The 288,358-nt window shown below is 32.0% G+C and overlaps 11 protein-coding genes and 3 long non-coding RNA genes across 18 annotated transcripts; 9 read left to right on the top strand and 5 right to left on the bottom strand.

Annotated features, from left to right (window-relative positions):
• Window positions 1-26,198: 26,198 nt before the first annotated feature.
• Window positions 26,199-43,154, bottom strand: LOC139491768 (low density lipoprotein receptor adapter protein 1-B-like). 2 transcript variants are annotated; one of them, XM_071279620.1, is made up of 10 exons: window positions 40,528-43,154; window positions 38,527-40,118; window positions 34,419-34,576; window positions 32,420-32,532; window positions 31,424-31,538; window positions 30,820-30,903; window positions 29,732-29,804; window positions 29,061-29,143; window positions 28,460-28,500; window positions 26,199-27,484 (listed from the first exon to the last, which is right to left on the bottom strand). In XM_071279620.1, the coding sequence occupies exons 2-10, from the start codon at window positions 38,591-38,593 to the stop codon at window positions 27,301-27,303; spliced, it is 918 nt and encodes a 305-aa protein (XP_071135721.1). In that variant the 5' UTR covers window positions 38,594-40,118; window positions 40,528-43,154; the 3' UTR covers window positions 26,199-27,300. The 2 variants fall into 2 exon arrangements, with proteins under 2 accessions (XP_071135721.1, XP_071135720.1); XM_071279619.1 differs by having other exon boundaries at window positions 38,527-38,611; window positions 43,082-43,148.
• Window positions 43,155-49,391: 6,237 nt separating this feature from the next.
• On the top strand, window positions 49,392-51,185 carry LOC139492934 (uncharacterized). The gene has a single exon (XM_071281082.1). It carries the CDS (start codon window positions 49,392-49,394, stop codon window positions 51,183-51,185), a length of 1,794 nt encoding a protein of 597 aa, XP_071137183.1.
• Window positions 51,186-56,333: 5,148 nt separating this feature from the next.
• Window positions 56,334-57,521, top strand: LOC139492933 (uncharacterized). Its single transcript, XM_071281080.1, has one exon. It carries the CDS (start codon window positions 56,334-56,336, stop codon window positions 57,519-57,521), a length of 1,188 nt encoding a protein of 395 aa, XP_071137181.1.
• Window positions 57,522-64,247: 6,726 nt separating this feature from the next.
• LOC139491751 (tripartite motif-containing protein 2-like) lies at window positions 64,248-66,802 on the top strand. Its single transcript, XM_071279587.1, has one exon. It carries the CDS (start codon window positions 64,248-64,250, stop codon window positions 65,997-65,999), a length of 1,752 nt encoding a protein of 583 aa, XP_071135688.1. The 3' UTR covers window positions 66,000-66,802.
• A 2,335-nt stretch (window positions 66,803-69,137) lies between these two features.
• LOC139491749 (general transcription factor IIE subunit 1-like) lies at window positions 69,138-91,797 on the bottom strand. 4 transcript variants are annotated; one of them, XM_071279585.1, is made up of 5 exons: window positions 91,698-91,797; window positions 85,625-86,308; window positions 74,782-74,980; window positions 74,070-74,253; window positions 69,138-71,662 (listed from the first exon to the last, which is right to left on the bottom strand). In XM_071279585.1, the coding sequence occupies exons 2-5, from the start codon at window positions 86,266-86,268 to the stop codon at window positions 71,490-71,492; spliced, it is 1,200 nt and encodes a 399-aa protein (XP_071135686.1). In that variant the 5' UTR covers window positions 86,269-86,308; window positions 91,698-91,797; the 3' UTR covers window positions 69,138-71,489. The 4 variants fall into 4 exon arrangements, with proteins under 4 accessions (XP_071135686.1, XP_071135684.1, XP_071135685.1 ...); XM_071279583.1 differs by having other exon boundaries at window positions 91,625-91,763; XM_071279584.1 differs by having other exon boundaries at window positions 91,677-91,762.
• LOC139491750 (uncharacterized) lies at window positions 81,848-82,981 on the top strand. The gene is made up of 2 exons (XR_011656622.1): window positions 81,848-82,292; window positions 82,761-82,981. It is a non-coding gene; the product is annotated as an uncharacterized lncRNA (long non-coding RNA).
• Window positions 91,798-104,656: 12,859 nt separating the features above from the next.
• LOC139491765 (serine-aspartate repeat-containing protein I-like) lies at window positions 104,657-141,555 on the bottom strand. Its single transcript, XM_071279616.1, has 5 exons — window positions 141,239-141,555; window positions 114,745-115,733; window positions 111,868-111,973; window positions 110,543-110,569; window positions 104,657-109,294 (listed from the first exon to the last, which is right to left on the bottom strand). The coding sequence occupies exons 2-5, from the start codon at window positions 115,729-115,731 to the stop codon at window positions 104,799-104,801; spliced, it is 5,616 nt and encodes a 1,871-aa protein (XP_071135717.1). The 5' UTR covers window positions 115,732-115,733; window positions 141,239-141,555; the 3' UTR covers window positions 104,657-104,798.
• Window positions 141,556-151,675: 10,120 nt separating this feature from the next.
• LOC139491747 (uncharacterized) lies at window positions 151,676-155,999 on the bottom strand. The gene is made up of 2 exons (XR_011656620.1): window positions 155,807-155,999; window positions 151,676-152,219 (listed from the first exon to the last, which is right to left on the bottom strand). It is a non-coding gene; the product is annotated as an uncharacterized lncRNA (long non-coding RNA).
• A 7-nt stretch (window positions 156,000-156,006) lies between these two features.
• Window positions 156,007-161,429, top strand: LOC139491748 (uncharacterized). Its single transcript, XR_011656621.1, has 3 exons — window positions 156,007-156,190; window positions 159,564-159,721; window positions 161,166-161,429. It is a non-coding gene; the product is annotated as an uncharacterized lncRNA (long non-coding RNA).
• A 4,023-nt stretch (window positions 161,430-165,452) lies between these two features.
• On the top strand, window positions 165,453-207,508 carry LOC139491767 (peroxidasin homolog). Its single transcript, XM_071279618.1, has 9 exons — window positions 165,453-165,531; window positions 172,477-172,638; window positions 185,905-185,976; window positions 190,467-190,538; window positions 192,557-192,628; window positions 194,765-194,836; window positions 199,434-199,579; window positions 201,108-201,182; window positions 203,644-207,508. Exons 2-9 carry the CDS (start codon window positions 172,484-172,486, stop codon window positions 204,198-204,200), a joined length of 1,221 nt encoding a protein of 406 aa, XP_071135719.1. The 5' UTR covers window positions 165,453-165,531; window positions 172,477-172,483; the 3' UTR covers window positions 204,201-207,508.
• A 10,569-nt stretch (window positions 207,509-218,077) lies between these two features.
• On the bottom strand, window positions 218,078-231,186 carry LOC139491769 (large ribosomal subunit protein uL1-like). Its single transcript, XM_071279622.1, has 5 exons — window positions 231,055-231,186; window positions 220,751-220,903; window positions 219,760-219,908; window positions 219,017-219,189; window positions 218,078-218,310 (listed from the first exon to the last, which is right to left on the bottom strand). Exons 1-5 carry the CDS (start codon window positions 231,057-231,059, stop codon window positions 218,140-218,142), a joined length of 651 nt encoding a protein of 216 aa, XP_071135723.1. The 5' UTR covers window positions 231,060-231,186; the 3' UTR covers window positions 218,078-218,139.
• Window positions 231,187-237,647: 6,461 nt separating this feature from the next.
• Window positions 237,648-271,484, top strand: LOC139491766 (ubiquitin carboxyl-terminal hydrolase 47-like). Its single transcript, XM_071279617.1, has 34 exons — window positions 237,648-237,794; window positions 239,747-239,953; window positions 240,802-240,924; window positions 241,368-241,512; window positions 241,864-241,960; window positions 242,418-242,496; window positions 243,688-243,754; window positions 244,254-244,393; window positions 244,917-245,006; window positions 245,433-245,528; window positions 246,063-246,160; window positions 246,900-247,015; window positions 247,469-247,584; window positions 248,089-248,168; window positions 249,134-249,185; window positions 253,226-253,302; window positions 254,107-254,162; window positions 255,193-255,305; window positions 257,121-257,225; window positions 258,269-258,476; window positions 258,886-259,001; window positions 259,720-259,839; window positions 260,506-260,629; window positions 260,929-261,537; window positions 262,317-262,408; window positions 263,128-263,208; window positions 264,368-264,448; window positions 264,923-265,038; window positions 265,666-265,784; window positions 266,181-266,311; window positions 267,700-267,747; window positions 268,293-268,423; window positions 268,797-268,868; window positions 269,256-271,484. The coding sequence occupies exons 1-34, from the start codon at window positions 237,756-237,758 to the stop codon at window positions 269,368-269,370; spliced, it is 4,059 nt and encodes a 1,352-aa protein (XP_071135718.1). The 5' UTR covers window positions 237,648-237,755; the 3' UTR covers window positions 269,371-271,484.
• Window positions 271,485-275,008: 3,524 nt separating this feature from the next.
• LOC139491746 (tripartite motif-containing protein 2-like) lies at window positions 275,009-277,609 on the top strand. Its single transcript, XM_071279581.1, has 2 exons — window positions 275,009-275,083; window positions 275,747-277,609. The coding sequence occupies exon 2, from the start codon at window positions 275,767-275,769 to the stop codon at window positions 277,462-277,464; it is 1,698 nt and encodes a 565-aa protein (XP_071135682.1). The 5' UTR covers window positions 275,009-275,083; window positions 275,747-275,766; the 3' UTR covers window positions 277,465-277,609.
• Window positions 277,610-281,936: 4,327 nt separating this feature from the next.
• On the top strand, window positions 281,937-285,872 carry LOC139491745 (E3 ubiquitin-protein ligase TRIM71-like). Its single transcript, XM_071279579.1, has 2 exons — window positions 281,937-281,998; window positions 283,742-285,872. The coding sequence occupies exon 2, from the start codon at window positions 283,759-283,761 to the stop codon at window positions 285,469-285,471; it is 1,713 nt and encodes a 570-aa protein (XP_071135680.1). The 5' UTR covers window positions 281,937-281,998; window positions 283,742-283,758; the 3' UTR covers window positions 285,472-285,872.
• Window positions 285,873-288,358: the final 2,486 nt, after the last annotated feature.

Here is a 288,358-nt window from a genome sequence, read left to right as displayed (position 1 = left end):
TTTCAATGAATTCGGGAATAATCAATTTAGATTTTAAGCCACACACATTAATACTAGACAATTTTAGCCCCCCAGGTTCATAGTTCGAAAGTTCAGAAGTAACCTTAACTCTTGTAGCGGCGTTGTCCTACACATATTCGTTTTCTTCATAGTTGTATCAAAAGATTGTGTATGCGTTCGTTTAAACGGTCTAGGTGGTACTGGAGGACTTTGCTTTTGATTATTTTTCAATAGGGTCTCTCTGTATTCAGATGCTATATTCTGCTCTTCTTCTGTACTTTGATATTGTTTTCCATTAATGAATAGTTTGTCTCGGACCAATTTAACTTGTTTCCCTTCGTGTCTAGCTTTTTAGCTCACCTGGCCCGAAGGGCCAAGTGAGCTTTTCCCATCACTTTGCGTCCGGCGTCCGTCGTCGTCCGTCGTCTGTCGTCCGTCGTCGTCCGTCGTCGTTAACTTTTACAAAAATCTTCTCCTCTGAAACTACTGGGCCAAATTGAACCAAACTTGGCCACAATCATCATTGGGGTATCTAGTTTAAAAAATGTGTGGCGTGACCCGGTCAACCAACCAAGATGGCCGCCACGGCTAAAAATAGAACATAGGGGTAAAATGCAGTTTTTGGCTTATAACTCAAAAACCAAAGCATTTAGAAGAAATCTGACGGGAGTAAATATGTTTATCAGGTCAAGATCTATCTGCCCTGAAATTTTCAGATGAATCGGTCAACCCGTTGTTGGGTTGCTGCCCCTGAATTGGTCATTTTGAGGAAATTTTGCTGTTTTTGGTTATTATCTTGAATATTATTATAGATAGAGATAAACTGTAAACAGCAATAATGTTCGGCAAAGTTAGATTTACAAATAAGTCAACATGACCGAAATGGTCAGTTGACCCCTTTTAGGAGTTATTGCCCTTTATAGTCAATTTTTAACCATTTTTCATAAATCTAAGTAATCTTTTACAAAAATCTTCTCCTCTGAAACTACTGGGCCAAATTAATCCAAACATGGCCACAATCATCTTTGGGGTATCTAGTTTAAAAAATGTGTGGCGTGATCCGGTCAACCAACCAAGATGGCCGCCACAGCTAAAAATAGAACATAGGGGTAAAATGCAGTTTTTGGCTTATAACTCAAAAACCAAAGCATTTAGAGGAAATCTGATGTGGGGTAAAAATGTTTATCAGGTCAAGATCTATCTGCCCTGAAATTTTCAGATGAATCGGTCAACCTGTTGTTGGGTTGCTGACCCTGAATTGGTAATTTTGAGAAAATTTTGCCGTTTTTGGTTATTATCTTGAATATTGTTATAGATAGAGATAAACTGTAAACAGCAATAATGTTCATCAAAGTAAGATTTACAAATAAGTCAACATGACCGAAATGGTCAGTTGACCCCTTTAGGAGTTATTGCCCTTTATAGTCAATTTTTTTACCATTTTTCGTAAATCTTAGTTATCTTTTACAAAAATCTTCTCCTCTGAAACTACTGGGCCAAATTAATTCAAACTTAACCACAATCATCTTTGAGGTACCTTGTTTGAAATAGGTGTCCGATGACCTGGCCATCTAACCAAGATGGCCACCACGGCTAAAAATAGAACAGGGGTAAAATGTAGTTTTTTGCTTATAACTCTGAAACCAAATCATTTAGAGGAAATCTGACAAGGAGTTAAATTGTTAATCAAGTCAATATATATCTGCCCTGAAATATTCAAATGAATTGGACAACCGGTTGTTGGGTTGCTGCCCTCCAATTGGTAATTTTTAAAGAAATTTTGCTGTTTTTGGTTATTATCTTGAATACTATTATAGATAGCGATAAACTGAAAACAGCGATAATGTTCATCAAAGTAAGATCTACAAATAAGTCCACATGACCTAAATGGTCAATTGACCCCTTAAGGAGTTATTGCCCTTTATAGTCAATTTTTAACAATTTTCATTAATTTGGTAAATTTATGTAAATTTTTACCAAATATTTTTCTCTGTTACTAATGGGCAAAGTTCATTACAGATATAATTGTAAGAAGCAAGAATATTCAGTAAAGTAAGAACTTCAAACACATCACCATCACCAAAATACAATTTTGTCATGAATCCATTTGTGTCCTTTGTTTAATATGCACATAGACCAAGGTGAGCGACACAGGCTCTTTAGAGCCTCTAGTTTAAGAACCGGGTACAATTTTTTCCGCCGAGTTTCAATCTCTTCCGGGAATTGTTCATTAACTCCAAATCTCTTTCCTTTTAATTTGTTTGTGTTTCTAAGCACCGCTTCTAGTTCTTTTCTCTATAAAAACCTTGCCACAATAGGCTTTGCGCCATTAAGTCCTGGCTTGCCAAATCTATGGACATTTCCAAGTTCTACAAGCTGGCTAGCAGGAGACATCAATACCGTTGAAGACCACTAGTCCAAAACTTAGATTACACCGCTTGTTTTCCAGTTTGTCTGAATGGTTTTACACTAGTCTTTTGTTGGAGACCTTTATAGCTCTCTGTTTGGTATGAGCCAAGACTCTGTGTTGAAGGCCATACTTTGACGTATAATGGTTTACTATTCATCAAGTGTGACTTCGATGGAGAGAGGCCTAGTGTTGTCTCATCTTTTTATATCTTTTCAATACATTGAGAAAAGTCACCTGAATCGATAATTAATTAATTGATTGTTTCTAACTTAATGTCCAGTGGCAAACAGTTTTAGATAGTTAATGTTAAGAAATTAAGAACTAAACCGTAAACTGATAATTGAAATGACACCAAAAGTTGGTTGCCTCCTGTTGATTGGTAAAACTTGGAGAAATTAATCCAAGTACGTGAATCATGAAGTATTAGAAAAAGCCACGGTCAACAAAGACCTGGCAGATGACCTCTATACACCTCACAATAGTTGTTAGGTCGGAGTGATACTGATCTGGGTACATCAGTCCAAAGAAGATCATTTGCACCAAAATTAAAAAAAATCCCGATTTTTTTCCGATTTTGTACTTTAACTGGACTTGCAACCAAAAGTAGTCGTTTCCTTGGCGTATTTTGATAATAAACATGATCAGTAGTTATACGCCTTCGGGTTTACACTATTTTTCAATATTAAAGGGTATCTAGATATTTTACAACAAATATAAAAATAAGAAGACATTGTATAAATGCCAATGAAACAACTCTCTACAAGGGATCAAATGACATAGACAGAATAACTATAAGTCACCATATAGCCTTTAACAATGAACAAAACCCATACTGCATAGTCAAATGCATACATATGTCATCAAAGAAATTAAGGTATAAAACCACTAATTCATAGCCCCATTGCTTTCAATGTTACATTCTGCAATTTCAAGCATTAATAAAATTGAGAATGGAAATGGGGAATGTGCCAAAGAGACAACAACCCGACCATAGAAAAAAACAACAGCAGAAGGTCACCAACAGGTCTTCAATGTAGCGAAAAATTCCCACACCCGGAGGCGTCCTTCAGCTGGCCCCTAAACAAATATATACTAGTTCAGTGATAATGAACGCCATATTAATTTCAAAATTGTACACAAGAAACTAAAATTAAAATAATACAAGACTAACAAAGGCCAGAGGCTCCTGACTGGGGACAGGCGCAAAAATGCGGCGGTATTAAACATGTTTGTGAGATCTCAACCCTCCCCCTATACCTCTAGCCAATGTAGAAAAGTAAACGCATAACAATACGCACATTAAAATTCAGTTCAAGAGAAGTCCGAGTCTGATGTCAGAAGATGTAACCAAAGAAAATAAACAAAATGACAATAATACATAAATAACAACAGACTACTAGCAGTTAACTGACATGCCAGCTCCAGACTTCAATTAAACTGACTGAAAGATAATGATTTCATCATATGAACATCAGGCACAATCCTTCCCGTTAGGGGTTTAGTATCATACCATCATAACATATATGAGAAGAACATAACCCGTGTCATGCCAACAACTGGTTTTTGAATAAATTTGTTTAGTTCCGATGCAAAGACCCTATAAGTGAATCAATATTAACGCCAAAATATGCAATCTTTAATGACCTGACAACAGTATCGTAACTATATCCCTTCTTAATAAGTCTATTCAAAGGTTTTGTTGGTTTTTGAGGTGAATACTGACACCTTTGTGCTTTATAAAGAATATTTCCATAAAAAATTGGATGTGAAATACCTGAACGTATAAGAAGTCTGCATGTTGAGCTATATTTACGAATGATGTCCTTATACCGATGATAAAATTTATTATTGCTATTTTGTGAATTTTTCTTTTGATCTTTTTTTGTGATAATTTTCATATCATGCTTCTCGCTTGAGATGGAAAAATTATTGCTAGAAACTAAAGAGGCCACGTGGCGTTGCTAACGAAATTGACAACGTCGTCATAGGTAAAATAGCGATAAACAGATTATCATTGGTCATCTCAACTCGATTGCTTTTCTCACTTTCACTGTACCAGCTCAAGCAAGGACGTATGTTAGTTATACGTCCTTGGCTCAAGCGAGAAAATCAATCTCGTTGAGATGATCAACGATAATCTATAAGTAAATGTTTTGACTAGTTTGTGATATCGAAAACCCTGGTGTAATAATTTTTCAGTAATACATAAATTTCTCTCGTTCAAATCTAAAACATTGTTACATACACGAGCGAATCGTACAAGTTGAGATCATTGCCAAGAATTAGTCCGGTTTAAGGGAGGTAATCCAATCTTGTCAATAAATATATTTCAAGGACTGATAACTCTAGCATACATTGTTATCAATCCATCCCAGCGTGTGTTGTTAAATATCGAGGTCTGGCAATTAGCACCTTGTACTTTTTGTTTCTTATCTTAAAATTCATGTTATAAACATACACAATAAATGTTCTGATTATATCATGGAAATTGATAATATGTCAAGAACCGACTATGTTAACATTTTGGATATAGTTTTCTAAAAATTTTCGTAAAACCCATTCAGCGCTTATGAACGCATCTATAACAAGCTGCTGTCCCTTTAACACATTCCCTGTTTCCATTCTCTGTTTTATTTCAGTTTTGATACGTTAGCTGGTTGTTACAATTAACAACGTGTCTTTTGTTTTAAGTTTTATATATTATTATTTTTTAATTAGATTTTTTATTATCATTTTTTTTTCGAGGAATGATGGGAATTTGTTTAAAAAATCTGGTTGTGTGTTAATACCACTTAACATTTCGCTTGTAATAATTGTAGGTCGGTTTTTGTCCTTTTTTTCTTTTCGTAATTTGAATCTTTGATATAAGTTTGCCAGTTAAATAAATATAGCTCTCCATTCTTTTGCTCATTCGATAAATCGACAATCGTTTACTCGAGCAACATTCATCAATTTGAAAGTCGTCACGTCACAAGCATAACATACATGTGTTTTAATTGACGGTTATAATAAAAGATGATGTTAACGGCAATGAGACAGCAACCAAATGACAGAAATAACCAAATAACGCCTAGATATGGCAATACTCAGTCTACATGGTCCTGCATGGCTTGGAATAATCACAGAATTCGGTCATATTATTCGTACATAAACATAAGTTGCATTTAAAGAAATAAGTGTGTTTTTCTCTACAACAATTATTTTGACCCAATCCAATACTTTATGTTTACAAAGAAACCATAGGACGTTAGGCTCTATTACAATTCAATCCCATTGTAATATTATGAATAGTTATCAATAAAATGTCTATACACGTAAAGAAAGTAATGCTTACGACCAGAAATGGTTGTCTTGTGATAACCCGTACAGACTCGGCTCGTTTTTTTCTGACATGAACGCAAACTGAAGTTATTCAGGTCCTATAACCATAAAAGTACAATACTTAATAAAAATTTCAAACTTTAATAACTTGTAAGCCTATGAACTCAAGTTGTGAATACTAGTGCACAAAATCTACTTAAAAGGGTTGTGGGATACAAGAGAAGTTGGAACAATACGTTTTGAACTCAGTACTAATACTCCTATAGAGAATGACATACAAAGAAGCCTAGTGTTGGTCATAACAAGGAGGTTATATTGGTTTTACAAACAATTGAAAAATGTCATTTATTCATGTTTAACCATTTTGTTTATTCTTTTAAGTTTTTAGCTGCCTTATTCTTTTCAGCAGTAGATATTTTTCGGTTTTACACAAATCAAATATGCAGTTGATGAAAATACGAATAACAGGATGAAAGATAATTTTTCAGTGAAAAAGTTGTGTAAATTTTAGGATGATTAGGAAATGGGAAATAACTCTGTTTTTACAATGTTTTATAGAAATTCAATGATGAAATACATTTACAAGTTGTCATTAGGTTAATTTGTTTTTGACCTATTAATTTTGTTTTTGTCAGTCTTAAAAATGTATTGTAATAATTCAAGCCTACCCAATCAATAAAAAATAAATTTATGAATAAAATAATTGATTTGGTACGCTTTGAAACATTTTTTAATGAATAAGAAAATTACCTGCTTTAGACTTGAGTATTTATCACCTCTAAAAAATATTGAAAGTCGGACTCAAATCGCATGCAGCAATAGTAGTATGTTGATGAAATGTTATACATGAAATATGGAAATGTGAAATTGCATCCAACTATTGTGAATTCATTACTAATATTTTTAGGTGTATTCAGTGGAAGGAAGTGAAACAGTAATTTGAAATTTGAATAACAAAGTGGAATTTAGATAAAAAATATTTAAATTCTAAACTCTAAAGACTTGTTTACATAATTTGTAAAAACATGAATTCAAATATGCAGAAGACTACAATTATTCTTATTACCATAAAAGATAAAAACAACATACACCATGACTTTCATTTACAAAACAAGAATGTGTCCCCGGTACACGGATGCCCCATCCACACTATGATTTCTATGTTCAGTGGACTGCGACAATGGAAGAAAGTCTCTACTTTGGCATTAAAATTAAAAAGATCATATCATAGGGAACTGGTATACTAAGTTTCAAGATTATTGGACTTCAACTTCATCAAAAACTACCTTGACCAAAAACTTTAACCAGAAGTCGGACAGACAGACAAACAGATGGATGCACAGACCAGAAAACATAATGCCCATAAATGGGGCATTAAAATTGGAAGGAAAATATGTTACACCCTTACATACTGCACATGCGTTCACAAAAATTAAAAACAAATCAATCATCATGACATCTTCTGGATGGAACATAAATAACTAAATGCTTAAATAGTTTGCAATGAGGCAAACAAATTAAAATATTGACAAATTCCATCAATAATAATTGTTCTTAGCAAGAAATGCCAAAACCAGCAAATTCAAACTCTTTTAAAATATATAATCCTGAGATTCATTTGATTTAAATATTGTCTGTGTGGCAAACATTTATATTGTAAGATTTCAGATGTCAACAGTTTTTGAAAATTTTTGTTATAAGGGAGATAATCAAGACATTTTTTTCCAATTTTCCAAGGCTTTTTAAAACAGACAAACAATTGTACACAAAACACAACATATAAACTAAAGGCTGAGCAACATGAACCCCACGAAAAACTTGGGGTGATCTCAGTTGCTCGGGAAGGGTAAATAGATCCAGCTTCACATGTGACATCCGTTAACATAGCATGTATTATTATTCATTTACATAAAAGGAATATTGAAATTTGAAAGTTACTTTTATTTATATATTGATAGTTTTTAATGATTTTGGTGCTATGTCAAGACAACTGAAAAGTCATTCTGCTCTGTTCTTTTTTAATGAAGGCAATGATACTTAATTTTACACTATGCATCTGATCGTTTGGATGTTTCTACTGGCCAAACACCCTATTTTCCACGATATCACTGATATCATTTACTGACCCAGAACAGTTCCTTGAGATACCCAGAATCAACGGCCTGTTGGACCTGTTTTATGTTTGACATACATACAGAATGTGGCGGGGTTCAACATGTTAGCGGGATCCCAACCCTCCCCTAACATGGGACAGTGATATAACATAACAACATAAGAACATAAGAACGAACAAAAAAAATCATTTGCTTAACTCATCAGATGGACACAAATACAAGTGGACGTGGCTGGGTACCTGTAGATCCCAACAACAAAAAGTCACTAGGTACAGATATGAGAGTACTCGCAGTTAACTGACAGTAAATGTTAGTTCAAAGCCACTAACAACTAACAAAAAAAAAGCATCTAAGACGTAAAGCAAATGGTGATATTATAAAAATCTAGACGGTAACGCATTATGTGGTAGCATACTATATGTTGCAGCATCTTGTAGAGAATGCATGTTTGAGATAATATAGCAGACAGTCACAAATGTCTCCTGTTGTCCATTTATGAGGTATCAAGCTAGTATTAGTGATTGTTGAAAAATTTGTGAATAATGATACGCTAATTCATTTTTTTTATTAACATTTTATGGCCTATTTCTTCTGGCCCTCATACTTTTTATGTATTGAATCCATACTCTAATTTTGTTCTCGCTTAAGTTATTATGTCTTTACATTTTGGATGTAGCGGTTTATTTAGTGGTACATATTTAGTTGATGTCTCCTTAGTTGATACAATTATAGCGAACTGTTCATCAATGTTTTTGCTCTGTCAGGGTCGTTTTCTGCTGGTAATTAGAACTGCTTTAGTCTTTAGTGGTATACTTTGAGAGAGTTCTTTTTTTTAATATCTGACCTGGCCCTGCTAAGAAAGCTTTGCTCGTCACTTAGTGTTCGTCGTCCGATTTCGTCTTTTTTTAACTTTTACAAAATTTCTCTGTCTCTGAAACTACTAGGCCAAATGTTATTGAATAAATGTCTTTTAGGGAATCGCCTGCTAGTTTTTGTTAAACTTTTCAACAATTATCATTGGTGTATCTAATTTAAAAACTGTGTTGGATACCCTGACTGTCAGCCAAGTTAGCCGACAAGGTTAAAATAAAAACAAAGGGATAAAATGTAAGTGCTGTTAATTAAAAAAAACGTAATGAATAACGAAAACCTTATGTGAAAAACATGTCTAATCTGACATTGGACTCGGAATTTAAAATGAGTTTTACTGTATGTACATGTATTGCTTCATATTTGTTTATTTATTCTACGTTGGCTAGATGTAAAGGGGGATGGTTGGGATCTCACAAAACATGTTTAACCCAGCCGAATTTTTGCGCCTGTCCCAAGTCAGGAACCTCTGGCCTTTGTAAGTCTTTTATCTTTTTTTAATTTAATCTCCTTTATATGTGTTGGAGTTTAGTGTGGAGCCCATTTTCACCAAAGTAGTACACAATTTTATTTCAAGGGACCAGCTGATACCACCTTCGGGTGCGGGATTTTCTCGCTGCGTTGAAGACCCATTGGTGGCCTTCGAAAGGTGTCTACACTTTGGTCGGGTTGTTGCCTCTTTGACATGTTTCCAGTTTTCATCATCTCATTTTTTTAGAATGTTGAGCCCACTTAAATTCCGTCTATATAAAAATATTTGTCCGTTTCCGTTTCCGTTTCGTTTTTTCGTTTCCGCCGTTTAGCAACACCCGATAAAAATCTACGGTCTTACCCTTAACCAACTGCACAATTTGGTTAAAATGGAAGACAACGGACGTTTACAACATGCAATAAGTGAAATTAGAAAGAGGGCTTAGATTTTTGCAATACTTCAGATGGGGGGGGGGGGGGGGGGGGTATTGCAAAGTTTACGTAACATACAAACATTAATACATCTGCTGACTGCACTGAATCATGCAAACATTATTTACTATATCTGATAATTTAACAAAAGTATATGTCATTTGATTCAAATGTCATATGATGGTGAGAATTCATATGTGTGATCGCCAATGCACAGCTTGAACAATTTACTGCACAGTTCCGATGTACTCTTATCTTTAAAGAGATTGACCTAGGATTTGATTTTCAAAGGGTTTTAATTCAATGAAGTTATAGTTATTGAACATGCAAATTGTAATATATCATGTCATTTATTTTCTGCACGACCAGGGTGACCTAACTTGGCTAGAACAATGTAGGAGTTTGGATTAAAGGGTCATCCCGACCATGCAGATTAACAATGTGTAACTGTGAGCTACTGCTCACTGATGATACCCCAGCCGCAAGTGGATAATGTCAATAGTGTAAAAATATGTAGTCTGTTGTTATTTATGTATTATTGTCATTTTGTTTATTTTGTTTATTTTCTGTTGTTACATCTTCTGTCCAATCGGACTCGGACTTCTCTTGAACTGAATTTAAATGTGCGTATAGTTATGTGTTTACTTATTTACATTGGCTAGAGCAGTGGCGGATCCAGAGGGGGGGTGTAGAGGGCGTACGCCCCCCCTTTACTCGGACTTTTTTTTTTTTTTGTAAAATGATTAATGAGACTAGACTTCGATCGTGAACTTTGCCATTTCCCGTGTACTCTAGTATATAATTTTTATGCAACAGTTCTTTACTTATAAAGATATTTTTCGCTGGAATTCACTGATCATAAAAGTCATGTCATTCGCTATCATAATGGTGTAGTTGACCAGTGCGTCGAAAAAACGTCGCTCAGTCATTTTGAAATTCAAATTACAGTTAAATATTGCTTAGGCTGAGGAAGACAATCATGAAACCTTCAAATCGACACAGAATTGAGCAAAAAAGTATTGACGTCTATATTTCACTATACAGAAAGAAAAGAAATACTCTTTCACTCTCATAAAAAAACCCACGGCAATATTACTTACCTACGCCAACATGTTCAACCCCAAACGCCCCAGCCTATTTTAAAATAACATAGCTGAATAATGATCCCCAGTCAGTATAAGCTCTAAATAGATTTAAAGTCTAAGGTACGAACCATTCAATTTGAGGAGACAGTCTTAGATATTTGAGAGAAAAAAAAATCACTCTGATTTTTGCCATAAACAAAAATTCTGGACGTATCTGGATTGAAAACAATAATCTTGTCCACTTTTTTGCAATTAGAAACTAAAATTTCCAACAGAATTATTTATCATTAAATGAACATGATGAATAAAAACGGGCATTTTTTTGTGGCAGGGGTTTGCATGTCTGACCAAAATGTCTGTTTCGCCGAACTGATATATTAAATACTTTTTTAAAGACCAGACAGTGCAACCTGCCTGCTGGGTGTGGCCTTTATGTCTCCATTTGTCAGCCGTCATTAATAATTATAGTATAACTAATCGCCGTATTTGAATATCAAAAATAAGACAACGCGTGACCGAACGACGCGTGGATTAAACGAGTGCGCAGCACGAGTTAAATCCATAGAGGCGTTCGGTCACAAGTTGTCTTATTTTTGATATTCAAATACGGCGATTAGTTATTCTTTTTATTACATTGGCAAATGGCTTTTTTTTTATGAAATTAATGTAGAAAATTTAAGGAACTATATCTTTTTCCTACGCATTGACAATTTGTTTTTATCCGACGTTATCGACGTCTTGACAACGCCTATTGTTGTATGACGTCAGAGAGTGAAATAACCACGTTTATTTCACATGTGAAATTATCGGATTTTATCTAACTGGGAAATCAATGTAATTCATTGCAACCATTTGTAATAAAATTCGTTGTCGTTTCAGACTCATTCTTAGCCTTTGGTTGAATATGAACCCCTCACTTCCCCTAATTTGTTGGGTGTAACATATTAACCAAACATTTGGATAAAAATTGTTTTTTTGTCTTTTCTAACTCGTATCGATCGTATTTTAAAATAGATCGAATAGTCCAGCGTATATCTTGTTAACAACAAGAAATCTATGAGGTTATGATAACTTTTTACTTTATACAACAAACCGGCGAGGATTTTCCACGTCTATTTTTTACTGACAAGTGCAACATTAAATTTATCAGTAGATAGCTTTGGATCCGTACTACCATTTTATGTTACACAATTAATAGGGAGAATACAGCATCGAAAATAACCAACCCTAACACTTTACACCAACTACTAAATATACATGCCCAACGCCATGAACATTTTACACTTATTCTATATTTTTAGCCCAAAAAAGGTCCTAAATTTTTTTCGCCTCACTCCGCTCGGCGATCTTGGAAATTCGCCCCCCTTTCCAAAATCCTGGATCCGCCCCTGGGCTAGAGGTATAGGGGGAGGGTTGAGATCTCCTAAACATGTTTAACCACGCCACAATTTTGCGCCTTTCCCAAGTCAGGAGCCTCTAGCCTTTGTTAGTCTTGTGTGATTTTTAATTTTAGTTTCTTGTGTATAATTTGGAGTTTAGTATGACGTCCATTATCACTGAACTAGTATACATATTTTTAAGGGGCCAGCTGAAAGACACCTCCGGGTGCTGGAGTTTCTCGCCACATTGAAGACCCATTTGTGGCCTTCGGCTGATGTCTGCTCTATGGTCGGGTTGTTGTCACTTTGACACAATCCCCATTTCCTTTCTCATTTTTATAAGCATCGATAAACAGGAAATTGTCAAGTGATGAATCTGAAAACACATCACACGGTAAAGCTGATTTATATAAACCCTGAAACCAAATTTCAGAAATCCTGACATTGTAGTTCCTGAGAAAAATGCTACGAAAGTTTTCAATTCGGCAATCATGTGTAAAATGATACAAGTGTTCGGTAAACAGGAAGTTGTTGAGTGATGAATCTGAAAATGCATCACACGGTATAGCTGACTTATATAAACCCTTAAACCAAATTTCAGAAATTATGGCATTGTTGTTCCTGAGAAAAATGCGACAAAAATATTCATGGGAAGGGCGGACTGACAGATGGACTAACGGACGGACAGACGGAAGTAAAACAGTATACCCCCCTTTTTTCTCAAGGGGGGTATAAATTGATTGGCCAATAACATTTTTAACACATGACTTCATCAATTTTCATGAACATTTTGGAAATATTGGGGTGATCCAAAGATCTTAAGAAAAGTCTCTTGTAGGGCAAAGAAATGGGAAAATGCCTTTAAGCAGTAAAGAGGGTGGTTAAGGGTTATTTTTCGTTCAATGTGTTTTGCCATTTAAATTTCACGTTCAGCCGTAAAAAGGTTTGTTATTCACTGTGTTTCATGAAATCGGTAAAAAGATCAACATGCATGACCTTTTTAATTTTCGTTCATTGTAAAATGGATATTTAATTTCGCGTTCTACCATGCAGATATCCCCCTTTATGCCCCTCAGTAAAAGGCCAGTTGGTAACTTTTAAGTTATTAACTTTTTTTATATGCAGGCTTCTTAAATTGTTACATTATTCCAAGAACTGCTATTTGATTGCATATTTTTTGGTTAACTTTTCTATTAGATTTTTAAAAAGAATATATATAATCTTGTGACGATTTAGAACTTGACATTTAGTTTAGACCAGTCTTTTGTTGAAAACTATAGGCTGCCCTCTAGATGTTCTTAGGATATTTTTTTGTCACTTGATTGCTGTCTTATTGACATATAACCCATATCTCCTACAGTTTCAGTTCAGTTTACTAAAAAAAATGATTGGGGGAGAGTGGGTGGGAGCTAAAGTTGAAACTATTTTCTGCAGGATGAATCTATGTACAACTCTCTCCAGTTCCATCTTCCTCTAGGCTTATGCTTGATGGAAAGAAAAGCAATAAATCTACACACAATAAAAAACAGTCTGGATGTATCTTCAACCTGAACTACGTTATTCACGAAAAATTAGGGTCACTGGAGCCGTGCAGATTAAATGACATAAACTGATTTGCATGCTCAGTACCGGTAAATATGAAAAAAAATCATTTTACTTTTCTTCCATTATTTTCAAAACTTCAACATGTTTTTTTGTTGTTAAATAAGGCATTTATATTTTTTTTTAAATATGATGCTCCTACAAATAGCCTAAAGGGGGCAAATAATTCTGAAAATTGTCAATGATGAATAAAATATTTGCCTTTTTTGATAAGCAACCATCAATCAACAATCAATCAATCAAATTTGAAATAATATCAAAGATTTGTTTACAAATGAAATGGCGGACTGACATATCTTTACAAAGCAATTTATTAAAATGAACTTTTTCTTTTGAAACAGTTTTTCTATATTCTCAATCCTGTAGGTAAACTGGTTAAATTCCTAAGTGTACAAGTATATTTTCTAGCTTCGTTTACATGTCACAATGGCCTGAAGTGCTGTTGTTGTTTACAGCTGATAGCAACATTCTATTATATAAGATAGTAATAGTGTTTCCCATGATAGTGAAAGTCTCAAGCTATTTTCCTCAAGATAGTTATGATATCTTTTACATTGGAACAGGTGAGGTTTATTTTTCAAATAGACTAGTTTTTGTAAATAATCAGTCAATTCATTTAATTAGATAACAAATCTTTTGATAATTATTTACAAATCTTTTGATAATTATTTACAAATCTTTTGATAATTATTTCCTTTTTTCATTAAGAACCTTTTTCTTTCATGTTCATTTTTTCTGTAATTGAAACTAACCTTACCATTCTGTTATTTAGTGATATTTCTTATTTTTGATTTCTTGCATTATGGGTCTTTATTGCTTTTCAACTGCTTTTTGTATTTTTATCTTTTGTTATACTGTTACACCATTGTCCTTGGTAAGGGGGAGGTCTTGATACTAGTTAACATATTGAACACTGCCACATTTTGTATGTGACTGTCCCAAGTCAGGAGCCTGTACTTCAGTGGTAGTTGTTAGTTGTGGTATACTGACATTGTGTAAAGTATATTGTTTTGTACATAAATCAAGCTGTTAGTTATCTCCATTGAATTGTTTTACATTTGTCATTCTAAGGCCTTTAATTTTATAGCTCACTATATGGTATGGGTTTTACTCATTGTTAAAGGCCACAAGATGACTGATATGTTTTTATTTCTATTATTTTCACACATTTGGTTTTTAATTTTGATCATCATCAGATATAAAAAGAATATCCAACATAATTGGTAAAAAATTTATTAAGTTTTCAACAAAATTACACGATTTAGATCTACAAATTCAGATATCTAAGTAACAAACTAAACATTTAAAACAAAACTTAAGCCTGAGAACTTGCATTGCATAATGATTAGTAAAAAAAAAATGCCAACAAATAAACAAAAAGCTGTTACCATGGTTATAGATTAAAGATGACAACCAGATAATGAAATATACTGGCAACATGCAAATAACTTTTTTTTTTAACAATATACAATTTTATACTTACAATCCATTTCATGCTTAATATAATATATTTTGTACTTGTACAAACTTAAAAGGGGAAATATATAACTAAATATTAATTATTATAAATACATGTTTTAACTTGATGGGGCTTGCCAACTGATACTGTTCATCATCAAAAATTATAATGTAAGCGTCTCACTTCATGCATGAATGATTACAGCTTATGTGATTTGATTGGAAAATAACTACATGGAAAATGATTTGGTGGCATAGTGCAGCATTGTCAAAAAATAATGGTGAACTGTAAATTCATTGATTAATGAGAAAATGGGACAGTCTTAGGTTCTCCATAATAATTTCAGTAGTGATTTTCCTTGATACATGTAAAATGTTCGCTTTCACATTACACATATTTCACATTTTTGTGTTTGTCAAGAATTCACATTAATTAATGCTAGTTTATGATTTTACAGTATATAACTATATCTTATAACAGAAAATGTAGACAAAATATTTTCCATATGAGTTTCATCAAAATTGAAACTTTTCAAAAACAAATTAGTTTTGTACTAATAAAATTGAGATTGGAAATTGGGAATATGTCAAAGAGACAACAACCCGACCATAGAAAAAACAAGACTAGTTAGATTTGGGACCATCACAGAATAGACCACTCTGATACTTGTGTCTGTTCTGGTTTTCTCCCTCCTTTTTTTTTTTTTTTTGAAATTTTTACTTGTAACTGTATAGAGAATTACACATTTTTCTCTACTTTTAAATTTATATATAGAAGTTAAATATGTGCAAGACAAAATCTCAAAAAAGAAAATTCACACTCAATCTTGTGGAATAATTCTCTTTATCATGTATGAAAGTTGCATTTATTTATCAGGTATTACGATCAATTGCTGCAGATTCACAAATATAAATACACAGCTTAACACAACAGGGAGATAACTCTATAAAATTTACCAGAATTAGTTTTAAATGTGGAAAGCAGTTGAAGTTGGATGAAAACTTCAATCAATTTTAATGGTTAAAAGTTGGCCAATAAAAATTCTGGTCATTAATTCAAAGTATAGATTTAAAGCAAAACTTTGAAGTTTGATGTCTATAACAGGAAGTTTAATGACCGTGTGAGAAGACACAGGGTTGGGAGAGAAGTAATGAGAGTGGTGTTGGGGAAACCTTTACTCTAACAATAGACTATGGTGATCCCTTTGGGTTTTATGAAAAAAAAGAGATTTTAACCTCATAAACAACCTTGATGAATATAATAATGGCACGTAATATATCTAAACTAGGTTTTATATCAAATTATATAACTGACCAATCTCTGGGATTTTGTGAACACATTGATGTATTTCTAGCTTTGCCAAGAAAAACACTTATTTTTTATGAAAAATTTCTTTAACAAAAATACATATCTTCAAAAAGTGAATTTAGTATGAAAATAATGAATGAAAAATGACTTTGTAGTTGAGACACATTAATAGGAAGGCTATAAAATACATTGTGGCAATTCACTGGCAAAATTAAGTTATGTTAATTCAGCCAACCATTTTTAATTAATTTATTCTAACCCAGGGACCTTGTTGCATATTTTTCGTAAATAAATGCAATAAAATTAAAACATACATATGAATAAATCTTTGCATGGAAAAATAATAAAGCATTGCATTGGTATTACATATATATATAATTATATAGTTAATTAAATTGAAATCACAGATAAAGCAAGTTCATAAAACAATCCTAGTCACAAATACTGTGGACTCTTGTTAATAGATCGATTTCCATTGACAAAATTTGAGCGAGAGTAACTTCCCTTTAGTAACCAATTTGGAGGTCTATATATACAATTTCATTTTTACACAAAATTTAACTTGATATCTTGACAGCTAGATATTAGAAAAAGTTGCTTGTTTTCTGACAAATTTGAATTTCCTGAAGCTTTGCTTGTTTCATCACTACGATCTAGTAAGGATCTCTTATCAGACCAGGCTGTATAACATGTTTCCATTTGGTTAGTCAAATAAAAGTCAACTATTAAAATGGGGGCCATGGGAATTAACTCACTCAAATTATGTCATATTGAAACCTTTCTATACCCTAACTCCATCCTCATTCAAAAGTAGAGCATCAATTAAGATACTTCCATTACCCATCAGTATGGTAACTTATAATCATATCTAGATATTATAAAGCAATTGTTTTCTAACTATTGTACATGTGTATTACTGTGTAATGCATAGACTATATGGACAATATATAACATATTATTTTCTTTATACATTATTCTTGATAACACAGTCATTATATTGCAAGTAAAACCCCATTTATCACACATGAGGTATTGCATTTTGTTTATTAATATAATTTCAGTATCTATACATACAAATGTTGTAATTTAATTTGTTATTTAAACTTTTGATATACACATCAGATTATAATAAAAGGTACATTGAAATAATGGATTTGTCTGCTATAAATAAGGCTGAATAAGCAATATTATATTGGTTTCTTTTAAATTCACAAATTATTGTGTAATAAAATTAACGGTATCAATTTTCTTGCACCAGATGCGCATTTCGACAATACATGTCTCTTCAGTGATGCTCGTGGCCAAAATATTTGAAATCCAAAACTTATATAAAAGATGAAGAGCTATAATCCAAAAGGTCCAAAAAGTATAGCCAAATCCGTGAAAGGAATCAGAGCTTTGCATGAGGGAGATACATTCCTTAATTTATAATAATTTCTATCATTTTGTAACAGCAAATTTTAATAACACAAAAAAATCCGTATTTTCATGCCAGTACCGAAGTACTGGCTACTGGGCTGGTGATACCCTCGGGGACTAATAGTCCACCAGCAGAGGCATCGACCCAGTGATAGTAATAAAATTAACGGTATCAATTTTCTTGCACCAGATGCGCATTTCGACAATACATGTCTCTTCAGTGATGCTCGTGGCCAAAATATTTGAAATCCAAAACTTATATAAAAGATGAAGAGCTATAATTAACACATTTATTTTTTTTTTATTTTTTTTTAATTCTAGGTTCTTGTTTTGAAAATTATTCATTTATTTGACAATATCACATTTAATTAAAATGGTGTGATACATCAGTAAAATGGTGATAAACATATGTAATAAATTTTAAGAATAAAATTCAAATTGGCATTGATTCAATACATTTTGGATTGAGCTTAATTTCTAGGCATGGTATGTAAATACATAATGTTGTTGTTACATAAATGAGACAGAATCCCAACAAAACAATAAATTCCCCAAAAATATAAACAGACAAGTGCTTGGTAATATTACATTTTTTATAAATCATTTCAACCAATTAGAAATCAGTATACCCTGTTTTTAAACTCATTTTCAGTCCCTTTTGACTTTGAATAGCAAAAAAAAAAAACATTTTAAAAATATATAAATGAAAGTTTGCTTTAATCTTCCAAAAATTAACTAATGCTTAGAATTGCAATTCATTAGATTTTGAAAACAATATTAGAAGCCATTTTTTTGTCTGTGTGCATTACTAAATGCTGCAAAAACTTTTGATTTGGCCATACACAATAATTCTAAAATTCACATCAACTTTCATAAAAAATATGCAAACAGGTAAAATGTCATTATATTTTCCTGGTATAATCAATTTCCCACTTGAAAAATACATATTTCTTTTACTTTCTAAACAAATCACTGCAAAAAATAAATACAGTGAAAATCAGAGATGTGAATCTAGGAAATTATTTTCTCTGGCTTCAAAGAATTCACCTTCATTTACACAGGACTAGTAGATTACAATACTTATTTTTTAGACTTAAAAAATCAACTAAATCCCCTAATGCAGTTACTCTAGGAAGCCTGAGGAGTGAGGGGAATATGAGGTAGAAAATGCAAGCAAATAATAGAGGCTAATAAAACATACTCTTTTTTCAAAAGGAGGTCGGTCAGGTCATAAAAAAGATAACATCTGTTTGCCATAAACCTACCTAACCTACCAGAAAATATTTACCTACTCAAAATCTTTTCTTGTCTGGATGTTAAAAAGTTGGGGTTGTTTTTAATCAGTTGGCATGAACACTAAAAACAGCTGACAGTTCAATTTCTTCTTGCCAAAAAATCCCAAGAAAATGCCTACCTACCTACCCACAGTCTAAATCTTTAGGTAGAGTTATGGCCAACCAAAATATTTTAAGTGTGGCTTCATATGAGGAAACCAGGAAGAAAAGCAAATTCTATTAGGTCATTTTATCCCCCCCCCCCCTTGAAATTACTAGCAGTTACTATTATCTTTTGCTTGCCAAACTTTTGGCACTGACTTTCTTGCAAATGAAATGTTACATGAATATTCATGAATGGAAAAAAACAACAGTGATGACAGTTATACTATTTTCATGCAAAATGTATTAAAACTACAAATTTGCTTTCAGCATAAACAGATCAACATCAAAATACATGTATTCAAAAATGGAAAAAAAATAAAAATATAACAGACATTTAGCTTTCTGTATGGAGCCTTTCCAAAACAATGCATTTGATCACAAATACTGTAAATTCAGAAATTATTGCGAAAAATGTGACAGGGTTATAATCGCAATAATTTAAACACACATTTTGAAATATTTTATATGAATAACACAGGATTTTTCTCAATATCACAAAATTTAGTCTTAAATGACAAAATCGCAACAATAAATGCATTCAATTATTTCTTAATTTACAATACATCTGAAAACGGAAAAAATAAAAAATATTACAGACATGTAGAATTCTGTATGGAACATTTCCAAAACGATGCACATGATCATAAATATTTCACATCAGAAGATCTACACTTAAGTTTACCTAGACTACCATTAATTTACTGTTGTAAAATGGTGCAACTAAGATGTAGATTTTTGTATTCAAGTTCATCATTAATTAAGCTGCAAAACTATCTGAGGCCAAGAATTTTTCATGTTTTAAAGCAGACCTTAAACCTATTTTGACGTTAATCATTTAGCCATACATGAATAATAACATTGGAACATTAAGAAGCTGTGAAATTTTATATGCATAATAATTTTCACACACTTAATCAAACTTAAGAAGTTTTTGAGGTAATTTAAATGATGCCAATACTATATGAATTTGTAATTTTTACCTGTTTGGAAAATTGTATATTTCTTAACAATTTTTTATTTCATTTGTTCATATATGTGTGTTTTTTTTAATATTTTGTAATTGTTTGTTATGTTTCATTGTATTTTATGAGGGCCTCAGATAAGATTAGTTTTATAGCTAACAGTGAAACCCATTTTAAATAAAGAATTATAATTATTATTATTATTTTAAATCTGTCAGGTACTGTATGCAATATTTTAATCAGTTTCGATACAGCTTTATCTCACTTCCAGTGGCCAACTTTTTTTCACATTAATCTCACTTGTATTAAAGAATTTAAAAATTCAAATTACTTCACTGGATGAAAATCTATTTCAAGGATTAACTGCTCTTTCAGACTCTTTTATCATCTATTAATTAATAAGACTGCTACTCTAGAGTTGTAAATGTTCTGAGGGTGTATGTGTGCAAACAGAAAGCAAATTACTACACTAGATGAAAATCCATTTCGAGGTTTGACAGCTCTTTCAAGATTTTTATTAATGCAATCCTCTTTGAATTTATGTATTTGGGAACATGTCCTACAATAAAATTATCTCACTTGACGAAAATCTCTTTAAAGATTTGAATGCTCTTACAGACTTTTTTATTTTTCTTTTGACGGCTCTTTCAGACTTTTTTAATTATTATTGTAGTCCTCTTTAATTTGTATTTATGTATTTGGGAACTTGTTGAAAAAGTAAAATTATTTCACTTGATGAAAACCTCTTCAAAGGATTGACTGCTCTTTCAGACCTTTTTAATTATTTATTAGTAAGACAGCTATGCAAATATATTTCGAGGTTTGACAGCTCTTACAAACATTTTTATTTGTGCAATCGTCTTTGTATTTATGTATCTGGGAACTAGTTCTTAAGTAAAATTATTTCACTTGACGAAAACCTCTTCAAAGGTTTGAATGCTCTTAGACGTTTTTATCATCTATTAATTAATAATTAATTAATTATTTTTATTTTGCTATTCAAGAATTTTAAATGTATTTGAGGACTTGTACAGCAATCAAATTACAACACTGGATGAAAATCTATTTCGAGGATTAACGGCTCTTACAAACAAAATTACTTCACTTGACGAAAATGTCTTTAAAGGATTAACTGCTCTTTCAGACTTTTTTTATTATTCATTAGTAAGAATGTTATTCAAGAGTTTAAAATTTTCTGAGGGTGTATGTGTGCAAACAGAAATCAAATAATTACATTAGATGCAAATCTATTTCGAGGTTTGACAGCTCTTACAAACATTTTTATTAGTGCACTCTCATTGTATTTCATGAACTTGTTCTAAATAAAATTATTTCACTTGACGAAAACCTCTTCAAAGGTTTGAATGCTCTTAAGACATTTTTAATTTTTATTTTGACTGCTATTTAAGAATTTTAAATGGATCTGAGGAATTGTACAGCAATCAAATTACAACACTGGATGAAAATGTATTTCAAGGTTTAACGGCTCTTACACACAAAATTACTTCACTTGATGAAAATGTCTTTAAAGGATTGACTGCTCTTTCAGACTTTTTTTAATTATTTATTAGTAAGACAACTATTCAAGAGTTTCAAATTTTCTGAGGGTGTATGTGTGCAAACAGAAATCAATCAAGTCAGGAATATGACAGTTTTTGTCCATTCGTTTTTGATGCGTTTTGTTATTTGATTTTGCCATGTGATTATGGACTTTCTCAATTGATCTTCCTGTAAGTTCAGTATTTTTGTGATTTTACTTTTTATTACATTAGATGCAAATCTATTTCAAGGTTTGACAACTCTTACAAACATTTTTATTAGTGCACTCTCATTGTTTTTATGTATTCAGAAACTTGTCGTAAAATTACTTCACTTGACATAAATCTCTTTAAAGATTGGCTGCTCTTAAAGACTATTACATTTCCTTTTGACTTCAATTTAAGGATTTTAAATGAACTTGAGGACCTGCACAACAATCAAATAACCAACGCTAGATGCAAATATATTTCAAGGTTTGAAGAATCTTGGAAAAGAGAATGGAAACTTGTCCAGAAATCAATGACAATGCTAGATAGATGACAACGCCTTTAACGGATTGACGGCTCTTACACACTTTTTGTAGGAACATGCCTAGAAATCAAATGACAATGCTAGATTGATGTCAACTCATTTAAAGGATTGACGGCTCTTACACACTTTTTGTAGGCACTTGCCCAGAAATCAAATGACAATGCTAGATTGATGCTAACTCATTTGACGGATTGACGGCACTTAAACACTTTTGGTAGGCTTTTGTCTAGAAATCAAATTATTGGACTTGATTCAGACTTGATCAACAATCAAATTACAACAATAGATGCAAATCCATTTCAAGGTTTGAGGGATGTTTGAGAATGGAAATGGGGAATAAAGAAAGTAATGCAACCAAAGAGCAGAAAACAGCTCTAGGCCAATATTGGTTGTTCAAGATAGGGAGAAAGTAGACATACTTTTTAATTATATATTTGACTGCTAGTAAACATTTTTTTAAATTTCTGTGTGTATGTTTGTGCTTTGGTTTTTTTTTTAATGCATATAAATAATTTATGAATTATACAGGAATAAATATTACTTTTGGTGCCAACACAATAAGTTATTAGTGTATGCAATTTGTAAGTCAGTTTTCACATAGCTCTTTCTCAATTCACATATACAACTCTTTTCAAGAAGAATCACTCTCTATGTATGTATTTGAGAACTGGTACCATTATCAATTCCTTACGTTTGATGTGAATTCATTTCTAGGATAAAAGGCTTTAACAAATTGATTCATTTTTCATTTCACTACTTTTCACCAGTTTCAAATTATCTAAGTATATATTCTTTAAATGCTATTTTCTGTGTATTTAAAAATCAAATAACTGAACAGGGTGAGAGAAAAAAAATCAGTGCCAACTCAATTATTCATCTGCCTGTGTATATATGCAATATTTAATTCAGTTTTCAAAAAACTCTTTCTCAATTCCAGCAAACAACTTTTTGCAACTTAAATCTCACTGTGTATGCATGCTTAATTTCAAGTTTTGAAGTCTTTACATACATTTTTTTTCTCTCATTAGACTAGCAATTCAAGTTCTTAAAATTTTCTGTGGCTGATTGTGCATGTGGGTTTTAGGCTTCTTTCTGTTCTCATAAATAATTCATAAACTGACCAGGATGAAAAAATGAATTTCTGTGTAAAATCAATATTTATCTGTTGGTATGTACATGATGTACGCAATGTTTCAATCAGTTTTCGTTCACCAATTAAAAAATTTCCATGCTAGATGAGAATTCATTTCAAGGTTTGAGGACTCTTACATACTTTTTTTAGTATATAGTCAGTCCACTGCTATTCTGCAGTTTCAAATTTTCTGTGTATATAGGGACTTATCCAAATAACAAATGACAATGCTAGATAGATGACAACGCCTTTAAAGGATTAACAGCTCTTACACACTTTTTGTAGGAAATTGACCAGATATCAAATGACAATGCTAGATAGATGACATCTCCTTCAAAGGATTGACGGATCTAACACACTTTTTGTAGGCACTTGCCCAGAAATCAAATGACAATGCTAGATAGATGACATCTCCTTCAAAGGATTGACGGATCTAACACACATTTTGTAGGCACTTTCCCAGAAATCAAATGACAATGCTAGATTGATGTCAACTCATTTAACAGATTGACGGCTCTTACACACTTTTTGTTGGCCCTTGCCCAGAAATCAAATGACAATGCTAGATAGATGACATCTCCTTCAAAGGATTGACAGATTTAACACACTTTTTGTAGGCACTTGCCCAGAAATCAAATGACAATGCTAGATAGATGACATCTCCTTCAAAGGATTGACGGATCTAACACACATTTTGTAGGCACTTTCCCAGAAATCAAATGACAATGCTAGATTGATGTCAACTCATTTAACAGATTGACGGATCTAACACACTTTTTGTAGGCACTTGCCCAGAAATCAAATGACAATGCTAGATAGATGCCATCTCCTTCAAAGGATTGACAGATCTAACACACATTTTGTAGGCACTTTCCCAGAAATCAAATGACTGCTAGATTGATGTCAACTCATTTAAAGGATTGACCGCTCTTACACACTTTTTGTAGGTACTTGCCCAGAAATCAAATGACATTACTAGATTGATGACAACTCATTTAACGGATTGACGGCTCTCACACACTTTTTGTAGGCACTTGCCCAGAAATCAAATGACAATGCTAGATTGATGTCAACTCATTAAAAGGATTGACAGCTCTTACACACTTTTTGTAGGCACTTGCCCAGAAATCAAATGACAATGCTAGATTGATGTCAACTCATTTAAAGGATTGACGGCTCTTACACACTTTTTGTAGGCACTTGCCCAGAAATCAAATGACAATGCTAGATTGATGTCAACTCATTTAAAGGATTGACAGCTCTTACACACTTTTTGTAGGCACTTGCCCAGAAATCAAATGACAATGCTAGATAGATGACAACGCCTTTAACGGATTGACGGCTCTCACACACTTTTTGTAGGCACTTGCCCAGAAATCAAATGACAATGCTAGATAGATGACAGCGCCTTCAACGGATTGACTGCTCTCACACACTTTTTGTAGGAACTTGCCCAGAAATCAAATGACAATGCTAGATTGATGTCAACTCATTTAAAGGATTGACGGCTCTTACACACTTTTTGTAGGCACTTGCCCAGAAATCAAATGACAATGCTAGATAGATGACAACGCCTTTAACGGATTGACGGCCCTTACACACTTTTTGTAGGCACTTGCCGAGAAATCAAATGACAATGCTAGATAGATGACAACGCCTTTAACGGTTTGACGGCTCTCACACACTTTTTGTAGACACTTGCCCAGAAATCAAATGACAATGCTAGATTGATGTCAACTCATTTAAAGGATTGACAGCTCTTACACACTTTTTGTAGGCACTTGCCCAGAAATCAAATGACAATGCTAGATAGAAGACAACGCCTTTAACGGATTGACGGCTCTCACACACTTTTTGTAGCCACTTGCCCAGAAATCAAATGACAATGCTAGATTGATGTCAACTCATTTAAAGGATTGACAGCTCTTACACACTTTTTGTAGGAACTTGCCCAGAAATCAAATGACAATGCTAGATAGATGTCAACTCATTTAAAGGATTGATGGCTCTCACACACTTTTTGTAGGCACTTGCCCAGAAATCAAATGACAATGCTAGATTGATGACAACGCCTTTAACGGATTGACGGCTCTTACACACTTTTTGTAGGCACTTGCCCAGAAATCAAATGACAATGCTAGATAGATGACAACGCCTTTAACGGTTTGACGGCTCTCACACACTTTTTGTAGACACTTGCCCAGAAATCAAATGACAATGCTAGATTGATGTCAACTCATTTCAAGGATTGACAGCTCTTACACACTTTTTGTAGGCACTTGCCCAGAAATCAAATGACAATGCTAGATAGAAGACAACGCCTTTAACGGATTGATGGTTCTCACACACTTTTTGTAGCCACTTGCCCAGAAATCAAATGACAATGCTAGATTGATGTCAACTCATTAAAAGGATTGACGGCTCTTACACACTTTTTGTAGGCACTTGCCCAGAAATCAAATGACAATGCTAGATAGATGACAACGCCTTTAACGGATTGACGGCTCTTACCCACTTTTTGTAGGAACTTGCATTTGCCTATAAATCAAATGACAATACCAGATAGATGCAAATTCTTTTGAAGGATAGACAGCTCTTACAAACCTTGTTTAGGCACTTGCCCAGAAATCAAATGACAATGCTAGATAGATGCAAATTCCTTTGAAGGATTGACGGCTCTTACATAGTTTGGCAACTCTTTTATTATTTTCTTATCAATTATTCATTTTAAAAATGTTTTTCAAAAAGTTTTTACTTTGAATTCTCTTTATCTATATATTCAGGCACTTGTGTATTAACCAAATTACATTGCTAGATAAGAATTCAATTCAAGGCTTGAGGGTTTTTACATTTTATTATTTTGATCATTATTCCTTTGAATGCTATTTATTAGTTTAAAATTTTCTCTGTGTGTGTATGTGTAAGTGCTTCAGATTTGTTTCTGTGCATGTTTATAATTAATTAAATGAACTTGAATAACAAAACAAAAAATGTATCCATTTCCACATTTTACTAATATTTTAATCAACTCTTTCTCACTTCCAGACATAAACCTTGTTTTAATCTTTCACAATATTGCTAAAATCTCGATAATTTGAAAAACACATGGCTTTAGCTAAGTACTGAGAAAAAAAAGTTATAAAAAACGTATAACAGCAAATGGCACAAATGTATAAGCTCATTAACCAGAACAGGGAATGCAACTGCACAAGTAATTAATTTTCTTTAATTCAAAAATTATAAATTAGCAATCCAAGATATGTTGACAAAAATTTTTTTATATTTTTTTTTTGGGGGGGGGGGGGGGGGCAGGGGGTTTAAGGGGAAAAAAGCAGTTATCTATAAATCAGGTAACAACAAGAGGAAATGGATGCAGTTTGGTTTAAATGATCTTACTAACTTTAATCAAATTTAAAGTGTGTGAGTTTTAAGAACAAGTTTTCTTTAGAAGGTCCTTTTTATGGGGGAAAAAAAACATAAGACTATAAGACTTTCAACATGCATAAAAAAACTTATATTCACGTCCTGCATAACCCAAACTATAAAAATAATTTCTGAGCAACATTAAAAGTGCATTTATATATCTCATAGAGACAAATACAAAGCACTACAAAAACTTAATAACAAATAAGCACTTGTGATTATAATTGGATGGCATTATCTGATACATGTGTACCCTACTTTTGGTACTTAGTCAGATCTGCAATAAAAGCACATGGCATGATTTGGTTTCCTGACTGGTTACCTGTCAGATCTATAGCACTGGTATTATGGTTGAATGGATGATTTCAGTACCCTGTGTGGTTATTAGTGAGATCAGGCGGCAGTTATATTACAAGCAGATCTTCCATTGACCTTTGGCGAGAAAATTCCTCATTACATGTTTTTGTGTCTAGGTATTTTGTAATAGAATCGTCCATATCTTCTTTTTTTAAATTTGTATGGAAGGATGGTATCTTGTCCATTCTAGGTGGCCCTTCAGCTACTTTTCTTATTCTATTTTCTGCCAGCCTGAAAAAAATAATAAAAATAAAATACTGAACAGACAACATAGACAAATCTATATCTGCAAGAAATATCAGTCATAATAAATTTATGACAAATACAAAGTATATGTAATGCCAAAAAACACATAATTAACAGCGTCTAGTGATAACTTAATGACCTTTTTCAATCCCTGATAGGCCTTCTTGAAAGACAGAATGATGGAATGATAATGACACTCCATTAATACAGAGGCTGAACATTATTCATTACTAAACAAATTATATGTTATCCCTAACAAGATATTTATCCGTTATCAGTTTAAGGATAATTTTTATTCCTATATAACTTTGAACACTATATAAATAAGAGTGCTTATGTTTGAACTCTGATGAATAGTTGTCTCATTAAGTACCGGTCTTTGTAAAAATCATGCAGAAGGTGATTCATGACATGTCACAGAAGTAATTGTTTTTGCCATATATCATAAGAACTTTGGTAGATGAGTAAAATTCTGTCTTTATTTTCCCTGTATTATGCCCGTTGCCATGGTAACCATCAAATCAACCTTTTGCCTGAATATGTGAAAAAAGACCCTTTTGAAAATATAAAATAAGGGAATTTAAAGTCCCATAGAAATAAAGTTAATCAATTCAAACAATATGAATATTTACAGTATTGACAAACAAAACCCCAAACTATACAAAAACGTTAAAATTTTGAATTTACTAAATAGTTTGTTTCCATAGCAACCATTTAAAAAAACAATCAATCATACCACATCTCCTTGTTTTCATGATGTAACAGACAGACAGACGACAAAAGTAAACCAATAAACCCCACCACCCACCCCTTTTGTAGTGTTAGAATAACTATGAAGGGCAAATGGTGGAATATGTTGACCCTACATTTAACAAAGCCATGTCTCAAACCAGACTATGACTAAATTATACAAAATAATAAATATGTATATACTAAATAAATACATTATAAACACATTACCTTGAAAAATCATCATCTAAATTGTCATCTTCAAATTTCAGCTACAAAATAAAAGATAATGAAGTACAAAATGAATTATTCTCCCCTTTATGTTAACAAATATTTAACATTGTTATGCATATTTTTATACCTCTCACTCAGTGTATAATAATATTCTTACAGGCAGTAACATTCTTAACTATCCGAATTTCATTTGTCACAGACATTTATTTGGTGGTTGGACACAATTGTACTACAATTCACTCTCCGGGAAGTTTTACACTCCTACCTAGGAGTCTACTCCCGTATTCCGAAGAAGAAGAAGAAGAAAAAGAAGAGGTAGTCTGTCTGCCCTTTACAGAAATAAGTATCAAGAAAATTTGAAAACATAAAAGTTTGCAGGAAATTGTTACATACTAAATGTTTTGTTATCGTAGCTTTTTGTCACTTCTGATATTATTTCTGAGCACGCACAAATCACACCAAGATACTTAAAGATCAAGGCAGATATGATACAAGATTTACTAAAACACAAAAGAGTAACATGTACATCATTTATAGATATACTGGACTTAAACGTTTGAATAATTTTATTTTCAAAGGATGCAGTGATAGATCTTACCCATTCTTTACTCTGTTTAGGTGATGGTGAGGATCTGTTTACTGACTTTGGTGACTGTAGTTTTGGTATGGGTGAACTATTTTCTGAAATTAACATTTAAACATAAAAGTATAACATAAAGGTATCACATGAATAAATTGCTTCAAGGTGGAAATTGGTTTATCATTTCCCTCTCTAGTTAAATTAATCCAAATAAATGAAATTGTTACCAGAACTTCAAACACACCAAACACTAAAATTCATAACTTCTTTCCTAACAAAAAATATCCACTACTAAAATCAGCGGTGCCTTTATTTAAGGCGTGATTCAGAAGGTTCAGCACATCTTCCTTTCCTTTAAACCATCGCCAAATTGTTCTAGAGGGAATGCAAAAAGGGTATTGTGCATTTGTTTGTAAAAATCTTTAAACCCCTTGTAAAATATTTGTTTTTGATTTATATTTTAATTCAAAATAAAAAAAATAATCCTTAAATAAATGGTGTACAAATCTGTGGGTTATAATGTGGTACCATTTGATTGTGATGTTATATGTTTTTCCTGGAAAATTACACAAATTCAAGATCTGCCATAGATTTGGAGAATACAAAAAACTGCCATAGATTTGATTTATAACGTCATATTTGCCATAGATTTGGAACCCACCATAGAATTGAGTCCTATCTATACATACCATCTCTTTTATTTGAGTTAGTTGTTATATTATTGAAATTGTTATCCTCCAATCTTGACTGTGCAGTCTCATTCTGAAAAGTAAAAAAAGGGTCTCATATGTTATCTAATGGTATATGTTTTTTTTTTTTGTTATTTGGAACAATCAGTGTTGATGGAAGATCTTTAATCATGTTTATTATCTCTTTTAAGTTTTTTTCCAATTTTTCTAGATTAAGGACTTGACTTTTTTTTTTATCAATACCCATCCATCTATTGTAAGTCTTTTATATAAAGGGATTGGTCAAGTTTTACATAGAATTTAAGTATGTGTGCATGTCCACTGTTTGTGAAAAATGAAATTATTTGGTCATTTATGCATGTGTTTTCCAGAAAGGTTTCCAGAATCATATAATCCTTGTAGATTTTTTTCAATATTTTAAGATAGTATGTCTAACACTTATTTTACCAAGTTATCAGAGGAGGCAATTATTTGCTGAAATGTACAATTATCATAGCTGTATAATACTATGGAAAAAGTTTGCTGAAATGAGTCAAAAGACTTTTGGAAATGGATCTTGTCTTATTTTGTGCATAATATTTTGGTATTTTACTAATTTTTTTTTCCATTAGTATTTAATTTCTTTTTTGTTGTAGAACTTGAATACATATGCATTTTATAATGAATTCTCTCAGAATATTGATCAGAGTCTCACAACTTTTCAAAATTTCTAAAAATCTTCTTCCAAAACTAACTTTACCAATTCTTCAATGAACTTTGGATAACAAACAGCTATGCCAAGAGAGCATGATAAGTCTGTCTTGTGCTTATTGAAATTGAATAAAAGGCATCTAATCACAGGTAAATAAAAATGACTCTTCACAAAAACCTATATGAGGATACCCTTAGGTGTACAGAAACATATGTACAATAACTGTTAAAAGTCCCATAACCCTAGCCTGGTACAACAAACCAGATTTTTTTTTTAAATCTTTGGTGGTCTTAAATGTTGACATGTCCATAATCTAAGACTTTTAAATTCTTTCTATCTGCTAAAATCACTAAAAATGGCACCTCAAAATGAATATCTGATGAAATGTTTAACTTACAGAATTTTTATTTTCATTTTCTGTATTCCATTTTTCACTGGCCAATTCGAATGCTTTGGACACTGTCAATGTAACTGCTTGTGCCTGTAACAATAAAATAGATTTGTTTTAGTCAGGAGCCTTTGACCTTTGTTAGTCTTGTGGTTTTTTTAATTCTAGTTCATTTATAAATATGTTTTGGAGTTTAGTGTGACATCCATTTTCACTAAACTAGTACACATTACACAATTGCATTTAGGGGCCAGCTGAGGACCACCTTCGGGTGCAGGAGTTTCCTCGTTGTGTTTAAGACCAATTGGTGGCCTTCCGCTGTAGTCTGCTCTTTGGTCGGGTTGTTGTCTTTTTGACATTTTCCCCATTTCCATTCCATTTATATTTACTGATATATTCAAATAAATTACATATGTGTGACTATTTTGGCAATTAATCTTTTAATTAATCTAGTGAAAAATTGTACAGGTAACCAGGTATTCATTTGTTAATAAATCTCTTGTACCTGATGTGTGCCTCTTTTAAGCATGTGCCTTCCTTGAGCAATATTGTGTACCAGAACATTTTTAAACAAAATCATAAAATCAAAATATGTAGACAAAAAAATACTCACAATTTTTCTCTTCGCACACAGAAAAGCATGGCACTCCATAGTTTCATTAATGCTATTTCTTGCCATAAAGGCAAATATTTTTTCATGGTTTTTGTCAGCAGAGCAAAAAGATATTCTGAAAAATATTAAAAATTCATTAAAGAGGAGGGGTCGGAGGAGTCATGAATTCCCCTAAATCTCGAGGTTAAAAACATGAAATCCAGAGGTTCTGAATTTAAAGATATTTCAAAACCGACATCCTGAAATTCGAAAAAAAGAATTTACGGATCCCGAACGGATTAATCCCGAAATTTAGAGTTTAAAAACAAACTATCCCAGAGTCCTGATAAAGGTCCAACACAAAATTGATCAAATAAACAACTATGACATGATTTGTTCAAATTGTTTTACATTTGTCATTGCACAGCGACTATAAACTGTAAGTTTTGGTCATTGTTGAAGACTGTATGATGACCAATAGTTGTTACTTTATATGGTTGGTTTGGTCTCTGGTAGAAAACTGTCTCATTGCCAATTATACCAAATCTTCTTAGTTTTATATACATGTACATAATATAACCAGGTGCAAAGTCAAAAGTTTCCTTTGCTTTATTAATCATGACTTTTTGATCAAGTTTTTACAACAAGGATCACACAAACAGAACGTTATCAATTGAAACAATCTATGGAAATGAGGTCAACATCAGATTGAGATAAGTATAGGTAAGTCTGCTTACATTTATACCAGTCATCTTATATAGTTGACTGTTTGCTAAAACTATCTAAATTAAGAAACCTAACTACTGGTACATAATGTCATACCATGTATCTTGTTCTTTCATATTCTAACCTGATATCTTTCATTCATATTATCAAATAAATTTAAGTATTAAGCACCTAAAAAGCTATAATAAGTTTTTCTGATTCTTAAAGTGTTGGGAATAAAAATTACTCCATGTAAGGAATTTGAATACCTGAATGATTTTGTAATTCTATTGTCAAGAATTATATACCTACCTAAATATACTACATTCAATCAACAATTCTTTTGATGCCATATCTAAAACTTTCATACCCTCTGGTGAAGTTGTCAGTGTTACTTTTCTTAATTTACTTTTAGCCGTCTTTGCCTGAGAATAGAATAATTATACAATATAAAACTAATGTATTCGAAATAAAAATGTCTAATAAGGATATTTAATATTTGATTATCAATTTAGTTATAGTACATAATATATTTGAGTATGCATATTGCATGAAAGTTGATTCACATTTTTTGTAACTTGAACCATCAACAAGGGTCTGGATTGGGGGGGGGGGGGGGGTCTGTTATTCGGTAAACATTTAATTTTCACCCCTTTTTTCTCTAATCATTAAAAAATTAACCCTTTTTTCTCTAATCTTCAAAAAATTAACCCCTTTTTTCTCTAATTTTCATTATTTTTGCCCATTATTCTCTTATCTTCATTTTTTAAGGGCATTATTCTTTAATCATTTAACCCCTGATCCAAACCCTCATCAACTCCTATATCATGTATATATGACAGCTGTTTTCCAATTGTTTAAAGTGTTTGAGACTTTGAGCTTTTGATTTTGTCATTTGTTGCTGGTGTCAGATTTAACATGGTCATTAAAAGTATTTTTTCAGATACTGGCACATGTAAAACAATGCGTCAAAACCTTTATTAAGAGTTGGTGCAAAGTGCATGTTGGCAGATTTTTATCTCAGTTTCCATATTGTATAAAACCACTTAATTTTAGTATAATACATAACATTGTTTCCTGATGATAACATTGACAGGATGTGTTTGGTAAGATTATATATATCTAAAGTCACGAGGAAGTAAACATACATGTTCATGTAATTAGACGTAATGGTGTTAGGCTTCAAAAAAAAAAACTAAGTGGATGTAGATTACTGCAAATTCAGAAATTATTGCGATGATTTTATTATTGCTAAAAATGTGACAGGGTTATAATCGCAATGATTAAAACTCGCATTTTGAAATATTTTATATGAACTTAACAGGATTTTTCTCAATATTGCTAAAATTAAAATCACTTTTTAGTCCAAAATGACAAATTTGCAATAATAAATGCACGCAATAATTTCCAAATTTATAAAGTAAATGTCTCCATTTAATGTCTTTTTTTTAACATGATATACATGTATCTGATATCCAATAGCAAAAAAAAGATAATAGATAACTATAACGCATGTAGTAGGGTAACTTACCGGTATGTACATTTGTAGACTGAAGTCATTTTTGCTTTTCATAATAAAAAGGAGAGAAGTTGCAAAATGGTAATTTATGTTATGAATTCTAATAGTTACACTAAATCATAATAATAAGGGGTCTGAATCAAGTACACTTAAAGTATTCCTAGGTAAGCAATGACAAGTCCTTGATTTGCTAAGGAAAATCAAAAAATTATATTGTGGAAATTCTGAGAAAATTTTACTAGATTCAAATTGGACATAGAAGTGGATACAAAATCAATGTGCACTTAACAGTGCAGATAAGAAAATCAAATAAGTTAGACAAACAGACATAAAGTTAACCATGATCATTATTAATACTGTAACCAACCTTGAAATATACAAATACAGGGGTACAGATAACAAGAAGCGATTCTAGTCTCTTGGTATCCTGCTTTTTTGTGAGTTATCATGGTTATACATGTACCGGTACATGTATTCAAATTACTGTTTACATGAACATCATATTTGAATTAGGGGTTCCTTATCATGGTCCATCTATCTGACATAATGATTTCATTCAAAAAGGAAGTAAAAACCAGTTTAAAACTTTTAGCTTTGGTGCAAATATGTAAAATTGCAGTATAAATATAGCATATATGAAAATTGTATGATATGATGTTAACGTGGTAAAGATAGTTGTTTGCAAAATGAGGCAATAATCAAATGACAAATTTTTTTTTTAACATTAACTTTTAAATGTTCATTATGCAAATGAATCCCGTATATAAGCAGATCTAATTAAATTTTAAATACCATGGCAACAATACTATTGACAGCTTTTTCACTCTGACCATCTCGATAGCTCTCTCCATCAGCAGCTTCTTCAATAAGTGTAGATCCTATGTACTTCAAATGAAATGTCAGACCGTCAGAAACAGCTTCTTTATTCTCACTCCAACCCTCTCCAAGTTCTGACAAGGCAGCAGATAAAAAAATACAAAGATATTAATTAATGGTTTTTAAAATTATACCACCCACCCTCAATGTGAATAAAAATATACTACATACCACAAAAAATATTTGAATTTTACATGTTTCAGACAAAATATTATTCAATATATGCAAAATGCAAATAATTACGTACATAACCATCATGACCATGATAACAGGAAACTTTTCTGGATACTGTGATCAGATTCATAAACTTCCCTAATTATGGGGGATTTCCCATATGACAGTACATTATAGATACACGTACTGACACTTAAAATTGATATGATTAGGAAATGTTAAAATATGTGTACCTCAACCACTTAGAATAGAATAGAATAACTGAATAATGTATTGCTAATCACAGCTCCCAAAGCTGAGCTGAATAATTACAATTTAAATTTATAAACAATGATTACAACGATTATTTTTAAACAATTGCAGATGGAAAAAAAGCACAAGTAAAACAATACTGGTACATTTTAAAATACTAAATAAGGTATAATGACACTTATGACATGTATTACAGACACAGTTGGTCCTCTAACAGGCAACTTAAGGGTACCAATAAGTTTTGAGAGAAATAACATCCATGCATTAGTCAGATGCTTTCATGTGTTGTCTAAACTTTATTCCTTTAATCTATAGATAGTAACATATATATGTTAGTTATTTGTTAAAAAAATCTTTAATATTTTACTTCTAACATTGTCTAATTGGAAAATTGGGAATTCTTGGAACTTTGTGCGGAATTTAATACATACAAAAAATTACATGTACATGTATAGATTGGATAAATCATGGTAAATCATGGCTTTTATTAGTTTAACTTAGCTGTAGCCAGTAACAACACGACATATAGGCATATTATTAATTTCAGAATGGGAAACAGTCAAACTTTCAAACTTGGGAATTACTTTGAAGATTACATGTATGTTATGCTCTGGTAATTTTTTATTACAATAATTAAAATACATTGGGAATAATTTAAACATGATACATGTATATGTCTCAGGAAAGGCTTTGAAGTGATGTAGAGAACATGTACATGTACATGTAGTTGGAATATAATCCTTTAAATAGTTATAACAGATGTATTTTTTTCTGTAATAACACATAATCATGTACATGATGAAACATGCATGTTTGTCAAGCTATATCTTTCTCAACTTTAGTATGCATACCCAAGAGAAAACGAAAACGGGATCCATCGGGATCCCAATGCAATCCCGTTGAAATTGTCGGGATAAGCCAAGATAAGCATCTGGAGGCGGGATCCCATTCGAGATAAATATCTGAAACTGGGATCCCATTCGGGATAACTGTCTGAAGCCGGGATTCTAGTCTAGATGAAACGGGATAAATATCAGACACTGGGATCCCAATCGGAACTGTTTACAGCCGGGATCTGATGCTGGGATCCCAGTCTAGTTAAAACGGGAAATTGTATGAACCATAATTAATTTATGTTGTTGAAAATATGCAAGTGTTTTGTTTGTGTATACATATGTCTCTAATAACATCAAGTATAGGTTATTGGTGTTAATTAACAATGAGTATGACACCAAAGCTGTCAGGTGAAGCCAATCACATTTAAGTGTCACTTAATATTCAGTTTGACAGATATTTATAAGTCAGAAAAATGCCGAGATTTTCGCGATAAAAATGACAGGGCGTCCGAGGAAATGTCAACGGGTGTTTTGCCAGACAAGCTTGGGCGTTTCTAATGTTCCCCAAGTTCTCATAAGTGTGTTTCTATTAGTTGTCGTCCGGCATCAATGATAAGATAATGACTGACGTCGTAAAACGTTGGTTTCTCAACTTATGTAAAATGTAAAAAAAATCATGACCACGTGCTTTATTTGTTTTCAATTGTACTGAACAGTTCGACCCAAGAAAATACTGTCCTAAATATAAATGCGGCCACTATCTTATCCGCATGCACCAGGTGCCGATTGCTAAAGTATTCTTTTCTTATATTTAGTAAAAACTGGCCAGTAATTAATACTTTTATGCGATACCCTTAATTTATTTATAATACCGTTACGGAGACAGATCAACTTGGCCGATATAATTTGGGGCGAGATTGTCACGTCGACGTTTGTGTACTGGTAAAAACGTCATCAAAATTTGTTTACGCTGAATTATGGACAGGACGAAGATGAAGATGTTTTCAGATAAGTGCATTAATAATTTAATTTAACATGTCATTGTGTATATGTGCATATAATGATTATAAAAATAATTTATTGAGGAACTATGATTTGTATGGTTTTTATCTGAGCAAATCAACATCAGAAAGTCTGAAAGCATAAACTGAAAATATATTTATTTTTAACATATACAATGAATACACTTGTTAACTTGTCACATATAACAGGCATAAATAGTAGGTATGTCAAAATTTAATTCAGTTGTGTGTATGTTTATTTGGTGAAAATAAGTCGCTATAGTTATTTATCGTCAGGGGATAAAAAAAGGGGGAAGGTAATTAATTTGCAAAAAAATTAAAATAACCTTCCAAGACTTCATAATTATTTGGACTAGCTTCCAATCTACTGTATTCTATAAATATTAAACATGCAATAATATTTCTATTGAATTTGTTGCTTCAAAACGTATTGAACAAATGATTCTTTGTGGATTTTTTTTATACTTTTAGGGCATATACTGATCTTTTTAAATGGAGCTTCCAACGAAACAGATTGCATGCAGATATTCCAGTTTACATAATTTACTCAGCAATTCTAGTTGGAAGTACAGAGACAGCAAATTGATTAACAGAAAGGAAAACATGACATGTATCCTTTTGCATAAATAACCCAGGAATCCCAGTGGCAGTGCAATTTGAATTGGTGCATGTATATCCTGCTGGTATTTATTTTTGGGATCCCGCTTTTTTTTCCAGGAATCCCAGTATATTTCCACTGGGATTTACATCGGGATCCCGCTTCTTTTACGGGAATCCCGAAATTTATCCCAATACATTTACATCGGGACCACTTATTTAGCGGGAATCCCGAAATTTTATCCCAGTGGGATCCCAATCAAAATCCCACAATATCCCAGTGGGATCCCACCTAATTCCACCGGGATAAAATTTCGGGAATCCCGGACTTTTGGCGGGATTCCCGAAATTTTATCCCGGTGGAATTAGGTGGGATCCCACTTGGAATCCCATCAAAATTCCAGCCGGGATTCCAGATTTATTTTCTCTTGGGTACACAATAAATTTTTAAATATCAAAAGAACTTGTAAAACTTGTAAACATTTTAATAATACAACATGTACAAAGGATGTTTTATTATTCATGTTATTGTTACATTTCAAATTAATGGTAGCCAGTGCCTTATTTGCAATTGTAAACATTCAGAAAAAAAATGTATCTGTAATCTATAGCAATACACCTTATCGCTATTCCCGGCTGACCCGTCCGCTTGAACTTTTGACGTCAACAACAATCACTTTTCCATTGTGGCGTCAGACATTTTGTTTTATGACGTCAAAATTTTACGGGAACCTGTGTGATTTCCAGCAATGGCGGACAAATAGCGATAAGGTGTATACACTAATTAAAAGCATGTCAAATCAATTTCCTTCTTTAAAACAGCTGCGATCAAGCAAGGTTGAATTGTGAAATGGGGCGAACATAATTCTGGGTGAATGGACCGTCCCAGTCCCAGATTCTTAAAGACCTGATGAACTTGTTTTCGTCTGTTGAATACTTGCTTACCAAACAGTTAGTGTTTTCCCAATAAAAATTCTGAACTAGAAAGAAACTTCTAACACTATAGCTTCATGTTTAAAATTATTTCTTCTGTTCTATATACTGGTATATAAGAGTAGAGACTTATGTATGACTCAGAAAAGATATGCTAAAGTAATAAACAGATAAACAAGTTTGACAGGTGTTGCATGCATGTATACTTACTTTCGTGTCCCAAGTGTTTTTCAATACTTTTTGTGTTCTTTGGTTTTATCTTTCTGAACATATCCATTGCCTTTTTAACTATAGTCTAAAATTATTTAAGAAACCGCAATGTTTGTAATAAGGCGTTAAACAATTTCTTCAAAATTATGAATGAGTTGTTAACAAAATCACCCCATGTGTCTAAGTTCTGAAAGTGCTTTAGTAAAGTAGAAGATATTAGGTGCTAAGCGTTTACCTGATTCAGAATATAAATTATGCAAACCACTCCCATAAAAGCACTGAAAGTTCTATATGAAGGACTCACAACTCAAACAATATCATACATATTTTTTAGTTTTTAATATTGATGATTTGGTTTTGACCGTATCTGAAATAATGAAGGAACACTGTCAAATGGAAAACTCATATGTGTAGTAAAAAAAAAAGATTGAAAGAAAGATATGAAAAGTATTTATTTCTCATGTTTAGCAGGTGACTGAGACCTTGAAACTTAATTAACACGTAATGCCAATGATATACCTGGTGATGAAGGGGATTTTTTTAACGACCTTGACTACCCATGAGGGTCTTGCAAGGTCGAAGCCTGTTATTTACTAATAAAAAAATAAGGAGATGTGCTTGGTATCAGACAACTTTTCATCAAAGTTCAAATGAAGATGTAAGCAATAAAAGGCAACCGTACGGCCTTCAACAATGAGAAAAACCATACCGTATAGTCTATAAAAGCTATAAAAGACAAGCGAAAGATACCAGAGGGAACTCAAACTCATAATTAAGTCGAAAATAAACTTGAAAATCCCATAGCTAAATAAGAAACAACCAAAACAGACAAAAAATGTATCCGATCGAGGATGAGCCAGTCAGTACTCAAAAAATAACACACTAAATACTAAAACTAGAGGTTCTCAAGAGCTTGTGTCTCACCTGTTTCTACTGTGGTTTTAGAAATCGTGTAAAAAAAGGTGAAAATCATAATGAGTAGTATTATACCCTAATGAATAATTTAGGCCAAGTTGGGAACGGTTTTGACCCAGTAGACTAAATTTATAGCATCCCATTGAAGTCATACAATAGTGGCCGAAGACCCCTTATACTTAAATTAAATTTCAATTTCTCGTAAACTTCTATATATAGTGAACCCCTATGTGCTATTTTTAGCCATGGTGGCCATGTTGGTTGAATGAAAATGTCATCGGATACTGACATTTTTCAAGATAACCTATTTAAAATTAAAATCTATATGGCCCAGTAGATTAAGTGGAGGAGATTTTTAGAAAAGTTTACAAAAATTTACGAAAAATTATGAAATATTGGCTTTAAATGGGGAAAACTCCTAATGGGATCAATTGACAGTTTGTAGATCTTACTTTCCTGAATATTTTTGCTGATTACAGTTCATCTCTATCTTTTATAATATTCAGGATAATAACCAAAAACTACAAAATTTCCATTCAGGGGCGGCAATCCAACAACGGGTTGTCTGATGAGTCTGAAAATTTGAAGGCATATAGAGCTTGACCTTATGAACATTTTACTCCATGTAGGTTTGCTCTAAATGCTTTAGTTTGATACTTTCAGAAATATAGGCCAAACTAAAATTGAGAATGGAAATGGGGAATGTGTCAAAGAGACAACAACCCGCCAAAATAAAAAACAACAGCAGAGGGTCACCAACAGGTCTTCAATGTAGCGAGAAATTCCCGCACCCGGAGGCGTCCTTCAGCTGGCCCCTAAACAAATATATACTAGTCCAGTGATAATGAACGCCATACTAATTTCCAAATTGTACACAAGAAACTAAAATTAAAATAATACAAGACTAACAAAGGCCAGAGGCTCCTGACTTGGGACAGGCGCAAAAATGCGGCGGGGTTAAACATGTTTGTGAGATCTCAACCCTCCCCCTATACCTCTAACCAATGTAGTAAAGTAAACGCATAACAATACGCACATTAAAATTCAGTTCAAGAGAAATCCGAGTCTGATATCAGAAGATGTAACCATATCCGCCATTATCTTTTTTAGACTTGATTGATTGACGGGGTCATCGGATACATTTTTAAAACTAGATACCTAAGGATGATTTAGGCCAAGTTTGTTTAATTTTAGCCAATTAGTTTCAGAGGAGAAGATTTTTGTAAAAGAAATTTTCAAACAATAAAACTTCAGTATACATACATATTTTATTTATGCTGCCCCTCTTTTCTTTCGTCCCAATTAATATTAAAAGGCTGTTTTTGTTATTGGGTTGCTTAGTGTCGCATTGACATATACACCACACCGTATATTTTTGTTTTTATGTAGTTTCCTTTTAAATATTTTAAGGAACTATTGAAATGTTGGAGTATCTGCTCACTTTATTCTGCTATCAACGTAACAATAAGAATTTTACTTTGAGACATTTAATCTAAAGCCAGTTTTCTGAAGTGAGCATCATTCGTTACAAGTTAGAAAGCTTAAAACCATTATAGATAATTATATGCAAACTTCCTCATAAGTTTATAAACGTTATCTTAACAAACACACATCCTGTGAAAATCAACAACTGGCACCCATTGTACATTTGTTGTATGAAGTGTACTTAAATTGCGTTTGAATAGGCCTGAAACTTAAAGATAAAAATATTATGAAGTACCTCATGGGTGCAACAATTAACATTCAAAATTTTGGTTTTGTTGAGGATGCGGAACAAAATAAAACTTTTGTGTTGTCAGCATATATTTCAAATTCAAATCTGAATTTATTGTCATTACATATAATATACATTTATGCATGTGACACAATTAACTTAACAAACTAGAAATAAACAACATTCTTTAACAAGATCATTTACATGCACATACCTATATATTCTAACATCGTTCTTGGACTTCTGTTGACCTGCGTCTTACTGTGTGTATTTTTATGTCTTTGTTTTATTCTACATTGTCTTTATGTATAGGGGGAGGTTTGAGATCTAACAAATCATGTATCATCCGGTCGCATTTTTGCGCCTGTCCCATGTATTGAAGAACGTCTGGCCTTTGTTAGTCTTGTATGTTTTTTTTTTTTTTTTTTAAGTTTGGTTCATTTATATGTTTCGGAGTTTAGTATGATGAGCATTTTCGCTGAACTAGTTTACATTATTGAATTAATTGTTTAGAAGCAGCCCAAGCCCGACTACGGGTGAAGGATATATTCTAATGTGTTGAAGGCCTTGGCTTTTTCTGCATTTTGATCGGGTAATTGTCTCTTTGACACATTCTCCGCTTTATTTCTCAATTTTATAATGACTGTCCTCAGTTCTACCAACTGTTTGAAAAAGAATTCATTAAGATAGCGTCCCTTTTCTATTAGCAAATTGTGGTAACTTATTCTTAATGTTGGTATCAATTTTCTAAATACAAATTTTGATCCTGTTATCATATATTTTCTTCTGCATTAATTTATAGTTTTATACATGTTAATAAATAGTGAGTTTGCTGTTGTCCTTTATATCTAATATTTTAGCATTAGCTTTTCATTGCATTTTTCTTTTGATGTTTTTAAGAACTAATTTGGTTTAAAAGTTTGTTCGGGGGCACACCATGGTAATTATCAGCAATTTGATGCTGCATATTACTTGTTTAATTAATAAAACACGAAACCTGACCACAATCTAAGAAGAAAGGATAGGCGAATACAGTCTATAATGCATGATACAACATGGTCATTTTGATGTTATTCCATGGCTGAAGCTTCACCTCATTTTATGAAAGATATTCGCCTCTCAACTGTTTAGAAAAATGAAAAATAAACCAAAAAAATCACTTTGTAATATTTTACGCATTTTTCACTGAAATTCAAATTTGCCATTTTAGCATATCTTTACTAGCTGGTAGCAAAATAACTGATAACGGTAATTGTAAAACATATGTGAATTTCAAACAGCTATAAGGTCAGTTATATTGTATTATTAAAAAAAAAAAGGATATGTTGTACATAACTCCAGAAAACCAAAAGGTAAACAGTGCAAAATGTCGTTTTTTTTTCACTTTTTCAATGACCTTTTATCGCTAAAATCAACCTATGTGGTTTCCATGGCAACCGGATTATCCGGAACAATTTGTTGCCTGTTATTGCCTTAAGGTATGGTACTGGCTATTATATATAAAAGTTTCATCAAAATCTGAGGCTGTGTGGCAGACCCTATTAGAATTTTTGTTTTGGTGGTTACAGAGAATTGCTCTTAAATGCTGCATTTAGTGTCTCAATTAATGTAATACAATCATTAAAACTGTGTTTTGTCGCCTATCAAGAATTTTTATAGATATAAATGAGAACCATTAATCAACCATACAAAAATGTAGAAACACATTTCGTATAGCGTTTTTGTTTTTTATTTGATACATCAATATTATTAAAAATGTCCACTTATAAAGGCCAACTTGAAATAAATTAATAATCAAATTAAATAACGATGCCGTTTGGAGCTAAAAGGTAAATTTATTTACGTTTTCCAATAATGTAAACTAATGCACAATTTAAAAAAAAAAGAAAAAATATCTTGAAAATTAACAGTTAAACCAAAACTTGCCGTCATTTGAAGATTTCCTTGCGACATCCCTTGTTTCGAATGTGTATGTATACCAGGCAATTGAAACACTGATACGAGGGCGTCCATCTCATTGGATAAAACGGTAACATGACTAGTGTCTAATATTAGTAGTTCAAGCATTTTATTTATATCATGAATCAATATTTGATATAATTTTATATACCACGTGTCTTAATCATGAGGTTCCAGGATTTTTTAAAAATTGGGGGGTCTAGATAAATATGGATTGAGTTATATAGAATTGAACCGAAATTCTTATTAGACAGAGGAAAACTAATTGTCATCGTTTGTAGTCCAAATAATAATGAAATTGCCTTTCAATACCATCATTTTCATGAAAATATTTTTCGGACTGGTAGTGTGAAATAATTGTACAAAGTTCGAGATTGCATGTTCGTAACGTAAGTTTGTCACTGTTTGTGATGTCCTGTTGTGTCTGTCGTTGATTGACTATGTTCGTTGTTGTTCTGCGGTTTGCATGTTGTGTCGACTATGATGTTAATATTTGTTTATACATTTATCTGTGATGAGTGTTCTTTTGCGTGTTTGTTGTGTATTCTGTCAGCTAGTGTTGCCACTTTAGCGATATTTTTTGGAATTGTCATAAGCGGGAGGTTTTGCTAGCCATCAACGAAACCAGTTTTTTTTCATAAAATGAATACGGCAGTTGTTATCAATAGTTTGTTTATATGTATGCTGGTATTTGTTTTTCCTTGTTCCTACTGTTCTTTTGTCTTCCTATTATAGTTGATGTGCTCCCTTGGTTTTAGTTTCTTACCCGGATTTGTTTTCTCTCAATCGATTTATGGCCTTTGAACACCGGTAAACTACTGTTGTCTTTATTTACTCTATTACATTGCACAATTATTTTGGATACCCATCAGTTTATGCAGATCTTTAATTTCAACCATAATCAAAACACGACTAGATGAGATTCCATATTGAAACACAGATTTTCTGGACGACGGAGAGACACCAAAGACTGTTACCAATCGCGAAATTCACCGTTATTAATACTAGTAATCAAAATAACAACAACAACAAAAATACGTAGAGGATGCAAAATCAATACAAACCGCTCTAAATAGCTATATATAAATATTACTCCCACCTTTAAAAGCACTGTACTTCAGTATTCTGAACATTACAGAGATTAAACATGTGAAGTTAAATAATTACTGCAATTAATGCCTATTATTTTCTATCTTGGCGTATTCATAAACTAATTCTGTGACCTCCTTTATCTCATGGCATCGGAAATAAAAAGTATTTACCATTCTTTCCACCGATTCTTTTTGACCATACTTTTATTTAATATATTGAAAAAATGAGATGGTACTAATATGATAACCTACATCAATTATGAACAAGGATTAAACAATAATAGGTCATCGTATATCCTTCCACTGAGTCGAAGAAAAGCCATAATCTAGAATAAGGTTACTGCTATACCCGTTTACCTTTTAATATCTGTTTGTTTTGTTCATACATATTTGTCATTACAGTCAATACAATGGAATTTTATGAGACTGTCATACAAGTGACAGGTTTAGTTAGCTTTAAAACCAGTCTTTTCTACATAAGAAAATGCCTGTTTCAAGTCAGGAATATGACAGTTATTAACCATTCGTTTGATGTGTTTGAACTTTTGATTTTGCCATTTTATTAGGGACTTTCCGTTTTAATTTTTGTCTGAGTTCATTTTCTTTGTAATTTTAATTCTGACGTCTTCACATGAACTAAATACTAGTTACAAAAACCGATAATATACAACCAAAATCTCTGCGACAGACCGTGATCAAGCACAAGAACTGGATAAAGCAATGGCTTTTATACACATATGGTATAGTTAAGTCGTAAACGTTGTGTTCCTTTGTACAATCATTCAATTTACATCAGGAAAACTAAAATCACAAAAATGCTGAACTCCGAGGAAAATTCAAAACGGAAAGTCCCTAATCAAATAGCAAAATCAAAAGCACAAACACATCAAACGAACGGATAACAACTGTCATATGCCGGCATTGTTTTATAAAGAAAAGGGTGGAGTAAACGTGATATTATCTGTATCTTCTGAATAAATATGAATAATATATAATAATAGTATATGTTTATTACCTTCGGCATGAACAAATTATAAAATAATAGTTCATTGAGATTATTTGTACCAAGTTTGCCGTTGTATAGTGTGTAAAGTATTGAAAAAATATATTTATACATATATACTAATGCCGAGGAATAGACACAGCATCTTAAAGGAGTAGGTCCGGTAAGGACCGATTTTGGCCTCAAATTTCAGGTTCATCTGACGAAAGATTTTGACCACTTTTAAGTGTCTATTTCATTTGAATCAAATAGTTTATGTGAAAGATTTTAATTGATTTAGTCATTAAAAACTATCCGATTCAAGCTCAAATATGAAAAATCTACCAAATATGCCGGAAAATGTCACTTTTCAGATGGTTTTTTGTCAAAAATGAAAGTGGCTGCATCCGTGTTCATCCTCAACCTTTATATATGTTATGTATTATCATAAAATACAACTTACATTTCAATATAAAGGATGAACACGAATGCGGCCACTTTCGTTTTACACGAAACCCGTCTAAAATTTAACTAAAATGCTAGAATTGTGAAGATTTCAGTAATTTGGCATGACCTAATGGTGCAAGTATCCGATATCATGTGCATTGTTTTGTCAAAAATAGCCCATATTTATGAAGCAAAAGCATTCTTCTGTGTAATAAATAACTAAAAGTTTACATTTTAACAATTTTGTAAAACTGCTATATTTTGGGGCCGAAAAGGGGTCTTACTGGACCTACTCCTTTACAAAAGGAATATAAAAAAATACTAGAAAATAGTAAAAATATTTGTCAGTTCAATAGACAACCCCAACCTCAAACACCCAACTATAACATGACATTTGGTCATATCATCATTGTTTTAAAGTTAGAAGCCATTTGATCATTTGCCGTCCGACCGATCAGGTTTAATCAGTCACTTTTGGAGGGTGTCTTCCTCCTATTCCCACTTTTTAAAAATACTATTCCTTCTATTCCCACTTGCAAATAACAATAGATGTTTTGATAAATAATTTGTTTTTATAACAATCAGGGTTAATTAGAATTTCACCTAAGATTTACCTGTACTTTTTTTTTTTTTTAAAGCATAACATATTGGCAGCAGTCTAAACGGGCGCAATCGTATGTTTTATTTTTGGCGCAAATGAAACCATCTAATTTTAAAACATGTGGCGCAAACGTAGCATCTGAGAAAAAAAGTTGTGGCGCAAAAGGACGCATTTTTGGCGCAAACGGATCTCTCCCGTTTAGGTTTAATACCTTGTGTATTTGTAATATGTTTCTTTTTTCATCAAATAAATACTTAAAAATAGAGAAAAATTATGATAAATAGATTGGAATCAGATTTATTTTTAAATTTTTGAATTTGTAACTTTAAAAAATTGTCTGCTTTACTAATAAATCATGATATAAATAATATTATAACCAAGTATAATCTTATATATATAAATCTTTATTCTCACAAACCAAATAACAGAAAGGTATAGAGATAATTTTACATATTTCAATACAATTACATAAATATATAATGTACGAAAGTAGATAGAGGCATTCACAATTGTTCACCCAGAAAAGTTCAATTTGTTATTGATCTCCTTTATAAGTTTACAAAGTTCGTTCAGTTCTGTACATTTTGGGGAATTCATTAAGTCATAAAACTTCAATGTGTTTGTTCTATTTCTATTGTAAAATGCAATACATAATGTTTACTACAATTATCGAAAGCTGAACAATTAAAAATGTAATGGTATTCATCACCAATGGCATCTGAATATTAACACAATACACATTTTCTGTTTTCTCTTTCTATGTTTTGCCATCTTCCAGTTTCTATTGGAGATTTCATGTTCAAAGTTCCAAATTTAAGAAATAAGGATATCTGCCATTCATCCAAAATAAATATTTCTCAAAGTAACTTTAAATTAACGATAATTTAATGCTTTTGATGATTCCTATTGGCTTAAGATGTGGAATAAAAGTATACTTTAAAACATAATTACTTGGACCAATAATCAAAGATATAAAATAATGGGTGAAAACTGTTAACTTTACTTCATTATTTATTTTGTTTAAAAAAAACCAGAATTCATACAGATGCAAAAATAACTTATTACCTGTTCTAATAAAAAAAAAAAAAAAAACACTGGTCAATTAACAGTTGATAAAAAAATGTTTGTACAGTATAATCCTTTGTTTGCACAAGTTTTCCTTCTATTCCCACATGAAATTTTACCTTTTCTTACCAGATTTATAAAAAGTAGGAATAGAGGGAATGAACCTTTTGGAGAAGGTCATAAACAATTTTTCCGACGTAGTCGGTATAGTTTCGGTTTGTGCCTTTTGAACTTAAGGACGCTTAACTATGGCAACAGAATACGCATGCCCGAAAATCCTTTCTGTGATTGGACAAAATGCTGTCATGCTGGGTGATTTGGTTGTGTTTGAAAAAACGTCTCGTTAATTATATCGTGATGGAAAGCAAGTGAAAAACTATAAATATTTGAACTAGATCTTACAAAGATTTATACTTTTATTAAAATAATTGTTTCTCCAATAGCTCTTTGCATCCGTGACAGCTGTTTATTCGGGACAATTATATAATTTTTAATGTAAACCTTGTTTTACGAACGTACATGACTTTTAGAACGTGCCTACGTTTGTGAGATTTTCGCGGGGTATTGATGAATGTAAACGGAAAGATACGAGGACCGAGAATACTGAACACAAACAGAGAAAACGTTATTTAAATGGTATCTTTTCTGAAGGTTATCGAAATGATAGTTTTAAACATATTCTCAAATTCAAATACGTCGGATATCATTTTTAAAGATAGTTCTTGTTTTTTATATAAACTGAAGAAGAGATCATTTTCCTGTTGCAGGTCGACGACGAGCCTAAGGGTTTAACGAACTTGGCAACCCATGAGGATCTTTCACGGTCGGAATTATTGTTAACAGGTTATCAACATTTGTTTGATAATTTCCTTCATTTTTTCAGGCTATCGTTATAAAGTGTCTTTTGACCCCCACTCACATGCCATTCTTGAATAGCACTTATTTAAGTTCCTAAATCTGTTTCAATATATAGAAACAAAAACATACATATCCCTATGGACACTCAATGTGCCTCTTTAACAGCAGACTTGTTACTGTACTTTTATAAATCACAGTTTATGGCCAAGCTAGGTAAAGCCCTGTCTTTAACCGATAAGTTCAAACATTTTCTTGATGATATTGTTGAACAATAATCAAGAGTTCTCGAAAAAAAAAATGACGAAATTTTTCAAAAGAAGATTAACTTAAAAAAATCAAATATCAACAGCAATAAAAGAGGGACGAAAGATACCAAAGGGACAGTCAAACTCATAAATCTAAAACAAACTGACAACGCCATGGCTAAAAATGAAAAAGACAAACAAACAACAGCACACACGACACAACATAGAAAACTAAAGAATAAACAACACGAACCCCACCAAAAAACTAGGGGTGATCTCAGGTGCTCCGGAAGGGTACCAGTATTTCGATATTAACAATTATCATAAGTTATGAATATACTGAATAAATAAACTCATCATAGATACCAGGACTAAATTTTGTATATGCGCCAGACGCGCGTTTCGTCTACAAACGACTCATCAGTGACGCTCGAATCCAAAAAAGTTTAAAAAAAAAAAAATCAATAAAGTACAAAGTTGAAGAGCATTGAGTTCCAAAATTCCTAAAAGTGTTGCCAAATACAGCTAAGGTAATCTATGCCTGAGGTAGAAAAGCCTTATTATTTCAAAAAATTCAAAATTTTGTAAACATTTAATTCATAAATAACAATATCAATGATAATTCATGTCAGCACAAAAAGTGCTGACTACTGACTACTACCCAACTACAAATTTAAGGCATTATTTCATTCATGACTTGGATTTTGAACTTGATTATTTTATATTTTTACCTGTGAAAAACGTGCACAAAGTAAACAGTAAAGATCATCTCAAAATATCACATTATTTTCTTCAATGAAAACAACTATTTTTACTTAAAAGTCACCGTGAGTGCGGTTTAATATATCAACCTGTCATGATACATACTTATATAACAAATTTTTAGAATATTTGGTTCAACAATTTCCTTTGTAATCGGTGTTCGTGATTTCAAAAATAATAACTTTGAGACAAGCCTTTAAACACAAATTTATACACAAATACAGTGATGGCTGATTCAAGGGCAGAATACGGAGAAGGACAAGCCCCCATGTTATGCCAAATCTGTGAAATTTCCAGAGACATAAAGTGGAAGTGTTTGGATTGTGATTTACTTATGTGTCAAGAATGTAAGGAAAAAATTCATCCAAAGTTTGTTAAGCTAGACAGTGAGCACAAAATTGTCTACATAAAAAATGTCGGACATACGGAAGTTCAAGTCATCAGTTATGAAGGAGAGATACATTTTGATAACATTAAATGTACCGAACATTTAGATATAAACTGTTGCCTGTATTGCAAATCATGTGCTAAACTGGTGTGTTTACAATGTGTAATAAAAACACATAAATCCCATATTTTTGAAGACATAAAAACTGGATATTCTATCAAGAAAGACAATGTGAGGAAGAAAATTCTCACACTGAAAGAGCAAGAACAAACTGTAACAACTGAAATTGAAAAATTGGAAAAAATAAAAGAAGAGACAAAGCTTAAAGTTTCACAAGTAAATGAAAAAATAACAAATCACGAAAATGTTGTAAAAGAAAAAATAGAAAAGTACACTCAATCTTTAAGGGAGGAATTGAATAAAAAAGGGTGTTCAATACAAATGGACATTGAAAAAGAAATTGGCGAAGTCAATGATATGCGGGTGAAAATACAAGAAAAGGTGAAGCTAGCAGATGACTTTCTTACCAATAAAGATGGCAACATTTTTTTCAAGACATATGATGAAATGGAAAAATCTTTGATAGGAGATGTTCAACCTGTTTCACTAAGAAAGGAAAACCTAACAACATTTGTTCCGGGAAAGCTAGAACAATGTCATTTTGGAGCTTTAAAATCTACCAATGGCTCTTCAGACGAGGATGAAATTTTTTGTGCGAAAGTGGAATTAAACATTAGAAACGAATATATAACATCTGTTCCCTGGGTCAGAAATGTAAAACGCTCCCCTGACGGCCACATTTGGATAAACATGTTCGTGTATTCAAGTCAAGGCCCAGTTGGATTCATACAAAAAAACAAACCAAAAGGAAACAATCTAGAAAAAATCTCATTTTATAATATCATTGTTCATGACATGATTGTTACCCTTTGGAATGATACGTTACTTTGCACAAATGATAACAAAATTAAACGTATTGTCAATACAACTGGCGAACTAAGAAATTCCATATATAATGTAGGAAATCTAGTTCCTGTGTCCATTTGCATGAAGGACAATTTTATTGTGGTTGGAGCCATAAATAAGGATTACCCTAAATATGGAAAAAGAGTAGTGATAAAAATGAATAAGAATGGAAGACATGACAATAGACTTGAATATAATACATCTGGAGAACCAATGTTCATATATCCGATTTCTTTGGCTTGCACAAATCATGCACAAAATATATTTGTTGTAGATGGATTATCAGATATTCATGGAGATAGAATAACAATGCTCATGCAAGACAATGATGACTATAACATTAGGTATTATAAAGGTCACTCAAATATAAATTCATTCCACAAAAAGTTCACACCAACGGCTATTCAGGCAGCACCATCAAACAACATCATAGTAAATGCCATGGGGTCCAATACACTACACATCCTAAATGCATCTGGACAACTTTGTGCATATATAGATTTGAGTGACACAGGCAAACAAAAAGGCTATTCTCTATGCTGCACTACAAAACAACTTTTTATCGGGTGTCTATTCGTTGAAGAGGATATATGTGCTTCAAACAGAGAACAAACCATTGCAAAACTATATGAACTTAGCATAGAAGGTTGTTCATATTTAGTTTAAAGCAAAATTATAATTTACATTTTAATTTAAGTGAATACCTTTTTTTGAAATTTTCACCAGGAAATAATACGGCTACGCGTAAATACATTAACATCAGGTAAAATATAATTAAAAGATTTTAAAAATAACTCTGGATAAAACTAGCTGGAACATAGTACTGTACATAACGAACTAAAGTTACACTCTGATACCATTTGCATCTTTGTTGTATCAAATAACTTGTTTTATGGATTTCAATTTCAGATACAAAACAGAATATTATTGCACTGTAACAAATAATGTAAGCTGCCACACATGTCCTTTATTTTTCATATTAAATCATAAAAATCAATGTTTAGTTTTGAATCTGTTTATTTAGTTATTGATTATTGTACTGCTGTCTTTATGGCATCATGATTTGATTTATAAAATATGTATTTGTATATAAACGTGCCTGTCCTCTTATCATGAACCTCTCCAGTTTGTTTCAGGTTATATATTGTCATACATGTATATGTATTTTGCTATTGATTACAGATAGTTGGTACTCTCTGTAAACATCTTAACTATTTGTTTACATTTAAGACAAACAAGCACTGGACACATTGGACAACATCAAAAGGTCAGAATAAATATCTTCAACCGCACATGATAATAAACAAGCCTAGAATAAAAAAAAGTTTGGTTTTAGATGCAGAGAATTAGCTTTCACAAGACGCCATTATACTACAAAAGGTTATTAAATATCTCTTAATTCATATCAGGTAAAAAATGGTCCAAGACCTATAATATTTGGCTGAAAAAAAACATGATTTTCCCCATATTTACAAAACAAGTCACGACTGTTTAAAGAAGCAAACATGTTTTGCTTTTATATTTCTGGTCTGAAAACTTTTAATTTTGAATGGGTGGATTTGTTAGGTAAAGGTCACAAATAAAAGGTCATGACAAACTCAAATTACAATGAACAATAAGAGTTGGATGACTTCATCAGTTAATTGATGTTCGATTCTCGTAAATCTTTTAGGAAAACGAACAAAAAACGAGGAAACCGCATGAACTCCAAAGGAAGCGGGACTGGATGTGACGGTATTGGAAGCGTCTCCTAATTTGCATACTACATTGTATATCAAGTTAAGAAATGAGAACACAATTTCAAATAAAGATGTGGAACAAAATGAAGTTTGTACTAACAGCAACAAACAAAAGACACAGTAAGGGGATATTAAATGTGTAAAACCATTTAAATAATACTGATGTTATTGCACGCTATGTGATACACTTGGCTGTTTGCAATGGCAGAAACATGTCTCAAGCAATGTAAATTGATACCATATAAATCACATATTTTGAAGTAATAGGTGATATTCAATCATGAAATTCAATATGTGGAAACAAAACAAAACATTTTGGAAAACGATAAGGGACTCTAACGAATGTTATTGAAAGATACCAGAGGACAGTCAAACTTATAGATCGTAAATATCAGATCGTTGGTTTTGCCGTTTGAATGGTTTTACACCAGTAATTTTGGGGCCATTTATAGGCCCTAAAGACTAAGCAACATGAACCTCGTCAAAAACTTGGGATGATCTCATGTGCTCCTGAAGGGTAAGCAGATCCTGCTTGACATGGGGCACCTATCGTGTTGCTCATGTTATTACAAAACCGGTAAATAGTCTCATTCGGAAGGTCACATTCATGAAAAGGGAAGTGGATTGTAGTAACATTGTAAGGAACATATCTGATATCATCCGTGAAACAGTTATAACATAACGGTCAAACAAAACGTGATGGTGTAAAATTTACGAAGATATGATTTCAACTTCACCATCATTTGGAACTCTTGATATAATAGCTTCCTTGTGAGCAGCACCCCTCTATCAAGAAAATCATGATAAGAAATACAAGCAAGGGAATATCGTATCACTTGGGAGATGTATACTACAAAGAAATGGAAAGTTCACAATCAGAAAACTGAAATCATCTCTCTTGTCACAAAGTTTTGTTTTCAACCGACCCTCATTATCAATGTCTAGATGTAAGTCAAGATATGAGGCAGACTTAACTGTATCTGTTGTATTCTTTTGGAACGAAAATTGGACATGCAACTTTTTTTGCTCTACGATTTTTTGTCGTGTCACTGTCTGGTGGCTGTCGTGATAGTGTCTTACCACAGTCGTGCGACTGTCGTGCGACTGTCGTGCGACTGTCGTGCGATAAACATTTTGTTGTGGGTACTAACATTGTCGCAAGACACTCGTGATACATCGTACGATTGTCTCACGAATACCAAATTTCGTACGATGTCTGTCGTACGACAGTGGTACCAGGGATCTCCATGGATGAAAATTGAACCATGGAGGAACTTTCACCATTACAACCCGTGTCTACGCTGTACAGTGTAGCGCGATCGGAAGTATTTTATCCCTCCATACAAGGAATGGTGAACATGCTAATTCATTGCTTATTTAAATTATATTTATTTTAATTTTCATTATAGAATTAGAAGTATCAATATTTTCATTTATTGCCGTTTTTAACCATTCAAATGCCAAGTCTTCATGGTCCCCCCTTAGTCGAGAATGACCAAAAGCTGTCATGAAGGTCCCCGTGTAGATTTCTTGTATTTTTGGTAATTGTTATGGGGGTTAAAAATCATATGATGTGGAGCTTATTTTTCATGGACACTGTCAAATTCAGAACCCATTACCGGTATGGCTGATTTGCAGCAACAACAAAACGATTCGTACGGGTTATGTTAAAGGTTAAAGAGATTTGTAAAGCAAACGTTGACAAATGAAAAGGTTTTTAATGACTTTATCTGGCAAATTGATGCTGTGCAACATGCATCTTTCGAGTCTGAATAGAAACCGGAAACGCGGATGTATCAATTTGATTGTAATATACGAAATGAATTCGGAATTACGATACGATATTTTTTTACAGGAAATATTTAAGTTTTTACTTTTAAACTTTTAAAGTAATTCTAAATTATCGTTACAGCAGTACTCGAGTTATTTGCGATGAAATAATATTTACTGTTTTGCGTCTTGTACTTCTTAAGAAAAGGGGGATGCTGATTGCGTAAGTCAAAAAATAGCACGTGTCCGACTTGTTAAACTGTTTTCTTTGTAACTGGATTATTAATTTATTTATTTAACCTAAATTATCATAATCATTTGCTGAAACTTAGTTGATTAATTCGACAAATGGATCGTCTATCCTCATATAGTATTCTCCTGTCTGGTTTGTTGATCTACCTGTATACAAGCTCCGGTACAAGTGATTAGCGATCTTAATCCGGATATCCCTCAGGCGTTAGAACTGTATTGATTATAACATAAAAAGCCCAATGGTTATGCAATTACATGCATTTGATCATAATTGATAAAAAAATGGCGTCAGGCTACAAAAAACGATGAAGTTTTGAACGATGGCGGAAGACAATTTAACGATGGCGCAAGACAATTTAACGATGGCGCAAGACAATTTAACGATGGCGCAAGTCATTTGACGATGGAGCAAGACATTTGAACGATGGCGGGGCGCCATCGTTAAACAGGCCATGGAGATCCCTGGGTACGTTCATCGTGCAACATATTTTTGTTTTATTTAAAATAATAGTTATCAAAGGTACCAGGATTATTATTTAGTACGCCAGACGCGCGTTTCGTCTACATAAGACTCATCAGTGACGCTCACACCAAAATATTTATAAAGCCAAACAAGTACAAAGTTGAACATGTTGAAGAGCATTGAGGATCCAAAATTCAATAAAGTTGTGCCAAATACGGCTAATGAAATCTATGCCTGGAATAAGAAAATCCTTACCAAAACAAACTGAATTAAAAAAAAAAAAAAAAATAAAAAGGGACGATATCAAAAAATCAATGAAGGATAAAAAAAACTTAATTCAAAAAGTTTCGGTTGGGGGGTCAAAATTGCTGCAAGTTTGGTTTACTTGACATCGATTTTATATATATATCCTTATTGGTTAATCAATTTTTCCAAAATTTAGTTAAGAGGGGTGTAGGGGGTCAATGAAAAAACTATATGAATTCAGATTTTTATCCTACATTGAACTTTTGATGTCGTCCCTAACAGCAATAACTGTCCTTTCTAATCTTTCTATCAACCATCTTATTAAAAAGTATAGCTTTTCATATTAATGCGTCTGAAATTTATGAAAATGTACTTCCCTGTAAAAGAATACTATTACAAGTATTTTAATATAAACAATTATCATAGGTTATGAATATACTGAATCAAAATCCCCAACTACAAATGCATTATTTCAATCATGACTTGGATTTTAAACTTGATAATCTTATATTTTTAGCTTGAAAAACGTGTTACATATAAAGATAATCTCAAGATATCACATTACTTTCTTTTACCTTGAGTACGGTTTTAAATATCAACATGTCATGATACATATTTAGATAACACATTTATAGAATATTTGGTTCAACATTTTCCTTTATAATCGGTATTCGTGATTTGAGAAAAGATAACTTTGAGACAATCCTGTACACACAAGTTTATACACAAATAAAGTGATGGCTGATTCAAAAGACGAATACGGAGAAGGGCAAGTTCCTATGTTATGCCAAATCTGTGAGATTGCAAGAGGTATAGAGTGGAAATGATTGGATTGCGATTTACTTTTGTGTCAAAAATGTAATGAAAAAAATCATCCAAAATTTGTTAAGTTAGACAGTGAGCACAAAATTGTCCACATAAAAAATGTCGGACATAAGGAAGTTCAAATCAGCAGTTGTGAAGAAGAGATGCATTTTAATAACATTAAATGTACCGACCATTTAGATCAAAACTGTTGCCTGTATTGCAAAACATGTGATAAACTGGTGTGTTTACAATGTGTAATAAAAACACATAAATCCCATATTTTTGAAGACATAAAAACTGGATATATATTCCATCAAGAAAGATAATGTGAGGAAGAAAATTCTCACACTGAAAGAGCAAGAACAAACTGTAACAACTGAAATTGAAAAATTGGAAAAAATAAAAGAAGAGACAAAGCTTAAAGTTTCACAAGTAAATGAAAAAATAACAACTCACGAAAATGTTGTAAAAGAAAATATAGAAAAGTACACACAATCTTTAAGGGAGGAATTGAATAAAAAAGGGTGTTCAATACAAATGGGCATTGAAAAGGAAATTGGCGAGGTCAATGATATGAGAGTAAAAATACAAGATAAAGTGATGAAAGCAGAGGACGCAATTACCACTAAAGGTGGAAAGAAGTTTTTCAAGAAATATGATGAAACGGAAAAATCTTTAATAGATGTACCACTTGCTCCACACAGTAAAGAAACCATACCAACCTTTGTCCCAGGAGAGTTAGATCAAGGCAATTTCGAAAATTTGAAATATGTCAATGGCACTTCAGTCGAGAAAGAAATTTTTTGCGCGAAGGTGGAAGTAAAACTTGAAAAAGAATATAAAACAACTGTTCCTTGGGTTAAACATGTTATATGTTCCCTTGATGGCCACATTTGGATAACCATGAGCTTGTTTTCAAGACCTGGGCCATATGGACTCTTACAAAAAGTTAAACCAAAAGGAAGCATCCTGGAGGAAATTTCTCAGTATCTAATTAGTGTTCATGATATGATTGTTACCCCTTGGAATGATATTTTACTATGCACAAATGGTAACAAAATTAAACGTATTGTAAATACAACTGGGGAATTAAGAAATTCTAAATATAATGTAGGATCTCTAATTCCTGTGTCCATTTGCATGAAGGACAATTCTATTGTGGTGGGAGCGATCAATAATGATTATCCACAATATGGAAAAAGAGTAGTGATAACAATGAACGAGGATGGACGACATGACTATAGACATGAATATAATACATCTGGAGAACCAATGTTCATATATCCGATTTCTTTGGCTTGCACAAATCATGCACAAAATATATTTGTTGTAGATGGATTATCAAATAAATATGGAGATAGAATAACAATGCTTATGCAAGATAATCATTGCAATAAAATTCAATATTATCAAGGTCATCCAAGTATAAATTCATTCCACAAAAAGTTCAAACCAACGGCTATTCAGGCAGCCCCATCAAACAACATTATAGTAAATGACTTAGGCACCAATACACTTCATATCCTTAGCCAATCTGGACAACTTTGTGCATATATGGACTTGAGTGACATAGGCATACAAAAAGGCTTTTCTCTTTGCTGCACTTCAAAAAAACTTTTTATCGGAAATGTAATCAGCCCAGAGGATGTAGGAGCTTTAAACAAAGAACTACCAATGGCAAAATTATATGAACTTAGCACAGAAGGTTGTTCATATTTAGTTTAAAGCAAAATTATAATTTACATTTTAACTTAAGTGAATACCTTTTTTTGAAATTTTCACCAGGAAATACTACAGCTACGCGTAAATACATAACATCAGGTGAAATATAATTAAAGATTTCAAAAATAACTCTGGATAGAACTAGCTGGATCATAGTACTGTACATAACGAACTAAAGTTACACTCTGATACCATTTGCATCTTTGTTTTATCAAATAACTTGTTTTATGGATTTCAATTTCAGATACAAAACAGAATATTATTGCCCTGTAATAAATAATATTCCATCATAAAAATCAATGTTTAGTTTTGAATGTGTTTATTTAGTTATTGATTATTGTAATGCTGTCTTTATGGCATCATGATTTGATTTATACAATATGTCTTTGTATATAAACGTGCCTGTCCTCTTATCATCAACCTTTCCAGTTTGTTTCAGGTTATATATTGTCATATATGTATGTCAATTTTGCTATTGATGACAGATAGTTGGTACTCTCTGTACACATCTTGCCTATTTGTTTACATTTAAGACAAACAAGCACTGGACATATTGGACAACATCAAAAGGTCAGAATAAATATTTTCAACCGCACATGATAACAAACAAGCCTAGAATAAATAAGGTTTGGGCTGAGATGCAGAGGATTAGCTTTCACAAGGCGCCAATATATTACAAAAGGTTATTTAATATCTCTTAAATCATATCAGGTAAAAAATGGTCCAAGTCCTATAATATTCGGCTGAAAAAAACCCATGATTTTCCCCATATTAACTAAACAAGTCACGACAGTTTAAAGAAGCAAATATGTTTTGCTTTTATAATTCTGGTCTGAAAACTTTTAATTTTGAATGGGTGGATTTGTTGAGCAAAGGTCACAAATTTGTATGAAAAAAGGTCATGACAAACTCAATTACAATGAACAATTAGAGTTGGATGACTTCTTTGAGCAACATCAGTTAATTGATGTTCGATTCTGGTAAATCTTTTAGGAAAACGAACAAAAAACGACAGAACCGCACATTAACTCCAAAGGAAGCGGGACTGGATGTGTCTATATTGGAAGCGTCTCCTAATTAGCATGCTATATCAAGTTAAGAAATGAGAACACAATTTCCAATAAAGATGTTGAACAAAATGAGGTTTGTACTAACAGCAACAAACAAACGACACAGTAAGGGGATATTTAAAAATGTTTAAACCATTCAAATAATACTGATGTTATTGCACGCTATGTGATACACTTGGCTGTGTTCAATGGCAGAAACATGTCTCTAGCAATATAAAATAATAACATATAAATCCCATATTTTGAAGTAATAGGTGATATTCAATCATGAAATTCAATATTTGGAAACATAACATAACATTTTGGAAAACGATAAGTCCCTCTAACGAATGTTATAAAAAAAGTATATAAAAGAGGTGAGAAAAATTCCAGAGGACAGTCAAACTTATAGATCGTAAATATCAGACCGTTGGTTTTGCCGTTTGAATGGTTTTACACCAGTAATTCTGGAGCCCTTTATAGGCCCTAAAGACCTATAAGCAACATGAACCTCGTCAAAAACTGGGGTGATCGCATGTGCTCCTGAAGGGTAAGCAGATTCTACTTGACATGGGGCACCTATCGTGTTGCTCATGTTATTACAAAACCGGTAAATAGTCTAATTCGGAAGGTCACATTCATGAAAAAGGAAGTGGATTGTGGTAACATTGTGAGGAACATATGTGATATCATCTGTGAAACGGTTATTCCATAACGGTCAAACAACTCGTGATGGTGTCCGTAAAATTACGAAGGGATGATTTCAACTTCCCCTTTGGAACTCTTGATATAACAGCTTCCTTGTGAGCAGCAACTCTCTATCAAAGAAATCATGATGAGAAATACAAGCAAGGGAATATCGTATCAGTTGGGAGATATATACTACAAAGAAATGGAATGTTCACATACGGAAAGCTGAAATCATCTCTTTTGTCGTAAAGTTTTGTTTTCAACCGACCCTCATTGTCAATGTCTAGATGTAAGTCAAGATATGAGGCAGAGTTAACTGTATCTGTTGTATCCTTTTGGGACTAAAATTGGACATGCACCTTTTTTGCTCTACGATTTCTTGTCGTGTCACTGTCTGGTGGCTGTCGTGATAGTGTCTTACCACAGTCGTGCGACTGTCGTGATATAAACATTTTGTTGTGGGTAACAACATTAACCATTTTAATATAAAAAAAATCGTACGGCTGTTGCCTGACTGTCGTACGACAATACTACGACTGTCGCAAGACACTCGTGATACAGTCGTACGATTGTCTCACGAATACCAAATTTCGTACGATGCTCGCACAACATTGATTATCTGTCGTACGACAGTAGTACGTTTGTCGTGCAACATATTTTTGTTTTATTTAAAAGAATACAATTCGGCGGAATGAATGTTTGGAAAAACATACCGTCTGCCGTTTAAAGAGGATAGCTATTCCACCAGAACGATTACGCTTGGTCCTGCTGAATAGCCGCCTTGCAGGACTCCATCAAGAGCAAAATATGGTCCTGTTAGCGTTGATTTGAGCCCGTGAACAGTATAGGAACCAGTGAAACGCCCGACGTTGGTGAGTTAGGCCATGGATCGAACGGCGCTTGTTGTTTTGGCAGTATAGTATATACTGATGCAAGAGTTGGAGCAGGAATCTGCCGGTGATTTTGTTGGATTCATGCGGATGGAGCCTGGCATGTTTCAAAACAGTAGCATGACAGTCGTACGACAGTGGCACGACAACGACACGACAGTAACACGCGCATCCCATGACATGAAATTCTGAAAAATAGCCTCAAACAACTAACGATTGTCGTACGACTGTCGCACGACCAACTTGTGACTTACCTACTACAGTACAATTACAGTTCTTTTTTCTCTGTCGTGGACATTTTTCTCCCATCGTGGACATTTTTCAAGACAGTGCCACGACAACTGTTTTATAGATCTTCCACGACAAAAAATCGTACGATCTGTTGTGACCGGGATTTTATCTCTAGTTCAATTGGAAAATTGAGCAATTTTTTCAATTACTGAGGGACAAAACTCTAGAATGGTGTTGTGTGGTAATACGCATTCTGTATAAGTGCCATAACATGTGGTTGAGGCAAACTAAATTTATTGTGAAGATACTACACCATGTACACATTTAGCAATTTTTTCATTTATAAAAGGAACATAAATAAAGAACGATGAAAGTGATGCCACCCAATTTGAACTTGATCTGTTATCGGTGGTAATAAGAATTGTGTATTACATTTTGTTGAGCTCAAATAAAGTTTATAGCATGAAAGTCTTAATTAAATATTTTGCAATTAATTCCTTTACAACTGTAATTAAGATTTTGACCAATCTTGTGGTGGATGATTGACCAAGGCAAATTATTTCCTTATTGATTTTGAAGTCTCTTGGTCAAGGATCATGGTCATAGCAATTAAAAAGCATAATTTACCTAAATTGTCAACAGGCTTTACAGTCTTAAATGACTCCACTAGCACATAAAAAAATTTACTATACCAATCCATTAAGAATGATACTCAGTTCAGCACTTATGGTGTTTCTGTAATTTTTAGTTTGTCCTCTCACTAGTGTCTATGGGATTTACCCAACATCATATAATGTTAAGTTAGCTACATTTGTCTATATCTTAGATGGGCATGATCAAACATGAATGGGCCTGTTATGATGGCAATGTCTCTTTGTTGAATCCTTATTTTACCTTTTAAACCTCCAAAAGAATTTGCTACTACAAAATTTTAATAGAAAACTATTTTAAACTAAGGAATATATCTCCCTCGTTCTGATTCCTTGTCCAGCATTGGCTATAATTCTTTGTTCTTTTTGGATTATAGCCCTTCAACTTTTTGATGTCTTTATTTTCTTTTATTTTCAAATATTTAGACATCGAGCATCACTGAAGAGACATTTATTTTTATTGAAATGTGAATCTGGTGCAGAAAAGTTGGTACCATTAATGTGTTTGGACATGTTGGATCTTTTGAGGTTTTCGTTTGTATGAAGCATCCAGGTCTTCCATCTCCTGAAATATAAAGCTTTTAAGAAGTTAGCTAACGCCATCCCGCCGGATCACTATCCCTATGTCGAGTTTTCAGCGACAAAAGTCGCAGGCTAGACAAAAATCATGACCCCTTCTGAAAGATTTCAACTGGAGAATTTGGTTTCGGTCGTGAAATTAAGTGGTCATGGGCCAGTGACCAACTAATTGTTTTGAATCCTGTTAAATGTTGTGCTTTAATATATGTATAGGTTAGCGCATAATCAAAATGCTTCTTTTGAATGACTTACTGTCAGTGAACGGGTTAACAATAAACTCATCATAGATACAGACCTTCTAAAAGAAAAAGACAAGTTTTGAGTTTCAGAACCTTTACCTGCAGAATATGTAGGCTTCTCTTGTCCTCTGAGTCACTACTAGAGCTTTTCTCGGCAGGTATACCAGGTACTGCTCCACTTTTCTTCTCGTGGCTATTCTTCCTCAGCATTAATTGGAGAATCGAGAATTAATATATTTATTGTTAACTATTTGTTAAACTTTTCACAAAATTTTGTTAACTCACTGTGATACATTTTTTTTTTGTTAAATGTTTTTTGAATTTTTGTTGAAAATATCAAACATAATTTGGTATATGCTATCTTTTTTTTTCTCTTGTTTTAAAATATATGATAAATAGATTATTATATGTCATTTTCCATATGGTCCGTGGTATCAGCCCTCTGGCTTGATATGGGAGTCTAGGGCTGATACCAGGATCAATATGGAAAATTCCATGCAATAATCTTTAAGTAATAATAATAATTTCGGATACCTTAAATAGTAGTTGACTGTCCCTTTGGTATCTTTCGTCCCTCTTTTAGTTATTATTTAATTTAGAAAAAACTGAGACTATTGAATATCTAGAGACCAAAGATATTGTTAAAAAATTTTGCGTTACGAAATTCCCGTCAAAATGTGGCATTCGAAATACATCTTTTGTTTTCCAGCTGTTTTTAATACTACATTTCATTAGTAACTGCTTTTTTTCCTGCTTTAGCATAGAAGTGCTGACTACCGGTCTGGTGATACTCTCGGGGACTTAAAACTCCACCGGCAGTGGCGTCGACCCAGTGGTTGTAAATAAACTAATCATAGATACCACGATTAAATTTAATAGTTACGCCAGACGCGCGTTTCGTCTACAAAAGACTCATCAGTGACGCTCAAATCTAAAAAAGTTAAAAATGCCAAATAAAGTACGAAAATAAGGAGCGTTGAGAACCAAAATTCCAAAAAAGTTTAGCCAAATATAGCTAAGGTAATCTATTCCTGAGGTAGAAAAACCTTAGTATTTTAAAAATTCAAAAGGTTAGTAAACAGTTAGTTTATAAATATGACCATATCAATGATAATTTATGGCAGCACAGAAGTGCTGACTACTGGGTCGGTGATACCTCCAGGGAATTATAACTCCACCAGCAGTGGCATCGACCCAGTTGTAAAAAAACTACAGTACTCCCTGACATTCCAGAATCACGGCCGCGTGTAGCATCTCTAATCCATACCTGTGCTGAAGATTTCTGTTTTGATCTAAAAAAAAAAATCAAAATGTAAATCTTAGTTCAAATAATATATGAAATAATAAACTAAATTAATAATGGCAATGATGGTATCAAACTTCATATTTTGTCATATTCAGAAACGGGGAATTATACATGCATATGTATATATAAAATTATATCTAATTGGAAATCATTATGTTTTCATATATCAACGAGGCAGCTACATAACAGCACGAAATATAAAAAATTATCTACCAATAAAATTAACCTATGTGGGTATATGTAAATGATAGTGCACACACAGAAATGTCTCGACTGCTTAACTGATCATTATTGAATCATGGTTGTAATCTTGAAGAAAAAAGGTTATACACTCCAATCATTACAAAAAAATAACATCATAAATAATCAAAGTAAATGAGGTCAAGGTCAAATGAACCAGGTAAGATAAAATTGTGCACATTTAAAGACTTTAGATGAGTTTGGCTATTTATTTTAGGTATATTTTGTCATATAGCACTTCAACGTGTTCGGTACTTATACATCTTCGAATTTCAAATGTTTAACTTTGAGCGTTCCTGATGAAGGTAAGTCTTTTGTAGACGAAACGCGCGTCTGGCGTATATATTAAATTTAGTTCAGGTATCTATGATGAGTTTATTTACAATTGTTGTATAAATATTAACTTTAAGTAGCTGTGTAAATAATTTTAAACATCAATTTACAGAAACTGAAATAACAACTGAGAAACTTAAAACTTAAAATTTCTAGTTTGAAATCCTATAATTTCACCCATATGATAAACTGAGACTGCAAAAGTCACAATCATAGATTGTATAATCAATAATCAAGTGGATTTTAAAATTGTAGATTTTTATTACCTGCATTTATCAAAATAAGTCTGGGGACCATCTCAAAATTTCAAGTTTTGTTAAAAAAGAAAAGAAAAGAGTAATTGTCGGATGCACACATTTTTAAATCGTGATGATTTTACCTGTATTTATTTAAGATGAAAAATATATATGAAACATTTTGTTTTTAAAATCTCTTGTCTGTAAAATTTCATTTCAAATAGGTTAGTGTTAGTAAAAGAAACTTTGAGAAACACATATATGTAGATAAATAAAATTACTTGTAATGGCCGATTCAAAAGAAGAACATGGAGGAGGACAAGCCTCTATGTTATGCCAAATCTGTGAGATTGCCAGAGGTATAGAGTGGAAATGCTTGGATTGTGATTTACTTATGTGTCAAAAATGTAAAGAAAAAATCCATCCAAAGTTCAAGTTAGCTAATGAACACAAAATTGTCAACATTAAAGATGTCGGAAATAAGGAAATTAGCAGTTGTGAAGAAGAGATACATTTTGGTAATATCAAATGTACCGAACATTGCGAAGAAACTTGCTGCTTGTATTGCCAATTATGTGATAAACTTATATGTATGCAATGTGTTACTAAAACACATAAATCACATATTTTTGAAGAAATAAAGTGTGGTTATCTTATCAAGAAAGACAATTTGGTGATACATACCAAAACATTGAAAAATCACCAAGAAACATTAACAAATGAAATTGAAAAATTGGAAAAATTAAAAGACGAAAATAATTTAAAATATAGACAAGTAAAGAAGGAAATCACAACACATGAAAAGGTTGTAAAAGAGGAAGTCGAAAATTACACTTTATCTTTAATGAATAAACTGGATGAAAATTTGGATTTAATGCAACAGGGAACTGAGAAGAAAATTGACATAGTCAAAACAATGAAAGTGAAAATACAGGAAAAATTAACAAAAGCTGAGGAATTTATAAATTTAAAAGATGGCACCAAATTTTTCCAGAATATTGAGGAAATAGAAAAATCTTTAAAAGAAGATGTTCAAATGACTACATTTGAAAAAGAAACCCTGCAAAACTTTGTTCCAGGAAAGCTTGATCTTTGCAACTTTGGAAAATTGAAATCTAACAATGGCACTTCAGATGAGGACGAAAAGGCTAGTATACAACTGGAATTAAGTATTGGGAAAGAATATGTAACATCTGTATCTCATGTTACACTAGTTGTGACTTCTTCTGATGGATATTTATGGATGTGCTCCCAATTTAGTACACCAAAATTGTTGATGAAAACCAAACCAACAGGAAACATGCTACAAGAGATCACAAAGCATGAAATATTTATTAGCAGCATGGCAGTCACTCCGTGGAATGATATTTTATTATGCACAAATGACAACAGGGTCAAACGTATTGACAACCAAACAGGCCAGCTTAGAAATTCTAAATATAATGTAGGATTCTTGCGTCCTGTTTCCATATTTGTAAAAGACAATTTCACCCTGGTAGGGGCTATAAATAGAGACTATCCTGAATACGGCAGAAGGGTAGTGATAAAGATGAATGAAAACGGACAACATACTCATACAGCAGAATTCAATGAAAACAATCAACCTATTTTCATATATCCTCTCTTTTTGGCATGCACAAATTATGCGCAAGAAATATTTGTTATAGATGGATTATCATATGCTTGTGGATATAGAATAGCTATGATCTTGAAAAACAATAACATTAAGTATTATACGGGTCATTCAAGTATTAATTCATTTAACAAACCTTTTAGACCAATGTCTATTCAAGCAGCGCCATCAAACAACATCATAGTAAATGATGTAAGCACTAACACACTACATATCCTTAACCAAACTGGAAAACTTTCTGCATATATGAACCTGAGTGACATAGGCATACAAAATGGGTTTAGTTTATGCTGCAATGAAAAACAACTTTTTATTGGAAGTGAATATGACCAAAATAAAAAAGACACCAAGGCAAAAGTATATGAACTAAACATACAAGGATGTTCACATTTAGTTAAAACATAACTGTGATGAGTATTTTGTAGTGATCGAATTTAAAAAGTTTGATTGTTTTCACATTGTTTAATACTAGTAGGGAACCATTATTACATGTAATATAATAGTCAACAAAAGAAACGATACACGACTTTGGATTAAAATTTATCAATAAGTATTAAATATAAAACAAAATGAGATACAATATTTTAAAAAGCCTTCATTTGCAATGTATGCATATATGATAATGAAAACCAAAACCTGTCGGAAAAAAAACTAAATTCCGTGTAAAGAATCATAGGGTGCAAATTATTTTTGCGGAAAGTTGGATAAAAAATCGACACTCAATTTTTGAAGTACTAAATAAACTTTCAAATTTGTTTTAATAAAGTCAATATGCTAATCAAGTTTGTTCATGTTGTAAATAATGGGTTAGAATATTTTTTATTTTTTTTATTTTTGTTAAATCTCAAAAAATGCAAAAAATGCAAAAAAAAAAAAAATGTTTTCGTCTCAAATCAATACTTACGATATGAAAATAACACACTGTAAATTTCGAACCTTTCGAATTACTTTTAAGATTGGAACATTTTTTTTTATTTCAATTTACACATACTGTCTATGGTAAAGCAATTATAGTTAATGTTTACATTTTAACGATTTCTTGTGGAGCCGAACTTTGCGTAACAAATAAACGACGAAACTTTATGATTTTTAAAAGAGAATTGATGGCAAACAACGTCTTTTCCTTTATATGAGAGGTTGGCATCATTACTTGGAACTTCTGTTTTTAAAATTGTCGTTTTATGTAAATTTTGTCCAAAAAAAATAAATTTCGCCAAATGACGTCATGAAAGCAAAAACTATTTTTTTTAAACGGATTTATATTTCAGTGGTCATTAAGTATTACTACCTTCAATATTGGTTCTATAAACTGAAAACATCGTCTTAAATTTGAAAAAAAGTCGTGTATCGTTTCTTTTCTTGACTAGTATAGTTATTTTTCTATTCTCAACTTGATCAAGCATTTCACTGCCTAATAAGTACTTTTTTAATTAAACAAATTTGCATCTAATTTTTTTTCTCAAATATCTTGTTAATGTTTATCTGAAATTGACATACAATGCAATCAAAGCACTAGAACAACTTGTAAAAAAGTCACGTTATTATTGTGGCTGTAATGTTCCATATCAGTCATCTAAAATTTAGTGAAAGATTGAAAAAAACAAGTTTAATAATTTCAATGCATCCGAAGCGCTTTTCTGGATTTACTTTCATCTGGAACGCTCAAAGCCAAACATTTGAAATCCGAGGATGTATAAATACCGAAACTGTAATTAGTAACTGATAAACAATACACGTGTCAGTGTTTAAATCGAGGTATATTTTGTTTATCTGTGACTCCTCCCTTGAATGTTTGCAGAGCCATTTGTTAGTCTTTACATTTTGCCAATGCTCAAAGACACTCAATAATAAATGCACACATTATATTTTGAGCCATTCACAATATCTTGAAGAAAAAACTGATAATGATTGACCAATTTTTAAGAAGGAGATCAGTATTGATTTTCAGGTGACTATTTCAAGGTAAATGTCACAGTAGCAATAGAATGACATTTTAGCAAACTGTGGGGTTCTTGATATATGATTTTGTTTAAGAAGATTTTGAACCAAACATGTCCAACCGTCATCGAACCTAGTCTAAAAATTTGGAAAGAGAATAAAACTCCTATAATAGCCATGGTCAGTAGTACAAAGTACAGTGTCACAGTACCTATAAAAAAATGAAATTTTAGGAAAAACCTTAGGGTTTAAAAAAATCAAAGTTTTGTAAACAGTTAATTTAAAATTATTACCATATCAATAATTTATGTCAACACAGAAGTGCTTTAAACCAGGCTTATGCAAAAGAATATCTTGTTCTCATTCTTAAAAGTTCAATGGAAGATACCAAAACTTGATAAATATTCCAAATCAACTCCACAAATAATACACCATGGTCTTGAAGTATAGATTCTAGGTACCGACGTTGTTTATCATCTTAATAACGTGTTATTGTGTTTTTTGATTTGTTGTTTTCTTATATTATTGATTTTATAGTTAAGTCTTTTTTTGGTAATATCCATTTGACATGGTCAACTACTTAAACATTCTAGCATTGTGTTATTTTGCTAGTATCATGGTAAAAATGTGTATTCTTGTATTTCGTTTTTGCTTATGTGCTTTTATTCTATATGCTTTTTTTGTTATTCTTTGTTTGTTTTTAGTGATTTAGATTATAACACAATGTTGACTGCTGCATCCCTACTTTTTTACAATTTTACCTGTTATGCCTTTTTGTTTTGTTCACACACCTTAATCATGGAATTTTATGCAATTGTCATTTAAGTGAGAGGTTTAGCGAGCTATAAAGCCAGGTTTAATCCACCTAAATAATGTCTGTACCAAGTCAGGAATATGACAGTTGTTATCAATCTATTTGATGTGTTTGAGCTTTTGATTTTGCCATTTGATTAGGGACTTTTCATTAAGAATTTTCTACCAGTTCAGTCTTATTATTTCACATTTATTTTGTGGAAGCTCGCCAAACATGTAAAATAAAATCAAAGGTCTAAGGAATCCCATGTCAAGGTTTTACTTGTACTGTCAGAGCAGTGAAAGAAATGTATAGGATCAACAAAGTTCATTTCATTGACAAGTTCCAATGTCAGTTTTGACAAACTTTTATGAAAACATATATATTCACTTATAGACCAACTTAATCAGTTTTCTTTGTGTCTTACATGAATACACTAGTAAAAGTTTAGTTCCACTTAATCAAGGAAATTCAAAGTAACCGTCATGAAGTCATTTCCCAAAACATCTCTATTTTTAGTAACAATGAGCCTGAACTTTTACGTACTGGCATGAGCTTCTAATCATCTGTATATTTTCCAATTATTTCAGGAAACTGCTGTGTGGCAATTTTGACATTGAATGTTTCAATATATTTATCCCAAAACAAATAGAGCATCTACCATCAAAGCCAATTATTAGTATAGGAAACCAGAGTCTCTAGCAATCCTAGTCAATTCAGATGACAATTAATAATTCCCCCCTCGTAGTATCATATTCAATGAAGTTTACAAACTAGAGTGAAGCCTGTCTGTATAAAAAACATAAAAGACATAAAGTTTATTATTTAATGTTTTTCAAATCTAATAAACAAGTTTATACATTTTTAATTATGTATGAAATTATTGCAAAGTTGTTGACATGTATGAACAATCTATACAGTATCGATTCTTTTAAATCCAAAGGAACAGACATAAGATAGAAAAAAATATTCATTAATTGTTAAAAAAGTATTTATAAAATACCTTTGAATACAAATACAGTAAGACTAGAACTTTCAGTTATTGAGAGTTTTGCAATATAAAATCTACACTGACTGCATGAAGTTGAACTGAAAATATTGCTCTTGAAATCCATGGTAATACAACTTGTTCTATGATAGTTATTGTTTTGAACAAGAGTGCACACGCTGAAATGCCTCACCTTCTTTACTAATCATTGATATTATGTTGATAGTCTTAAACATAAAGCTTTATTCCAACTGTCACATAAACTAAACATTGACCAAAAAAACATGAAAAATAGGTCAAGGTCAGATGAGCCATGTCATGCAGACATGTACAGCTAACAATCCTTACATACAACAAATACAGTACTAGTTGATCTATTGCTAATAGTTTAAGAAAAACAGACCAAGACACAAAAACTTAACACTGAGCAATGAACTGTGAAAATCAAGTCAAGGTCAAATAAAACCTGTGTGACTGACATATAGATCATAAAATATTTCCATACACCAAATATAGTTCACCTATTGCATATAGTATTAGAAAAATTGACCAAAACTCAAAAACTAAACTTTGACCACTCAACCATGAAAATGAGGTCAAGGTCAGATGACACCTGTCAGCTAGACATGTACACCTTATAATCATTCTATACACCAATTATAGTAGACCTATTGCATACAGTATAAAAAAAACCAGACCAAAACACAAAAAAACTTAACTATAACCACTGAACCATGAAAATGAGGTCAAGGTCAGATGAAAACTGCCAGTTGGACGTGTACACCTTACAGTGCTTCCATACACTGAATATACTAGCTAGACCTATTGCTTATAGTATCTAAGATATGGACTTGACCACCAAAACTTAACCTTGTTCACTGATCCATGAAATGAGGTTGAGGTCAAGTGAAAACTGTATGACGGGGATGAGGACCTTGCAAGGTACGCATATACCAAATATAGTTATCCTATTTCTTATAATAAGAGAGAATTTTTCATTACAAAAAATCTTAACTTTTTTTTCAAGTAGTCACTGAACCATGAAAAAGAGGTCAAGGACATTGGACATGTGACTGATGGAAACTTTGTAACATGAGGCATCCATATACAAAGTATAAAGCATCCAGGTCTTCCACCTTCTAAAGTTTAAAGCTTTTAAGAAATTAGCTAACACTGCCACCGCCAGATCACTATCCCTATGTCGAGCTTTCTGCAACAAAAGTTGCAGGCTCGACAAAAACTAGTTTGATTAAACACTAAATAAATCTCAAACTGATATATATTCCAGTATCAAATACTTTTTCAGCAATATCATATTAATTCATATTTCTGATGAAATGGTTAAAGTAATTTGATTTGTTAATGCAACTGCTTTTTTGTATTTAGAACTCAGTTTAAACAAAACTAATAATGCTTGGCAATATTGCTGACATGTTTGAGCTTTTGATTTGACCATTTCCTTTATGTCTTTTTCTATTTAGAATTTTCCTTGGTTTTCCGTCCTTTTGTTATTTCACTTTTTGCAAGATCAATCTTTGAAGGATCACTTAAAAGAATTGTTTAACATTCAAATAATAATAAATCCAAATTCTTCAATGTTTCACATGGATTAAAATTATATCTACCATGTCTTGTAAGAATAAATAATAAATAACCAACAACAAGGTTTAATGATTAAAGAAATCCTTTTGCTCATTGAAAGAAACATTTGCAAATATTAAAACTGGTCAAGATCAAATAACATTAGTTATTATGAATTACTAAAACTTCGAAAAGAGTGAAAAATAGAAAATCAGTTCATTTTCTGGTCTATAAACTAGCATTACAGAATAAAGGATCTTGAATAGGTAACACAGACTTACATATAAAACTAACTAACTGTTCAACAAAGCTAGTCTACCCCCTTTGACATGTTTGATGTTAAATTTTGGAAATAAATCGAAATAACTTAAAAAAAGATACATGTATAAATTTCTTAATAGTTTCAAATAGTTCCTTGTTTAACAAGAATGAACATTTTTTCACATAATTCCTTGTTTAACAAGAATGAACAATTTCTCTCTAACATGTTTATAAAAACATTAACTATGTATTTAGCAAATGAACACTTGTGGAATGAGTCAAAATAGAACTGCTGCAAATGTTTCCTGATAATATTGAACTTTAGTTCTCAACATTATTCATACATGTCTTGATACATTTCTTGTCCAAGTCTGATATATTCCTCCTTCTCCTGGGGTGTCATTTTAGCCACCATATCATCAGTTACATCATGTATAGAAACTTTAGCACCACCTATGGATACCATAGGGCCTTCATCATCATCATCATCTTCCATTTCTTCTACAGCTGAAACAAAAAATCAATTAATAAATAGGTAAGGTCAATACAACACATAAATATTAATTAATTTATAGATAAGGCCAATAAATAAGTATATAACTAAATTTTTCATTATATGTTGACAGTGTAGGCCCTAAATATTATCCTGTGTCCCTTAGGGCCATTCCATTAAAATGTATGTTGAAGGACAGGAAGGGACTTTCAAAATATCTTTACAATCAAGAGCCATTTTTAGATAATTTTGCATAATGGTAATAGACGCATACTGAAAAAAGACCCATGACCTACATTCAATAATAAAACTTCCCTTCCTGATATGCATTTCAATTGAATAGCCCTTACCTAGATTCATGTGCATCTTAACAATGTACACTTTTCCACGTTAAACTAGAATATCATTCTTGACAAAACACTTTTTTTAATTTATTTTGTATTGCAATGTTTGCTGAACATTTGTGCTGTTTACAATTTCTTTTTACTTGGAAGTTCATAAATTTTCTCAAAATGACAAAACAAAAGGCAATAAAACCCAAATCATTGTTTAAGGCAATATTTTTAGTAAAGAGTCTTGTAAAGAATCTTACAGCAAGATTTAACTTATGTGTAGATCTTGTCTTGTTGATCAATTTTGTTATTAAAAGTTTCTATCAAGTTAATAGGCATCAATCAAGATAATAGGCAACAATGCAAAAAAAAATTAAAACTTGTCTTTTAAGGAGATGAGTGACTTTTTCTACAATAAAAATATGTAGATTTTGTTTTCCTGATCTTCTTTTCCTATCAAGTTTATAAGATTTAGCAGTCAAAAAGGTAAAAAAAAAATGGAATGATTCATGTTAAGAGGGAATAATACCAATTAAAAGGCAACTGTCGATTTCTGATATGTTCACTTATTTGTAGATCTTGTTTGCTGACAATTTTTGCTATAAAACTTCTATCAATCTATTACTGCATTCAAAGCAAATAGTTATCAAAGTACCAGGATTATAATTTAATACGACAGACGCGTGTTTCGTCTACATAAGACTCATCAGTGACGCTCAGATCAAAATAGTTATAAAGCCAAACAAGTACAAAGTTGAAGATCATTGAGGACACAAAGTTCCAAAAAGTTGTGCCAAAAGAAAATGTAAAATAAGTCATTGAGGGCAATAACTCAATAAATCAACAGTTTTATCTGTATGGACAGTGGGTAAAACTCAATATTCTAAACATTTCTGCTCCTGTCAGATTTATCCTATCATAGCAGTTTTTTTTAGATAATAGACAAAACTCCATTTACTCCTATGTTTCATTTGTACACTTTGGTTGACAGGCAGGGTCAAAAGACATATTTTTCAAACTAGATACACCAATGATGAGTCTGGCAAAGTTTGGTTAAATTTGCTGCAGTACTCCAGTAGTATCAGGAGGATTTTTATGAAAGTTAATCGAACAAAACAACGCATGGATGATTGACAACAAGTGATAAAAAATTCTCACTTGGCTCTTTGTCTTAAAGCAAGACCCCTTTTGAATGTTTTGACCATGGGAATTTGGTTTTAGTCCTGAAATCAAGAGGTCTTGGACCAAGTACAAGCTGCTTGTTTTGTATGTTGTGTCCTATATGTATAGGTTACAGCTTAATCAAACAATTCTTTGTGAGGATCTGAACTGTATCAGGCTTTATCATGCACACACAAAAAAATTGATCACAATTTGTTCAAACACTTCAAAGCATTCATGTCAGTGACATCCATTGTAAGTGCTGTGATTTTCCTACCTTTTCCAACTTTTCCAAATATGGCCTATGCCCTAGGCAATTGGAAAATGTGTTGTATAAGATGTGAATTAAGAACAAAATAAATCATTATTTTATAATAGTTTAATGAGGTTATTTATTAAAATTCCAATTTTCTGTCATGACCAAATTTTAACATATTTTAATATATAACATCAAGGTATTTCCTACTAATGATTAAGCTTGATTAAATGGGGAATTTTTAATGTTCATTTGGGAAATAATAGGGTTTTTCTAATTGGGAATGGGGCATATGTTCGAAAGACAGGAAAATCACTAAAGTGTGACAAAACTTTTTAATCTGAAATTGGTTTAATACAGGTATAGAGAGAATTATTTCATCTTTTCCATGTTCTCAACAGATCAAGGCAAATTTCTGCTGGCACCTCTGTTGTTTATCAGACCCAAATATAAAGTATCATTTCAAATTTATTTCAGCCAACTTTAATTTTTATAAGTGCAAGCTGTTAATTCAAATCAACTGATTAAATGGCAAGAAAAGGCTCCATGTTGAAGGCCAAATTTTGACCTATAATGGTTTACTTTTACAAATTGAGACTTGGATGGAGAGTTGTCTCATTTGCACTCATACCACATCTTTTAAATCCAAGGTTTTGTTTTCAGAAGTTTTACCTGCAGAAGTTGTAGGCTTCTTCTCGTCCTCAGAGTCACTACTAGAGCTATCCTCAGTAGGTATGCCCGGCACTGCACCACTTTTCTTCTCATGAATAATTAACAATGTCTCTATTTCATTACTGGTAACATTACGTGATGTATCTGCTCTTGAAGGTCCTGCAATATCTGATTTTGGTACACCCTGAAATATTGTATAGGAAGATTAAAAAATACATATTTATATTTTTAGAAATTTTCTTCAAACTTAGTAAGTAAGTGGAGGTATACATACTGACTATCTATGGTTGACTGGGTACATGCAAGTATTTAAAATTTCAATGTGTATTCCTTTATCAATGCAAAGTGGCTTTCTGAAGTTCTTTAAATTTTGTTTACTGACTAAGCCTCAAGTGTTGGAGCTAAAGTTGGAAAATAGCCCTAAGAGATCAAATTAAATTCAAAAGATGATTAACATGATCGTAATTCATTTATAATACTGTTAATTCAGAAATTGGTGTTTTTTTTGGTTTTTTTTTAAATATTGCAAAACATGTGACAATATTATGTTCAGTATAAAAAAGCGTTAATAACTTCAGAAGTGATGTACCTTTACAAAATTTTATGTAATCGCATTAATTAAAATGGCATCTATGTCGGTAAGGAGTGCTTTGCATTCATACACAAATGTAACATAAATTTCTGAATTTACAATTCTTAATAAGATTCTTACAAATTCATTTGTATCATTAGATGCCCCATCTACTGTACTCTCTGTCATCCAGACTGGTCTCTCCCTGACAGCTTCTTTCTTCTTCTCCTCATCCACTGTAATGGTAACAGTACTCTCCGACATTCCAAAATCACGACCACGTGTTGCATCTCCACTCCACGTTGTTTTATCTCCTTGTGCTGAAGATTTCTGTTTGGATCTGAAAGAAATCAAAATGTTAATCTTAGTTCAAATATATATGAAATAATAGGCTAAACTAATAATGGCCAAGATGGTGTCAAAATTGATTTTTTTTTCAAATTCAGAAAAGGGGAATTAATCATACATATGTATCAATAAGTTTATATATATCTAGGTCATGGTCTAAGGAAATCAATGTTTTCATGTATCCATTAGGCAGCTACATAATGGCACTAAATAGCAAAAAATATCACATGATACAATTAACAGATGATGAGATATGTAAAGGAGAGAACATAACTAAAATAACAGTGCACACACAGATATGTCTCGACTGCTTCACTGGTCATTTCTTTAGGAAAAAGGTTAAATACTCCAATTATTAAATAAATTAACATTACCATGATTACCAAGGATCCAAGTAAATGAAGTCACTGTCAGATTAACCAAGTCAAACAGAATTTAAATTCATTCAATACACCACATATTGGTAATCTAGGGCTAAAAAATTGAAATTTTACATTAAAACTACTTTACAGTTTCCTTAGTAGTCTTGAACCTCATAACATAAGGCACATGCATGGTATGGGACATTGTTTTAAGGTATTGTTTTTATTCCACAACATTTATCAATGAATGATTTAAGTTTTAATTGAATGAATTTTCAAGGCTATTGCATTATTCAATGATACAGTCAACAGACCAACACCAACTGATTCTAATGAAAGGTTTAATTTCCTTTGCAATGATCACCTGATTGATTAAGATTCTATACAGGTAATAAATGCATATAGGCAAAAGCTTTATCAATGATTACCTCTTTTCTGTCGGCTGTAAGGTAATAAGAGTCAAACTTGACATGAAAATTTACAATGGTTGTGTGAATACATTATGTAGCTGTTTCAATAATTTTAAACTTTTTCAATTTACATGAACCGTAATTACAACAGAGAAACTTAAAACTTATGATTTCTAGTTAGAAAATCTATAATTTCACCCTAATGATAAACTGCATTACTGCAAAAGTCACAATTATAGATTTTATTATCAATAATAAAGTGGAGTTTAAACTTGTAGATTTTTATCGACTGTAGTTAACAAAAAAAGTCTGGGGACCATCTCAAAATTTCAAGTTTTGTTAAATAAAAAGAAAAGAGAAGTTGTTCACATGCAAGCATTTTTCTATAGACATGATAGGAAAACATGATGGTTTATATGATTTAAGATAAAAAATATTTATAAAACATTTTGTTTTTTTTAATTTCTTTTTGGTCAAATTTCATTTAAAATTGATGAGTGCAATCAAAAGTAAACTTTGAGAAACACAGATCAGTAAATAAATAAAATTACTAGTAAAGGTAATGGCCGATTCAAAAGAAGAACAGGGAGGAAGGCAAGCCCCTATGTTATGCCAAATCTGTGAGATTGCCAGAGCTATAGAATGGAAATGCTTGGATTGTGATTTACTTATGTGTCAAAAATGTAAGGAAAAAATTCATCCTAAGTTCAAGTTAGCTAATGAACACAAAATTGTCAACATTAAAGATGTCAGGTGTAATGAAGTTCAGGTCAGCAGTTGTGAAGAAGAGATACATTTTGGTGATATTAAATGTACTGACCATTCTGAACAAACCTGCTGCATGTATTGCAAGTCATGTGATAAACTTGTCTGTGTGCAATGTGTAATAAAAACACATAAATCTCATGTCTTTGAAGAAATAAGCAGTGGATATTCTTTAAAGAGAGAGAACTTCAGAAAACATACTTTTAAAATGAAAAATTATAACTCATGAAAAAGCAGTAAAAGATGAAATAGAAAAGTTTGCAAAATCTGTAAAAGATGGACTGGATACAAAATGGGATTTAATACAAGTGGACACTAAGAGGGAAATTGACAGAGACAAAGAAAGAAGAATGACCATACAAGAAAGAATGAAGAAAGCAGAGGACCTAATGAACATTAAAGATGGAAACAAGTTTTTCAAGAATATAAAAGATATGGAAATTTCTTTGAAAGAGAGTTTTCAATATACTGCACCAAACAAATATGTCAAAGAAATCTTACCAACCTTTGTTCAAGGAAAGTTCATTCAAGACAATTTCGGAAATCTGAAATTGAACAATGGCTCTTCAAATGATGAGGAAAATCCTTGTTCAAAGATTGAGTTTAAGATCGGAAAAGAATACCTAACAACTGTTGAAACTGTTTATAGAGTTGCATACTGCACTGATGGACACATTTGGATATATTCAAATATTGGAACTTCGGGAATCCTACGAAAATTCAAACCAACAGGTAACAAGCTAAAAGAAATATCAAGCTACGAAATCATAGTTTATGATATGGCTGTTTCCAAGTGGAATGATATCTTATTATGTACAAATGACAATAAAATTCAAGGTATTGATGAAAGGATCAGTCAATTAAGAAATTGTAAATTAGATTTAGGAGTAGGATATGTAATCCCTTCAGCCATTTGCAGTAGGGAATTTCTAATTGTGGTAGGAGCCATTAATAATGACTACCCTAAACACGGAAAAAGAGTAGTGATACGGATGAATGAAAAGGGACAAAATGAGCATGTAATTGAATATGATACATATGGACAACCAATTTTCACATATCCTCTTTCTGTAGCTTGCACATATGACCTGCAAACTGTATTTGTCATTGATGGATTATCTCACGATACCTTTAGTGCATTCAGACTAGTCATCCAAACAGGAAAAGATAAAATTGCGTATTACCAAGGACACTCAACCTTGAATAATTCTTTTGACAAGAAATTTTGCCCAATGGCTATCCAAGCTGCACCATCAAACAATATCTTAGTACTTGACATCAGTATCAATGCACTACATATACTTAGTCCAATTGGACAACTTTCTGCTTATGTGAGCCTGAGTGAAATGGGTATACAATGTAGCTTTTCTCTATGTTGCACTACCACCCAACTTTTTATTGGGTGTCTATCATTTCAAGGGAATGGATGTGAATCAAATCAAGAAAGTACGGAGATGGCAAAGTTATATGAACTAAACATAGAAGGATGTTCATATTTAGTTTAAAGCAAAAAACCAAAACATGTGCAAGTGAATTTTTAATTTTCAAAGGTGAAATATATGATATACAGTGCTGAAACTGCATCCATTCACAGGAGTAAAATATTATAAACTTTCAAAATTACTCATGAAATCAGCTTGATTGGTATTTTTACTGTTGAATTATTATCTAATTTAAACTATCAAACAAATTTGTATCTAAAAATTTTGCCTTTTATTATCTGTCAGTTGACTGGAAATTGCCTACTAGTACTAGGGATTCAGATTCCAATAAAAAGGAACTTGGCAAGTTGTATATTAAATACATGTACTGGTAGCTTAACCCTGCCATATCTTAATATGCCTGTAAAGTCCCATAGTAAGAACCTCCTCAGTGGTCAAAGTCCATAAAACAGCAACACAAACTGTCAAAACCTTAATGGTGACAAAGTATGGTTAATCAAAGAGCAGAATGCTCTGAGGGATACGATTGCCATATAGTTTTCATTGACACATGTATAGCAGTTCTGTCAACTTTTCATTAAGCAAATTCGTGAGATTTGGCCAAAATAGAAAAGATCAAAGAGGAAAAAAATAGATCCAAGGATAGTGCTGCAAAAAAGAATGAACATGCGTGAGTCTCACGCATTTTTGGCAGCCCTGGCCTTGATAGTTCAAATAATTATGACGTCTTGAAAGGCTATTATATTTTTTTTTTCTTTGACGCCTTACTTCGAAACTAATTCAACTGCACATGCAAAGGTAATATAAATCTGAATAGTCACTCAACTTTAAAAATAGCCAATCCCAGATACAAATGTACGAGCAATGCACTTATTGTGTTTTATTTGTGTACTATCAATTCCAAGTTTACTTTCCACAGCAGTCACTGAGAGAGAGAGAAGGTATTTCACTTCATAGTCCGAGAATACTCTGATGTCTGACGGCTGATTTGCCAGACAAGCTGGGACCGTGGGGACTTTTATGCTAGTATACTTAAATTACAAACTTAAATAGTCCCAGTCCCATATATTATATCAAATATTATTGGATGCCGAATTGAATTTTAAATAGGTGCCGATTTGACTAGATGCCGATTTGACTTTTTCTATGGGTGCCGATTTGACCAGGTGCCGATTTGACTTGTACCCAGTAATCTCGGACTATTCACTTCGTATCTTATCACCGTTAATTCTAGGAGGAACCCCATTTCCCAGTCCCATATATTATATCAAATATTATTGGATGCCGAATTGACTTTTAAATAGGTGCCGATTTGACTAGATGCCGATTTAACCAGGTGCCGATTTGACTTTTTCTATGGGTGCCGATTTGACTTGTACCCAGTAATCTCGGACTATTCACTTCGTATCTTATCACTGTTAATTCTAGGAGGAACCCCATTTCTAACTGTTTAATTATTAATTTCCTTTGGGTCAGTGGGCATGAATCCTTCCGTACACACTCCTCTGTTTAAATTGAGATCGTTCTTAATATAATACGACGTTTATCGACATCTAACGAGGTAATTTTTTCTTGACGATTTTAACGGGAAATACTTCTGAAAGGGAGACAACTCGAAACGATAATATGGAAGACACCATTTCGGCTAAAGGGGTGTTATAGGTAAAACTTCATTGATTTTAATTTAAATGATGCATATGATTTTAAATTATGCAACAACAATATTAAACCATCAATAGCAGGCAGTCATAGAAAGAATCCATTGAGTTTCAAATTAATTAATAAGCGGGGAATCCAGAACAACCACCAAATCTGATACCCCTTGAAATCAAGAAAACTATACGCATGCGCATTAATACATAAACAAACCCGCGACTTGCGATTTGGAACAAGAACGTTTATTTAATTTATGATATGATGAATGAGTTTCAATTTCTTTATGAGAGTACAGTCAGTATCAGTTTCATAACGGTAAAAATATATATATAGAAAACTCCACTTCAGTTCTTATATGACAGAAATAGAATTATCGGAATTCAAAGAACTCTCGCATTTATCAAAACTGGGGAATTCCCTCTGACGTGTTTCTAAATTTATAAAAACACTAAATATAAATACTGCTTAATTCTGACTTTCCGTGTTGTTAAAAACACGCATATAAGTCAAGGGAAAAATCAAACATGAAGATTATGAGAAGTACATTACAGGAAAGTTGTTTATGTTCAATCCTTTTGCTTGTTTTTAACTTTTAAAGCAAGACAATCATAAGAATCTGAGATGTTGCTGAATGTTTAGAATAAAACGGTTGACGTGAGGGAATGAGCCCTGAGTCAACGGTAAAAGTCTACAGATTGCTTGAAAGCAATCGTATCCCAAAAAGTAATAATTTAATTTTGGATGCATCTGCTGATTGACTGACGTTGTTTTGTTTATCAGCCCATAGACATAAGTTTGTCATGTGACCGTGACGTCATCAACGTTTTCTCATGATTTACTCCGGTTTAACAAATGTTTAAAATGGATTTAAATTTAAGAATTAAATTTAAGAATTTAAATTTAAGAATTAAATTATAAGAAATGACATTGGTTATTTAGTGTGCACCACATTTTTGATGTTATTTCTTCATAGACAAAAAAAATATTACAGTCACTCCTTAATTATACAGAGGAAAAATGTAATACATATAACAAAATACTGAACTTCCAAAACAGAAATTTGGGACATAACAAATTATAAGCCTTGTATCTTTAATGAGGTTTTCTCCATATCAGCCAGATTTTGATGAAGACTAACTATAGAATCCTGTTGTCATGGTTGTGGTATTGTCAACACATTTCAAAATATATGTATTTACGTTGTCAAACAAATTAGCACAGCTGTGTAGCTTTTCCTTGTAAACACATCAACAAGGTGCTCTCACAAATGGAATGTACTACATATACATGTACTAATTTTAATATAAAATCAAAGAGCTGAAGAGCTCTGAGGGAAAAGACGGCCATTGTTTCAATTTTTAGGGGGGTATCTTTTGATAGTCTACATGCAAAGAATGAGCAAAAGAACAGCTAGAACATATAGAAAGGCTAACAATAATGAAACTAATTGTTGTTTATTGTTATTTCATTTCCTTAGTCAAGAATTCATCATAGAGACAATTTGGACCAATGAGATCTGCACCTTAAGTTCTAAATCAAAACAATTGATTAAAGTTGGGAGTTAATTATCTAAAATTCAATTGAATTTAACAACTACTACAATATATTTTAGAACTTTAATTCTGTACAACTGAACGGCAGGCTAAGACCATTCTCAATTTTTTGTGACAGTATTCTCAAGAAAGTGAGGACTGAAAAATCTATTCGGTTTTAATTTTCCATTGATAAAGTTCCCAGTTACAACTCTCATCACAGTGATACATCTACTTATAAAATCAAATATGATTGATATAAGCTGTGTGAAGTTTGTTTCCAGATCCCACATTTTGATATATCTGTAAAATTCATGAATAAATAGCTTTAAACTACAAAAAGTAATATTTAAAAAAAAACGAAAAAAAATAATGACCACTACAATAATTATGTTGGTACGCAAAATTATTTTTTAATTGATGACTACTTATCATATATATACTTAATGTGACATTTTTAGTGTTCAGATACATTAACTTTCATTTTAGTGGGTAATTACTCATCAATTGAGGTGCTCCTTAATTGGAGAAAGATTCTAAAAACATAACTTTACAGAAAGAATGAAAACTGCAGTTACTCTCCCCAATCTCAATAGGTATAAACTACATAATGATAAAGCAACATTTAATTTTTATTTTTTTTACCATTTCAATAATTATGTTGGTACATAAAAAAAAATTTATATAGAAGACTACTTATCATATACTAAATGTCACATTTTAAGTGTTCAGAAATATTTACTTTGATTTTAGTGTATAATTACTCATCAATGGAGGTGCTCCTGAATTGGAGGAAGATTCTAAAAACAGAACTTTACAGAAACACTGAAAACTGTCGTTTCTCTCCCCAATCTCATGTATCCCCATTGACATTGTTTACCGCGAAAGTTGACCTACAAATTATCTGATTATAGCCTCAGATTAAAGCATTGCATGTTGGTGTGTGAATGATCTACACTACAGCAAACATCATTAGGTTTACATTTAACAAATACGGATTTTAAATTAGTATACAAATACTGTGAATGATTTTTATAATGAATAAAGGATATCCCTGTGTGGCATTCCAACAATGACGTCACTAGGTTAGATATATTTAGAATATTTCGTAATACTGATTTTTCCGGACTGTAAAAGGTGTCAGACCACCAATTACTCCCTCCAATTTAGAACGTAAAAATAGACCTACTTTGACACAAAATAGTGCGTTTGATGTCATTGTTTACTTAAACTAACCAACAAATTTGCAGAAATTAAACTTTTGGTGAAAGGGAAATATATTTAGACCATTTTGAGCCGAAATTCACTTGTCTATGAGTTTGCATTAAAAATTCAGGATTAATGCGCTACATAGTACACTAATTTAAGATTTCCAGAAAACCGGGAGTTATTTTGGTAGTACCTGTCTTTTCAAAATCAGAAATTTGTTACAAGACTTTAAACATTGGTTGAAAATTGGCATGTAGGAAGGTGATACATGTACAATTCAGGATATACCTGGTTTCCTTGAAGCTAAACTTAAGGTAAAATATTTAGAAAGCTGTGAAAATTGCAAAATTTGGTTGAACAGATAGGGATTTATAATTGGTGGTCTGACACCAAAAGAAACGTATATAGTGCAAGGGAAAGCTCAATATACGATAATTTCACGAGAAACAGAAGGGAAATGTGTAAAAAATGTATTTAAAGTCAATCTGTTCTCCTTGTCATCAATTTCAGTATGACATTTTGAGGGAGTTTCCAAACTATCAAAACAAAATGATTGACGTGAGGGAATGATACTCTGGCCAACCCCATTAGGGAATTGACGGCTTGAAGCCGTCTTTCCCCCCACCCAAAAAGAAGATGTGGTATGATTGACAATAAGAAAACTCTCCACAAGAGACCACAATGACAGAGAAATTAACATTTATACAAATACAAATACAAATATTTTATTGGCACAAACACAATTACAATAATTGGCAAAGGCCCATATTACAGTGCATTACAACAATGAATACAGCATACAGTTACTAGTATTTAAATATGTTATAATTAAGAAGCTAAAATCTCGTTTCTATACATCAGACATTTATATATATAAGAACTAGTCACTTTCAGGACTTTTAAAGAATTACTATTAATACAACTATTAATATTTAGCTGATTTTCACTACAACATGTAGGAAGTATATTTAATATCTTATTTTTAAAGTTAAATCTATAGTTTGAAAAAATTTCACATTTCAGTAAAAAGTGATTTTCATCTTCTACCTCACCTGATTTACATACATTACAAACTCGTTCGTCAGTGGCTAAACCTAAATATCGCCCCTTTTCAATAGCAAGATTGTGTGCACTCAATCTAATTTTACACAGAGATGACCTTTCTAATCTATTACTTAGAACATCAACATAAGAACTACGCTGCTTTGAATTATGAAATTGTTGATAAAATTTTAGTTTTGATGAATCATGAATTTTTGATGATTGATCCTGTGTGCACTGATCAATCACTCGTTGTTTAATACTTGGTAGATATTGTTTAATAGAAAAGTTTAGGTCACTGTATGGCATGTTTGGTCTTCAACAATGAGCAAAGCCCATATCGCATCATCAGCTATAAAAGGCTATAAACATGATAAATGACAAAATGAATGTAAAACAATTCAAACCTTGTTTTCACTGGTTAAAAAACTAGTTCCCTCTATCTCATTTTAATCAAATTCGAACATCCCACCCACTAGCATATGTATGAAGGTCTAGTAAGATTTACAAAATAGAGAATAATGGACAAATGCTGTATAAAATAAAACAAATAAATGAAGAACTATTAAGATTTTCATATTAGACCGATTTTGAATTTTGATTGTGATTGATTAGTCTAATTACATTGTATAACAATAACAATAAAATCCTGTTTAGTACAATGTAGTATTTTCAAAAAATATATATGTACTGTGTCAAACAAAATAGCATAGCTATCATGGCTATGTAGCTTTTCCTTGTAAACATGTCAACAAGGCACTGTCACAACAGGAATAGCCCTGTAATAATTTATACCTTGTTTGTTCAAATTTCCTCTATCTTTCATTTTATTCAAAGCAGAACATCACATGTGCACTCACTAGCATACATTGTACATGTACCTATGAGGATCTTAGTGAGATTTATAAGATAGAGAATAATAGGCCAATGCAGCAGAAAAATTGTCCAAAAAAAATAAAATATAGAATAATCATAAATCGGGTGCTAAAATTTAACAAAAGAGAAAAATTACTTTAACAAAAAGAGAGAAATGGAGGACCCCATCCAGACCCCCATCTACCCATCAAGATGGAATGATGTAACCTGGTTGACTTTTATATCAATTTTATATACCACAGTAGCACAAACGAAATGAGTTGCCAAAATAAATGTGTTATTAGATACATGTATCTATCATGTGTATATACAGTATAAAATGTTTGATGTTTCTGACAAAGAGAGATAACTCTGGCAATACTCATTAAACTAAAAAATCTGACATTTTTGTTTTATGGTGTTTCTGGATCCTTATAGATTGATACATTGTCCATATCAACTATTCATGCAGGATTATTATCCAAGTTTCCTTGATGATTTCTTATTGGAATTGAAATAAATGGACAATGTGTCCATGAGATTTAGATTGCATATGCATATAATATTATAAAGGGACATAACGCAAGAACAAGTGACACAACCAAAATTCAAACCTGATCTGTGTTTTGTGGTTATACGCATAGTGTACAAGTTTAATAACATTGAGTTATAGGCAAACTAAAACTTAAGAGATCAGAAACTAACTTTGGAACAAACAGACAAGGTTACTCATAACATGCTTAATGACCCGGGGCCATCTGGCTCTGCTGTGGCAGGGGCATAAAAAATCCTTCAAAGTGTAAACTAGGACTGTAAGATATTTCAATCCTATATATTTGTGGAACATGTGCCCTCAAATTTCAGATTTAAATGTTTGTTTTGTTTATAATAAGTGACACTCATGATCAGTTTATGTCAAACTATACCTTACTCTGGCTTCGTCTGAATATTTAACATACCCTTATTGCAAACCAGAGGGCACTGTTTCTGCCATGACAAATACATTGGCAGAAAAAAGAAAATCTCACTATTTAGAAAACTTGTAATAATACAAATTATCTCATGCATTCAAAACACAGCATCATTACATTAGGTAAATTATATACAATGCCACTACCCCCCCTCCCCCCCCCTTTTGTTATCTTCTGAATTCTACAAACAATTATTAGCTATCCAGATATTTCAATTTCTATTAGCATATACATGTACATATACATGAAGGCAGTATTTCTTAAAAGTTCTATATATCTGGACCTATGATTTGTCTGAAACATAAAACTGAGCTTAGCTTAAAACACCATTGACAATGCAATGACCAGACCTAAAGATAGAAATAAACTAATATTTGACTATTTGCAACATACCTTGAAGTGTGCTTCAGATCAGTTGGTTCAGGTTCAAGGATATCTTGTGATAAAGATATACCATCACACTCTCTGAGTAGAACATAAATAGGTTCAATTTGTTCATTAAATTTTGCCAGTAATGTTCGAGCATCTTTTTGCATAACAGCACTTTCGTCTTCTACAACCTCTTCACTACAGTATGTACAGATAAACTTTTGCGTACTCAAATCAAATAACTGGTCCACTTCCAAATCAGTGAAAGTTTTCTCACATCCGGGGCATTTAAACGAAGCTCGACTAGTATTGTCTCTCTCCTCCATTTCAATTTTCCGTCGCACATGATCTAGTTTGTATTTGACAACGTTTACAAACATTAAATAATTGATAAAATAATAATTATGGCGTGTCATTTTACCTTCCGTATCTGTCTCCACTCTCATACGAAATTTCAAAAATTTCTCACTTTTGAGAGTGTTTATATAAGACCTTAACTGTTTCCTATCATACTTCAATAGTTCGATGATGTCATCTTCCTTCATACATGGATTACGTACCAATAAGTCAATAACAATGGCGTGCTCTATACTATAGAAACCACGTGTTACGAGTCTTATCAAACGTTTTAACGACTCTGGTACTTCTGTCAACACTTCTGGTTCCATCTTGCACTAAAATGGATGGCTGTCAGTTATACATGTGCTTCTGAAAGTAAAAGCCGAAAGAAATTAACAGAATTAAAAAATCAATTGATTCCAGTGAGGTTTAACCTACAATTTCCTTTGGAAAATGTCTGTATGAAGCATGGGGGTCTCAACATGGGTTTTTGGATACATCTTGACTTGATTTTAAACGACATAACAGCCATGCCAGCATTTATACAATAATCTAATTGAAAGATGAAAATTATCGACCCATTGACATATTACATTGGAGAAATCGCAACCCATTGATATTTGATGTGTTAAAAAAGGGACCTAAGGCTAAGCATGCTAAGCATAACTTGAGAAATTCTAAATTATAAAAATAATTTGTCTTCCTCCAACTGTCAGTTAAACCCTTGGCAAAGTAGGGTGTCTGTTTTGCCTTATGTGATGTACAAGAAATTTAAAGCAGTCATGTCCAGTCAGAATTGGGACGTTAAATCAGCATACCCGTAGCCTTGAAATCAAATAAGCACTGTTAAAGTCAACGTTTGGTTCAAATTGTGACTGTTAAAGTCGAGTTCATGAGTCCAACGAACCCCCCTGGCTACGGGCCTGATTAGATCACTTGTGTGAGGAAAGTGCCAAGTTGAAGGAGGGTAGTACATCATACTTCATGTTATGCCTTTACATTCAGGCGTCAAACAGTCATTTTAGGTTACTGTTAGCGTCAAATTGGTTAAAAATTTACCAGTTTTCATCAAAATACCTTTAGCCTAATTAGTAAGAGGTCTAAGATAATTATCGTTACTGTTATTTTTGGAGAAAAAAAATGACCGGATTCATCAAATTCAGTCGATTTTAAAATAATAATATTTTATTCAAATAAATATCAAGCATATTTATAATTACTATACAGTAACAAAATATATATGATACATAAAGACAATACTAACACATATATATGGTAAAATATATTGGCAGTATCCTTAAGTGTATGAAAAAATTTGCTGATATTTTATCAGGGATAACCCATGAAAGCTCTAAAGCTTGTTTCCAATGGGGTCCCTACATGTAAAGGGCTTTTAGTTTTGACATACAAAAAAAGATAACACACAAATTAATATGACCAGATGACAAAAAAATTCATATAAAAATAATTTATATAAAATTATGATTAAAACTTTTGGTCAAGAGCTCTTTGACGTTAATTTTGAATTCCTTTATTTTCTTTATTTTTTTTAACATTAATTGGCAACATATTCCAATCTTGTATGCCAGCCCATAAAAATAAAATGTGTCTTTTTGTTGACTCTTTATTTACTTATCTTTATATTGAAAATAACTTTGCTGTGTCATGAAAATAATGGTCAAAGCTGGAAACGGTGACAATCATTACATACATGAACAAGGTAGTTCGCTTTCTCGATTTACTTGCTTTACAGGTTTTTTTTCATGTTGGGGCTTTGCCATTACAGCGGGGTTTTTCATGATGGTCATAACGGCGTTTTTTTCCTCTCGCGGTAGGCCATGTTGTATAAACTGCTTACATCAACTTCATTTAAACTCTTGTTAATGTAACATTGTTTTGTCTCGTTGGCTTCCATACCACATCTCCTTACAATTTTGATTAGTGCTAATTTCATAATGCCATTGCTTGAAGAGTAAAGCTTTGGTCGGCTCACTTGCTTTGTTTGTATAAAGTTCTACCCAAGCTTTGTAAAAAAGATTATCTTAATACAATATATATCTATATACAGTTATACAGTTAATGCATAGCTCACCGATCATATGCAGAGTCTGGGGTCAAATGTAAATCAATAAACGGTAAAATGTGATTCTATAAGTATTTTGTAATTAAAAAGTGATTCAAATGTTATGAATATTACACAAATTACGCAAACCAATATGATTTGCATTTATGCATTACAATATATTTCATGTTTCTTGTGCTGTTAAGCTGGCGGCCACTTTTCCCTTTCTTTTTCTTATTTTAAACGACTTCATGTACTATTTTCAAAAAACTTATTTTTTTCCTGTCATATTTAAACAATGTTAATATTTACATGTAAAGCCCTTCAATGAGACATCGCATAACACACAACAAAACAATGGTAAAATTGCGAGAACAACATATGCATGAAAAGTTTAATAATTAAATGTCCAAAATCAGTGTTGTCCTATTGGCAAGAAGCTGACAGATGCGCTAGGGATGGCAGAGATGGATTCAGTTTTATCTTATTATGATAGCTTTACTTTGTTGCTCAAAACCACCGGCAAATGTATACGCGATATCATAAAAATGACCAGCACTTGTATCAGACAAAATGTCAGACGTCAAATTGTAAATTCATTGACTGTAGACAGCTTCAAAGAAGATACATCAGATACAAAGAAATGCGAAGAGATGCGATTTGCAGCATTGTCGGTGTCTTTCCTGTAAATGTTGTGCAGAGTGATAAAAACCCTGTACTTGTCAAGAAAGGAGCAAATTTAGTGTTGAAGAGTTTCTACAAACACTGAGAGATTAAAATTGCATTCTTTCTTGAACTGTCTTCTCTAACAACTTGCTATTATTCTTTGTAACAACTCGATTTTTGCAATACAAATATTGCCTCGCCAGGTATTATTTATTTATTTCTATCTATACATACAAGAAAATGTTTGGTGAATGAGAATTGGCTCACTCACCCCCGTTGTAGGAACTCGTATTTTGAAAGATATTTATCTACTCATCCGCTCTCATAACTAGAACTTCATTACTGCTGATGCTTAACAATTTGGACAAGAGAACTTTTGGTGAATGAGAATTGGCTTGCTCACTGTTGTATGAACTCCTATTTTGAAGGATCATCGCCTCGCCCACTCTCACAACGCAATTGATTTTATTCATTCTTAAAAGCTTGGACAAGATAATTGGCTTGCTCACTCCGTTGTATGAACTCGTATTTTGAAGGACATGAATCGCCCGCTCACAACTGGAAATTAATATCTTGTTATGCTTAACAACTTACAAAAGAACATTTGGTGAATGAGAATAGCTCACCTCTGTTTTATGAACCTGTACTTGGAAAATCATGTATTGTCACGCTCGCTCTCACATTGATGCACTCTCATGGAAAATTACAACTTCATTACCCTTTCATGAATATGACCTACTGAATTAGACTATTTACTGGAATTTGTTATAACAAAAGCAACACGACGGGTGCCACATGTGGAGCAGGATCTGCTTACCCTTCCAAGGCACCTGAGATTGGAATGAAGATGGGCAATGACATGAAGACAGTACGCAAACAAAGCAGATCTATATATATAGCGGTTAAGACCTACGACTGCAGTGCTGAAGTTTTAATCAAAGAGCAGATTGCTCTGAGGGATACGATTGCCTTTGTTTCATTGACACATGTATACATGTAGCTGATTAATATTATTTTCAAAACTAATTCAACTGCACATTTAAAATAGTTACAAAATAGCCAATCACGGATAAAAGTGTATGAACAATGTAATCAGGCCTATGTTTTATTTTTGTACTATCAATTCCAAGTTTACTTTCCACAGCACTCACTGAGACTCAGACTGAGAGAAGGTATTTCAATTCGTATCTTATCACCTATTTTCCTACGTTAATTCTAGGAGGAACCCCATTCCTAACTCTTTAAATATTTAATTTCCTTTGGGTCAGTGATCATGACTCCTTTCCGTACACATTTATCGGTTTAAAATGCGATCGTTTTTAATATAATACGACATTTATTGACAGAACGAGCTAATACTCGACGGTATGTTTTGATTCAGAATTCACGGAAGGGGTGTTCTACAATAAGGATTCCTTTTTTTTTTATTTAAATGATGCATAAATGATTCAAAATTATGCAACAACAATAACCTTCAATAGCAGACATACATAGAAAAAATCTCATGAGTTATAAATTAATCAATTGAGTGTAGAATCCAGAGCAACCATTCAATCTAAAACCCCTTGAAGTCAAGAAAACTATACGCATGCGCATAATTTCCAAAACAAACCCTGGAGCAAGAACGTATATTAAATGTTTATTAAACGACCTAGATGGTTCTCTATTTCTTTATGGAAGAACAATCTCAAATATCAGTTTCATAACGGTAACATATAAGAAAAACTCCACTTCAGTTCTTAAATGACAGAAATAGATTTATCGGAATTCAGAGAACTCTCGCATTTTATATATCAAAACTGGGATTTCCCTCTGACGTGTTTCTAAATTTATAAAAATACTAAATATAAATACTGCTTTATTCTGATTTTCCGTGTTGTTTAAAACACACATATAAGTCAAGGGAATTATCAAACATGAAGATTATGAAAAGAACATTATAAGAAAGTTGTTTAAGTTCAATCCCTTTGTTTGTTTTTACCTTTTAAAGTAAGACAATCATAAGAATCTGAGATGTTCCTTAATGTTTAGAATAAAACGATTGACGTGAGGGCAATGCTCTGAGCCACCGGTATATTAAAGTCTACAGATTGCTTGAAAGCAATCGTATCCCCAAAATGACAGCACGAAATAAGAAAGGCACTTTATTAAGAAACAATGATTTTTTTTATAGCAATACAAATACACTAACCAAAACATGATTTAGATTTATTCAACACAAAACCGTTGCCAGAATGCCTCTTTCATTGTCTTTATTTTGAAACAATGAAAAAAATATATAGTCATTGCAAGTCTCTAACCAAACCATCATCACAAAAAAAATGTTTTTAGAATGTCAATTTAATATGAAATAATGAAAAAAAATCGAGTTTTGGTTAGTATATTAATTGGGCAGTAATAGTATTGCTATAAATATGTTTATCATTGTTTTCATAATAAACAAAAGCAAACGTATAGGGTGCAAACAGACTTTTGGTAAGAACGTGTAGGGTATGAAAGTGAAAGGGGGCGAATTTGAATGAGAGCGATCACGTTTTAAGGTGAACGGACCCGGATTCCGTTCATTTCCAATTGTATGGGATTATTGCGGTCCTGTACAAGACGTCATACTGACTGATTTGTTAATTTGTTGTGTGAAAATAATATACCAATTTACAAATGTTCCATGTCTATATAGGCATACTTTTCAGAGACAAGTGACTGTGCGTCGGACTATCGGGCTGTCGGATTATAGGACTGTCAGACTATTGGATTAAAGGACTGTCGGACTACCGGACTGTCGGATTATGGGACTGTCGGATTATAGGTCTGATCCCATCCGCATTGATAGAAACAATTGGCTGTTCCTTGGGCAACTTCATCTTGGGGACCAAAAACTGAAAAAGGCATTTGCAAGGCAACACTTGGTCATATCATCTTATGTCAAGAAAAGGTATAATTTACATTTTTAACAATACCATGGAGGATTCTATCTATTCCTAAGCTACGTTTCTATCATCATTTCTGTACCTCAGACATACGCTAACATACTATTTAGGTTTAATTTGGCGCCTAGGTTCTTTATGTTTGACAATTTTCTTGTACCGGAAACAAATTATTATACATAAAATTAAAACAAGTTCGGAATTCGGTCTCACTAATTAGCGACAAGAAGAATTTTAGCGACAAGAAGCGTCAAAAAGCGACAAGAAGCGACAAGAAAACATATTTTTTTTAATTAAAATTACTTACTCCAATAAATATTAAAGAATATGCAAAAGAAAACAATTGTAGCGACAAGAGAGTTAATATCATTTATTATGTAACAGCCAGTATTACGTTTACCCTGTCAGGGCCGTAACTACCTATGAGGCAGGGGAGGCCTCCCCTGAATTTTCTACACCAAAACTTTTTTTTTAAGTAATAATGTGCATATTGACAATATCGGTATGTACGCCAAGAACTTGAATTTATTTTATAAACAACACAAGTTTACAGTTTTAACAGTGTTATCATGATACGTGATATGCGTCATTTTCCGAATTTGTGATCGAAAGTGAACCGTTTCAGAACACATATTTTTGAATAAAACTTAACTATTCACATTTATTTAGGGACTCAATTGAGCAGAGGGAGTTCCCTTTAAATTGTGAATCTTTTATGATATCGGGAATTCGTTACCGGCTGAATCAGCTGTTTTAACCGCTTCTCCCGATCGTACGAGAACATTATGGTCCATTCCTTAGCAGCTAAACTGACACCACCAATCGTTGTAGCAGGGAATTTCTATACTAAGTATATACTAGACTGTATTTAAAGTCCCTGTTTTAGTTATATACATGTCTGTTGAGCTTTCAACAATATTGAAATTCATGGTCCTCGATAAAAAATTATCTTGCGTTCCATGATCTTAGGGACTGGTCAAAATTTATCGTCACATAGGACCGGTGCAAAGTGCAGTAGGACAGATACTTTTTTCTGGAATCGCTTTTGTTGGGACATCACTTTTTTCACAGATAATATCCATAGGACACAATTTTTTTTTCAAACGATTACTTTGAAATAATTTTTATTAACATTTATAACAAAACTTGAAATAACCGGGTATAATTTACAATATGTAAAACAAGAGGCTCTCAAGAGCCTGAATCGCTCACCTGAATTTTTTTGGTTTAATCTCTCATCAATGATTATTTTGGCTTTTCAATTTATTTAAATGTTCTTTGAATCGTCCTATTTTCTTCAAAAGCAAAAAAAAATCATTTTCTCCTATGTTCTATTTTAGCCATAGGAGCTATGTTTCTTGACATACAAGGAAATGAAATATAAAATTTATACTAGATACTCTGAAACTCTGAAACTCATTTAGCCTAAGTTTGGCTGAAATTGATACAGCAGTTTCATAAGAGAAGATTTTTTAAAGTAAGTCAACATGATGAACAAATTGTGAAAAAAGTCTTTAAAGGGCAATAACTCCTAAAGAGGTCAATTGACAATTTTGGTCAAATTGACTTATTTGTAGCTCTTACTTTGCTGATCATATTTGCTGTTTACAGTTTATCTTTATCTATAATAATATTCAAGATAATGACCAAAAACTGCAAAATTTCCTTAAAATTACCAATTAAGTGGCAGCAACCCAACAATTGGATGTTTGATTCATCTGAAAATTTCAGGGCTGATAGATATTGACCTAATGAACATTTTTACTCCATGTCAGATTTGCTCTTAATGCTTTCGTTTTTGAGATATAAGCCAAAAACTGCATTTGACCCCTATGTTCTATTTTAAGTAACGGCGGCCATGTTTTTTGACGGATCAAAAATCAAAGCACACACTTTGTGCAGGATAATCTAAGGAACAACCATGCTAAGTTTTAACCAAATCCATTCAGTAGTTTCAGAGGAGAAGATTTTTTAAAGTTAGCAAATATGATGAACAAATTGTGAAAAATTGTCATTAAAGGACAATAACCCCTTAAGGGGTCAATTGACAATTTTGGTCATATTAACTTATTTGTAGATCTTACTTTGCTGATCTTTTTTGCTGTTTACAGTTTAGCTTTATCTATAATAATATTCAAGATAATGACCAAAAACTGCAAAATTTCCTTAAAATTACCAATTAAGTGGCAGCAACCCAACAATTGGATGTTTGATTCATCTGAAAATTTCAGGGCTGATAGATATTGACCTAATGAACATTTTTACTCCGTGTCAGATTTGCTCTTAATGCTTTCGTTTTTGAGATATAAGCCAAAAACTGCATTTGACCCCTATGTTCTATTTTAAGTAACGGCGGCCATGTTTTTTGACGGATCAAAAATCAAAGCACACACTTTGTGCAGGATAATCTAAGGAACAACCATGCTAAGTTTTAACCAAATCCATTCAGTAGTTTCAGAGGAGAAGATTATTTAAAGTTAGCAAATATGATGAACAAATTGTGAAAAATTGTCATTAAAGGACAATAACCCCTTAAGGGGTCAATTGACAATTTTGGTCATATTAACTTATTTGTAGATCTTACTTTGCTGATCTTTTTTGCTGCTTACAGTTTATCTTTATCTATAATAATATTCAAGATAATGACCAAAAACTGCAAAATTTCCTTAAAATTACCAATTAAGTGGCAGCAACCCAACAATTGGATGTTTGATTCATCTGAAAATTTCAGGGCTGATAGATATTGACCTAATGAACATTTTTACTCCATGTCAGATTTGCTCTTAATGCTTTCGTTTTTGAGATATAAGCCAAAAACTGCATTTGACCCCTATGTTCTATTTTAAGTAACGGCGGCCATGTTTTTTGACGGATCAAAAATCAAAGCACACACTTTGTGCAGGATAATCTAAGGAACAACCATGCTAAGTTTTAACCAAATCCATTCAGTAGTTTCAGAGAAGAAGATTTTTTTAAAGTTAGCAAATATGATGAACAAATTGTGAAAAATTGTCATTAAAGGACAATAACCCCTTAAGGGGTCAATTGACAATTTTGGTCATATTAACTTATTTGTAGATCTTACTTTGCTGATCTTTTTTGCTGTTTACAGTTTAGCTTTATCTATAATAATATTCAAGATAATGACCAAAAACTGCAAAATTTCCTTAAAATTACCAATTAAGTGGCAGCAACCCAACAATTGGATGTTTGATTCATCTGAAAATTTCAGGGCTGATAGATATTGACCTAATGAACATTTTTACTCCGTGTCAGATTTGCTCTTAATGCTTTCGTTTTTGAGATATAAGCCAAAAACTGCATTTGACCCCTATGTTCTATTTTAAGTAACGGCGGCCATGTTTTTTGACGGATCAAAAATCAAAGCACACACTTTGTGCAGGATAATCTAAGGAACAACCATGCTAAGTTTTAACCAAATCCATTCAGTAGTTTCAGAGAAGAAGATTTTTTAAAGTTAGCAAATATGATGAACAAATTGTGAAAAATTGTCATTAAAGGACAATAACCCCTTAAGGGGTCAATTGACAATTTTGGTCATATTAACTTATTTGTAGATCTTACTTTGCTGATCTTTTTTGCTGTTTACAGTTTATCTTTATCTATAATAATATTCAAGATAATGACCAAAAACTGCAAAATTTCCTTAAAATTACCAATTAAGTGGCAGCAACCCAACAATGGTTTGTTTGATTCATCTGAAAATTTCAGGGCTGATAGATCTTGACCTAATGAACATTTTTATCCCATGTCAGATTTGCTCTAAATGCTTTCGTTTTTGAGATATAAGCCAAAAACTGCATTTGACCCCTATGTTCTATTTTAAGTAACGGCGGCCATGTTTTTTGACGGATCAAAAATCGAAGCGCACATTTTGTGCAGGATATACTAAGGAACAATCATGTTAAGTTTCATTCAAATCCATTCAGTAGTTTCAGAGGAGAAGATGTTTGAAAAATTGTTAACGACGACAGACGACGACGACGACGACGGACGCCAAGTGATGAGAAAAGCTCACAAGGCCTTTTAGGCCAGGTGAGCTAAAAAAATTATTATATAAAAATTCAGATAGGCATCTTTAATTTTTTTAACTTTTTCAAACCAACTTGGATTTTCATCAAACTATGCAGCTATCTTAGATATATATCAATATTCAAATCGAAAATTTTTAACATTTAACATTTGTGAGCATTAGCTCACAGTTTAACTTAAGCAACTTCTGATATAAAAAAAAGTGTTTGCCATCATATGCTGTTAACTGCATACAACAGTATCATTGTGTTTTGAAAATTATTATATGACTTCGACCATTTGCTCCCTATTTTTTTAAACACAGTTATGATTTAACCCCCAAGTTGATTTAGTGTTAGCGGCTCACCTCGAGTGCAGGAAGCTTTTTTTTTTTTATATATATTTGTCATAGGACAGTCATCCATTAATGTGCACCTGGAAAGAATATTAACCGAAATGATTTGCTCGTTTGATTTGTTTATGGTGGTATTGCATACTTTACAATATAATGTTATTGATTTGATTTTAAGGAGGGATAGGAAACTATTGTATAGCATTAATTGTTCTAAATAATAAGGATGTTCTTATCCCAAGCATAAAAACATAGCCGTATTTGACACAACCTTTTTCAACTTTTGATCTAAAGTTGTACTTTTTTTCACTTTCGATCTTTTATATCTGGACGTCACTAGTAAGTCTTGTGTGGACGAGGCGCGTTTTTGGCGTAATGAATTTAAACCTGATGTTTTTGGTTATCCATTAATCATGTATTTCTTTGTCTAATACGTTCTCCTATTTATTTGTATTGTAGTCCAGTAATATTATGTTGTCATTTCAATGTTATATTTAACATAGCAATTAAAGTGCGAGGTTTGGCATGCCACAAAACCAGGTTCAACCCACCATTTTTTCCTTTAAAAATGTCCTGTACCAAGTCAGGAATATGGCCATTGTTATATTATTGTTCGTTTCTGTGTGTGTTACATTTTTACGTTGCGTCGTTTGTTTTCTCTTATTTTTTAGTGTAATTTCACATTGCGATAAGACTGTGTCACGGTACTTGTCTATCCCAAATTCCTGTATTTGGTTTTGATGTTATATTTGTTATTCTCGTGGGATTTTGTCTGATGCTTGGTCCGTTTCTGTGTGTGTTACATTTTAGTGTTGTGTCGTTGTTCTCCTCTTATATTTAATGCGTTTCCCTCGGTTTTAGTTTGTTACCCCGATTTTGTATTTTGTCCATGGATTTATGAGTTTTGAACAGCGGTATACTACTGTTGCCTTTATGTAAAACAAAAAACAAAAACTGGATGCAATACCTCGGATACATGAGTGAAATTATTAATTTTCATTTGAAAATTAACTAACATCTTGATTCCAAATTTTATAACGTTTAGAGGACGTGTTTTTTCAGCAAACAAACGACATTCCTATAATAACCTATTGTGTATATATTTGTTATTCCCTGTGTCAATATTTTAAGTATCAAGAAAAGTTTTCAATAACTTAAAAAGAACACATTACACTGAGAGTAGTTCAAATATATCATGGCTGCTTACTTGTCATTTCAATGGATTTAAACATTGTTTAATTTTCAGCACAAATATTATTATGTTTTAATTTCAATCCACGTAGAGACTTCGAAAGCTATGCCATTTTCCGTTTAGTTGACGAAAATTGACATGTATATAAGGGTATACATGAATTGTGTGCCTGAATATTAAATGCCTAAAACTTATTTCATATAGTTTTTTTCACTGTCTCTTTTTATGTCGTCCCTAACGCTTATTCTGTGAAGGACAATAACAATCAAAACCAAGGAGTAGACAAAGACTCGCAAAACCAAAGGATATTTACATCAACAGTTATAAATGATAATTAAGAAACAACACGAACTCCACTAAAAACCGGGATTGAAATTAGCTGTTCCGGAAGGGTAAGCAAATCTCAACAAAAATTATATTGTAAAATTCTTCTTTCATTGAATTATTTCTTTAATCTGTTCAGTACATGGTTCTTGTCTGTGATCAGTATTGTATTAAATTTATAATTTCATTTTTCTTTGTTTTTAATTATAATTTTGCAAACTTTTAGTTCTTTTGTTCAATTTTTACATTCGCCAGTATCCTTTATTGTGCAACCCCCTTTTCGATCTTATGATATGTGACAATAAACTAATGTGCTTTTGTCTCTGAATTTCGCTTTCAGTGTATTTTCCAGATGGTACAACGTGTAAAACATTTACAAGAAATCTAAACATACGGAGGTTGAGACATTACATAAAAACAGATGTACATATTTATAATTTAAGTTGCCTACCAGAATGATCCCCGTAAAAAATCAACAAAAACACAGACTGGGACACGACTGGAAATTGTTTGTTTTGTTATAGTACTTCTGCACACATGCATATCATCATCGATGTCTTTTCTTTTTGATTTCCATTTTTTGCCTGGTGATGTTGTCTGGTTGTTGTCCTATTGAAGTATTGACTTACGGGATTTTCATGTAACTTTAGGTACAGAAAGTGTGTGTATATATTTTTTTAAGTAGATTTTAGAAGATATATAGTAGAAGTATGATATAGACCTTCAAGTTATAGCCTAGAACAATTTCCTTTGAGGAGACAACCATATGAATCAATACTACAAAATTCCTTTAAGGATCCACTGAATGTTCTTTTTATTAGGAACCGAATATACCAGTCAGCAGGTTCGTGATTTTCATTTTGAAAATCTTCTTCATGATTTTTTTCATATTCATTTTCAAATCCTGTAGTATTTCTTCATCTTCAATATTAGCAAACAAGTTCATTCTCCTAGGAGTTGCATACTTTCCATCAAATTAACTATTGTCCCGTCGGAATGTCGCCGGTTGCAACAATGGAAAATATAGTCAAAGGGACGTAATTCGTACAAAACGTCGCAATATTTCGCGGAATCCGGTAGACGGCGTTCATTTACTGTTACTTGACCTTGAACAAACCTAAACAAAAAAATTACTTGTAAACCATGTAAACAATGCAATGTCTATGCCCTATGATGAGGGGTTGGGCTTTATAATCTCCAAGGAAATAAGACTTACAAATTCCAATAAAGTTTGCATACCAAATATCACGGACTTTACATTAGCAGTTCATCGCAAATGGTTATCAAAGGTACAGGATTATTATTTAAAACGCCAGACGTGCGTTTCGTCTACATCTGACTCATTAGTGAAGCTCAGTTCAAACTAGTTACAAAGTTGAAGAGCATTGAGGACCCTAAATTCCAAAAAGTTGTGCCACATGCGGTTAAGGTAATATATGCCTAGGATATAAAGAAAATGTTTCAAAGTCAATAGACCGTGACTAGGGTGGCGGGGCCGAATATCTCCATGGAAAGAGCTGTGCTAGTGCTTATACAACTGAATACTAAATACCATTGGCCTATCTCTAATGATTCCCCTTGAACAGACCTAATCACAAACTAAGGGGGGGGGGGGGGCGTAGCAAAAAAATCTCCCTGGAAATGGTATCAGCAAATGCTTAAACATCTGCATACCAAATATCAGTGACCTACCTTTAGTGGTTCCCTATAAAAGAGAGACGAAAGATACCAGAGGGAGAGTCAAACTCATAAATCGAAACTGACAACGCCATGACTAAAAATGATAAAAAGACAAACAGACAAACAATTGTACACATGACACAACATAGAAAACTAAAGAATAAGCAAAACGAACCCCACCAAAAACTAGGGGTGATCTCAGGTACTCCGGGAGGGTAAGCAGATATTGCTCCATATGTGGCACCCGTCGTGTTGCTAATATTATAACACATCCAGTAAATAGTGTAATTCGGTAGGTCACATTCATGAAAGGGAACGTTTAAAATTCATCAATAACCAAACAAATAGCCAATTAAAATGCCGTTATATCGTGTGATGCTGGATAAGCCAATCAAATTAATGCAGATTTCGTATCACATTCCGGGCAGTGTGACACAAGAATTAAATGTGCATGCAAGAAATAGATAACAGGTCACATTCATAAAAGAAGTGGGTGTCCAGGTTATATCGTGCCTTTTCAGTTATTTTATACATCGTCTGTACAGAGAATTTCCAAATAGTGAGTTTTGCATGTAAAGCAATATTTTGTTTGAGGTTTTGTCTGTTGGAGGTACATATATGTCGTGTTATAATAAAGCACCGAAAACATCGGGTTACTTGAAGGGCTTGGAAACCGGCATACTCATTGTACGTCGAACATATTTAATGTACTTCTAAACGCATAACCGATTATTTACGACCCATTCATAAATACACAGATGATGCCTTGCTTGATTCTATAAAATTATAAAGGGACATAACAGAAGAACGGCTAAATTGACGCTGCACAAATGTGTACTTGATCTGAGTTGTGTGGTAATAAATATTGAGTATAAGTCTCATAACATACAGAAATGAAAAAATTACGATTTCTTCATTTGTAATGAGGCATAACTCTAAAATGCGGGAACGGTAAAAGTGACACCACAAACATTCAAACTTGATCTGTATTTTGTGGTAAGCAGCATTCTGCATCATAAGTTCCGTAACGTTAATTGGTTGAGGCAAACTTAAGTTAGAGAACGGAAACAAAATTCAGCTATTTTTATTATAACAAAAGGGGCATAACTCAAGAACGGTAAAAGTGACGCAACCCAATTTCGAACTTGATATGTTTTGAGTGGTAATACGCATTGAGTATAACGTTAGAGAACGGAAACAAAAAAATAAGCATGTTTTATATTTATAAAGGGACATAACATAAGAACGTTAAAAGTGACGCCACCCAATTTTAAACCTTATCTGTATAATGTGACCATAAACATTTTGTTTAAGTTTCATCATATTTAACTCAGGCAAGCTCAAGTTAGAGAACGGAAACCAACTTTGGGACGTGTGTTCGTAAAGTTATAACTTAGTGACTCCTCCGCTACGTCGGGGGCATAAACATGTACTGTTTCAGTTCAACTGACTTGCGTTTTCTATTTTCTGGACAGGTCAATAACTGCATCTAACAGTAACCAGAATTATTTTTTTGAATGGGCTGGGGAAATCGATATATATACCTTTTTAAAAAAATCTTTAAATGCGTGTCTCAGAGCAAATAAGTCGTATACCAATGTATGTAAATGGTCCAATTAAAATAATAGGTGGATGTTAATTGATTTTTTTGGCGGAAAACTCTGAATAGTTATATTGATAGATAGGTCTTTGAAGCCCATTTCACAGGCATTTCAGAACGATAACATTTTGATGTGATGTGATAATGCTCTATGTATTGTAAAACTCCATACGTTGAGTTAGATCATTAGTTCATAAGATAAACATACTCGGACACATTATTCTTAATCTGACTCGAACTTTGCTTAATAATGTTTATCCGAGATGTAGCAAATGACTTTTTTAAAATCTTTTACAAGACTTGGAATCGAGTTGGTCAGGCTACATGTACAATGAGTCCAAAGAGACATCTGTGTTGCAAAAAAAAGAAGGAAATATTAGTTACGGAAAAAAAATATTGTTTATTATTGTTCTGATAATAAATTTACAGCACCATAAAAAAACAATGTTAAAAAAATCTCAAATAATAGTTTTATTATATTAAAAAACAACATACAATATTCTTATACAGTCTAAATTTCGTTTCACAAAACATTGCAGTGACGATATTACACTGTTATAAATTATATTTTATACGTATTATTTTAATCAAACAAAAGTTTGAGACTGAATATTAGACAAAACATAAGTACACAGATATAACATATTTTAAAGTGTTTAATAAACCAAGGCTAAAGACTTTTCTTGAGAAATTAAAATACGTGACAATGAAACAGTTGTATTCCATAAAAAGATAAACAAAAGAAACAAAAAACACACAAACATTTGAACAGGCAAACAAACAAGAATCGTCACCACATGTATAACTCAAAATTGCAAAGAATATAGAGTTTCCTTTCGGACAATGACATTTTAAAATCTATAGAATGTAGTATGAAGCTAATCGGTGATGAAATGAATATCCTAATCTAACTTTAGCTTGTCTATAAAACATTCACTGACAAAAATGCATACGTATTAAGGAGTAACAACAATCATTATGTAGACTGTTCTGAAAAGTCTTAAAAAAATTTGTACAAGCTAATTTTAACAATTACGAAAAATTCAGAGTATCGTATTGTAGACAGGTAATATCATGAATATAGCTCAAATGAAATACATTCGAAATGCAAATCTGTGAGCCTAAATATGGATGCAAAAATGGGATAGGTAAATCACTTGATTGGGGTTCTCTCTTACCAGCTGGTATCGAAAGATAAAATTATTGTTATTGAATTACGCCCCTTTTATAGCACAATGCTATTTTATGAATCAAAGCACCTAAAAGTGACCTTACCATATCCACCAATACGAATGAGAGAATAAAGAAAAACGTTTTAGCTGACATGCATGATATTAGTTTATTATTTCATAATGTGTACTTCTTATCCAAATATTTTTTGGATTAATTTTTATACAACTATTCCTAAAAAAAAATCCTTGGACATTATTGCTTTGAGTTTTTTTCCTTAAGATAAAAAAAAAAAAAATAAGGAAAAGACAAAAAACAAAATGCACTGAAATCGCTACAAAAATGTAAGCTTGGAAAATGCGGTAACACCAACGGAGTTAGTTCATGAATAGTTATAGTTGGCCCTTAGCTATTGAAGTTTTATTAGTCAGGTCAAACAAACTGAAAATTTGAAGGAATAGTTGCGATAATGCTATTTATCATATACTTAGTAGTATTTACAGATAAACTATATGTGTAATACGTTCAAAGGCAATCTTGATGAGATGAGAAAGTGATAACCTCTTATTTATAATATGTGTTGTAACGTCAATATAAGTAAAACAAAATTCCACACTGTTTTGCATAATTTACGTTGACAGTCCCCCTGATCCAGCTAGTTTGTGTCTATGATTTATAAATCATATTTGGCATCATTTTGGATTATAAGTCATTGTAAGTTGTTGCCAAAGTTTTTGCTCAAAGTTTTACAGTAAAAAAAGATGCTTTAAATCATTGTATTTTGAAAGTATATCTAATACTGCACAGTTTTACCCTCTTATGAATAGATGTGTTTTACCTAGAAGTAAGGCGTTTGAAACAGATCTGTTTAGGAGTCAGATTATGGCCTTTATTAAAATTTTAAGTTGGAATTCAAGGCATATCTGGCCAAAGTGGTTTTTTTTTTATCAACATAGCATTCATCATTCAAAATTCATCCTGGACAAGCAAGCATCATTATTAAATATATTCTCAACAAAACAGTCATCGTTATAATACACATCCTCCTCATAGAACAATCAGTATTATAATATTTAATAGAACATACATTTTTAAATCATACACCATCAACTTTTGATTAATCACCATAACATACAGTATTAACATACACATCATCAATATAATTTCCTATCGCACTTTATTCATCGTCAACATAAAGATACATGCTCAACCTAAAATTCATTATGACAGTCGTTATCAAGCTATTCAAATCATCTTAACCTTCATCATGATTAAATTAAACATTACATTTAAAGTCAAGATGCATCTGCCACATCAATATCATTATCATGACTAACATACAACATAAAGTTATTTTAATTATATACATCACAAACACATAGCGATCATCATAATATACATGGCCAGCATACAATTCAGTATCCTAAGATGTGCAATCAAGAAAAAATCTTCATCAAAATATGCATTTTTAACATAACATTCATCTACATAAAAAACAAGCTCAACATTTAAATCATCATTGACACAAAGAACATTAACACAAAAGTCATCACCTTCATTATCATATTATTATGATCATTAATATACAAATTATCATCGTCACAGACATCTACAGCATTTCAGTTTGGATCATAATCAATATAGCAATCATCATCATAATCAATATAACGATCATCATCATAATCAATAAAACGATCATAATCATAATCCATAAAACGATCATCATCATAATCAATATACCAATCATCATCATATTCAATAAAACGATCATCATCATAATCAATATAACAATCATCATCATAATCAATAAAACTATCATCATCATAATCAATATAACGATCATCATCATAATCAATAAAACGATCATCATCATAATCAAAATAACAATCATCATCATAATCAATAAAACGATCATCATCATAATCAATATAACGATCATCATCATAATCAATATAACGATCATCATCATATTCAATAAAACGATCATCATCATAATCAATATAACGATCATCATCATAATCAATAAAACGATCATCATCATAATCAATATAACGATCATCATCATAATCAATATAACGATCATCAACATAATCAATATAACGATCATCATCATAATCAATATAACGATCATCATCATAATCAATATAACGATCATCATCATAATCAATAAAACGATCATCATCATATTCAATAAAACGATCATCATCATAATCAAAATAACGATCATCATCATAATCAATATAACGATCATCAACGTAATCAATATAACGATCATCATCATAATCAATATAACGATCATTATCATAATCAATAAAACAATCATCATCATAATCAATATAACGATCATCATCATATTCAATAAAACGATCATCATCATAATCAATAAAACGATCATCATCATAATCAATAAAACGATCATCATCATAATCAATAAAACGATCATCATCATAATCAATAAAACTATCATCATCATAATCAATATAACGATCATCATCATAATCAATAAAACAATCATCATCATAATCAATAAAACGATCATCATCATAATCAATATAACGATCATCATCATCATGATTTATAGCACAGTCATCAAAATAACAATCATCATCATGGTCAACATAACAGTCATTATCATAATCAACATGACGATCATCATTATAATCAATATAAAAGGCATCAACATAACAGCCATCATAATAATCAACATACCAGTTATCATCATTAACATAACGATCATCATCATAATTAACATAACAATTATCATCATTATCAACAAACGAGTCATCATTATAATCAACATAGCGATCATCTAGAATGTAACTGTCACCATCATTATCATCATCATCGTCACCATTAGTTACAAATTATTCATCATCATCAACACAAATTTCATATTCACAACTTGAATCATCGACAAAAGCTTCATCAACATAAACCAAATCATCGACATTATATTCATCATCATAAGATGAATTTTCAACATAAAGTCATCATCATCATCAGATACATTCTCATCATAACCTTCATTCTCATAACATCCATTCCCAACAGAACATTCATTATCATCATACTCATTATAATTTTCATCTTCAAAATAGTCTCCATCCATGTTACTTTCATCTCTACAACATTCATCCTCAAGATAGTCTTCATCCATGTAACTTTCATCTCTATAATTTTCATCTTCCAGATTTTCTTCATCCATGTACCTTTCATCTCTATAATTTTCATCTTCAATATAGTCTTTATCCATGTAACTTTCATCTTCAAGATAATCTTCATCGATATCACTTTCATCTCTATAATATTCATTTTCAAGATAATCTTCATCGATATCACTTTCATCTCTATAACGTTCTTCTTCAAAATAGTCTTCATCGATATCACTTTCATCTCTATAATATTCATCTTCAAGATAATCTTCATCGATATCACTTTCATCTCTATAACGTTCATCTTCAAGATAATCTTCATCGATATCACTTTCATCTCTATAACATTCATCTTCAAAAAAGTCTTCATCGATATCGTTTTCATCTCTATAATATTCATCTTCAAGATAGTCTTCATCGATATCACTTTCATCTCTATAATATTCATCCTGAAGATAATCTTCATCGATATCACTATCATCTCTATAACGTTCATCTTGAAGATAATCTTCATCGATATCACTTTCATCTCTATAACGTTCATCTTCAAGATAATCTTCATCGATATCACTTTCATCTCTATAACGTTCATCTTCAAGATAATCTTCATTGATATCACTTTCATCTTTATATGGTTCATCTTCAAGATAATCTTCATCCATGTAACTTTCATGTCTATAACTTTCATCTTCAAAATAATCTTCATCGAAATCACTTTCATCCCTGTGATATTCATCTTCAAGATAATCTTCCTCGATACCAGTTTCAACTCTATAATGTTCATCTTCAAAATAATCTTCCTCGATACCACTTTCGTCTCTATAACGTTCATCTTCAAAATAATCTTCATCGATATCACTTTCATCTCTATAACGTTCATCTTCAAGATAACCTTCATCGATATCACTTTCATCTCTATTAAATTCATCTTCAAGATAACCTTCATCGATATCACTTTCATCTCTATAACGTTCATCTTCAAGATAATCTTCATCGATATCACTTTCATCTCTACAACGTTCATCTTCAAAATAATCTTCATCGATATCACTTTCGTCTCTATAATATTCATCTTCAAGATGATCTTCATCGATATCATTTTCATCTCTATAACGTTCATCTTCAAGATAGTCTTCATCGATATCACTTTCATCTCTATAACGTTCATCTTCAAGATAGTCTTCATCGATATCACTTTCATCTCTAAAATGTTCATCTTCAAGATAGTTTTCATCGATATCACTTTCATCTCTATGATATTCATCTGCATGATAATCTTCATCGATATCACTTTCATCTCCATAACATTCATCTTCAAGATAATCTTCATCGATATCACTTTCATCTGTATAACGTTCATCTTCAAAATAGTATTCATCAATATCACTTTCATCTCTATAATATTCATCTTCAAGATAATCTTCATCAATGTCACTTTCATCTCTATAACGTCCATCTTCAAGATAATCTTCATCGATATCACTTTCATCTCTAAAATGTTCATCTTCAAGATAGTTTTCTTCGATATCACTTTCATCTCCATGATATTCATCTGCATGATAATCTTCATCGATATCACTTTCATCTCCATAACGTTCATCTTGAAGATAATCTTCATCGTTGTCACTTTCATCTCTATAACGTTCATCTTCAAAATAGTATTCATCGATATCACTTTCATCTCTATAATATTCATCTTCAAGATAATCTTCATCGATGTCACTTTCATCTCTATAACGTACATCTTCAAGATAGTCTTCATCGATATCGCTGTCTTCCCTATAACGTTCATCTTCAAAATAGTCTTCATCGATATCACTTTCATCTCTATAATGTTCATCTTCAAGATAGTCTTCATCGATATCACTTTCATTTCTATAACGTTCATCTTCAAGATAGTCTTCATCCATGTTACTTTCATCTCTGTAATATTCATCTTCAAGATAGTCCTCATCGATATCACTTTCATCTCTATAATATTTATCCTCAAGATAATCTTCATCGATATCACTTTCATCTCTATGACTTTCATCTTCAAGATAATCTTCATCGAAATCGCTTTCATATCTTTTATGTTCGTCTTCAAAATAATTTTCATCGATATCACTTTCATCTCTATAACGTTCATCTTCAAGATAATCTTCATCGACATCACTTTCATCTCTATAATATTCATCTTCAAGATAATCTTCATCGATATCACTTTCATCTCTATTACGTTCATCTTGAAGATAGTCTCCATCGATATCACTTTCATCTCTATAACGTTCATCTTCAAGATAATCTTCATCGATATCACTTTCATCTCTATAACATATATCTTCAAGATAATCTTCATCGATATCACTTTCATCTCTATAACGTTCATCTTGAAGATAGTCTTCATCGATATCACTTTCCTCACTATGATATTCATCCTCAAGATAGTCTTCATCCATGTAAATTTCATCTCTATAACATTCATCTTCAAGATAGTCTTCATCGTTAGAACTTTCATCTCTGTAATATTCATCTTTAAAATTGTTTTCATCAGTGTAAATTTTATCTCTATTGTCATCGAAATGGAATTCATCTCCAACACTATAATAGTTGTTACAATTATTATCATCTTCTGTATTATCACTTTCTAAACTCTGTTCAAACTGTGCATTATTATCAATTTGTAAGTTAGTCAGAGCTTCCACGTCATACATTGTATGATCAGATGAAAGGCCTAGTGATCTATATTGCTCTTTGGGGCAGGTACTATTGTTGTCTCCGAATACAACGTGGTTGATGGTCAAATTCTTATCATCGAGTGTTCTGAGTATATATAATGGAAAGTCATGGGTGATATAATTCATCTGTTGTGCTGTTTCGTTTTGGTCTTGTATGCATTGCAACAACTGACACGCAAAATCTGTATCAATTTCCTTTATGATCCTGGAACTAAGAAGTCTATTCAAATAGGTAGGGTTCATGTAAGTATTATCATAACACTTATGTAGTAAAAAAACGAAATGTTTTGCCATTTCTTTGTAATATTCTTTGAAAATTAAAATGACAATTTCACCTTCTTGTTCCTTGTAATTTTGAAGACAGACGAGATCATTGATGTGGTCAATACTTAGCAGTGGTATGATGGCTGCAGGGTTTATTTTACTATATGAAATGAGAACACCGTCTTGTATGCATTTATGTTGAAAAAAGAGAGTCCCATCTTTGTTAAAAAGATATTGACATTCCAGTTCTTTATATGCATGTTTTATATCAGGTGAGTGTACATGCAAATTCCTGGCGTAACATACACCAAATATTTCTCTAATAGTTTGTGTTTCTATGTTGTTAATGACTAATTCACACACTCCTTTTGATTTGTTTTGAAAATATCTGTCATTTTTAAACCCATCAAATTTGGAATTTGTTATCATATAAACCAGCAAAACATATTGCAGTCCTCTCATATCATTTCGTCCTCCTTTAATTCGTAGAGTATCTATTTCATTGATTAAATCATGGGAAGGATATGTAAAAAATATTGCACCCAATTCTCTTCGTTTTCTGATATCTGTAAATAACCGACAACAATCTGGAAACCCTAGATATGTATCATTGTTTATTATGTCAAAAACGTTTTCAATTTCAAGGACAGCAGAAGCAGCATCATATACTAAGTTGTCATCTTTTTTCGCAATCCTGATTTTGTTTCTGTGACACAACTTAATAAACATGTATAATTTTTCATGCGAAGTCAACTGAAATGGCTGTGAATTAAGATCAATATCTATTGAATCATTAAAAACCCTGTGAGTTGATAGTAACATTTGACATTTATGTCTGACAGTATTTCTCATTACAAAAATAGCTTTGACCTTGTTTTGACTTGTGTATGAATATAAATGATCAAGAATTTGATTATCAGATGACAACTGTTTGCAAGTTTTGTCAAAAGCATTGTCGAAGAGTACAATACTTACTACACCACACTTCAAAGTGTCTGATACATAATGAAGTCCTGTCAATTTAAAAACCTCAATGTTTGTATGACTTTGTTTAAGCCGTCTCAGTATCTCTAAACCATTTCTGCTTTTACCACACCCTTTTCTGCCGAACAATACCACAACATTTTTAGTCTCTAATATCTGAATACAGTGTTGTACTGCTTTTATCTCCACATATGTTTTATCTTTAACATGGCTCTCAATTTCAGATGATGTTTGATCTAAAACAAAGATTTTACATTTAAATAATCTTTAAAAAGAGAGGCAATAGATATCAAAGGAATATTCAAACAAACATGACATAAGACCAAAAATTACGACTGAATGACAAACAGTAGTACACAAAACACAACACGAAAACCTAAAGACTTGTACAAACCCGAATAACAAACAGTCATGACCCAAGACCCTTCGAAGAATAAACAGATTCTGCCCCAAATGTGACAATCAATGCATTCATCACCTATCCTAAATATGCAAAAATCAAAAATAGGGCACAATAGGTAAAATTTATCGACACAACGACTTGTTTGGTATCTAAAGATCTCAGAACGTCAGTAGAGTCTTGAGATATAAAGAAGTAAATAGAACATAACCTTAAATAAGAAGTAAAAGAAACATTTGGTAAAAAACTGTCTCTATGTATATCTAGTTTTTCATCCTCTGAATGTTACTACATAGATGTGAAATGTGCACAATTGTGAATCTGAAATCATCCCAATTACTATATTTATGTCTAGACATGAAGCAGACTAAAATGTATCTGCGGTATGTTATATTTGAAGTTCCATTGATCATAGTTTTTTCATATTGTCAACAAGCTTTAGAGTCGCACGTCATTAATATAGCAATACATGAATCATAAAATAAAAAGTTAAAATTAGCTGCTTTTCCTTCTCTCGAAGAAGATCACGTATTACATTTGCCTTTTAAGAATAAGGAACAAGCCAAGAAGAAGTCGAACACATCTGTTTCCAATAGTCATTGTTTAATAATATAAAGAAAACTTGATAATGTAATGTATTATTGAAAATATTTAAACAAATATCATTTTTTTTTCTTTAAGAATCATTTTTTTCAAATGAGCCATTTAAGGGAAGATAACTCTTTTAGTAAAAAATTATACTGGACTGATAGAGAAATTTTTCTTTTTACTTGTAGCAAGAAAACAAGTTCGGTGAAACCATTTTTTTCCTTTTATTTTCTTAAAATATATTACAAAACCTATCTTTTCACAATTTATTTCAAAATTCTATCTCATAGATTTTTTTTATGCACACAAATGTGTATTTCCATGAACAATCTTACCAAGTTTAGGCAATTTTCAACGACTCATAGCTTGACAAATAGCACGGTGACCCATACTTTTTATTATATTTTTGAAAAGAGCTTAGTAAAATCTTCATTTTGACTAAGTATAAGAAAATTCTGTCTCAAAAATTATTTACTTATGATCTACCTTAACATACCCACAAGTCTTTGCCTCTTTGGCCCTTCTGAAAAAGAATAATTTTTAAAAGATATATTGGCATGTTTTACTATAAGCCTGAATTATAGGTGACAGTTATCATGAAACAACAGAGTGGTGTTCTTGTTGTGTTATATGACAAACAGTGAAATGTTAACATATATTGCATATTGTGTATGAAAAATCTGAATCAGTTTAAACTTTCAATCCAAAATACTTGTTTCTTTTCTGCAACAGTTTGAATGGTTGTTATAAACATTACAGTTACGAATTTAAGTAATACCAGTGTATTGAAAAAAATCCATTCTATTATTACATTTATCATGTATATGGATTTGTTTTATTCTCTTGTAATAAGTTTAATATAACATGTCTTCCAGATGCAATACACCTTATTTCTTTAAATCGATTTATGAAGTTCGAACAGCAATATATTTATTTATTCCATTCCCGGAAAGTTCTGAATTACACAGCTTTTCCAACCGGCTGAAGCTGTCAGGAATCTTGTTTGAACAATGAATCATGCATACTTCTTTATAAAAAGACCTGTTTAATCATCGTAAACTCTCAAACAACATATTTTGTTTACTATGATTTGAGTTTCGAGAAAGTTGATTGTAATCTATCAAAGTTTCAGATTATTCGCTTGCTTATTTTTTTCATCACTCAGCTCATTACTGATGACCTTTGATGTGGCACTGGTTGACAAAAACAAAAAGTTTTCTAAGGTTTATGTTACTGCATTTCAATAAAAAAAAATCCAGAAAAAGGTATATTTCCTTTTTCCAATCTTATTCTGTTTATATATTTCTGTAACACAGATAAAGAGATGGCCCGTAAACATGTTTAACTCTGCTACATTCTTTATGTGCCTGTCTCATGTCAGAAGCCTGTAGTTCAGTGGTTGTCATATGGTTCTTGCTGGCCATCCTTGATTAACATCAACTGTTTTGTTATAATTTAGGTCGTTAGTTTTCTCAATTGAAATGTTTTATAATCTTAAAGTCAACTATCAGGGTTTTAAGTTTTCTCATTGTTGTTAGGTGACCTATAATTACTTACACCCATTTCCATTGCACTTTGACGGATGGTTCTCATTTTAAAAAGCATTCCACATGTCGTTATTATATACAAATTGTATATGTTTAACCAACATTCTACATTGTACCTGGGAAAATGCAAACAAATAATTGATGCCTTTTTACGTTATTTATGTTGTTATTTATGTTATCAATATAAAGATGCATCAATATTTAAATTTGCATCAATATTTAAATTTGCAATACTTAATACTTAAATATCATGAAAACAAAATTTTAAAACTACCTTTTACTAATTCATACAAATCTTGTAATTGTTCTTTCATTTCCATGTTTGAATTTTCCAGTGACACCATTCGATCCTTTAAAATGTCATTTTCTGCTTTGATATCCTAAATTGACATTGATCAGCATATGATAATGATAAAACAATACGTATTCCTTCGGCTCAGGAATTATAAACCTTATGCCGGGAATGTCACATTATAAACCCTGTCTGAGACCTGATAACAATATAATATTACATGTATATATAGCTAAATAGGCGACTAAGAGTGTAGGTATTGGTGATTTCCCATGCAATTAAAGGAGTTTGTTTTTGTCAGGGACGGAGGAATTACTAAATACCAGTATGTCTTTGGAATGTTATTCAGAATGATATATGCTACCTTTACGGAAAAGGAACGGCTACAAAATCTCAATTCTTATTAAATAACTCTTTATCTGCTACATCAATCGCGGAAGATGTCCTTGCGTTTGTAGGATTTAACTAGCACATGCCTGATCTATGTTTCACATTATAATAGCCTACCCGGAGAATAATTTAGTGACCATATTGAATTCGTATAATAATCTTAAATATCTTATCCATACCCTCATCATGCTGATGATACTCGGATATTACTGCAAAACATTACCAGGATAGAACGTGACATTCAAAATTAAAAGGAGGACTCTAGTGAGAAATCGTTCAAAATGCTAACATTATTATTTTTTTTTTATCAAGATATACCTTGTTTATATAAATATATCACAAAGGTGAACAACCTGATCAATTTTCTAAGCAATATCTATGATACTTTTCAGTGAATGATTCACATTCATTTCTTTTTATATATTGTTTCATTTATCCTCTTAATCTTTGTTTTTATGTTTTTTTAAAATCATATATATATTTTTTTTGTAAACTTTATTATAACACAGTCAACCCTATTTGTAACAGTTCCAAATGATTACTTGTTATAACAAAATGTTATTTCAAAATAACCTTATAATATATAAATAAATATATTAAGAAATGAGAGTATATACATGTTTACATAATAGCTATGTTATATTTGAATTTATTAATAAGGAGAAATTACTATATAAGTAAGCCGCTTACCAAAACCAGTAGAAAAAAGTCAACACAATAGACAAAATATTTGTGACCGTGAAAAAGTAATGCTTGAAATTTGTAAAACTCATTTGGTTAGTGGAAAAAATAATAAGCTAGTAACGGATACTACACTTTTTTTGTTTTTTTTTAATATGTTTTTCTACTTTAGAAAATATTCTATATGACTAATATCCTTTATAAAACTGTGTTTTATCTAAATATTTTCATATGCAAGTACATGTATGTTGACATAAATATTAGATGAATAATCTAGCAATGAATTTTATTTACAGGTCCATAAATGATCAATTATAAATAAAAAATGTATGACGAAGCACCACTTTTAAAATTCTATATTTCTTTTAAATCTAAATATTTGAATAGCTATTATTACTAAATCATAGAATAACAAAAGCATTTTAGACGAAACAACCGCAAATATAACAGATAATTTAAATTTTCATGAATCCTGTTTGGAGCATTGTTTTTTACTTTATTTTATGGAGTCATAGTATTCAACCAACGTCTGTTATGTAGAGAACTTGTTGAACTTACATTGCTGATCAATTCAGCTGTAACAGTTTATCTCTATCTATTATCATATTCAAGATAATAACCAAAAACTCCAGAATGTCCTTAAAATTATAAATGTAGGGGTAGCAACCTAACAAGAGATAGTTTGATTGCGTCATAACATTTCATGACAGAAAGATCTTTACATGATGAACAAATTTACTCCTTTTCAGATTTGCTATAAATACTTTAGTTTTAGAGATATAAGCCAAACACTGCATTTTACTGCCATGTTCTATTTTTCGCCATAGTGGCCATTTTGGTTATTGGCAGGGGTCATTTGATACATTTTTTAGACAAGATACCACAAGGATGATTTGAACCAAGTTTTGTTTAATTTGGCAAAGTAGTTTCAGAGGAGTAGATTTTTGTATAGTTTACAAAAATGTATGGCAATAACTCTTAAAGGGGTCGATTGAAAATTTTAGCCGAATAATTTTGCTTTTTATAGTTAATCTGTATTTATAATAATATAAGATAATAACCAAAAACTGCAAAATTTCAATAAAATCACCAATTTAAAGACAGCAACCCAACAACGGTCAGACCGACCTTGGCCTAACAAACACTTTTACCTCGTGTTAGATTTGCTCTAAATGCTTTAGTTTCCGTGTACTAAGTCAAAATGCATTTTACCCCATGTTATATTTATAGCCATTGGAGCCATTTTAGTTGATAAGCGGGGTCATGGGATACATTTTTTAAACTAAATACCATAAGGATGATTAAGGCCAAATTTGGCCCGGAAGTTTCAGAGGAGAGGATTTTTGTAAAAGCTAACGGACAACGACGACGACGGACGACAGACGCCAAGTGGTGAGAAAAGCTCATTTGGCCCCTTTTGGTCAGGTGAGAATAAGAGATGGGTCACTTTAATATCTTTAAAAAGGTCTAAATAACAAACATGCAAAATTGACCAATTTTGCAGTTTATTCATGAATAAAAAAACCTTTTTTGTTAATATAAATGTTCTCAAAGATTTCATTTTAAAATAAAGTTTATAATAGGTTTTAAAATATGCTGGAAGAAAATAACCAGGGTGTCACCGAAGTTGTCTTCTTGTTACAAGTAAGAATAAAGTAAAGTAAAAAAGTCAACATACCTTAAATCAAGCTAGTTACAACATGTTCAAACTAACACTTTTTTAAACTTTTGCCCATGAATACAATTATGATATGTTTTTACTTGAACCTGACAATTAATATAGTTTACCTCTTGTATAGATTCATAAGTGGTGATAGTCTGTAACAAAATCTTTTCATACTGACAAAACATTCTGGTATCTAGTGGTTTGTCGTGAAGATCCTGTAGCATCTGTTTGAAATCTCGACTCTTTCCAAAAACGATTGCTATATCAACTATGGCGGTTCCTGCCTCACTTGTACATTTGTTGAAATCAGCACATGACATCCTAGCTTTTTTCATATGACCAAAGTTTAAATTTCTAAGTTCTGCTAATTTTTCAACAGATTTACGTGTGGAGCAACAGTACTGGAGAATAATATTTTGAAGGTCTAAATGTATGTCCTTAATAGTTATACCAGGCTTAGCTGTAACACCACAGACACTGATAGATCCATTCACCGGTGAATTAAGGTCAATTTCACAGGGTGTAAGAGTACGACTGAACATATTCTTCAATTCATTTTCCATAATTAAAGGACCATTGCATGGGAAAATGAAGTTTGGCTGACAGAGACAACATTTGTCTTTAGTATTCCAAAGATGATAAATAGTATGCTTGTTTGCATTAAGAAATTGTTCAAATGTCATGCCTTGAAAATTCAAACAACTAAACCAAAACAAGTCAATACAACAATTTATCAGCAGACATCGTGCTAATGCTACATCTAATACTGCTGTGGTAACAACAGGTTTTGCATAACTGCAACAAAAGTCGCTGTGTCTTGTTGGTTTATGAACTGATAAACGTTTTTGTTTCTCGAAAAGAAGACCCATTTGAGACACCGATAAAATTCGTTTCGACTTTTGCCGGTATCCCGGTCCACATTGGCAGCATTTTGCATCATAAAACAAGTGGTATATTTCATGCTGATTCTGATTGAGAAAATCTTCAAATGTTTGTTTGTTGTTTTTCAGGTGTTGTTCAATAAAATTCTGTAAAGCTTCATTCGAATGATCAACTGTCAAAATCGCATACCTCAGAAAGTTTTCTTGTTCTTTTAGTAAAGAAACCATTCCTGAAAATAAATATAAAACTATTTGTATTGGTGTTTTCAAAACCTTTTTTGAAGATCAGTTTTGAATTGTCTTTAAAAAACCAATAATTTTTGTGATATGATAACATAAAACTTCACCATTTTCAAGATATTAATATGCCTTTTTATAAATTGATTTTAATATAATATTTAGATGTCTAATGCAGAGTGGAACTTATCAATCAACACAATTTATAAACATTTCAGAGCAACTGATCATTATTTCCCTCTAGTTCATATTGCTCAAACTTAAATTTTCTGGCCAATGTGTTGTGGACAGTTGTTTTATTTACATTTTGCTCTTGTTCATTTCATTGTTTCTCCTTAAAAAGTTGTTTGGATAACATACTAAAGTAAAGTTCACGTCTATGTGATCGATTTTGGTTTCACTTTGCATATCAAAATGCAGTTATGAACTGTACAAAAAATGATCTGCCTTTTATTGTAGATCCACATGCTCAGTCTGTCCTTGGATCAGCTCATGATTATCTGCTAACTATAAGATGTATATAGATCAAAACACACTAATCCCTGTTTACAGTATACAAACTCAACGCTGTACCGTAAAACAAGTCAATGGTCTGCGTCAGCATACACTTCATAAGCCATTGTGGATAGGAGAGTGTTATATCGCGGATATATCCACGGACCCTGTATATGTAGTGTTAGGTTAATCCGACATGGGGTAATCGTAATCAATTATCATAATCAGCTGTAATCGATTACATTTTGCAGTGTAATCTCATGTAATTAGTAATCGTGCAATTTCTGATTACAAGTTATTGTAATGTAATCGATAACAGTGTGAAAAACAGCTGTAATTATGATTACTTTTAGATTATTTTAAGATTACATTCATAGGATTATTTGCTGATTTCAAATTTTTTATATGAAAATAGTATTTATATAATATAAAAATAGGACGATGTGTAGCATGAATGAAAAATTATCAAATTAGTTTTTACTAAGATGAATCATTGTTCAATGTTATTTATCATATCATCTATATAACATGACTGTTTAACAAGTTTATCACAACCAAGTTAGACATGACCAATGATGAAGTGTGAAGACGTCACATTGTGTTTTTTTCTATACAGTTTACTAAAGGCATTTATCTTTCTAAATGTTTTATTGTGAGATTGAGTATAATGCTATGAAGGCATTTTGTGTTACTTGATGGAACACTAAAATTTTGGTATAACTTCAATATTCAATAGCATAAAAGATTTAGTTTTAATTTTACTTTGAAGGTTGACATGAATGAGCCCGCTTAATTAATAAAAATTAAGAACCAAATTTTTTACAATTTGAATAATTTTGTTTTGCATAAATATTTTGATATGTGCTTTCTGACTATCTCAAGTATTGAATTTTTCACACAATTATACATAATGAAAATAAACTACTAAAAAATTTATAGATATTGCAATCAAGACAATTAAAAAGGTAGGGTCAATTTGTCGGGATTTTTTTTCACAGAAGGACCAATTTCAAAAAGGACCGACAGAATAAAATCTATTATAAAAAAATAAAATAAAAATGCTTTTTGACCAATATCTCGATTTACATATATTATGATATGTGTGATAAATATTTAATTTAACCCTCAAAAAGGATGAAAGTCCAATATGCGGAATTTAGGGTGTTTTTAGGCGGGAAAACAGGGAATCCCATAAGAAGGACATTTCAAACCAAAAAAAAAGTTATTTTGACTGTGGCAATTTATACTACTTCTTCCCTCAAAAATGAAATTGGTTAAGGGTGTCCTTATTATAAAAAACACAACTTTTTAATGTAAAAATTGAAACATCGCAAAATTGTAACGATATAGCTCCTTCATAAGAACATTTGGTCAAGCACCGCCGTGGCTCAATCAATAGAGCATAGAACTTCAAATGAAAGAATGTTTACAAGATAGGGTTCGAATCTTGCCCAGTCTTTTGCATTTTTTGTGTTGTTATATTAAATTTTCATGTTTCAATCATATTTTTTCGGATGTTTGCTTAACTCATAGAGTCATTCTGGTTCATTTTGACTATATAAGTATAAATCATTTTATTAAAGAAAAAAGTACTGTATAGCTTATTGTGTGCATTCCTATGACTGTCCATATTCTTGACTTACTTTCTATCCATGTGTTTACATTTATAACATATATGCAAGGAACAACTGCCGTCAAACTGAAATAGGTGCCTGTACATAACCAATAACACGATAATTGATTCTATAGCATTAAATCCCAACTATTGCGTGTGTAATATACACATAACATAAAATAAGGCCATTGTATACAAGTTTCAAAACAACACAAACAATTTTTCGAAACCTTTTTTGAACATGGTATAATATGTAACAAATCCAGTTAACAGCAATCAGTTTTGTCGCCAATTCACTAACTGTGTAGATACTAGTACTGATTTTTTTATAACCGTCCCTGCACCGGTACCTAAGTTATCTGAAAATAAGACAACACCAAAGAACAAATCAATTACACTACACATCGTGAGTGTAGGTAAAACATCAAGAATCTGTTCTTCTGTATCACAACGATGGGCCGATTTGTTAAAATGCCAGAAAAGACCATATGCCATGTGTTAGTAACACAAGTAATTGTAATTTAATCGATTACATTTTAAAGTAATCGACCCCATTCCTGAAGTTGATAGACCAGTTTTCCATCGTGGGTCTAGATACAATGCGTGATATCAAGCTATCCCATTGACCATGGCACAAGACAGTAAACAAACCAAAGCAAAATAAAAATAGTCAACAAACAAAATCGATTCTGCAAAACCAAGTTGGCGCGTGACGGCAACAACTAAATTTTTAACTGCTCACACAATTCTTCCAGGCATCAAGCCGACACTGCAAGGACTTTAACAGCCAGTCAAGTTTGTTAAAAAGCAACAAGTTACTCTTAGTGTGCCTCTGCCATGTCTGTTTAGATCACATACCGTAATTTATTTTATAATTTTCGATTTGAGAAACATAAAGTTAACATGTTAGGAAGGTTTTTTATTTGGAACATGACAAATGAAGATTTATATTTAAATGCAGTTTTAAGTTTGTATCGAAATACAATTTCCCCAAAAGACAGGAAAAAAGACACAACTTAAGGTAAACACATCCCTCTTCGTACTGACTCTCTAACCTTATGTGTATATTTGGGTGCATACAAAGCATAACACTGTGTGCACATATTTTATTTGTCAACTCAAATTTTGGCGTTAACCAGTTTTCACATGTTTACAACAATAGCGTTAACGCGAGTAAAAAGAAATTTCAAATGTCTACTCTAGTAAACACGGGTTTCCTCTGTGTCCGTTTAACTGGTAGTAAATGGGCTTTTACTACAGATTCTACATCTTTACCCTACGTGCACTTAGAAAACTCGTGTTAACTATTCCAATTAACTATTTGTGGAAAGTATAATCATACTATTTTCATGCTTGTCCATAAATTGCAAATAAATATAGTATCGGTAAGAAAAATGTTTGGATAGGTAAATACTGCAAAACATAAACATAAAAAAAACAGAATTTATGTACGTTAATAAAAAAGAATATTCATTAAGGTAGATTTAGCTAGTGAGTAATTCAATAAAACATGCTACATCAAATGATCTATAATATTTTGTTTTCAGACAATACACTTATTTCAAAATATTTACTACATTTCATCATGTTAAAAATCAATATTTATATATAAGATATAAAATGTCAACTTGTTAAATACGTTCATCTCTGCAGATATATGTTTCTGTATAATTTCCTCCCTTTTATGACAAACAATCCATCCTAAGGTATTAAAAGATAATCTATCCCGCTAGTACAATGGTACCGGCTTCGATTATATAAAAAGAAATATTAATTATATTTATTTTTATCTTTAAACATATAATCAGTTTACAGGTTATTAAGGTAGTTTTGGATTATATATTTAAATATGGAAGACATGGTAGATTTTTTTTCATACTTTGCCAAAACATAGTATATACTGTGCTATGGTCAAAGATTTAATAAAATTACTTGGTTATCGATAATTCGTGCAAACTACAGGCTGGGAAAAAATTACACTTTTTTTGTATGGATTATACAGGAACAAAACATCATTATGTGATTAAATGCTATACTAAATGATAGAATTGCAAGAAAAAAATACAAAGAGATAACTTATAGAAAATTCTTCGAAATTATTAAAAAAAAAAGACAGGGTCACTGGACATTTTGTTCGGCTGAAATATAAAATAGCAAAATTGCATGTAGATTTTCTTCAGAAAATGCCCTATGCCAGAGGTACCTCCCCTTATAAATGGTAAAAATATTAATATTTATGCGTTAAATTCTTATAAAGTTATTCTTTAAAAGGAAAATTCACATTAATCCTTATTAAATTTTGCTAATTTTATTCAAAATCGGGACCTTAGGTTCTCTGTTATTTACAATCCCAGATGGTGAAAGACACTCATTCTACCTAAAATGTAGACTTGTATAGCTCTCAATTTGTGTAAAAAATTGATTGTCAGTATGTACCAAAAGGACATAATTCTAATCCAGTAACATAACATTTTTACAAAGGTTAAAATACTGACACTTTACATTGACACGACAACAAATTTTACAATACTTAACTTTAATTTCTTCACCTTTATCATGTTTATGTGTAACTATCCATAAAATATTCCAACAAATGGAAAACAAATTGTCACCTTTTTTATACAACAACAAATTATGCAATTTTAAATGCTAAATTCTTTCTTTTTATGTCTAACAATCAACCCTGAGGTATACAAATTGCTCAATTATCAGGCAAGAACTAGAATATTTATATATGAAAAAAAAACCCACATTTTAACTATTTATCATTATATATATAAATGTTATTAACTGTTAATTTATAGAGTTCTCAATCTGTGTAGAACTATTCATGCTTAGGAACAAAAACATTAAAATTGAATGATGTAAAATATTCTAACATAATCGAAAATATTGTCAAATTTTTCTTATGCTACAACAAATTTTACAACTTTAAATTTAAGCCAGACGCGTGTTTCGTCCACAAGAGACTCATCAGTAACGCTCGAATAAAAACAAATGTTAAAAAGTGGAAACTTATTTATCCTTTGAGACAAAACGAATAGATTGTTAATACTGGTGTAAAAATAGTCTCACAAAAACGAAAAGAGACTTTTTGCAATGGCACAACAAAGTTTACAATTTTAACCTTACATGTCTTCCCTTTTATATCTAACAGCCCATTTATCAGACAGATACATGAATATCAATAAAACAAAAGAAATATTGTCGAGCTTGCAACTTTTGTCGTAAGAGCGAGACATAGGGAATTTACATTCCGTCGGCTATTACAGTTTTTAAAATTTTAATAACTTTCTTAAACTATCCTTGATTGCTACCAAACTTGGGCAGAAGCTTGTTTATGAACCTTGAAAAGTATCAAGAAGCATATTTTGGAAAACAAAATCTGTTTAGCCGTATTTTACTTTTAAATGGACTTAGCTTTTCTCCTAGTTAACATTCCATTTTAATCTGTGGTTAAAGTTTAAAAAAAATTAATAACTTTCTATAATATTCCAGGTTTTGTTTAACAATTAGACAGAACAAAGCTCGTTAATGATCAAAAACTAGTATCTAGAAGGATATTTTGTAAAACTAATTTCTTTTTTTCTGTTCATATTACTTATAAATGGACCACTTAACATTACATACAGTCTACAGTTAAAAATTTTCAAAATTTATTAGATTCATAAACCATCCTTGATTTTTACCAAACTTGGATAGAAGCTTCTTACAATCAAACGAGAGTATTTACAAGAATTTATTATATACTTTTTTACCGTTATGGTGAGCCTGTGACAAACAGAAAAATTAGGCAAGACACTGGGTTACGCGGAACCCTTACAAATTTTCATTAGTATTGACATAAATATAAGTAACCGTAGACTTATAGAGCTTTTAATTTGTGTAAAATTTCTTAATGACAAAAAGAACAGAACTTTAAAAGCGTTGTATAATATTCTAACAAAATGGAAAATCTTGGCACTATTTTTAGATTGAACAACAAATTTTGCATTTTTAAACTTAAATTTTCAACTTTTTTTTTATTTACAATCCATCCTGAGATATAAAAAATATTCAATTAACAGGCCAGTACAAGATTATTTATAAAAAGAACAAAAATACTATCACTTTTTATTGTTATCCACTTATACATTAGTGATAGTATCCTCACAGAGCTCTGAATTTGTGTAAAAGTAAAACTATACATCCTCAGGGACTAAAATAACAGTTGTGTAATGCGGTTGTACAATATTCTAACAAATTTGAAAATATAGGCATTTTTTAATGCGACACAATTTTTGCAATTTTAAACTTAAATTTCGTCATTTTTTAAGTCTTACTATTCATTTTATGAACTCTGAAACCCTTATAAACAATACTAAAGTGGATAATGTGGCATTTAAGCATACACGAATCATTTCTGATGTAAATCAGCCTGCCATGACATCCAGCGACTTGATAAAAAAAACTGATATTGTAGCTGTTATACTCTGTTGCAAATGATGTTGCCTAATTTGATTGAAGTGACGTAACAATAAACGACAGATTGACCTGGTCTATAGGTGGTCACTTATGAGTTATGACTACCTGATCTGAATTTTTAGGGACTAAAAAGTAACTTTAAAGCGAAATTGTTCTCAAAAGAACGTGCACTACAAACTGTTTGTAAATCTGTTATGAATGTATTTCAATTTTCATTTTCCAGTCGATACAAAAAGGAAAATCAACAACTTTTTACTGATTACAACTTTGCAATTGATTCAAGGAAATATTGAACGAAGAAAAATTCTCTAAAAAAAAAAAAATATGTATACGCTTCTAATTTCGCGTCAAGAAATTCGTACGACATCAAAATTCTGCGAGGTTTAATGTTGTAAGGAAATTCAGGTATGCATTTTTCTATTCAAAAAGAAATACGGGAAGCATGATAAGCACTAAAATGAATATAAGTCATAATGTTTAGAAAAAATAGGCAAGATATGTGTTGTGTTTGATGTATGTCCATATATCATAGGGAACATGTGTACTAAGTTCCAAGCTGATTGGACTTGAACTTCATTAACAAAAAAACTTGACCAAAAGCTTAAACCTAAACACTTTAACCTAAACCGGAACAGACAGAAAGACGAACGGACGAACGAATGAAATTACAGACACACAGACAGAAAAACGTAATGCCCATAAATTGGTCATAGGAAAAAACCGAGAAAATACGCCACTTTCATGTTAACCTGGACGTAAACGCCCGTTTACTAAGAATAAACTTACTGTAAACACCTTTTCCGCGCTAAGGTAGATGTAAACGTGAAGAAAACGCCCAATTACCACTAAAATTTTAAAGAAAATGCTGCGTTCACGTAATGTGCATATCAATTAAAACTCATTTGAGAAACAGATTTTACCACCAAATTTTGTGTGATATCATATTTTCAACTCTCGACAGCTAGATCTCTCGCGTTTTTTTAAAGTTAAAATTTAACTGGCCTGAGTGAATAAACATCGTATCACACACGATGCCAGCAGCAGTGGTAGAGAATTTTTATATATATATATAAATTGTAATTTTATAGTTTTACCAACATTTTAAAAATATAGGTTTAGACTATACCTTAGTACATTTGGTAAAATAGGGAAAATCCGTCCTTTAATGGATGATTAATTTCCTACTGACGTTACTACTTAAGGGAAAATTGGTCTTCTCTTGCAACTAGAGGGGGAAATTGGTCTCTTCCTGTTTTCCCCATTACTTTGAGGGGGAAACTGGACCATGCCAATTTTTCCGGGGGGACTAGATCGATCCAGTTCAACCCGGAAAGATTTGCATGGGGGAAGTATTGCCATAGGACACCGGCATGTAGGCATGATCATTAGACATATAGTCCTTTCTTTTCTAAAACCAAATTTAAAAAGGGGATATTTCAGGAAGGGGGAAGTTCCAACCTCGATATGAGTGGGAAAAAATGTTAGGAAAATGTGATCTATAGCGAACTGGCTGTTCATCAGGAAATGCAGCATATAAGTATGATACACTTCCATTTAAAATGTATCAAGAATCGGTCTGCAAAATCATTTAAGTGATATTTGATAAAATATAGGGCGATGATGATGAATACGATGCCACCAAGTCTGAAAACAAGAAGATCCTATCCGATATTACTGACTATTTAAAAAAACAATTCTCCGTTGACATTTCGCAATCATCCCATAGAGCAAATTACACGTAGAACTAATACTGACCATTTGTGTTCATAGCTACATGTACATGAATATCACGAATTTGATGAATGAAATCAAACATTTAACTAATAACGGGCGCCGTAGGAGGCTACATCAGTTTTGAGCAAGAATTACTTGGCAAGTAACACATAAAAAATTCTGGAAGGTTATAATTCACCAAACAGACAAGGTGCAGTGACAAACCTTCGACGTTTATTTGTTACAGTGATAGTACCTTCGACAACCTTTGATTAGGATTTTCTAAGAAGGAAATGGTCCTGAATATTACTTTTGAATTATAGTTTCACTTTCAATATCCGGTATTTAATCATATGTACGTTACACGGGGTCAAAATCACATGATGCAGGAATATATCATCTTTGAGTTTGTGTTTTTTTTCTTCTTTCCAAGCGGGGACTCCGAACAGACAATAAGCATTTCATATATGACACTGTAGAATTTCTATTTAATTAAGAGAGTTGCCGGTACTGTACAAACATTGATCAGGTTTGAAAGCAAGATTTGGAAACATTGAAAAGCCTAATTCAAGGGGTGAAAATGGATGGGAGGTAAAGAGGGGTTCTACTGAAATGAATATTTTAATCTTATGAATTCATTGAAATAAAAGGTTAGACCAATTGTGAAAAGTCTTTCCTCTTTTCTCCGATGCCATGGAACTTCCTTCATTGAAATTTTGCAAACATGCCATAGAGCAAATTACACGGATGATTTGTATTGACCATGTATATAGTACAAGGCCGACTGTACTGATTTGTACTTGACTCTTACCTTTGCTTCGAAAAAAAGTCTAACATATTACTCTACCAGTCTGAAACTGTCTTATAACTCATTCTGGACCTGTATACTCGACCAAAACTTGATCAGATCTCGACCTTTTTTTATAGTCTGAACCTTACTCTGAAAAATATCTTGAATGCTTATTTCTTTTTGACAAACCGAATTTTATGATTTCGTAATTAATCATTTTAAAAAAGTCTTCGGAAATAGGATATAAGTGATTACACATTCAAAGAGTCTTTAATATTATCATTGAAATCATCAGGACACGTTTGTATGCACCGACTTATGTGATGATTTTAACTTTGATTTTCTAGATTACGATCCAATACATATATTACTTGTGTTGATAAGCTAAATATTTACATGCACGTAGCACTGATAAGAATAATTTATGAAGACAAGAAAAAAAAATAGAAAGTGGACGGTTTTTTATTCTTTAAAATGATACTGGGATCCCAATCCTCCTTCTAACCTGGGACTCATCAGATTGATACAAATAGAAATACATCTAACAAAAACACAGAGTGGACGTGGATTATGGTTGACGGGTGCTTAATATATATATATACAAGCCCAGACGCAATAATTATAAAACCGCATTTGTACAAGTTAATATCTCTCTATTTATAGCATATACTAAGTTTAACTGACAGTACATTAGTATTAATCAATTTTCCGGTTGGTCTGGATTGAATTATACTTGTGTATACAAAAATACATTTTTGTGAACTGCATTAGTACTTTTTCATTTTCCGGGTGATCTGGATTGGAAAATTACAAGTGCATTAAACAGAAACATAAATAAAATAAAATAAAAGAATGCCTACGGAGCCATTTTTGAATATTGTTGTTGCACAGGTGTAATATTTTACACCGGGAGATCTGGTCAATATTTACATTTGTCCTATAGTATTGCCGCACAGGTGTAAGATTTTTTATCTTACCTCCTATACATTTCTAGGAATGTGATTGGTTAAAAGCGCCCTCGTGGAGACCGTGTATATTTGATATTAGGTTAGTAGGGAGGCGGGGCTTATTTCATACACGGTTAGTAGTGGTGTTACGTCCCTTTATAAAAACAAAACGGTACTGAGAAAAAAATCGTAAAGGTTTCAACAGACGAAACAATTGATGATTAAGATTGAAATAAATTCATATAACACATTTAACCCTCACAAGTTGTTATTGTTAGTTTCTGTTTTTGTTGGATCAATGGAAGTAGTTTCTTAATGCTAACAGTATTGAGGACTTGCTCATTTTGATAGGTTTAAATTTCACACGTAAAGATAGTCGGTAAGATAAATTCGTTACATAGTGTGCTAGTGACCTAATAATACCGGGAGATCTGGTTAATATTTAAATTTGTCCTATATTATTGCTACACAGGTGTAATATTTTATACCGGGAGATCTGGTCAATATTACATTTGTCGTTCTAGATTATCGATATACACGGTAAATAATTTGCATCCATATATCGCGTGTAAACTAAGCCGTATATCGACATAATACAGATAAAGCAATCATGTCGCTAAAAGTAGTGAATATTGACACAGCAAGTAAAGAAGAACTGATTACAATTAAAGATATTGGGGAGGCAAGAGCTAAACTTATTATCGATGCAAGGACAGATAAGGGAAAATTAACACTGGAGGATTTGAAATTAATTCAAGGTCTTCCAAATACCATGTGGGGCCCTCTAGTAGCAGCAGGTCGAATTTTTTTGAAGAAACAGAAGAAGTTGATGAAATTGCTGATCAGAAAAAAACTAATTGAGAAGTTGAAAACAAGACTTGTCAATCAAAAACAAGATGCTGAACAGGAAATGAAAAAAATCCAAAACAATTTTGACACACGATTGTTAATTGCAACTCAGGAAAAGACAACCATACAACATGAATTCAAACATAAAATAAAAGAATTGCAAGAAGCATTGGAAGGGGAAATAGAAGAAAAAAATGAGTATGCTAAATTGATAGACGAAACAAAACAGAAGTACGCAATGGAGTCAGTAGCCCTGCAGGAGTTCAGTCAATAGGAAAAGGAAAAATTACTGATCAAGGTTGAGCAAGACAAACTGAAAAAAACTGGAAGAACAAAAAGAACATATGGATTTGTTACAAATAGAAAGACGGGAAATGAAAGATCTGATGGAATCTTTAGAGAAGAAGTTTGAAAGTGAGAAAACTGTATTTATGGAGAAGACCAACCAGTTAGTAATTTAATTAAATGAGGAGCGGGCAACACAGGCACTGACCATAGAGCGTGAAAAGGTAGCAAGACAGAAATGTGGCCGTCTTGAAGAAGAAATAAAACATTTACAAATGTCCAAAAGAGTAACAGAAACAATAGAACAACATGAAAAAAATCCTAAAAGCAGTGTACAAGATTCAGAAACTTCAAAGGTAATAACTGGCACGTCAAGCTCTGTCCAAATACCTGAGCAAAACAAACAGCCTAACAACAGTGGGCCATCACCACAAAGGCTTCCGTGCTATGATGGGAAGACAGAATGGAAACCTTACTACATGCAATTTCTTCATTTTTCCAATCGGTACAAGTGGGATAGTAAGCAAAGACTAGACAGACTTATAGAATGTTTGCGTGATAAGGCACTGAAGTTCTATAGTACTCGTCCGCTATCAGTCCAAAATGATTTCGTCCTACTTTCAGAAAAGCTGAATCAACGTTTTGGAAATAAAGATCTACCATATACCATTAGAAGGCAATTACAGGAAGTAAGACAAAATATTGACGAAGCAGTAGAGGAGTTTGCAGAAAGGGTCCAGGAAATGGCTACTGATGGATATGGACCGAATACACCTGAAAATGTGGTTAAAACGATAAGTGTAGATGCATTTTTAAAGGGCTGTAGCGACAAGAAGGCTACTCTTTTTGCTATGGAGAAGAATCCAACTACACTAGATAATGCTCTACAGTGTGTAAAGAGTTCCATACACAATCAAAGAATTGTGCTCGGAAAGAGACAAGAGGTGGTCAAAAGAGTTCACTTTGACTCTGATAATGATTCCGAAACAGAATCTTCAGAACTTCGAGCATTAAATAGGTATGACAGGAGATCTTCAACATCATATGACAGGAGACAGACTCCATCTTCTGATTGGCAGTCCTCAGTTGAGTCACGCCTTAAAAAAACTGAACAGGACATTGGTAACATTAAAGATGATGTTTCAAAAATTCTGATGGCTGTTTCCAGACAATCGATTGGTAGTCCGAATCGAAGGTCCATATCACCAAGAAGGAGTCCAGATAGGTCTAATGACGAGTGTTTTCGTTGTCATGAAAAAGGGCATTATGCAAGGAATTGCCCTAATACCGCAGCTGTTGCCAGGGTTCCAAGATCACCATCAACAAAGCCAATTGAAAGAGACCAACATTTAAACTCCCAAGGACTGAAGACATAGACCGGTCTGTAGTCCATAATCCACATACAGGTCGTCCACCAACAACTGAAATTAAACAAATTGTGAGTGTAACCGGCAATGCTGGTACACACAATCTTGTTTCAAACATCAATAAGCCAGGATCATTCAACTCAAACTTGGATGTGACTCGTTCCACAACAATTACCGGTTGCTCTGGTACTTGTGAGACGAGCCATTTCAAGAATGAGGAGGTTCCAACAGTCACTAGTCAATTTAAAGTGAAAGAAGTTTCAATGTATGGAGATGATACCAAATATAAACCCATTAATTTAGTACTGCAAATAACTATAAATGGTAAACAGGCTGATGCAATTGTTGATACTGCAGCACAGGTAACGGTTATCAATTTTGATTTTGCTAAATCCTTGGAACCGGCAATTGAAGTTAAAGAACCAGTTATATTGAGAGGAGCAGGGAAAGACAACAGCATCACGGCAAGATATACAGATAGAGTAGCCATCAAGGTTGGCAAAACTGAAACAAGATGGAGGGTCATAGTTGCTGATATAACAGATCCGGTCATTTTAGGACTAGATGTTTTACAACATATAAAAGCTGTTATAAATTTAGTTGATTTGACCATAACAGTTGATGGCGAAAAACTCGCAGCTGCAGTTCTCAATGCAAGAAACGATAAGATAAAGATATGTAGGGTGAAGTTAGGGAAAGATGTAATAGTTCCACCACAATCACAAGTTCATTTACAGGCTAAATTAAGTGGAAATTGTGAAAAGGATATTATTGTCCAACCTACAACAAACTTGAAGGGGTTGCTTATGCCAAATATATTGAGTACAGCTGAACATCAAGTACCAGTGTCTTTGAGAAATGTCACTGATAAATATATTACTTTAAAGAAAAACTGTAATATTGGAACGGCGATGGAGGTAGCGGAAGTCATTGAAGAAGCTGAAGATTGTCCAACACTCACAGTTAGAGGACTTGAACAACTGGATCCAGGTAAAGATATATTAAGCTGTATTCCAGAACATTTGCAGGACATGTTTATGAAATCAAAGAAAAATCTATCGTTCGATCAATCCAGAGAATTGGCTAAACTGTTAGTGCAATTTCAAGATATTTTTGCAAAAAATGAACTTGATATCGGACATTTTACCAAAATAAAACATCGCATTGATACGGGGAATGCAGCTCCTGTGAAAGAACGTTTGAGGCGTACTCCTCGAGGATTCGAAAAAGAAGAGGAGGCTCACTTGCAATATTTATTGAATAAAAAGATTATTCAGCCGTCTTGTTCTGAGTGGGCAGCTGCCCCAGTCCTTATTCGTAAGAAATGTGGAGCCCTGCGGTACTGCATTGATTACAGGAAATTAAATTCTCTGACCAGAAAGGATGCATTTTGTGTTCCTCGTATTGACTCTTGTTTGGACACCCTTAAAGAGACACAGTTTATGTCCTGCCTGGACATGGCGTCAGGTTATTATCAAGCCGAAATTCATGAGTCTGATAGACATAAAACAGCCTTCCTCACCAAGTATGGTCTTTTTGAGTATATCAGATTAAGTTTTGGTCTCTGTAATAGTCCGGCATTCTTCCAGAGGATGATACAGCTGATTTTGACTGGTTTAACTTGGAAAGAATGTCTCGCATACCTAGATGACGTTATTGTGTTAGGTAAACATTTTAGTAACCATCTGGAAAACCTGTATAAAGTTTTGCAACGTTTTAAAGACAATAACTTGAAGCTTAAACCAAGCAAATGCTCATTTTTTCAGACGGAAGTACTGTTTCTAGGAAAATTTGTTAACAGAGAAGGTATATCTGTTAATCCAGAGAGTAGAAATATCATTCTGAATTGGCCAATACCGAAAAAGAAGAGGGATGTCGAATCTTTTTTGGGTTTCGCTTACTACCATAGAGATCATATTAAAAACTACAGCAAACTGTCTGGTCCATTACATGAGCTCACTAAAAAGAAAATAACATTTCATTGGGGAGAGATACACCAGGAAGCGTTTGAAAAAATACAGCAGGCTCTTGTAACCTCTGCAATATTGGCATATCCAGATCCAGATACACAGTTTATATTAGATACTGATGCTTCTGATACATCCGTTGGTGCTGAACTCATACAGATACACAATGGAAAGGAATGTGTCGTTTGTTATGCAAGCAAGATTCTTACCCCTGCTCAGAGGCGCTATTGCACCACACGAAAAGAGTTACTGGCCATAATAACATTTACACGTCAGTTTAGAAACTATTTACTAGGTCGTCAATTTATCGTTAGAACTGACCACAATAGTCTAACATGGCTCTTAAGGTTGAAGGCGATAGAAGGACAGTTAGCTAGATGGCTAGAGGAACTCTCGCAGTATGATATGATAATACAACATCGGCCTGGTAAGAAACATGCTAATGCGGATGGTCTCTCGAGGATTCCTGATAATCTTGAGGCTTGTGACTATTATTTTGCTGGTGCAAAGTTGGGAGGGTTGCCTTGTGGGGGCTGCGATTATTGTTGTAGAGCACAGAGAAGTTGGGGACAATTTGAAACTGATATTGATGACGTTATTCCACTTGCTGTGAGGAAAGTAGCAGAGACTGATGTCAACAATGCCCAAACAGACCATTGCAACTGGATGGAAGGCAGATCACCCAGGGACATTATTGCAGAACAGGATAAGGATTCAGATTTATGTCAGATTATACAGTGGTTAAAGAATGATCAAGTACCCAGTGAGTTTGAATTACAGCTATGCAGTCCAGCTGCAAAACATTGGTGGAGCTGTAATTCACACCTAAAATTTAAGAAAGGAATTCTAGTCTATGAGTGGTTAGACACTGTGCCGCCAAAATCACTTGTCATGGTTCCTAAATCAATGAAACAAGAGGTCTTGGTAAATTGTCACAATTGGACATTTTGGATAACAGAAAACTTACAACAAGCTTAAGTCAAAATTCATGTGGCATGGTATGAGGCAAGATGCATTGATTCATGTTAGAACTTGTGAGGTATGTAACATCAATAAAAAGCCGAATAGAAAAGCAAAAGGAGCTCTTGGACAATTCAATGCTGGTTCTCCTATGGAACGAATTCATATAGACATTTTATGTCCACTTAGAGAAAGTACAAAAGGAAACAAGTGCATACTTGTTGTAATAGACCAGTTCACCAAATGGCTTTACCTAATCAGACTGCTCAAACTGTTGCTACAACATTAACTGATAATTTTATATCAAGATTTGGTTGTCCGTCCATGATACATTCAGATCAGGGTAAAAGTCTAGATGGAAATCTATTTCGTGAACTCTGTAGTCTTCTTGAAATTCCCAAAACAAGAACCACGGCATATCGTCCTTGCTGCAACGGTCAGGTGGAAAGATACAACAGAACCATCATTCAATGCATTCGTTGTTTTTTAAAAGGGAAACAAAGAGACTGGGACCAAAATTTACAGTTGCTAGCAGGAGCCATTAGATCAACTGAAAACAGTAATACAGGGTATTCCCCTAACATGCTTATGTTTGGACGAGAAGTTCAGCATCCTGTGGATTTGCTAATGGGCACCTCACACGCTCGTGGTAACAATGAGCAACCATCGGAATTTATTAGAGATCTAAAGCAAGTAATGGAAGAGGTACATTCAATTGTCAGGGAGAATATCCAGTCTGCACAATTCAGACAGAAAAGAGATTACGATACTAAGCTCTTTCAAAGAACCTATGACGTTGGAGATGCCGTTTATAGAATAGATTCCGCTACTAAAGTAGGGGAGAGTAAAAAGCTAAGATCACCTTGGCAGGGGCCCTATCTAGTTATCAAAGTCATATCTCCTGTTTTGTACAGAATCCAAAAGCGCAAGAAAGCTCTCGTTGTGTACCATGATAAATTGAAACCCTGTGAGGACAGAGTTTTACCAAAATGGCTTAAATATACTAAACATAGGTTTCATAAGGTGTTCCTCAGAAGAATGAGGATTTAGATATTATGATACAAGATCCAGATATTGGCCACGATCTCTCGGTGTTATTCCCAGACGAAATTCCAGACAATGATCTGACCATGATATGCTCCGAATTCTGGAAATTATGGTCAGATGGGTCAATATGCGCATTAGATTCTCCATAGGCCATAATGTTAACGTTTTCTTCTGTTGCTCAGGCCATATCGTAAACTTGGATATGTATGATAGCTCGTTTTGAAGCTGAGACACTTGGACACATGTGGTGCGATTTTCGGGGTGGCAAGTTTGATTCGTTTTCCCGTCAAGTGCCCAACCCCGAAAGATAGTGAAAAATGTCACTCTCCACAGGAAATAATCCCAAAATTCTGACCATAAAAATCATTAAAAAATATGTCCTTTGTAATTTTTTGATCAGGTTTATTTTTGTATACTTTTTTTCACATCACATCAGCTCTATAAAACACCAGTCCTAGTTCATTTATGTCAATTTTTAAAATCACAGCTCCCACATATGCATGGCGGACTAACTTTTTAATGAGAGTCAAAAATCGGTGTTCCTCATCTCAAGGTCCTTTATGGGTCTTGTCCCATATTAGATCAGCTAATGTCAGATTCCACTTATTTTGCAGTTTGTATCCCTTCAGTACACATTTCTGATCAATTCTGTGAAGTTTTAGCCATATCTGAAATAAAATAAGGTCATTTTAATACTTTTAGGTAGCAATGTTTATAACTGTTTAATATCATTTTTAAGAAAGAAAAAAACACAATAAGCATATGTTATAAATTTTCATTTTAAACATTTGTTTTAACTTTTTTTGGTATAACTGCAATTCATAAGCCTCTTTTGCCTTACAGACTTTCTACAAATCATCTTTTTTTGTTGATAAATCATGAAAATATAGTGTTTTTCACTTAAAATCTATCAGATTTAAGAAATTTGTCCACCCTGAGAGTCTTGTTTTCTATTATATTTTTTTTTTATTGAATAAAAAGCTCTTATATCTTTGCATTACTGTAAAGATTAGTCATAGACCTTTCCAAAACTAGTCTTGTTTTTAAAATCCATCAAGTAATAAGAATTCTAGAGGTTTTCTTTGTATGTGTCATGAAAGTGGGAAAATGTGTTATTTTTTTGGTGAAGAGTACATTGTGACGTCATGGTTTTTGTGACGTCATTGCATTATGACATCATAATTTAGAGTTGTACACAACTTACAGAGTGTAGTAATTTTGAAAAATGAAAGGCAAAAAGAAAGGTTGGTAACCAAGCATTTTTATCACGTTATGATTCCCTAGCAACAAATCAAGATTGCAATGGTGTTGCTCCATCTACAGCTCCATCTACACCTCCATCTACACAGGTTTTAAAAAATTCATCTATGCAAGTGTCATCTGCATCATCTAAAAGTGAATTTACTAATTCAACTACAAATGTATTGCCAAAAAAACCCACAGAATCCCTCTGGTTACCCCGCCTTACTGAAAAGGATTTTAAATTGTATTCTAAAGAAAGTTATGATAAGAAGTCATATGTAGCACCTCAGACTGAAAAGTGTGCTACTACCGTGAAACTCCTTCGTCCACATAAAGTGTCTGATGACTATTTGGATGAATATTTAGGGGATACAAATACAGAAAATAGAACAGTGGATAGAGATTGAAATATTTTAATGATGAATAATCTAATAATTTGTCATATAAATGAAAGTCCACATTGTAATGTTCCACATTTTGAACTTGTGCAAGAGACTCAGTGGGGTCTCGGTTGGATTTGGGAATTAAAATGTACAAAGTGTAAGTTTATATCAGAAAAATATAAACTGTTTAGAGAAATTGAGACTGGGCGTCCTGGCCGCAAGAGTGCCAGCATAAACTATGGGTTTCAAACTGGTGTAATAAACTCTAACATAGGTAATGATAGCGCGCGAGTACTTTTGACCAGTTCGTGTATTCCTTCTATGGCAAGAACAACAATGCAAAGAATAACCAATAATGTATGTGACAAGGTTGTTAAACTTGCTAATGAGGAAACTAAAAAGGTGGTTGAGAATTTTAAAAGGAGAAATGAAACCTTAGGGTTAAATAAAAATAGTCCAATAAAATTACAAATGGATGGTACTTACCAGAGTGTTTATATTAAAAGTAGACATAAAATGGGTCAAAATGCCTCACAAGCAATTGGCATTGCCTGTGAGAATGAAACTGACAGTCATGATGTTATAGGACTTCACTTAATAAACAAACTATGCTGGGTCGGTGCATGGTTACGGGGTAAAGGTTATGATGTTGAATGTCCTAACCATGAGCATTGTACAGCAAATACCAATAGGTATGATCCTTTGAGTGAAAAGGATCTAGGGTATGAAATAGGTAAAAAAATTGCCACAAATGAGTTACTTGTAGATTATTGCACTACTGATGGTGATGCAAAAAGTGTAAAAGGTTTACAAGAGGCCATGCAAGAGGTATTTGGTCCCTTATGGTCGGTTAACAGACTTGCCGATACAATTCATAGGGGTCAAAGTCAGTTCCGTGAAGGAATTCGAGCAAATTTTAGTGTTGGTATGTTCCCTGGTGTAACAAAAGCTCAGAAAAATGATATAAAAACAGCTTTTGCAAATGATATAAAACTAAGGTCGCATGGTATAATGAAATCATTATTTATGAAGTACAATGGTGACCGACAACAAATTTCAAAATGCTTGCCTGGTATTGTTCGGTCTGTGGTAAATTGCTACAGTGGTAATTGCGGTGATACGTGTAGATGGAGCATAACACTTTGTAATGGTGGTAAAAAAACAAGCTGGTGGTATAAATCAATAAACCTAAATAGCCATGGCTTACAAAATGGGTCTCTGATACCAACTGACAGAGACAAATTATTAATAGAATCATTGCTAGAGATGAAACTCTCGCAGAGTGCGTTAGATCAAATGAAATTTTTCAGTAACACTAACAAGTGTGAGTCTGTAAATAGGACTATTTCCACATACCTACAAAAAATAAGAATTTCTCCCGCAATGCCATAGGTCGCGCTTCTGCAGCAGTCTTGAAAGTAAATAATAATAGAGATGTTGCCTTGGTTAAAACTCTAAAAGCTGTTGGCTGCACAATGGATAAAAAGTCTCGTGCTGCAGTAGCTCTGAAAAAAATACGTAAACTTGAAATGTATGATAGTGCATATCAAAAAAGTTCAAAAGTAAAATATCGAAGGTTACAGGCTCGTAAAAAGCAGGCGATTAATTTTCTGCTTCACAAAAGTAACCGAAATGACGGGTACAAAAACATCAGTTGGAACCAAAGCTTAGTCAGTTAACTAACTGCAAAGAGTTTGTTCCGCAGCCTGGTTGTAGTTTTTGGCCAGATTAACAAGGTCACAATTCTTATTTCTCTTTCAGCTATTTCAGGAAATAGTACATGTACAAATGTATTAATTTATTTAGCTATTTATTTATTTTTTATGATAACAGGGACTAATAAATGTTATATAAATTATTGTGATGATAAATCAAAATCTTTTTCAGTGATATGCATGTGCATGTTGTTTTGAGTTGAGTTATTTCTATTTCTATAATAAAGAGTTTGTTTCATTTTAACTGTTTTGAAAATGGGATAAAGGTCCAAGACATTGAAACATACCACACACAGCATCATACATGCAAATTTAGACACATGTATATATTGCATAAAAATTTGTGTTTCCTATACTGCACACATTAGTTGAAACTGAACATACAAGGAAATAAAAATAAAATAAAATAAAATAAAATCATGTCCATATTTACTTCCATTCTGTTTTGCAACTATTTTAGTTCTGTAGGCTTTTTCTTTTACTTTTTGATATCCTAATTTTATAATTTTGTAGTTTTTGTTTGATTTGTTTGGTTTTTATATTGAGGATTTCTTTTCACTCGTGCTTACTTTAGTTGGTTCATGTGGTTTGATTGTCCCAATTTCCTGACACAGGTAAACATACATTTGTAAACAACAAGAGTTACTCCCCCTTCTATGTAAAGTAAAATGTAAACACTCGTGAAACCAGCCGTAAATGTTTTACCTCAGGTTATTAAACATGCATGTTTGTTTCAGTGTCTTGGAGGGTAAGAGGGAGGGCTTTTATCCCATTTTCATTTTTTTGAGCAGTGTAAGAAACTTGTATTTGAGTAAATGATTCGTGCATAATGAAATGTGCAGTTGTCACCTCGGGGAGACTTAAATTTTAGAATTAAAAATATAACAAACCACAGTTTAAGATGCAGCATGCAGTTAGGATATGTTGTGCCATGCAGTTCATGAGTGGTGCATTTTTGTGAAGCTACACAGACCTTACGGTGGTTATTTAAATCATGGGGCTCAAAAATTATATGGTCAGCATTAACACACAAGGCATTATGACAGAGATGGGAGGCATCTAAATTTCTATCAATATCAATTGTTTTTAGCTGTAACATTTTTGACAAGCGTGCAACATTCATTTTTGTCCTTTTTCCATTTGGATAAGCCACATTTAGCATCCCTAACATATAATTTCTTTTCCTCTGAATGGCCCCTGTCCAGATTTTACACGACCCATTTTCTGCATCAATGCAATTTAACAACAGAATATTGGTATATTTTTGATAAAAATCAAAAGTTTGAGAAGCCATTTTGTATTGTTTTGATTAATTAGCACTAAAAGAGTGTAACTGACCTTGATTTCAGCAGCTTTCATCCTAATATTGTAGTCACTGAGCCATGAAACACTCCATCACCTTTGAAATTAAAGGTCACAAGATGGGTCAATATGCGCATTAGATTCTTCATAGGCCATGTTGCTCAGGCCATATCGTAAACTTGGATATGTATGATAGCTCGTTTTGAAGCTGAGACACTTGGACACATGTGGTGCGATTTTCGGGGTGGCAAGTGTGATTCGTTTTCCCGTCAAGTGCCCAACCCCGAAAGATAGTGAAAAATGTCACTCTCCACAGGAAATAATCCCAAAATTCTGACCATAAAAATCATTAAAAAATATGTCCTTTGTAATTTTTTGATCAGGTTTATTTTTGTATACTTTTTTTCACATCACATCAGCTCTATAAAACACCAGTCCTAGTTCATTTATGTCAATTTTTAAAATCACAGCTCCCACATATGCATGGCGGACTAATTTTTTAATGAGAGTCAAAAATCTGTGTTCCTCATCTCAAGGTCCTTTAGGGGTCTTGTCCCAGATCACTGATGGAAGTCCTGTCCAAGATGTTGATATGAATAACCAGGTTATGGATACCCCAGGAAGTATTCATAGCCCTGTTGCTGAAGCTATTAGTTCATGCTCCTTTTGCGTAACCGGCAGTGCTGGTAAAAAGGAGTGTGAACATCATTATAGGGTTGTATCAGATTTAAACGACTCATTTAGTGAAAATGATTTAGATGAAACCTTTCTCTATGGAGTGGAGGATTCAGAAGAAAATGAGTATGTCGGTCGTACAAGGAATCGCCCGAGATATGTGGATGATTATGTTACGATGTACGATGATTAATTGAGTATTTTGGGTGTAAATATTTTGTGTTGTGTTGTAACTGTGTAAAAATATTATTTTATGTTGTAATTCTTTATTTACAGTTTATAAGTAGAATGGCGTCCATTGAACGCGAGTTGGAGTATGATGTAAGGGAGGAGATCGAGTTGGAAGGGAATAGGACAGTTGTGATCATGGGGAAGGAGATGGAAGTGCTGGATGAGACGGTTGAGGTAGATCCGAAGGCTCCGCAATGTCTGCTGTGCCCACTGAAGTCCAGACACCCAGCCAGACATGCATTGGATAAACACCTTCCGTGGTACTTTAGTCCGCAGACGGCATGCTGGTGCTGTAGCATGCAAGAAAGAAGATTGGAGTACCAGGGCAAGAAACACCATACAGATGTTGAACGTTTTATGTGGGATGAAGATGAGTACGGGGAAAGTTGGGTTCAACTCATGAACGGGTTATTAAGGGAATTGGTAGTGCTGAATAATGTTGAGTACCCTGATGGATTAGTGAAACATGTAAGTGAGATAATGGCAGATGTGAAAACTAATAGAAACTTCACAGAACAAGAGCTGTCTCTTGTCAGACTTTTTAACCAGTTAAATGATTATCCTGCTCTACAGGGGAAGAAATTAAAATCTAAGTCCGTCTATAGCCTTCATTCCTTAATCCACTGGAAAGTTTTGATTATTGTTATCTCAAAATTACAGCCCGATCAACAACATTGGCTTAAAACCTTTGAAGAGTATAAATCTGAAGCAGGAATTTCATTAGGACCTTTGGCAATCAAACTTTCCGGACCAATTTCAATTGCTGACTCCCATTTCCATTTGGACACGCTCTTGGTTCGTACCGGTTGTTCTGGTTTCCATGAGCTGTCCGACTTTGGAACTCGGGAATACTACAAAACGTGCATGATGTTTATGGTGGCTAATTTCTGTTTTCCTTCATCCTGGCCGAATTCGTCACAAAGAACAGAATTGCGCAAAACACCATCTGTCCATTTCAGTTTCGGTATCAACCCACGCACTGTTAATTCGTCATCACCGTTAAATCTAGATAGACATCTGACAGATCTAGAGTACCTTGTAAAGTCCTCCAGGACTGTGGCCATTGGAGAGTGTGGACTTGACACTTCAGATAGAAACGTTAATCTATCTAAACAGATTGAGTATCTTGAGAAACAACTACAACTCCCGTAACAAATAGTCTACCAGTCGTCATACATTGCCGTGGAAATGATGCCCTTCATCTTACTTTACTTACCTCTCTTGTAAACTGCTGCCCAAAAGAACAGAAGATCCACTGGCATTGCTTCACTTCATCTCAAGAAATTTATTTAACTTCGTTAATTTAGTTTTTGGCATCACCCCCTTTATTTTTGGCAACCGTTATCCAAATATCCGCGAAATTATAAAAGAAAATGGAATTGATCGTCTAGTTTTGGAATCGGATGCTCCGTATATTAAATATAAAGAAAATCAAATCCCAAATCCATATATAGTCAACTTTGTGGCAGAGGAAATCTCAAAACTACTTAACATTCCAGTGGAGCAAGTCTTCGAAACTACATTTTCCAATACACAAAAAATATATGGAAAGAGGGAGTAGATATGAGGAACTGATTGTACTTGAGAAGATATGAGGAACTGACTGTATTTGTGTATATATGTTTATTTCGTTATATGAAGAAACTGTTTATATTTACTCCGTTCTAAGAGTGATTTTGCGTATATTTTTATATTTAATTTTCTTGTTCTAATGAAATTCACCGGGAGTTTTTCTGGTTTCCATTAGTCAAGGATTTTATCTGGAACAGGAGTCGACGACTACTAAATTTTATATTGAGTCCTTGACTCGGAATATAGTTACCGTGTTGTTGATGTATAAAGTGTATAAATGTTGAGTTACAATTGAAGTATTTGCCGAAATAGTATTTTAACCGCTGATGGATTTTCAATAGCATTAACTACTGAAACAGTCATTTCATAAACTAGATTATATATCAACTTTATTGCTACAAATTTAGGATCAAAATTTAGGACCAGGATTCAAATAAATATTATGAAACTTTCCCAAAGAAAATGGAGTGGAGTGTGGTAAAGTCTGATATCAAGATGCTCCGATCACGGAGGAACAACTATGTCACAATGCGCAAGACCGGAAACCCCACTTCGATAATACAGTGTAACCCAACAAGACGTGCTTATATCTTGGTACCTCGAAGACAACGAAGTGACTGACTTGGTGACTATAAACAGATAGTTAAAGGTTTGTAGCCATGAGTATAAACGCCCATAACTGAAACACAACAAATATGATAAACCACAAACATGAGGTGCTAACATGTGTACACCATATCCTGATTTCGTCAATAAATATCGGGTTGTTGTCTCTTTGGCACATTCCCCATTTCCATTCTCAATTTTATATAATATATAAATATAGTGAAGCCAAGGTGGTCGAGTGGTCTAGCGCGTCAGATACAGTGCAGGCGATTTGGTGTCACGATATCACAGTAGCTGAGTTCAAATCCCGGCGAGGGAAGAACAACAAATTTGCAAACGCAATTTTACAGATCTAACATTGTTTGTGTGATGTTTAGACGTGTTGTATATACAGAATGTACACAGCCATGTATCACCATCACTGCTGGTGATCCGATGGATAAATCTGTTGTAGAGTTTTTTTCTGGTTCATGACGTACTTAAGTCGATTTAATAATTATAAAAAAAAAGAATGTGATCTAAAATTTATTAATAGGAAAAAAATAGAACCAGCAATATAGTATCTCATTTTGTAGTAGTTCTCCTCATGATTAGTACACAGCAGTGAGGGACTTTACATAACAACAATGCAGACAATGCTTATAAAATCAATATAAGTAATTCATTGTATGCGTATTTTCATTTCTTCATATAGATTTCTAACATATAGACACAATAGTTATAGTTATATTATTTGTCGAATAATAGTTATCAAAGGTACCAGGATTATAATTTAGTACGCCATACACGCGTTTCGTCTACACAAGACTCATCAGTGACGCTCATATCAAAATATTTATAAAGCCAAACAAGTACAAAGTTAAAGAGCATTTAAGATCCCAAATTCTAAAAGGTTGTGCCAAAAATACGGTTAAGGTAATCTATGCCTGAGATAAGAAAATCCTTAGTTTTTCGAAAAATTCAAAGTTTTGTAAACAGGAAATTTAAAAAAGTTACCACATTATAAGTTTTGACTACTGGTCTTGGTGATACCCTCGGTGAAAATAACACATTCGAATACAAAAATACAAATCAGGATTAGGACCTATTTATCCTTGTTAGAAACAGATAAGGACTTGATGTGCCTCTTTTGAATGGTTTAAACACAACATTATATATATATATATATATATAGGTTGTTGAAGCTATTACTGGAATTACTAAATACCAGAGAAAAAAATGAAATTATATTAAGACAAACTGTTCATGACCTTAGAAAGATAAATCAACTTACTTAATCTGTGTCCTCACAATACTAAACTAAATCCAGGTAGTCTGATCTTCCTAGCAACGCCATACCTGGCTTTGCTGAAACTTTATACGAATAGAATATTAAATTCTGTACTTTTTACTTTTGTTATGTTTTGTATCTAAATGAATGCACAGTTCCACCCAAGTATTTTAATACTTTTGAAGTATCTAACCCGATAAATCCAGTCATTATATTCCAATCAATATTTAGTGGATAGAGGACGCAAAATTATTATATAGTATCATATCTTATTCAGATATATTTGTTGACGTGTACATCACCTAATCGGTAGATTGTATGATATGAATGTCAAGGATAAAAATAGAACCTTTTCATATGCAATGGTCCTTGACATTTATTTACAATCTACCGATAATGTAATGTACATATACTGCTAGATCCTGTACTAGTGATCGTATTGATTGAATGATTTTGAATGAAATTAAAATGTTCTAAAGACTGTACTCATAAACTTAAACCACTTTTAATGGCGTCATTGAAAAAATGAAATCTCATTCATACAGTTAACGTTATATTCAAACTGGAATTAAAGGTTTCATAACGACTGAGAATGGGATATCGCTCGATATCAACTAGAGTTACTTAATTTTAATATAATAGGAAACGAGCCTTTGGCGAGTTTAGTATTACTACTAAATAAAATAATGAGAGTTGATATCAAGCAATTAACAATTCTCACCAGTTGTTTAACCTATTTCTCTTATGGTAAACACTCTCTTAGTGTTGATTTATAAATTCCGCGAATCGCTGATCAAGTCTTTTGTACATGTCAGTATGACTTCATATGTCATTTTCGGCTGTTCAACTTCAATCACATATATATTGTCAAGTGAAATGACTGATTGTTTTGTATATCATTGAAGAACTCACATATGTTCTTTGCCATCGACGGAATGTACATCGTCTAAACCTTTGAAGGTCATCAATGGCATATTTTTTTAATTGATCTTATACAGTTTCTTCTTTCTCTTTGATAGATGCTTTTTGGTGCATCTTTGTTAAAAAAAAAGAGGGACGAAAGATACCAAAGGGACAGTCAAACTCATAAATCTAAAACAAACTGACAACGCCATGGCTAAAATGAAAAAGACAAACAGAAAAACAATAGTACACATGACACAACATAGAAAACTAAAGAATAAACAACACGAACCCCACCAAAAACTAGGGGTGATCTCAGGTGCTCCGGAAGGGTAAGCAGATCCTGCTCCACATGTGGCACCCGTCGTGTTGCTTATGTGATTACAAATCCGGTAAATAGTCTAATTCGGTAGGTCACATTCATGAAAGGGAAGGGGATTGTAGTTACGACGTAAGGAACATATCCGATATCATTTGTGAAACGGTTATTCCATAACGGTCAACCAACTCGTGATGGCGTCCGTAAAATTTACGAAGGGATGATTTCAACTTCACCATTTGGAACTCTTGGTTTAATAGCTTCCTTGTGAGCAGTAACCCTCTATCAAGAAAATCATAATAGGAAATGCCAGCACGGGAATATCGTATCAATTGGGAGATATATACCCCGTATGCAGGTGCTGCTGGAATGTTGCTACTGAGATATGGAAAGTTCACAATTGGAAAGCTGAAATCATTTCTTTTGTCGTAAAGTTTTGTTTTTAACCGACCCTCATTGTCAATTTCTAGATGTAAGTCAAGATATGAAGCCGACTTAACTGTATCTTTAGTATCCTTTATCTCCAATTCGATAGGATAGATGCGTTCCACATAGTCACAAAATTTTGAATTGTTTAGTGAAAGAACGTCATCTATATAGCGGAAAGTAGAGTTAAAGGATATCGCTAACTTCTTATCTTTCTTCCTAAGAAATTCCTGCATGAAGTCAGCCTCATAATAATAAAGAAACAAGTCGGCAAGTAGAGGGGCACAGTTTGTTTCCATTGGGATGCCGACAGTCTGTTGAAAAACACGTCCTCCGAACGTTACAAATATGTTGTCAATCAAGAAATCAAGCATCTTGATAATATCGGTTTCAGAGAATTTTTTGTTTGAATCAGAGTGATTCTTTACAAAGTATGATTTATCCCTCCCTAAGACAAGATACTTGTATCTACATTGGCCATTCTTTTTTATGAAGCAAAGTAATACCGACTCTTTCAATTTGTCTTTTAGTTTGGAATGTGGAATACTTGTGTAAAGAGTAGAAAAGTCAAATGTTTTAATACTGTTACAAGATGAAAGAGAGTTAGATTGTATGTACTCTAAAAGATCTTTGGAATTTTTAAGTATCCACATCTGATTCACGCCACCTCTAGAATAGGCAGTTTCACAATAACTTTGAAGCCCGTCTTTAATTGCTGATAAAATAGATGTTAATAATTTAGAAAGAGGTTTCGTGGAGCACTTGGAAGACCCAGCAATATACCGTTTGTTAAATATTTGTTTGTTTTAAGATTGTGACACAGTGATCACGGCCCTAATATTGACTATTCTACATATTTTGTTCACGCATCGTTGTAAATATAATGGAATTTGATGCGACTACCATACAAGTGAGACGTTTAGCGCTATAAAACAAGGTTCAAATCACCATTTTCTACATCTAAAAATGCCTGTACCAACATGACCAAGTCATGAACATAAAAGAGGTACAAAAGATACTAAAGAGACAGTCATACTCATAAATTGAAAATAAACTGACAACGCCATGGCTAAAAATAAAAAAACAAACAGAAAAACAATAGTACACATGACACAACATAGAAAACTAAAAGAATAAGCAACACGAACCCCACCAAAAACTAGGGGTGATCTCAGGTGCTCCGGAAAGGGTAAGCAGATCCTGCTCCACATGTGGCAAATGTCGTATTGCTTATGTGATAACAAATCCGGTAAATAGTCTTATTCGGTAAGGGACATATCCGATATCATTTGTGAAACGGTTATTCCATAACGGTCAACCAACTCGTGATGGCGTCCGTAATGAAGGGATGATTTTAACTTCATCATTTGGAACTCTTTGTTTAATAGCTTCCATGTGAGCAGCAAAACTACATCAAGAAAATCATGATACGAAATGCAAGCACGGGAATATCGTATCGTATCGTAACAGTTGTTGTTCATTCGTTTGATGTGTTTTATCATTTGATTTTGCCATTTGATTAGGGATTTTCCTTGAAGTTGATTTTACTTATTAGTGTCTCCTATACTGTGTAATAATTGGTGGACCCTTATATACACTTTAATAGCTACATTGTAGTTGTTTAGTAATTAAGAAGGATAACTCAATCCCAAATTAATCTCACTGCAGCTTTTTTGAAGCAGATTAAGCATCGTTTTGATGTCATCGAAAAACACACTGAACCAAGCGCATGTGATTTTCCTTTTACAGTCCATATTGACGGATGACGGTATTTCTTAGATTTGGTTGAATTTATATTGAATCAGCAATTAAGACTGAAGTCATCATCGAAAAAAATATTTTCTTTACTGTTTGTTTGAGAGCCACGTATTTTTTGTTGAAATACCGTTGAGCGTCATGAGATAGGCCCTAGATTTGACATTTTAAAGTAATTAATTTTAATACACTATTCTATTTGAAGATATTCGTAATTTAAACAATAGCACATTACAAACACAGACAAGACACACATTAATTAAAACACATAAGTACAAATAGACAACACGTAAATAAATAAACATGTAAACACAGACCACAGCTTACCGTATACATAATACAAGGGATGAGCAGTGCTCCTCTATAAAGTTACTGTACTCTTATACTTCACATACTGGAATCTGAATATAAAGAAATATGACTTCATAAGTCAAAACAAGTAAATAATATAGTTAAACTCAATGCAATAAAATTGAGAATGGAAATGGGGAATGTGTCAAAGAGACAACAACCCGACCAAATAAAAAACAACAGCAGAGGGTCACCAACAGGTCTTCAATGTAGCGAGAAATTCCCGCACCCGGAGGCGTCCTTCAGCTGGCCCCTAAACAAATATATACTAGTCCAGTGATAATGAACGCCATACTAATTTCCAAATTGTACACAAGAAACTAAAATTAAAATAATACAAGACTAACAAAGGCCAGAGGCTCCTGACTTGGGACAGGCGCAAAAATGCGGCGGGGTTAAACATGTTTGTGAGATCTCAACCCTCCCCCTATACCTCTAACCAATGTAGTAAAGTAAACGCATAACAATACGCACATTAAAATTCAGTTCAAGAGAAATCCGAGTCTGATGTCAGAAGATGTAACCAAAGAAAATAAACAAAATGACAATACTACATAAATAACAACAGACTACTAGCAGTTAACTGACATGCCAGCTCCAGACTTCAACTAAACTGACTGAAAGATTATGATTTCATCATATGAACATCAGGCACAATCCTTCCCGTTAGGGGTTTAGTATCATACCATCATAACATATATGAGAAGAACATAACCCGTGTCATGCCAACAACTGTTTTTAGAATAAATGTGTTTAGTTCCGATGCAAAGACCTTATCAGTGACTCAATATTAAGACAATATTCTATGCTGAAATCTAACAACAGCCAAATATGAAAAATATCATCTATTTTATACACATTGGACTTTCACACACATTTTCATAACACATATATATCTTTCATACCAAGATAAAAATATAGAAATACATGAATCAAATACTAATGTAAAGAATATAACTAACCTAAATATAAAGAATGGTTTCCAGAATAAGAATAAATATATAAAATCACAATAAAGTGTCAGTGTTCTATATCTCTGTGCAGAATTTCAAAAGAGTGTCTCAATATCAAAGGAGTTCACTAAGTAACCAATCAGAATAAAGAAATAGAAAACCCAGGATGTTGTTATGATATTGTAATTATTGTATTTATTTATGTTGGCCTGATTTGTATTGTGTGGCCTGATAGTTGTTTACAGAATAATTTTAGAATTGTGCAGTTTAGAAATCTCTGGAACAATTACAGAATGATTGGAACTTTCCAGAATGATCCTAATAAAAGATGCATTATATAAACTTCTACATTTTACTAGAAACTTCTGTTGTAACTTTCTAGGATGTTCCATTATAGACTGTTCTAGAATCTTCCATGACAAATATATATATATATATATAGACACTACTAAAGTTAAACTCACCCTTGGACTTACTCTTGGACTTAGACTTATACATCAATAGACTTTAGTATTCACAGCAATTTAGATTGAAACTTTAATTCTACAAACAACATCATACTGGATTGTGGCCGTAGTAGTGAACATAATATTCAGATTGAATTCCGAAAGATATCCGGATACAGATACAGATAAAAGATTGGACTCATATTTTGACAGTTAAGTTGACAGTAATATTTGTGTAATAATTCTTGTAAACGTTTGTATAATAAATATTGTTAAATTTTATTATTGATTTGTGTCTTTTGTTGGCTACAATTTAAAGGCGATTTCTGGCCGTAACAATGTAAATACCTAAGTGAATAGACATTCACGGTTCTGTCATACTGTATACTCTATCAGAGTCAGTCAACAAGTAAATGCATGAACGAAAATATACAAATACTTATATAATTAAAATCAAGCTGTACTACAAACTCCCCTGCATTGGGAAATGACGTCCCCGTCATTGCAGTCAAGTTTCAACAAAAGACAATATATAACACACACGTGAAGTTCCGACTCTCAGTACTTCTTACTAACAATTCACGAAATTAACTTTCAAACATATAAAAGATAAAACACAGATCTCAATCACTGAATGGAATAATCTCACTGAATTTCTATGATGATTTCAAAACAATTCTGCTTTTGCTTTCCAATCAAAAATCACTCTTTTTAAAACAAATTCTCCAGACCTTAGCCCCTTCGGTTCTCTCCTAGCACGACGCGACCTTTTAGGCGGCGATATCGAAGTAAGAACCAAATCATCTAACGTATCACTATCATTATCAGATTGAATGGTTTCATCTTCGTTTAATAATTCATGATCAGATTCATCACTACCAGAAGCCCTTCCTAATTCAGAATCATCTCTGATTTCCTGCATATCAGATTGGGCGTCCCCAACTGATTATGTTGTTTCCTGTTGTTCAATTCTACATCATGTAATGCACCAGTACCCCCAGTGCTTGTTGGAGCGCTATCTGTTGTCATAGCAGGTACAAAATAATATTCATCCTCTGAAGAAGATTAACTAGCTAAGTAGGGAGTGTCTGTAACTATGACTGATTTCGGTTTCGTTGGTGATGTCATCGGTTTTAATCTGATTTCGGTTTCGGTTGAGTTGTAACGGTTTTATCTGAAATATAGCCAATACGACTCAAGGCAGTATATAACATGTAGTTACACGAATGAATCGTTCATTTAGAGTTTTTCGTTATCGTTAGAAAAAATTGTACACGAAAGTATTATTAATTCTATATGTATAACAAAGTCATAAGACTTTCAGAAGTTCTAGTTTTAACATTTTGTATTTGTATTTTACTCTAAAAAGAATTAAAAAAATCCATCAAAATTTACTTACAGATATTCATGATATTCTACAAACTGTAAAATAAAAAACTTATTTTGTTTATTAGATTGGTATATATACATGATACTGTTAAGACTTTTATTTATAATCAAAATTTATACAACTATTTTTCATTAAAAAAAATTCAACACAAATAGCACAATCACAGCACAGACCCAATATATATTGGAGCTATATCTTAAATATCCCAATATACTTCATGTTGGTTATGCCATGACCTTTTAGTCAAAGCTTACCACTATTTGTTCAAAATTAAAATAACATATTAGAAAATGTTTGGTGTGAAGGATTTATATAAACGTTTTGTTGCATAAAAATTGAAATACATTATATTAATCAGTTATACATATTAAGGTAAAATATAAAGTTCTGTTCATTCAATTTTAAAACTAAGATAATCCAAGCAACCAAAGGGAGACAACTGCCAAATTTTAAATAAATATGGAATATAGTAATGAAAACTACACATGATTGATAATATGTATAAACATTAAAATACACGCAGACAAACATTCTGCTTCTCTTCATATAAACTCATGCAAGTCAGGATGAAAGGAAACAAATATTGCATACCCCAAACTTAACTATTAGTTTATGTAGCTCTTATTTGTTGCATTCTATCAGGTTTCACATGTTTTAATAACATGACACAAGCTTGGCAAGATTTTGATGCAAAGGTAATTTATTATTTGTGTATTCAGATATGGCACTTTTTATACTGACAAACTTGGGTTGAAATCATTGTGTTATCTAGTTAAAGATTGTGGTTTTTCCAACAATGTAAATTACATTAACAATTTTGTGCACTTAAAACTTCCATGACCAAATTAATTCTTTTAATCGTTATCAATTCATGCAAAACTCATTTAACACTCTGTTAATGTATTAATAAGTCATAACTATATCTATGGTCTCTCATTATTCTGAAGGTCAAGTAAGTTGAGTTCACCTATTCAACAGTAAACACACTTTTCTAATGCAGCAAGATCAAATAAACAGAAAAATGGTTGAAAAATTGTTTTAAATTCTTAGCTATAAAAATTATTGTCAATAGAATTTTTTCGGAATAATAAATGATAAATATAGACCATGTTTACTGAATGTACTTTAAGGACCCTACTTAAGATGATTTTACTTCCCACAAACTGATATTTAAAAAAAAAAAAAAAAAATAGCATGAAATGAATTCGTAATTTTTTTTTAAATGTTTTTCAATAGATATTCAAAAAGGGGGCGAAAGATACCAGAGGGTTTTTACTTATGAATTATTTATTAAAGTGATTACAGTACTCAAACTATTAACACACGTTTGCAATTGTGGCACAAGTCTTCCTTATATATGAGGATCCAGTGTAAAATATCAACCTCTCTTGAAAAGATTCCAAAGAGAGTTTTTCGAAGGGAAAATATATACAAAATGGCACTTAGTGGTTTTTTTTTGGCGTATTTGAATTAGCTAAAACTTGCATAGATGATTTATGTTTAAAAATTGAACAAGTGTATATGGAATAAGGAATATTCAACAAATGTTCTGAACCAGGAATGATTACACTAGTGATTTTGAACCAGGAATGATCACACTAGTGATTTTGTTCCTGGAATAATTGCACTAGTTACTTTGAACCGGGATTTATTACATAAGAATTTAAGATGCATACATTGGTGAAGCGTTTAAATGCAATCACTTTGAACACACGACAACACAGTATAGTGCTTTATTTTCAAATTAGATTTTGATAATTTTTCTAATCCATCAAATCATTTACTTTTAAATTGTCACTATTTGTGATATTCATATATCATATATACTGGATTGTCAAAGTTTTCCTGTGCATTTGCGTTTTGGTAGACTTCAATATAAAATCATATCTTCTGTATCAATATATATCTATTAATCAAACCGGTTCCTTGAAAACTATTCTAATTGTAACCTATCAATTTATGTAAACAATAAACAGGTCTAATATAAACAAAAACAATGATATTAAGATCAACACTTTCGCACACATCCAATATTTTCTAGTGAAAAACAGTTACTAGGAATAAAAACAGGGTGGAATGAAATTACGCTTACAATATCAATTAGTAAAACGTATGCAATTGAAAATAAACTTTGGGGAAAAAATATTAAGTGGACGATTTTTCAAATGAACAAAATGACATGCTTACGTTTTTTTTTTAAATTGTGTAATTGTTTGTATTCCTTCTGCACAAAAAAGAAGACCTTTTACTGTTACAAAATGATAGAAATTATTATAAATTAAGGAATGTATCTCCCTCATGCAAAGCTCTAATTCCTTTCACGGATTTGGCTATACTTTTTGGACCTTTTGGATTATAGCTCTTCATCTTTTATATAAGCTTTGGATTTCAAATATTTTTGCCACGAGCATTACTGAAGAGACATGTATTGTCGAAATGCGCACCTGGTGCAAGAAAATTGGTACCGTTAATTTAATTACTACCACTAGGTCGATGCCTCTGCTGGTGGACTATTAGTCCCCGAGGGTATCACCACCCCAGTAGCCAGTACTTCGGTACTGGCATGAAAATACGGATTTTTTAGTGTTATTAAAATTTACTGTTACAAAATGATAGAAATTATTATAAATTAAGGAATGTATCTCCCCCATGCAAAGCTCTGATTCCTTTCACGGATTTGGCTACACTACCAATAATTTACCCACACTTTTTTGGTACATTTCTACCCTCGTACATATCAGTACTGTTAGGAAAGACTGAAAACTTATAATGTTATACTTTCAATGGAATCAGTACTGATTTTGTCAGTACTATTTCAGTACTTTTTTCAGTACTGTTTCAGTACTGATTTTGTCAGTACTGTTTCAGTACTGATTTTGTCAGTACTGTTTCAGTACTGATTTTTTCAGTACTATTTCAGTACTTATTTTGTCAGTACTGTTTCAGTACTGATTTTAACAGTACTGTTTCAGTACTGATTTTGTCAGTACTATTTCAGTACTGTTTCAGTACTGATTTTGTCAGTACTGTTTCAGTACTGATTTTTTCAGTACTATTTCAATACTGATTTTGTCAGTACTGTTTCAGTACTGATTTTGTCAGTACTATTTCGGTATTGTTATTTTCAGTACTGTTTCAGTAGATTTGGTGTTGTTAATCTTTTTTACTTGAAGGTGTATTGTTTCAAAAAATATTTGGAACTGAAAACTTTTAAACTAGGTAAGTATAGTATGCTATATAATAATTGTGGCATATATTGTATCTTTTGTAGATATCTCTGATTAAGTGTTTATCATTAGAGAAGTTTTTACAATGTGCATCTCAGTTCAATTGGTATCCAAATATAGGTTTGATAATTCTGCGACAATATTATTATTATCCTTTTTTAGCTGGTTACGTTTGTCTCTTTGACTATATCACCCTGCTGCGCAGATTTTTTTTAGCGACGTGAACATGACCAAGGAAAATTATCAAGCTTACTCTCGTCTATCGAAAAACTATTGAAGCGATAGAGAAAACAACAGAAATGAAGCAAGATAAGCAGTTTATCGGATTTTACCCATTAGGAGCACCTGAATTCACTACCGGTTTTTAATGAAAGAGGTGTTGTAAATGCCCTTTCGTTTTGTGATTCTTTGCTTACTTCTTGATTTTGATTGTGACTGTCTTTCAGTGTTTATAAAAATAATACGCACTCGACATCAGGGAGATTCACACTGTGGTTCGAGGCTGATATTTTACAGTATCAATGTGTGTAATAGCGCATAATTTATATATATATCAAACAAGATACTGTTCACTTTTTGGTATTTTGATATTGCTTAAAATATGTTGTAATTAATGCAGTCATATGTTACTATGTTAGGCAATGCATTATAATTAACACAAAACAATGTCTCGATTACCTTATTTTTAATCATAACTGAAATTTCTTTTATTTATCATAACCATTTTTTAATATATAATAAAACATTCAATGTCATACCAACATGTGAAGTTTGTGGCAAAAATCTCTGTCATTTGCATGCCCCTTGGTTATTTTATGACCCTTTAAAGCTCATAAATAAAATAATCAAAGAAACAATTAATTTTGCATGTATCATGTTTCATTGCTCTCCCCCTATGCCATCTTTTCTTTGGAATGCTTTGTTGAATGTCAGTTTCCTGGCTCTTTTCCTCAATTTAGTCCCGGATATGATGTGTCTTTTTACATGTACAGTGGTAATTCAAGAGGACACTTTAGTTCTAATATGAGCTCATTTTAAGCATCCACCTTTAATGTTTTGGTACTTGTACGAAACTCAGGATTCAATGGTTCATGATTAAATGTTGTTTTTTTTTCTGATGAGTGCCATATTGATACATCATTTTGTTTATAGGTCTTCAATTTTCACATTGAACATTCCCATGTCTGCTCCTGTCTCCATTGCTGTTTATCATTCTGAGGAAAGAAAATGTAGTGAATTTATAAAGGCTACTATAAATTTTCTTATGTTAAAACTTTCCTCATTTCTGTGTTATGTAAAAATAAAAAGAATGCACAATTATGGAAGAGAATGGTCTGACATCAAAATTTACTTATTACTTTATATACTACCAGAAGTCCAGTAATGGACTGGACTTCTGATACTACATGTATATATTATAATCAATCAAAGTTGAAATTTGTTTCTAAATTAAAAAAAAAGGAAAATATGATAATTTAATTCATCATCATCAAAGTATTGGTGTTTGCCAGTGGCAAGTATTTCATACACGTGTAGCTTTAACCATCGGTCTATTTATGTGCTCTTTATAATAAGATCTGTGAAACAACGACAAAAGACATTTAAATATATACTAACTACTTTATACAAAAGTACAAAAATGTTTAACAGATTGAAGTGGAAATTCAATTTAATTGAAAATTTATCGTACATAGTCATATATGTAGCACCAGAGATGTTATACATCTATCTATGGTAGCACACAGAAACGTGTCCGATTCCTCCAAAACGCGTCAATGTGACGTCAATGATTTGATAAACATGTCAAATTGCATTGGCGAAACCACTTCTGCGGGAAGCCGGTCGAGCAGTACCCTCATAGACATACATTTTGTAAAAAGACATTTAGGCATCACCGGATAATATTAAAACAATAGAATTTACTTACTATTAAACGATGATTTAAACTTTACAAAACGTATTAAATGAAATGTTAATGGGTTTTTTTCTAAATACGCATGACATATTTGCCACTGGACATTAAGTAATCAATAGTTAATTATGTGTTGTAAACTTAGCCTGCAGTTATGCTTGTTATGAATTACCTATGCTGAACAAACTAATGCTTATCAATGACATACAGTAAACATGGTCAAGCACCGGGGAAAAATACAATATAAAATGTACATTATGTATTAGTTTTCTAAATTGTGAAGTACCTCTGTCTGAACTTTATTATAATAATAATCATATTGATAAAGAAAATCATAAATTAAAGCGCTTCAAATAAAAATAACTTTTTATTGTGCATTTTTTTTTAAACCAAGCAAGCAGAAGAAAGAGTGCACAGTGTAGCATACCTTGGACATTTGTCTGTAAACCTTTCCTCCAGATTTTTTTTGGCACCTGCTTCGACTTTTTTATCTAATCATTTATAATCCAACCAAACAATACGGGTTCTATCGTATCCCACACCATTAATATTGAATTGCGTTTTTACTTTACAGAGTATCATTGGGGGTATATGAGTTTTGAAATATTCTGGCGTTTTTAACCGGACACATTCTTAAATTATCGGACACATTTTTGAGATTGTAACAATACAAAAAAAGTTATTGTCCTAAGTCAGGAGTTTGGTATTCAGTAGTTGGTTTTCCCGCTTGAATGGTTTTACACTAGTAAATTTTATTGAGAGCCTTCAATGGTTGTCGTCTGTTTATGTGGTTTATAAGTGTTTCTCGTTTCTCGTTTTTGTATAGATTAGACCGTTGGTTTTGCCGTTTGAATAGTTTACCGTGGCACTAATAATTTTTGGAGCCCTTTACAGCTTGCTGTTAGGTGTGAGCCAAGGCTCCGTGTTGAATTGCCGTACCTTGACCATAACTGTTTACTTTTATAAATTGTCACTTGGATGGAGAGTTGTCTCAGTGGCACTCATACCACATTTTCCTATATCTATAGACCATTGGTTTTCCAGTTTGAATGGTTTTACACTAGTCACTTTTGGGGCCCTTTATAGCTTGCTGTTCGGTGAGAGCCCATGCAGGCACGATGTTGAAGACCGTACTTTGACCTATAATGGTTTACTTCTACAAATTACGACTTATATGAACAGGAGACTTTTCTCATTGGCAGTTATACCACATCTTCTTATATATTAATACAACACTGAGCCACCCCAATTACTCGTTTGTGAGGGCTGCCTAGAGTCAGAGGTGGATTTAGGGGAGGCAGGGGACCCGCCCCCCTCTTTTTGGGAACAAAATTGGATGCTTATATAGGGGAATCATTGAAGCGTGACTGGAGCCGGCCCCCTCTTAGGTCAGTCAGTTGGCCCCCACTTATGTAAATTTCTGGATCCGCCACTGAGAGTGGTTACACCGGGCCATAAATGCATCGGACTGAAACAACATACTGGTTGTGTGTACACTGACAATCAAATTAAAATTTAAAATTTGTATAAAATATTGTAAAAAATAATTTTTTATTTGAGTGCATTTACGTAACAATAACACAATGTAACCGTAGACATAAATATCATTGTTACACTCGTAAGTATTCATGCAGTTCCTTAGTCAACCCTAGGCCACCCCTAGGTCTGCATTCCGGCGATATAGCCTAAACTTCATTGTAACAATAACTTTTTTTATGACTGTTACATTTCAATGTAACCATAGCCAGTACCAAAATAAAATAGAAATTTAAATATTTCACAGACATCTTTCTTTACAATATAAAAATAGGAAGACTGTTGGATGATTTTTACCACATCAAATGCCCAATGAGCAAACCCATATATCGCATTGCCCAGATCGCATAGCATGCTAAAAAAATATTTAAAAAAACCCGAAGTAACAGAAATGTTGTTGTAAAACCATTTCAAACGAGATCACTTATATATAAAAATATATATATATATCATGCAGCAACAACTGAACAGCAACAAACACAGTAGTCAATGTGGCGAGATGAAATAATTTTGTAGGCACCTAGGACTTATATATTAAAATGTTTCCCAAATTAAATGAAGCATTGGTATTAAAAAAAAATCCAGTCAAAATAGGAAACATATTTTTAAAAGGGGGTTCCAAATCTGGAGATAGGGTTTCCAAATAGATTTCCCTTTTCAAATTTATGCACTTATCGTTAAAAAGGGGATCCAACCTTCGGACCCCTCCCCCTTCTTACGCCGAGGGTTGTACCGCACTTCCCTTTATCCAATCATATGTTTAGAAAGTCAGGCTGATCATTTCTCAAATATGAATTTGACAAATATTAATACTATAATCTATTTAATAAGGTTTGGTAAAGAAGTAATAATTCTTGATATAGGAAGATGTGGTGTGAGTGCCAATGAGACAAATCTCCATCCAAATAACAATTTATAAAATAATCTTTATTGCAAAATTACACCCATGAGGGTCAAGCAATATATATATCCAAAACAACCCGAGATTTTATACCTATTTTGACATTTACAGAAAGTTCTGTAACCAGAGGCGGATCCACCCATTGTTTTAAAAGATGGTTCCAAACACTCGGGATAAAAGGAAAAAGGGGGGTTCCAACTATATGTCCCAACACAGTCGCCTACAGATTTCATAATTATAGCGAAAAAATGGGGGAAATAAAATATTTTAAGTAGTATTATATAGAATAATGTATTGAACGTCCAAAATAATTTGGTGTTCCAACCCCCGGAACCCCAGGGGTCCGCCACTGTGTAACGCGTATTCTCCTTCTTTAACTAACGTAATATGTTTTGAATTAGCTATGCTACACTTTTCTCAGTTTTAAAATATTCAATGTACTACTATAATACCTTGATCTACCTTCAATCCCATTGTGGTATTCAATCCAGAAGAAGTTTGAACTGTTGAACTGTTGAAATGTCAGTGCGAGTGCAAAAATAACGTTTGTAAACAATGAATGACGTCATGTGTAAATCCAATCACATAAACGTTTTACAATAGGCAATTGTATTTTCCATATTGACGCGCTTTTGTGATTACGATAATAACATCAACGGCAAATTTGAGACAACAGCAGATCAGCCGGGAAGGATAGGATACAGAAATACAGCAGAGAAATTATCGGTTTACCAGCCACTTGCAGAAAGTCTTAAAGTTACAGAAAGAGACGATTGTTACGACAAGTCAGAGATGGCGGATCCTTTTCGAATCATCTACGGATTGCTATTGTTCATGTATGTTTTACAAATGTATGTCTTCTTCCATCACAAGTTTTATTCCGTGAGCATCCTGTCAGATCATATATTTTGCCGGAATCAACATTCTGGAAACTGTGTCAACAGAATACAGAATGTTGATTCTGTATTTTGTTGACACAACATTCTGTATTCTGTTGACATTTAAACAAAAACAATGTCTTTCCCTTCAAGAATTTAGTTCAAATGTGGTTCATAAGGGAAAACAGAACATTCGATTTACATATATATATATATATATTTGTTTATAAAAAAAGATGCCGTATTATTGCCAACGACACAACAACAACAGCAACAACATATATTTTATTTGCCAATCATGGCACCCAAAATGAGTGGAATAATCACAACTCTCCACAACAGATCAGATGACCAGAAATTAACAAATATAGGTCTGTGACACCATACGGCCATCAATAATGAGCAAAGCCATATTACATATTCAGCTAAAAAAGGCACCAAAATGACAAATGTCAACGAATTTAAACAAGAAAACTAACGTTCTTATTTATGTACAAAAATGAACGAACAATGAATATGTAACACCAACAAACAACAACCACTGAATTACAGGCTCCTGACTTCGGACAGGAACATATATACAGAATGTGATGAGGTTAAACATGCTACGGTCTTCCCCCCTAAACCTGGAACAGAGTTGTAACAGTACTTCATAACAACAAACTATAAAATTTAGTTGAAAAAGGCTTATTTAACTTTAAATTTATAACATGAATGTAAATAGAAATACATCTCAGTAACAAAAACATAATGGACGTTACCGTTACCCAACAAAAAAAGTCACTAAATACAGATCTGAGAGTACTTGCAGTTACTGACAGCTAGTTCAAAGCCACTAACAACTAATAACAACAAGAGTGCAAACACTGAAATGTCTCGCCCTCTTTACTAATCCTTGATACTATCTTGATAGACCTAAATATAAAGCTTTATTACAACTGTCACATAAACTCAATATTAACCAAGAAAATTAAAACATTGATCAATGAACCATGGAAATGAGGTCAAGGTCAGATAAACCATGCCAGGCAGACATGTACAGCTAACAATTCTTCAATATTACAAATATAGTTGACTTATTGCTTATTAATAAAGAAAAACAGACCAAAACACAAACACTTAAAACTTAGCAATGGACCTTGAAAATGAGGTCAAGGTCAAATAAAACCTGCGTAACCGACATATAGATCATAAAATATTTGCATACACCAAATATAGTTGACCTAATGCATAAAGTATTAGAAAAATAGACCATAACTAAAAAACTTAACTTTGACCACTGAACCATGAAAATGAGGTAAAGGTCAGATGACACCTGTCAGCTAGACATGTACACCTTACAATCATTCCATACACCAATTATAGTAGACATATTGCATATAGAATAAGAAAAAACAGACCAAAACACAAAAACTTAACTATAACCACTGAACCATGAAAATGAGGTCAAGGTCAGATGACACCTGCCAGTTGAACATGTACACCTTACAGTCCTTCCATACATCGAATATACTAGACCTATTGCTTATAGTATCTGAGATATGGACTTGACCACGAAAACTTAACCTTGTTCACTGATCCATGAAATGAGGTCGAGGTCAAGTGAAAACTGTCTGACAGGCATGAGGACCTTGCAAGGTACGCACATACCGAATATAGTTATCCAATTACTTATAATAAGAGAGAATTTAACATTACAAAAAATCTTAACTTTTTTTTCAAGTAGTCACTGAACCATGAAAATGAGGTCAAGGACATTGGACATGTGACTGACAGAAAGTTCGTAACATGAGGCATCTATATACAAAGTATGAAGCATCCAGGTCTTCTACCTTCCAAAATATAAAGCTTTTAAAAAGTGAGCTAACACCGCCGCCGCCGGATAACTATCCCTATGTCGAGCTTTCTGCAACAAAAGTTGCAGGCTCGACAAAAATCATGCATCTAACTTCAAAGAATTAGTTCATAGTTTTTTATACTTCTGTTGATTATATTTAATCTTAGTTTTTTCCTTCTGTTAAAAAGAGATTAAATAATAGACGCAATGTTCAACATATTTGTTTTAAGATGACAAATTTGTGTTACATTCGTTTAATTTATAATAATACACACAAACTAAAGAGACAGAAAGACAAAAGTTTGCCTCCAACGACAAGCAAGAATAAACCAAGAAACAGAAAACAGACAATTTTCCAATGTCCTATTTGGCTGGCTTTCATATTATTCCCATTGTTGTTATAAAGTAGACAAAAGCAATGAAGAATCGATAATAGTGTGGTGCTTGAATATGAAGAAAAGAGAATAACAGGCAAAATTAATAATAAAAAGTGAAAAATGGTATAGAATATTACAGAATACAGAAATGAAGAAACCACTTCCAGACCAGACCCTTTTATAAGTTGCACATTTTTTTATTTTTTTTTTGCCTTTTAAATCTTTCTGTTCGGACACCATATTGGTCCGACATCCCAATAGCCTGACGCCCTATTAGTCCGACGACCCATTGGACCGACACACGAATATGAGTAATCCGACACATAATTATTGAGCAATACTTTGTATGAATAATATTTATATTTCAAGAGGATAATCCCAATAGTTTAAAATGATCCTACTGAGATTCCTCAAAATAATATTTATTGGAGTACATGTGTTAAAAATTTGCTTAATGTCCAGTGGCAAATATTACATGCATGTTCAAAACAATTGTTAAATAAGTACAATAGGTAAGTCCTGTAAAAGATGTCATCTGGGGTGAAAGAAGGTCAATGAAACTTGGACTGCCACTGGACAACGAAAGCATATTGAAGGTGGACAGAAATTTGCCCTCCTGCATATTCAGACAAAAGGCCACCCATGGCCTCTAAAAGAGTTGTTGCAATAGTTATTAACCTGCAGAGATCATGGCACTCTCTTTCTATACATGCTATACGAGGCATCCGATTATAGGTGACCAATCTTACATATGTTGAAAATTAAACATCCCGCACAATTTTACTACCAATGTTTTTACTGTTTTTACTGTATCACATAAACATTATCCGTTGTGATGACAGACTTGCACTTCTGGTGACATTTTCTTAGTGAGAATGTGTTCACATATGGAACAAATCTTGTCCTTATGTCCCACGTAAGTGTCATCAATTACTCCTGAACCACTTTACAGAATTTTGTAAATCATCGATACAATCTTTATCTCATGATGTATTTTTTCAAAGGACAATTTACAAAGTGTTACGTCCATAATTAATACCATAACATGAATGTTGGGAAAAACAACTTTTTATAAATGCATGCAAAGTATTTGATGCAGTATGATCTATTGTTATAGGTATCTAAAAATGGATCCCACCAGAACACAAAGACTAAGTCTATGAGGAAAATAAAGTTTTATATCAACGACTAAAAATTGTCATGAACAGATAAAATATGAGATAGAGATAGAACTGGTATGAAAGGTAACAGTAGAACATTGACATAATTTGAAAGGTAGGTATATATATATATACATAGTTTTACACTCAATTATGATTTTTTTAGAGTAAGTATTTGCAATTATTCCTATAATTTTATTTCAATATCATGAAATGTTGTAATGTGTTCATATGACAACAAACCAACAACGAGCAAATTCAAAAGAATAAAGAGTAGAAATACAATTCTTCAACAATTGAAAGATATCATTAAAGTTAACAAAAAAGTCTACGGGAATAAAATTGAGAATGGAAATGGGGAATGTGTCAAAGAGACAACAACCCGACCAAATAAAAAACAACAGCAGAAGGTCACCAACAGGTCTTCAATGTAGCGAGAAATTCCCGCACCCGGAGGCGTCCTTCAGCTGGCCCCTAAACAAATATATACTAGTTCAGTGATAATGAACGCCATACTAATTTCCAAATTGTACACAAGAAACTAAAATTAAAATAATACAAGACTAACAAAGGCCAGAGGGAAGTACATATTCGTACACACAACTTCTCATTTAACTGTTTCACAGATTGCATTGATATTGTGCTCGAATAATCAGATTATATTAAAACATATGTGTTTTGGTGCCGATCCAAAGATGTCAGAGTGTTACAGCAGGACATAGTTGAACTTAGAAACATAAAGGAAATATAAACAAACATCTCCTTCTCTGTAACCGAATAACATATTTAAAAAATAGTAATATATTATAATCATTAATGAGAATTTCCACTGGTACTAATAATGAAAAAATTCACAAAAAGAATACTTTTATTATTTTTTTAAACTATTGCATAGTGTATAAAATAATAAAAAGTTGTAGGATTGTCACTGAGACAACTATCCACCAAATTTGAGACGATGTGAATGTGAACAATAATATACAACTGTGCAGACTTCAACAATGAGAAAACCCATACCGTATTGTCGGCTACAAAAGACCATGACATAAACAATATATGAAACAATTTAATTTAGAAAAATTAACGACCTAATTTATAACAAAACAAATTAAAAATGTTAAAAGTGCAGCCCGTATTGAAAACATGGAGATTTGCCATGAACCTAGACTTGGGACGCCAAAATTCTTCTCCAAATCGTATAAGATCAGGCCCTGAAGTCATAAAAAATTTTCTCAGTGCCCGGAGAAAAAAAGCGTGGTCGAAAATTGAAATCCAGCATTTTGATTGGTTGATTTGTTGATTTTGGAGTTTGAGTAAATAACTGACTCGAAAGTTTAATGACTTCAAGGCCAGTTTTCAAGTAGGTAAATCAAACATTGTTCCATTTTTTTTCTTTCAATTTTCTCCCTGTATAATATAAACCTTGTATAATTAACGTTATACCACCTTTAGCAATGCATGTACACTGATTCACATTATGTCATGGTTGACCTATGTTTAATCTTATTATTGGACTTTAACAAAATGATAAATGTTATAATCCACTTTTTCCTTTCCAGAAACAAGTTGGCAAAGATATATATCACATGCATAGGAAGAGCAGTGGAAAATAACATTGAAGCAGAATTATGAAACAGTTATTTTAAAAAACATTAAATTGAGAGAGAGAAAAACACATTTTTTTACTTTTTAATGCTGTTCATTCTTAAGATTACTGTTTATTGTATTTGCAATGGAAGTTTTTGCAGTTGATAAGAAGATAGAACTAAAAATTTGAGTTCTTCAGCTTGTTTTTATTCAGTCAATAAAAATCAATTTTGAAAAGCAAACCATATATGTTCAAAAATCAAAAAGGTTAATTATGTACCAAATGACCTCCGTCAGACATTAATCAGTCTGTTGGAAATCTTTCTTTAAATGTTTATACTTATTTTACAAAATGTACCTCTGTTTGTATGTCTGTAAGATTCAAATCCATCAGAGATTTCTGAGGAACTACAAACCAAGAGTTTCTGAAAGTCATCAGTCCTCATGTGAACATGCTATACTGAGTAATGTAGTTCTCACCCTTTCAACTCCCCGTTAACGGGATGCCTAAATATTGTAACACCAAATTTCATATATTCTTTTCGTAAAATACGCTCTGCAGTTTTATAAGAAAGAGTACAAGAGTTATGCATACATGTATTTAAGTTACTATTCACAATACACTCATTACAAGTGAATGAAATTGCAGCATGATTAATGTATACAAAAAAAAAAGAAATCTGTCATTAAATGTATTTTACCATTAAAAATCTTACAATGAGCATATGATTGGAAATTTATTTAATATGAGAAATTAGACTAAAAAAGTGGTCGTATTCTGAATATTCGCTCAGCTCACAGTAAAAGGAGAAAAACATACACTGTTCAGTCTGAAGGTACCTGTTCATGTAGGGGGACATGTCTTATAGCAGATTCTCTCCTTGTGGTGAACTAGCATGTTAAAAAGGAGCTCAGTGCATTATTGGTCTAGTTCTGTACAAAGTATGTTAATTACATTGTATTTATATCTGAGTATCATGTCCTCTTCCTGCACTTAACTTGCCACTGGATCACATAACATCAATCCATCCACCCATCTTCTCAAAAGTAATATACCGAGTTCCAATGTTCAATATGTTCTGATTTGACTCAAGCAAGATATAAATACATGTAATATGGTATTGTCAAATAGAAGTATTAATAAGTATTAAAAACATAAACCTTATAGACCACACAAGATGCAATTCTGACAATAAATATGACATAAAGCCAGAATATTTAAAAAAAAAAGAAGGCTAAAGTAACTGTCGAAGAGCTGGATCTAAAGCAAAACCACTTCAGGACAACAAAAATCAGAGAAATAAAAAAAAACATAACGAAAACATTAACATGTCACGATATAGAAAATGAATGGAAATGGGGTTAGTGTCAAAGAGAACAATTAACCCACTCCAAATATACAAAACAACAAGGCATCACTATACAGATATATTCTGATTTAAAAAGTGTTATAATGAAACAGTACTGAAGAAATCTGTAATGAAACACTACTTACGAAATCAGTACTGAAACAGTACTGTCAAAATCAGTACTAAAACAGTACTGTCAAAATCAGTACTGAAACAGTACTGACAAAATCAGTACTGAAACAGTACTGTCAAAATCAGTACTAAAACAGTACTGTCAAAATCAGTACTGAAACAGTACTGTCAAAATCAGTACTAAAACAGTACTGTCAAAATCAGTACTGAAACAGTACTGACAAAATCAGTACTGATTTCATTGAAAGTATAACATTATAAGTTTTCAGTCTTTCCTAACAGTACTGATATACACGAGGGTAGAAATGTACCAAAAAAGTGTGGGTAAATTATTGGTAGTGTATACTTTTTGGACCTTTTGGATTATAGCTCTTCATCTTTTATATAAGCTTTGGATTTCAAATATTTTGGCCACGAGCATCACTGAAGAGACATGTATTGTCGAAATGCGCATCTGGTGCAAGAAAATTGGTACCGTAATTTAATTTATAAAATCTTTAGTCACATTAATGACAATTTAAACATTTCCTCTTGTTTATAATTTCTTCATCGTTTACTATTTAGAATATTGCAGCTATCTTTATAAAACTGAATTCCTGCAATTATTATCATTCTCAGTTGAATATTTAACTGAAACTTGTTACATTCGTATAACTTTTTCATACCATTTATATATCGTCCCTTTAAGGAAGCTCGCAGAAAAAAATCAAAAATTTATTTTTCATTACAAATTTTATTAATTACCTTTAGTAGTTGTTACTTTATCATATGGTACAAAAATCATTCCAAAAAATTAAATTCGTGTTGGCCCCAGGTGACTTTTAAAATGTAGATATCATTGATAAAGCTCTAAATTATCTCCCTTTGGTACAAAAATGCCATTTTTTGGCATTAAAATTGAAATATCTTTTTTAACTCATCGGTAACCTATATTTTTTATTGTTGTTTTCGAATAAGCTGTACATGAACTAAATAATTGTAAAATTTACGCGATTTCTGTAATTTAGTTCTTTTTTATTTCGATATTACCGCGTTTTCTCCTATTAGTTCAACAGAAAAAAAGGACATTAACAAAAATGTATGCTTCTTTCAAAGGCAGATTGTTAGCGTAAATGAACGGTGACCCCATTTTTTTATTTCATTTTTTCTATTAAGTATCAGATAAAGTACATTTATAGAAAAATATAGCGAAATCCTATATTGAATAAAAAAATGATTTAGATCCGCTAGCCCACTTAAGTATTTTCTTTTAACAGCTCGATAACAAAAGTTCTTATGTACAACTTCTGGTACTATAGATTTACGTTTATTTGGGGTTAATTATTGTAAAACCTAATGAACCGTCTAACACTGATAGTGACACTTGATGATAAAATGCAATCATTGGGAAAAGTACTTGATTTTAAATAAGACAATAAACGTTGTGTTAAATTATTTAATCTTAATTCTTAATTAAAGAAGAAGAGTTATGTCCCTTGTTGCTTAGGCTCGTTGAGATAGCACTCCGTTAAAAAAGTTTAATTATTAATGAAATAGAGGTAAGATGGAGCCACAACTTGAAGCAATATGTAAGCGTATGAATGCTGATCATATGGAACGCCTACTGAGTGTTTTACAAAACGAAGAAAGTGAATCTAACGGAGATGAAGTGAATGAACATAATCAAAACAAATAAAAAAAAGAGCGTCTTTCAATCAATCTGAGACACCTCAAAATAATAATCCCGAAAACTTTGTAAAACCCATCTTTCTTAAAGACGAAGATGTACATGGTTCAGTAAACCCCCCAAGAACTCTTTGGCTCACAAATGTAGAGATATACAATGCCATAGGTACCAAAGTTCCAGCAGAATGTTTTTACGGTATTCAACGGATCAGAGAGATGTGGCGCCTTTATATGGACCACGAGGAGTACAGACTGTCTTTGTTAGTGACAGGGCTTAACCTGCGTGGTAGGCAGGTGTCCCTATATTCGCAAAATCCTCTCAATCCTGGTAGGCTTCAAGAAAATACTATTCGTATTAAGGTGAAGAATGTCCCTCTGTCCACTGACGACGGAAAAATCCACAGAGCCCTAACTCTACAAGGGTGTGACATTCAAGACCTTTTCCGAGAATATCTGAGAGTCAATGGCGAGTTAACTGCTTGCCAGACTGGTGAAAGAGTGGTAATAAGCAAGGTACTAGACAAGACCATACCAAGAAATCTGCAGATAGGCAAGGCTAGGGTTTTCCATGCTGGACAACCTGAGTTCAACAGAAGCATCAATTATGAAAACAATTTTAAAACCTTTTTCATTAAAAGAAACGTCCACCAGCAGTGGCATCGACCCAGTGGTGTAAATAGTTATCAAAGGTACCAGGATTTTAATTTAATACGCCAGACGCGCGTTTCGTCTACATAAGACTCCCCAGTGACGCTCATATAAAAACAGTTGTAAAGCCAAACAAGTACAAAATTGAAGAGCATTGAGGACCCATAAAATTGGCTTATTTTTTTAGGTCATTTTCGTCATATACTTCTTAATGTGTGTATGAACCGATTTGTCGTTGGCCATTTTGTTTTTGTGTGGCTTCGGCACTTATTGCAAATGAAAATAAGAAAAAGCGAGCATAAAATTTATGACGTTTTATTTTTATTTTGTTGATTGATACATCCAACACTGAATTAGTCAAATATTTCTCGGACAAGTTTTAAAGTGGATCATACTAACACAACTAGAGATAAAAATATCATAAGTACATAACGGAAATAAAATTGAGAAGTGTTAAAATCATATACACCATAGGAAGTCAGTGTTGTCAAATAGTCTGATCAATTAACTTAACGTGTCAGTTTATATCTTGAAAGATCTAATTGTAAGTAAATATCTTCTTTTATTTGATTGGTAATATATGATTATAATAAGCTTTAAATATTACAAATATATATAGAAAATCAAAACTGATCTTCTTACATTTTGTGTAAAAAGATTTGTATGTACAGCTGTTAAAAATATTAACAATCTTTTTCAAAGGCGTTTGAGAAAATTCCTTGAAATTTCACTTTGTATTATTGAGACAGTATTGGTTTCATAGTTGATTCGGATCAAGTCTATTTTGAAATTTGAAATCTATATGACATAAATTCGAAAGACTCTTTTTACATTTCGGTCAATTACACATTTTTTTATCCAAAAATTGAAATTAACTCCTGAATAGCGTTGTCCTTCTTGTCTTTTGAATTGCGTTGAAACTTTCTGTCATAGAAAAATGAAATTGCTTCCTGCATAGCCATTTACATCAGTTTTCCTACTTATACTTTGAATTTTCGGTGAAATTTTCTGTCATAGATGCGCATCGTTTATATTTAACCACACAGTATTTGTAATTACGCAATGGAAATTTTGTCTTGAAAAATGTTTAACTTTACCGTGCATTGTTTTGATTTGTAAATGTTATAATCGACTAGAAACTGAAAGAAAGTTATGACTTCCAAATATATTTGCGACTTTTGTTTAGCTATTCTAAAACAGATGTCGTATTAAAACACGTAAAAATATACAATGTTTTTTTTTTGTGACAGGTTCTTGTAATGTCGCTTTTTTACAATGAATTCCAATTTTTAAGTAAGCATGTTGAAATATCAAAGAATTCATCTTATTTCGTAGCAAAAATAAGACCAATGAAATTGTGCATATCTTTTGAATATCCCGACTATGGAGTTCCTTATAGCAAAGCAAGGTCGTTAAACACATCGGTAGTAGAAGTATCGAATGTTTTTTTACTATGGGAGCACAATATTTGATGGCAGTTGTTATCTTGTAGTTCGTTTCTGTGCGTGTTGCATTGTAGTTTGTTTTTTGTTCCCTTCAGTGTTTTGTTGTTTCGTTGTTTTCCTATTATAGTTGATGTGTTTCTCTTTGTTATAGTTTGTAACCCGGATTTGTTTTTGTATCAATTGATTTATGACTTTTGAACAGCGGTATACTTCTGTTGCCTTTATTTATCCTAAACATTAGGTCCGATTATCATTTCAGCTCCTGACAACCGTTTACGCATGAGTAGTAAACTTTTTTCTACAGTTAATGCCATGATTATACGTTTGTACATGCAAAACGTTTCCTTGTTTTTTGTTTTTATACTATTGAAATGCATTTTAGAACTTCCAAAGTATCTAATATTAATCGACAGAATTCAAAAATTCAAATCATTGATATATTCATCTAACACGAATTGACTGGGTTTAAAAATTCTCATCACCAGCATAAGAGTCAGACATGAATTTATTTAAGTGATCATTTATCTTCACTGGTATAAATATCTGACATTTATTGAATAAAGAAACGCACAAGTGTGTATGAGTGGGAAGACAGGAACATTTTTCCTTATTCAACTTTTGACTAACAATGGAGATAGCGTCACAGCTGATGTAAATTAAAATTCTCGTGATGTTCTTCCCTATGTACTTGAACAATAGTGTGTATTCATTTTCACACATTATTTTTCATTTATTATTTTTAGAAATCTTAATCGTATTTTATTCAGCTGCGTATATAAGTTTTTGTGATTTTTGTTTTAATTTCCGTGTGCACCAAGTGGGATGCACTTTGTTTCTGATGCCTGCATGGTTATTTTTATCCTTTCTACAGGCAGATTTTATGTTCATGTTTGTGTTATGCAGTATGTATGTCGACCTCTAATTTTGGTTGAGTTTATTTATCAACGATGTGAATAAAGGTAAGAGGAGCAATAGTAGATCTCCTCTTACAATATAAATTTCAAAATGACATATATTTTCATTGTTTCCTCTTTACTGATATTCACCTGATATAAATTTATATTGAATTTAAAGATCACTCTAGTTGTCACTTGATTAACGAACAGTTCTTGATGAGAAACAAATATTTGAAATTTGTCTATCATTAGTTTTGTTAAACAACTGGAACTGCACGGGTAACAGGTAGCAGATACAAAGTGCAACTCGATTAGTGCTCACGGAAATAGAAATAAAAACAGTCTCAAAACTTATATATGAAGCTATAAAATGCGATCAGATTTCTAAAAATATAATAAATGAAAACCAACAGAAGAAAAAAACTAATCAAACTATTGTTCAAGTACAAAGGGAATAAAATCGAGATCTTTTTTACATCAAGTGTTTTTTTTTGTCATCAGTCAATTTATGTTATATACCTGTAGCAATGATTAGATTGTTTTTTTTTTTAAATTTATTTTGGAAGCATTTAAATGCATTACAACAGTATTGAAACAAAGAAACAAGTTAACAAACAACATATAAAGATGTATAATTATGGCATTAATTGTAAAAAGATTTTACTTATGCTAAAACGGTTGTTAGGAGCTGAGATGACAGTCAGAACTAATGTTTTTGAAAGGATAAAATTGTTCTCTCACAGCTAAAAATCATTCGATACTACTACCACTGAATTGTTTAACGACATTGATTGGCTATAAGGAACTCGCATAGTCGGGATAATCATAAGATATGTTCAATTCCATTGGTCTTATTATTGCTACGAAATATGGTGGATCGTTTGATACTTCTACTACGGAAGTGTTAAACGCTAGTTTAACGACTTTAACACTTGTTTGAAAATTTAAATGAAAAACAAATGTTTGAAATTTGTTCTACAACAGTTTTGTTAAACGCCTCGAATGGCATGATTAAAGGAATCATACATGTCTTGTTATGGTCAATGTTGTCATTTGGTCGATGTTTCATGAACGTGAAACAAAAAACTCTTTTTGATTGTTACTTACTTGTAGATCAATATATTTGAGGTGTATACATTAATTTGATTTGGAACTTTCCATTTTGAATTTTTCTCGGAGTTCATATTTTTGTGATTTTACTTTTCACTTATCATACATTTGAAGGAAGTTGCATTTTATTCTATTTGATAAAAGCAATACAGTGTTTGGACTTTGTAGCTAGGAAGAAATGTTTCTAAAGTATTGTGAGCTGAACGAAAGCATGTTTTGTGTTTTATTTGTACATACGTTACAAGGATCTACTTCTTTTTTAAAATCAATTAATTTATTCTGAAAAGACAAATAAAAAGGTAGATCTCTGGTTTTAATAAATTAGAGGCAATTGACTAAACATAAGATTGAATTACTTAAAAAAAGCATATACACATTAAATTGATGTCATATATGTATTAGACAAATGAACAGCTACGACCTTTAAACATCAATTCAAACATAATTCATATTTTTTCCTGTATCAAAATTCCTAAAAGAGTTATTTTTTTAAAGCAATATGTATTTTACTTGATATTTTGTTATATATATGTCATAATTAATATGACCGTATCGATGGTCTCGTGTAAGAGTTATACAAAGTGTGTTATCCATTCAAACACGTTAGTTCTGGCTGTCATTAACGCGCGTCTGGCGTTAATTCAAAATTTGATCCTGATATCTATGATGAGTTTATTTTCAGCTCCTGACAGCCGTTTTAGCATGAGGAGTAAACTTGCATTATGCCATACTTAAACATGTGTACACGTTATTTGTGTCTTTGTGTTAAGACTGGTGTGATGCATTTGAATACTTCCATCCTATATCAATTGACTGAACTGAAAAATTCGAATTACTGGTTTATGTATCTTGCATGAATTGACTGAAGTTAAAAATTCTCATCACCAGTATATTACAGTCAGACATGAATTCATTTAAGTGTAAATTTATTTACACTGGTAAAAATATCTGATATTCTTTTTATAAAGAAACTAACAAATATAATATGTATAAGTGTAAGACAGGAAAATTTCCCCCATAAGTTCGATATTTGATTAACAATGAAGATAGCGACCAGTTGATGTAAAATTATCTTGAATTTCTTCCCTGTGTACTTGAACAATAGTTTTATCAGTTATTTTCATCTTTTGTTTTTCATTTCTTTTATTTGAGGCATCTGATAGCATTTTATTCAGCTTGATATATAAGTTGGAAACTGTGTTTTTCTATTTCCGTGATTTGCACTTTGTATCTGATACCTGCATGGATATTTTCATTATGCAATTCGAGTTGTTTAACAATCAAGTAAATACCAGGGTGCTCTTTAAATTAGATTTTAATTTATGAATTAGGTGAATGTCAGTAAAGGGGAAACCAAAAAAAATAAATTATTCTGCTAAACTCAAAGAATGGGAAATTATTTCATGTCATTTTGAAATTTATAGGTTAAAAGGAAATCTACTAATGTTTCTCTTTATTTTATTCACAACGTTTATATATAGACACACATACTGAATTAACAGAGCATATAAATAAAATCTGCCTGTTGAACTCTAAATAATTCATAGAAAAGGTTACAAGGAATCACACATGTCTTTGTTATGGCCAATATTGTCATTGGGTCGCTGTTTCATTGACGTGTGCACAGAAACTCCTTTAAGTCACATACTATACGTGATTGTTACTTACTGGTCGATTCAATATCGTTGGGGTGTATTGACTCACTTGCATTACATTTGAAGGAAGTTTTATTTTATTTTATTTTAAAAAAGCAAAATATAGTGTTCGGATTTTGTAGGTAGGAAGAAATGCTTCTATAGTATTGTGAGCTGAACGCAAACATGTTTTTGTCTTTTAATTTGTAAATACATGACAAGGAATTTCCTTCTGATTTATCCATTAATAAATTATAAGAAGACAAATAAAAAGTTAGATCTCTGGTTTTAATAAAACAACGGCAAATTGACTAGGGGGAGTTAATTTATAAAACATATAAACATTATATGGATGACATACGACAAACGAAAAGCGACGACCTATAAACATCTATTCATTTATATTTCATTTTTTTTTACTGTATCAAAATTCCTAATATAGTTCATAATTTATATGACCGTATCGATGGTCTCGTGGTAGCGTGTTTGCCTCGAGTGCAGGAGTCATGGGTTGGAACTCCGGACGGTTCACACAACAAAAACTTCAAAATTAGTTATCCGCTTAGCACGCAGTTTTTAAGAGGAGACCAAAGACTGATTGTCGGCTCGGAGTAAGAATAATATGAGCGGGTAAGGTGACATGTCTTCCTGCAGACTGTTACCTTGTGAACTTCATGTGACACGTTGAAACTCCGGCTCAGCATGTCTATCTAGTAAACAGTAAGGGTATTATTCAAAGCTCGTTAACATGTTCTCGGCCTTAATATGCATTCAATTTTCCGCTGGACATTAAACGGCCATCCATCATCATCTTCTACATACTTGATAAAGTCAAACAAGTTTAATCTTCTCAAAGTATTACAAATACAGTGAAACGTAACATCCATAGATTCCTTCATATTCAAATGAAACATTACAATGATTTGTTAACTACTTTTGCAAAAGTTTACATTTAGATTCAGAAAAAAACTCCTATAGTTAACTAAAGGTAGTAAATAAATAAACCTCAATAGCATCATACATGTTTCAATCAATGCCTAAAAAAAATGAAAAAAAAGTTAAAAAACAAAAATACCGAAATCCTAGGAAAATTCAAAACGGAAAGTTCCTTAACAATTGGCAAAATCAAAAGCTCAAACACATCAAATGAATGGGAAACAACTGTCATATTCCTGACTTGGTACACTACATCCACAAAATAACTTATCTTTAGAATTAAAATAACATTTTATGAATATTGTGCGACCGAAAAGGTTTCTGGACTGACCATTTCCAAGATTGCTCACACTCAAAAATATGAAAGCCAAGGATGTATAACTACTCTAATACTTCATGACCTATCTGACAAAACAGAAGTCTAAATACAAATCCAAAACCACCTTCAAATAAATCATTTTAATCATAAAGTAATTGCTTTTTCTGGATCTTAATTTAAATTTTTCTTAATTTGTTTTTAATAATTAAGTTGATCATCATCACCTGACCCAAAGACGAACCATGGTTTGATTAATGTGTCGTAGCTATTAATCTTTCACTCTGTTATTAGATTATCAAATGAAATAGAAATGATTGTTGATGTATGTTGTATGAACAAATGTAAAAGGAAAAGAAAACTTTAGAAATTTCGTATAGGAACTTCACCCCCTCATCACCCCAACCCGCCAAAAAAGTTTAACCCATCACTCTCTTTGAAAAATTCACGTACCAAGTCAGGAATACGACAGTTGTTTTGTTCACTGTTCCTATGTTTGATAACGTTTGATTCTGTTAGTGTTTACAAACTTTTCCTTTTTTGAATTTACCTTAGAGTTCGTATTTTTGTTATATTCTTTTGTTATGTAAATATGCATTTTACACGTCCTTATGTCTGCATACTAAAGACATAATAGAAGAAACTTAATGTAAAGTATACAAGGCATCATATGCTTAAGTCATTATGCCTGCATGCAAACAGGTTTATGCTGACCGCCAATTTTGCGCAATAATTCCAACGTGTGCAACAAACAAAATTATGTATAAACCTACTGCGTATCAAGTGAATAACAATTATCAGCGACAAGCAAAATTTAAAGGTTTCTTCAAGATGTAAACTTTTTTCTTTTTGTTGATAAAAATTCGAAAATACGAATTAATTCGATGTTATTTAGAACCTTTTGTTTTATAAAGACAGAAAATATGATTTTATGGACAACATAATAATGAAATGAACATATGATGGATATGATTGAATTATTCTCTAAGTGACTGTTTGTTTTTAATAAAGCAAAATAGTTATTTTTTTTCAGTTTTCGTTGATTATTTAACAAATCTTTAATGCAAAGATTATATTAAGTATGTTTGACAATATTCACTAATTATATTTCATACATCAGAAGTACTTTACACAGTTATGGATATTTTTCAGGCCTATTATGGAGAAAATCTACAGTATACTTTTCATAATGGCATGCCCTGTCACCGTCAATAGATGCCCTACCTTATGTAGATGCTCGGACACGAATGTTAATTGCATGTCCAGATCTCTTACGACAGTTCCATCTAATATACCGAGCTCAACAACTAAATTGTAAGTATTTATTTTCAAAAGTGTTTCTTTAACTAAAAACAACATACGTCAGTATTTTTGTGCTCATGAACAATCTTATTTGTTTCGATGTCCACAACAAACGTCAGAAAGTATTTTCAATCAAATATTGTTGTGAGTCAAATCTGATGATACTATCTAGAATACCCGTTGCAGTTTAACTGAAGGATAAATATTCCCTCACTTTGAAATTATTAGTAACATTTTGGACATTTTAATGTCAATATTTGCAATATCAACGTTAACAAAAACAAAGAAAAGACGACTGTATTTTGACGCTTTGTACGTGACATTCTTGTCGTGAAAAAAACTGTTCACGCGCAAACAAAATTTCAGTAAAATAAATTTTTTAACGAAAATTTGAAGCTACAAAAATAAAGAAAACCCGTTTTTAAAAATTATAAGACTTTTTTTAGTAGCGTCAAAACTAAACAAATGAGTGTGCATGCAGTTACTTATGATCTTTTTCGAAACAAAATTATATATATTATGATGTTATTGTATTTGTACTTGTTCATCTACATTTAATTGTTCTAAAAATAGTCCGTAAACTTTGTAAATACTTACACCACATCAAATAAAGAGTTGCTGTCTTACTTAATGAATAAATCATCAATAAAAGACCAAAAGACAATTAAAAATCACTGGACTCAAAAATTATCCTAAACGACACCTTAACGTTAGATTTAAAAGGCTTCTGAGCCACTGAAAGTTCTTTTATATTCATTTTGTAATTCTTGTAGTCGAAATTAATAAAAGAAGTTATCATGTACATGTGTTATACCTGTGATACATTCAGTTTGCTTGTCAAAGTCGAGAACTCGATGTTTTTTTTTTGTCCTATCGTTTTAAATTTTGAAAAAAATTCGATGACATATCATTAAAAGGTTTTTTAAAATATTCATTTTTTTTTTACTAGAGTCGATTTAGAGCTTAGAATATTGTTTAGTCATATTTTAATCCTTCAAAATATCATGGCTAAATTTGTCAAAGAAATTGGATTTTTCTAAGTTTTAGAGCAGGCCTTGATATTGTTTTCATTTTGTTTTAAACAATTACGCTATTATTGTATAATTACTATTTATCATATAAATTAACCAGTGTTCAATCATCTCTGTCTCACTTCCAATAGCCTCATTTCTATTCCATACTGTTTGTATTGCTAAATTACAAGGCTTGACGCAAGATTAATGCAAGTAAATTGATTCGGCAAAAAAAAAATATTTGCCATCATGTGCTGATGGTTTGCTGATACATTGAATGCACATTTTGCTACAGTAATTATGTAATGATTTAATTTATCATTTTATAAACAGTTAAAAAAAATATTTTTATTAAGTTTTGTACATATAAAGTATGTTGATAACTATTTTAAGGAAATGAAAAGTTCAAGTTGATATGATTGATGTGATAAGATAATTTAAGTGATTTGAATTTTGTCTATCGAGAGGTTACTGACAAGATATATAACGGGAGGAGGATTGATTATATTCCTATTGAAATTGAAACCAATATCCCTAAAGAGGAATAATACCCCTAACAGTCAGGTGATATACATATTGGGTTGGTAATTAACATTTTCAGAACAACCAGACCACTGTGCCTTAGACAATTTTCATGTGACTCTTTTTTTTTGTCTTGGTTTTTTTTTACGGGTATCGACTCGATTCCAAGTTGATATAAAACAATAATCAATAAATATCGATGCATTACCCCCAAAAAAATTATTAATATGTTTTTATCAATTATAGCTGTAAATGTGCGAACAATTTGGCAAAGTTTTTGGTTAATAACTGCTGCATGAAGAAGGCAATATCCCGACAAGTCCGAAATTTCCGACAATAATTTACAAAGGGGTAACACTGGGTCGTTAATGGAGACGTTCTGTCTTATCGATCATAGCACCATCCATAAAAATCAAATGGTCGGTCCTTAACGAAGAAGTTTTTTAAAACATTTTGACAAGTGATAAATTCGTAGTATTAAAATTTAGTTAATGCAAATCAAATTTGAATTATGTGTGAACGCAGCATTAGAATGTTATTATCATTATACTTTTTTCATATGCATGTATATGATACTTTAATTTTCAAACGATTTGTTGATTGAAATACTTTTTTTCAATCCACATCAAAATAAAAATAAAAATGGTGTATGATAACATAATGAATAAATTATCAATCAAAGATCAAAAGGCAATTAACAGAAAAGCATTCGACTCAAACAATATCAACATCGACACCGATTGGTAAGATTTATAAAGCTTCTGACCTAATTGAAGTTCTTGTACATACTTCTTGTTAGTTTAACCATCGAAATTAAAAGGAGAAGCTTGATATATAATACACATTTGGTATGCCTGCGGCACATACATTGTGCTTGTCCTATATAGAGAACTCACCAAGAGATGTCTTTTGTCATATTGTATTATTTTTCAAGTTAATGACAGATCATTACTGTCGAAAGTTGATTATCATTTCCGAATCCATTACTTCTTATCAATTCTCTAGCGTAACCAATTCCCAGTAAAACGACTGTCGGTTTTACGTTTTGACAATAAATCAACAGAATTTTATAAAGATAATTTCATATTTTTTTCTTTTTTTATTCTATAATAGCTGGACATGATTATATCCACACCGTTCACATCTATATTGAGATATTTGAGAATTTAACATCCGTTTAATATAACTTAAATAGGATATAAGCATTCGTGTATTTATTTTTTATGTTTCTGTTATGGTTTAGGTTGGATAGTGTGTTATATCTTATCGTCTGTAGTCAAAATAATTATAAAATTGCCATTCAATAACATCATTGTCATGAAAATTGTTTGGACGAGTATTGTGAAAATAATTGTATAAATTTCGAGATTGCATGTTAGTTACGTAAGCGCGTCATTGGTTGTGATATCTTGTGGTGTCTGTCGTTGATGGAAAATATTCGATGTTGTTCTGTTGTGCGGTTTGATTGTTGTGTTGACTATTATGTTTATATGTTTGCGCGTTTCTCTTTGATGAATGTTCTTGCGTGTGTTTGTGCTGTATTTCTTTCACCTAATGTTGTCAATTTAGCGATATGTTTTAACATTGTCATAAAGCGGGTGGTTCTGCTAGCTATTAAACCAGATTCAACCTACCATTTTTTCTTAAAATGTCCTGTACCAAGTCAGGAATATGGCGGTTGTTACCAAATAGTTCGTTTCTATGTATGATAACGTTTGTTTTTGTTGCATTTCAGCTTTCTTGTTGTTCCTTTGTTTTCCTCTTATAGTTGATGTGTTTCCCTCGGTTTTAATTTGTAACCCGGATTTGGTTTCTCTCAATCGATCTATGACTTAGCTTTCGTTTTTGCTAATGTGCTTTGTCTATATACATTTTTGTTTTTCTTTGTTGACATATTTGTTTGTTTTATAGCGATTAAGATTATAACACAAAGTTGACTGCTGTACGCTTATTTCTGACATTTTATACTACCGAGCCTTTATTTAGCCCCTCTTATTAACTCAAAATTTTACATTGGTAAATACATATTTTATTTAATGTTAAATCATTACAAATTATTTAAATTGAATAGATAATGGTATTTGTGATTTATGTAAAAAGACGTACATTATTATACAGAATTTATTTATTTTGTTTTGAAAAGTTTAAAAATTCTAATTACCAAAATTTAGAACCTTTGAAATTTATATATATAGTATTTAGCAACCAACATGTCATAGTATTAAGTAGTCTGAGTGCTGGCTACCATTAGTCGTACTAATCCACATCTATAAGATTAGCGCAATTGCCACAAACCAGCTCAATTTCAGATTGCTTACCAAAATAAATAATATTAAGCGCTTAAGGTTTTATTTGAACAATTATATATATTTTTTTAAACTCTTTCCGCTTCATAAGGTGTAGATTGTTTTAGCGTTATTACATTTGGCATCCATCGTCAACCAGTCAATAAACTAGTATTATCTCTGGTACGCATTCCCGAATCCCCAGTAGAATTGCTCTTGCTACAGATGTATAATTATGTTGATTTTATAACTTACAATTAAGCTGTTCATAGCCTTGATCGTCTAGTCGTTGGTAACGAATGTCATAACCGTGATATTTTATTAACAGTATGAAGTTCAAACCTTGTACCCGGAAAAAAAAAATTCATCGTAATTTTTTCTCGACCGAAAAATTGTTTTAATCTTAGAGGTATTATATATTTCATTTTCTTACAAAGGTGTCCTTTCAATGTTGACGTGATGTATATTTGGACCATTTATAATCAAACAAAGAAAAATTTATTGATAGAATGATAATATTGTAAGACGAAAACCATTAGTAAGCATTTGCATCGATGAAAAGGAAAATGAAAGTCATTGAACGTTGAAAGTGACATGTGTTATGGGCATATGGATGTTTATTTATCAAGGAATTATATATATATATCATAGCTTACAAAAGCGAATTATCAATGAGACAGACATCCAGTTTATTTACATGTATTTTTAAAGCGCTTTAAGAGTATGATTTAAATATTGATTTATGTCAGCACTCGTGGTATAGTGGTATCATGTATAAACTGAAGACTCTACTGATTTACGATGAAAATACGCGCAAATTCGAACCCTTCATATGCAACTCGTTTTTGAGAGGATAAAGGGTCGTTAAAAGTTAAAAAAAAAAAAAACCCTCTTAAACGTTGTACATATATTCAAGTTCAAATTTAGATTAATAAAGATACACAGGGGGCTTTGCAATTATGAAATGGTTGATTCTGTGTATTCTATAAAATTATGTATTTTCACAACACGGTGTCTCTTTGTTTTCCAGTCTTTTATAAAAATATCGTCAGTTCGAATGAATACTCCCATGTACAATTATTTACTGACAACTCTTGCGTATTTACTAAACGGAGGAAATGTTTTAACCGATGCTTTAACATATTCAAAGATTCAACACAAATTTCCAGAGATCAGTTTCATTAAGATCCTTGTCTTACTTGTGAGAAATGCACTTTGTACTTATTTTGTTTTTCAATGTTTGTGTTGTTCCAACCAGTAAAAATCCTATTTGTCATAATATCTTGATTTCATTTAAATTTGTAACATCGGTTAAGTCCTATGGTAAGTGAATTATATTTACTGATGGTTTAGTATATGATGATGTATTAGGGTAAGAGAAGTAACATGTACAGATGGTTTTGTATTTGATGATGCCTTTTTGGTTATACAATTACCATGGTCTGATGGTTTTGCATTTGGTGATGTCTTTGGGTTATGCTATTAACATATACCGATGGTTTTGTATTTGGTGATGTCTTTGGTTCACGCAATTAACATACCGATGGTTTGTTTTTGATGATGTCTTTGGGTTATGCAATTAACATGTACCGGTGGTTTTGTATTTGGTGATATTCTTTGGGCTATACAATTAACATGAACCGATGGTTTTGTATTTGGTGATGTCTTTGGGTTATACAATTAACATGTGTCGATAGTTTTGTATTTAAGTGATGTCTTTTGGCTATACAATTAACATGTACCGATGGTTTTGTATTTGGTGATATTTTTTGGGTTATACAATTAAGATGTACCGATGGTTTTGAATTTGGTGATGTCTTTGGGTAATACAATAACATGTACCGATGGTTTTGAATTTGGTGATTTCTTAGGGTAAGAGAAGTGACATGTACCGATTGCTTTGTACTTGGTGTTTTCTTAGGTTTATTCAATTATCATGTACTGATGGTTTTGTAATTGGTGATGGTTTTGGGTTTTACAATTTACATGTACCGATGGTTTTGTATTTAGTGATGTCTTGTGTAAGAGAAGTAACATGTTCCGATGGTTTTGTATTTGGTGATGTCTTAGGGATAGAGTAGTAACATGAACCGAATGTTTTGTACTTGGTGATTTCTTTGGTCTACACAATTAACATATACCGATTGATTTGTATTAAGCGATGTTTTAGTGTATAAGAAGAAACATGTCCTGATACTTTTGTATTTGGTGATGTCTTACGGCAAAAGTAGGAACATATACCGATGGTTTCTTTTGGATTTGGTGATGAATTTTGGTTTTACAATTAACATGTACCGATGGTTTTGTATTTGGTGATGTCTTAAAGTACTACAATTAGCATGTACCGATCGTTTTGTATTTCGTGATGTCTTTCTGTTTTAAAATTAACATGGACCGATGCTTTGTACTTAGTGATGTCTTAGGGTAAGAGAAGTAACATGTATCGATGGTTTTGTATTTGGTGATGTCTTAGGGTTATACAATTAACATGTACTGATGGTTTTGTATTTGGTGAGTCTTTTGGTTATACAATTAACATGTAATGATGGTTTTGTATTTGGTGATGTCAGGGTAAGAAAGGTAACATAAACCGATGGCTTTGTTTTTAGTAATGTCTTTGGGTTATACAATTAACATGTACCAATGGTTTTATATTTGCTGATGTCTTAGGGTAAGAGAAGTAACATGTACATGTATCGATGGTTTTGCATTTGGTGATGTCTTAGGGTTATACGACTAACATGTACCGATGATTTTGTATTTGGTGATGTCATAGGGTTATACACTTATTATGTACTGATGGTTTTGTAATTGGCGATGTCTTTGGAACACACAATTTACATGTACCGATGGTTTTGTATTTGGTGATGTCTTTGGTTATACAATTAACATGCATTAAAAATACCATGACCTTGTTGATAAATATTCCGTATCAACTTCACAAATAATACACGACAGTCTTGTAGTAAAGATACTGACGTTGTTTAACATCTTAATTACGTGTTATTATGTTCTTTTATTGGTCTTTGTCAATTATTACTTCTACTGTTTAGTTTATGTTTGTTAATATCCATTTGACGTGGCTCGATATTTATACATCCCGTCAATGTGTTATTTTTTTGTATTCTTAGCTTTCGTTTTTGCTAATGTGCTTTGTCTATATACATTTTTGTTTTTCTTTGTTGACATATTTGTTTGTTTTATAGCGATTAAGATTATAACACAAAGTTGACTGTTGTACGCTTATTTCTGACATTTTTTACTTTTATGTCTGTGTGTTTTGTTCACACATCGTTGTCAATATAATGAAACTTGATGCGACTATTATACAAGTGAGAGATTTTTTTAGCTATAAAATCAGGTTTAATGCACCATTGTCTGCATAAGAAAATGCCTGTACCAAGTCAGGAATATGTCAGTTCTTATCAATTTGTTTGATGTGTTTGAGCTTTTGATTTTGCCATTTTATTAGAACTTTCCGTTTTGAATTTTCCTCTGAGTTAGGTGTTTTTGTTATTATACTTGTTTCAATGGTTCTAACAGATGTTTATGATACAATAAACTAGATCCTTTACTCAGAATGGGGATGTACGGTTTGTGTTGATGGTTAACTGTTGCATTAAACTTCACATTCTATAATATTCATGATAATTGTTCAATAACTTTGAAAAGTTAATTTGAAGTCTGATTTTGTTAAATACGCTCCAGAATTTTGCTTGTGAATGTTCAAATGTTGTGTTGTTTAAAATTGTGATACTTCTATGGGGTAGAATTTGTAAAAATATATAATCAAGGAATATTGTAGGTGACCTGAACAGATAATTTTAGGTAATCTGGATTTTCTAAATGGAGAGGTTTTTCTATATAATTTTTTTTGACAAGGTAGTAAACTAGAGCAGAAAAGACTAACAATATTTTCGAATTGCGACTGAAGAGGAGTAACTTTATTAATCTTTTACTATACATCTTTGATTAGTAGTTCACATTATAATAACTAAAACATTGTACATTGGACAAAAACTTCTGAAAGAGGAATTACATTATACTGTAATGGGTTTGTTTCTTAGCAACTAACAAATTCCATTTTTGAATTTTTCTACAAAGAAGTTTTGATTTTTTTCACCTGTTTAAGTCAATCAATTGATTAAAAAGATAATGTTTAATATTTATTACCTTAAACAGAACAACGCGATAACTCTCTTACCATGCTTACGGCTATATAAATTTCAATCAACACAAAATGCAATGTTGAAACTTTAAACAAAGAGATGTAGCTGTACACTACAAAACATATATTTTCAAAGTCTTTGTAGCAAATAAAATTTCAAAGCTATATGCAAATTTATTTCAAGACTTGACTGTTCCTCAATAGAGAGGCTTGAGATACTAGAGGAACATGCAAACTCATTTATTCTCGCTGTGTTGCAGACCAATTGGTGGCCTTCGGCTGTTTTCCACCCTTTGGTCGGGTTGTTGTCTCAATGACACATTCCACATTTCCATTCTCAATTTTATCATAAGCTGAAAATAAACTGACCACGCCCTGGCTAAAAAAGATAAGACCAACAGACAAATAGTGCACATAGAAAACTAAAGACTAAGCAACACGAATTCAACCAACAACTGGGGGTGATCTCAGGTGCTCCGGAAGGGTGACACCCTTCATGTTGCTCATGTTAGTAAAACCCCAGTAATAAGTCTGATTCGGTAGGACACAATCGGGAAAAGAGACGGGACTGCAGTCACGACATTAGGAACATATCCGCTTTCATCTGTAAAACGGATATTCCTTAACGGTCAACAAACTCGTGATGGCGTCCGTAAACTGACAAAATGATGATTTCAACTTCACCACTTGAAACTCTTTATTTTATAACTCCTTATGAGCAACACCCTCTATCAAGGAAATCATGATAGGAAATATAAGCACTGGAATATCTTTCACCAGATTTCTCCAAATCTCAGAAGTAGCACCAAAAATAGATGGTGCAATAATTCATCGATAGTTGTAATTAAAATTGAGATCCTTCTAAAAATCGGATAAAAGCATTGGTATTTTAACATCGGAATTACGTAGTCTTTGAAAGCTTTTTATAGGGACCAAATATTTGGGGAGTTCACCAAATCTCCAAATCACCAAATCTCCCAATTACCAAATTAGGATATGTACCAAAATAATATTTATATTTGTTGTTATTGTTATAATGTGGTATTCATTTCATTTGAATAATTTATTCTATTGTTGATATTTATTGCCTGACTATATTCATTAAAGTTATCAGTTATCTATTTGAGAATCATCTCCATTGTGTTATAGCCTTAATCCACATTCTAAATTGTATCGAGCGCCAACCAGATTCGTTACAATATTTAAGCAATGCGAACAAATGTTAGTATCTTTTCCCTGAAATGCAGCTTTTCTTATAAAAAACAACCAATCAGAGTTAAGACTTTTTTCATATAAAAAAGGGGAGGCAGTTTTTCACATGTCACATCTTAATCTTGAGAATGTCTTGCTTCATTTACTTCACTGTACACAGTTGTTTTTTACGACAGTTTTATTGTTTATATAATTTTTGGTGAAATTTCGATTTTTCCTTCCAGAGTTATTGACTATATTCATTTAAAAGGGGGTGAGATAATTTTTCATATATCACGCTATATCTTAAGAATGTCTTGCTGAATTTTAATTCCAAGATGTAGCTTACAAATTCAACAGCATAAATGCATCTATTTAAAGTTTTTTTATTCAGCCATGCTGGATCTATGTGATCACTCCGGATTTGGAGATTGTGCAAAATTCTAAGTTGGAGATATATATTGAAAATAAGTGTGTGTTTCTATGACTTTATACACCATTTTAATTATCAACTGCAAACTTTAAATATGTTATTTGTCCTTAAATCAAGAAAAGGTTAGACGAAAAACTTCTTTGTTTTAGGTATACACTTGCATATATAGTTTCTTTGTAAATCAAAATTCATATTAAATTGCCATTTATTTATTAATGTGTAAATGTGATTTATCAAATTTAAGCAGTCGATAAGAAAAAGGAAAGTGTTTTATCAGTATCTTATGGTCCTATAAGCCATTGGATACAATTTGGTCCAAGATGTGTATTGATATCAGAGTTGATTCCCACACTTTTTGAAATGCTATTATTCACATTCTTTCATTTGGCAAAAAATAGTATTGATACAATACAAGTATGATAGACAACTGTCACTATTTTCAAACAATTACACTCAACGGTTTAAGTTTTAATTGGATTCAATTGCAATCAACTGCAGTTGTAATTGACCTTAGTTAATACATCATGATAGTTGATAATCATACTGGTATTGAGGTCAACAATTTGTGTATTCAATTTATTACACATTTGAATATACAAATCTTGACCTCAATAATGTACCTATGATTTATTTTGACCAACACTACATAATGTAAACTTATTCTGTTAATTTATGTGTGAAAGCTGAGTGATTAATAAGATGTGGCTTTTTTCAAAGATAAGGTTAAAAATAAAATATATATAAAAATTGAAAACCCTTTTTTATTCACAAGAAACAACATATCTAAAATTGAAAAGATTTTGTCAAAGCATTTTCATGCTAATGAGTGGACACTGTTTGGTAGCCGCACCCGCCCGCTATGACTTCTACCGTGGACTCATCACCTTCAGGTTAGTTATAATTTCAAATGTTTTTAAAGAAAAGATGCTAAAATATCTGACAGTGTTTTCAATTGAAATACCAAAATACTTTGCATCAACATTGCAAAATTTTCCATCTTTGGGCAATAGAATAGAAATTTTACAGTGAGAGTATGGAAATGAGAATAACAAAAGAAATATTGAAATTTTGGTCAGAAAAAAATGTCAGCCTAGCTACAAAATTAGCTGATTCAAAACATCCATGATGATTGGATTAATAGCCAAATCGCCGTCCATACATCTTCAATCGTCCAACTTTGTTTAGAGTAAATATTATTTGTATTTCCCTGTCACTAGGCGAAGGGGGCATAAAGTGTGACCCCTGTCCATCCATCCGTCCGTCCGTCCGTCCATACGTACGTTCACATGTCTCGAAATTGGTTTCTGTGCTCGCACTTTAATTTGGTCTGTCCAAATGATTTGAAACGTATACACAATGCTTATAACCACACTATACTGACCAATTTCGAATTTGGTTTTGCATCTTTCACGGCTCATAAGTAATGCTCCTTGAAAAAATTTAAATTCTCAATCATGTTGGTTACGTGCTCTGACTTTACTCTGCCTTGGTCGATTATTTGAAACGTAAACACAATGCTTATTACCACAAAATACAGATCAAGTTCGAATTACGTATTGTAACTGTTACTGTTCAAGAGTTATGCTCCTTTGGAACAAATGTGTAAGTGTGTAATAAGTGTGTAATCTGTGTCCCATGAACACTTTCTCCAATTTTTTAATCTGTATTTTGGAGAAATAATGTAAATTTCATAGAGATTGGTAAGAACTGGGTCTATTATACTAATTTATAGTATAATGGTCCCAGGTAAGATTTCAAAACTAATTGAATTGTCCCACTGCCCCACTTGCTTAAAACAGTTAGATGATCATCTGCAAATTAAATTGATGTGACCATACTGGATCTTTCTGAAAACACAGAATTAGAAACATAATTTAAAAATTTGAAATATGATATTTTCGACGCTATTTATAGAAGTGTCTTCTAATAGTACGATGAAATGGTCTTGTAGTGTAATCAAATAGTCTTCTGGTATATAAATGACACCTCGTGGTATAAGAAAATGGTAGCTTGGTATTAAAATCTGTCTTCATAAGATAGTAATATTACAAAATAGTATGAAAAAGTTGCTCCATGTTATATCGAGATGTTTTATCGTAATAAGATAGTAACATGACATAATAGAACAGTGAGTTGACAAAATAGTATGACAAAGTTGCTCAATGTAATATAAAGAAGTCTTTATAGCATAAAATGTATCTTAATGATATATAGCAATATCGCATAATAGTATAGTAAAATGACAAAATAGTATGAAAAGGTAGCTGCGTGTTATATCAAGATGTCTTCATAGTATAAAAAATGTCTTCGACACAAAGTAAATTGACAGAAAACGTCTTTATATCATATACGTTTATCTTAGTGATATAGCAATTTGACAGAGTAGTAAAGTCAAACGTCGTTATAGTAAAGAAAATTTGCTTCATGTTATATCTCAACCCTTAATGATATGGTTGTCGTCGTCATAAGGCAGCTGTGGCGTTCCATAGAGATGTTTAATCTGCCATTTTGTAATATTAATTATTGATTTCCTAAAACTATTTGCTAAAAGCATAAAGAAAACCATTGTGAAAAGTATGTTATATGCGGTTAGAATTAAGGGTTCCTACGGACAACTTATTTACTTGAAATGTGTGATTGATATTCCTTACCAGCATTCTTCGCTATACATCTTCGATTGGTAATTATCGTTTTCATAACAATAAACACATTGTGTTTAGAATTGTTTGCAACTAACTTGTTTCTGCGTTGTCCTATTTTAAGGTTAATCGGTTTGATTTCGTGTTAATTCAACAGGTATCAACAAATATTGATATATTACGGTAAAAGTGAGAATTTGGTTGAGTTTGCAATGTTTCTTACAACTTAAAATAAATATTTTTCAATTATAGATATCTGTATGTGAACAAGTTGGCAATTGTTTTGTTTGTAACTACTGCATCAAAAAAAAAACTGTTGCATAAACTATTATATACAACACACATGCTTAAATGACCTCTAAGTTACAAATGAGGTAACTAAATCAAAATTTGACAATTGATATTCTTAGTACAAACAAGAAGATGGGGCATGAGTGCCAATGAAAAAACTCTGCTTGCAAGTCACAATGTATAAACAGTTAACAATTATAGGTCAAAGTACGGCATCAACACGGAGCCTTGGCTCACAACGAATAGCAAACTATAAAGGGTCCCAAAATGACTTGTGTAAAACAATTAAAACAGGAAAACTAACGGTCTAATCTATATAAAAAACCAGAAACGAGAAACACATTTGAACCACACCAACAAACGACAACAACTGAACAACAGGCTACTGAATATGACAGGTGAGTTAGTGTCTGCAAACACTTCTATTGACCTACCTATTGTGAAATATGGTCTAAAAGAAATTTTTTGGTATTTAATTAATTGACTTTAATGTGGTTAAACGGTTTGAGAATACAAGTTTTAAGGTTTAGGAACAGATTTTCAAAATGTTATTCTCCGACTTTACTTTAAAAATGGCTACTTTTTGTATTGCATCTATTGTATGTATGCTACCTTAAGGTATCTTTCGTCCCTCTTTTAAACAAGTTTTCAAACAGTTTTAAGTACCAAACTGATGCCTTTGATTTTTACAAAATTAATGTAATGTAAAACTCAATTTTTAAAATGTCATTTTCAGGTATTTGCATAGAAATTCAATTACCCAGATAGATGCAAACGCCTTTGACGGATTATCGGCACTTGGACGTTTGTAAGTATGTAAAAACATTTACCAACACAAATGTCGCCATGTGTTACTGGTTTGCTGTTGCATTAGATCGTACACTCCTGTAGTTAATTAATCCCTGTTAATGTATATTTTGAGAAGGTAATATCTTTTGCCATTTCACCTATCCTTTGGAAAAGTTAATTTCAACTTTTCTACAAATTGCAGTTGAATAAATTTATCAATTTGTTACTTTACATCTTCTATTATTAGTTCTCATTATAATAACCACAACATTGTACCTTGGACCAAAACTTCTAAAAGAGGATCTAATGAATGATTTTTAAACTGCTAACATATTCTATTTTTTTCCTCGAGGATGTTTTGTTTTTTTCCATGTTTAAGCCAATCAAATGGATACAAAAACAATGCTTAGTGTGTATCAAATAATAACAGAACAAAGCGATAACGCTCAATCGGCTATAGAAAGGAGAAGAGTCAGTAACCCCAATAAAAGGCTCTGCAAAGGTTCATTTTAAAAACTTTAATTTTTCTAATGAATTTGCTGTGTATGGATTGCTATATATTTTATGTTTTGAAAGTATTATAAGAGACAATGTATATCTACTTCATATATTATAAATATATTAACCTGAAATAGGCCAATGTAGGTATAGTTTTCATTTTAGGCCATTTTTCGAGAAATTCATCATCTCTTTCGACCTTATTTCATATGTGGCGCCACCCCTCGCCCATTGAAATTTTGGTTTAAAAGAACAGTCTATGGTATATTCAAGATATTTCATCGAAAATATTCATGGGCGAGGGGTGGCGTCAATGTTAAGTATTCAAAAAACTGACATAAATTTCGTCAAAGTATGCCAAAAATCAGGTGTTCACAAATTTGCATATATTTATGACTTCAGAAATACATCACTAATGACGATATTGGTCAAACATCTTTACTAACTGAAACAATTGAACATTTTAACATATGTCTTCATATAATTTTCACCACATCATTGCAGTTAAAAATCTAGTTTTTAAGATCAAAATTATGAATCAGTGAACCAACTCCTTTCAATAAAAAACAAAATATTTTTATTTCATTCTTTAAAGAAAGTGATGTAACCGTACATTGCAAAAATTATATTCTTTTTTTTTATAAAAAAAAACAAAACATAAGGCGTGATGTTATAAAATCACAAATTTATCCATCTCGTCTTCGGTATAATAAAAAAAAAAGAACGATGAAAATCTTCCGTCTTTATATTGGATACCTTAACTTCTCAACATTCCGTATAGTCACCGATATAAAGCAGTATAGTCAATGCTATACTACTTACACAAACACTGTTCCATCAGAGTTATAAAGAAGAACGACTGAAATCGATATTCCGTATAGTCACCGATATAAAGCGTTATCGTTAAGGGTATGCTACTTACACAAACACTGCTCCAACAGAGTTATAAAGAAGAAAGACTGAGATTGACATTCCAATCTGATTGTTATATATTACAGAAAGCAGTCGTTATTTATAGCCAACCTATTAAAAAACAAAACAACGCTATAATCGATTATTACTTTTCTTAAATCATCTGCTTAAACTAAATAAAGAAAACCATTGTGCAAAGTACATTATATGCGTTAAAAGTTAAGGTGTTCCCATGGACAACGTATATCACTTATTAATAATTGAAATGTGTGATTAATATTCTTTGCTATCATTCTTTGGTGATTTTTACTGATGGCAAATCATTATATCTATAGTTAACATTAAGCTATGAATGTTTCATCATTATTTAATTGACGAAAAACATTTGTCTGAATGTATAAACCAGTTTTCAAACATTTCTGCCCCCACGGTAATTTTCATATATACGTTGCATGTATTTTGTACGTATGAAGTGTATATTTTACCACTTGAAAGTAATGTAAAAAGACTTCATGTTTATGTAACTGAATTTGAATTTTGTCTATTTAGAGGTTACCCCGCATATGTGTTGGACATGATAGTGAACAAGGGCAATGATAACTATATTTTCATTTAGATTGTTGCCACTACCCCTTGAGATAAATACTCTTAACTATCTATACATTTTAGATTGGTATTTGTTTTGGATAGTTTCCACGTCCCTTGTTTCTGGTTTGTCCTATGTTAAGGGTTATCAACTGTATTCTACGTTGATAAAACAGGTATTAACAAATATTGATATGTTACAATAAAATTTTACGATACAATTTAGATTTTGGTTTCGTAAGGAATGTTCAATCATGTTTGTATTACTGAAATGAACATTTTTCAATTTTAGCCTTTTGTATGAGAGAAGTATGACAAGTGTTTTGTTATTAACTACTGAATGAGGAGGACAAACTATTTTTGTTAAAAAGTCAACAAAAAGTTTTGTGTTAATTATTATTCAGGTTTTACTGTCCTTTACAGTTACTAAGGTAAAATTGATGATTGATAATCCAGAAACAAAATTAAAAACACTTGTATTGACCTAGCTGTTGTATCGTATGTCCACAAATGTAAATGTATAATACGTTCAAATTAATTCACAATAATGCAGTAAAACGGTCAGAAAACAAATAGTGTTTATGTTTAGGAGCAGATGTAAAAATTGTTACTCTCCAACTTACTTTTTTTTTATTGTAACTACTAAGTGAATATCAGTATGTGATGTATGTATGCAATGGTTAAACGAGTTTTTAAACAGCTTTACGTACACAACTGCCAGTTTTCTATGATTTCTTCAAAATGAATGCAATGCTAAATTCATGTCGTTGATTGCAATCGATTGCAAAGGAGTGTATTACTTCTAAATCAGCTGCTGATAGTATATTGACAGTTTACCTTCACTTATTATCATTCCAAGAAATAGCTTTCAATAGTTTGAAATAACACCTTGAAGTTTAATATCAAAATAAGATGTGGTATGATCACCAATAACACAACTATCCACAGACCAAAACCGAGATATGTAAACATTTACGACTTTGAAAAACTGGAAAATCTAAAACTACCTCCACACAACCGCCTTTCAATCCTAACATTCACAAAACGGGACATTGCGTGATGATGATGAAATGTTCAATGGTAACAACTAAATTTTGTTTGTGTATGAAACACAACATTAAGTTTGCAGTTAAAGTAAAATCAACATTGATTTTGATAATTTTCATTAAATTATAATTTTGTAAATCAAACATGAATAGTTAAACTGTTTTGTGTATTGATAATGCATATCTATTGTCAAAATTGATGTAATTTCAACCCTTTTCAAGTTGCCTTCTATTCTCAACGTTTATCTGTTTGAATTGATTAATATGAAAATTTAAATATATATATTAATTAAGAAAATGTTATTTGTGAGTGAGAATTAAATAACCACACAGATGTACATATTTTATTAGGTTTGTCGGTTCTTAAAAATATGATTTCAAAAAAACAAATATGCCGTCAGGTGTTGCTGCTTTTCTGTCCCATTAAATCATTATCTCCTTGTATTTATTATTTCAAGTAAAATCAGTTTTGCTAACTCGTCCGCCTTTTCACCAAATGTGCCCTTCAGAGTTAGACTCTTCGCAGGATGTACTTGCATGAGCAACACGACGGATGCCACATGAAGAGGAGGACCTGAAGTCATCTTGTTTTTTTCGTTTCTTTTCTTTTTTCTTTTTTTTAGGAGGGAGATGAGGGGTCGGGGGTCGACGGTGGTGTTCGTGTTGCTCAGTATTTAATTTTGTATGTTGTTGTTTGTATTTTTATCTATTTTAAAATTTACCCTGGTGTTGTGAGTTTGATTATGAGCAATGTACAGGTTTTCTTTTATCTTAAAATGACAAGATTGTAACCCTGAGCAGAGATAGACAAATTATGCTCAAATTGAGACCAATACAAAAAGAAGATGATTTGGTATGATTGCAAAGGAGATAACTATCCACCAGAAACATAATAACGTGGAAGTTAGCATCGTTAGGTCGCCGTATGACCATTAACAATGACCAAAAGCGACATCGAGTAGCAAGTCATAAAAGGCCATTAAATGAAAAATGTAAAATAGTTGGTAAAACAAAACAGTAGTGTAAAATACCATCAATGCATTAATGAATTTTTGGGGTTCATTTGAAAAAAAAATGTTAAAGGAATTGAAAATATTTGACCGATTGTCTTTGCCAATTTCCTATTTGACATGCTTCGTTATGCACTCAAACTAGCTCAAATATATTGATTTTGACATGATTAAATATGGGTATCCATCATAGATGTCAGACGATCTCACATAAAGTCTACCAACCTGGTTTCGCCATAGCTGTTGTGAAATATGGTCAATAAGATAATAATTTAAGGTCATATATGCATAAGTACTGTTTATTGTATCATACAATTCTGTGAGTATTTATGCAATGTAGTATCAATTTCCAAGCATCTCTGCATCTGTCCAGTTGATTTTTATTTTTACCTCAAGATGTTTGTATTTCTGAATAAGGAAAAGAATAGAAATAAATTGCAAAACACTTTTTTTTTCAGGCACCTTAACAACAATCAAAGTTCCACATTGGATGACAATCTATTTCGGGGATTAACGGCTCTAATAGGCTTGTAAGTAAAAATGTATAGCAATAAAAATTTGTCGCCCTATATTGTTGGTTGGCTGATTTAGTATATCACAAATATCTTTTTATACATTTGTTCGGGTAAAATAAGATTTACGATTGTAATTTGTAACGTCATTTGTTTTCATCTTTTGAAACCATTTCACAGCAATGATATAATTGTTATTAAATTCGGTATTATCTTAATGGTTTACCATTTTTAAGATATCAGAACGTTTAGATATTTGTAAATGAATTGATCAGGTAAATTTAAGTGATTTGAATTGTTTACTTATTTTGCCCTGTATCTTTTAAGACAAGATTGGAAACTGGAATAAGGAGAACTAAATTGTCAAATTGATACTAGTCATACTAAAATACAAATGTAGACGTTACCTACGATTTAGCTATTTGCAATTTTGATAAGGACTCAATATTTTACTTTAGATTTTCTTCGATTTTTTCTCTTTTTTTTGGGGGGGGGGGGGGTTATGAACTTGTTTCGATGATAATATATGTATCAACTAATACATGTAATACTGATATACTAGTATAATGATCAATTATATTTTAAAACTTTGTAGATTGTTACTCTAGAATGAGGAGAGCAAATCATTTTATACCAATATTACTTCCCAAAAATGTAGGTCTGACAAACTGCTATCGATCTAACGACTGTTTAGCAACAATTTGAATACTAAGACTATAGCATTTTTATTCAAATTCATCATTAGAAAAAAATTGTAATTTCATATTTTGAAATTTAAGAGCCGAGGTTAAAGTTTAAATATCACTTTAATTTAGTCATTAAACAGGTTAAAGCTATATCATAACTACATGTAGTTATTTCAACTAAATCATATATTAGTATACTGTGGATACATTTGTTTGTGTGGGTACCAATTTTCGTAGATTGGGGAAAACTTGCATTTTTGTGAATATTTGATTGAGTTGTTTTCCAAAAGTCGGCATTTAATCATACAGCAAATTTGCAATTCGTGGAACATTTAAATAAGTGGTTTCCCTGTAATCACGAAATGGACGAAAATTTGTATTCAACGAATAATAATGAATCCACAGTATATGCAATATTTTACCTTGTTTACAGTCAGCATAATCAATCTGGTGCTATAAATAAGTACATCTTTGATTAGAAATCCACATTATCGGAACAGTAAAATCTTTGCGGTTTGGACTACTTAAATTTGACTTTCTTGTTTTTTGTCCCAAAACTAACTAATTGTTGAAGGCCGTACGGTTGCCTATAATTGCTTACATCCACTTCATTTGAACTTTCGTGGATAGTTGTCTCATTGGCATATAATTCAAGACCGAATGTGTAAAAGGAAATATCACTATTCAATTCTAATTATAATAAAGCGCTATTTGTTCCATTGTAGCTCTAACATAATACGCACATTTGCTAAGTTGTGTTTATTTTATCCTGCATATGAAAGGCATACCATATTTATACCAATATTACTTTGTTAACAACAATACTAAGGAAACCATTGAGCAAAATGTGACATAAGAGTCAAAGAAATTATAGGTTAATTTCACTCAATTGCTGCTAGCTATGGACCTGATTAAATGAGGTTATAAATCTAACACGTCATACGACCTTTCTGGAAGTCTGTCATCCCCCTTGTATTGACCTACCTATTTTAAAATATGGTCTATTTGATATTTGCTTTTGCTAGCTTATCATAAATGACACGGTTAAACAGTGTGAAAACAAAATTGATTTTTACAGACTTTACAGCAAACCTCAAAGATGTCTTCGTCTTGTGTTAATTATTTGAGCCACTGATGAATGATAACTACTTATTTTATAATGTAATCTTTCAGTACGAATACAATGTACATGATATACTAATATTGTCAGTATGTATGCAATATTATACCACTTTTTAATCAGATGTATTATACTTCCATTGTTCTCCTTTTTTTAAAGTAAATATTTTTCTGTTGATGAATATTCTAGAATTGACGCAGAAACTCGTTTCAAAAAATATTATTTTGCAGGTACTTGCACTTGAATAGAATAACAACGCTGGAAATCAATCTCTTCAAAGATCTGACAGCTCTGACCACACTGTAAGTAATCTGATTCCACAAAGTATAATTAGCCTTCATGTGTTGCTGGTTTGCTTTTGAAAACATCTAATTCATCTTTTTGAAAAAAAATTTAAATTTCCTACAATTTGTGACAATGAATTTAGTATAACATCTAAAGTGTACCATTTTCAAAAAAAAATTGTAAGGGGATATTGAATTAACAAGATAGCTTAAGATGATATGAAACGTTCTAAATGGTGCTATTTCCCTGTATCGTTTTAGAAAAAAAAAACCCGTTTAAATGAAAAGAGATGACAGATTTTTTATTGACATTGAGAGCAAAACTTGCACAAAAGGGATAGCATAATCAATCTGGTGTTACAAATAAGTACATCTTTGATTAGAAATCCACATTATCGGAACAATAAAATATTTGCACCTTGGACTACTTCAATTTGACTTGCTTGTTTTTTGTCCCAAAACTAACTCATTGTTGCAGGCCATGCGGTTGCCTATAGTTGCTTATATCCACTTCAGTTGAACTTCAGTTGTTGGTGGATAGTTCACCCATTGGCAATGATACCACATCTCCTTATTTTTATAACATGAATTTTATATGACCTAATCATTTGATAAAGCAATTTGAAATCTGACTTTCCTCTATCATGTCCTTATGGTCATGCACAAAATATTTTGAATATAACAAATGTAAAAGGAAATCACGATACAATTCTAATTCTGATAGCGCGAACACTTATTGTTCAACTGTTGCTCTAACATGGTACACACATTTGCGAAGTGGTCTTTAGTTTATCCTGAATATGAAAGGCAAACTATATTTAGACCCCTCTACAACGAAATTTGTAGCATGCAACGTATAAAAATTGCGGTTTTTATCCAACGCAATCATAGGTTTGAACGTTGTTATCAATTTAGACTTGTTTATATTTATTTCGTTTGGGCTTGTATTATATTTTCCCTCCGGTTTATATAATCCGTTCATCCTATTTTGACTCTTTTAAAATTCAAGAGTTTATCCTAAATTGAGGTAAATTAAATGGCCTTCCAAATACTTTTCGATCCCTAACATAAATGAAGAGACGTTAATTTTTTCGAGGTTTGACGGCTCTCACAACATTATAAGTAACTTGATTCTGAAAAAAATATTGTCTTTCCGTGTTGCTGGTTTGCTCTCGCAAGGATTACATTTATTTCTACACAACCAAATGACATGATTCTGCAGAAATAAGTTTACTTGATGTGTTGCTGATTTACTTCCGCAATGATTTAGTTTTTCTTCTAATAACATTTTCAAATTTTCCAACTTAGATTTATTATTGTATGTCAATTTATTTTGGTATTACATGTAAAGTGAACAATTTTCTAGAAATCAAATATAAGGACGTTTAGATCGACATTTGATGTGTTTCCGCTTTTGATTTTGCCGTTTGATAAGGAACTTTCCGTTTTGAATTTCTGCTTGAGGTACCTGCATAACAATCCAATTACAGCGCTGGACATAAATCCCTTTAAAGGTTTGACGGCTCTTACAAAACTGTACGTAAATTATTTCAATTAAACATAATTTGCATTCGTTAGTTGCTGGTTTGCGCTTTAATGAATCAATATTTGTTTTTGTGAAAGCAATATTTATGGTCATCGTTTTTATCATTTGTTTGCAGTTTCCCTAATGATGTTTAAATATCGTTTATAATTTATTTGCTATAACGTTTAAAATATACCAGTTTCAAGAAATGAAAAAATCATTTTCATAGATGTATTGAAAAGATAAGATAGCTTAAGATCATACAACTATGGTCAACGAAAAGGTTACCCTGCATCATTCAGTACATGCACAATATTGCACTTTCAGAATTTTTTGTGTATTTAAATTTGTCATTTTGGAAAGGAGTAAAGCTGCCAAAAGACCAGATTTTTTTAAAGATTTTATAGTACCTACAACATCCTATATTTAACATAAATAATCAAAAATCAGACGTGAAACATGCTATTCCCTGTACAAAACATCTGTCAGTATGTAAGCAATATTTTATCCAGTTTTTAGACAGATGTATTACACTTCCATTGCTCTTCTTTTTCCAAGGTAAATATGTTTCCATGTATGAATATGACAGAATTTATGCAGAAACACATTTCAAAAATATTTTTTTGCAGGTATCTGCAACACAACCGATTAACAACGCTGGACATCAATCTCTTTAAAGAATCGACAGCTCTGACAACACTGTAAGTAACGTTCTAAATGGAGATAGTACCCTGTCTCTGTTGAGAACAAAACGTTTAATTGAGAAGAGATGACAGAATTTTTTATTGATATTGATGGCAAACCTTCCACAAAAGTGATATCATTATCAATCTTGTGCTATAAATAAGTGCATATTTGTAATCAACATTTCCAGAACAGCAAAATATTTGCACTTTGAACTACTTCAATTTGACTTTCTTGTTTTTTATCCCAAAACTAACTAATTGTTGAAGGACGTACGGTTTCCTATAATTGCTTATATTCACTTCATTTGAACTGTCGTGGATATTTGTTTCATTGGCATACTCTTTATTCTTATAACATGCACATTATATGACCCTATTATTTGATAAAGCCATCTGAATTCAGACTTTCTTCTATTATGTACTATTTAAGGGTCAACAACAAGATTTAATTTAAGATAGAATATGAAAAAGGAACCATCGCGATATCACTATGCAATTCTGATTCTGATAGAGCAGGACATTTAGCATTGTTCCATTGTAGCTTTAACATGGTTCACACATTAACGAAGATGTTTTTAATTTATCCTGAAAATGAAAAGCAAACAATAGATATATCAATATTACATTGGTAACAACATTACTAAGTAAAATTATTCAGCAAAATTTGACATAAGAGTCAAAAACTTTAAAGGGTTTATTATATTCCATCGACGCTAGCTAGCTAGCAACGAAGCTGAATGAATGAGGTTATAAATCCAACACGTCATAAGACCTTTCTAAAAATCTTTCAACACTGGTATTGACCTACCTGTTGTAAATATGATCCATCGGATATTTGTTTTTGCTAACAAATCATGACATGGTCAAACAGTGTGACAACAAAATTTATTTTTACAGACTTTTAAGCAGACCTCAAAGATGATATGAATAATATCTAGTTATTGTATTATGAAATCTTTCTGTACGAATACAATATATTAACTAGTGCTTAAACAGATATAACGCACTTCTGTTGATCAATTATTGTCAACATTTTGTTGTTTATATTGAGGATTACGACAAACACAATGCTGAAATACGTTATGTTATTTTGTAGTTACCGACAGACCAATCGAATTATGATTCCCCATATGTTGCTGCTTTGCTATTGCATTATATCAACCTCTCATTTAATTTCTTAAAAGTAAAATACGTTTTTTTTATAAAAACATTAAGTCAGTCTTTTATTATTTTGAGAACTTTATGCAATTTTTCCAAAAAGGTGGTTAAATATCGCCTTAAATTATTTAGCATAACGTGTAATATGTACATTGCATAATGTCATGGTTTTCTCTGACTGTTAATGACGTCTTTACGTATATCCATTGGATAGTGGATGTGTACTGACTGGGTTTTTTTTAGTGTTAGAAACATGATGTTTTATTAGTTGTTATTGACTTTGAACTAGCATTCAGTAATTGCAAGGTACTCTCATATCCGTACTGTGTGTCTTTTGTATTTATTTGTTATACTTTTGTTTGTGGTTTGTGTCGATCACATGAGTTAAGCCCTTATAAACTGGTTGTTATAGTTTTCTTTTATAGTGTTCTGCAACACCAGTTTTGGCGCAAGCAAACGTGTTTTTACATGTTTAACCCCTCCATATTCTGTTTGTGTCTGTCCGAAGTCAGGAGCCTGTGATTCATTGGTTGTCGGTTGTTGTTGTATATCATATATGTTTTTCGCTTAATGTTTTGAACACAAATCAGGTCGCTAGTTTTTACGTTTAAATTGTTTTACATTTTGTTTTTGCTCATTGTTGAAGGCGCTATGATGACCTATAGTTATTAACTTCTACCTCAGTTGGTCTCTGGTAGAAAAATGTCGCATTTGTAATTATATCCTATCATTGTTATTTTTGTGATTTTAAAATTGAATAAAAATTGTTGTTTAAATCAATGTTATTGAAAAGATCAGATAATTTAGGCTCATCTAAATGGTGTCAATGGAGAGGTTCCCCTGTATCATTTCATGATACAATAATTAACTGGACTAGGGATTACTTTTTATCATATTTCAGGCCAAACCTTTCTAAATAGGAGTGCACTTATAAATCCAGTGATAAATGTCTAGACTTAGTAATTCACCTTTTCAGAATAAGATAAGTGTTGTACTTTGTTACGTTTTACATTTGACTGTTTTATATTTTGCCCAAACACTAGAATAGAAACTGTATAAAGCTACTGAATGTTTAACCGAACTTCTATTTTGTCATTGTGTAGGGTTATTATTAAGATATATGCAATAGTTGTAAGAGAAGTGTATACATTTCTTTTAAATTTGAGTTGGCACCAAGAACATTTAGATGTATGTAATTGATTTGATGATATAACTGAGGAGATATGAATGTGATCGATGGAGAGATTTCCTAATTTTTTTTAGGACAAGATAGTTAATTGGAGCAAAGATGACAAGAATATCCTGATAAAATTGAAAAATAATCTAAAAGTTCATACTTTAAGATCAGCATACGGCCTTCAACAATGAGCAAAACCCATACCGCATAATAACTTATAAAAGACCCCTTCATGACGAATGTAAAATAATTCAAACGATAAAACTACGACCTGAATTATACAAAACAGTAAACGAAAAACAAGTATGATATGTGTATATAGCAATAAATGATGTGTGTATTTATCTAACCGCTCTTTTGTGAAAATGGTGAATACTGACTTCTAAAATATTGAAGTACAATTTTTTGATTTGCGCTATAATTCACATTTTTGTCATTGCAAACAGGGGATACACGTTGAATTACCGGTCGAAATATTTATTCATTTCAGTATATTCAAAGTGCATAGTTCTGCACTTATTTCTATATATTCAGTCATCAGTCGTATACTTTCTTTAGAATTTCAGACTTTCAGATAATTTAGTTAATCGGGTAGAGTTTCTACTGTTTTGTTTCCATATTATTTTACTATTGCATAAGCAACAAAAAGCCGAAACTATTCCCAATGCGGGTCAAATATGCTTGTATAGATTATAAGTATACTAGTCAGCAAGTTTGTTTATGATTAAAATTTCATTATCAGTTAAAATGATATCAAGTCAATGTTAATTTTAAAATAACTCCGTTACATACAAAAAAAAAAGACAGGGAGATGTAGTGTATGATTACCAATAACAAAACTATCTATAGACCGAAAACGAAAGATAAATAGATAAGGCTACAGTACGACCTGAAAAAACGAAACCATATTGTAAGCTCTAAAAAGCCAAAAACAACGAAATGTTAGAAATTGAAAAATTTGAAAACCAACGACCGGTTAGTACTACAAACATGAACTAAAAAAATCAAATATTACAAACAGGAACAAAGACAGACATTGGGCAAACGTGACTTAGTTGATCACTGTTCTCTGAATGTTTGTTCTTTTGAACAATAGAAATAATGTTTCAACTGACTTGCGACAACCACGTTATTTCAAGTATATATCGTTGAATAATACATGTATACAGTGGCATAATTTAACATCCAGTCAGTGTTAGATTCAAAATACTGATCTAAGAGTACTCGCAGTTACCAACAGCGTATTCAAAGACCATAACAATTAATTTCAAAATCAGAGGGAATTTAGCACAAGGACCAATAAAAATGAAAAGGAAAAAATACACAAAATACCGATATAACAGTCAATCAATAATTGAAACCGACATTTGTGTATCATCTTAATAACGTTTTAAATTGTTCTTTTATTTGTCTTTATTGATATTACTTTTACTGTTTGATCTGTTTTTGGTGATATACATTTGACGTGGCTCTGTACTTATGCATCCCGTCATTGTGTTGTTTGTATTATTTTTCATTTTTACTTGTGTGCTTTGTCCGTGTGAATTTTTATGTTTCTTTGATACATATGACGTGTCTCTGTACTTTAAACATCCCGCCAAAATGTTATTATTCTATTATAATTTTTGCATACTTTGAACGACAAAATTATTTTATATCTCTACCTGTGTGACGTTTTCATTCTGACATCACAAACGCGATTCTACGCCAGAGTTAATGTTAAAATTACGATTCGGTCCCAGAGCTTAAAATCCCTCGATCCTTTATTGGTTGATTTGGCATACATAAATAAAATACAAAAATAAGTTATCAATGAACGAGGTTGTTAAATGTGATATATCCTTTTCTGTGCTTCTTTTTTAAATATTTGTTTGTTTTTGTTGTGATTAAGATTGTGACACGGTGTTGACTGCTGTACCCCTACTTTGACATTTTTACCTTTTAAGTCTGTTTGTTTTATTCACGCATCGTTGTCAATATAATGAAATTTGATGCGACTGTCATACAAGTGAGAGGTTCAGCTCTATAAAACCAGGTTCAATCCACCATTTTCTACATAAGACAGGAATATGACAGTTGCTGTTCATTCGTTCGATGTGTGTGTGTTTTTGATTTTGCCATTTGATAAGGGTTTTTCCGTTTTGAATTTTCCTCGGAGCTCAGTATTTTTGTAATTTAACTTTTTTGTTATTCTGTTTAAGATGCCTTCAGATGATTTAAGTTTTGTATTTTGTTTCAAATCAACTAAAATTACATTTTTATTGTTGGTATCAACAGGCTATTAGAGAATAATCCACTGGACTGTTCCAAATGTGAATTAAAAACGTTACAGGAATTTCTGCAAAATAAAACAAATTTGTATGTTCCCGATGCATCGTGTGACAATAAACCGTTAATTGATCATAACTTCACCAACTGCAAAGGTAGTATATTTAATCCAACTTATATTTGAATAACAATACAGAAAAAATCTTTCGCTGTTAAATGAAAACAAAGGTATGCAGCATGCAGCGAATTTTTGCAAACGAAAAGAGGAATAAGCTGCCGTTATTTGACTTAATAATGAATCCTCCCACTGAGTATCGACACATGTTTAATGAAAATTCATTTTTTTAATTATTTGGATTTATTTCTTGGAACATTGAAGTATACTAACATGAATACTTTGTATGCAATGCAAGAAAACGGTGTGTTATTATGAAAAAGAAAAACGTTTAATTGATTCTTAAAATTTGAAAAATGAAAACAAACTTTTTTTAAGTCATCTCAAATTGGAATGCCACCTTGGTACCCTATCTTTCCTGTTAATGGCAACATAAGACTAGAACTGTACACCATAGTGTTTTCTATTTATCTTTTAGCCGTGATGTTTGATTGTCCCCTAGGTATCCTCTCTTTCCTATTTGGGGCAACATGGGAACAAAACGAAAAATGAAAAAAAAGACGATTTTGTATAATATAATGAGTGATTATTACAGTTCTAGCTGTGTCTTATAATATTTTCGTCTTAAAACTGAACACTAATTACTAGTTATATTAAGATACTTTTCAGCCCAGAAAACGTTTCGTAAGTTAAAAGAAGTTTACTTAATTTCAAAGATCTGAAAAACTGTCACATTCATTATTTACATTTGTTATAACATTTTAATCTATCTTTGAACGCTTGACAACTTGTACATGTTACATAAAACATGTACTTAACTTTAACAAATAAAGGCAACAGTAGTATAATGCTGTTCAAAAGTCATAAATCGATTAAGAGAAAAAACAATCCGGGTTACAAACTTAAACCGAGGGAAACACACCAACTAAAAGAGGAAAACAACGGAACAACAGAAACACTGAACTGCAACAATAAGAAGCAAGTTAAAATATGTTTCTCCGGATATAAATTATCCTGTTATCAGTTGTTATACTATTAAAACGAGAGCCTAGGTCAAACTAACGAACATATGTTCAATACAGTATCCTGTAGTTTGAGAAATTTTGACTGTGTCTGCGATTTGTCTACTTCTCTCTTACTTATGTATTCGAAAATACGTCTTCAATAAGTTGTTTTATACTAAAATTTGATTTTATATTTTTATGAATTTACTTATATTCATAAGTAATTGTAATGTATCTCTAATTTTCTGTAACCAAATTCTGGAAAACTAATATATTGTATCATAATTTTACCTTTTTATTCTCTATCATCTATTTTCACCAATAGCAATCATATCAAGAGAAGCATTACCCATTCAATCATTGAAATATGATTTAGTACTGGTATAGTTAACACTTTGATTTCTAGTGAAAATAATTGTCGACAATTGCATTACTTCTTTCTATGCTGCTATCTGTTTGTTGAATAGTTATTTTCTCCAAAAGACATGTTCTTACTCATTTTATTGAATGATTGATTGATTCTTGCTTGTTTAAATAATTTCTTGTTTACATTTCTTTTGTCAGAATCAGAAACAACAGAAGCATTTCCATCTTCTGTTGCAACAGATAATGCAGCAAGTACAACAGAGAGCACTACAGGTAAGATAAGACCTCGTTTAAAATAACGGAAGTGAAAATTATATACTCATGAAAAAGGAAACACATAATAAAAATTACCAAAAATAAACGTTTATCAAAAATATAGTCAATATACACAGACCAATTCTGGAGAAAAAAACAACTTAATATTTAATTGTGTTTATTGAAACAACTGGGAAAAAAGTTTACTGCTGACTGAATATTAAATGACTGGTTTCAACACGTAGATCTCGGTAATAATTTAGAAAGAAGTTGTCAAGCTAAATGAACATGAAAACAAAGGATAGATAAGATAATATGGTCACTCATAAACCTGTATTTGCAGGTCTTTAGTCTTTTGATGAGAGTTGTCTAATTATTTTTCTACTTATACATAAGCTAATTTACATGTATTCATGTTTTTCAATCATATCTATAAACATGATAAAGTAAAATTCAGTGCAGGGAAATTAAATCAAGATATCAAATTATTGAAAACTACTTTTCTATCATGAGAGGGTATAGCCAATTTTCATATAACCGACTTTTGACTCCGGAGTATATAATTTTTTGAGAAGTTATCTACATTGTGGTAGGAAATTCTGATACTAGGTCAAGTAAGAGCGAGTTTGCGGTCGGTGAAATTTAGGGAAATAATTTACTGTTTTAGGTTTTCTATACATGCCAAATCTTTGAAACAAGTTGACTTTTTCCAAAAATTGGAGTGATTGTAAGCCTGCTTTATTTCTTTTAGTTGCTCTTATTTGAACAAGTTTCGAAATGCATTAACAAAGGATAGGTAACCTGTCGAAAAATGACAGACTCCGGGGTTAAAATTCGACTATCTGAAGAGTAGTATTAAATCAACTTATAAAAATAATAAGAATGAATATTCCTGTGCAAATTAACATCTTGAATTGTTAAATAACAGAAATCGATACGTTTGAATCTGTAATGATATATACAAATTTGAGACCGGAATATGGCAGGCCGTTTTAATATGTATTCTATTTTCAAGTTATCTTATACATGTGTACAATTAATAAGATATTTTTACAGCTAATCAGATACCTTAATAATTTAATCAGATGTATAAACAAGTTAATCGGATATCTTATAAAGTTAATCAGATATCTAACCAAGTTAATCAGATATCTTATAAAGTTAATCAGATATTTTATAAAGTTAATCAGATATCTTATAAAGTTAATCAGATATCTATAAACCAAGTTAATCAGATATCTTAAAAAGTTAATCAGATGTCTTTCCAAAAGCACTGGCGTCTTATCGAAAATGACTCTTCCTTAAAAGAAATTAAAAAAAAAATATTATAAAGTTAATAAGATGTCATATTAGGTTGATAATATATCTAATAAAGTAAATATAAGATGTATTGTTTACTTTTAAAGATATCTTATAAACTATATAAGATATCTTATGAAGTATTTGTTTAAAATATTTCTTGAAATATATGTGAAATATCTTATAAACTATACAAGATACATTTTTTTATCTAAACAGAAAATTTATAAAGTAGAAAAGATTTGTTATACAGTAGATAAGACATCTTATTAACTTTAAATTAGTTACACTGTCTCATGAAGAAAACAAGATATCCTTTATTCTCTTCAATATATGTTATTATTTTTATAAGACATCTTGACATTGATTAAATATGAATACGGCTTGCAATGCATGGACTTAATTGATTAGTATAAAATATCATCTTAATGAATACAATTGTGTGATTTATGTTATCATTTTGACCTGGTTGTTTCATATACATGTATCTTTTTTATTTAGTCATCCACAATGATATAATCAAGATCGGTTAATTCTATAAATAGGAGGTATATTTAATCTAATGTTTGTTTCAGTGTCCCATTTTTTTTTACTTTCATTCATAAAAGATATCTAATTTTGCTTTTTCACTTAAGCATGTCCTCATTCAGTTTTAGTTTTATTCACAAACTGTGTTTTTTTTCTATTTTTTTTTTCATTTTTGCACAAGTAGTTTAAAAACCAATACGTGATAAAATCTGTGTATTATATTTTTGAAAATAGCATGATGTATACTGCAATTTTTGCAAATTTACAGAATTTCTGGCGTGTTTTAATTCATAAACCCATCTACCTTAACGTGATATTAACTTGTTTCCAAGTTATTATTTTTTTGTGAAAAATTGTGGCCTTATATAGAGTGCATTTATTTATACATTCATGTGCGGTATCAATTACTAATTGTCCTAATCGTATTGACTTCAGATATGTCTCTTTGCTCAAACTTTCAATCAAGTGAATACGATTTCGTAATCAATAGTAATCATACTGCAATTCAGTTAACGATTTCATTGGATAGTTGACATGGCCCATAATGGGATGATTCAAAACTTTTGCCGCCATAAATATTAAATCGAACGTAGCTAAGTAAAATATAGATAACAAACAAATTGTTTAACAACATATTTTTATTCCTTTGTAGGTATACTAAAAAAAGAAGTTATAATTTTTATTTCGTGTGGATCTGGCTTTTTTTTTATTCTCGGTTGCAGTGTCGTTTGCTTTTATGTACATAGGAAATGTAAAAAAGTAAACATAACCCGAAATGTAGAAATTGGCCGAAATACAGAAAACCGTGCAGCTCCGGAAAACCGTAATGCTGAAATGATCCGACATATTTCGACGGAAAGAGGAGGTGATCACGAGTACGCAAATACTAACGAGCTTGAAATGTCAGATTTCGTCGCATCACCATCCGAACAAGGTGTTCTTTCTGACGATGATAACTCAAGCGAGTCATCAAATGGGATTCGGTTAACAAGCGATGGTTATCTAAATCCATACCAGGCATTGCTGCCTGCACCGCAGCAGCCTGAAAATAGTCATCAGGAGTCTGATGAAAACAGTGATACATTAGAGGAGAATAGGACCTATACAAATTTATATGAATCTTTGGAATCAAATAGACGAGAGGAACCCCATCTATATGCCAGATGCATCAATGAACAGTCGTTAGAAATTAAGGATGAACCCATCTAAAAACAACTGTACAGTGCTATGTTTATTTTCTATATCAACTGGTCAGTACAACTGGTGGAGACTATTAGTCCCTTACGTACCTTCGCCTTATAAGTCAATGCTTTCGTACTTTTATGCTGTATTGTATGCCATTCTCATTTGATAGATTTCAGAATAATTAAAAAAGTATGGTTCAATACCCACCAAGTGAAGTTGTCCTTAGATGGAAGTAGATATTAATTTTAGTTCCTTTCTCATCATTGAGCTTTAAAAGTGATCAGGTACATTTGTCCGTGAACACAGAAATCGTCCTTTGATTTTCGTCGTCTACTATAAGAGTCCCTAGTATGGATAGTGTATAACTTTTTACACAAACCTTCCAAATTTATTCATTTATATTTTATGTAAAAAAAAAAATAAGTAGGGGGATGAACATACTTGTCTAAACAAATTGGGGCATACATTTTTACGTAAAAAAGTGATTTGGTCTAGTTTGAAAAGGTAAAAAATAAGTATGTCTGAAGCTGTCAAACTGAATTACATACTCCAATAACAAAGAATTGTTCATAATTTGAGTTAGAGCCGATAGACTGTTCTATAATGTTGATATACTTTGTCCCTAAAGTAGTAGACTACACTGTAAAAAAATCGTTTTAGGATCTAGCAGGTGCGATTTTTTAATTTGCGTTTTTTGTCTAAAAGAAATGCACTACGAAATAATAACTGTGTTCTTGGCCAACATATAATCCCTTTATTGTCACCTTTTTTCGGCTTTGATAATGTTTCATGAATTTAATCAAGTAACTAGCTGCTGGTGTATATAATAACTTATATTGTGTTTATCTTGTTACAAAATCTTGAAACAGAAATTGAAACTGGTCACGTAAAGTAGAACGTAAAAAGATCAAAACATACAAATGCACTTCATGTCATTTAATATTCTCCTACCCATTTGTTATGTTAATTATGACCTATTTGGTGCAATTTGTAATGCTTTTTTGTTATTCAATGTTTCCTTATTTAGTTGATATCTCGTCTCTTTATTTTTAATATATACCAGCTTTGATAAGTGTTTACTATGACTATAAATTTTCACTTCTGTTCTCGTACCATAAACAACAAAATTATTTATTTTTATTATTATTGTTCTCCATTTAACAGTATACCTTACAACAACACTATTATCATTTACCAGTGAAAATTATTCTTTTTGGCGGCATTATGTTCAAGGTTATGGTTTTCTTTCTGAAATTGTTAAACCTCTAACCCCTTATTATATTGATTTTGTATTTACATTGTGTCATAGATCAAATTTATTTGTGTATGTTCAATTGTGTGTATATGTCTTTTGATTAATTAAGTTAAGCCATTTCAATTGATATTTTATATTGTATCTTTCTATGTTGTGATGTTTTACTATTGTTTTAAGATAAGGGTGAAGGTCGGTACCTATTAAAACATTTAAACCCACTGCATTTGTTTGCACCTGTCCTAAGTCAGGAACCAGTCTCGTTTTTATATAGATTAGACCGTTGGCTTTCCCGTTTAAATGGTTTTACACTAGTCATTTTTGGGAGCCCGTTATAGCTTGCTGTTCGGTGAGAGCCAAGGCTTCTTGTTGTATACCGTACTTTGGCCTATACTGGTTTACTTTTACAAATTGTGACTTTTGGATGGAGAGTTGTCTCATTGACACTCATGCCACATCTTCTAAAATCTGTCAGAATGTCAATTTGAATTTTTGTTAGTTTTTTTAAATAACTGCATACAGCTGTATATAAACAACCTGGTGTGTATTTATGTAATCATGGTCAGATATGTATTGTATGGAAGTTTATCAAATATTGATTTTTTTGTGTTCTGTTTAATAGTATAAATGATAAGGTAAATAGTATTTAATGCGTTTATAAATATAATTCAACATTTCTGTTAATTGACGATAGCAAAGCTGCAATTAAATACCAAAATTTGCGATATGACTACTTCACGTGTTAACGTTTTTTTAACATTGCCATATAAACGGGAGTTTTAGCTAGCTATAAAACCGATTTTAAACTAATATTTTTTTCTTAGATTAATTGTCCTGTACCAAGTCAGGAAAATGGTAGTTGTTATCAGACAGCTCTTTTTTATGTTGGCGTTTGCTTTTGTTGTAGTTCAGTGGTTCTGTTGTTCCATTGTTTTCCTCTTATAGTGGATGTGTTTTCTCCAATTTTAGTTTGTCAACCAGATTTCTTTGTTTGCGTAAACATCAGTCAACCACACAGAAAACTGACGACTAAGAAACACGAGCCAACAATGAAGTCGACAAGAAATCATATACCAATGAGAATCAACAGCTATTGCTGTATGATTGGCAAGCGTTATTATTCCTTTGTTATCATAATAGCAGACATGTGGGGTTAGTTTTATATATTTTACATAACATTCAATTTTGTAAAACGAAATGCTATCAATTGCGTTTAACAGATATGTATTATTTATGTCTAGAGTGTATACTAATCTTGTTTGTCAATGAAAATGCTCTATCATCTCTAGAGTCCTGTCATTACCGTTATTAACTTCTTCTATATTGTGTAGTAAAATGCATCTAGTACGTAGTATATTTGTATATTGATCTATATTTGTGTTCAATGTTCGATTGACACATTGTGTACTTACATAATATCTATTTTTCCCTTTTATTCTTTGTTAAATTTGCATATTTTTTTTTAATTGAGCAAAATCTATCTTTGTTTCAAATAAAGAACTACTGGGTATGAGTAAAGATTTATCCTGTCCAGTACTACAGACAAAATTTCACATAACATTTCATCGTATATAAGATAATAACCAGCACTTGTAGTAAATCAATTAAATGTCCACCCCTTCCTTTCATGTTTACAAGATTTAGTGACCATGTAACTTCAATTTTTCAAACTATTTTATTGAAACACCGAATAAAAAAAACAATGGTGCTCTGAACCACCCAAGATATATGTTTATGACTCAGAAATTTTTTACTGCAAGGAAATGCAGGATTTATACAGCTGTCAAATTCAAGGGAGTATTTTTTTCTACCCCTTTTCGTATGCAATCAGATGTGACGTACTATGATTTAGTGGTATCACACCTCTATGGGAAGATTTTTTTTATAAATTTGCATATAAAAAAAGCAACTGCTGTATATTTTTTTCTTTTTCTTTTTGTCTACTCTGTACATTTATTTACTCTTTGTTATTATTAATCAATTATTCAATTTTTTGGTTTGTATATTCCAAACACCTTAAAATCATAGTCAGGTGGTGATGTACAGGGATTATAAAAGCCTGACTACTGAAAAAAAAACTCTCTCAAAAAAAAAAGTTATAAATTTGGATCGATTTGTTTGTAATTAAAATAGTTTTTGCTTACTGATATTCGTTAGTTATTATTCACCCTGACTGCTGCTCTCGTCAATGGAAAACATGCTGACCGTGTTGGACAGATACATGTATATTAACTTTAAATGACATGCATGTTTTGTGTACCCATTGTGAAACTTTAGTGGGTGGTGTTGAATTCAAAACAATGTAATGAAGCAAGTGAAATGAAAAGTAATCTATTAGGATATTTTAGGAAGTTGTCAGCTTCAGTATAAAATCATTTTAAAATATGAGTCAACTTACCTGCTTTATTCAAAGGAGGCAATCCCCAAAAGGTCCATTGTAAGTTTTTCTATGATGAGAATGTGAAGTGGTTGTATTTGTACAAGGTCAGTTTGTATCAATATTCTATGGAATAATAAAAATACGCATATCGAAGAAAAAACTGAAAACGCCATGTAAAAAACAACGGAAATGAAAAACATGAAGCGGGCGTTTTCTAAACATAACATTAGAAACTTATGACTGAAATAGACGAACTCCATCATCAACCAGGGTAGAACTCAGGTGCTCCTAACTGATTAACAGTTCCTGTGAGAATTTTGTACTCTGATTCTTCGCTGATCATATTGTGCATGTTCTATCTGTGTTGTAAATGGATACAATTCTTGTGGCAATTTATCATTTGAAGTTTAAATGATAATTTCGAGTGATACATGTAAAAAGTAAAATCATAAAAATACTGAACTCCGAGGAGAATTCAAAGCGGAAAGTCTCTAATCAAATGGCAAAATCAAAAGCTCAAAAACATCAAACGAATGGAAAACCACTGTCATATTCCTGACTTGGTATAGACATTAATGTAGACCAATTTGAAAACAGGACCAAAAATTAAGAATCTACATACACAGTTAGATTCGGCATATCAAAGAACCCCAATTATTCAATTTTTGTTGAATTCAAACAAAGTTTAATTTTGGACCCTTTGGGCCCCTTATTCCTAAACTGTTGGGACCAAAACTCCCAAAATCAATCCCAACCTTCCTTGTATTGTCAGAAACCTTGTGTTTAAATTTCATAGATTTCTATTTACTTATACTTAAGTTATGGTGCGAAAACCAAGAAAAATGCTTATTTGGGCCCCTTTTTCCTAAACTGTTGGGACCTCAACTCCCAAAATCAATCCCAACTTTCCTTTTGTGTTCATAAACCTTGTATTTAAATTTCATTGATTACTATTTACTTATACCTAAGTTATGGTGCGAAAACCAAGAAAATGCTTATTTGGGCCCCTAATTCCTAAACTGTTGGGACCTCAACTCCCAAAATCAATCATTTCAGTGATTACTATTTACTTATACTAAAGTTATTGAATGTGCGAAAACCAAGAATATTGCTTATTTGGGCCCTTGTTTGGCCCCTAATTCCTAAACTGTTGGGACCAAAACTCCCACAATCAATCCCAACCTTTTGGGACCAAAACTCCCACAATCAATCCCAACCTTCCTTAAGTAGTCATAAACCTTGTGTCAAAATTTCATAGATTTCTATTCACTTATACTAAAGTTATAGTGCGAAAACCAAGAAAATGCTTATTTGGGCCCTTTTTGGCCCCTAATTCCCAAACTGTTGGGACCAAAACTTCCAAAATCAATCCCAACCTTCCTTTTATGGTCATAAACCTGGTGTTTAAATTTCATATATTTCTATTCACTTATACTAAAGTTATAGTATACGACCACATTTTGCGGTCGTATAAAAACTTAACAATGAGCAATGAACCGTAAATATAAGGTCAAGGTAAAATAAAACTGGAGAGACTGACATGATCCTCATGAAATATTTTAATACACCAAATAATTATAAACGGCATATAGTATTAGAAAAAGACCAAAAACCTCAAACAACTTTTGACCACTGAGACGTTAAGCACGATATTGCGTCTCAAATGGTAACGTCAAATTTTTACGTTTTACGGCGATTACCGATTATTTGGGATAAGTTTCGTATTTAACTTGCATTTTTTGTTTTGCACATCAATGTGGATACGTTTTATAATGTTTTGTTGTACTGAATATGCATTGAATATTTCCCAATGAAGGTAACGTAAGCAACAAACAACAAAATATATCGTGTTTGGGTAATGCATATCTTTATGAAATGAGAAGATATATATACGGTATGATGAGTGCCAATGAGACTCTCTACCAAAAATCAATTGACATAAAACATATTAAAGTGCAATGTTTTCCCATTTAGATCCGAAAAGGAGGAGGATATATATTTTGCTTTAATATAAAAAGTTTGTTGGTAATAACAAGTTAAACGGGTCTTGCTTATAAAATTCACTATACTTTCTTTAATAGCGGTACAATTAGATTATGAAATGAAACGATTGTCAGAAAAAAAAAGGTTAATTATTATAATTCATCTCATGTTTACAAGCTTTGTATGATGTGGAGAGGTATATAGCCACACTTTAGGCCCAATTTTATTTTCACTTTCAATTCTATACACATGAATCTTATTGCAGAGAAATAAAAAAAATTGCAGTCAGTTTACGCTTCCCAAATTTGAAAATTTGATAAAGATGATTTGTTATCCTCTTGTGATACAAAACTTTTTCACAACTTGAGAACCTCATCTAAAGGAACAAACCCAGTCATCTGAATTTTTTTTATGATGCTTTGTGGTCTTGTTGATAGTATCTGACTATCAAGAAAATTCTATCTAAGGAACTATTAAAATACAGATGATCCACCATAAATAGCGTACCCCGAATCGACAACGTTGAAAACGTACGAAAATCGTCCAGTGGACAAATTTGCAAGACATTTCATTTCTTTGAAAACGAAGTCGTTTTGACTACGCAAGTTATCAAAAAGTATGTAGCTGTTTTGTAAAGTTAAAGCACAATTACGGAAAAGGACTATTTAGCATGCTACTAATCTAAAGTTGTAATAAATAACGTCGCAAATGACAATTTATTTGTAAAAAAAAAACCGGCTAAATCCGACATTGGACATCTTGCAAGACATTTGCCAGAAGCCATTGCATTTTTATATACATTGTATATGTAGTGTGAGTGCTCCAAAAATTCGATTTTGATATGGTCTATGTATGCACATATGCGAGCCGAATTTACACAAACGAAATATCATATAATCTTATATTTTAAAATTTATAAATTTTGATAACTTAACATCTTCCAAAATCTGACCAATATGAACACTATTTGTTTTTTGCCAAAAAATAGCGTTGGTCGTACCAGAAACACATATCCAGTAATATCGTTATACTTTATATATGAAGCATATCATTCATTCGAATTTTCGTCGATATAACACTATTTTGAAGAACACAAACACCCCTGCTAAAATGATTATATACGTATAGTCTGTTACGTCTGACACGCATATTTTTGACGTTTTGTCAATATGTTGTCCTTATTTTAGACTAAAGTAAAATATGATAAAATAATTTGTACTTTTTTTCGGAATAGTATTTACCATTCCAGTCTATGGATATAAGTTTTATAAAACTTAACTGTTATGATTTTATAGAAATAAAATTTAGTTCGTCGTACGTTCATGAATATTCATGACATGTGACCATTTGTCCGCACTTAAAACCTGTGCGGTCACCTTTCTGACCATCGACTCTCGTTATAGCCAGTAAGAAGACACGTGTATTCACGGATGATTAAATGTGAATTTGAATTAGAATTATGATATTATTGTTATTATGTTTGTATTCGATACATAAATTGATGTATTATATAGAATTAAAGGTTATAGCGAGTAGCACACCTACATTATGTCGTTTGTTCTTTGTTTAGGCCATAGAATATTAATTACTTTATATTCGGACGAACGTAGTGAGGGAGAATATAAAAGCTGTTTATTAGTGTGGACTGGTTGATTACACGGTATTGACGCAATAACGTGCGTAACGTCTGAACGATGATACGAGGTCAAGGTCAGATGACACCAGCCAGCTGGACATGTACAGCTTACAATCATTCAATACACCAACTATAGTAGACCTATTGAATACAGTAAGAAAAACAGACCAAACTCAACTATAACCACTGAACCAAGAAAATGAGGTCAAGGTAAGATTACACCTGCAAGTTCGACGTGTACACCTGTCCTTCCATACACACAATAAACTATTACCTATTGCGAAAGCAATAGTATCGGAGATATGGACCTAGACCACCAAAAAATTGACCTTGTTCACGGATCCATGAAACGAGATGTCCAAGTGAAAATTTTCCGACGGGCATAAGGACATTGCAAGGTCAGTATACCAAAATATAGTTACTCATTAAAATTAATATTACAAATCAAAGCGCGAAAGCGCTGTAAAGGCAGTTAATTACAGGTTGTGTGTATTTCTAGTCCAGTTATATCATTATCTTCCATAGAACAGAGGTGGTTTGTAGTATTTAAGATTTAGAGTTCTCTTGTACCTAGTTCACCTATATCTATAGTCTACTGTTTACAGTATATTTTCTGTACCTCGCCATGAAATGCATTTTTAAGACATAAGAACTTTTCCTTTTTAATGTAATTAAAACTATTTTTAATTATTGATTATATACACATATTCAATTACTCCTATCCTATGAAAAATAATTCACAAAGATTGACTAGTCTCCGTTCTGTGTGTATTGCTAGAACATCAAGTAACATAATGGTTAATGTACATAGTAACATGTCAACTCTTTTGAAGACAGAACTTTTTTTAAAATTCTCCCTCCAAGCAAAATTATTTTTCAGTATAAACATGATAAAGTTATCTACCTGTATTAATGACCTAGAGACTCCCAAGAGCCTGTGTCGCTCACCTTGGACGGTCTATGTGCATATTAAACAACGGACACATATAAAATGACAAAATTGTGTTTTTGATGATGGGGATGTGTTTGTAGATCTTTCTTTACTGAACATTCTTGGTGCTACTATTATCTCTATCTATAATAAACATGGCCCAGTATTTACAGTGGAAAATATTTTTTAAAAATTAACAAAAAATACAAAAATTTATGAAAATTGTTAAAAATTGACTATAAAGGGCAATAACTCTTTAAGGGGTCAACTTAAAATTTTGGTCATATTGACTTATTTGTAGATCTTACTTTGCAGAACATTATTGCTGTTTACAGTTTATCTCTATCTATAATAATATTTAAGATAATAACCAAACTCTGCAAAATTTCCTTCAAATTACTAATTTGGGGGTAGCAATCCATCAACGGGTTGTCAGATTTGTCTGAAAATTCCTGGGCAGATAGATCTTCACTGAAGAGACAATTTCAACCATGTCAGATTTGCTCTAAATGCTTTGGTTTCAGAGTTATAAGCCAAAATCTACATTTTACCTGTATGTTCTATTTTTGGCCATAGTGGTCATCTCGGTTGGTTGACCAGGTCTAACCACACATTTTTTAAATTAGATACCGCAATGATGATTTTGGCTAAGTTTGGTTAAATTTGGCACAGTAGTTTCAGAGAAGATTTTTTGTAAAAGTTTATGGACGACGAAACCAAGTGATGAGTCAGGTCAGGTGAGCTAAAAAGGAGTTTTTAATCAAGGTAACAATGAAATCTGGTGGCCATAAAAGCTGTCTCATTAGCATTTTAACCACTTCCCATATTTGCTTTTAAGACAATAGAAGAAAATTATTCAATGCAAAAACAAAACTTACTTGTAAATATGAAATTCTCTTTACAGTATAAGTTTTTCTCATTGTTGGAGATTGTACAGTAGTACAGTCCTGTAACTGCTTATACCCATTTCTTATCCCCTTTAGTTTGATAAACTCACAGAATATCATAATTGTAATTCAAATCTATATATCAAAGCAAAATGAATTTCACTACTTTCATTCATGCATCCTTTGGAAAAATATAAGTTCTAAAATGACACAATATATGTTTATTTATATAAAAATAATATTTAGTTTTCGACTCTTAACAGGTATAAACAAGAATGTGTCCCCAGTACACGAATGCCCCACTCCCACTATCATTTTCCATGTTCAGTGGACCGTGACATTGGGGTAAAAACTCTAATTTGGCATTAAAATTAAAACGATCATATCATAGGGAACATGTGTACCAAGTTTGAAGCTTGACCAAAAACTTTAACCTGAAGAGGGACAGACGGATGGACGAACGGACGCACAGACCAGAAAACATAATGCCCCCCTAATATCGTAGGTGGGGCATAAAAATGCACAGCTGTGTCATGATTTGTGAAATCTGTGCTGAAAACATAGGCATTTATGGTGTTTGAGAAATTCCATCTGTGAAGCTCAACATTAGCTCGTCAGTTGGTGGTGGACAGTTATAAATCTTTCCTGCAGGATGAATGTACATCTGTTCAGGAAAACCAATTTCACAAATCAAAACTTTCCTCTAGATTTCTCCTACAATATTCATCCAGTTTAGTTCTTTTGGTTTAACGGGACACCGTCCTGATTTTTAATTTTGTAAACCATTCAGTCTCTTGCTTACAAATGGTGCATAAAAATAGGATGGGAATGCATGGCAGTAGACAAGTCTCTATAAAGTGGGTATGTGCCCTGAAAAAAGTTTTATAACATTAGCTTTTTTGAAACTTGTGAAAGACTTGTGCAACACACATACCTAAATAACTATAACATAGGTGGAGAGCATCATTCATGTCAATGTTTTGTTCCTGTTTACATTGTCATTGATATTTTTCAAGAAAGCCCGAGGCATAGCTCATGAATTCTTGTCATTAGACATTACAACCGAAATTTACATAATTACTGCTAAAATAGTATAATATATCTCTTGTAGAAAAACCATACAATTGTAGTATTAACCAAAAAATGTCAAACAGATGATATTGAATCGTAATCCTAAAAGTTATGACGTCTTGAATGCACCCCCCTTTTTATTCTAAAACGATAATTGCGGTTGCAAACAGACTTTGGTTTACTTGCATGGCGATTATATAAATAACAGTATATATTTCTTAAAGAAAATAAAGTTTTACCATGAATAGTTTCCTGAACGTAGTCGTTTTCAGTAAAATGTGCCTTGCAAACAACAGCTATGGGTTCTACGATTGCATCGCACATGACAATCTACGTTTTCCTTCTTATAAAGTCATTTAGAAATGCAAGTCCTCCTCTTAAATGACACTCAGGTACACACCAACAAGGACTAGGCATCGTTAATTGTGTGATTGTTTTGCAGTGCAAAAACGGAAGTTAAGGACGGAACTGACTGGTCTCATTAATAAGAGACAAGAAGAATTTTAGAGACAAACAGCGACAAGAAGTTTAATTTAGTGACGAAGCGACAATAACTAACAAGGGACAAGCGAATCGTAATTCTCTCACGAGGCTATTCTCATTTGATGTGATAGGGTGAAGCTACACCTATCAAATATGTCCCTATGAAAAAGAAGAATTTCACTCTTAGAAAGGAAATGATATTGCATGGTTTTGATTCAATAAATTCTTTAAAAGGAAATTGATTTTTTTTTGTTTTGATGGCCATTTTTTAGCGTGTGCATAAAATATATTTTTTTTTATATCTAATAAAAACTTATCCCTTTCTTCTTAATAAAAACATATTTTTATCTATCAATGTACAGTAATATAAAAAATGTTTTATAACCGCCCCTAAGATGTAAAAAAACTGCTTGTTATCACTGAATGGTAAAGATTATTTAAATTTATCAGTTGGTAGTAAAAAGTGAATATACATTGTATATTGTATATAACAAAGATTTAAGTTGATTCTGGACAAAGAAAGATAACTCCAATTAAAAAAAAAATCTTGCTATTGCACAATATTTTGCAATTAGATATTTCTTGCTTACTATTCTGGACAAAGAAAGATAACTCTAATTAAAAAAAAAATTGCTATTTCACAATATTGTGCAATTAGATATTTCTTGCCATTGCGCAATACTGTGCAATTAAAAAGACTTGCTATTGCACAATACTTAATATAATAATTTTAGATCCTGATTTGGACCAACTTGAAAACTGGGCCCATAATAAAAAATCTAAGTACATTTTTGGATTCAGCATATCAAAGAACCCCAAGATTTCAATTTTTGTTAAAATCAGACTAAGTTTAATTTTGGACCCTTTGGACTTTAGTGTAGACCAATTTGAAAACAGGACCAAAAATGAAGAATCTACATACACAGTTAGATTTGGTATATCAAAGAACCCCATTTATTCAATTTTTGATGAAATCAAACAAAGTTTAATTTTGGACCCCGATTTGGACCAACTTGAAAACTGGGCCAATAATCAAGAATCTAAGTACATTTTTAGATTCAGCATATCAAAGAACCTAACTGATTCATTTTTTTGTCAAAATCAAACTAAGTTTAATTTTGGACCCTTTGGACCTTAATGTAGACCAATTTGAAAACTGGACCAAAAGTTAAGAATCTACATACACAGTCATGACAGTTAGATTCAGCATATCAAAGAACCCCAATTATTCAATTTTGATGAAATCAAACAAAAGTTTAATTTTGGACCCTTTGGGCCCCTTATTATGTTGGGACCAAAAGTCCCAAAATCAAACCCAACCTTTCTTTTATGGTCATAAACCTTGTGTTTAAATTTCATAGATTTCTATTTACTTATACTAACGTTATGGTGCGAAAACCAAGAAAAATGCTTATTTGGGTCCCTTTTTGGCCCCTAATTCCTAAACTGTTGGGACCTAAACTCCCAAAATCAATACCAACCTTCCTTTTGTAGTCATTAACATTGTGTTTAAATTTCATTGATTTCTATTTACTTAAACTAATGTTATTGTGCGAAAACCAAGAATAATGCTTATTTGGGCCCTTTTTTGGCCCCTAATTCCTAAACTGTTGAGACCAAAACTCCCAAAATCAATCCCAACCGTTCTTTTGTGGTCATAAACCTTGTGTCAAAATTTCATAGATTTCTATTAACTTAAACTAAAGTTATAGTGCAAAAACCAAGAAAATGCTTATTTGGGCCCTTTTTGGCCCCTAATTCCTAAAATGTTGGGACCAAAAGTCCCAAAATCAATACCAACCTTCCTTTTGTGGTCATAAACCTTGTGTTAAAATTTCATAGATTTCCATTCACTTTTACTAAAGTTAGAGTGCGAAAACTAAAAGTATTCGGACGCCGGACGACGACGACGACGACGACGACGCCGACGCCAACGTGATAGCAATATACGACGAAAATTTTTTCAAAATTTGCGGTCGTATAAAAAGTAGAGGAGAAATTTAAACATTTCCGGATCTATTTCTTGCAAAATGACCCCCAGCAAAGATCTGCGTAAGGAAAGATGAACCTCATGACTTGAAAGTCAGGCCTTAAAGCACTGCCTTTAAAAAATCCTACCTTTTTCAAGTAGTCACTGAACATTGAAAATGAGGTCAAGGACAATTGACAGAAGAACTTCACAACACGAGGCATATATATATATACAAAGTATGAAGCATCAAGGTCTTACACCAACTAAAATATAAAGCTTTTAAGTAGTACAGGCTTACATCTCAAAACTAAACCATACAAATGAGGTCAAGGTCCGATGATGCCTGCCAGTTGGACATGTAAACTTAACAATCCTTCAATACACCAAATATACTAGACCCATTACTTATTTGTAGTTTTGGTTTAATCCACCATTTTCTACATTTGAAAATGCCTGTACCAAGTCAGGAATATGACAGTTCTTGTCCAATCGTTTTATTTGATTTTCCGTGTGATTATGGACTTTCCGAATTGATTTTCCTCTAAGCAGTATTTTTGTGATTTTACTTTTTATTCAATTATGACATTATGAAATGCTGCTTCTTCCCCACAACAGCAGTTCGAATGGGTTAAATGAAGATAATCAACTTTAATCACTTTAATTGAAATCTGGAGAAGGCATGTCCGCAACTGCTAGTGGTCCTTTGCTAATTCAAGTATCATTGTCATTTTGTTACCTATTCTGATAATGGACTCCCAACATCTTTTGAAAAAGTTTTTACTGTGCATTTGTTTATTCTACATTAGCTAGAGGTACAAGGAGATGATGGAGATCTAACAAAAAACAATTTTTGCACCTGTCCCAAGTCAAGTGCGACATCTATACCACATTTTGTTCAGGGGCCAGTTGAAGCACACCTGTGGGTGCAGGATTTTCTCAAGTGCTAAATCCATTGGCGACCTTCAGCTGTTTTCTGTCCTTTGTTTTGGTTGCCAGTTTGACACATTCCTCATTTCCATTCTAAATTCTATATTTTTTAAGCAGACTGGGGCACTTCGAAGTCAGAATTGTATGTCAAGATGGAGTCTTTTGTGCTGACAGGTCTAATGAAGTTGCAGTAAGACAGTCTTAGTCTTCGCTCTGAATATGTTATTAGACATTAAACATCCTTTAGAAGAAAAATTTGAGACAATACCATCATAACTAATGTTGTATTACTACATTTTTAAAGGCATGTTGTACTACATCATGAAATATTTGTAAATCACATTTTCAAAATTATATGAAATAAGACCAGACAACAGAAACATGTTGAGAACATTTTAATTATCAAAACATCTCAACAGTAAGATTAGTCCATGATTCTTCTTAGTATATTCTCTGAGAAGGTGTCATGGTTCCCTTGATGTAAAGGGCTCGCACGTTTTGCCAGTTCTTCTTCAGGAGAGACACCAAGAAATTGATGGACAGAGAAATATTTGAATAGAGTTCATCTGGGCTCATGTTGACATGTCCTACACATACAGCTAGACAGAGTACCTGAAAAATATAAGTTCAGTAAATACAAGTTGCAACATTATCAACATCAGATGTTATTTGTTGGCTATAGAAATAATTGATTGATCCTTCTATTTGTTTCTTCATTTTATGTAGGAAATCAAAGTATCTTGACCTTTGTATCACAAATGTAGATATGTAGTTTCAATTGAAATTAATCACTAAATGTGATTTAGTTATCTTTAAAATACAGTTACTGAAATTGTCGCAATATTCCTAGTGTTTTCTCCAACAAATTTCAGAAAGTCTCCTGGTAAAAAGAGAATTAAAAAAAACCATCTTATTTCTAAAAATTATATCATCACATCCATAATGTAATAATCTCAGAAAGAATCAAATTACCATGATGATGAGAGGCCCTGGGGAGAACACCGATTCCATTTATAAAGGTTTACAACTCAAGTGACAAAAGTGAAGACATATGTATTCAAAATTTGATCTGTTTGGTGGTAATAAGCATTGTTAAGATTTCAGAATATTTGATTGTAGCAAAGTTAAGTTGGAGAATGGAAACTAATTTAGGGCATGCAAATGTCTACAAGGGTAAAAACTTGATACAAATGTCTACAGTTAATGTTCACTGGCTATATGCACAAGTTTGTGTCAATTTGTTTTTCATTGGAAATTCAGGAATTTAAAACTAATCTCAAATTGTACCAGATCTTGATGTTTTCTATAACAAACCCACCTTTTTCAACTGAAACTTGATGGTTGCTTTCTGTTCCTCACACTTTGTGACCAAAGATTCATTATGAGAGACTTGGATGGGAAACTTTCCTGCTTTGTTTAATCCAGGACCCAACAACCTTGGGATGGTCTTGATGATAGAGTCAGAAGCCAAGAAACCATCATATCTCTTAGCTACAAAACAAAATAAAAATATAATACTTTGGTACATATTATCAAATGGTGACTTACTTCTCTATGCTGTAGTACCTGTGTTTCAAACTTGCTCAAAGCGAGTGTGTACTTGGTGAATAATCAGCAAACCACCAAGGTTTTGTACATACAGTAAATCGAGAAGAAATACAATAAAAGCTTTAAGTTTTTTATGTTATATGCAGGCCTCAAGGGCAAATAACAAACCAGGCTTGATCTTGATTTAGAAAAGCAGAAATAAAAATGGGATCTGCAGTTGTTTGATGTTGTAACTTCAGTACATTCAGAAAGAAAAATTATGTTATAATAGATATTGAAATGACACTTCCGTGGTTGCAAATCCTGCAATAAATCATAATAGGTAATTATTTTGATAGTCAATTACATTTTCTTCATCTCAAATATGAACATCAATCCATGTCATCGTTTGATAATTTGTATTGCTGTTATGTTTGTTGAATAGATTTACAAGGTATACCCAGCATCTCTCTTCAAGATAAAATTAACATTAAAATGTTGCATTCATATACAATATAAACTATTTATAAGTACCTAATTTTTTAACAAGCTTTTTGTCCTTGTTCAACTTTTTCAAGGAATCAGTATCCATACTGGGGAGATCATTAGCCTTAGCCTGATCACAATGCACTTGGTCACCCAAAATACAGATCTTCATCTTTGGTCTTGGAATGTGTTTTAGTCTGTAAACATTTAAAGTTAGGATTCAACAATAAATCAATACATACATCATGTACATGTATGTAGAGTACAATGAATTTTGTAGCTACACAATAGAAATTACATTTTAGAGTACATTTAAAGAACATTGCTATTCTGCATTGTTACAATCCACACTTTCAAAACACGGAAACTTTTAACATATTACATATTTTTAAATAAAACATGGAACTATTGTATGAATTATATTTCTTGCTAGAATATAAACAGCTAAATATTATTAAATTACATAGGTTTTTTTTTAACATCATGCATGGTATTGGGACACTTTTTGATATGTATTTCTTAGGAATGTTTCGTGTTTAACTTCAATAATCTACTATTTGCAAATTATCTTGTAAAGTTCAAAATGAAATTTTTGGGATAAACACCTAGCAAAATTTCATTGATCTTTTTGTGACACAATTTGCAACATTACTGCTAACAAATTCTTACCACCAGCAGAACTGTTTCTGTTGAAGAATCACTGATCTCTGGCTTTACTTAACTTTCTGGTACCATCGTTTGTGCAAACAATGTATACCTTCCCAATTATTTTAAGACCCTGGGTGGAGGTCCGCTGGGAAGTTTCCCAGCTACCTATGCCAGGATGCCAACAACACCATAATTTTTTTCTTTTAACAGATAATTTTGTTACTTTTAAAATACAGAGTGTTTAATTCAAATGTAAAGTTCCAAAGAGTCTTAAAAATATAAAATTCATACATTTTCCACATTGGCCTTGATTATCGTTATAAATAAATTAAACAAAGTTTAAGTGTTGTTGGCTTTTTGAGAATTTCCTGGAAAGGTCATGTAAACCTACTTGACTGTGCCAGAGAAACGCTTGTCCTTTTGAGGATCATAATTCTTCAAAGCAATCTGGAGCTCTATAGACTGCGTAAATTTCCTCTTCTTGTCATTGGAATCTTTCAGGACGGTGGAAATGGCCTCGTACAAGTTGTCACGAGAAATTTTACTGAAAAACAAAAGTAAAGTTTTCACTGATGATCAGGACTAACAAACTAGTCTTTATAAGAAAATAAGCAAATTGAAACGGTATTACAAATGAATAACATACATGTACATGTACGGTATATAATCAGACTTGCAAGCTTTTGGTGACCGACACATTAAAAGAAAGTTTATTGACTTGCAAAAAAAGGCTACAAGGAGAATGTGCTGTTCCTGCCATCTTTAATGAAAGATGTCAGCAATACAACCGAACAGATTATAAAAGTTGCACAAATACATTCATCAGCGTTGTTATTTTAAAAGATGTAGCTATGCTTACATGTTACTGGTCTACAAGACAGATCAGTGATATAGCAAACAAAGCAGTTAATGTTACAGCTTAAAACGCCAAACATGTCATGGACTAGACAAACTTGGAGCTGGAGCTGTGTTATTACAAATTCACAAGCATATAAACGAACTCTATACAATACATGTACTTCATAATCAATCCGTTACAAATTATGTAATTCTTTATCATTAGTTGCAAGGAAGAATAATATAACTTGCTTTAAATATGAGTCAATATTTATTTTAAACATGATTTGTAGAATGAAAGCTTTGTGAATGGCCAGATGATGAACTTGCCATACAATATCACCTTCATACACATTTCTTTTACAGTATAGGAAACCAACACTGCAATTAATGTGCAGATATGGGGCAAAAACTGTACTAAGGACACATTGAATGTGATGATTGACAATAGACATGTACATTTATTATATGGTAAATTCAGAAATTAACATTGATGTAAGGAATGTTGCTATTGACATTTATAAAGATGGAGCAATGTTATATGAAATATACAATTCTAAAGCAAATTTACTAACTCTTTAAAGTCTTTAACTAATTCCTTACAAATCATTGATATATATTTGTTCACTAGTTATGCAATTGCAACCAAGACTTAAATTTTTCTTATCTTGATATATACAGCTCAACGTTTTAAACATTTGTAGTATGAAAGCTTTGTGAATGGCCAGATGATGAACTTACCATACAATATCACCTTTCATACAAGTTTCTCTTACAGTATAGGAAACCATCACTGCAATTAATGTGCAGATATGGGGCAAAAACTGTACTATGCGCATTATAATATCATTCATTAATTGTACTGGAAATTCAGGAATTATTATTGCTTCAAATGGAACAATGCTATTGAAATTTTTAAGTTGAAACGTGTTCAAATATTTCACAAATGTTTCTCGGTTTATTATGTTGGTGGTCTGGGTGAGTCACCAACAATACAGCAAAAAGGGTAGTTGCTTTTACAGCTTAAAACGCCAAACTTGTTACTGACAACACAAATTTGGAGCTGGAACTGTTTTAAATGGGCCATTTGAATTTTGTATCAACTGTCTACACCCCAATATTACTTCTGAACTATGTAAAGATGTGGGATATAAGTCAACAAGACAACAATCAAGCACTTTTTTTTAATTAACCATTAAACAGACAACTAAGGGTCAAACGACTTCCACAACAGATAGCAACCTATTTGTTAGTCTTGTATTGTTACATGTAGATTGTCCTTACTCCAAGTTTCATCTTAATTATTTCAGTCAAATTTGTTGTCAGACTTGGCATCTTTCTGTTCATACATGTTCTTTGTATTTACAAATCTGACAAGTTGGACAACAAGAGCTACTTAACATTTGTATGGATTGCATTGCAAACCAAAGCCTACATTTCTTGGAAAAGGGAGTTTTTTTTAAACTTACTGGTATCTTCTAAAACTGACAAAATGTTACCCCGCTTCACGTGTCACTTGTCTATATGAAAGACATATGATATAGCGAACAGGGCAGTTTTATATTACAGCTATAAACGCCAAACTTGTCATAGTCTGGACAAATTTGGAGCTGGAACTGTGTAAAACAAAAGTGCCAAGATTCTAGATCTATTGGTACAATGTAAATCCTGCACTATTGAATTCAACTTGACAAGCTTGTATAAATAACCTGATAAAGGGATACAACAAGAACTGTAGAAGTGACCTCCCCGAAATTAGTACTTGCATGTCAATCAGAGTTGAGGAGGGGTACATGTAAATTGCACCAGTTTCACATCATTTGGTTGAGGCAAACTTAGGTCAAATAGCAGAAACAAAAAAACATCAATTTTCTATTTGTTAAGCCTTAAGGGCACAACTCTACAATGGAAAAAAAGAGATGCTACCAAAATTCAAATTTGATACATTTGATGTATTTTGGTAGCCTCCCTTTTACCATTCAAGATAATATATGATCCATGTTAATTTCCTTTGAACCTTAAATGTGCTAAAGTACGGGAGACATTGCAATTATATCCATTTAGATTAGTTCTATTCATTGATTAATAAATAACTGATAAAATGTAGCCCAGCTTTACGTGTCACTTGTCTATATGAAAGACATATGATATAGCGAACAGGGCAGTTTTATATTACAGCTATAAACGCCAAACTTGTCATAGTCTGGACAAATTTGGAGCTGGAACTGTGTTAACATAGTACCAACATTCTATTGGTACAATGTAAAATCTAAGAATTATAATCTTTATCTTTATAATACATGTACATTCTTAATCTTCAGAAAGATACTTGTAGTATTACATTCAATCTTTAAAGAATAATTATAAATTTATACAGGGAAGCAAGTTCTGAATTTTTATGCTATTTGATATTAGAAATGGCATTGGTCTGACAAGTGGACTGAAAAGATCTGAACTGTTCTGTCGTAACAAGAACTCATGTGGACTGAAATTTGGGACAAAACACTAATTCGGCATAAAAATAGAAAGATCATACAATTTTTAACATGTGCACCAAGTTACATGTACAAGTTTATTGGACTTCCAACATTATTCAAATTAAAGCTACCTCAACCAAACACTTCCCCTGAAGCAGGACAGACAGATGAACAGACCAAAAACATAATGCCCACTAGTTGGGCACAAGTCTACATAAATAAAATGAATTTACTATGTTGGAGCTTATTCCCTTCAAAATATAGTTTCTTTGGAGATCAAATTATTTTAAACTGATAGAAATGTAGCCCCGCTTTACGTGTCACTTGTCTATTTGAAAGACATATGATATAGCGAACAGGGCAGTTTATTATCACAGCTATAAACGCCAAACTTGTCATAGTCTGGACAAACTTGGAGCTGGAACTGTGTTAAGACATTGCTATCACTATTCCAGTGTAAACAAAATCATAAATGCAATCTTTATCTTCCCTGTAGAGCCAGAGGTTGAAAGCTCGTGTCTTGATGCATGTAGGCATAAGAAAGGTCTTAATCAAATGATTAACCCAAACCTTCAAAGAAATAGTAGTGTGCTGTAATATTTTTAAATTCTTTTTGGGATGACCTTGAAATTTGTAACAATATATTTATGGGAAAGGTACTTTTCATGGTTACGACAGAACAGTTCAAACATTTTAAGTGTTTTTTTTTTTTTTGTCATATTGGGCAACAGTAGGTCTCGTCGTCCAAATAATTATGATGTCTGGCAAGACTGTTTTAATATTTGTCAATGACACAAAGACTTAAGCTTGTACAAATGTACATGTATACAATTCTTCATGTCATTTTTTTAAATATCCAAAGGTTTTCATCAACTTCAACTAGAAAAAGTTTGAGCTTATCTACTGTAAATTCAGAAATTATTGCTTACATTTATCATTGTGATCGTCATTTTAGACTTAAATGTGATTTTACCTGTTGAATTCATCTAAAATAAAATAAATCAAATGTAAAAATATTCCATCATTTGAACAACTTGAAAAGATGTTGCCCAGCTTTACGTGTCACTTGTCTATAAGAAAGACATATGATATAGCGAACAGGGCAGTTTTATATTACAGCTATAAACGCCAAACTTGTCATAGTCTAGACAAGCTTGGAGCTGGAACTGTACAAGTCATTAGTCATTACTATCACTTGTATTTCATAATGAAAACAAAATCACGAGTGCAATCTTTATCTTCTCTGTACTGTAGAGGTTGAAAGTTAGTCTTCGAGGGTTCTTAAATCTTTTCATAAAAGTAAGGACATTTCCTAGTGCTTTTTTGTCATATTTGGCAAGTCAAATCTTGTCAGGATGTATTCATAAGGGCAGAAATGCACTTTAACGTCAAAGGTCATTTTCTGCTACCATTTGCGTCAAATTGTTTAAATTTTTTAATGTAATTCGTTAAAACATCCTTTTTATGATATGTAAGAGGTCTTAAATAATTATTATATCAGAACAGTTTTTTATTGGAAAAAAATTTATGTGTTCATCGTCTAAAAGAAGTTGCACATTTTAACATCGTTCACCAAAAATTACTGTGGTCATAATTTGGCCAGAATTTTTACGGTTATTTATCTTGAAGGTATCACCCGTTTCCACCGTTTCATGCATACAATTCTTCATTTTTTTTAAAGTTTCCACACCTGCCATCATAATTTTTTCAAGTGCAAGTTACAGGTAATAGATGGCAAAATCTTTAAATGGGGCCTTCAAATTTTGTTTTAATGTTGTTTGTTTGCTTCTCCGTGCTTTTACAATACAAAGCTCAAATTGTTTTGCTTTTAAATTCTAACAACTTCACACCTAAAAGTACATCTCATGGATATTTAATTATTTATAAATAGTTTTAAATAAATGTCACCATGCTTTACGTGTCACTAGTCTATATGAAAGACATATGATATAGCGAACAGGGCAGTTTATTATTACAGCTATAAACGCCAAACTTGTCATGGTCTGGACAAACTTGGAGCTGGAACTGTTGGCTAGTCATCGAAATTGCAGGGATCTCCATGGCCTGTTTCACGATGGCGCCCCGCCATCGTTCAAATGTCTTGCGCCATCGTCAAATGACTTGCGCCATCGTTAAATTGTCTTGCGCCATCGTTAAATTGTCTTCCGCCATCGTTCAAAACTTCATCGTTTTTTGTAGCCCAACGCCATTTTTTTATCAATTATAATCAAATGCATGTAATTGCATAACCCTTGGGCTTTTTATGTTATAATCAATACAGTTCTAACGCCTGAGGGATATCCGGATTAAGATCGCTAATCACTTGTACCTGAGCTTGTATACAGGTAGATCAACAAACCAGACAGGAGAATACTATCTGAGGATAGACGATCCATTTGTCGAATTAGTCAACTAAGTTTCAGCAAATGATTATGATAATTTAGATTAAATAAATAAATTAATAATCCAGTTAATAAGAAGAAAACAGTTTAACAAGTCGAACACGTGCTTTATTTTGACTTACGCAATCACCATCCCCTTTTCTTAAGAAGTACAAGACGCAAAACAGTAAATATTATTTCATCGCAAATAACTCAAGTACTGCTGTAACGATAATTTAGAATTACTTTAAAAGTTTAAAGGGAAAATTCGCGATTTTTTACTTATGGTTTAAATATGTTCATTATGGCAAAATATATATATTCACAAAGTTTTATCGCTATATGTCCAGTAATAAAGGAGAAATTCAACAATTAATGAAAAATTATTAACTACTTCCTGTAGGTCGTGACGTTTTCTCCTGGTTTTTGCATGCCGGGATTTAAAATACAATCAGTAAAAGTCTTGGTTTTTAATGATATTTAAACGTAATCGTAAGCGCGCCGATGACTTATGCTTTATCTAATAAACATCCGACAATAAGAAGATAAGACGCACAGACGTGCAATTGTACACATTCATGAGATAAATTTTCTATGTTAAACGTATATATTCGAATTATTTTTGTAGACACCCAAAAAAGTTATAAATTTATTAATTAATGCATTTTCGGACTGATATATGAGGTGAACAAATTAAAGTACAATAATCTGTAAAGACAATATGTTGGTGTACTCTTATTGACCTTTTACTATCTCTGCTATGACTAGATTTATACAATGTGTGTATTCACGGTTCTGTGGCAAATTAAATACTCGTAGATGGCTTGTTGAAAGGTAAATTGTTATTTGCACTTCGGTATTTAACCACGCCTCTAGGGCACACCTTGCCAGGTGTGACTGTCTATTCGGATCAGTGGATTATAAAACAAGGGAGCATTCAATATACACATCTATAATACTAATTCAAGTTTGTGACAAATAAAAATAGATCGCCGTGGAATTATTTAATTATATTTGCTGTATCATTTATTTCAATTCAAATAAATTAATTTACTAAGTAATAAACAATTTTCGGTTAAAGACGGGAAACTTAATTCATGTGTCAGAATGAAATGATATACACCTCTTGTCCTTGATTTAAGTCTCATTAAAAAGGGGAAATTAGAAATAGCTTTACCAAAGCATTTTGATTTTCTTTATTAGGCAAAAAATGTACGAGAACACTTACATTTAGACTTTTGAAAGCCATGTATTAATTGATATCTGAAACTATCTGAAGATAAGTAGATAACTCTACCGAAGCGGAGTATAATTTGTACGAACAAAGAAAAAATACTTTTGTTTTTAAATCTTTGCACATTTATGATTAATTATTGTTATTTATTACTCATTCAATTACTTAATTGGTACCTAAAATATATCTACCGCTTGGCATTAAAACTCTGTGTAGTAGGAAGGGGTTATGTCATATACTAATTCAATTCAATTGAATGTCATATACTAGATTATATTATTTGGATGAGGATTTGAGCTATCCTATAAAACACATTAATTAGTTAACTACATTCGAGGCCAAAGGATATTAACTTAAATGATTCAATTAACTTTACTCACATATTACTTATATGTCTATCTTATGATTTTTGCGTGCTTGTTTTTATAGAACAGTTTATATATGGTCCAAAAATTTATCATAAAATCATAACTAAAAATGTCTTGTTCGGAGAATGATAGTACTATATAAACAGTGGTTCCAGTCAGTCAAAAGAGTCAGATTTTGACGAGTATGGTCATTTTGGGTACGCACTAGAGCCAGAGTATACGGAAGAAGAGCTCCATGAAATGGAAGCTGCAGAAAGTTCCCGAAATCAAGATTTCCTTAGCAACCATCGCTAGTTTTTAAAACACAGATTGGTGTTCGTGTACTAAATGCATACTTATGCCGTTATTAACAGAATGTCTTTGTTGCCACGAATTTACTCTCTTTGATGGTAATATTGAATTGGGTGAATGCATTAGTAACAGCATCGATTTCAGAACAGTTTGTCTGAACCCGGTTGTTCTTGAAACTAACTATATAAGTTTTTTTTTAGTACAATCGTATTCATATTATACATGTTAAATGAATGAACAAATATTAAACCTATCTGTTTATTGTTTTCCGCCCATGTCTGCTCATCGCCCGGCAGAAATAAAGTTTGTCGCACGAAAAAATGGTGTTAATTCCAGAGTCAAAATTTAAAGAACTTATTTTCCATGTTTTCTGGTATTGTTCGAAAGAGAATTGACCTAACAGAAGAATTACTATCTTAGGCTGTCAGTAACACATGTAGAGCAGTGGGTCGTTGTTGGACATGTAAATCTTATGAAGTGTATCATCTGTTAAATGTGCAGGTCACTGAAAGGGGAAGTTCCATACGGAAGTAGGTTTTGAGATTGATTTTTTTTTATATCCAGTGACACATTTTACATGCGTATTCTTGAACTTTTGATACATCATTTACTCTCAAATTGCAAAAAACGAAAACTTCCACTTGTATTTATAGTATTTGTTGAAATAGTCCTCGTCTCACAACGTATAATACTCTATCTATTTGACCAACGATGTTCAAAAACAAAAGACAACGAATTTTATGTCATCTTTCCCTATTTTTGAATGTAACTTATAAGGCTGTTCAACTGGCAAGAATACCGCTAAAGCGGATAAGCAGTTTATTCTTTAAATTGCTATCATATCACGGCAAGAAAGAAAATAAATCCCGAAATTGATTTGAAACTTTAATACTCAATAGTTTTCCTAGAAAATACTCACACCCCTTTGGGATTATTAGTGTACGTCCAGTTGCATATATTTTACATGAATGTCGGAACAATTGTGATGATGACGAATTTCTTCCTTTATTCGAGAACAATCTAATTGATATATAAAACTGGGATTTTACTATGTTCATAACTTCGATGAACCAAAGCAAGATATATATCGACCTGTATTTAAATCAAACTGGTTCTCTTCTTCTTCTCCTTCTTTTGGTATACAATATAGTCTGATACATGTATATATTTTGAATTGCACTATAGTTCCGTAACTTTCTATCCAGGCGTATAAGCCAACATCGACAAGTGCGTACATTTTTTAAATCAATATTTTTGGTATGTTCCAGTCTGTCCTTTACTATTGACAAATTACATTTTCCCAAATTAGCCCTCGGAAAAAATATGTATATAGATTTTTATTTCTTCAAATCTTTTTTTTTTTTTGTGGTATTTTTTATATTTTCATAAATAATATTCTTTACACCAGAAATGTTATTTATAAACAAGCGTACGAGTTAAGTTATTGGCATCATATCACTTTCGGACACACAAGACAGAGATGTGTATTATACACCTGATAGTTCAAAATGGAAAGTTATTAGTCTGCCGTGTACACTGATCAATACCTACAGAAGTGAAACGATGCATGAACTTGCAAGCCCGACAGGAAATCGCTTGAATACCTGGACGAGTCCTCACACCCCTCACAATACCTTTGGGAGTAATACCTTTAGCCATGCTGGTGATCAGATGAGGAAAGATCCGAATTTATTTGAATAAAGTTTATTACTTTAAAGAATTATGAAAACAATTTTCACGGAACACTTATTTATTATTTGAACTTTGACTTTTTAACTCATTCCAATATTAACAGTTTAAAAATAACAGATATATAATAATGGTCATTTTCCCTCAGCATTTTCCGTATCAAGTTTATAGTTAGTCAGATAAAACAATCGTACGACTGACAAGATATCGACACGCAATTACGACTACATCGGTTACTGTAGTTTTGGTTCTTTGTGTTTTATAGACATATCGTGATTATAATCGTAGAAGGTGACAAAATGGCGGAGCGTAGAAAATTGATACTCAAAATTTAAAATCGATGTTGATCTCTTATCTAGCGGAATAAAACTTTAATATCTATAAATTTTAGCCTTTTTATACAGAATGGACATAATATCAATTTTTGATTTTTTTGCGAAGTTTCCCTTTAAAAGTAAAAACTTAAATATTTCCTGTAAAAAATATCGTATCGTAATTCCGAATTCATTTCGTATATTACAATCAAATTGATACATCCGCGTTTCCGGTTTCTATTCAGACTCGAAAGATGCATGTTGCACAGCATCAATTTGCCAGATAAAGTCATTAAAAACCTTTTCATTTGTCAACGTTTGCTTTACAAATCTCTTTAACCTTTAACATAACCCGTACAAATCGTTTTGTTGTTGCAGCAAATCAGCCATACCGGTAATTGGTTCTGAATTTGACAGTGTCCATGAAAAATAAGCTCCACATCATATGATTTTTAACCCCCATAACAATTACCAAAAATACAAGAAATCTACATGGGGACCTTCATGACAGCTTTTGGTCATTCTCGACTAAGGGGGGACCATGAAGACTTGGCATTTGAATGGTTAAAAACGGCAATAAATGAAAATATTGATACTTCTTATTCTATAATGAAAATAACTATAATTTAAATAAGCAATAAATTAGCATGTTCACCATTCCTTGTATGGAGGGATAAAATACTTCCGATCGCGCTACACTGTACAGCGTAGACACGGTTTGTAATGGTGAAAGTTCCTCCATGGTTCAATTTTCATCCATGGAGATCCCTGAATTGACAAAAATTTCTAAGGTTTACTTCAATCTAATGATTTTCAACTCAACCACACTGGTCAAGACTAGACAGTCACCACCTGTCATTAAAAGACTGAACATGTAGGGGGTAACAAATGGAGTCTTGTCATTCAACTTGCAACTGATACAAGTCCGAAAACGTGTAGTAAATTTTAAAGTCTTCAAAAAAATGTGGTCACATCTCAAAATCATCGTTTCAATATTACAATGATACTTAGAAACATTAATATGTCGTGTGTAAGGCAAATAAATAACATTTCAAGTAAAGTTTTCCAGGATTAGGTGGATTTTAAAGAGCGGTGAATACACACCTCATCTTGCCTGCTTCGGGGAACCGGAAAAGGAAGTTGTGAGGAACTCTGCGATCGAAATAGGTAATGAATACAGCGTAGATTTTGTATTGCGAACGTATGACGGACACATATGATTGCTTTTGTTTATAAATTAAAACCATTTTCCTCTTTTAAACTAGTGCCCTTTCTATAAACTAGGATAATTGAAAGCTGAAGTAATAAGTTTTAATTATGAAAAAAGGAAAAGAAAACAATTGCCAGTTACCGTATACTGGGTTCATTCGCCCATAGAGTCCTTAATTCCTGGTTTTAACTGCTTTAAAAAAAAGCAATATTAATATTAAGAATAATATGAGGCCGGTGTTACCTGTGAAAAGGTAAGAAGTCCGTATCATTTACATTTTTATTAATTATAATATTTTTAATTTAGGTACATATCTCTCCTCGGTCCATGGCATCTTCCTCTGGTCATACTATTGAGGGAAAGAAAAGCAATTAATCTATATAGTTATATAAAACACATGTTGTGTTAGGCTCTGATCCTGTCCATAACGTTATAGTATGGTATTAGTTTTCTGTTTTGCTTTTTCCAAGCATATTGTGTTGTAAAATGATGCCCTAAAAGGCTTTATAGGTTCTTGATTAGAATAATAAAATTCTTATCTTATCTTATACTCAATAGCACTTTCAGTTTAGATTTTTCTTACACATTTTTTAAGGACATCTAGAGAACAACATATGAATGAATGAATGAATGAATGAATCTTTATTGCATTAGCAACAACATTGCTTTAGCATAAAAGAAGGTATATGATATAGAATAGAACTTAATAATTTTCAACAAAAGATAGGTGTCAACACAATATCTTCACTAATGATTAAATCTATACAAGATTAAGTTCATAATTTAAAAATACTCAGTTACCAACCTTTAACTACATAATTGCGTATTTCCCCTCTTCATATACCCTACAAGAAATTTTCATAGGAGACGTGGATTGCGGAAATTCGGCGTCCGCATATTTCCAAAATGTTAAAATGTTAACGTAAATTGATGGCGTCATACGTTTAAACAGTTATTTGCCAATCAAATTAGTATATATCAATAAACCGTTGCACGCTACACTCCAGCCTCAAACTTAAATTGGATGAGACGTTAATCACGATAGTGTGTCTCAAATGGTAACGTTAATTGTTTACGTTTTAACGGGATTAGTGATTATTTGTGATATTTTTTTTTATTTCGCTTGCAAGTTTTGTTTTGCACATCAATATGGATACTTCTTTTGATGTTTGGTTGTACTGAATATGCATGAAATATTTCCCACTGAAAGTAACGTAAGCAACCAACAACAAACGATATAGTATTTGGGTAATGCATATAAGTCTATATGAAATGAGAAGATATATATATATGGTATGATGAGTGCCAGTGCACAGACAACTCTCTGCCAGAGACCAATTGATATAAAACGTAATAAAATGCATGGTTCCCCATTTTAAAGGAAGAAGATATATATTTTGCTTTAATATAAAAAGTTTGGCGGGAATTACAAGTTAAACGGGTCTTGCTTATAAAATTCACTTTACTTTCTTTAATAACGGTACAATAAGATTAAGAAATTGAACGATTGTCAGAAAAAAAAAACTGAAGTTATTTATATTCATCTATAATATGTTTACAAGCTTTTTATGATGTAGAGAGGTATATAGCCACGCTTCAGACCCAATTTTATTTTCACTTTCAAGTTCTATACATAAGAATCTTATTGCAGAGAAATAATTAAAAAAAATCGCAGTTTTACGCTTAAAGCGGCGAAATCCGACATTGGACATCTTGCAAGACATTTACCAGAAGCCGTTGCATTTTTATATGTGGTGTCAGTGCTGCAAAAATTCGATTTTGATATCGTCTACATGTATGTACTTTTGTGAGCATAATTTACACAAACGAATTTATTATATAAACTTATAAAATAAAACCAAAATTTTCAAATTGATAAGTTAAAATTTTCCAAAATCTGACCATAATGAACACTATTTGTTTTTGCCAAAAAATAGCGTTGGTCGATACATGAACGCATATTTAGTTATATTGTAATACTTTATCTATAAAGCATATCATTCATTCGAAATTTCCGGGATATAGCACTGTTTTGAAGAACACATACACCCCTGTTAAAGTTATTATGCGTATAATCTGTTACGTCTTACACGTTTATTTTTGACGTTTTGGCAATATGTTGTCCTTATTTTAGACTATTGTTAAATATAATAAAACAATAAATGTATTTTTTTTTCTGGAATAGTATTACCTGTCTTGTCTATGGATATAATTTTTATATAACTTAACTGTAATGACTTTATAGAAAATACTGTTTACTGATTAGTTTAAATTGGACTTGTTGATTACACGGTATTGACGCATTAACGTACATAACGTCTGACCTTGGGTCCATGCATTGGAACAGTACATTAGACATTAGACATTAGAGATTATTTTATTAAACCAATCATGGGCCCTTGTCGGACAAGATAAAAAACATCATACAATGATTATATAAACATTAGTGGAATACACAATATTATAAGTAATACACAAATTTATAATAAATTGATAATATGAGCAATGTAGGATATAATTAAGGTAAGAGGCATTGAGTGCAATGAGGTCGATCTAATATTAAAAGAATATGATATAAAGTTTATTAATACGAAAACAAAAAGTAAAATTAGAACCAGGAATATAGTATCTCATTCTGCAGTAGTTCTCCTCATGACCAGTGCACAGCATTGAGGGACTTTTACATCACAACAATGCAAAGGTCATCAAGGGGAGATCCTTCAGAACTAGCATATTCCAGCATACATGTTCCTTGCCGGCGCCCTTACCAATATGAATACCGGTACAAATTCGTGCTAAATGAAGTTAACGGCAATTTTGGTGTATGAAATTAATTCAATCCGTAATAATTCAGAAATTACAAAAGATAAATGCATGATTTTTCGATTTTCAATTATGGTTCAACTAGCCAAAGATTTATGCAAATTTTTACCAAAATCTGTGACATAGGCCACAGTAACTGCCGCCTTAAACAAGTCTTTAAAGGTACGACATAAAATGACCGTTTGACGCCTGACGACCATCTAATATTTAGCAAGGGCAGTTTCATAACATATGATTAATAGGGAATGACTGTGTATGAGAAACTTTAAAAGATCCAGTCCTCTTCAACTTTGTATTTGTTTGGCTTTTTAACTGTTTTGATCTGAGCGTCACTGGTGAGTCTTATGTAGACGAAACGCGCGTCTGGCGTATTAAATTATAATCCTGGTACCTTTGATAACTATTCGAGCCTCCGACGTATAAGCTGACCACACTACGAAAATGCATGCAAAGGTCATTTCATAAAACTTGTGGATTAGGAACTGCATGCGTTTGAAAAACTTTGAAGGCGTCAGACAAAGAGTCTCAAATATATGGACTGACCACACGAATAAGCAAGGGCCATTTTCACGCATTTGCTGACCAGGAACTGCGTATGAAACGCCTTGAAAGCTGCAGGCCTCAAGCTTCGAACTTTGGGGATGACCTTCTTATATTAGTGAACGTCTTCTGTCGTATCTGATTGTGTTTTTTTCATGGTGGTGAATTTGATTTCGATCTTTTGGTTGTGTCTCTTAAATAAATGCACTTCTCTTGTCAACCCGGGAATACTTGTAGTACTTGACTTGTAATTATAGGATTAATTCATGTTACTTTTAGGTTAAGTTTGTGAGTAAGTACTATAATTCTCACTATTGAGTGCCGCAACTGATCCTTGAAATATCTTTTGCGAGATTATTGAATTAGCCGCAACTGATCCTTGAAATATCTTTTGTGAGATTATTGAATTATTCAATAATCTCGCAAAAGATATTTCAAGGATCAGTTGCGGCACAAACATTCTGAGGAATTGATTTGTCGATAATATCCCCCATTGCAAGTTCTGGTTGGCGTTTCAACGTCAGTGGAGCGAATTTCTACTATGGTGTCTGAATTTTCACTATAAGGGCAATATTCTTTATTATTGCATAGCAATATAATATTTCCCACAGAAAGTAACCAAAAGTTAGCGTGCAATAAATTACAATATTGCACTAGTGCAATAAATCTTCAAAATTCATGACGTCATCAACGACAAAATCTTAGTTTTAACCAATTTTTACTTTCAACTATTATATTGCTATACAATAAAAAGGTTATTGCATGAATATTGGGGAATTTTGTCCCTCGTAGAACATAAATTGCACTCGCAAGCTCGTGCAATATAAAATTCTACTCGGGACAATATTACCCAATATTCATGCAATAACCCTATATTATTCTATCAGATTTGTCACTTGGGCCAAATTTTATCGTACTATCAAAATCAACTGCACATATCAGTTAGATTTTCGGTCTCCATCTGGGTATTTTTGTATCATGTTTGTAAATAAGAATAATGATGAGTTCGATACTTCAACCTTACTTTTTACTACTTCAGTACCTGTGACTTTGATGGAGAGTTGTCTCATTGGCACATCTTATTATATCTATTGGATAAAATTCTATAGTGTGTAACTTGACACGATTTTTTATAACAAAATCAACACTATATTTTTGAACATGAATCAGGCCGTTAGTTTTCTCGGTTGAAAAGTTTTACATTGTCATTTCGGGGCCTTTTATAGCTGACTATGCGGTATGGGTTTTGCTCATTGTTGAAGGCCGTACGGTGAGCTACAGTTGTTAATTTCTGTGTCATTTTGGTCTCTTGTGGAGAGTTCAGTGTCTCATTGCCAAACATTCCACATCTTCTATTTTTATATATAAGTTACTGTACAAGTTATAAGTGAGTTTGTATTCCACGGAAGCCTTTTAGGGCCATGCCACTTTACTTTTTACAATTTGCTATAACAGATTATTAATTTGATATAACAGATTGTTAATTAGATATAAAAAATTATCAATTTGATACAACAAATTATCAATTTGATACAACAAATTATCAATTTGATACAACAAATTATCAATTTGATACAACAAATTATCAATTTGATACTATTAGTTACACAGTGTGCAATTGTCCTAATACGAGAATTTATCGGGTCAATAAAATTCATATCGGGTGAGGCGAAGCCAAACCCGATATGAATTTTATTGACCCGATAAATTTCGTATTAGGACAATTGAACACTGTGTAACGAATTTATCCTGATTTTGTTATATTACATATTATTATATTGAAATTAAATTTTAGAACAACATCAACAAATATATTTTAGATATTTAATCTAAAACTATGAAAAATAAAAAAATATTATGATTAAAGCAACTCATTTTTTTTTATTAGGTCAATGGTATAAGGGAGATAATTTCAATTGACGTAATAAATAAGGGAGATAATTCCAATTGACGTGATAAAAAATTGTACTGAAATTTATTAGGACAATATCAGCCAATCAAATTGCGAGAAATTACTCTAAATCAGGATAAAATAAATTATCAATTTGATACAACAAATTATCAATTTGATACAACAAATTATCAATTTGATACAACAAATTATCAATTTAATATTACAATTTATTAATTTGATATAACAAATTGTGATTGATAAGTTAAACTTGCTATATTAAATTAATAATCTGTTATAACAAATTGTAAAAAGTAAAATGACATGGCCCTAAAAGGCTTCCGTTATATTCATTGTTATTTTTGCAGGCAATTTTTGTACAAATTGCAATTTAAAGTCAAAATACAAATTTTAATTTGTACAAAATGATAACTTGTACACAACATATACATTTATAAATAATAATATATCAAAATAATACATATCAATATATAAAGAATGATCCATATAATTGAAAAAGGTTTAAAAAATGAAATTGAACAAATAAAACTCACAGAAATTTAGAATTTTGGCAAAAGCAAAAAAAATGTATCTTACTGATAGCATTCATTTCAATCACAAAGGATTTTTTTCGTTTCCATGATAGTTGTACAAGCAAAAACAGTTAGAGGAACATAAAAGTGGATATAATTAAACATAGCGGACAAAAACATCAAGCATACATATAAAACAACAGTATCAAATTATAACAAACTGTAAATGCTGATGTGGATAAGGTAAAGAAATGTAAGTGAGAGTAATTCAAGTACACAAAATACCTATTATTTTATAAGAAAAAAATCTTCTAGTATTGAAAGCCAGGGGTCCCAGAAGATATTGGCCGTATGAAAAGGGTTACTTTTAAAAAATATATTCTTTTCTAGTGTAAGAGATTCTTTGAGGTATTTTTTTTTTGTCCTGTAAAATTCATCTGAAGTTTTGTTCAATATATATATAGAATTTTGTAAGGAGCCGGTATTATTAAGTTTTGTTATCAATTATTATTTCCCTAAATTGTTTTCCTAAATTGCCAAATAAAAGAATATGTATATCAAATGAAATTATTATTTGTGCTTGATTATATTTTCAATCAGCGGTTTTTTTTCAACTTTAGAGCGGCGATCAGTTATAGATTAAAAAAAAATATCGAACAAATATACATGTATGATTAATGCTGGTTATTTTGAAATCTTCCATTTATTCAGAAAGTCGGCCATCATTTGTGAAATTTGCAATGCACTTATCACTATGGGGTGAACAAAACCTTTAAATGGCAAGATATTAAAGAATTAACAAGAAAAAATGGTTACAGGTGACAACTCACAAGTTGTCCCAACAGAGGTGAGACCAAATGTTGTGAGTCCTCTGTTGTCAAAACGAAAATCATCAGTTGTTATACTTCCTTGAACGATTCAATGAACATTATAAAAATACATGTATCATAAATCCATGTTTTATTGATTAATTCATTATTATATATTTAAGTTAACATAGAATACAGTGAATAAACCCAGCAAGCTTGCACATAAAATATGATGAAGTATCGAAGGCTATAATTATAAATGAAGCAACTCGTTATAAACATCATGGTCATTCATACATTTGTAAATATAAAATAATCAGGGTTGTGTTCAATTTCGTAGCAGCTACATAGATCTAAATATGGCTATGTAGATTATTGACTACTGAATGTGTAGCTAGCCTAGCTCCTAAATAGATCTAGATTGCAGTTAGGTTAGCTACAAGTTGAGTAGTCAAAAATCTCTGTAGCCCTACATGTACAATGTATGTATCTGCTACGATATTGAACACAACCCTGCTAGACACTTTCTTGCTGTTGGTGTTAAAGCTAAAAGTGTACATACACAGATACATACTATTACCATGATTACTAAAAGCAAAATGTTTGATTGTTGATCCAGTGGTATGAATTGTATCTCTGTCGGGATATCATGGATATGATATGCATTGATTGCCTCATTTATATGCCTCATTTATGGGCATTATGTTGTCTGGTCTGTGCGTCAATTTGTCTGTTCATTCATTCATCTGTCTGTCTGTCCCGCTTTAGGTTAAAGTTTTTGGTCGAGGTAGTTTTTGGTGAAGTTGAAGTCCTATCAACTTGAAACTTAGTACACATGTTCCTTATGATATGATCTTTCTTATTTTAATGCCAAACTAGAGTTTTGACCCAAACTCCAAGGTCCACTGAACATAGAAAAAGATATTTCTCAAGGTCTTTCAAACCTTACCAGATATTGAGTCTAGCTATAATGTTTATTGATTCAAAGACCAATATTTGTTCAATTTGTCAGTTGAAGTTGCAATTGAAGAAAGCTGAATTGTCTACAAATTACATTGTACACTTGGATTAGGCTGACATCATGCAACAAAAGCTTTCAAATTTAAGATAGCAAATGTTTTAAATTGAAATTTAGATTTTTGCTCAACTTGTGTGGTTGTTAGTAATGACAGAAAATTTGCAAGTGTAAGTAAGTCTAACATTAATCCTAAAACATGTTAAAAAAAATCTTTAAGTTTGTGAGTTTTTATAACTCTTCAAACCCTTTTATACGTACATCCATCATGTCCTTTTGAGCTTCATGATCATCACAGCAGAATAAAGCGAAAATAATTAAATCCTAGTAATGCCCCTTTAAATTTTTTCCATTTTTGAAGATTTTGAGTTTTGTGTTAGACATGTTAGATGGTTACTTAAAAATGTACATATAGATTAACATACATAACAAACTCCTAAAATAATCACTTTCATTTATATGAGATTATTGATTCTGCTTAATTTCAATTTTAAAAATTTGATTGTTACTATCATGACTATTTGGCCTCATCTTTATATGACTTAAGAATTTGAATAACTTTGTAAGGAAAAATAGTTGTAGACAGCAAAAAGTTCAAAGGAAAATGAATTTGGACATGTACAATATAAATATATGCCTTTCTGCTGTAACTAAGAACATGCTTTTTTTATGATGTACATGTATGGTTACTGTGTCAACGATGTATACCTAAAATATCCTGTTCTTCATATCAGAAACCTTGAAAGAGTAAGATTTCTGTATGTATCAATTCTTAAAAATTAATCTATCGATAACCATAACATTTGAAACCATAACATTCCTAATGTTAAAATCTCTTGCATTGTAAACACAAATTTAAAATAGAGTGTCACATCTTGCTTAACTTTGACCTACACTAATCAGCAGATACATTTACTAAGAATAGGAGATCTCAACTGTCCCAATCTTCATTAGAGAATTGATTTTTTATTGCAGAATGTGTGTGTAGCAGAAGAACCGCGGATTCTATGTGTCATCCGTGACATGATAGATCCGAATACAGCGGGAAATAAAAAGACCGTAAATCTACCAGCATCAACATCTATTGGAGATGTGATAGATGAGATATCCAAATTAACAAGATATATTGCCAGCAGTATTAACATAAAATACAACAAACAAGTGGCAGCAGAAATGGAAGAGGTAAAATACATGTTAATACACAACAGTTTACACATATATGTACACACATCAGGTCACATGATATTTGTTTTTTCACAAAAAAAATTCAGATCTAAAAATTCTAAGAACGGCAATAGCAATTTTTTTTCAATCATTGTGATTTGCAGTTCTGGTATAAATAAAAATTATTTTAAATTGAAAACAGCCGTATATATAGTAAAATGATTTTGAATGAGTTTATTGATAAGTCCACTGTCTCTTTTTGCTCACAAATACAACATAAGTTTATATAATATACATTAATTTATGTGTAAACTCAGCTGACTGGCCAAAAAAACTGAAAATGTTATATACAAAGTATAATACATGTTAACATACTGATAAACTCTATTGAGAAAATTACTTTATTGCTTATAATAAGATACTCTGAAAAAAATGCCCAGAGCAAATATTTTATGAGCACTTTAAAACAGAACTATTTCTCACTCTGAAGTGACATATGCTTGAAGTTGTGATGTCATGTAACAAGTTTATACTTTCATTGACTTTATATTTGTATAATCATATAACCATAACTCTACCCTTTAAAATAAAACATATATAAAAAATTCTTCTTAATTTCAACTGCCAAAAGTCTGAATGTATAACAGTTATACACCAAAATAGAAATCTATTACGTTTTCCTATAAATATAGTTCAGTGTTCTTTGAGCAAAGGTCATATGTATGTTATTATTATCACTATGAAGTCAATGAAATTAACACCTTGACATATATCTGTTTAATTTTCTTTAATTTGAAATTTTGTAGTTGATTACAATGGAGAAAATGTATTCTATAAATGATCAGAACTTACCATATTTCTTCTAGATATCCTTGTATACTTGTGCAAAACAGAAGTTATCAGATATCTGTATGCTTGGAACAAGACGACATGAATTCACAGTGGTGGAGAAAGAGGACACACTGCCACAAAAATTGTCTGAAATTCCAGTAAGTCATTATATTGGGGTCAAAGGTTGGATACAAAAATCAGTATGATCTTTAGAGTTAGTCAAAATCCTTATTTTTGAGCTCTTCACAATATATTACTTCAGTGATTTTGTATCTAAATTTCTTATTAGAATCTCAGTGATTAACAGACAGTTTAATAAATTCTGATAACAGTTATTTTCTATGTACAAAAAATGTATCTCACTGTTAATATGGCTATGTTCCTATTAATGTAAATGTAGTAAGCAGTTTCTTAGTAATTTTTGTCTGGGTAGAAGGTTTTGCTTTGTACATATACATTTGTACCAGGTATTGCCAAGATTGTAAAAGTATTTTTACCATGAAAAAGTCTACAAAAAATGCCTTTTATCTTTGTTGTTTTCATTTTTGAGAAATTTGACAGCTAGACATTTTCATTGTATGTGAATTTGATTATATTTCAGCCGGCTCCAGATCCACCAAGTTATGACAGTGTTGCATCCACATCTTCATCCTACATATCTGGATCCACACCTGCCAACGAAACAGTCTCTACATATCCTGACTCAGGCTATACATATGCCTCCATTATGTTGAAATCAGACACAGGTAAATATGTACATACTAGAAACAGTTATTTCTGACAATGCATATTTTTAGGACCACTGACACTGTCTCTGTGATCTTGTACATGTGGGAGCGTGATGTCTCGAGTGAAAATTTTGTAGTTCAAGGCACCGCCAAGGAATTGAAAAAAATGAAATTCTTGCTGTCCATTTACCAAGAATTAACTTGTATGTACGTTAACATGCATATAGCAGTAAGATAAGGGACTGATTAGCTTGTGATTATGATGATTGTTTTGAAGTATATAAACAAATATTTTGTTTGTCTTAGGAAATTTAGTTTAATGTTATATTGCACATGTTATGGGTGTTTATTTCTATTGTTATATTACAGGATATGTTGGACTGGTCAATCAAGCAATGACATGTTACCTCAACAGTTTGATTCAGACATTGTACATGACTCCAGAATTCAGAAATGCTTTATATAGGTAAGATAGATCAACAGATAATTGAGTAAAGTTCCATTATTTGTAACCGTTTTCTCATATTTGTTTTTAAATGCATTATACTCATTAAGACCTTTAATTATGTGTGATAAAAATTTGAGAAAAAATATGTAATTGGCACTGTGACAATTTTGCCATTTACTAGAATGATTAACATTTCTTCATAGCCTACTTTATAGTTGAGAAATATATTACATAAGTTTCCCAAATTATGAAACTATGAAAATTGGTTTTAATACCAACAATGAAATAAAATTTTATTATAGAATTATACAAGTATTTCTATAAATTTTCTGTTTAGTCGTACAAAGAGAATAAAGTCCATTAAATGTAAAATAGCTTATTCAAATTCAAGTTAGTAGTATAAGTAACCAAACACATAAGCCTTCAATGAGCAACCATACAAATTAATTACAATATTTTCTTGATATTATTACAGATGGGAGTTTGATGGATCAGAAGATGAGGCTTTCAAAAGTATACCATACCAACTACAGAAACTTTTCTTACAGCTACAGGTACTATTATCTCACCATCATTCAATCATCCATTGCTTTCAATATGTTGATTCACGAAAAAAAAAGAGAAAGCCCTCCTGAACATAAATATCTGTTTAAAGACACTGAATATCTATATATAGCTATTAAGAAAAATATTCAAAATTAAATCCATGATTTTGTTGCAAAAACATGCTTACTAAAAAAAGCATATAGTATGGTAAAGAGGTAAATTAGACATGTCCTTATTAATTGCACCTTATATAAGAATGCAGGATTTTAATTGGTTGTTAGCCAGTATATTTTTCACATATTCTAACCTTTTTTCTACATTTCAAATGTATTTGCATGTTATTTAACCTCTGCCAGTGAATATGCCTCAAATTCCCCTCTATGCTGTGGTACTTGCCTTTTTGGATATTTCTTTTGTACCCTCGCGAGCTTTTTCTAGCCAAAATTATTTAGAATCTTTCTCACTTTATCCCGATTATTAGGACAATATGGTTAAGCAATATTGATTGAGTTAAATCGAAAACTAATCAAAAATATTAGAAAACACGACTAAACAGCACCAATCACATGATATACATATAAAGTGGGAAAAAGACGTCTACACAAATGAATTATTCAATGATAGAAAAACAATGACGTTTACACAAAGATACCATGCCATTACAAAAAGACTACACAAGTATATGTATAATTCCCGCGGTACTACAATTTTCGCCTGTACATACAGTTTCAATCAAAATCTATTCGATATAATTAAACAAATATATCATGTTATGGAGGGGTGTTTGTGAAAAATACCAGTCTTGGGACCAAATTTCCCTAGCCTAGAAGCTCAGGAAATTTCACAGTTCCTTGACTGATATTTAGCAAATACCCCTCAATAACATGATAATTATACCTGTTCAGAATATATACTGAAAAATTCTGAAATACATAATAATTATACCTGTTCAGAATATATACTAAAAAATTCTGAAATACATGATAATTATACCTGTTCAGAATATATACTAAAAAATTCTGAAATACATAATAATTATACCTGTTCAGAATATATACTAAAAAAATCTGAAATACATGATAATTATACCTGTTCAGAATATATACTAAAAAATGCTGAAATATGAATAATGTTCAATGAAAATTATGGATGATACACTAGTGAAATAAAGACTTTTGTATGTATTGTTATAATTATAGACAAGTAAGAAGAGAGCAGTGGAGACCACAGAGCTAACGAGAAGTTTTGGTTGGGATAGTAGTGAAGGTAGGCATTTAGTTCATATTTAAAATAGAGAATGGAAATGGGGAATGTGTCAAATAGATAACAATCTGACCAAAGAGCAGTAAATAGTCCAATGCCAAGTGGTTTTCAATACAGCGAAAAAATCCTGCACACAGATTTGACATTTTTGTGACTTTTTTCTATGATGTTCATTTATTAAAAATATATCTGGTCCTTATTCATTGAGGATGTGCAGGTACAGTTGAATGCAGTCTTAACTTGTCAATTATCGTTGTTTCTCTCTGAGTACTCAGGCTTCTTCCATCATGAAATAACCAATAGTGTTGAAAGTGGTGTTAAACGCAAAAAAATCAATCAGTCAATCTCTATGCCATTCCTGGAGTTTTAGTGATGAAAAATTGTATTTTGTCGAATTTGCTATTGCACATTTTTAGCCAAATATTGCAACCCATGTAAAGCTCTCTTTCCTGCACATAAAAAGGATATAATTTATAGACATAGCATTTATTTATTTTTTCAGTATGGCAGCAACATGATGTCCAAGAACTATGTCGGGTGATGTTTGATGCCCTAGAATCTAAATGGAGGAATACAGACCAGGCTAATCTAATTAATCATCTGTATCAGGGCAAAATGAAGGACTATGTCAAGTGCTTAGAGGTAAACAAAAAGTACACAAATATTTTGGAGACAAACTGGATTTAGTTTCTTCCTTTAGTAAATACTAATTCCCATGGTTTATAATTTGAACTTTAATGATTTTTGATTGAATTTACTTTTTACATGATGGAAATTTTTTATTTTGCAAGTAAACTGTGAAAAAAAAACTAACATCAAGGTGTTTATATTGTTTGAAAAAAAGAATAACTTGCAAAAAAATGGAGCTCCAAGAAAAATTCAAAATGAAAAGTCCCTTATCAGATTATGGCAAAATCAAAATCTCAAGGACATCAAATGAATATAACACTCCTGATAACATGATCTAATTAGAAATAACATGTGGAAATATCATGCACTCAACCGACAACGACATATATACTGTCTTAATCTTTTTATATGTATATTTTAAGAGCAATATGCCAATAATGCATGGAAATAAGAAATATTCTATCAGAATCTTTAGATGATAATCATCCTTATTTTTGAAAAACTGTATATGATGTTTTTATGTTTTTCTTGACAGTGTAATAATGAAAGTGCTAGAGTGGATGCGTATTTAGACATACCCTTGGTAATTCGTCCATTTGGATCACAGACTGCTTACAGTTCTGTGGTAAGTTTTTCTACATAGTAAAATGTACAAAATGTATTATTAGTAATTTTTACATTCAGCTAAGAAAGTGTGTATTGAAAAGTACCATCGGTATCTTAGCTAAATTAATATGTTGACAAGTTGAAAAAACTTTCATGGTTAAAATTTAAATGAATTTTAGGAAATGTATGAAATTTTGAATGTGACATAAACCCAACAACAAAAAGGTTGACTACAATTCTGGTTATACAGCAAAAACTACCATATTATTTTTATAATTTGATGTTTATATTAAAGTCATATAAAACGAGTGAAGGGTGAAAAATAATGTTAATCAAATTCTTGAACCAATGCAGATATATATCATAAACTTAATCTTCTGTGTACGATTTTATCTTTTTTTTACGCTTCCATTTCTTATAATCGTCGAATTTGTTGAATTTGTAGAGAGAAGCAATAGATGCATTTGTACAACCTGAAATACTGAATGACACAAATCAGTACTTTTGTGAGAAATGTAACAAGAAATGTGATGCCCATAAGGTACTTGTATGTTAATTAACACTTCAGGTGTAATACCACCAAATCACAGTACTGATAGGGGTAAATCAATGGTTTTATTATACCTTCAGTGTAAAAGACACATACAATCTTTTATAATAGATAAATCCAAGACTTATTTAGTAAATTTTACAAAACTGCATTTTAGACTTGCTTTTCAATTGTAACACATACATATATAAGGATCTTTATGAACGTATTGTGATTTGTGACAGATAGATTTGAGAAAGAGTTTACTGCAGAGAACTTTTAAGTTTTTTTCACACCATCAGTGCCATCAAAATTAGTTATTCATTAGTAATTATTGAGAATCCCTATTTACAGGAGATACATTGTAAGGCCAGCAAAAATAGACAAATCTGTCTTGCTTGAATTTTAAAAGCATGCTTCAAGAAAAAAATAAAAAATTTAATGAGAGATGTATGTTGACTATGACAATGTGTTATGCAGGTATTTCCGATGTATGTCTTTTTTCAAACATCCGACATTTTGATTGTTATTTTTTTGTTTTTGCAGGGATTTAAATTTGAGACGTTCCCCTACCTCCTAACATTACAGCTGAAAAGATTTGATTTTGACTACAATACAATGCATAGGATTAAATTAAATGAAAGGTACACAATTGCTTATTGTATCAGTAAAATTAACTGCACGCTGAAGTCATAAAAGACATCTAGAGGTAAACTTCTGTCTAAATGATATACAAGGATCCATGTCAAATGTGAAATCAAACCCTCATTGGTGTAAGAAGTGTGGCTGTATTGCATTCAATTTTTCCCTCCGAAGGAATCTTTTTGTCACACTTTCCAATGTACTGCTGAATGGAATGACTTCATATTTGATCTGCAAATTCATAGCAATGAGTAGTAATTTATGAGTGCTTATTGAATCTGTATAGACAACTACATTCTGTTTTCAAGTACTTTGAACAATGAGTGGAGGTTTGCTGAGTACTACAATAAGTGATTGTCAAGTTGTGAAAGAATTCATCAAAAACTACCAACAATCTAAATATAGAATACACCTTATCGCTATTTGTCCGCCATTGCTGGAAATCACACAGGTTCCCGTAAAATTTTGACGTCATAAAACAAAATGTCTGACGCCACAATGGAAAAGTGATTGTTGTTGACGTCAAAAGTTCAAGCGGACGGGTCAGCCGGGAATAGCGATAAGGTGTATTGAATTTCATATAATCCAAAAATCGTTTCAAATTAGAATTTCAAACCGTCATCTATCGTGTACATTTTGATTACACTTAAATATGTGTTCACAACAGTTTGTTTGTTTTCCTACATGAAAAGCATATAAAGTGTGAAATAATATAAATGTGTTTTGAATTTTCTTTTACAGAATGACATTTCCAGATGTATTAAATTTAAATCATTTAGTAGAATCGACCACAAATTCCACAGAATGTGCATCAGAGAAAGTGATACCTGATCCTGCAGAGGATAGTAGTGATGAAGGTAGGTAGACAACTCCATAGAATGTACATCAGAGAAAGTTATATCTGATCCTGCAGAGGATAGTAGTGATGAAGGTAGGCAGACAGGTTATCAAGGTCTTAAACCAAGTTTTCCTATAAAAATGGGAAATTCTTTGAATTTACATTAGTGGAAATGGTGAGAAAATGTTAATCTCTGATTGGATTAAAAATGGAAATGAATGAGTCGGGTGTATATCCTGAGGATACTTTAATTTCCAAATTACCAGAAAGAACAGAAGTCATTAATCATACAACACTAAAAAATCATATATGGCCTTCAATCTACAGAAATCATAAGAAAACTAAATCATGACCAAAAATGCAAACAATCTGTGGACAAACCTTTTTTTTTGTTTTAAAAAAAAAATAGAAATGATAAAAAGAAGATCTTCAAAGTATGTTTTGAAGAGCTTATATTATGTATGTTTTACAGGTATAGATGAAGGTATTGAGGTAGAGAATTGTGTGTCAGGAGCTTCATCGGGAAGTGATTCCTCTAGTCTACTCAACGAAGCTGCTGCTAATTCTAGAAACGCACAGGAAATGAAGGTATGTTTAAGAAGGTTAAATCTGTTTGCCTCAATCAAATGTCATGACTATTATATACAATGCTGATTACTCAAAACACAAATCAAGTTTTAATTTTGGTGGCGTCACCTTTACCATTTTAGAGTTATGCCCCTTAACAAATGGAACATTCAGTTTTTTCATTTCTGTTCTCTAACTTAAGTTTGCCCCAATCAAATGTTATTAATTTTGAACACAATTTTGAGTACGACAAAACTCAGATCAAGTTTGATTTTGGGTAGCATCCCTTATATCATGATTTCATCCTTGAGTTATGTCCCTGTATAACATTATATTGCCCATTTATTTTGTTGTTGTATTGAAATAAAGCTAATTTTTACTTGGTAAGGGTATAATTGTGATATGCATTGATGAGTTTTAAGACAATGGCTAGTATCATTAGATTAAAATCATTAAAACATCTTGATCAGTTGCATATTGTAGTTCATTTCAGTGTTATTAGTTCTACTTTTTTTCTATCCACAGGGTCCATATATGTACGAGTTGTTTTCAATAATGATACATTCAGGAAGTGCTGCTGGCGGCCATTATTACGCATACATTAAGTAAGATTAACTAAAAATTTTATTTATAAGTTTACTGTGTTTTAAACCAGTCCGAAAGCTTATAACAAAATCCTGAACTTGTACATCATCTAAAGATGGGGACTGAAAATAGTATAAAAACGAGTTTAAAGTGAAAAAAGGGTTGATACAACTTTTATGCATCACTGAAAAGAAATAAATTGGTCAATGTGCCAAAGTTTGGGTTTTTCAATAAGAGAATTTCCTACAGGGACAAAAAAAATATAATGGATAAGTAGGCATCTTTAATACATCTGTTTCATAAATTTTATCATCTTCATTGAATAATTTTTTAGTATTAAAGTGAAAAGTACAAACATGTTTATTATATTATATTATGTGTAAATCGATTTTACCTTTTTATTCTATTAACATAGATGCCAACCATTACGATTTTTCCGTAGTTTTTCCGATTTTGCGATAAAAACTACGCTATTACGGTCAAAGTCGAATAGTTACGGATTCCCAATCATCGACGTTCAATTTTGTAAAACGCGGATTTTTATCATTACTTTTCCGTCCTGGTCCAGTATTTAGGAAACGCCAATGTAATGCTTCCGGTTTCTCGGGAGTTATCAACCTATTATTGGGTAACTAACTGACTTCCGAAGAGGCAAACTTGCATTTTATTAAGTAGCTTTCCCCCTTTCTCTACTTCTCCTTGACAAAACAAAAATGTTCGAGTCGAGAACATTTGAACAATTAATGAATGGAATACATACTACAGACAACATGTTAAATGACAAGTTTTAGTGTACATCACTTTGCAACCACTCGTCAGTAATTTTTATTGGTAAATGCACGTTTATGAATGATTACTGAAAACTTTTCAAAAATACGGAAAATTTGATAGTTTGTTACTGATTGTGTCAAAAGGGGGTTGGCATCTATGTATTAATTGTAGTCAATATAAGATTGTTTTAATTTGATAACTGTCTTATTTTTAGGTGTTTCATAGATGGACAGTGGTACAGCTTCAATGACCAACATGTCTCAAAAGTAAGATTATGTCTTGTAAACATTATATAAATAACACATAGCTGAGAGGGTGATAGAGCAGATTGTTACCCTGAGAAAACATTGTCAACCGCGGCGAAGCCAAGGTTGACAATGCTTTTTCAAGGGATACCAATCTGCTCTATCACCATCTCAGCTATGAGTTATTTAATTTATTATACTGAATGTCCTATCATTATTGTTTTTTACAGATTAATATTTTTTTCAAAAGTATTTCACATACATAACAACGTTACGGGTAGTAAAAAAAACAACAAAATTAAGCAAGATGGTTTTTAGTGGAAGAAGACGTCAAGTCTTCTGAAGACTTAAGGGGCTGACCTTTGGCATTGAGCCTCCGTATGCCGCATTCGTTTCGTAAACTTCAAGCAATACTATTTTATCAATCATGAATATTTTCATAAATTTAAATTTGATTATTTAAAGAAATAAAATTATAACAATTACGATTTTTGATAAGAGATTTTACACAGACATGCTTTAATCTATTTATAGCCAAATTAGTTTACCTGTGTGAAAATGTAAATAATTTGTTTACTAAACAAGTAAAGACAATATGGATGGAAGATAATAATTTACATAAATACTTCAGGACATTTAATTGATTTTAATAAATATAGGATTTAAAAACTGCAAGTGGAAACAAATTTATTCATTAGCTACATAATCAGCTGATAATTTTATTTCACAAACATCGTGGTGATGTTATTGATAAAAATCACTCCATCAATCCTCCAGCCCTTTCACATATTAAGCAATAGATCTACTTATTATTGTAGAATATTTAATGAATATACATTCATCGTCTTATTGAATATATCGGGTAATCAGATATTTTTAGCTGACAATCTGGGTATCCCATTGGCCGGAGTCTACTGTACTACCATAAACATGATAAAGATAGTAAATAGTATTTTTTCACTAATTTATTGACAATTTATTGACATAATACTGGTTGTAACATATTTTATTTTTGTATTTAGGTTGGGACCCCCCACCCCACCCCCACCCCAATTATGAGTGGTGTCCCTTAAATGAGGGACTGTCCCTAAAACAAGGGGTCATTTTACTGTTGAAAAAAAATAAAGTACATTTTGAAGATTTTTATTAAACTCAAAAGTGGGAAAATTCATATTTGGAACAACTTTTCTAAATGAGGGGTCAAATTATTAAAAAAGATATAAGTTTAGAAACAACAGAAAATTCTTTTGACATGTTTTGACTATTCAGTACTTAATAGATGCATAGTTCTTGGGGAAAAGTTTCATCAAATAATATGAATATAAATGACTTTTTTGGTGCTCATTTTTTACAGTGGGTTATACTGATCTTCCAGTTAGGTTAATCTCATTTGGAGTGTTGTTCCCAACCTGTTAAAGGTCCATCTTTGTGCATAATTTAAAATTGGAAATTTCAACAAGCATCTAATATTCTTACTCTGGAAAATAAACCCTGGTCTGCTAGCTTCATGTATATTTTTTCTACCGAATTAAAACTAGAATCATGCAAACAGACTTAAGAAAAAGGCATGTAAGTTAATCATACAAATATGACACTTTTTCTAGACAATCCAGATCGTGCAAAATACATCGCTAAAAATTGTAACCTTTAAAAAAAAATTTGTGCAGGAAAAACCCATATGGGAATTGGGAACTTTCAAAAGTTGGCGGGTATGTAACGAGCCTTACTTTTTTAAGCTCCATTTGTGGGCAATATGTTTTCTAGTCTGTCCTGCTTCTGGTTATAAAGTTTATGGTCGAGGTAGTTTTTGATGAAGTTGAAATCCAATCAACTTGAAACTTAGTACACATGTGTTCCTTATGATATGATCTTCTTAATTTTACTGCCAAATTAAAGATTTTACCTAATTTTCATAGTCAACTGAACATAGAAAATGATTGTACGGATGGGAAATCCATGTACTTATGACCTTTTCTTGTTTGAAGAAAAAAAATACATTATAACGATAATCAGGGTTTTAGCTAGGATTTTGAGGGCTTTAGTCACTTTTGCGCGTGACAAAATTCAGGCTTATTTTTTATAATAGCAAGGGGTCTTACCGTCTAGGATGTTTATATAACTAGCTATACATATATGTTTAAGTTCTTCAAGAACTAGTCTAGGATCTTTGAAGACTTTAGGATTGCTAATGTAGGCAGTTATTGTCAATATTGCATGAATTGACTGATGTGATGCTAAGTTATGAAGATAAGATCAGGGATCTGGTAATATGGTTCACAACTTCACTTCAGTTATTTTCAGGGCACATCCCTGATCAACAAAAGTTGTGTGCCTCTATTTTTTAAACTACTGCACAAGTCAAATGAACTTGTAACGACTTTTTCACTTCACAATCATTTATTTTCTTGAAAATACGTTTAAATATCTATTTGGAATCAATTTCTTTAATATTGGATAGAAGGATCTGCATCTATACTTTATGTGACGATTCTAATGACTGTAGACGTTTACTTTCGATTTTTAAACGAAATGAAATGAAAACGGGAAGTGACAATTAAATAATAATTTCAGAATAAAACCGGATTCATCTACGAACTTTCACGCATGCGCAATACATAGAACAGGAAGCACCTGTTTGCAAGTGAAAATATTTACGTTTTGAATAAATTTCATTCTTTTTAATCGAAGTTGTCGAAAGTTTTTGATGAATATTTATGTAAAGTATGACAAAAATACGTTAAAATGACGAAACTACGACAAGCAAACTGCAAATTATGATCGTAAAGGAAATATTGAAAGTAAAATAAAGTTGAAATGTCCGGGAAGATTATCAATTTTGTTCAAATGACGAAAATACGACAGAATTGTGAGAAATGATTAAAATGAATTGCTGACTGACTGATTTAACTTAAATAGATTATTATGATGGTCATTTATGAGGTTTTATAATAATAATTAAGGGATTAGTGACCCATCTGATTGGCGATAGGCGGATTACTTGTCATCACAACTTTCAACACCTGTGGTAAACGTTAATTACCTGAGGGTCATAAACTTGTCAGAAACATAAAGACAGGTAGAATTCAAGAAATTTGATGTGTAAATATGTTTACACTTTCCAAATTTTAGTGACGAAATTGATATGAAATATTTTCGTCATTTCGAAAACCTTTTCGTAAAATACGAAAGTGACGAGCGCTAGCTAAATCACTGACGATAATGGAACAAAGCAGCCTGGGTTAGTGGGGCTGCTTTTATGGTAATTCAAGTTACCTTTTATTCACCTTCTTCCACTTCAGAGCTATCAGCTCTTTGATTGTTAAGTTTTGACAGTTAAATAATAAAATCTGAGTCAAAATGTCAAACTAAAGCATTGTATTCAATTACTTGATGTAAATTCAATTCATTGTCCTTTAAATTGTTGATTTTTGATTGGTCTAGACGAGAGGGTAACATTTAAAAAAAACGTCACCCTCTCAGCTATGTGATAGAGTGAATTAACACCCTCGTATTAGCCAATCAAAATATGGCATTTCAACATGAAGTATAATAAAACTGATTATACATGATCACAATTATCCAGTATTTTATTCTTTTGTGGTGGTCGAAAAAAAGCCCTGTTGTTTCTCTTTTTGTGAATAATCATAGTATTTTACGTTTTACTGAAAAGAACCATAACACATTTAAAGAGAATGCAGTTTCTTTGGTTGTAAACCATAATGAACACATTGCAATATTTACTCAACTACAGCAGTTTAACAATACTTATTTAAACAAATTAATTCAAGGAGTCAATGTTATATTTAACTTTTAACAAAAGGTATTTTAGGTATTGAACGCAGAGTTTTTCCAATACAACTTGATACAACTAACAGAAATCAACCTACTTTAACTAAATTGTATTGATTTCAACACCAAGTAGTATTTTGAATACTTATTAATGAAATTTTAATAGATTGAATTGACCTGTTGCAGGAAAATAAAATCATACACATTTAATGAATACAGATATCATTTAGCTTATTTTAAGGATGTTAACTGAATTTGATATTTTCATACAGATTACATATGAAGAAATAACAAAAACGTACGGAGGATCAACTGGTTCCCGGGGTTATTACTCAGCTACATATACAAGGTAACGATAAATGCTGTAAAATATTATGTGCATATATTTTTGAGGTTGTTTAACAATGGACACAAATACCAGATTAATTGTTGTGATCTTAGTAAATGTTGCACACAAAATGCAAATTTTCATTGTAAAATTAATACTGAAATGTAAATTTTTATAGTCAAAGTTTCCTTTATAGTGATAGTTTTAATTGTGTTACATTGTGATAATGGCCATTTAAGGTGGTACCTAACAGTACAGGGAGATAACTCTGTAAAGTCAGCTCAACGTTTTAATTACATTGTGTTGTAAAGGGAATATTAAGCTTCACAGTGATCAAAATTGGTGTTTGTCTAACTGCTATATATAACCAGTGTAATTTTTCTGATAAAATGTTTGAAATTTTGAAATTTTTGTTAAAGGTTCATAGTAGATACTTTATCAAAATTTTATAAATATAAATACATTGTGAGACTTTATTATTATATGTATATTAGAAATACTAATGAAAATTGATAGCACTTGTAGGTTACTCTTGAGAAACATCATACAAGATAAATGTATATAGTACATGCATAAAATTGAGAACGGAAATGGGGAATGTGTCAAAGAGACAACGACCCGACCAAAAAGCATTGTGCATTGTATATTTGATAAAGTATATATAAATATTTGCAGAAGCAAATTTTTGATGTTCCCTGGCTTAGATTTGCACTCATGCTATTGTGATATTGTAATGTAATTATTGTTGAAAAGACTGCTTTATAATGTAAGTTGGCTTCAATCGTATTCATATTCATAGAATATTTTTTTCTATTTTTTCTGCAGTTCAACAAATGCTTACATGTTAATGTACAGACAAATCGATAAACAAAGAAATGCAGGTAAATGTTTATTTTTTGTAATACTGAGTTTTTATGTACGTTTGTAATCATCTAGCCTAGGAATCTTACTGTTTAAAATTATTACATTTTCCATAAAGTCTGTTCTGGTACCATCTATTGATTCAAAGGTAAAATTAAATAGAGATATAGTATCAATATTGTAGTAGCTACATAGATTTTATGACTACTTTTAATTAAATGTTTTTGCTAGGATCATGGAAATTTGTGTTCTATCAAGATTTTTTGATTTTTTTTATGTACATTTTATTGTGGATGCTGATGTCATAATGAATATATTTTAATGAACTGATTTTGACTGATTGTGAACACTTTATTAACATTAAGGAAGGTTTGTTTTTGTTTAGTAATGCATAAACTAAAGTCCTTGACAACCATAGGTTAGTGTTAGTACAATACAGCTACTATGGACTACAATAACCACTATATATATGGTTAGAATAAACTCTAAAGCCAAATAAAAGTATATGTGTGGTTCCAGTAACCCGATTGACCCTAGTTTAAACCTCACCCAATCCCAGAACTTTTATTTCATTTCAGAAAAAACAATTTCTAACAATCAAATTTTGAGGAATGTTAATTTAAATAACTAAATTCACAGACTTCTGTCATCTGAAGTTCCATCAGAAGTATCCACTATTGCTAAAATGCAACAAAATTAATAGAAACATAAGATATCCTTTTATTTTACAACCAAACACATGGAAAATTGTGATTTTTTGTTTGATACATGTATAATAACAGAGTCCGACTTGGTAAACACACATTTTTTTTCTGGATTTTGACAGTCCAAAATAAAAATAAAAATAAGATAAAATTGACGACCTACCGACCCTGTTTTTTTTAAAGATGTAACTGGAACCACAAGTTTAATTTTTTTTTTGGCCTTATTAGTTCCATTTGTGAAAACAAAATTCAGGTAAAAGGAGAGAATATTACAGACATTGTCATGGACTGCTGTCTATTAATGTTTACTTACAATGTTATGTATAAAGTGAGATTTTCTTGACAGATTTTACACAGCCTGATGGTTTCCCTGCTCATATCAAACAACATTTACAAAATATGAAAGATAAAGAGGAGAATGAAAAAAGACAACGAGAATTGGATAAGTCAATGTGCAAGGTATAATTATAGCTAACATCTCGAAACTAGTTAACATTGTATCTGAAACTTGTCACAGAATTGAAAAGCTAACTGTTCTAGTATGAAATTATGTATGTAGAAAGAAAGAAAAAGATGCAAAAAAAGTATGAGTGTCAATGAGACAACTCTCAATCCAAGTCACAATGTGTAAAAAGTAGAGCCTTGACTCCAACCAAACAGCAAGCTATAAAGGGGACAAAAATGGATGCTGTAAAACAATTCAAACAGGAAAACTACCAGTCTAATCTATATAAATAAAGAGAAATGAGAAAAAAGGACTAGTGTTTCCTGCAGCTTTTAAAAAGGGCAGGGTAATTGTTAGCTCAGAGGGCACATTAAGCGCGATGGACAACAATTTTAGGGCACTTACTTAACATAAACAGGCAATTTCTATAAAATAGATTCATTTAAAAAATACTAGTTTAATGACCTCTTAATAGTTATTGTTCAAAATATATACATCATTGTACATGTAACAGACTTCTTTCTGGGTCTATCATATTCTTGATGTGGTACCACATTGAAAAAAAATGTTGGTTTGCCAAAGCCAGAGTTCCATAAAAAAGATCAGGGTGATAGGTTGGATGTTTTTTTTAAATATGAATGGACTATTTAAAATGATTAACTTGAAGAATTTGTCTGGTCATTTTTAGTAACCAAAATTTAGTAAATTACAAAAAAAAAATAACTTTACAAATTAACCCCTTCCCCTCTACACCCTTTTCCAAATTAAATTAATATAGATACACCAAGTTTTACTACTTTCATGGCACTACCATATCAGCTGTTTGTTTTAAATGTCTATAAATAGCCAGAAATAGTTGTCTGTTACTTAGGTGTTTTCCCAAGTATTGTTCCCGCCTAAAATGATCATGTGACATGTTTGTAAACAAAAGACAACATTTCATCAAGGAATTCATTTATTTTCTAGATTATTCTGCTTTTAATAATTTAGTTTGGATTTTTATTCATTTCATTTAAGGTACAGTCAAGCATTTGTATTTAAAAATAGTTTGCAAAGAATTTTTACTTTTCACTTTGACAAATGTCTCATGATCGCCGTTCATTGGCTTGTTCAACCATGCAAACAATGTATATTATGTTAATTAGAAATCTATCAGCTGTCAAAAATATTGATCTAAGCAATAGATGTTTTGAAATCGTTTTCCGGTTTAGTTTCTTGTCAAAACAATGTCATATCATTAATCTTCTAGGCAAAACGATGTTTCTGGGACTTTGGGGATACAATCAGACGCGTGATTAGTATCTGTATTCACTATTCAATCTATTGCAGTTTGCTAATCAGCTGATTACGAAATCGATTACAAAATGGCGTCCTTGTGAACTTTTGTTTACGTTTGAAGGGAAATAACTCGAGCGGTATTCATAAAATATGTCTTTCAGTACCGTAAAGGCATGGCGTCAGGAATTTCGACAAAACTAGGGCAGGGCGCCAAATTTTTTTCCCAAAAAGGGCAGGGCGTCGAGAAATCGCGGCAGGGCGCCATTACACGCCAAAACCACCTGTAGGAAACACTAAGGACAAGCACTGAACAACAGGTTCCTGAAAGTATGAATAAAATCTGGAAGTCTCCTACAGTCTTGTTCACCATAATTGTCAGCAGACTTTTCATTGTTCTTCCATTACAAAAAAACAAATCTGTAATGTCTATGACAAAATTATAACGATCTTAATTTTGCCTATGCATCTATGGTGCATCTATTTAATATTTTCAGAAATCACTTGACTGTTAATTATACAGAATTTTTAAACTGTTCATTATTATTTTCCAGATTAAGCTTTTCTGTTATCACCCAGTGAAGAAAAGACAAATTGAACAGAAGCTAGAGATACACAAAGATAAAACGTTAACAGAAAGTACAGAAATAGCCTATAAAGTAAGGACAAGGAATGATAATGAAATTACACAATGATAAAGAATAGGGACCTTTTGGGGAAAATTTGTAATTCAAAACTTTTTTTTTCTACACTTTTTTGAAAGAAATTACTAATGAAAGTCTTTGGTCGAGGGTGATTTTACCATTGGTAGGTCATATTTTCATGAATATCCTATTCTTACCGTTAATAAGACTGGTAATGTTGACGAAAATATACTGCTAACCCATGATAAATTCTTGATTAACCACTGAATACTTTTTATGCCCCACCTACTATAGTAGAGGGGCATTATGTTTTCTGGTCTGTCGTCCGTGCGTCCGTCGGTTAGTCCAGTCTGTCTGTCCATTCGTCCTGCTTCAGGTTAAAGTTTTTGGTCAAGGTAGTTTTTGATGAAATTGAAGTCCAATCAACTTGAAACTTAGTACACATGTTCCTTATGATATGATCTTTCTAATTTTAATGCCAAATAAGAGTTTTTACCCCAATTTCACGGTCCACTGAACATAGAAAATGATAGTGCGAGTGGGGCATCCGTGTACTGGGGACAGATTCTTGTTGATTCAAAATTGAAGATTTTTTTTTTACCATAAATCCTGTATAATTTGAATTTTATAACATTTGTAAGCATTAATTTTTCTCAGAATATTTAAACATGGAGCAAACAACAATGAATAAATATTATGTTTTTTAAACATGAAAATTAAAATTGAGCAATTACAAAAGAGTTTTGTGTAATAAAACAAAACTTTACAAAAGAATCATATATAACATTCATGAGGCAATTAGTAATAAATTCACACCTTATCTGCTTAATGTAAAATATTACTGTTATTAGAGGAAACATTTAAAGTTGAAGATGACTTAAAAGACATCTATGTTATATGTATATGAGAGAAAAAAACAAAACATCAATCTTTATACAAGAAAAGTTAGTTGTAAGCTTTTTAGAAATAATTATGCAAATTTTTAATACACCCCTTCAAAAAATTTGCATGCATACACAAAAAGACTAAATACTTTAAAATTATATTGTTTGTTTCAGATGTTTGAATTAGAAGATGTCCTTCCTTTGGACTGTTGTAGGATTGTTAAGTACGACGAGTATCATGATTCCTTAGAATGTTCCTACGAGGGTCAAGAGGAACACACCATGGGTCAGATTCTAGGAGGGGTCAAACAGGCATATAACTTTGACCTGTTATTGGAAACTAAACATTCAGATCAAGAATTCCAGGAATACCGTCCAGGAGGTCAGTATATAGGACATTAGTTGAACTTTATCATGAACTGTGCAATAGAACAACATACAAAATAGACTCTTCCATTCTCAATTTTACTGCGCTAAAAATGTGTTTTTATAGGACTTAACATTTTGTACTTGGCATTGAAAATATTACAGAATTATGAGTAGGTACATTTTCTAGATCTGTTTTTTTGAAGTTTGAAGCATCACTTTGTGTTTTGTTTGATCTTTTTTTTAACTTTTATATATAGATAATAAATAATGTTAGAGATTTTTTTGAATGTATATGATATTTGATAAACTATAAATTTATACATTTTTCATTATTTAAGCATTTTCTATTTTTAATTACCCATGCAACTTGTATCAATACTGAAGACGACAATCATTATTTATTTTCATGTTCTGTCTTGCAGGTGTAACAGTAAAAGTCTATGTGGCAGACATAGAAAATGATATTCTCCATGATCCCATCAGTGTACGAGCTTATCAGACTCAAACTGTTAATGAATTTAAAAAACTAGTCTCAAATGTGAGTGTTATGGTAACATGTGTTCAAACAAGTATCTTCTAACAGGCTCTTATACAGGATATTGACTACTGTAGAATCATTTATTTTCATTGATACAAATTCAAGTGGATTGAGCAAATCTGGCATTTTTATGGATATTTTATTTCATGGTTTCATTGAATGAAAAGTTAAAGGACAGAAAATATCATGGGCAAAATAAAATCGATTAACTTAAGCATGTTAAGATAGAGCAACATTAACTGAGAAAACTTAAGATAAAGCAACATGAACTGAGAAAACTTAAGATAAAGCAACATTAACCGAGAAAACTTAGATAAAGCAACATTAACTGAGAAAACTTAAGATAAAACAACATGAACTGAAAAAACTTAAGATAAAGCAACATGAACTGAGAAAACTTAAGATAAAGCAACATTAACCGAGAATAGGAAAGTATTGGATTTAAATAATTGTGTTATTAACTTATAAACACACAGAGCTTACAGCTCTGCATTGCTAAAAATCAGTACCAACTGGACTGCAAGATCTGAATCTGATGAATCCAAGATCAACCATATGATTGATTTAGAAGAGCTTTTCCTTGTGCTCTGATAAAAATTACTTGATGAAAATTTTGGTTGCTGCCTCATTGTACACTTATGTCTGCTGTGTTGAATTCATAATGAAATTTAAATTTAAGGAAAAATAACACAGAAATTATGTATCATTTATTTTTTAGATACTGAAGTGTCCCGTAGACCAAATGAGATGCGTTTTGGAGAGATTCCATAGTGACTTGAGGTTTTTAGCTGTGCCAAATAAAACTCTTAAAGCAGAAGGATTCTTTAAAAGTAATAAGGTATGGAGATGCATATATGGTTTGAAAGGTATCTTAGCATTAAAAAAGGTGCTATATGTGACATTGTGAAATGAAGAAACTCAGAAATTCACATATATAAAATGAACAATTTAAAACATAGTTCCCAATAGACAATTTTACCCTTATAACCTATGGAGGTACACAAATTCCTTCATAAATCAAAATTCAACTTGAAAAACTGATTACTAGATTTTTCGAAAAAGTTTAATTCTGAACAAGTTAAATTGGTCCAGCCTTGTATATTTCATCACTTCGTGAGAATCTCTTTATCAGATTTGTGTGTAACATATGTTAAATTTTGACTAGTAAAATTTGAAAATTAACCAAAATTTGTGAAAATGTTTAATTCATGGAGATTGTTATATATGGAAGCTTTTTAAAAACTCTTGCATGAAAATAAAAATTTTAAGATGTATATGTAGGTTAATGTAAATTTAAGGTAATTTTATCTGAACCTAGGTCACGTGATTAATTTTTTAATGGCATTTGGCACAATCCAAATAAATGAAGTCTTGCAAGAAAATTGGCTAACACATGATAAGTATTTGTTAGCAATGTAGATAAACAGGTTGAAAATGAATAGAATTATTGAACTATATTGTATAAATATATATATATTTTGGATATATACAATTAACATTTTAGGTGTACATAGAATTCTCCGGTTTAGAGAGTGTAGAAAGTGGACAATTTCAGTGTAGCAGATTTTATAAACTTTTAGATCGACATCAAAATACAATACGTATATATGTAAATATACCGTCTGTAGGTAAGTCGTAATTCCTAGAATTGTTCATTTATTCATGTCTTACAAAACCTTACGTAAAGATGTCTTAAAGAAATACTCAGAAAAACCTTCAATGTGTTGTTGCAGAAAGAGTATGAACCTTGTTGCTTAAATCTTTTTTTGTGTGAGAAGAGTTTTTGTATATTCTGTCTGTCCTCTGTGCTAGAAAACTCTGTTATCATTTCAAACTTTTGTATTTGTTCAAGTTTAAGTGTTGGCTTTAAGTTAACTTTTCTTTTCTTTTGATGAGTTTTAATGTAATTAACATGTTTATTTTCCAGATGAAGTAAATGAATATATGAAATCTAGTTACCGTCACAATAAACTTTTAGAAGATATGTGTTCTAGTGTAAAATCTACACAAGACAATAATTCATTAGACGTTGACGAGGGAATTAGTGATAGGGGGAGTGATAGTGAGTTAGACTCCAAATTAAAATCTGTGACGTTGAATAATTCACATAGTGACCGGTCTTTAGGACAGTGTACCAGTCCAACAGAGACTGGTTCCGAGGGACGGACAAGTAGCCCTGTTGGGCAAAGTTGTAGTAGTAGTCAGGAAACCAGTACTAGTGCTGAATTTAGTCTAAATACTAATTATAGTGCTGAATCAGGAGCAGATAATTATAATGTTGATGACGTTATACGAGAACCTGTTGAACACTGTGATAGCGACTCTGAACAGACAGCGCCCCCTTCTCCTGGTGACAGGGGGATTAATGATATGGATACTCATTCAAGTAAAGAAGGTAGTGAAAATTTGGACACGGATAATAAAAATGAAAGTGAAAATTGGGACAATGATGAAGTGACAATTGTTCATGAAGAACCATTTAAACATTATTTTAACATGGTGAATAGGGATGAGGATATTGTATCAAAACAAAGATGTAAGTTTTATAATCTGTATTGTTAAAAAAAAGTATAAATTTAGCATATTACAGTCTTGAACCTAGATAGCTGTTAGTTTTATGCTTGCCATAAACAGAGGAAAGGTTTGTATGAAAGGATGTGAAAAAGTCACCGTACTGCCTTCAGCAATTATCAAACTCTTACCGTATAGTAAAGATTTAAACAGTCTAGGCAAACAAAATGCAAAATAATTTTAACAAAAAAACTACTGATTTAACTGCAAACTAACAAAAAATTTAGTCCAGGCTCCTGACTTTGGACAGCCACATAATAGCATGGCTGGGTTATCCATGTTTGTCAGCACTTAATCCTCCCCATAACATAAGACAGTGGTGTACAAACAGCACATTATAAAAACAACCTGTAAAATTTAGTTAAAAGAGCTTTTGGTCATTACTAAGCACAATAACAACCAACATAGGACACAAAGTAACCATCCTGGAAAATAAGTAGTTTTTGAAATAATCTATGAATAGATCATGTTTTATCAACTTATAACCATCTAAAAATGAATTAACATCATATGACATTTCTCTACATTAATGTTAAAAAATGTGAATTACACAATAAGCCATAAATTGAAAAAAAAATTGGGCAGAATAATGTGTCCGGCTTAATTTATATGTCTTTCGATGGAACATTAAAGTTCTGGCTTATCATGTTTGTCTAGCAAGAATCGGGTTTTATATCATATTTTAAAACATGTTCTTACATATTTTCAATATCTCTCTTCAATCTACACATTTATACTTTTCAGCGTTAACAATCTTAGTAGATAAGAGGATAACACTTGGGGCTTTCAAGGCAGAGCTGGAGCCTTTTATTGGTACAGACTCTGAAAACTTTAAGGTAATTAATCATCTGAAGAATAAGACGATTTAGCAATCTTTATTGTGGTGTAGTCTGTCAGCATTTAGCTGTATGTAGACTCTTAAGCCATTAAGGGATAACTACTGTTGTCTTACGCTGTTCCCTCAATTTATTTTAATCTGCAACTTTTTTGGTTGTTTTTTGTGGGTTCCTTTTATCTGATAACATGGACTTTGCCATTCCTGCTTTATACTTCAGTTTGTTGATCATCAACCCATTAAGAAAGACTCAATAGAATTTCAACATGTTTGCATAATCCTTATAATAAAATTGTAAAACTGTTATTTAATGATTGGTCTTAGAGAATTTTGGGGTTTCTCCGTACAATAACATGGATATGGTCAATTCTATTTATAGCAGTTTGTTTATCTGCTATCACTGGGAAATCTATCAATAGAACTTAAAAAAATATTCTTATAGTGTGATGTCCATTTTCACTGAACTAGAACACATTTTATTTAAGTGTCAGCTGAAGCCTGCCTTCTCACTGGTGAAGATCCATCTGTTTATATTATTTGGAGACACAGTTTCAATGGATGACTCATACATTTTGTTAATGAATAAATAAACAGTAAATTGAATTTAAATTTATATACATAGATGAGACCTTTTTCAGTGCATCAATTAAGATAAATATGAAAAGATTTATATCACAGGTGGTAAATCACTTTTAATCTTAATATGTGTGTTTATTGTAGGTGTATAGAGTTTACACTAAAAATCAAGAATTTGAAAGTATCCGGCTGTCAGAAACCTTGTCTTTCTTTGAAGATGGAAAAGTAGGTTTAATGTGGTATTCAAACAGTAAAAGTTTTAATCAGAAAATAACACCATGATAAAAGTTGTCCTTAGCTGTCAAGATGAAAATAAGGAAAGCAACATTTGGTGATAGTTTAGGGAAACAGGTTTTAATGAACCATCTAGGTAACTGTAGATCCTAACAGTTGATCAGTGATAGACAACTGATTGCCTACTGAGACTGTCTTAAAATTTGATGGTGTAGACGATGGATTAATGTTTAATGTCTAGTCTCATTATCTCATGTAATATATGCATAACTGGATAAGAACATGTGAATGTGATATGAGAACAAACCTTGATTTGTAGGATACTAATGCACTGAGTTTATTTTTAACTTGCTAGTTCCCAAGGTAACAGTTTGAGAAAAGACAACAATTATTTTGACTCAAAGCCAAAAAGTGTTCTAAATTTTAAATGCCTTTTGCTTACCATAGAAATATAGATTCCACAACGGCAACAAGTGTATTACAATATTTCTCCACTTGAGACAGTTAAATTTTAATATTTAAAGCGTGAGGCTTGCAGAGCTTTTTAAATAATTAAAATTTAACTGTTGAGAGTGGAGAAATATCGCAATACACGGGTTCCAGTGGTGGAATCTGTTTCTCTTAAGATTTTTACACTTCCTTTTCACATATTTGAGGAAAGTTGTGTACTTTTGATGTGACATCATCAGGCATGGTCGCTTTTTTTCATGACGTCACAATAAGAAAATTCAGAGGAAAGCAAGGAAATTTATCGTCACAATTAAATTTCAACTAATCATTTGCCGAGAACAGATTTTACACTAGTGAGGAGAAATATTTTTCTCACACCGGTCAGGAAATGTGAAAATAGCACAAAAATTAGAGAAGCAGTAAATACCAATTTTTATATCTTTGGTTGTACCCAGCTCAGGATCAAATCTTAACTGACCACTCTTTAGGCAAACCCAGTAGTATATCTATCATGAGACAGCCCCCATGGTCATAAAATGTGAAATGCTATAAATGTGTGGTAAGGGTGTTGATTTTTGTCACAATAGAATGGCCTGATTGAAAGTATGTATTTATGAAATGCAATTTTGTTAACAAAATTTATGTTTATAAGAATATATTGGTAATACAATTCAGTATGATTAATGTTTATCATTTTCAGCTGAATATTAAGTTAGGGAGAGCTTTAAAACAAGGAGAATACAGAGTCAAAGTGTTCCAACTTGATATCAATGAAGCAGAGGTATGAACAATATTTAGTTACTTAAGTTAAATATTCTTGCCATGTATAAATTGATTGATCCAGTCACACTCAGTACCTTTATTTTTGCTCTTTCTATATATCATCAGCACTTTTGTTTTTCAGAATTTTGTAAGCAACATCTCAAAAGAGAATTAACCCAGACCACATGAGAACAGTTTAGAACCTAAGGCATTGTGTCTTTCTTTTTTATTATTATGAAAATAAAACGAAATTCATGGATTTCAAAATAAGCATTGTACAATTGGTTTACCTGACTTTGTACTGGCTTATGTCTTCAAAGTATATTTTAATTTTCAAAATCTCACTTCAAAACTTTATGAAAATCAAAATCAACACATAAAACTAATTTTCAGTTCAAAGCACCAATGGATTATTTAAATGAAAAATAAGTAATATTTGATAGGTTACCAAATTTTAAATATTACAACTAACTGATCACTTTTTTCTTTACAGCCTAGTAAGTTTCTTATTGATACAATATTTGCCAAAGGAATGACGGTGTTAGAGTCAAAGAAACTGATAATTCCAGAGATTAAAGAACAATGTGGCCTTGACATTCCTGTACATAGGTATGGAGCATAAGGGAGCAAACTCTCTGAGAGCTATTCCAGAAAAAAATGTATGGGGGGGTTGGAAGGCAGTTTTTGTCAGCACCCGCCACCCAGACAATTGTAATTGAGAATTATAGTGCATTATAGCGTGAAAAGTTGCTCTGATACCCATCACCCATGTATTATTAATACAATGTGCCTTCCAACCCCCCCATACATTTTTTTCTGGAATAGCCCTGAGATAAGAAAACTGACAATAATATTAATTTTGTGTTCGAAAGTATAAATGAATTTGCAATAGGTATTCATCAAAAATTTCAAGATGTATACTATAGGATAGATTATTTTTTTTCAAATTTCAAATGTAATTTTGTTTTAAATTGTGTAAAAAAAAAGTTGAGTATGGATGAGGGTTAAATTGAAAAAAAAAGAGGGGTGAGGGATATGATTAAAGCTCTGTTCACATACTCAAAGATGTTAACAACACAAAAGAGGGGTTGAATTTAACATTGAAAATTTTCTATATTTTAATTTATTTTGTGCTCAAATTCAGAATAAAAATAGAGTGTATAACAAAGATAGGGAATTAATGTTCCTCCAAGATTAATTAACATGTTATTGTAGTTGATTTTCTGTATTGTTTAGATGTCGATTACGGAAGAAAACATGGAAGAATCCCGGTTCTATTTACCTTGACAACCAAGTGTATGAAGATGATGTACCTATATTTGCCAACTGGGAAATATTTTTACAGAAGCTTGATGGTAAAGAATTCAACAATATTTATTGATTTATATGCATACAAATGATACAATTATACCCCCCTCTCTGAAGCTTGACAACATTTGTCTTTTAATCAGAAACTTTTAATTAGATCATCCTAAAAAATTGGTAGTAAGCTTCATGTGAATATGCTTTACTGTGTTTAATCAATTATCATTCTTTCATATAAATACCATGTAAGAAATTTTCATTGTTTGCTTTTGTCAGGAACTACAAATTAGAGCTTTCTGAAATTTATAATGAAGCTTAATGTTATCTTGCCTAACTGTGTGATGCATATTCAGATTCATCACTCATTAACTTCCTAATCACTGAATACATATATATATTCTTATACATAAAAGCCACATGTTAAGTTCTATTTGTACATGTTGTAGATGAAGAGCAGATGATATCATCATCCCAGTTAGCCATCTTTGTACGACAATGGCACCCAGCAACTGTAGAACTAGAAAATTTCAAGGAGATATTCTTAACCCAGCAAACAGTCGAGGAACTGAAGTCAAAGGTTCATATAATATGATATAATAAATCATAAAAATCTGTTTTGGTGATACAGATTTATTTCATTTAATAGCAAAATGCTGGAGGAATTTTCAGTGTCTTTGGGTATAAAGTCACTATAAACCTTCCATAATTTTTTTTTTTATCAAAATAAAATACTGTGAAAGTACTTTAATTCGTGAGTATCAATTTTCGTGGTTTGAGCAATATTTACATGTTCGTGGGTTTTTTAATTCATGGAATTTAGTTTTCTAAAAAAAATTGAAAAATTAAAGCCTTTAGAAACGAAGGTTACAAATAGTCTGGATTGAAGGAAATTGCGAAGTAAACATTGACCAGTGGAAATCGTAGCCATAACACTAATTAACCCATGATAAAGTGATCAACAGATCAAAGTTAATTAGGCCATAAACATGTCACCTAAAGCAAACAGTAACATAAACAAATGCTATAAACGTATCTTGAATTGTCAAATAATTCTGATCAAAATCAAGCCCAGCATGAAATTATTTATTCCAATATGTATGAGAACTATGAGGATATATATAAAATGAACACTTTATCATACTAGCATATCAATACCGGAAATCTGACTTTCATCGATCAAAAATATTTTTTATGAGAATCAAAAAATCAAAAGTTGTACAGTTTAGTTTATAAAAGATTAAATGGGTATAATCCTGCATGCAGTTGTAGTTCTGTGACTGCTATTAAAGTATTCTCAGATTTGGCGTTATTCAATATATTCTCTAGATCATACCAGTAGTCAAACCTACTGATGGGGATCTTTCCATGTCTTGATTTGGACAATGGTTGTTTTATTTCGTTGGACACTTAAAAACGTGGATAAAGTCATCCTCTAAAACCACGAAAATTGGTACCCCACAAATAAAAGTACTTTCACAGTATTTAATTTAAAGAAAGGAAAAAAATGTATGCAATGAATAGTGACTTTGAATTTGTTGAAAAATTAGCAAATTCCTTTTCTCAGGTACAATGATCAATAGAGTAACTATATATATTTGGGGTATGGAATTATTTCAAAGTGTAAATATCCATCTACTGCGATTCAACTGACATCATTTTCATAGATTAGTAATAATGGTAGTTTTATGTTTTTTACTTGTTGTAAAACCTTAATTTAAGACTTTCAACATACATGTAACTTCAATTATGGTCAGTAAATCAGGGAAGACATTTCAGTATGTGCAGATATTGAAATTGAACAGTCATTAGAACGGTGGCTTATTCAGCATGATAAAATTGTTCTTCACTCATTTTGCTTAAGTACATAATATAGATCCATTTATAAGGAATGAGAAGATTTCAGTTTCTGGAGGATCATTTTGAACAATGTCTATAGATATAAATTACCAATTTTTTCTGTTTTAGATTTCAGAAGTTAGTGGAATTCTAGAAGACAATATTGACTATGCCAAGGTATGCTTTTAATATGTTTATCACACTATGATATGCTTATTACAAATTATTTACACAATTAGTTTAAAAAGAGGGCTGCATGATTACAGCTCTATACACATATTTGAGGAAGATTTTACAACTTGATTTTGTTTATATTATCTTGGTCTTTAATTTTCTATCGCATTTTCATAGAGTCTTACATATATATTATAAGTGTTACTATTAAAAATGTAATTCTAGAAATGTCAGAAAATGGGTCAATTAGCTTTGGATAAATACAAAGCAAGCCCATCTATTTTACAAAATGAATAATCTGTTTCATTGTCACACAGAAGTGATCAATAATGTTGTCTATAGCTTAATGTTTTGTGTTTGAGTTTTGCAGCAACTTTATCCATTATCTTGTCTAAAGCTTCACCAATTACGTTTTGTGTTTGAGTTTTGCAGCAACTTTATCCATTATCTTGTCTAAAGCTTCACCAATTACGTTTTGTTCTTTAGGGTTGCAGCAACATGATTCATAATCTTGTATATAGCTTCACTAATTATGTTTTGTTCTTTAGGGTCGTGGCAACTTTCCCTGTGATGTTTCTCTACTGGAGATGAATACAGACTTAGACTGGAGTCCACATGCCACAACTCTAAATACATGGCCCCTATATATCTGTGATGATGGAAGTGTTCTATTTTACAAGTAAGTTTTACCTTATTTTTATAGGTCAATTGGGTCTGGAAGGGGGGTGGAGATTTTAGCTTTTCTTTTTTTTTTCAAATAAAATGCTATCATATGTCAATTTATAAGCAAGATGGAGGAGAATTTGTCAAAAAGATTAAATTGAAAAATCAGTTTCATCAAATTCCGACTTCTTGTATGATAGTTCTTTGGGTAACAAATGGAGAAATATACCCATTTTCACCAAATCACCCAAAACAGGCAAATTTATTTATTATTTAAATCAAAAGTAAAAATGCTGCTATTATTTTTTTTCCTTTGCATTGTAATAGTCGAAATAAAAGGTACTTACTTTAAAAACCAACCCATTTAAACTAAAGTTATCATATTTCAGGGATAAAACAGAAAAGCCAATGGAATTATCAGAAGAACAGAAAAAAGAACTACAACAAAAAGAAAATACAAGGTAAATGTTGTTCAAGTAAAAATTTTTATTATAAAGAACCATATGTAAAATGTGGCAGAGAAATGCAAATTTTCACTTTAAATTGCAATATTTTAAAATATTGTCCACTGAATTTTGTAAAGGAGTGAATATTTTTGTTTTAATGCAAAGAAAATATTAGTCATCAAATTTTTGTTTTAAATAGTAATAAACGAATCTTGATATATATGGGGTGAACAATATACACATTCGAAAGGGATCTAGTCACCCCTAATATTTTCATTCAATAATCAGATCTGGTTCAAAAACAGGGAAAATTGATCCTCCCTCATTAATTTCTCAATTATAAATGATAGTGTATTTTATAGAAAAACTTGCATTACTAATTGGAGCCATTCTTCTTTGAAGGTTGAACAGAACTACTGCCAGGACGACATACTCACCTAGAAAAGAAAAGGCTTTGAAGATCTACACAGATGACCATCCCCCTAGCACCAATAAAACTTCCCCAGATCTGGACTGAAATGGTTAAAACCAATACATTTTGAACTTAATAAATTGTTTAACTTAATAAATTGTTTAATACACTTTCAGTTTGGTTTAAATGAAAGAGTTTGAAACAGGTTTAATAGTCAGAATTTCAAACTGGTTTTATTAATAAAATTGTTCTGATATTGAACAACACAAAATAAATAAGATAAAGTATTTACTGTGGTAAGGTTTCTCTTGGTTGGAAAAAAAATCTATTTTTAGCTTCACAAACTTTCTTGGAGTTCAACTGTTAACTGTATTAAAATTGTAGTTGATTTTAAATTGTGATGCCACAAGATTCCAGAAAACTGGAAAATTCACCAATTAAAGTTACCCATAGAACATTCATTTCTATTTTAATAGCTAGATATATTTCATAAATAAGAAAATGTTGAAACAAAAAATTGTTCATACAGAGTTAAGTTGAATGTAATGTCCAAGCACATGAATCAGTAGTACTGTAAATTCATAAATTATTGTGATGTTTTTATTATTGCGAAAAATGCAACAGAGTTTAAAATGGCAATAATTTAAACTCGCATTTTGATTTTTTTTATAGGAATTAAACAGGATTTTTCTAAATATCGCAAAAATTAAAATTAAGTCTAAAATGACAAAATTGCAATTATGAATTCACACAATAATTCTGAATTTACAGTATTTAAAATCTTGATACCACTTATACTTCAAGATAGTTGTTGAACATATGTTTGATCAATTCTTTAAAATTAGTGGGCCATTTGAGGTCAGGTTAATATCTTGAAATTGACAAAAAAAGTAGTTCCACCCAAGAAATCATTCATAACCATGTCCTATGGGTATAAAGATTATTACAACTGTAAAAAGATCATGTATAAAGTTTTTAATTGTCAAAGAATTAAATGTAAAATATTTCTTTTGTTATTTTTATTTCACAGCTTTCCATACATACAATTTATTTATGTGATCAGCTGCAATATCTTTATTTTATCAAGAAGGTTTAAAGGACTATAAATGTTGCATAATTATGATGAGAAAAAATGCAATTATGCAAATTATGTATGTCAATTAAAAAAAGTATTAAGTACTCCCAAATCAAGAAAATTTAAGAACTTTTGCAAACCTAAACTAAAAACATGCTGAATATAAAAGATACGCCCATCATCACATGTGCTTTCAACAGAAAAAAAGATGGAATCACTTTAAATTATTTAGTTTGAATTTATTAACACATATTCATGATTCCATTCTGATTTGCATATGAAATGTATCAACCAATAATGTAAAAGAAACAGATGAACAGTGATTTTGAAAATTTATTCACCATGTTTAGAAATTTAATTGTCAAAAATAACGTTCCAAAAAAATCCACCTTAATTTGTAGTTAAAAAATAAATAATGTTTACAATTGTTAAAAATACACTACATGTATATACATTGTACAAGTTGCATTAAATATATTTAGGGTTACTGCAATGATGTCTTTATGGAACCTGCATTTTTTGTCCTTAAAAGTTTGTATTGTTTTTCTGCACTTCAATTAACACCATTTAGTCCTACTGGCTTGGAGCTTTCAAAACAAGAGCCTGAATCTGTCTGGCAGTATCAGAGAATATCTGAAATAATTTGTTTATTTCTTTAGTAGAAGCGTTTTAAGTTGAATAATAAAGCTTGCAAATTTTTCATAAATATCTCTTTCTGCACTTAGAAAGATTGTCAATTGATATTATCTTAGTACTCTTGATCATTCTGTAAACATTTTATATCAATACTTTTTCAGATAATACACCTGAATGTCTCATTACTGTCAATTAGAGAATTGTTGTGTTTTTCTTTAGACCTTTTCAAGATATTCAGAAAAATATCAACCAAGATTGTCAATTGTTACATTATTAATTAATCTGTTTTGTTAAAGTAATTTTAATTTATAAGGTGCTGTGAGGAAAAATGTTTAAGAATACTGTTTAAGTATAAATTATTTCAGAATTGTAAAGAAGCCAAATATAAATACATGTTCGTGTTTTTCTTGGGATTGTATATATTACTATCTGTCTACATATTTCCAGTGTAGAATATATCCACACTGGCTGTTCAGATTTCAATGATTTTGAATAAAAAATATCTATTTAATGTATAGTGTTGTCATGGTTTCCATTGTAAGAGTAGATAGTGAAAATGTACAAAGAACTGCAAATTAGAATTAGAAACTTCGATTTAAAAAAACAGACATGAACAGATTTAAAATTTGTTCTCCCTAGATATGTCAAAAAAAACATCCTGTTTAAAAAGGAAATTTGAAATACGATCATGTTTCCAAAAATTATAGCATTACATCCATAATACAATCTATAAGAAAATCAATTCAGATAGCATCACATTACCATGATGCTAAAAGGTGTTGGGTAGAAAACCAATTTTATTCCTTCATTGACACATATACTTTCAAATACACACTTGGTTTAAAAAACTTAATAGGACCAATCTCAGCCCTTTATTTGATTATGCGTGTACAAGAAAAGGTACAGATCCAGAGAGTAAAATAACCAACAAATTAAATGACACATATAAATAATTTAGAAACAATGAAATAAGAGGAATACCTGCAAGTATATCTTCAGATGACAATACTAAATGACATTAAAATATAGAAATAAGGAGACATAGTATGACTGTAAGGGAGACAAGTATTCATTAAAAACCATAGGAAGTGAAAATTAGTAACTTTAGGTCACCATGTGTCCTTTAGCAATGAACATTGCTCGTAACGAGTAGAAAGGTGTTAAAAAGGGCCTGCCTTGTCAAAATGTTAAACAGTTCAAACAAGAAAACCAATAGACTGAATTATTATAAAACAATATACAAAAGACAAGTATGGACAAAATCAACTAACTACTAGTACTACCACCGCATAACAGACTCTTGACGTGGGACAGTCAGACGCATATAGAAAGTTGCAGGATAAACATATATATAAAAAGTAGAATCACAAAAATACTGAACTCCGAGAAATTCATAAAAAGAAAGTACCTTATCAAATTGCAAAATCAAAAGCTCAAACACATCAAACAAATGGATAACAACTGTCATGTTCCTGTTTAATGCAGGCATTGTCTTATATAGAAAATGGTGGATTAAACCTGGTTTTAAAGATAGACAAACCTCTCACTTGTATGACAGTCGCATCAAGTTCCATTTTATTGACAACGTGTGAACAAAGCGAACAGACATAATAGAAGGCAAACATGTAAAAAAGGGATACATCAGTCAACATTTCGTTCTAACCTTAATCACTATAAAATAAAGAAATATGCAACAAAGAAGCATAAAATGGCATATAGACAAGCATATCAACTTCAGCTGACATTGAACTCATGATCGCCCAATCGTTTCCTTGACCCAGTACATTGCTGTTATATCGCACACGAACAAAGTGTACTATCAGTTGGAAAGGGCTTTACTCTTAAGGTCGACAAGAAAGCACAAAAGTCGAAAACAAAGACACAACGTACCTATCTAATAGTGTTTGCAGTTACTGACAGCTAGTTCAAAACCAGTAATAGCTAATAAGTAATAAATGGATCATGTTTTCTCCAGACTAGATAATCAAATGATACACATCCAACAGATTTAGTACGAAAACGTTATAAAAAGTCTTAATAAGATACATTATGAGATAAGGATAACTGTATTGGTATATGGGCTCCTTGTTAAATCTTAGATTGCCATCAAGGATTCACCCGACCTAGACTTCATTTCGATAAGGGACTTTCCTTTTTTAATTTACCTCGGAGTTCGGCGGTTCTTTTGTTATTTTACTTTTTGGTCTGTTTCTGGGATACTTGAAGCGGTTGGGCCATTATATTCGTTGTATGTAATGATTTCAAGGTGTACATGTCTGCCTGGCATGGTTTCTCTGACCTTGATCTCATTTGAATGGATCAAAGATAAGTGAATGTGATACTTGTAGTAACACCTTCATATTACCACTTACTTCAACTTAAAATCATGGTAAGTAAAGCAGGCGAGACATTTCAACATGTGCTCTTTGTTGATAACCAAAACTTATACTGATAAAGATAATGTTTAAGGATATTATATTCAATATAACAATTCACATTGCTGCTAATTTTCATCCATGAAAGTTGAAGCTAAATATTAACCTTTATTTACCACATGCATGGGTAAATGTATGCAAGTTTGACATTTGTATATCAAATATATATATTTATATATACTGTATAATGTACTTTGTGACCATACCATGCTTGAAAGCACGACTACCGTTAAGGTAGTATTGTAAACACACTTAGATTCATTTGCAGACCATCTATATTGCAAGCAATCAACCCTATTTTTTGCTGTCACCTCATTCTTGTATATATCTTATTTGTATTCCCTTTAGGAGAATCTTAATTTATAGACCATCAATGTCGAAATATTAAAGTGTCTAATCTTTTAAAGCATTTTTCTTTTGTATCTTCCTTAAACCTTTTAAAAGTATACACGAATAACCCTTTTCGGAAAAATATGCTGTTAACCTATCTGTATGAAGCTTTATTTCTTCTTCTTCTTCTTCTTCTTCTTCTTCTTCTTCTTCTTCTTCTTCTTCTTCTTCTTCTTCTTCTTCTTCTTCTTCTTCTTCTTCTTCTTCTTCAAGATAAAATATTCTCTATATAAATTCAATTAAAATTATGTACGGGATGTTACTGTCCAAATGTTAGCAGGAATACCTTCAGGGCAGCTTTAAATCCTTCAACTCATGTAACTTAGTTTCCGTTCAACGAATGCTTGAAAAATATTGTAGTTCTTTTGTTCTGTGAAATACTCACTTATTATGACATGTATGAGTTATACATGTAAAAGGTTAACTATATTTGTTAATATATGGGATGCTTGCAAGGTCTACATGTCCGTTCCATTCTCTACAAAAGAAAATACCGGTACCAAGTCATCGTTTGATGTGTTTGAGTTTTTGATTTTGACATTTGATGAGGCACTTTCTGTTTTGAGTTTCTTTGAGATCGATATTTTAGTTACTCTACCTTTTTTAACCGGCAGGGTTCAATTGTCCGCGACCTGTAATCTCGTTATTTTTAATGATGTCAAAACATACATTGCAGGTTTCATATGCCCTTGACTTCATTTCAAGGTTCATTGGGTGAAAAAGAAACCGCTTGTAGTTATTTATTACAAATCAGACGTGCTAACTGTTAAGTTTGCTACATAGATCCATTATTTTACTATTATAGAATTGATTTCTCTTGATATTTCCAATTAAGGTCTAATAATAAGATATTACAAGAAACCAAGTTGAACAATTCTCAAAAACATTAAAAATTATATAAATGTTTACATTTTAACGGATCACTTTTACAACAATATCAAGAATTATAAGGATCTTTTATTTAGAGTTAAAGTTAAAAGATTGTACTCCTAATAACTAATTGGTGTCTTTTAGTTTGATTTTTCGTTTATTTATGCGAACAGTGTTGCTTTTAGTCATGATCTAGATTTGTATTTTTGATGAAATTGTATTGTATTTAAGTAAAAAAACAACCGTTATCTAGATTTCTATTTTCGGTGAAATGGTATTGTGTTTAAGTTACAAAACAACCATTATCGTTACTGATAGTGCACCATACTTTAAATTCATCACATGACCATTTTACTTCCTCGTTCTTTTTTACACCTAGCTGTTATACACGGGTTGAATTGATCATAACAAGGTGAGTTGTTAATGTCTACTTCTGTAGAAAATCTTTAAATAAGCTAGTAGCAATATCCTTGTAGGAAACATTTCTTTTGTAAATCGAATGACTCTATTTCCGATACTTATTGTGATAATTCTAAGATAACGTACCCTATCATCCAAATGGGTTTTTGTGTTGGATGAGTTCGAGTTCCTTTTTTATTTTCTTATTATTGTCTGATAAAAAAATTGTTTACTTAGTATTAGTCATTCAAAAAAGTAAATAATTATTCAAAAAATAATGCAGGTTGCAACTATAAAATTGCATGAAGTCAAACTAAACTGAATGTTAAAAAATATATTTAGCTTTTAAAAAAGCTTGTCATCTTGTCCTGATACAATGTAGTAATGAAATGTTTCAACTGTTTCCAAATAAAAGTTAAGTTATTTTGTCATCATAAAGTGAAATAGAATTATGTTTATGACTCAAGTGAAAAATGAGCTATAATAATTTGAAAACTTTGTCTTATGTTCTTCTACAACAGTATAATAATTTAAAGAGTCCCCCATCACCACTACCAAAAAAATGAAACAAGATAAAACAATAAACAAAACCCCAGAAAAACATGTCATAAGACAAAATGAATAATTATTTTTTGAGAATATACGTAGGTTATATCGAATTGAAATATTTTTACAGGGCTTTTGTTCACCAAAAAAATGGCTTCAAATATTTCCATTTGTGGCATCTGTGACCTCCGACATCTTTCAAGTCCATCTACACACTGGTGCCAAGACTGTGACGAAGCTCTCTGTTCAGAATGCAAAGAACATCATACGCTATTAAAAGCAACACGTGGTCATACAACTATTCCAATTGATGATTACAAACAATTACCTACCTTCATAACCAATATTAAACAGTACTGTGACATACACAATGAAAAATATCAAAACTATTGTCAGAAGCATGAATGTCCGATTTGCTATAAGTGTATTCAAGACCATGTCAAATGTGCAGAAACTATTTTACCCCTCGAGACAGTTATAGAGCACTCAAAGACGTCCCAGATTTTCCAGGATTTGAATCAGTGTGTTTCAGATTTACAATCAAACATCACGCAGATGAGGACAGCCCGTGAAGATAACCTGGTTAAAGTAGCAGATCAATGTAAATCAGCAGTCAAGGAAATTCGAGAATTTAGAATAAAATTGAACCGTCATCTCGATGCTGTTGAGAAGGGTCTGATTATAAAGCTTCAGGACGCCGTGAATAAATGCTGTCTACAAATTAAAGAAGTCATTAAAAGCCTTAATGAAGTAGAGTCGGAAATTTCAAAATTTGAAAACTTAATACAGAGTATAAAGCAACATGCTTCAGAACTCCAAGTTTATCTGGCGACCAGAGAAATCGAAAAGCAACTATCAGATAAAGAAACCCGGTTGACCTCCATGATGGAAAACAAGCATTTTGATGATTTATATGTCTGTTTGGATCTAGATACAAAGATAAGAAATATTCTATCCGACGTGAAAGTGTTTGGAACAGTAACTATGGAAACAGTACCAACCAATTACAAATTAACCAACACGAAATCAAGGCAAGCTCAAATAATCACAGCCGCTGTCAAGTCCTTTGACGATATCACGTTAAACCAAGTACACAAGTTTGATTCTGGTAGTATAAACGTAACTGGGTGTATCATACTCCCAGACGGACGAATGGCATTTACTGGATACGGTCAAAAGCAGTTGTCCATCAGGAATGCAGACGGAAGTCCTGATTTCCAGATTCCATTAAAAGAAAGTACCGCATTTGATTTAACTTTAGTCAAGGATGCGATTGTTGCTGTTAGTTGTGGGTTTTACTATGACTTCTATAAAAAATGCATTCAGATAATTGACCTAAATTCAAGAGAAATAACCAAAATCATAGATACAACTAACAGGGCCTATGGAATAGTGTGTGTTGATGAATTGTTGGTTTTCATTGGGTGTACTCCAAATGGAATTTATGATATTGATATGAAAACTAAAAAACAGAGCCAGATAAGCAGCACCATCGATTCAGGGCAATGGTCCTATATAACTTACTTTAAAAACAAGTTCTACGTGACGAATGGAACAAATCACACTGTTACAAGCTTTGATAACAAAGGAAATATAATGTGGGCTTACAAGGACGATGTAAATATGAAAGAACCACGAGGAATTTCTGTGGATAACAGTGGAAATGTGTTTATTGCATCTGCAGGATCAAACAATGTGACCATCATATCACCTGATGGAAGCTGCGCAAAACAAATACTCGGCAAGAAAAATGGATTAAATGAACCTTGTACACTGCATTATGATCGTTCTACCAATCAACTCCTTGTAGCTAATGTCAAGGGAACGGTATATTTGTTTAACGTATAGTAGAGTACACCTGTAGTGAACAAGTACGGGAATACTAGATTTTTAGTTTTATTCACATTTTTATTGTCAGTTAGTGTAAGGAGGCATATCCTTAATTAACTTTTACTTTGCTTATCTTTATTACTTCTTATATGAACTGCAAACTGTAATTAGAAAATTTGATTAAAAATTACGACTATAACAGATTGTTTTCCTTCACTGACACATATACTTTCAAATACACACTTAAGTAAAAAAAAGTTTATGGGACGAATATCATACCTTTATTGAATTCGGTTATGTATTAGTATCAATTAGAAAAATACAGATTCAGCAAGTAAACAAAACCCAAATGAAATCACACATGAACTTAATTTAGAAATAATGAAACAAGGGGAATATCTGCAAGTATACCTTAAGTTGACATTATTAAATGACATGAAAATAAACATGCTTTTGTTAAAATATATAGAAATAAGGACACATGGTATGCCTGTGAGGGAGACAAGTATCCATTCAAAAACCATATGAAGTGAATATGATAAGAAACTTTAGGTCACCATGCGCCCTTCAACAATGGACATTGCCTGTAGCGATTAGAAAGGCGTTAAAAGGACTCGCCTTGTCAAAATATTTAACAGTTCAAAAAAGAAACCAATTATTATAAAACAATGTACAAAAGACAAGTATGACCAACTTTAACTAACTACTAGTACTACCACCGCATAACAGACTCTTGACGTGGGACAGAAACATATAGAATGTTGCAGGATAAACATATTTAAAAAAAGTATTATCACAAAATTACAGAACTGTCAGGAAAAAAGAAAACGGAAAGTCACTAATCAAATGGCAAAATCAAATGCTCATACACATCAAACAAATGGATAACAACTGTCATGTTCCTGACTTGGTACAGGCATTTTCTTACATAGAAAATGGTGGATTAAACCTGGTTTTAAAGCTCGCTTAACCTCTTACTTGTATGACAGTTGCATCAAATTCCATTATATTCACAACAATGTGTGAATTAAACAAACAGACATAAAGGTAGGTATAAGACAAAAATAGGGATTCAGCAGTCAGCATTCTGTTCTAATCTTAATCACTATAAAACAAACAAATATGTGACAAAGAAACATAAAATGGCATATAGACAAGCATATCAGCTTGAGCTGACCTTGAACTCATGCGCACCCAATCTTCTCCTTGATCCAGTACATTACTGTAATATACCATACGAACAAGGTGTATTATCAATTGGAAAGGGCTTGACTCTTAAGGTCGACAGGAAAGCATAAAAGTTGACAAACAAAACCACAATGAACCATTCTAAGAGTATTTGTAGTTACGGACAGCTAGTTCAAAACCAATTATAACTAATAAGTAATAAATGGATCATGTTTCCTCAGAATAAAATATTATTTGATACACAACCAACACATGTAGTATGAAAACGTCATACAAAGTCTTAATAAGATAAAATTTGAGTTAATGGATATCTATATTGGTATATGGACTCCTTGTTAAATCTTACATTGCCGTCAAAGGTTCACCTGATCTCGACCTCATTTCGATAAGAGTTTCCATTTTTTATTTTCCTTGGTACTTTTGTTATTTTACTATTTGGTCTGTTTCTCGGATACTTGAAGCAGTCGGGCCATTATATTCGTTGTATGCAATGATTTAATGGTGTACATATCTGTCTGGCATGGTTTCTCTGACCTTGACCTCATTTTGATGGATCAAAGTTAAGTGAATGTGATACTAGTAGCAACACATTTATATTACCACAGACCTTCAACTTAAATCATGGTCAGTAAAGCAGGCGAGACATGATAACGTGTGCTCTGTGTTGATAACCAAAACCCATACTGATAAAGATAATGTTTAAGGATCTTTTATTCAATTTAACAATTCACATTGCTAATAATTTGTATCCATGGAAGTTGAAGCTAAATAATTATCTTTTTTTACCACATACAAGATAGCATGGGTAAATTTATGCCAATTTGTAGTGTACTGAATCATGTTTATATGATCCATCGCCCCGTAAGATTTATCGTTGACTATTTATTCAGTCATTTAAAAATACACATATATATATATATATATATATAAGTACGTCTGAGTCAGTGACAACCCTACAACAGATGTGGTCGTGTGGTCTAGCGGGACGGCTGCAGTGCAGGCAATTTGGTGTCACGATATCACAGTAGCATGGGTTCGAATCCCGGCAAGGGGAGAACCAAAAATTTGTCGAAATCTTTAAAAAAAAAAATCTTTTGTATCTTTTTTAAACTTTAAGTATACACGAAAAACCTTTTTTGGCAAAATATGCTGTTTTCAATTTTGAGTCGTATTATTTTATGTATGTGTCTAACTGCTTTAGACGAACATGACGAAGGACTACTGAAAGTAGATTATATATATAGACATTTGACAATTCTATGAACTTAATGTCTTCGTTTTTCCCTAATCTCGCCTCAAGTCGCAGATTGCGAGACATAAGGATTACTATCAGGTTGCGGCTTAACCTATCTGTATGAAGCTTTATTTCTTCTGCTTCTCCTTCTTTTTCTTCTTTTTCAAGATAAAACGTTCTCTATATATATACAATTAAAATTATGTACGGGATGTTTCTGTCCAAATTTTAGCAGGAATACCTTCAGGGCAGCTTTGATTCCTTCAACTCATGAAACTAAGTTTCCGTTCAACGAATGCTTGAAAAATATTGTAGTTCTTTTGTTATGTGAAATACTCACTTATTATGAGTAATACATGTAAAAGGATAACTGTATTTGTAAAATATATGGGATGTTTGCAAGGTCTACATGTCCGTTCAATTCTCTACAAAAGAAAATTATTTTTACAGCAATAGCAGGAATTATAAGGATTATTTATTGAGAGGTAAAGTAAAAAGCAACAAATTTTGAGATTGCTCTCCAAACTAAAAGTTGGTTTTATTCTAGTTTTATTTTTTGTTTATTTATGCAAACCAAGTCATGTGATCTAGATTTCTATTTTCGGTGAAATGATATGTAAACTATTAAACGAGAAGAACTCATTTTATGTGTTGCTTCTCTTCCTTCCACAACAAATTAATCATCATGCATCTGTGTTCTTTAGCTGTTTAGGTAACATGCATAGTTGCATTTGTCATCCATTCTTATGATTATTCAGATTGAGTTATTTTGGGAGAAAAACGACAAAATCGGTGTCCGGATATTGTTTCCGTCATCAGACTGACTTTAAGTCATAGTAAAGACTTCCGGTTTTAAACATGCACAAGAACAACCAATCGTATGATAGATTACAAAATGAAAAATAAATAAGCCAATCAGAGCGTTCTACATATCATGGTTTTTAGATCGCAAGAACCACAACTATTATACCTCCTTAGAGACAATTATTTTTCGCGTTTATCCACATGTAAACTACGATTATACTACTATAATATATAGAGACTCTCTGTATTCTGTCTACTGTTTTCTGAAATATTTACTATCTAAGGGGTCATACCAGTTGCATATATATTGAAATAAGGAAAACATGTGGAAACAAGAATGTATCAATAGTATACGGATGCCACATCGGCACTATCCTTTTCTATGTTTAGTGGACCCTGAAATGGGGTAAAATCTCTAATTTGGCATTAAATTTAGAAAGATCATATCATAGGGAACAAATCTACTTAGTTTCGAGTTGTTTGGACTGCAACTTCATCAAAAACTAACTCGACAAAAACATTAACATGAAGAGGGACAGACGGACGGACGAACGAACGAACGAACGGACGCACAGACTAGAAAACATAATGCCCATAAATGGGACATACAAATTTATTGTTGAAAGTGAAAGTAGTGATTTGGCCAAAATGAAAGTAGGGTAGAGATTAGAGGGAGGCAGGACTTATTCGGAACGTCAGGATTGGATGTTTTTAAGCTCGGGATTTCGGGATTGGTCCTTACGGGATGAGGGGATATTTTTTTTTAATTTCCGGATGTCGGGATATAAATTTCGTTAAAATACGCACCTCAGGATTTCATGTTTTTAAGCCCGGGATTTCGGAATCAGGGCCCTTCCGACCACCCCACAAATGAGCCTTAGTCATTTATACGAGATTAAAACCCTACCATTGGCATGTTAATAGGGCTCTCAAAAGGAAAAGCCTGATGGATTGTCCAAGAAGCATATTTTATTAGAATAATAATGGTCTATAAGCAGTTTCATTTATTTAAAGTTTGAAGCGGTGCAAATTTTTAATTTAATGTGACTTTTATACCAAAAAACTTTGGAAAAAAGGGAGAGGGCTTTTGATACCTAATTATATGAAATTCTCCAGTCATATTATCTTTAACAAAAATCCATCCTACAACAGTTTACAAGCTGTATATGCCCGCGATTTGGCGGGTGTGTTCTAGTTGTGTTTAAGTAACAGAACAACCGTTATCGTTACTGATAGTTCACCACACTTTAATTTTATCACATGACCATTTTACTTCCTCGTTCTTGTTTACACTTGTTATACACGGGTTGTATTGGTCACAACAAAGTGAGTTGTTAATGTCTATAATCTTAAGATAACATAGAAACAGTATTTTCGTAGGCAACATTTCTTTTCTAAATCGAGTTACATTTATTTCGGATCAAAATTTAATACTTCTAAGACGACCCTTTCATCCAAATAGTCTTTGTATTGGACAATGTTGGATCGAGTTACTTTTTTATTTTCTTATTATTGTCTGATAAAAAAAATTTGTATACTAAGTATTAGTCGTATTGGGGAGAAAAGTAAATATATATTTAAAAAAATAGCTGCAGGTTGCAAGTATGATATTGTATGAAATCAAACTAAACTAAATGTTATAAAATATGTTTAGCTTTTTAAAACAGCTTTTCATCTGTCCTGATCCGACATGGGGTAATGCAAATTTGTAATTGTAATGCATGGTAATATAGTTGGAGATTTAACTAGAACAGATTAAATTGAATATTAACTTTCTATTTTCCAACTATTTCTTAAATTTGACATAAATCACTTGATGGAATAACACAAAAATGTATATCAGATTATTTTTCTTTTTTTAAATTTTATTTCATACATTTTCCATAAAAAAATAATTATATTTTAAAAGCATTAATGTGAAAGTGTTACATTGTTGCTAAAAGATCAATGAATACCTTGTCATCATTAAATAAAAGATAATTGAACATTTGTCATAAAACACTAATTAGTTTGTTTTACAATTACTCTTTTCACCATGTTGACAGTTGGTCATAGATTAAGCTCTATGTTTATAATATAATTAGGAAAGAAATCCGGAGTAAATATTTTAAAAGTTTTCACATGACCATTTCACTTCCTTATTTTTGTTTACACTTATTATACACGGGTTGAAATGGTCATAACAAGGTGAGTTGTTAATGTCTACTTCTAAAGAAAATCTTTAAACAATATAGGAGTAGTATCCTTGTAGGAAACATTTCTTCTCTAGATCGAATTACTCTATTTTGTATCCTAATTTTATACTTTTAAGACGACTCCATCATTTAAATGGATTTTGTATTGGATCGAGTTCCTTTTTATTTTCATATTATTGTCTGATTTAATATTGTATACTAAGTAATTAGTCGAATTGGATGAAAAAAGTACATACATATATATAAAAATTGATGCAGGTTGCAAGGCTGATATTGCATGAAATCAAACTGAACTGAATGTTATAAAATATGTTTAGCTAAAAAAATAAAAGCCTGTCATCTGACTTGATATAATTTTGTGTTTTAAGATAAGCAATTAGTTGTCTGAATCTTTTACGAGTCAGTATCACCACCACCATAAAAATAAAAATTAAATTAGATTAAACAATAAACAAAACCCCAGAAAAAACGTGAGTAAATGTGGAAAATACAAGCCTCTCCTTTTTTTCGCTCAAGCCAAAAAAACTCACATAATGATACATTTGCATTTATATGTGTCAAACATGACTATATGTCTTTCCTTTAAGTAATAAAACAAGTCCTCGCTGGTCATCATTTATGCAAGGTCTATTTTTGAGTTTTAAAATGACTTTGCAATGAATTGATACTTCTTGGAATATCAAAATCATAAATTTTTAAGGATAAATCAGTTATTATTAAACAGTAAAAAGATGGTTCCTAAATCAACTCTACTTTATAGCTGCTAGAAAAGGTTGTCTATGAATGAATATAATGCTATTTATATTATAGGGGGGATGAATGAATAATTTGAAAATCTATGTCTCGGTTACATCGAATTAGATTTCTTTTACAGGACTTTTTGTACAAGAAATGGCTTCCAATACTTCCAATTGTGGCGTCTGTAACCTCCGACATCTTTCGAATCCATCTACACACTGGTGTCAAGACTGTGACGAAGCTCTCTGTTCAGAATGCAAAGAACACCATACTTTATTAAAAGCAACACGTGGTCATACAACTATTCCAATTAATGATTATAAAAAATTACCTGCCTTCATAACCGATATTAAACAATTCTGTGACATACACAATGAAAAGTATCAAAACTATTGTCAGAAGCATGAATGTCCGATTTGCTGCAAGTGCATTCAAGACCATGCCAAATGTACAGAAAATATTGTACACATCGAGACAGTAATAAAGCAAGCAAAGACGTCCCAAATTTTCCAGGATTTGAACCAGTGTGTTTCAGATTTACTATCAAACACCAAGCAGATGAGGACAGCCCGTGAAGATAACTTGGCTAAAGTAGCAGATCAACGCAAATCAGCAGTCAAGAAAATTCGAGATTTTAGAATAGAAGTGAACCATCATCTCGATGTTGTTGAGAAGGATCTGATTATAAAGCTTCAGGACGCCGAGAGTGAATGCAGTCAACAAATTATAGAAGTCATTAAAAGCCTCAATGAAGTAGAATCCGAAATTTCGAACTTTGACAACATATTAGAAGGTATAAAGCAACATGCTTCAGAACTCCAAGTGTATTTGGCGACCAGAGAAATCGAACAACAAGTCTCGGAAAAAGAAAAACGATTGATCTCCATGATGGAAAACAGACATTTTGATGATTTTACTGTCGGTTTGAAAATAGATACAAAGATAAGAAATATTCTATCCGATGTAAAGATATTTGGAACAGTATCTATTAAAACAGTACCAACCAATTACAAATTAATTAACAGGAAATCAAGACAAGCTCAACTAGTGACAACAGTCCAATCTTTCGACATTATAAGGTTAATGCAGATTAGAAAGTTTGATTCTGGTAGTAAAAACGTAACCGGATGTACCATCCTCCCTGACGGACGAATGGCATTTACTAAATACGGTCAAAAGCGGTTGTCCATCAGAAAGGCAGACGGAAGTCCTGATTTTGAGATTTCATTAAAAGAAAGTAACGCATTTGATTTCACTTTAGTTAAGGATGCGATTGTTGCTGTTAGTTGTGGGTATCATGAACGCGATAGAAAATGCATTCAGATAATTGACCTGAAATCACGAGAAATAACCAAAATCCTTAATACAACTAATAGGGTCTATGGGATAGTGTGTGTTGATGAATCGTTGGTATTCTGTGGGTATGATCCAAATGGGATTAATGATTTTGATGTGAAAAATGAACAACAGAGCAAGATAAGCAGCACTATTGATGTTAGGTCATGGTCATATATAACTTACTTTAAAAACAAGTTCTACGTGACGAATGCAGATAATCACACTGTTACTAGCTTTGATAACAAAGGAAATGTTATCTGGGCTTACAAGGATGATGTAAATATGAAAAACCCACAAGGTATTTCTGTTGATAACAGCGGGAATGTGTTTGTTGCATCTGAAGGATCAAACAATGTAACCATCATATCACCTGATGGAAGCTGTGCAAAACAGATACTCGACAATAAAGATGGATCAGCAGAACCACGTGTACTGCATTATGATCGTTCTACCAATCAACTCCTCGTAGCTAATGCCAATGGTACGGTTTATTTGTGTATCGTAGATTATGATGCACCTGTTCTGTGAACAAGTACGGGAATACTAGATTTTCAATTTTCATTCTTATGTTTATTGTAAGTTAGAGGAGACATATCCTTAATTAACTGTTACTTTGCTTACCTTGTAAATTTCTGAAATGAACTGCAAACTGTAATTAGAAACTTTGATTACAAATTACGACTATAACAAATTGTTTTCCTTCACTGACACATATACTTTCAAATACATACTTAATTTACAAAAAGTTTATAGGACGAATATCATCCCTTTATTCGGTTATGTACTAGTATCAATTAGAAAAATACGGATTCAGTAAGTAAACAAAACTCAAATGAAATGACACATGAACATAAGTTAGAAATAACGAAACAAGGAGAATATCTGCAAGTATATATTAAGTTGACAATATTAAATGACATGAAAATGACCATGTTTTTGTTAAAATATATAGAAATAAGGAGACATGGTATGACTGCAAGGGAGACAAGCATCCTCAAAAAACCATATGAAGTGAAAATTAGTAACTTTAGGTCACCATGTGTCCTTCAGCAATAAACATTGCTCGTAGTGAGTAGAAAGGTGTTAAAAAGGGTCTGTCTTGTCAAAATGTGAAACAGTTCAAACAAGAAAACCTATAGACTGAATTATTATAAAACAATATACAAACGACAAGTATGACCAACATCAACTAACTACTAGTAATGCCACCGCATAACAGACTCTTGACATGGGACAGTCAGACGCATATAGAAAGTTGCAGAATAAACATTTATATAAAAAGTAGAATCACAAAAATACTGAACTCCGAGGATATTCAAAAGGAGAATTCACAATTAATCACTACAAAACAAACAAATATGTAACACATAAGCATACCATGGCATATAGACAAGCATATCAGCTTGAGCTGACCTTGAACGGATGAGCACCAAACCTTCTCCTGAACCCAGTACATTCCTGTAATATAGCATACACACAAAGTCTACTATCAATTGGAAAGGGCTTGACTCTTAAGGTCGAAAGGAAAGCATAAAAGTCAACAAACAAAGACACAACGTACTTATGAGTGTTTGCAGTTACTGACAGCTAGAACAAATCCAATTATAACTCATAAGTAATAAATATATCATGTTTTCCCCAGACTTAAATATCAATTGATACACATTTAACAGATATAGTATGAAAATGTCATAAAAAGTCTGAAGGAGATAAATTTTGAGATAAGGATAACTATATTGGTATATGGGGTCCTTGTAAAATCTTACATTGCAATCAATTGTTCACCTGACCTCGACCTCCTTTCGATAAGGGACTTTCAAATTCGAATTTTCCTTGGAGTTGGGCGGTACTTTTGTTATTTTACTTTTTGATCTGTTTCTAGGATACTTGAAGCGATTGGGCCATTATATTCGGTGCAAGGTGTACATGTCTGTCTGGCATGGTACCTTTGACCTTGACCTGACGTTGATGGATCATTGATAAAGTTAAGTGTATGTGATACTTGAAGTAACACTTTCATATTACCACAGACCGTCAACTTAAAATCTTGGTACGTAAAGCAGACGAAACATTCCAACGTGTTCTCTCTACTGGTAACCAAACGTATACTGATAAAGGATCTTATATTCAATATATAACAATTCATATTGCTACTAATTTTCATCCATGAAGATCTCTATTTATAACCAAAACATATCTATAATACTAATTAACGAGGTCCAATTTGTTAGTCGTCATAGGGTAAAAAGCACAAATCAACGAATTCAACTTTATATATAGCTAATATAGGACAATGTTGTTGATTAAAAATTACACCTTTCCAGATCCTTTTATCTTCCACATAATTAATATTGCCAATAATTAACAAGTTCCAGGTTGAATCCGATACCGATAACAAAAGTATATTCACATGTTACCTATAACCTTATCTGGATGTTCCACATCTGACAGGATTTGCTTTATACACGGTTCATAATCACAGGGTTGACACTAATAAATTTCAATCATTGTCGCATTGTTTCCTATTCACAGGTGTCATTCGGTTTAACGAGAGAAATGATCGTAAAAGAAAATCTAACGGCGGTTAAGTATTTAGAGACGATCGTGAAAGCTCTGGTAACGGACCGTGAAAGACATTTCATGTAAATTCTAGTTCAGAATCTTTGAAAAAATCGCTTAATTTTCAAAACGCGGAACAAATCCGAACAAACAATTATGTCTGTCAAAATGGTTTAACTTCCTCATCATAACTGTGAAATAAGATAAAGAAAATATGCAGTACTTTATGAAAAAACACAAAAGGCGCAATGCATGTCTATGAAATTAATTACAAATAACACGCTTTATGTACCTATAATGGTCATATTTCAGTTTATTATGATATATTTGAAATTTAATATTTGGTGGATCTGATTGTACAGTAAAATTAAAGTATGTTCTTCCCTTAAAAGCATTAATTTGTATATGAAAACCTTGAATTTGTTGAATTTCCATCAAACTTGATCGTGAAAGATCAGGCAACGCATTATTTTGATCATGAAAGATAATGCGTGACCAGACTTAATACTATTAATCAGAAATCTGTATTTCTTTTACCATTTGATAAACCTGCAACTGGTTGAAGCCTGTAACTATTTTGATAAGGATGAACATTAAAACTATTATTTTATTTGCTATTCAACACTTTACCTCGAAAGTAAAAAAAAACCAACAGCTAAAAACGTGTCTAAATAAGTGTGAAAGATTCAGCTCTGAGAATCGGTCAAGTGAAATTCAGGCAGACCGACACTATTTAGCCGATAATATGGATATGCAACGTTTTAACCAAAATGATATCCATCAAATAAAAAAATACAGTAAAACAGCATCTTTCATGAGTAATTTGAGATTGAACGATAACCAACATTTTGTGCAA

The sequence above is a fragment of the Mytilus edulis genome, chromosome 10 (genome assembly GCF_963676685.1).
Source record: "Mytilus edulis chromosome 10, xbMytEdul2.2, whole genome shotgun sequence".
NCBI classification, from domain to species: domain Eukaryota; kingdom Metazoa; phylum Mollusca; class Bivalvia; order Mytilida; family Mytilidae; genus Mytilus; species Mytilus edulis.
The sequence above is the reverse complement of the archived record's forward strand: the minus strand, read 5'-3'. Positions and strand labels throughout refer to the sequence as shown.

Excerpts from the sequence above, each read along its gene's own strand:
- LOC139491768 (XM_071279619.1), bottom strand. The coding sequence starts at position 43,108 with ATGTCGCAAGGAAATCTTCAAATGACG. Across the intron at positions 28,501-29,060 it reads CTAAACAGAGTAAAGAATGG|CTGAAATTTGAAGATGACAA; the intron begins GTAAGATCTATC and ends TTTATTTTGTAG. Across the intron at positions 27,485-28,459 it reads TTAGATGATGATTTTTCAAG|GCTGGCAGAAAATAGAATAA; the intron begins GTAATGTGTTTA and ends TATTTTTTTCAG.
- LOC139492934 (XM_071281082.1), top strand. The coding sequence starts at position 49,392 with ATGGCTGATTCAAGGGCAGAATACGGAGAAGGACAAGCCCCCATGTTA.
- LOC139492933 (XM_071281080.1), top strand. The coding sequence starts at position 56,334 with ATGGGCATTGAAAAGGAAATTGGCGAGGTCAATGATATGAGAGTAAAA.
- LOC139491751 (XM_071279587.1), top strand. The coding sequence starts at position 64,248 with ATGGCCGATTCAAAAGAAGAACATGGAGGAGGACAAGCCTCTATGTTA.
- LOC139491749 (XM_071279585.1), bottom strand. The coding sequence starts at position 86,268 with ATGGAACCAGAAGTGTTGACAGAAGTACCAGAGTCGTTAAAACGTTTG. Across the intron at positions 74,981-85,624 it reads GATCTGAAGCACACTTCAAG|ATCCAAACAGAAATCTTCAG; the intron begins GTATGTTGCAAA and ends GATTTCTTTCAG. Across the intron at positions 71,663-74,069 it reads GAAGCCTACAACTTCTGCAG|CTGTAGAAGAAATGGAAGAT; the intron begins GTAAAACTTCTG and ends TTTTTGTTTCAG.
- LOC139491765 (XM_071279616.1), bottom strand. The coding sequence starts at position 115,731 with ATGGTTTCTTTACTAAAAGAACAAGAAAACTTTCTGAGGTATGCGATT. Across the intron at positions 111,974-114,744 it reads CTTATGAATCTATACAAGAG|GATATCAAAGCAGAAAATGA; the intron begins GTAAACTATATT and ends ATGTCAATTTAG. Across the intron at positions 109,295-110,542 it reads AAAGAGGCAAAGACTTGTGG|ATCAAACATCATCTGAAATT; the intron begins GTATGTTAAGGT and ends TCTTTGTTTTAG.
- LOC139491767 (XM_071279618.1), top strand. The coding sequence starts at position 172,484 with ATGGAGAAAATCTACAGTATACTTTTCATAATGGCATGCCCTGTCACC. Across the intron at positions 185,977-190,466 it reads TTATCGGCACTTGGACGTTT|GCACCTTAACAACAATCAAA; the intron begins GTAAGTATGTAA and ends TTTTTTTTTCAG. Across the intron at positions 201,183-203,643 it reads TACAACAGAGAGCACTACAG|GTATACTAAAAAAAGAAGTT; the intron begins GTAAGATAAGAC and ends ATTCCTTTGTAG.
- LOC139491769 (XM_071279622.1), bottom strand. Across the intron at positions 219,909-220,750 it reads CGTTTCTCTGGCACAGTCAA|ACTAAAACACATTCCAAGAC; the intron begins GTAGGTTTACAT and ends AAATGTTTACAG. Across the intron at positions 218,311-219,016 it reads TCAAGTTTCAGTTGAAAAAG|GTACTCTGTCTAGCTGTATG; the intron begins GTGGGTTTGTTA and ends TATATTTTTCAG.
- LOC139491766 (XM_071279617.1), top strand. The coding sequence starts at position 237,756 with ATGGTTACAGGTGACAACTCACAAGTTGTCCCAACAGAG. Across the intron at positions 244,394-244,916 it reads ACTATGTCAAGTGCTTAGAG|TGTAATAATGAAAGTGCTAG; the intron begins GTAAACAAAAAG and ends TTTTCTTGACAG. Across the intron at positions 268,424-268,796 it reads GGAAGTGTTCTATTTTACAA|GGATAAAACAGAAAAGCCAA; the intron begins GTAAGTTTTACC and ends ATCATATTTCAG.
- LOC139491746 (XM_071279581.1), top strand. The coding sequence starts at position 275,767 with ATGGCTTCAAATATTTCCATTTGTGGCATCTGTGACCTCCGACATCTT.
- LOC139491745 (XM_071279579.1), top strand. The coding sequence starts at position 283,759 with ATGGCTTCCAATACTTCCAATTGTGGCGTCTGTAACCTCCGACATCTT.